Below are 233,826 nucleotides of genomic sequence, written 5' to 3' on the forward strand. Positions count from 1 at the left end.
GGGCCTCCCCCACAGATCTTAAGACTGTACTTGGCTCATAAAGGGAGATAAGTTTGGACAGATATGTTGGACCAGAGCCGTTTAGGACTTTATAGGCCCGCACTTTGAATTGAGCCCAGTAGCAAACTGGCAGCCAGTGGAGCTGACGTAACGGGGTTTGAACACTTCCTTTTGTTTCTTTTAAAATTGAAAGAAATGTCGCAGATTATTCTTGAAAGATAACTTTCTACGCTCTGGGTTTGTGTTATGTCAAGAGAAACCCCAGTTTTGAGCAAAAGAGCAAGAGATTTACCATTTTAGAAAAACAGAATTTTAGGGAGGGGAATTGTTTCTCCCTCTGTCCTTAACTTTGTATAATGTGCCTATGAGTGGAAAGTCTGCTATTAAAAACCATTGGGTTCATTGTGTTCTGTGAAATGGGAAAAAGGCATACTTGTAAAGGCTTCCTTTTCCTGAACCTGTATTTCATGCACAGCCCCTTGGGCCAGAGATTTGTACAGTGGTGAAGTGGTGCACACCTAAGGGCTCTCTTAGGCTCTTTCACAGTTAAGATGCTGTGATCTTGCTTCTGCGTCCTTTATAGCAGTTATTCTCAACCTGTGAGTCCCCAGGTGTTTTGGCCTTCAACTCCCAGAAATCCTAACAGCTGGTAAACTGGCTGGGATTTCTGGGACCATAACACTTGGGACCCACAGGTTGAGAACCACTGCTCCATAGGATGCTGGGCCTTGTCGTTTGGCCGGGGACACTGGAGGAGCCGAAGGAGGTCAAAAGGCCCCTTCTTAAGCTGCCTGTCCAGATTTCTGTAGGAGAGACCCCTGACAGTTAAAACTGAACTCATGGTTCTGTGAATAGTGAAGGGAGTGTGCACAGATCCCAGCTATTCTCCCTTCAGCTGTGGAGCACGTGAATAAATCAGAATGTTTAGTATTTGCCTAAAGACCAAAGGCTCTAAACACTGGATTCACAAAACTAGGGCATAAGTGAAGGGGACAATTTTGTTCCAGAGCTGAATGGAAAAAGTAATGAAAAAATGGGAAAGAATATTGCTGTCTACAACAATCCTAAAATACAGGGTTTTTCAAAGTGATGGATCCAGTTTTAAAGCAGTGTATTTCACAATGGCATCCCGTTACAATTGCACAAAAGTTGCAAATGCTTGGAGGAGCTATTAAGTTTTGATACCATTTTGAGCAAGAAGCAAATCTAAACAAATAACACAGGTTTGTTGTCCATTTTCTGGGTTATATGGCCATGTTTCAGAAGCATTCTCTCCTGACATTTCGCCCACATCTATGGCAGGCATCTTCAGAGGTTGTAAGGTATATTGGGAAACTAATTTATATATATTTAAATAGGTTTATATATCTGGAAAATCTAGAGTGGGACAAAGAACTCTTTGTTGGAGGCCAGTGTGAATGTAATTAATCACTTTGATTAGCATTAATGGCCTTGCCAGCTTCATGGCTTGGCTTATTCCTGCCTAGGGGACACGGCCACGCAGCCCGGAAAATGCACAACCACCTAGTGATTCCGGCCATGAAAACCTTTGACGACATCAATAACACAAATAGAGAATATTTCATAAGGCCTTATGCTGCAGTGCTGCTATCTTGCATATTGACTGCTGTTTGGGGCTGTTTGTGTGCTGAGACAGGCATCGAGTGCTAATCTTTGGGAACCTTCTGTCCCGCCTTTTCAATGGGTGAGAGTCCTCGTAGCAAAAGGCCATGTGGATCCAGAATAAGTCTCCACAGTCACTTAGAGAGCCACCGTCAATACTCTACTTTGGGAAGACAATTATTGCAGTTCGAAGCCATGATTCAGGGTGAGCACCCGCTGTTAGCCCTAGCTGCTGCCAACCTAGCAGTCCAAAAGCATGCAATGTGAGTAGATCAATAGGTACTGCCTCAGTGGGGAAGGTAAAAAGACATCACATGCAGACATGCTGGCATGATCAGAGATGTCTACGGATAACAGACTCCTCGGCATGGAAAAATGGAAAAAGAGCACCTCCCCATGGCCGGAGTTGAGCATCGCCTTCAGATGCTGGAGATGGAATATGTATTGTATGTTGTCGTTCACTGTATAAAAGGCATTGAATGTTAGCCTTATATATATATAATGTAATCCGCTCTGAGTCCCTCCAGAGAGATAAAACAGGATATAAATAAAGTGTATTATTATTACCCTCTGCCACCAGTGACCGCCTAAAGTGATGAAGTTGGAAAGGACTTATTTATCCTGTCAGAAGCGAATTGAGAATACAGTTATAACGTAAAGGACTTGAAGGCACTCAGCAACAGTGTGAAGCGTCCCTTTGAACATGCTTTGACATGTCTACTTTTTCCTCTGAGGCTCCACCTTCTGTTTAAATCTGGCCCCGAGAGTAAATGTATAGTGGGCCAGAGACAACTGGATCAACCTGGGCAGGCCTCATCCAAATTGCGGCTTGGGCCTCCAACTCCCAGAATTCCTGGCCGTTGAACAAGCCGGCTAGGGCTTCTGGGAGTTGGAGGCGGGATTCTGAGCCCGCCTCCTTTTGCCTGCCCCTCCTACAGGGAGGCTTCACCGGTGGGGCGTGGTCTCCAGCCCTTCCGACCAATGGAAACCAACTATTTAGCATATAGGAGTTGCGGCGTCCTAGGGAAGAATTTAAAGTAATAGGAGCAACATTTTCCGGAAAAAAGTAAATGTTTTGAGGAGGCTGCTATTAAGGCCTCGCAATAAACGGTTGAAGATGTAAAATAATGTTTGCTCACCATGACTTGATTCGTCTTCTCTTTTCAGTGGGTGTAATGCTTCGGGTTCTTTTCGCTCAGTGATTTCAGCTCTTTTAGTATTTGTCCAGTAGGCTTTCTGCAGTTAGCGGAGAGCCACCTAGCGATCAGTTAAATAACAGATATATGGATGGGACTTGTGTAAATTTTGGGCTGTATGGCCATGCTCTGGGAGCATTTTCTACTGAATTTTTACCCGCAGCTATGGTAAGAGGTTTATTATTATTTTTATATTTATATTATTTTTATATTTATATTATTATATTATTATGACACAGCAAACAAGATAGATATGCTGGGTTCCGTATCGCAAGTCGAACACCTCCCAAGTGTCTAGAACTGTGTGATGTGTTTTCGGATGATGCGTGCTGATCCCAGTAGGGTGGCCTTTTGTAGTTGGCAGATCGTGATTTTGGCAATGTTTATTGTTTCCAAATGCCGGCTGAGATCTTTTGGCACAGCACTCAGTGTGCCCATCACCACCGGGACCACCTGCACTGGTTTCTGCCAGAGTCTTTGAAGTTCAATCTTTAGATCCTGATAACAGCTGAGTTTTTCCTGTTGTTTTTCGTCAATGTGACTGTCACCTGGGATGGCGGCATCAATGATCCAAACCTTTTTCTTTTCCACAACTGTGATGTCTGGTGTGTTGTGTTCCAGAACTTTGTCAGTCTGGATTCGGAAGTCCCACAGTATCTTTGCGTGTTCATTTCCCACAACCTTTGCAGGTTTGTGATCCCACCAGTTCTTTACTGCAGGAAGGTGGTACTTGAGGCATAAGTTCCAATGAATCATTTGAGCCACATAGTTGTGCCTCTGTTTGTAGTCTGTCTGTGCGATTTTCTTACAGCAGCTGAGGATATGATCAATGGTTTCGTCAGTTTCCTTGCACAGTCTGCATTTTGGGTCATCAGCTGATTTTCAATCTTGGCCTTAATTGCATTTGTCCTGATGGCTTGCTCCTGGGCTGCAAGGATCAGGTCTTCTGTCTCCTTCTTCAGGGTCCCATTCGTGAGCCATAGCCAGGTCTTCTCCTTATCAGCTTTTCCTTCAATTTTGTCAAGGAACTTTCCATGCAATGTTTTTTTGTGCTAGCTGTCAGCTCTAGTTTGTAGTGCGGTTTTCTTGTACTGGTTTTTTGTCTGCTGTGCTTTGAGGAGTTTCTGATTTTTGACCTCAATCAAAGCAGGTTCTTCACTTTGCTTTACATATTCTGCCAGGGCATGTTCTTCTTCTTTGACTGCTTGTTTTACTTGCAAGAGTCCTCTTCCCCCTGATCTTCTAGGCAGATATAGCCGGTCAACATCACTGTGGGGGTCCAGTGAATGATGAATGGTCATGAGTTTTCTTGTTTTTCTGTCCAAATTATTATTATTATTATATTATTTGAGAACACAGAAATGCTTGACCACTCCAACAACTATCATGTCAGACTACACAAAGAACCCATTGAAATCCACAAGCATGTGGACAACTTCAACAGAAAGGAGGAAACCATGAAAATGAACAAAATCTGGCTACCAGTATTAAAAAAACTCTAAAATCAGAACAGTAAATAAGAAGCAACACTCTGAAAACAGAAGAGTTCCTGGGGCAGCTAATGATTCTGAAGAAAGGATGCCCCCAGGCAGGAAAAACCAGGAGATGAACCTTTCCAATGCTAATTAACGTGATTAACTGCAACATTCACACTGGCTTCCAACTGACAAAGAGTTCTTCTCACACCCTGGACTTTCCACAGATATATATTAACCTTCCTTGCTTAGTTTCTCCATACCTCACAACCTCTGAGGATGCCTGCCATAGAGGTGAGCGAAACGTCAGGAGAGAATACTTCTGGAACATGGCCATACAGCCCGGAAAACATACAACAACCCGGTTGTGGGGTTGTTGGAAACTATGCAAGTGGGGTTTATATATCTGTGGAAGGTCCAGGGTGGGAGAAAGCTCTTTTGTCTGTTGGAGGCAAGTGTCAATGGTGCAATTGGCCACCTTGGTTAGCATTGAATAGCCTTGCAGCTTCAAAGGTTGGCTGCTTCCTGCTACAAATGTATGATGATTGATATGAGTCATTACGATTCTATACTGCACTTCAATTGCATATGAGTCTACACTGACTATTTAATGCCGTTTGAGACCCTGGTGGGTGGTAGGAGGGGAGAGGGCAGGGTTGCCTCCTGACGTGGCTGGCCTTCCGTCACTTCCGGTTCTGGCTCTGGCTCCGTCTCCTCCCTCGCGATGTCGAGCCTCCAGCGCCCCTCGGCCCCGTCGCCGCAGCCGGTCTCCCTCAGCGCGGAGCAGGCCAAAGGTGGGTGTCCCTGCGCCGCCCTCCCCTCCCCCCACTGAGTCTGTGCGCCGTTGGCATGGAAACCATTTCCCTGGAGCAGGGCGTAGCCACGTGACAGGCTCGCCCCGCCCCTGTGTGAGCGCCACACAAGGAAGGCTTCAGAAAGCCTGTTTCCAAGGCTCTAGGTAGGGAGGCAACTAGCAGCGACCCGGATGTTGAGAGGCCCCGCCCCCAAATGGCTTTAGAATTGGATTGCTGTATGTTTCCTCACAAACAAGTCATGGCAGACAAACCTTATCTCTTCTGGGTTGCTGTGAGTTTACCGGGCTGAATGGCCATGTTCCAGAAGCATTCTCTCCTGACGTTTCGCCCACATCTATGGCTGGCCTCCTCAGAGGTTGTGAGGGCTGTTGGAAGCTAGGCAAGGGAGATTTATATGTCTGTGGAAGGTCCAGGGTGGGAGAAAGAACTGCCTGAGGCAAGTGTGAATGTTTCAATTGGCCAGCATGATTTGCATTGCAGCTTCAAAGCCTGGCTGCTTCCTGCCTGGGGGAATCCTTTGTTGGGAGGTGTTAGCCGGCCCTGATTGTTCCCAGTCTGGAATTCCCCTGTCTTCTGAGTGTTGCTCTTTATTTACTGTCCCAATTTTAGAGTTTTTTTAAAATACTGGTAGCCAAATTTTGTTCATTCTCATGGTTTCCTTTCTGTTGAAATTGGCCACATGCTTGTGGATTTCAGTGGCTTCTCTGTGTAGCCTGACATCGTAGTAAACAAGTACCTGGACCACCTCAGCAGCATCCACCCAGACATCCAGTTCACCATGGAAAAAGAAGATGAAGGGAAACTGCCTTTTCTAGATGTCCTAGTCATCCGCAAACCTAATCAACAATTGGGCCACAACGTTTACAGAAAACCTCCACACTCGTGGGTGCTTACATAAAAACTCCAACCATCATCCAAGTAAATAAAGAAGCACAATCAAAGCCCTGGCAGACTGTGCAAAAGGAATCTGAACCCCACCTCCTCCAAGGTGAACTGAACCACCTAAACTGGGCTCCACAGGCTAATAGATACGCCACCATGGACATCAGAAGAGCTGTAAGGCCAAGAACAAGCCATGAGAGTAAAGACAAAAGATCCACCCAGATGAAAAGTGTTCTTACCATACATCAAGGGAAACACTGACCGCATAGGGAAGCTGATGAAGAAACACAACCTACAAACTATCCACAGACCCACCAAGAAAATCCAATAAATGCTATATTCAGCAAAGGACAAAAGGGATCCTCTCACCTCTGCGGGAGTCTACTGTACACCATGCAGCTGTGGACAAGTCTACATAGGGACCACCAAATGCAGCATTGCCCAGACACGAATCAAGGAACATGAAAGGCACTGCAGACTCACTCAACCAAAGAAATCAGCCGTAGCAGAGCACTTGATGAATCCACCTGGGCACAGCATATTATTTGAGAACACAGAAATGCTGGACCCCTCTCACAACCACCATGTCAGACTACACAAAGAAGCTATTGAAATCCACAAGCATGTGGACAATTTCAACAGAAAGAAGGAAACCATGAAAATGAACAAAATCTGTCTACCTTAAAAAAACCTCTAAGATCAGAACAGTAAAGAAAGAACAACATTCAGAAAACAGGGGAATTCCAGACATGAATCAATTAGGGCTGGCTAACACCTCCCAACAAAGGATTCCTCCAGGCCAGAAGCAGCCAGACCTTGAAGCTGAAAGGCTATTCAGTGCTAATCTAGGTGGCCAATTGAAACATTCACTTCTGCCTCAAAAGACAAGAGTTCTTTCTCCCACCCTGGACATTATTCCACAGATATATAAACCCCACTTGACTAGTTTCCAACAGATCTCACAACCACTGAGGATACCTGCCATAAAAGCAGGCAAAATGTCAGAAAAGAATGCTTCTGGAACATGGCCATACAGCCCGGAAAACTCACAGCAACACACCAACAGATCCTCCTGAAAAAATGAGAAGCCCCTGTGACTACCTAGCGGAGAGGTGGATTGTTTTAGGACCATTCTGTTTTAGGCTGAAGTCCGCATCAACATGAGTGCACCTTTGTGTCAAAGCATGATTATTTTCCAAGGGTAGAGTCTTGCCCCGACATATATAATAACCTGACCATCATTATGGTCCATAAGTGACTGCGCAGGCCTCTTCTGGATCCATGTGGACATTCATTTCCAGATGGAAGATGGTCCTGACAAAGGTTGGCATGACGTGCCTTTCTCTTGGCACATTTCTCCCTTTTGCCCTCTGTGCCTTTTCAAAATCCACATCTGACCTCCAGTTAGATGCTCGAGGGCCAGGGCTTTCCAATTCTCTGTGTTAAATCCACATTTTTAAATATTAGCTTTAAGCCCATCTTTAAATCTCTTTTCCTCCCCGCCAACAATCCATTTTCCATTCTTGAGCTGAGTGTGAGAGAATTGGCCGTCTGCAAGGATATTGCCCAGGGGACACCCGGATATTTTACCATCCTGTGGGAGGCTTCTTTCATGTCCCTGCATGGGAAGCTGGAGCTGACAGACAGGAGCTCACTCCGTTCCCTGGATTCAAACCGCCGACCTTTCTGTTTGCAGTCCTGCCAGCATAAGGGTTTAACCCATTGCACCACTGGGGGCAAATATGATATCTGACAATCACTTGTCCCGTTTGTCTTCCTGGTATTAGGAGCAGGTGGCCTTTACCTCTTTCATGTGTTCAACTTGGCAGGTTGGGGGGTTCTTGTGGGAACAGATTCATGACCTTTCTACTCTCTTCCTTAGTCATTCTGGCTGAAGTCATCAAAGCATTTGGTTCACCAGAAAATGCCCAGCGCATGGAGGAAGCAAGGGACAATGCCTGCAACGACATGGGCAAGATGCTGCAGTTCTTGCTGCCTGTGGCCACCCAGATCCAACAAGATGTGATCAAAGCCTACGGTTTCAGCAATGATGGGGAAGGTAGGTTCAAAGTGCTGAGATATTTGGAACCCAAATGATACTAAAAGTCAACATGGGTTCCTCATTAACAAGTCATGGCAGACAGACCTTATCTCTTTTGGGTTGCTGTGAGTTTACCGGGCTGTATGGCCATGTTCCAGAAGCAACAACAGCAACTCTTTATTGATTAGTCAGTTTTGACCATATCAAAACATGTAAAACATACAAAACGTACACCCTTTCCCATACATACAGTAAAATCATGTAAAACAGTAAAAACATGTAAAAACAAGGCATCCTGGCCTACTAGTCTACCAACCCACTCCTTGGTAGTAGTGCAAGTACAGAATAAAAATGTCGAGTTGCTCAAATCTAGCCTGGGTAAAAAGTTTTCTAATATATAGTGGGAGTGTAAAAAAGAGGTAGGTTTCCATGCCCACGTTGCATTTAAATTTAGCCAGGTATGGAGTGGCTCTAGCTTGTGCTATGATCATAAGGTCATTTTGTGCCGCAGTGTCAAGGGCTCTTTGGTAAACAATTGAGCACACTTTAGCTCCAAAATTTATTAGCTCGAGAGGGGAAAAACCTAACTTACTGACAGTGTGGCTGAGTCTGCTTAGCCATGATGACCATTCTTTGTGGTTTTCTTGCTCTAATAGGCATATGGCTGGGAGTCTATGTGGTTGCATTTGTCTTATTTTGTACCACCAGTTGATCTGCCTCTTCATAATTACTGTGGAAATTGGAGGTACTCCTATCTCTGCTCTCACTGCAGCTGACAGGGATGATCTCTCCACACCTAAGCCAATTTTTAAGTGGCGAAGTTGGAATCTTTCTACCAATGCCAGATCTTGATCCCCCCATATTTCAGCTCCATACAAAGCAATAGGGAACACCATAGCCTTAAGAACCTTCAGGAAGGGACGCAAAGATCTCGGGTAATTGATGTTCCAGAAGCATTTTATGGGAGGTGTTATTATATGGGAGGTGTTAGGTGGTCCTGATTGTTTCATGTCTGGAATTCTCCTGTTGTCTGAGTGTTCTTTATTTACTGTCCTGATTTTAGAATTTTTTAAATCATGGTAGCCAGATTTTGTTCATTTTCATTGTTTTCTTTCTGTTAAAATTGTCCACATGCTTGTGGATTTCAGTGGCTTCTCTGTGTAGTCTACAGGGAATGCTGTGAATGTAGCATATTTCAATTTCAGTAAGGCCTTTGATAAAGTCCCCCATTATATTCTCACAAAGAAGTTACCATAATAGAATGTGGGTAAGACAATACTACTGTTGGGTGGATTTGTAATGGGTTAACTAGCTGAACCCAAAGAGTGCTCAGTAATGGATTCTCATCCTGGAGAGAAGTGACTAGTGGCATGCCTCAGGGGTCTGTCCTGGACCCAGCAGTATTCCACATCTTTATTTATTTACTTTATTTATATCCTGCCTTTCTCCCCGTGAGGACTTAATGGTCACAATTTAAAACAAAAAGCAAATACAATAAAAAAACAATAAAATAATACTGTGTGGATTTAGGTTAAATAATTCATCAATGACTTGGGTGATGGAATAGAAGACATGGTTATCAAATCAGCAATTGACCCCAGTTTGGGAAAGATAGCTAATACCCAGAGTACAGGATCAGAAGCAAAAAGGACCTTAACAGATTAGAGAGGTGAGTCAAGGCTAAAATAATGCATTTTAACAGGGAGAAATGTAGACCAATATAATGAAATGAACAGATACAGGATGAGGGACACCTCACTTGAGGGGACATGATAGTCATGTTTAAATATTTGAAAGGATGTGACATTAAGGAGGGGAAAAACTTGGTCTCTGCTGCTGCTCCAGAGACTAGGGCATGGAGCAATGGATTCAAGTTGTAAGAAAAGAGATTCCAGCTAAACATTAGTAAGAACTTCCTGAATGTAAGGGCTGTTCAGCAATAGAATAAGCAGCCTTGGAGTGTGGTGGAGTCTCTTTCTATAGAACAGTGGTTCTCAACCTGTGGGTCCCCAGGTATTTTGGCCTACAATTCCCAGAAATCCCAGCGAGTTTACAAGCTGTTAGGAATTCTGGGAGTAGAAGGCCAAAACATCTGGGGACCTACAGGTTGAGAACCACTGCTCCTAGAGGGTTTTAAGCAGAGGCTGGATGGCCATCTGTCAGAAGTGCTTTGATTGTGCTTTCCCTGCATGGCAGAATGGGGTTGGACTAGATCTTTAGGGGCTCTTCCAGCTCTAGGAGTCTCTGATGTCCTAGCTGATGGCCAATGGAAGATGTCCCTCCTTTCAGGTAAGCTGAAGGAGACTTTCCTTCCTTGTACATCATGCAGTCTGAGAATTGGAAGGAAAACAGCAACGTCATGGTGAAGTAAGTTTTTTTCATGCTATTTACCTTTCTTTCTTTTCTAGGAGTCCTAAAGTTTGCCCGCTTGATAAAATCTTATGAGACCCAGGACCCTGAGATTGCAAGCATGTCTGGAAAGCTAAAATCTATGTTCCTGCCTCCGATGACATTGCCTCCACATGGGGCCGGGACTGGAGGGGTTGCAGCATCATGAAACTGGCAGCCTCGTCTGTGTTTCCCTGTTATTCTCCTTGCCTCAGTGTTAGTTAACTGGATTTTGAGACGTCCTTTCCTTGAAGTGGCATCATGATTGTCACATTCATGTACAGTCTTCCTTCAGTGTTGTGTATTAATTCTTCCTTGCATTATTCTTGTGAGTAAAAACTTTGTAAATATCTCACAACAATTCTATAACAGTGAGCCTTTTGAGCTAGTCATTTTCAACGTCATGGTGATAAACCACAACCGATGAACATGAAATACAACAGCCCCAGGGTTACCAGAGCACACACACTCTGTTTTTTTTTTGCGTGTGAACGCAAAGAATACTGTGATCTTTCCAACAACAATACAAAACTTTATTTTTAGACTGTCCTGTCTCCAAAGGGACTCAGGGCGGGTTTACACACACAAAAAAGGCAAACATTCAAACACACCAAAAATAATACAGGATAATGCACAGTAACAGCAGTAAACTTAAGAATTAAGCATCATAATATACAGTAGAGTCTCGCTTATCCAACATAAATGGGCCAGTAGTATGTTGGATAAGCAAAAATGTTGGATAATAAGGAGGGATTAAGGAAAAGCCTATTACAGCCAATTATGTTATGATTTTACAAATTAAGCACCAAAACATCATGTTTTACAACAAATTGACAGAAAAAGCAGTTCAATACACGGTAACGTTATGTATTAATTACTGTATTTACAAATTTAGCACCAAAACATTGCAATGTATTAGAAACATTGACTACTAAAAGGAAAGGGTCTGAGGCTGTTAGGAATGGTGGGAGTTGAAGTCCAAAACACCTGGAGAGCCCAAGTTTGCCCATGCCTGCCGTGGAGTGTGTTGAAGTTATTTCTCTGGGCATTTTTAAGTATAGACTGGATGACCATCTGCTGGGAGTCCTTTGATTGTGTATTCTGGCATGGCAGAATGGGGTTGGACTGGATAGCCCCTGTGTTCTAACTCTCTTGTTTCCATAATACTGTTTTCAGGCAGGATAATCAGTGTGTCAAGTCCCAAATTCGCTTATGGAAGAATAAAAATAATGAAAACATACCAATAAACTGGATACTTGGGAAGTTTTGTACACATAAGCGAAGACACCCTGATAATTATAGAAAGCTGAACATTAGGTATCAGTCCACCTTATTTGAAAGGGAGAATCCAAAAGGCGTGTCAAAATACTTTCAACGCTATCATTTTGTTATAAATCTGATTACCAGACAAAAGCAGATGCAGAAGAGGAATTTGGCCATTTCTCCTTGGAAACAACATACTAATTATAAGATAAAGTTTTCCCCTAACATTAAGTCTAGTCGGGTCCGACTCTGGGTGCTGGTGCTCATTTCCATTGCTAAGCCGAAGAGCCGGCGTTGTCCGTAGACACCTCCAGAGTCATGTGGCTGGCATGACTGCATGGAGCGCCGTTACCTTCCCGCTGGAGGGGTACTTACTGATCTCACATTTGCATTTTTTCGAATTGCTATGTTAGCAGAAGCTGGGGCAAATAGCGGAAGCTTACCCCGCTCCCCGGATTCAAACCAGCAACCTTTCAGTCAGCAAGTTCTGCTGCTTACTTTGGAAATAATTTTACTTTAAAGTATAGGCAACACTGAAGAGCACACAAAACAATACAAAAAACATTGTTCCTTACAGATCTGAATAATCTCTGGTGGAAATGGATATCGGACATAATGATGATGATGATGACAATCGGAAAAGTTGCAGAATCCACATTGGCAGTCTTGGTATTGGTTCATGGTGAAAGATATGCTTTGGTACTTCAATCACAATCTTAGCATTGCTTTGGGAACCTGAATCTCAGGTTCATAGATCTCTGTTCACTAAATATGTGAAAACACAATACACCATGACAGTAATAGAGGCAAGCCTAACCTTGCAGAACAAGCTGAGCTGCATCTGAGAACAAATGCTGCATCACAGAAGTGTAATTGCCTCTTTGCATACTTAAATCAGCGATCAAGGGAAAATGTTTTTTAAAAACATCTTAGAACACTTATCTAGGCTTACAATCTGCATGTGATAAGATGGACATTGTTCCCAGATACACATTTTCTAAGCATATTTTCAGTTATATGAAGTTTGACCAACAGTGAGTAAAAACGAGCATCCATCTATTGGCCTTTTCCCCAACAGCATAAGTGTTGGTTTTTGCAGAGTCTAAAAAATGAATTAATGCATCATTGCTAAAAGATGGGACTTCATTATAAAGAGCAATAAATATTCTTGATAATGTAGACGGAACATCTATAAGAACATTTCTGAGTTTCTGTTACGATATCACTTTTTGGTGTTTCCTTTTGGTCCCCAGTTTCTGGGAAGCCAAGTTCTACTTGCAACAGATAGCAGGACTGGTCATTATAAGCAGTAAAATGCAAAGGCTGCAAGTATTCAAATCAGGAACTCGTGGATGCCCTTTTTCTTGCTATTTAACTATAAATGATACATGCTGAAGCAACAGGCTTTGTCATTAATTACTGAGTAGGTACTAATTTTGTCCTAAGTCATGTCTAATGCTCATGACCCATAGTTAAACTGATATCTATGGCTGAAGAGCTTATTCGTTTATTCACCTGGCTTGCTTCCAATTTTTTATTATTATTATTATTATTATTATTATTATTATTATTATTATGTTTGTTTGTTTGTTGTCAGTCTGTGCGATTTTCTTACTTCTTCTTACTATTATTATTGACACAACGACATAGTACTGCACAGTAAACAAGATAGATATGCTGGATTTCGTATCACAAAATCACAAGTCGAACACTTCCCAAGTGTCTAGCTGTGTGATGTATTTTCGGATGATGCGCGCAGATCCCAGTAGGGTGGCCTTTTGCAGTTGGCAGATCGTAATTTTGTCAATGTCTATTGTTTCCAAATGCCGGCTGAGATCTTTTGGCACGGCACCCAATGTGCCCATCACCACTGGGACCACCTGCACTGGTTTCTGCCAGAGTCTTTGAAGTTCAATCTTGAGGTCCTGAGTTTTTCCTGTTGTTTTTCGTCAATGTGACTATCACCTGGTATGGCAACATCAATGATCCAAACCTTTTTCTTTTCCACAACTGTAAGGTCTGGTGTGTTGTGTTCCAGAACTTTGTCAGTCTGGATTCGGAAGTCCCACAGTATCTTTGCATGTTCATTTTCCACGACCTTTGCAGGTTTGTGATCCCACCAATTCTTTACTGCTGGGAGGTGGTACTTGAGGCATAAGTTCCAATGAATCATTTGGGCCACATAGTTGTGCCTCTGTTTGTTGTCAGTCTGTGCGATTTTCTTACTTCTTCTTCTTCTTATTATTATTGACACAATGACATAGTATGACACAGCAAACAAGATATATATGCTGGATTTCGTATTACAAAATCACAAGTCGAACACTTCCCTAGTGTTTAGGACTGTGTGATGTATTTTTGGATGATGTATAGCAGCAACCAAGGCAGTGACATCTCCAGCCCATCCCCTGTTCAGATATCAGCTAGCACGCCAATGGTTTAAATCAATAAATAGTTTTCTAAGATCTACAGAGATACTTGCAGGAACACCTCAGGAAGCAAGAGTCCAAAAGTGGCAGGCTAAAACATGGAACCTCAAGCCATGGCTGAAATGGAATGAGAGACTCCCCTCTGGGCACACAGGAAACTGGGCAACTTGGAAGGCGCTGAACAGACTGAGCTCTGGCATCACGAGATGCAGAGCCAACTTTAAGAAATGGGGCCACAAAGTGTAGTCCATGACATGCGAGTGTGGAAAAAAGCGGTCTGTGCCCAGCCACATGCACAATGGAGGACCTTCTTATACCAGAAGCATTCCAAGTGACCGCTACTGGTCAAAGGACATGTAGTATGCATATAATGCCAAGTTTTTTAAACTTGTGTTTTTAAATACATGACAACTGTAGCCTTGGTTTGCTTCTGACACGATAAATAAATATGCAGGCAACAAAAGTGCAGCATTTTTGCACATACCTGCAATGCCTGTAATTTCTTAATAGCCCCACCGTTTAGTCCTGATGCTCGCAGGCATATTTTATGAATGTTATTTTACTGTTATTGTTTTAATTATATATGCTGTCATCGTATTATTTTATCTGTTGATTGGACTTGGTCCCCATATGAAATGCTCTGAGACCACTTGGGGAAATGGAAGCGGATTATAAATAAAGTTTTATTATTATTACTAGCTGTGCCCGGCCACGCGTTGCTGTGGCAAAGTATGGTGGTATGGGAAATAAAGTATTGAGGAATTGGTGGTAGTTAAGGTAAAGGTTAAAGGTTTTCCCCTGACATTAAGTCCATCATAAATGGGTTATATAGCTGTGTGGAAGGGCCTTGAGTCTACACTGCCATATAATCCAGTTAAAATCAGATAATCTGTATTTTATAGGCAGTGTGGAAGAGGTCTAAGTGAGGCCTAACTCTGCCTGTCCCCTGGGCTGAGTGGGTTGCTCGGAGACCAAGTGAGCGGAGCTTAGCCTTTTAACTGGCAGCAATGGGATAAAAACAATAATTCCTCTTCCTCTAATTAGGACTTTATTTTTCTTTTCCTTTTGTTGTATGAACGTAGAGGCATAAATGAGGGGTTGTGCTGCCAAGTTTAGTGTTTCTGGGATGTGTAGTTTTGTTGTTTTGTCTTAGGTCGAAATTTCATTACCCTTTTATATAGATAATCTTCTCTCTACAATGGCACTGGAGTCTCATGGGCATATTCACCTTTCTAGATGAAACAAGACTATATTTATACAGAGCCTGCATGAATTTAGGCCTTAAAATTGTTCTCGTGTTTTAAGAAGTGCTGGGTCCCTACAATGGCAGTCAAGGATCTGTGTCTCCGAAGAAGTGGCAGATTTCATCACCAATGGGCTGCTAAAGTGGGTGCTGCAAGGGGTCCGCAGGGCCAGGTAAGTAAACAGCAAATGTGTTTTTGTTCTCGTGGGTGCATTTCAGTTGCAAACTGAGCACAGATCCACCCAGTGAGAGCCTTGCCGAAGGTGAACGGGGCGGAGAGAACAGGTTGTCCCTCCCCTGGTTACCTGTTTCTCCCTCAGGTTGCGCTTTTCCCTTCCTGATATCACTCCTGTGTGTTCATTAACTAACTAATGCTCAGGGAGACATTTACCAGGGAAAATAATGGAGCTTTGTGTGCAAAGACTAGACATTTGAGCCGGATTTCCATCCACTTCTCCCTGTGTCACTAAGGAAGAACCTTGGAGCCTGAGCAGGTAAATTTTCAACTATGAGCCTTTCCTGTTTAAAAGCAACATGCGTGCCCCCGATGAAATGTTTTATTGCATTAGGCCTCATGCCTTTTGATCATGATATTAATAACTAACACAAGAATTAATATTATATTCAAGTTTTCCTCCAGCACCTATCCGCGTAAAAACATAGTTGTTAACTTTTTAGTTTCGTATATCTGGGGATGATGTGGCACTATACAAAGAAAGATATCCTCCGGCTCGGTTTGTATTTCCACATTCCTGGAAATAAGTGCCATCAGGGGCAATGGATTTAACCCCTGAGTTAACTTAGACAGGATCACTCCTCAAACGCGATGAGATCCCTCACAGGAGGTATATTTTTACGCTGAAGATACTTTAGGCAACAAAAAAGAAACAGTAAAAAAAGAGAAAGAAATGCAAAGTTACCAGCTCATTTGTTAGTACAGTAGAGTCTCACTTATCCAGGACTCGCTTATCCAAGGTTCTGGATTATCCAATGCATTTTTGTAGTCAATGTTTTCAATATACGTTCAATATACGTTCAATATGTTTTAAAAGGTGCTTTTAGGATGTTTTTAAAGATGTTTTTAAAGATGTTTTTTAAAGATGTTTTTAAGATGTTTTTTAAATTGTTGATTTAGCCAGTTCTTGTAAGCCGCTCTGAGCCCTAGGGGAGTGGCGGCATATAAGTTTGAAAAATAAATAAATAAATAAATAAATATCGTAATATTTTGGTGCCAAATTAGTAAATACAGTAATTACTACATAGCGTTACTGCGTATTGAACTACCTTTTCTGTCAAATTTGTTGTATAACATGAAGTTTTGGTGCTTAATTTGTAAAAATCATAACCTAATTTGATGTTTAATAGGCTTTTCCTTAATCACTCCTTATGATCCAAGATATTCGCTTATCCAAGGTTATGCCAACCCGTTTAGCTTGGATAAGTGAGACTCTACTGTACTTATTTCAATATTCTGAATGAAATCCTGGATAGGAAATCATCAAATCATTTTGGAAAATCTGGAATGTAATCATCTTTGGATGCAGAAAGATACAGCGATGTCTAGAGGTTTTGCAATGGTGAGAAATAGTATAATGTATTGCGACATGAATTGTTTCTAAAAGAAATGCAAATACAGCATTATTGTCATTAATATGGTCAAGGGTTCATATTACTGATCGATGGATCAATGGATCGACCTCTCGATCTATCTAATTTATGTACACACAAACACATACACAATTCAATATGTTCTTATATTCTTGGGACATATGCATAATATTTATTTCATTGTGTTGTTCACAGTAGCTAATAAAATAATTGCATAAACACAGAAGGCAAAATGATAACTGTATATATACAGTAGAGTCTCACTTATCCAAGCCTCGCTTATCCAAGGTTCTGGATTATCCAAGGCATTTTTGTAGTCAATGTTTTCAATATATCGTGAAATTTTGGTGCTAAATTTGTAAATACAGTAATTACAACATAACATTACTGGGTATTGAACTACCTTTTCTGTCAAATTTGTTGTAAATCATGATGTTTTGGTGCTTAATTTGTAAAATCATAACCTAATTTGATGTTTAATAGGCTTTTCCTTAATCCCTCCTTATCATCTAAGATATTCGCTTATCCAAGCTTCTGCCGGCCCGTTTAGCTTGGATAAGTGAGACTCTACTGTAGTTATTGCTCCTTCTACACTGCCATATAATCCTGATAATCAAAACAGATATATTTTTTTTGGTATCAGAAGCAACTTGAGAAACTGCAAGTCGCTTCTGATGTGAGAGAATTGGTAGTCTGCAAGGACGTTGCCCAGGGGATGCCCAGATGTTTGATGTTTTACCATCCTGTGAGAGGCCTCTCTCATGTCCCTACATGGGGAGCTAGAGCTGACAGATGGGAGCTCACGCTGCTCCCATATTCGAACAACGGATCTTTCAGTCAGCAGTCCTGCCGGCACAAGGGTTTAACCCATTGTGCCACTGGGGGCTCTAAATTATCTGCTTTGAACTAGATTATATGAGTTTACACTGCCATATAATCCAGTTCAAAGTAGATAATCTGGACTTTGTACGGCAATGTGGAAGAGGGCTTAAAGTTAATGACATAATATTTTAATATATATATATATTAAAAATATATGCAGGTTCTGCATGTTTTTCGGCATTCTTTGATCATTTCCCTTATCTGGTTTTGTTTCTCCCCAGGACTGCATGCTGTGGAATCCCACTTTTTCAGCTTTCCTTAGTGGGATCCCCGGTGTCTGGGGTCCTGATGCCATCCTGCAGGTACGTCTCTCGCAGGCTAGATTTTTCTTATGCCTAGGAGTCTATTTAATAGCAGAAGAGTATCTTTGGAAAGGGAAACAGAAACTGTAAAGAAAACTGAAGCAAAGATTTTGATAGCTGTGTCTATAATGAAGTTTGGAGCACTGGTAGGGAGCCAAGAGTCACCCCAAAATGTTTGGTTTCCAGTCCTTCATTAGCTACAACCAACATGGTTATTGGGTAGGGATGATGGGAACTGTGATTCAGATATACAGTAGAGTCTCACTTATCCAACATAAATGGGCCGGCAGAATGTTGGATAAGCGAATATGTTGGATAATAAAGAGGGATTAAGGAAAAGTATATTAAACATCAAATTAGGTTATGATTTTACAAATTGAGCACCCAAATAGCATGTTAGACAACAAAATTGACAGAACAAGTAGTTCAATACACAGTAATACTATGTAGTAATTACTGTAGTTACAAATTTAGCACCAAAATATCACGATGTATTGAAAACATTGACTACAATAATGCGTTGGATAATCCAGAACGTTGGATAAGCAAATGTTGGATAAGTGAGACTCTACTGTATCTTAAGATGATGCTCCTCCCTCTTTTGCAGGTGATCTCTAAGGCCCCTTCTACACTGCCATATAATACAAAGTACCAAAGCAGATAATCCACATTATCTGCTTTGAACTGAATTATATGAGTCTAGGTAAAGATTTAGTCCCTGACATTAAGTCTAGTTGTGTCCGACTCTGGGGATTGGTGCTCATCTCCATTTCTAAGCTAAAGAGCCGGCATTGTTCATAGACACCTCCAAGGTCATGTGGCTGGCATGACTGCATGGAGCACCGTTATCTTCCTGCCAGAGCAGTACCTATTGATCTACTCACATTTGCATGTTTTCGAACTGCTAGGTTGGCAGAAGCTGGGGCTAACAGCGGGAGCTCACTCCACTTCCCGGATTCGAACCGGTGACCTTTTGGTCCGCAAGTTCAGCAGATCAGTGCTTTAACATGCTGCACCACTGGGGGCTCCCCTATATTATTTATTTATTTACGACATTTATATCCCGCCCTTCTCAGGGCAGTTTATAATAATAATAATAATAATAATAATAATAATAATAATAATAATAATAATAATAATAATAATAATAACAACAACTTTATTTTTATACCCCGCCTCTATCTCCCCAAAGGGGACTCAGGGCGGCTTACATAGGGCCAAGCCCAAATAAAAACAATAGCAATATAAAACACAACAATAGGCAAAAGACATGCACAATTATAAAAATTTAAACATTAGCCAATAAGAAGAAATGACAAGAACTAATAAAAACATGGATTAAAACGGAGAGGTTGTAAAAGTAGACTGGGTAAGGTGCACCATATAAATATTATACAACTATATTGCAATATTATTAGTAATATTGCATGTAATATAAATATACAATTATAATAGTGAATTATAATTATAATTACATTGTATTACATCATAATATTATTATTAATATTACATGTATATACAGTATATTATAATATTAGTATAGTATAATATTATATATTATTATATCATTAAATTGATACAGGAGACATGGTGGAAAGATGAGTCTTCACTGCCATATAATCCAGTTCAAAGCAGATAATCTGGATTTTATGTGGCAGTGTAGAAAAGACCTTAATGTAGCGACGTCTCTGACAGAATTAAAGGGCATATTTGTACTGGCTTGCTAAATACCCATTTCATCATGCCTGTCTTCCCATAAGTTTATTATGTCAGTAAACATATCTTTTGCGGTTGTCATGCTTTCTGTATTTATTTGGCGGTTGATGTTTCAAAGTTAAACAAAAAAAAGTGGGTGGAAGGCTTCTGGCTGTTCCTTAAATGATTAAGGGCTGCTGCAACCTTCCTTCATGGCTCAGGGTTTTTGTCTCTGGACTGATGCAGTTGCTGCATGTGCGAGAAAGGTATTTTATGGCTGATGAAAAACATCAGAGCTACTACTAGTCCGATACAAAATCACAGGACCTTGGCATGCAAAATCTCTCCCAGATCCACATTTTTAAACATTTCGTTCTGCTTGAAATGTTGTGGGCTTTGAGATAGAATGACCACTTTCTGGTGAGAGAAGTGTCACCAGTAGTGTCTTCATTTCCTCCCTTTCTCTTTTGAACGGAAACTAGACAAGTGGAGTTTATATATCTGTGGAAGGCCCTGGGTGGGAAAAAGAACTTGTCTGTTTGAGGCAAGTGTGAATGTTGCAATTGATCACCTTGATTAGCATTTGATGGCCTTGCAGATTCAAAGATTGACTGCTTCCTGCCTGAGGGAATCCTTTGTTGAGAGGTGTTCCAGACATGAAACAATCAGAGCCAGCTAACACCTCCCAATAAAGGATTCCCTCAGACAGGAAGCAGCCAGACTTTGATTCTGCAAGGCCATTAAATGCTAATCAAGGTGATTAATTGCAACATTCACACCTACCTCCAGCAGACAAGAGTTCTTTCTCGCACCCTGGACATTATTCCACAGGTATATAAACTCCACTTGCCTAGTTTCCAACAGACCTCACAACCTCTGAGGATGCTTGCCGTAGATGGGGGTGAAACATCAGGAGAGAATGCTTCTGGAACATGGCCATACAGCCTGGAAAACTCACAGCAACCCAGTGATTCCGGCCCTGAAAGCCTTCGATAACACAAAGTCTGCATCAGTTTACTTATCTTTTCACACCACCAGCCAATGAGGACACATGTTTGGATTTCTGTAATTATTTCTCTTGCGTCAGTCCAACATTGTTCTCGCAAGGAGATGCAGAGAGTTGTGCAGTTGTGCTGCACAACTGAACTTCAGGGATCATGCACAACAATGTCAGATTTTAGAATTGTATCTCGCACATAGTTTACAATTTTGCAACATTTCCTGGGGATCCCACAAATCTTCACTGGTATCACACACACACACACACACACACACACACACACACACACACACACAAACCTTTCTCGTGACTAAACAAGATTTACAAAATATCCTGCAACCCTTATTTAGCTGAAACTCAGGGTGGGTGTTAAAAAGAAACCAATAAATATAGATAATAAAGTAACTTTATTATCCAGTCTGAATTAGTCTTCTGTGTAACTTGAATCTAGAAACCCCCTGTGCTGCAATGAGTTAAACTCTTGTGCTGGCAGACTGCTGACTTGAAGTTTGGGTTGCTGACCTGAAGGTTGCCAGCTTGAATCCAACCCGGGGAGAGCACAGGTGAGCTCCCTCTGTCAGCTCCAGCTCTATGTTGGGACATGAGAGAAGCCTCCCACATCAAATGTCTGGGCATCCCCTGGGCAACATCCTTGCAGACGGCCAATTGTCTCACACCAGAAGCAACTTGCAGTTTCTCAAGTCGCTCCTGCCACGAAAAAAATAACCTAGAATAATTACAGTCTTGAGTTGTAAGGATTATTTGTTTAGAAGAAAGTCTTGTTTTTTTCTGTTTGGTTCCCCAACGTCAAAAATTGCTGACTGAAAGGTTGGTGGTTCAAATCCGGGGAGCGGAGTGAGCTCCCGCTGTTAGCCACAGCTTCTGCCAACCTAGCAGTTCGAATACATGCAAATGTGAGTACATCAATAGGTACCGCTTCTGCGGGAAGGATTTTAATGTTTTAAATGTTTTAATTCTTTGGTTTTAATGTAAATGTTTATTTTAATTGTATGTTGTTTTCATGGCATTGGATTGTTGCCTATGTTTAAAGCCACTCTGAATCCCCTTCGAAGTGAGAAAGGCATGGGATAAATATGATAATTAATTCAATAAATATTATATATTAATTCCTTACAATTACGTGCAGCTGTCTTGTGCTCGTACAATCAGTTGGCTCTGTGATTTTGTCCAAAGCATACAATCATAAACAGACACTATCTCATAAAGCTGCTTTATGAGATTACCTGCATAATTCTTACCTTTTTTTTCATGTCAGGAGTGACTTGAGAAACTGCAAGTCGCTTCTGGTGTGAGAGAATTGGCTTTCTGCAAGGACGTTGCCCAGGGGATGCCTGGATGTTTTGATGTTTTTACCATCCTTGTGGGAAGCTTCTCTCATGTCGCCGCATGGAGCTGGAGCTGACAGAGGGAGCTCATCCACACTCTCCCTGGGTTGGATTTAAACCGACCCAACCTTCAATTCAGCAGTCAACCGGCACAAGGGTTTAACCCATTGCGCTACCAGGAGCTCCTATAATTCTTATTTGAAGGATGGTATAGTTTCAAGATTTTGGCTATAGTGGCCTAAAATGGCAAATAGATGTTCCAGCTAATGAATGTAGAGAGAAGCCTTTATATATAGCTTCAGACCTTCTGTTGCCCTTTTCCTGTTTCTTCTTTTAGTACACGATAGGAAGAGAAGCGAGGTTCTTTCTGGAAATTATACAAATGAGAAGTCTGAATATAGTGGATTTTATTTGCCTAGTACACAAATATTGTTAGCCAGATTTGGTAACCTTGAATGTGGCCGTCTTTTTTTCTGCCTCACATGCAAAAAGGATCCTATCTGAGAGAGGGCATCTTTCTAAACCTCTCTGCGACCTCCTTGTAATTATTTTTGCCTAAGAGAACAATGAGAAGTACTGTACAGTCTCAGATGGCTTGCTTACTTCCATGCCTGAATCATGTTGCTCTTCTTAAAACAAATTTCTTACATCTATGTAGCAAATATAGGGTTCTATTCCTGCATTTCAATAAAAGTAGATTTTTGCCTAAGAGAACAATGAGAAGTACTGTACAGTCTCAGATGGCTTGTTTACTTCCATGCCTGAATCATGTTGCTCTTCTTTAAACAAATTTCTTACATCTATGTAGCAAATATAGGGTTCTATTCCTGCATTTCAATAAAAGTAGAGTCTCGCTTATTCAACATAAACAGGTCAGCAGAATGTTGGATAAGCGAAAATGTTGGATAATGAGGGATTAAGGAGAAGTCTAAGTAAAGGTAAAGGTAAAGGTTTCCTCTGATGATAAGTCCAGTCGTGACCGACTCTGGGGGTTGGTGCTCATCTCCATTTCTAAGCCGAAGAGCCAGTGTTGTCCATAGACACCTCCAAGGTCATGTGGCTGGCATGACTGCATGGAGCACTGTTGCCTTCCCTCTGGAGCGGTACCTATTGATCTACACACATTTGCATGTTTTTGAACAGCTAGGTTGGCAGGAGCTGGGGCTAACAGCGGGCGCTCATTCTGCTCCCGGGATTTGAACTGGCACCTTTCGGTCCGCAAGTTCAGCAGCTCAGTGCTTTAACACACTGGGCCCAAAAAGTCTATTAAACATCAAATTGCATTATGATTTTACAAATTAAGCACCAAAACATCATGTTTTACAACAACTCGACAGAAAAAGCGGTTCAATACATGGTAACGTTAAGTAGTAATTACTGTATTTACGAATTTAGCACCAAAACATTGCAATATATTGAAAACATTGACTACAAAAGCATTGACTACTAAAAGGTAGACTGTGTTGGATAATACAGAACATTGGATAAGTGAAGGTTGGATAAGCGAGACTCTACTGTACTAGTCTCCAAAGAACACGTCTTTTCACTGCCTTGGAAGAGCTCCTTTCACATTCAAAAATTCAACCTGTACCCACTTGTTTTTTTATGGAGAAAGCAGACACTCGTGTTAGAACTGTGTTTTCTCTGTGATCCACCCCAAACCCTCATTAGTAGGTAATTTTTTTTAAAAGGCCTAGATTCTGTTGTTAATCCTAACTACAGTAGAACCATCAAAGCCCCATGATAATAATAATAATAATCATCATCATCATCATCATCATCATCATCTCCACTGCCATATAATATAATATAATTAATATAATATAATATGCTGTATATACTCAAGTATAAGCCGACCCGAATATAAGCCGAGGCACCTAATTTTACCACAAAAAAACCCTGGGAAAACATTGACTCCAGTATAAGCCGAGGGTGGTAAATTTCAGAAATAAAAATAGATACCAATAAAATTACATTAATTGAGGCATCAATAGGTTAAATGTTTTTGAATATTTACATAAAGCTCAAATTTAAGATAAGACTGTCCAACTCTGATCAAATCATTATTCTCATCTTCTTCAATGTAAATGTGCTTATGCATCCTTTTAATAATAATAGAGTCAAATAATACATGTAATAATAATAATAATAATAATAATAATATCAGAATGAAATAATACATATAATAATAATAATAATAATAATAATAATAATGTAAAATAAATGTAATAGTAGCAACAATAATAGAGAAAAATAATAAATGTAATAATACAAATAATAATAGAGAAAAATAATAAATGTACCATATATTCTTGAGTATATGCTGAACCAAATATAAGACAGCCAGGACCCTCACCCGAGTATAAGCCGAGGGGGCCTTATTCAGTCTTTAAAAAAGGGCTGAAAAATTAGGCTTATATTCGAGTATATATAGTAATATACAGTGTTCCCTCACTACTTCGCGGTTCACTTTTCGCGGATTCACTTTTGCAGTTTTTCAATAATTCTAAAAGAATATTATAAATCATAAAAATTACAATTTACAGCCTAAGGAAGGGAGGAAGGAGAAGCCAAAGGGAGAGAAAAGGAGCCCAAGCGGCAATGGGAGGAGAAGGAGGCGATTTATCAACACACGATTGATTGATAAAGATTTAAAATAATGTATAACTGCTAAAATAATGTATAAATATTAAAATATAGTGTCCCTACTTCACAGATTTATTATTTTGGGTGGTCCTGGAATGTAACCCCAGCGATAAGTAGGGGAACACTTGTAATGCAGTTTAGCTGCATTGAACTGCATTACAGGCGCCCTCGAAGTTATGAACAAGATAGGTTCTGTAGGTTTGTTCTTAAGTTGAATTTGTAAGTCGCAACAGGTACATTTTGAAGTATAACTTCAGCCAAAAACACATATAGATTATATTTGGATTGCATAGGGAAGGATTATCACCCCTGTAAATGTTTGTTTTGCTATGTCCCAGTTCAGAAGATTTCAGCTCACTTTCTGTCCCTGTGATCATTGGATTTTGAAAAATGTGGCTTGTTGTGGAAACAACAATTGGAGATAAAGCTTCGGTGATGATCATTCTTCTAGGCGTGAATTTCCCTTCTTAAGGGTACTTTTCTCTCACTTCCTGTTGTCTCACCCCCGTTCCAACTATGAATTGTTTGTAAGTTGAATGGTTGTAACTTGGGCACTGCATGTATATAAATCAAAACTGCCATATAATGCAATTTAATACAACTAAACTGCATTATGAAACTGCATTATATAGCAGTGTAGATGGAGCCTGGGTCAATGGGATTTGCCTTTGTGTTGATTAACCATTCAACCATTGCTTCAATTGATCTACTCTACTTGAAAGTCATCAATAGCAGAGCAATATTAAGACTTTAAAGCAGGGGTCCTCAAACTTTTGAAGCAGAGGGCCGGTCCACAATCCTCAGACTGTTGTGGGGCCAAATTATCATTTGAAAAAAAACACAAATTCCTATGCATAATGCACATGTCTTATTTGTAGTGAAACAACAACAACAATGAAAGAACAATACAATATTTAAAAGTGAAAACAATTTTAACCAACATAAACCTATCAGGATTTCAATGGAAAGTGTGGGCCTGCTACTGACCAATGAAATAGTCAAGTTAATTAGGATTGTTGTTGTTGTGCGACTTCAAGTCATTTCAGACTTTGGCCGAGCCTAAGTCTAAAATTAATTATTTATTTACTGCATTTATTTACTACATTTATATCCCACCCTTCTCACCCTGAAGGGGACTCAGAGCAGCTGTATGTACATACAATATATTATATTATTAGCATAGCACAATATTAGCATTATATAATTCTATATTGAACTATACCACTATACTATTATATGTTATGTAATTTATTTATTTATTTATCTCACCCCGAAGGGGACTCAGGGTGGATCACATTATATTACACATATAGGCAAACATTTAATGCCTTTTAACATAGAACAAAGACAGACAAACATAGGCTCCGAGCAGGCCTCGAACTCATGACCTCCTGGTCAGAGTGATTCATTGCAGTGATTCATTGCAGCTGCTCTCCAGCCTGCGCCACAGCCCAACATATAATTAATATTATTATATGGTATTATTATTAGTATTATATTGTATAACATAATATTATTATCAATATTATATGTATATACAATATATTATTTTATTAAAACTAATACAAAAATATTATATTATAAAACTGAGGGCGGGGGCCAGGTAAATGACCTTGGAGGGCCGCATCTGGCCCCCGGGCCTTAGTTTGGGGACCCCTGCTTTAAAGCAATGGTTCTCAACCTGTGGGTCCCCAGGCGTTTTGGCCAACAACTCCCAGAAATCCCAGCCAATTTACCAGCTGTTAGGATTTCTGGGAATGGAAAGCCAAAACATCTGGGGACCCACAGGTTGAGAACCACTGCTTTAAGGGTTCTTGTGCCTTTCAGAATCCTAATTGCATTATAGTCATATTATTTACTTTCCCTTATTGCCTGGGAGAATAGCTTTGGTGACAAGCCTGCTACTTTCCCTTTGATGTTCATTCTTAATTTTATGGGCCTTCTCTATCACAATTGTTATTCCCAGCGCAGAGGTTGATGAAGAAAATTCTTAGGTTGTTCGCAACTGTTGTGGATAACTAGGATCGCGGATAAAAGGAAGCGTCCCCGGAAAGTGCAAGCGAAACCAAATTGATCAGGACAGAGAAACACTCACTAAGTTGAAGACAAGAGGTTTATTCAATCTGGCAAAAAGGGATGCAAGTACAAGTCATAGAATCATAGAATCATAGAATAGTAGAGTTGGAAGAGACCTCATGCGCCATCCAGTCCAACCCCCTGCCAAGAAGCAGGAAATCGCATTCAAAGCACCCCCGACAGATGGCCATCCAGCCTCTGCTTAAAAGCCTCCAAGTGTGTAAACATAGAACATATAGAGAAAGTGAGGCATCTTATACAGTTTGACAGCTATTCAAAATTCCCACTCCCTTCACTGATTGGCTGAGAGAGGGGCTGGTCTGGATCTGCTACCTGATTGGCTGAGGGCACAGCTGATGTTGCCGCATCCAGGCAGGGAAATGACAGTCAGGAATGTGGCACAATGGGTTAAACCCTTGTGCCAGCCGGACTGCTGACCTGAAGGTTGGGTTGCTGACCTGAAGGTTGCCGGTTCAAATCTGTGAGACAGAGTGAGCTCCTGCCTTTCAGCTCTAGCTTGTGGGGACATGAGAGAAGCCTCCCAGCAGGATAGTAACACATCCAGGTGTCCCCTGGGCAATGTCTCTGTAGACAGCCAATTCTCTCACACCAGAAGCGACTTGCAGTATGTTCTCAAATATCTTCTGATATGATAAAAAAAACTGGCTGGGGAACCAATCAGCTGAGGGGACATCCCCCTGGGAAGAGGTGTCACTTGTAAAGACAATGTCAAAGAAATGATAATGAACTTTTGATTCGCTTAACGGTCAGGTTCTGCCATATTAACCAAGACAAAAGAGGATGATTTTGGCAATCAAGGATTGGACTGTCAATAAAGAGGTTTAACGAATGTAATACTTTGAACCTCTGTTTCCACGGTCAGCAATCTCTCAGCCTCAAGTGGACCTTTTCACTAGTCAAATACTTCCTGGCTTATCTGGGTTGATATGAGAAACGTGTCTATCTTTGCATACATGAACAAAGGGTTATGATGATTGTCTGGCTGGGAAACAGCCAGAGGGATTTGCCCCACTTTCCTGTTTTGGGAAATGCCTCAGGGCCCTTCCACACAGCCCTATATCCCAGAATATCAAGGCAGAAAATCCCACAATATCTGCTTTGAACTGGATTATCTGAGTCCACTCTCAGATAATATGGGATTTTCTGCCTTGATATTCTGGGATATAGGTCTGTGTGGGAAGGGCCTTCAGCAGGGTTACATAGAGATGATTGTTTCTGGGTTACATCTTGCTACATTTTATAAGGAAGCTAATACATTTTATATAAAAGAAATAGATATGGTACACAGAAAGATACAAGTTACACAGAAAGTCAAGGAAAAATAGATACAGTTTGTTGTTGAAGGCTTTCATGGCCGGAATCACTGGGTTGTGAGTTTTCTGGGCAGTATGGCCATGTTCCAGAAGCATTCTCTCCTGACGTTTCATCCACATTTATGGCAGGCATCCTCAGAGGTTGAGGGGTCCGACCCTCCCATAGATGTGGGAGAAACGTCAGGAGAGAATGCTTCTGGAACATGGCCATACAGCCTGGAAAACTCATAACAACCTAGATACAGTTTATTAAAGGGTTACAATGATAAAGTCTTTTTGTTTGGGTAGGTGAAGCTTCCTACGATCCGTTCCCAATCTCCACTGGTACAAATCAGTGAAAGTTCAAAAAAGTATTACTTAAAATAAATAAAAATAATATAAAACCCTTGGTAAACTATAAATCTTTTGGGGATGTCATCATGGTTCAACAACACAACTACTCACCTACCTGTTGTTATATAGCAGAACACTGATGACTTTCACCTTTTTTTTGAAAAGAGAGATATCTGTGCTCATGGAAATCACAATTTACATTGATGATTATTCAGAGGACACCAAACAGGCTCCTATGCTCAACAGCAAACAAAGAGGTCCTATCAATGAAAATGTAAAGATCAACACCAATTAAGAAGTTTGCCTAGGGAGATTTCTAGCTGAATAAACTTAAGGAATGGTCTCTCATGACTGTGTGTCTGAAATCTACATATTACGGTATTTTCAACTTGGTTGAATGGAGGGGAAAAAATCATAAAGTGGCAGCCAAATAATCCTCTGTAGAAGCAACATAGAAATGGACAGAATAAAGAACTGGATTCACAACTGGTGGCCCATTTACAGTCATAAAGTGCAGTTTCATCTACACTTTCATGTAATGCAGTTCAATTCAGTTAAATTGCATTATTTGAATCTACACTGACCGTATAATGCATTTTCAGACTGCATCATATTATAGTATAGATGCGGCCTGACATGCATTGAGGTTGATTCCTTGTTCTTTTGTAGACCTGATTTGATCTCATAATCTGTATGCCATTGCTCTTCTTTCTTCATTCTGTGTCATATACTTTTGGGATGACATTGTTTTTGAATAAACTGCATTTTGTTGATACCATTGATTCATCACAGAAGGAAATTAAAGGAGCAACTTTGCATTCATTTCTGTCATGGTATAGTCTACATCATTAGCACACACACACACACGTCAGGCCCAAAAATAATGGTGTACAGCAAGGAGACGGAAGGAAAAAAGACCCAAAAGGAGAAGCAGAAGTGCATGCATAGCAGCTTGCAGTGAAAAGCAACGATAAGTTCGCTATGCTTCCTGTTCCTGTCACAGTGGGCAGCAACTCTGAATTTGCCTCAGTTCTGTTGATCTTCCCGTACTTACCGATACAGACAGAATGTGGAGTAGACTATGAAAACGTAACAACTAATATATGAGATAGATGGACAACAGCACCGACGAAGAATCCAAGCCTCAGAAGTCTTACAGAAACCATACGGCATCCGTATCTCTTTTGCCATCACCATAAGGAGAGCTTCCTCCAATTAACTGAATTATTATATTTTGTGACTTTTTCAAAACGCGATTGGCTGTCCCCCATCAATAATGAGGTAAGGAATTAAATAGAGGACTAGTTCAATCCTTTTGTCCAGGCTTTGAAAGGTCTTCTCTTGGGCCACATCGTGAACAAAGATCTATGCTCCAAATATTTGGGTTGTTGTGTGTTTTCTGGGCTGTATGGCCATGTTCCAGAAATATTCTCTCCTGAGGTTTCACCCACAGGTATGGCAGGTATACACCTCACAACCTCTGAGGATGCCTGCCATAGGTAAAGGTAAAGGTTTCCCCTGATGTTAAGTCCAGTCATGTCTGACTCTGTGGGTTGGTGCTCATCTCCATTTCTAAGTCAAAGAGCTGGCGTTGTCCGTAGACACCTCCAAGGTCATGTGGCTGGCATGACTGCATGGAGCGCCGTTACCTTCCCGCCGGAGCGGTACCTATTGATCTACTCACATTGGCATGTTTTCGAACTGCTAGGTTGGCAGGAGCTGGAACTAACAGCGGCTGCTCACACCGCTCCTGGGGCTTGAACCTGGGACCTTTCGGTCTGCAGCTCAGTGCTTTAATGCACTTTGCCACCAAAACGTCAGGAGAGAATACTTCTGGAACATGGCCATACAGCCCAGAAAACACACAACAACCCTGTGATCCTGGCCATGAAAACCTTTGACAACACTCCAAATATTTATTTATTTGTGCGGAGGGATGCTGTGAGACCACTACTTTAGTTGCACATGGCCTTGCAAATGTGGGCACTAGGCTAAGGTGGAGTCAGGATTAATACTTTTTTCTCATCCTTGAACCTCTTCTTTCTTCCTCTTTTAAGCACTGCTACTGTATTTTGCAAAATATTTAGCCAGTGAACGTTTCTCCACCACTTTCTCTCTTTGCAAACTTTTGGTGTGCCACATTGTCAAAGGCCACAAATGTCCGTACTGTTGTTTAAAGTGACAATAACAATACAACATTTGATTTCTTGTCACTTGACTAGTTAACACTTAGAGAATCATAGCAGAGAACTCAGGTGTACTACAACTGTTTGAAAGCAATGGGTTCAAGGTGCTGTGAAGGTCCTTTAATGGCATCTGGACTGATCTGACTCATTGGCCCCTGCAAGCAAGGAAGATCAGTGGTCCAAACAAAAAGGGACACCTCACCTCCCTACTCAAATCACCGGCTTGGTACACGTAAGACTCCGACACAAGCATTCAGTTAGCATGTACACGTGAACTCAGCTGTAAGAATGGGAATTACCTACCATAATCATTCTGTCTACTTTCTTTCTCTTTATGGATTGACGCATTCCACTAAAAAGGATTCTTCCTGTCTCTTTCTTTTCCAAATCCCTCCTTTCCACGTCTCCCTCCCAAAGCAGGTGGTTCCACCGTGACCTGAGTGGCATCGATGCTGAGGCCTTGCTCAAAGCACGAGGAATCCATGGCAGTTTCTTGGCTCGCCCTAGTCGAAAGAACAAAGGGGACTTCTCCCTTTCTGTCAGGTAGGTAATTCACCTGATATTACTACGTTTGCTTGTGAAACTTCTTAAAACTCTGTTGCTTGTCATTCCTTATGCAGAAGGTTTCAGAAGGTTGTCCTTTATGGGGACTAGTCGTTCCTAGATGCTTCATTTACATACTTAGGTTTAATATTTTCAGAGTCAAGTACATGGCCTGTGCATTTTCACTCACATGCAATTAAAATTCGGGCACTCTCAAGCAAGGAGCCTCCGGTGGCCTAGGGGATAAAAGCCTTGTGACTTGAAGGTTGGGTGGCTGACCTGAAAGCTGCCAGGTTCGAATCCCACCCGGGGAGAGCGTGGATGAGCTCCCTCTATCAGCTCCAGCTCCATGCGGGGACATGAGAGAAGCCTCCCACAAGGATGGTAAAACATCAAAACATCCAGGCGTCCCCTGGGCAACGTCCTTGCAGACGGTCAAATCTCTCACTCCAAAAGCAACTCAGGTTGCTCCTGACACACACACACACACACAAAACTCTCAAGCACACTGACAAGACTACTATCCCATAGATACCCAGGGTCTTTAATCCCACTAATAAAAGTTTACAAAACCAAAACTGTCCCTATAATATTATACTGGGCCAAAATGTGGGGTCTAAATAAATTATCGATAATGGAACAAATCCAACCAAAATTCCTGAGACAGATGCTAGGGGTAGACATAAGGACCACTGCTGCTGCTGTCAGAGTGGAATTAGAAATATACTCCAGGTATATTTTACTTTTACAAGGTAAAAGTAACATTAAGTCTAGTTGTGTCTGACTCTGGGGGTTGGTGCTCATCTCCATTTCTAAGCCGAAGAGCCAGCATTGTCCGTAGACACCTCCAAGGTTATGCGGCCAGCATGTCTGCATGGAGCACTGTTACCTTCCCACAGAAGCGGTACCTATTGATCTATTCACATTTGCATGTTTTCGAATTGCTAGGTTGGCAGAAGCCGGGGCTAACAGCGGGAGCTCACTCCGCTCCCCGGATTCGAACCACCAACCTTTCGGTCAGCACGTTCAGCAGCTCAGTGGTTTAACCCGCTGTGTCAACAGGGACTCCAATTCTATTTAATGACTCGCCAAAATCAGGGTCTTCAATTATTGGTCAATTTTTTTTTAAATGGACAATGGTAGACTCCCAAAGTTATGCTTAACAGAACAAACTAATGGCCAAATCCAACCTTCCTGGTCAGAACAATTATTAAGTTTCCTCTGCACTTGTATAATACAAATCTCTTCTTTAGGTCATAATAGACATGTTGAGAAAAGGATTGTAACCCAAAGGATTTTAGATAATGAAGCAGAGAAAGACATATACCCACTTTGCCAAACAAAGGCTCCTTGAAGTGGTTAGGTCATTTTAAACAACTTCAGCCACCTGACTAGGATTATTCTTAGCAACTGTTCTGATCTGCTGGACAGGACCTGGGGGTTGATCCTACCGCATGAGAAGAATCGCTCAGTGATGAAGCCCAGGCCTTTTTTATTTTTGCAGCTCTGTGTGGGAGAATTTTGATCCTGTGCCAAAAGCAGAAGGATTTACAAGTCCACTTCTTTATTAACCTGGGCCCTATTAGAGAGCCCCACATCTCCCAGCAGTTTCCAAACACTTCCTCAAGTTGACTGTTTCTGGGAAGACTTTAGACACTGGGCCAGGAAATCCTTTTCCTAGCACTGGCCCAAGGCTGCAGATCTTCTGTCACACAACTTCCTTCACCAATTTCCTGTCTTCTGACCAGCTGACCAGCTTTGGTCTACCCAGTTTTTCTCCCTTTTTCCAAATTGTCACTATCTCCAGGTGGGTTTTTTTGTGTCGAAAGCATAGCATAATAATTATAATAAGGACTAATGTGCATTTGAGTAAGTGATCCCATCAGACACTCAATTCGTTTACAAGTATATCAGATACTGCACTTTAATACTATTCCACACCTTTAGGCTCAGTGTTTATTGAGATTACTTCTCTTCCCCTGCTCCAATCATCCGTATATATCTTAGGACCCCCATTTATATGCCCAGTTATTATTATTGCTTAAGTTTTAATTGGTTATTGATGGTGTTTTATGTTTTTTGTAATTTACTATGTTTTAACTTTATTGATCTATATTTAAATTTGTTGTTGTTTGGCTTGTCCCCTTGTGAGCCTCCCCGAGTCACTTTAGGAAGATGGGGGCGGGATATAAAAATAAAGTTATTATTATTATTATTATTATTATTATTATTAACACAACGACATTGTATGACACAGCAAACAAGATAGATATGCTGGATTTCGTATCGCAAAATCACAAGTCGAACACTTCCCAAGTGTCTAGGACTGTGTGATGTATTTTCGGATGATGCGCGCAGATCCCAGTAGGGTGGCCTTTTGCAGTTGACAGATCGTAATTTTGTCAATGTCTGTTGTTTCCAAATGCTGGATGAGATCTTTTGGCATGGCACCCAATGTGCCCATCACCACCGGGACCACCTGTACTGGTTTCTGCCAGAGTCTTTGCAGTTCAATCTTGAGGTCCTGATAGTGGTCAATGCGACTGTCATCTGGGATGGCGACATCAATGATCCAAACCTTTTTCTTTTCCACAACTGTGATGTCTGGCGTGTTGTGTTCCAGAACTTTGTCAGTCTGGATTCGGAAGTCCCACAGTATCTTTGCGTGCTCATTTTCCAATACTTTTGCAGGTTTGTGATCCCACCAGTTCTTTACTGCTGGGAGGTGGTACTTGAGGCATAAGTTCCAATGGATCATTTGGACCACATAGTTGTGCCTCTGTTTGTAGTCTGTCTGTGCGATTATTATTATTATTATTATTATTATTATTATTATTATTATTATTATTATTATTATTATGCTGTGAAGGGAGTGTGTTCTGCAGTCTCTTGGTATAGAAGCCTGTGAGCAGGTTTTGACTATTTTGATAAAGCGCTTGCATTTCACAGAGGTTGGCACAACCGATATACTCTTGTCATCTAACATATATAAGAATTTAGACCAATCTGCCTTTCTGAAGTCGAATCTTCATTTAAATCGGAGTTCCTGAGCCCTTATAGTCGGAAATAATTGGCATATTATTGGCCAATGCTACGTGTTTGGTATTGGTGGTGCATTGTTGCACGATACTGTCGCTCAGAAACAGAAGGTCTGGGTTATATTCTCGTTGCCATCTCCCACTGTTGTAGGATGGTGGGAGCTTACTATCATGAATAAGCAGTTCAGTTTATGCAGTTTGGCCTAAGAAAGGACAGCCTCTCCATTTTTATCTTCTTGAGCATAGCCCCCATATATGGCTAAGGCTGTTAAAGTCACCAATTACTACTGCCCTTTGGTGGTGCAGCAGGTTAAACCACTGAGCAGTTGAACTTGCAGACCAAAAGGTTGGCGGTCCGCATCTGGGAAGCGGGGTGAGCTCCCACTGTTAGGCCCAGTTTCTGCCAACCTAGCAGTTCGAAAACATGCAAATCTGAGTAGATCAATAGGTACCGCTTCTGTGGGAAGGTAACGGTGCTCCATGCAGTCATGCCAGCCACATGACCTTGGAGGTGTCTTTGGACAACACCAGCTCTTCGGCTTAGAAATGGAGATGAGCACCAACCCCAAAAATCAAACACAACTAGACTTAATGTCAGGGAAACCCCTTACCTTTACCTTTGGTGCTTATCAGAGTTCTCAGGAGAGGGCAAACGAAAATGTGTAAATCCCTCTTCCTCACTAGTCTTCAAAAACTCATTTGGCTTCATACAACATTCCTCATATTTTGAATTTGTGGAAGAATCCCAAGACTCACTTGGAATTTCATGTGGAACGGAATTGCCTGTGACAATCGTAACATTCAAGTTATTGTGTACCTTAAAAAATACTTGTTTTACAGTCTGAAGAAATGAATGATAGAAAAGTATGGATGAGAAACATAATGGAGCTTGATACATACTTTTAATTCATGCTCTGGCCTGGGTGAAAGGGTCAAATTCTGTGACTCAGCATATGAGCCTTGGCATGTGAAAGGTATGCTGAGGATAACTCTCATAAGTATAAATTCAAGGTCCAGTAGAGTCTCGCTTATCTAACAGAATCGGGTCGGCAGAACGTTGGATAAGCGAAAATGTTGGATAATAAGGAGGGATTAAGGAAAAGCCTATTAAACATCAAATCTATATATATAAAAGGGTAATGAAATTTCGGCCTAGGACAAAACAACAAAACTACACATCCCAGAAACACTACACTTGGCAGCACAACCCCTCATCCATGCCTCTACGTTCATACAACAACAAAAAAAGAAAAATAAAGTCCTAATTAGAGGGAGAGGAATAATTGTTTTTATCCAATTACTGCCAGTTAGAAGGCTAAGCTCCACCCACTTGGTCTCCTAGCAACCCACTCAGCCCAGGGGACAGGCAGAGTTAGGCCTCACTTAGGTTTCTTCCCCACTGCCTATAAAATACAGATTATCAGATTTGAACTGCCATATAATACACTTCAGTGTGCAGTTGGACACAACTGGACTTAATGTCAGGAGAAAACCTTTACCCTTTACCTTAACTACCACCAATTCCTCAATACTTTATTTCCCATACCACCATACTTCACCACAGCAACGTGTGGCCGGGCACAGCTAGTTACTTATATAATTTTACAAATTAAGCACCTACAACAAATATACTAAAAAAGCAGTTCAATACACAATAACGTTATGTAGTAATTACTATATTTACAAATTTAGCACCAAAACATCGCGATGTATTGAAAACACTGACTAGTAAAAGGCAGACTGTGTTGGATAACATGGAACGTTAGATGAGTGAAGGTTGGATAAGCGAGACTCTACTGTATATCCTTCCCATGCATTTGGCCCACGTTTCTGGAGCTCATGGATTGAGGAATGGCTTTCCTTTCTTCTCCTCTCTTTCCTACCTACTTTTGTTAGTTCCTTCTGCTTTTCTTGATCATATACTTCTTCCTGCCCCTACAGGGTTGGTGATCAGGTAACCCACATCCGCATCCAGAATACGGGGGATTTTTATGACCTCTATGGAGGAGAGAAGTTTGCCACCTTGTCCGAACTGGTGGAGTACTACACACAGCAGCAGGGATGCCTGCAAGATAAAGACGGAACCATCATAGATTTGAGGTATCCGCTGAACTGCTCCGATCCCACTACAGAAAGGTATGAGAAAACACTGGCTTGTGCCTACAAATGAGCACTCTCCTCTTTCTGCATCCAAACTCAGGCACCGGCATTTGTACAGTTGTCCCTCCGCATTTGTGATTCGACTTTTATAGATTTGATTATCCATAGCTTTGATTTAAAATGTTAAAATATTTTAATATCTATAAAATATTCCTATTGAACTTTGCTCTCAGATTTAAAAATAGCAATTTCTTTAGGTTGCTGTGAGTTTTCTAGGCTGTATGGCCATGTTCCAGAAGCATTCTCTCCTTTGCCAACATCTATGGCAGCCATCCTCACAGGTTGTGAGGTCTGTTGGAAACTAGGCAAGTGGGGTTTATATATCTGTGGAGAGTCCAGGGTGGGAGAAAGAACCCTTGTCTGCTGGAGGCCAGTGCGAATGTTGCAGTTGGCCAACTTGATTAGCACTGAATAGCCTCACAGCTTCAAAGCCTGGTTGTTTCATGCCTGGGGGAGTCCTTTGTTGGGAGGTGTTGGCTGGCCCTGATTGTTTCCTGTTTTTTTAAAATTGTTGTTCTATATTTAATGTTCTAAATTTAGAGGTTTTTTTTTTTAAAAAAAATACTGATATCCACATTTTGTTCATTTTCATGGTTCCCTCCTTTCTGTTGAAATTGTCCACATGCTTGTGGATTTCAGTGGCTTCTCTGTGAAGTCTGACACGGTGGTTGTTAGAGTGATCCAGCATTTCTGTGTTCTCAAATAATATGCTGTGTCCAGGTTGGTTCATCAAGTGCTTTTGCCTGACCTAGATGTGGGTGAAACGTCAGGAGAGATTGCTTCTGGAACATGGCCATACAGCCCGGAAAATTCACAGCAACCTAGTGATTCCGGCCATGAAAGCCTTCCATGTTTGATTTTTACAGGAATTTTATACCTCTAACCCTAGTGAATGTGGGGACTGACTGTACATGTATTTGTAGTTGATTGGTACAAATGAAATGGTTTAAATGTCACATAAGCTCTGGACATATGGCCCTTCTTTACACTTGTTACAGAGGAGTTTCTGAATTGATAGGCCAGTGTGACATTGGTTGCTTTCGGCTTCCTTCAAACCCGCCCCCCCCCCCCAATAATACAATTGTTTGAGGGTTTCCTAGCTTATGGAACTTTCCCCACTCTTAAAAGAACAAAATGCCTTTCCAAACTGTCTGTTGCAGGCAATATAAGTCAAAGTATACACTTTGCCTTTACTGTTGAAGACAATTGCTTCTTGTCTGGAATTCACCTGCTTTTGAATGTTGTTCTATATTTACTGTCCTGAATGAAACAATCAAGAATCGGTCAAGAGACAATCAGGGCCAGCTAACAGGGTCGGTCCAACAATGAGGCGAATTAAGCAGTCGCTTCGGGCGCAAAACATATGGGGGCGCAGTCGAGACTGCTTTTTCTGTTGATTTCTTGTAAAACATGATGTTTTGATGCTTAATTTGTAAAATCTTAATGTAATTTGATGTTTAATAGGCTTTTCCTTAATCCCTCCTTATTATCCAACATTTTCGCTTTTATTTTTCAGTGATTGGTTTTTGGGGTGTGTGTGCCAAAATTCTGTTCACCTACACTTGAAAAATACCTAGGGCCAGCTAATCCCAACAAAATGAACATAATGAAAATTAACAAAATCTGGCTACCAGTATTAAAAAGCACTCTAAAATCAATACAGTAAATAAAGAACAATACTCAGACAAACAGTGAGATTCCAGACAAGAAACAATCAGGGCCAGCTAACACCTCCCAACAAAGGATACCCCCAGGCAGGAATCAGTCGGGTTTTGAAGCTGCAAGGCTATTTAATGCTAATCAAGAGCTATTGTAACATTCATACTTGCCTCAAACAGACAAAGGTTCTTTCTCCCTCCCTGGACTTTCCACAGATATATAAACCCCACTCGCCTAGTTTCCAACAACCTCACAACCTCTGAGGATGCCTGCCATAGATGTGGGTGAAAAATTTCAGGAGAGAATTCTTCTGGATCATGGCCATACAGCCCAGAAAACTCACAGCTACCCAGCTGATTTCTTGTTCCTAAAAATACTCTTGTAGCTAATGCCCCAATATGTTCAAGGTATTGAAAGGCAAGCAAAAAGGGAGAAGATTGAGCCGAATGCATGCATTATCATGCCGAATGAGGCCATCTGCTCCCTGTAGTAGCCTTTGGCTGCTACAGAGCCTTGCACGGCAACATCCATGGAAGTTTGGCATTTGTCATTCTCTGGCTTCAGAGCCAGGCTGATGCCTCTGTGAGGATATTTACCTTCAACCATTTCTCCTTTGATTCTCTTCCCTAGTCTGGTGCCTTTTATTCACTCTCGCTGTCATCTGCTCAGTGTCCTTTAGAAATGCCACTTTCCCTTAACATTGTCGCTTAAAATACTTGTCAGGATTTTCTAGAGTAGCTTCTGGGGGCTAAAAAGAATGATGTGTCAAGGCAACTTGCACTGGGCTAGCTGTCATGGTTATATAAAACGAACACATACTCATCCATTCACGTGGCCATATGTGAATGCCACACCAAGTAGTCTTACACACAACCTGTGTCTTGCATGCCAATACCTGGAATCAGGTATCCATGTAAAGAAACAGATTCTCATAGGCCTCTTCCACACAGCTGAATAAAATCCCACATTATCTGCTTTGAACTGGAATATATGGCAGTGTGGACTCAAATAACCCAATTCAAAGCAAATATTGTGGGATTTTCTGCCTTGATATTCTGGGCTATATGGCTGTGTGGAGCCATATAACCCCATATAGGAACCCCCGGTGGTGCAGCGGATTAAACCGCTGAGTTGATGAACTTGCTGACCAAAAGGTCAGCAGTTCGAATCCAGAGAGTGGGGGTGAGCTCCCACTGTTAGCCCCAGCTTCTGCCAGTCCAGCAGTTCAAAAATATGCTAATGTCGGTAGATCAATAGGTACCGCTCCTGCGGGAAGGTAACGGTGCTCCATGCAGTCATGCTGACCACATGACCTTGGAGGTGTCTGTGGACAATGCCAGCTCTTTGGCTTAGAAATGGAGATGAGCACCAACCCCCAGAGTCAGACACAACTAGATTGAATGTCAGGGGAAAACCTTTATCTTTACCTATGGCTGTGTGGAAGGGCCTATAATCACCATGTTGTGGATGTTCAGGACTTTTGCACATGTTTCAATTCTGGTTCCTCAGTACAGAGGAATCCTCCACTTGGTTCTGATAAGATGTCAATCTCCCTCTTGGCTCTTCCACGCCTTTCAGTGTGGAGAGATCGCCTGAGCAAGGACGCATAATCTGCCCATGGCCATGTGATGAAGTTTCAGTATCTGTGGATTTCCTCTGTTTCACTGATTTGCTATTTTTGGCCCATGGTTAAATGTGAAAATTGTGGTTGAGATAAGCTGTAGAACTCTTACATGAAACGTACAGGGAGAGCAGCTAAGAGAGTGCATGGGGCGTAGAAGTTTGGGCATTGGGATGAAACTATGGAGACCCGTCTTGGAGTCCCTGATCAGCCACGGAAACCTACTGGGGGCCCTTGGACAAGTCATACTCTTTCAGCCTCGGAGGAAGGCAAAGGCAGCCCCTCTCTGAACAAATCCATTCTATATTGCCATATAAAATCCAGATTATCTGCATTGAACTGGATTATATGGTAGTGTAGACACATATAATCCAGTTCAAAAATGATCATGTGGATTATCGGTTTTGATAATCTGGATTATATGGCAGTCTAGATGGGATCAGAGTTGCCTTAGGGTTGCCATAAATTGGAAATGAAGGCACATAGATCAGTTAATCTGTACAGGATTAAGTTTGACTTTCAGTGATAGCACTTTATCCAAAATTACCTTTTGACTTGGAGCCCTCAGTGGTGCAATGGCTTTAATCCTTGTGCCAGTAGGACTGCGGCGGTTCAAATCCGGGGAGTGTGGGTGAGCTCCCTTTGTCAGCTCCAGCTCCCCAACGACTTGAAGGCAGACAACAACAACAACAGTCCTGATTAACTTGACTATCTCATCCGCCAAAAGCAGGCCCACACTTCCCATTGAAATACTGGTACGTTTAAGTTGGTTCAAGTTGTTCTTCATTTAAAATATTGTGTTGTTCTTTCATGGTGCTATTTTTGTTTTGTTTTTTGCACTACAAATAAGATATATTGGAATTCGTTCATTTTTTCCCCAAATGATAATCTGGCCCCCCAACAGCCTGAGAGACCGTGAACTGCCCCCCTGCTTTAAAAACTTGAGGATCCCTGCCTTATAGAGTTGTTTAAACTCTCTAGGGAGTGTATGTGTGTGTGTTTGTGTGCATCCAAAATGTAGCAGTTGGTCAGGGACCCTGCTGCTTCCTCCCTTGCGGTTGGAAAGTTCTGCCCTTCGGGCCCTTACGAAAGCTCTCTCGAGCTCTTTCTGCCATCCCTCCCACCCAGGATTTTCCATCACGTGGCTTCCTCCCGTTGGGTCCTCTCAGCTTAACTGTTTCCTCCCTGTAGAAAGGAAGGCCTTTCTCCATAGCTGCTACGCTTGAGCATTTGCCATCGTTGACATGGCGAGAGCTGCAGTTCTGTAATTCCATGCATCTTTCAGAAGATAAAGAGAAGGAGAGGACATTTCCAAACACAAGCAGCTGAGCAGTAGAAGTGCCCTAGCACCCATTTCAATAAATACATCATTCCCTTCATGCTTTAGTCCTCGAGTTACACATTTAATAATAATAATAACAACAACAACAACAACAACAACAACAATAACAAGCAGCCAAAGAAGAAGAACATGCTCTGGCAGAATATGTAAAGCAAAGTGAAGAAACTGCTTTGATTGAAGTAAAAAATCAGAAACTCCTCGAAACACAGCAGACAAAGAATCAGTACAAGAAAACCGCACTACAAACTAGAGCTGACAGCTGGCACAACAAAACATTGCATGGAAAGTTCCTTGACAAAATTGAAGGAAAAGCTGATAAGGAAAAGACCTGGCTATGGCTCACAAATGGGACCCTGAAGAAAGAGACAGAAGGCCTGACCCTTGCAGCCCAGGAACAAGCCATCAGGACAAATGCAATTAAGGCCAAGATCGAAAAATCAGCTGATGACCCAAAATGCAGACTGTGCAAGGAAGCTGACGAAACCATTGATCATATCCTCAGCTGCTGTAAGAAAATCGCACAGACAGACTACAAACAGAGGCACAACTATGTGGCCCAAATGATTCATTGGAACTTATGCCTCAAGTACCACCTCCCAGCAGTAAAGAACTGGTGGGATCACAAACCTGCAAAAGTATTGGAGAATGAGCACGCAAAGATACTGTGGGACTTCCGAATCTAGACTGACAAAGTTCTGGAACGCAACACACCAGACATCACAGTTGTGGAAAAGAAAAAGGTTTGGATCATTGATGTTGTCATCCCAGGTGACAGTCGCATTGACAAAAAACAACAGGAAAAACTCAGCCGCTATCTGGACCTCAAGATTGAACTTCAAAGACTCTGGCAGAAACCAGTGCAGGTGGTCCCGGTGGTGATGGGCACATTGGGTGCCATGCCAAAAGATCTCAGCCAGCATTTGGAAACAATAGACATTGACAAAATCACAATCTGCCAACTGCAAAAGGCCACCCTACTGCACGCATCATCCGAAAATACATCACACAGTCCTAAACACTTGGGAAGTGTTCGACTTGTGATTTTGTGATACGAAATCTAGCATGTCTATCTTGTTTGCTGTGTCATAATATAATAATAATAATAATAATAATAATAATAATAATAATAATAATAATAATAATGTTATTTCTTACCCACCCCTCCTCGTGGCTCGAGGTAGGTCACAGAATAATTAAAACACATACACATTGTAAAAATACCACAAATACACATATTGGGAAGTCAGATTTGGCCATGGTAGTTGTTACATCCCCATATAGACTACTGCAATACACTCTACATGGGGTTGCGTTTGAAGACTGTTCGGAAACTACAAGTAGGCCAATGGGTGGCAGCCAGGTTCCTTACTGGAGTGGGGTACAAGGAGTAACGGACCTCACAACCTCTAAGGATTCCTGCCATAGATGTGGGCAAAATGTCAGGAGAGAATGTTTCTGGAACATGGCCATACAGCCCAGAAAACTCACAGCAATCTAGCAATTTGGTCAGACACTCATTTACAGATGGAATAATACTTTCTTTCCAGTGTCTGACATAAACTACTCAAGCAGCTGTTATAGCGTTTTGAAAGAAAACAATAATGTTCATGTTTATGATATCATTTGCCAGTTCCAACAAAATATATCTTTTTAAAAATAAAAATTACTTTTATGTGTGATCAGCGAAAACAGTAAGCATTGTTCCCTGTACTGTGATGTCTCCTTTCACAGTTTTGTAGCCTCAAAACTAACCTTTTCCTCTGTGAATTGGTTTCCCCCCACATCGAGCCAAAGAGAGGGAAAACTTTTCACTCCAGACCAGGACCCCAAAATCTGCTTCTGTAGATTCCTCCTAGACAGAGAAAATAAGTAGTAGCCAGCCATGACCTTGACTTGAGCAATGTAAACCATTCCTTCTCATTGGGCAAGGAGCCTGGGTATGTGGTATTGGCCAACCAATGAAACTTGATTTTCTGGATCTATGGAAACTAAATTTCTGGACTGGTTTTGGAATAGAAAGTACTTTAGTCATCCCTTGCAATTTGTTTTCTGAAAGAAGGGAGAAAAGGAGTGTGATCCTATTGATTATTGTAGACTTCGGGGAAGCTATCCGTATTGTCAAACATGATAATCACTCTGGAAGGACTTTGGGGGCTGCTTCTACTTAGATCAGTGGTTCCCAGCCTTTTTTTTGACCAGAGACCACTTGACCAGGGACCACTCACCAACATTAGTACCAAAAGGGTTATGAATCAGTTTTTGGTCAACTTTAGATTTGGTTTGGTTATTTGGGGTGCTGATTCAGAAAACTGCATTGGCTAGACCACATCAGCTCTAGTTTCTGATACAGAATATATGCCATCCAGTAGTCACCATCTGCTCGCCCACAGAAAATCATATCTAATAATCTAGAATTTATGTGGTCTATCCAATGCCATTTTCTGAATCAGCACCCCAAATAACCCCAGGAACAGGCCTAAAAACGGAGACACCAAGGCACTTCCAGGCGCCACATGGAACGGCTCTGCTCAGAGGGAGGGAGGATGAGGAGAAGCAGCAGTCAGGAGGATTGTTGTTGCACCTTTCATGGGTAGTCAGCCTCTCCCCCTCCTGACATCCCCTTGTCTCAGCACTATAAGAGGATTTCGCAAAACCAGTCACTCTCATTGCAACTTTGTAGTAATGGAGAGGCCGTGGAACTTTTTTTTTGTTCTTGGGGACCAGTGGTGGTCCATGGACCACAGTTTGGGAACCACTGACTTAGATGGTGGAAGTAGTTTTGAGAGCAATGTTTTGGGCCATGGAAACTGTGCTGTGCCACAGTTCCATGTATGTTAGATCCTTCCATGGCCACCATCATTGTCCCACTAACAATACATCTTCTGTTAAGAAGAGAGCAATGAGTCCTAGAGCAGAGCTTTCCAAATTGTGTATCAGGACACACTAATGTGTCACCCATAGTTCCTAGGTGTGTCACCTGAAAAACACTCCCCCACACACAAAGACTGGTGTGTTTCAAGTAGGTACTGTTATAACTTTTATAATTTGCACAATTTGTTGATTGAGTTGCAGTAGATGCCACTAAAATGGATATATTTCTAATTGAGAAAATAAAAATCAACTTTAGTACAGTATATAAGTGTAATGGAAAAAATTCCACCTCTTGTTTACAGAGTAAAGGTTATATGAATATATTCATATATATATATATATATATATATATATATGTAGTACATTAAGGTTAGGAACCCCGGTGGCGAAGTGTGTTAAAGCACTGAGCTGCTGAACTTGCAGACCGAAAGGTCCCAGGTTCAAATCCGGGGAGCAGAGTGAGCGCCCGCTGTTGCTCCAGCTTTTGCCAACCTAGCAGTTCGAAAACATGCCAATGTGAGTAGATCAATAGGTACCGCTCTGGCTGGAAGGTAACGGCGCTCCATGCAGTCATGCCGGCCACATGACCTTGGAGGTGTCTACGGATAACGCCGGCTTTTCGGCTTAGAAATGGAGATAAGTACCAACCCCCAGAGTCAGACATGACTGGACTTAACGTCAGGGGAAACCTTTACCTTTACTACATTAAGGTTGTGCAGTCCGGGTAAACCTTGACCCGTTTCATGTTCTGGTTTTTGGTGGTGGCCCTGATTGGTTTTTTGGGAGCCTCCTGAAATTGGAAGGGCAAATGACCATTATGGGGGGTGGGGGCGGAGGTGGGGAAACTTCCCAGGCTCCTCTTCCCGTCATAGGCATTTAATCCTTTGCGAACCTGGGCTTGGAAATTTTGCCCCAGGCTTCCTTCTGATTGAATAATTAATGTGTATTATATTATTATTATTAGAATTGTTAGAATAATAGACAGTAAGCAGATTGATGTAAACTTGGAGTGGGATAGTGGAGCCAGCGTTCACAGTGTCAAAGTGTTGGGAATTATAGTTTAGGAGGGACGATAATGTAACCTACTATGTCTTCAGCTTTTTTGTCCTTCTAAACTTATCCGCAATTCATTTGGGAATGGATTTTCCAAGTAATAACAGCAGAAGTTGAATATTCCTTATCCAAAATGCTTGGGGATAAAAGTGTTCTGGATTTCAGAATTTCTTTTGGATTTTGGAATACCTGTACTTGCATAAGGAGATATTTTGGAGAGGAGACCCGAGTCTAAACACAAAATTTAGTTACGTTTCACATGTACCTTATACACATAGTCAAAAGGTAATTTTATAGACAATCTTTTAGATAATTTTGTGCATGAAACAAAGATTGTGCATATCAAACCATCAAAAAGCAAAAGTGTTACTATCTCAGCCAGTCGAGTTAATTAGGATTGTTGTTATTGTGTGTCTTCAAGTTGTTTATTTATTTTATTTTATTTACAGTATTTATATTCCACCCTTCTCACCCCGAAGGGGACTCAGGGCGGATCACATTGTATAATATAAGGCAAACATTAAATCCCATACACATAGAACAAAGACAGAGACAGACGCAGAGGCAATTTAACCTTCTCCTGAGGGGATGTTTGATTCTGGCCACAGGGGGAGCAGCTGCTTCATCATCCACTGTGATGGCACTTCCTCATTCCAACAGCGGCTGGATGATTTTTATGGAGTCGTAAATTAGTTAAATTAGCCTCCCCACTTTATAAGTGGTACCTTAATTTCCTACTTGATAGATGCAACTATCTTTCGGGTTGCTAGGTCAGCAATGAGCAGGGGCTATTTTTTATTTTTAATTGTCGGGTGCTCGCCCCGCCACGGGCTGGCCTTGAACTCATGACCTCTTGGTCAGAGTGATTTATTGCACCTGGCTGCTCACCAGCCTGCGCCACAGCCAGGCCTCGGTTTCAGATTTAGGGCAACTCTAAAGTTTAGTGCAGAGGATGGGTAAATGACCTTGGAAGGCCACATCTGGCCTACAGGTCTTACTTTGGGGACCCTTGCTCTAGGTTATCCAGATCATCCAATGCAGTCTCATTTGGTTTCTTTCCTTGGACCAATGTCTCAGATGGTTTCCATTGCCCTGGTTGAGCTCCAGCCATGTTTACTCTGCTTCTGTGCTCACCTCTCTTCCTCAGGTGGTATCATGGACATCTTTCTGGACCAGCAGCTGAAACCTTACTTCAAACCAAGGCTACACCGTGGACCTTCTTGGTGCGAGAGAGCCTTAGTAAACCTGGTGATTTCGTGTTATCTGTGCTGACAGACCAGCCTAAAGCTGGAAGTGATGCTACTCCAGCCGGAGCCACCAGCACCCCCAAAGAGCAGTTCAAAGTCACTCATGTCAAGGTCATGTGTGAGGTGAGACTCTAGGAGTAAAAAAGGGAGATGAGGAACCAGAAACACTCTTCCTTCCCACAGGACAGCCTGTAATGCAGCCTCAGTGCATATCCTCAGTGTGCTTCAGTTCTAGATCACGATGCTGGGGAAAATGGAAGGAAAAAAGGAAGAGAGGCCGACCAAGGGTTAAGATGGTTGGATGGTATCCTTGAAGTGACTGGCTTGACCTTGAAGGAGCTGGGGGTGGCGATGGCCAACAGGGAGCTCTGGCGTGGGCTGGTCCATGGGGTCACGAAGAGTTGGAAGTGACTGAACAAATAAGCAACACAACATATGAGTATATTATATGAGTACAGTGTTCCCTCACTTATCGCTGGGGTTAGGTTCCAGGATTACCCGCAATAAGTGAAAATCCGCAAAGTAGGGACACTATATTTATTTTAATATTTATACATTATTTTAGTAGTTATACACTATTTTAAGTTTTTATCAACCAATTGTGTGTTGATAAATCACCTCCTTCTTTTTCTGTTGCTGCTTGGGCTCCTTTTCTCTCCCTTTGGCTTCTCCTTCTTTCCTTTCTTAGGCTGTAAATAGTAATTTTTTAATTATTTATAATAGTCTATTAGAGTTTATTGAAAAACCACAAAACAGCGAATCTGCAAAAAGTGAACTGCGAAGTAGTGAGGGAACACTGTATACACTGCCACATAATCCAGTTCAAAGCAGATAATCTGGATTCAGAAACTGGGTTATATGGCAGTGTAGATGGGACCTCACTACCATATTTCCAAATTTGGAAATGATCAAGACCCCTGTCCATCTCATTTATTTAGTTAGTATGTTGTGGCCGATAGGAGAAATAATACCAACAGAAATCCTTTTAGAGGTTTAAAAAAGAAAGGTTTGTTTTTAAGGAATACCAGCTGGAATTGACTCTACTCCAAAAAGCACTAGAGTGAGGACAAAGAGTTGTCCTCCTCTATTTATACATTTTTGGAATACAGACAAACAAAGAACATACTTCTACATACGTATCATCATCAGTAGGTCATTTTACACTTTTGCCCACATCTATGGCTGGCATCCTCAGAGGTTGGGATGCCTGCCGTAGATGTGGCTGAAACATGTAGAATTGGTTGAATGAGGAAAAACATATTAATATAGGGAGAGAGGCAAAGGCCTGAGAAGATGTATCCCATAAAGCATTCCTTGTATTTTGAACAGAAAGGAAAGAGAGTCCCAGAAAGGATCCTGGATTCATTTGCCATGGAAGTTGTCTGTGATGTGCTTTCCTAGGTCTCCTTCTGCCATCTTTAGACTGAAAACCAAAGACAGAATCTGGCAAATCAGGAGGCAAAGTGTGGGCAGATGCTACCATCTAAGGACTATCATTGTGCCCGGTCTCAGTATGGAGCCCAAGGAAATTAGGGTTGGTTTTTTGTGGCAAAATAGTCAACAAAAGAAACAACTTCAAGCCAAGCAGAAACTAGACTTCTGTTTTGACTCTGTCCTACCATCCTCAGTTTTCACTCCAGAGGAACTTTCTGAAAGACATCTGGGGACATCTTGAGATTTGATGTCCTAACAAAGGTAGATATCTCCCCAGTCAGTTTTATAATTAATCTAGAAAATTGGTGTTTTCTCTAGTTTAGCTCTCGATGGCAATTTATGATGGCCCTCATTGTTTCTTTGCTTTCTCTGATTTTAACAGAGTAGCCAGAACAAAAAGTAGGTTCCTTCATCCATACCATTCTACCTCACTGAAAAGAAAAATATTTGATTGATGTAAGGATGGTTGATGCTATGATATTTAGAATGTTGTTTTATGGTGTCGCTTAGAAACCTTCAACATAAAAAAATCAAGAACATTGGCTGGCTAGAACTAATGACGGTTGAAGCCTGGACACATAATTTATGGTTTTAGATATGTACATTTTAAATGGTTATATTGAAATTTCCTATTCTAAACATCCTGGATTCCCTTACACCCCTTTCAGGTGAATAAATTGCTGTGAATAAGTTGTATTGAATATTGAGGTTTGTTGCCAGGCTTCTCCAGGACATTTTTTCTGTGCAAGAAAATGGGAACTTTGTAAGAAGAGGAGTAGCTGTAGTTCCTATTAACTTTATGGGGGCTTGATCAGGAGAGCCGACATGTTATTGTTGCTAAATGGCCCTAGATTCATTTATGTTAGTCTTGACAATATCCTAAGAAAATTAATATTCGGTATTGTTTCCTTTAGAAAGGAAAGTACACAATCGGTGGCCCAGAAAAGTTCAGCAATTTGTCTGACCTCGTGGATCATTTTAAGAAGGCTGGCATTGAAGAGGCTTCTGGATCCTATGTGTATTTAAGACAGGTAAATATAAAAAACTAACATACAAATTAAATTAGAGAGAGGAGAAGCAAAAGTGTGTGTGTTCAAGGTAATATAGAAACCATTTACTACTTGTATGTACCAGAGCAATAGCAGATTTAAACCAAGTGAAATTTTGGATAAATGACCAAGGCAAGATACAACTGGGTTGCAGTGATTCTAGCCATGAAAGCCTTCAACAATACATTAATTCTATAGTGAAATAGATGCAGCCTTAGGCTGGATTTACACTGTTGTATAAAATCCAGGTGATCTGCTTTGAACTGGATTATATGGCAGTGTAGACTCATATAATCCAGTTCAAAGCAGAAGATGTGGATTATCTGCTTTGTCAATCTATGGCAGTGTAGATCCAGCCTGGGTGAGGCAGGGCAAGGGTGGGATGAAGGTCTCAGCTGGAACCATACAAAGCAATGCATGGACAGGGATGAACCAGTCTATATTGTGACATGCCAGAAAGCCCTGTCCTTTGATTCCTACCTTTTATTTCTGGCTTGGAAAAGCTACTTCTTTGAACCACATATTTCTTTGTGCTTCTCCCTTCCTCCAGCCTTTTAATGCCACCCGGGTGAATGCAGCTGACATTGAAGACCGGGTTCAAATGCTCAACAAGAGGAGCCAAATAGAAGAGGCAGCCAAAGGTGGCTTCTGGGAGGAGTTTGATGTAAGTAGAGAGTTGCGCTTGACGTGAGAGGAGAGTGGCTCACCGACAGAATGGGGATCCTGGTGATGTTTTTGTGGGCTCCCATTTTAAAGCTCCGATTTGTTTTTACTTTCTGATGTTCCCGAGGTAAGTGTGGGAGCCAAATTGGATCCACTTGAATGGTTTAGCTTCCAAACCAAACCTTTTCCCAATAGGAAGTGACTTGCCTCTATCTTGTTTAATATATTCATCAATGATCTGGAAGAAATCTTATTGGACATCTCCCCAAGCTTGGAATAAGGAGAATCCCCTTATTGCACTATGCTGATGATGCCGCTATCACCTCACGTTCCTAAGCAGAACTTGGACATTGATTCCAAACATTTATGTTTGCTAGCTGCCTATGAGCCTCGTATTTAACATTTATGTTTCCTCTCCCACTTTCCAAAGTGCCATGTGAGCCTCTCTTTTTCCTAAATATCCTTCTTCTCCACCCCTTTCTTTTGCAGAGCTTGCAGAAACAGGAGACTAAGAATTTGCATGAACGGAATGAGGGACAAAGACCAGAAAATAAGTGCAAGAACCGCTATAAGAACATTTTGCCATGTGAGTTTTGAACTGGTCTCTTGCCACAGAGGCTGACAGAATGACCTTAGCATTTCAGCAAGAAGTATTGTCTGTTCAGTGTTTCAAACAAGCAAATGCTCTGAACTGAAGTACAGTAGAGTCTCACTTATCCAACATAAACGGGCCAGCAGAATGTTGGATAAGCGAATATGTTGGATAATAAGGAGGCATTAAGGAAAAGCCTATTAAACATCGAATTAGGTTATGATTTTACAAATTAAGTACCAAAACATCATGTTATAAAACAAATTTGACAGAAAAAGTAGTTCAATACGCAGTAATGCTATGTAGTAATTACTGTATTTACAAATTTAGCACCAAAATATCATGATGTATTGAAAACATTGACTACAAAAATGCGTTGGATAATCCAGAATGTTGGATAAGCGAGTGTTGGATAAATGAGACTCTACTGTAGTACATTGTCACAGAGACAAAGTCTTGGATGGAAAGTCCTCCTCCAAATGAAGGATTGAAAGTTTGGAGTTTGGAGTGGTTCATACATGGCACGCTGTTGATTCTGTTGCGTAATTTGACCAAAGATTGTTCTAACAGTGGGTTGCTGAGAGTTTTCTGTGAGCTTGATATATATGGATTATATGACAAAATAGCCCAGTGAGATTAAGAAACTGCAGGCCCTTCCAGGCAGGATCTGATCCCAGGTTTTCTGGGATAAACAGAAAACCTGGGATCAGATCCTGGGATATAGGGCCTGTCCGGAAGGGCCCTAAGAGATGATTTGCAAAGATCAGTTCGAATATATGGCTTCCTTTTACTACTCAGCTTGTAGATGCTACCTTACCCAAAGGCAATGTTTCTTTAATGACATGTTAACTCTGCTCTTCTAGTTGACCACTCCCGTGTCGTCCTCCAAGACAGAGATGGGAATGTTGCTGGATCAGATTATATCAACGCCAACTACATCAAGGTGAGGAAAAGAGTCTCCTGCCATGTCCGGCAGAAAGAAATACTGAGGCTCCAATTCTTGACTGTTTTGTCCGAGGCCCTATCTACACTGCATATATCCAGTTTTTGAATCCAGATTATCTGCTTTCAATTGGATTATATGGCAGTATAGACTCATATAATCCAGTTCAAATCAGATCATCTGGATTCAAAAACTAGATGATATGGAAGTGTAGATCTAGCCTGAATCTTCGTCAGGAAAAGCTTGTTGGGTGAGTGGGTTTATTAACAAAAGACTCTTTCCATAAATATATAGCAGCGTAACGTATTAGCAGCGGCGTGACCCAGCACCAGAAGCCAAAAGTGATAAAAAGAACAAAAAGACACAATGTTATCTCTTCTTTTGGAGGCTTTTCTTTGTAGCAAAATAATATGGTTGTACTTTTTACAAAAACAAGGTTCCCATAACACAAATAAATTTCTTTATACTCCCTTTTTTGTCTCTTTGCTTCCAGCTTCTTTAATTTCATGCTGGGCTTCTTTCTCATGCAGATAAACAGCTTCGCTCTCACAGAGCCTCCTCTCACACCGAACTTACACAGCAGCCTTCACACTGGGGCTTATCTTACCGAAGCTACTCATTCTCACACCAAGCCTTCTCACACAAAGGCCTAATTCACTCTCCTCAGGATGACACTAGCTTATTTAACCCTCACATTTTTGTAATTAAAAATATCTAGTTATTTTTTTTTAATATTTCTGACAAAACAAACCATGAGTGGCAGGGAATTGGACTGGGTGGCCCATGGAGTCTCGTCCAACTCTATGATTTTATGATTCTACCTGTCAGTACCAACAACATACACCAGTCATCTGACTGACTTGGACAGTTCCTTCTAAACTGCTATTTGTTATCATTGGTTAAAATAGTGCATTGTTGTTGTTTGCTGCAATGTTTTCTTACAAAAGTTACTTTAATTGTGGTACTCATTGTTTTTCATAACTTTGCTTGACAAAACATTTAGCGTTCACAAGAAAAACACCCATAATTGGAAAGCAGCTCCTGATGTTGGGTTACTGTGAGTTTTCTGGGCTGTATGGCCATATTCAAGAAGCATTCTTTTCTGACGTTTCACCCACATCTATGGCAGGCATCCTCAGAGGTTGTAAGGTCTGTTGGAAACTAGGTAAGTGGGTTTCCGTGTATATCTGTGGAAAGTCCAGGGTAGGAGAAAGAACTCTTGTCTGAATATTGCAATAGATGACCTTGATTAGCATTGAATAGCCTAGCGGCTTCAAAGCCTGGCTGCTTCCTGCTTGGGGGAATCCTTTGTTGGGTGGTGCTAGCTGACCCTGATTGTTTCTTGTCTGGAATTCCCCTGTCCTTTGAGTGTTGTTCTTTATTTACTGTCCAGATTTTAGAGTTTTTTTTTACTACTGGTAGCCATATTTTGTTCATTTTCATGGTTTCCCTTTGTGTTGAAATTGTCCACATGCTTGTGGATTTCAATGGCTTCTCTGTGTAGTCTGACATGGTGGTTGTTAGACAAAAGTTCTTTCTCCCACCCTGGAAATTCCACAGTTATATAAACACCACTTGCCTAGTTTCCAACAGATCTCACAACCTCCGAGGATGCTTGCCATAGATGCAGGAACATGGGGAGAGAATGCTTCTGGAACATGGCCATAAAGCTCACAGCAACCCAGTGATTCCAACCATGAAAGCTTTCAACAATTCCTGACGTTTCTGATTCTTTGCAGAACACAATGGTTAGCCCCGAAGAGTGCACCAAAACGTACATTGCTAGCCAAGGTTGCCTGGAGGCCACCATCAATGATTTCTGGCAAATGGTGTGGCAAGAAAATTCACGCATCATTGTGATGACCACCCGGGAGGTGGAGAAAGGAAGAGTGAGTAGAGGCCCTTGTCCCCCAAAAGTAGTCCTATCTGGTCATCCATCTGCCTTCACAATATATACTTTATCATTTGCTTCTTTTGTCTTCATCTCCTGCAGTAATGTTCAAACTCTCCCGAGAAATGTTGCTAATCATAGAGTTTAGTAGCTAAGCAGCTAAGTACAGGAAAGACATAAAAGCTGTGATGGCACAACCGAGCCTTTGGGAAAACTATAGTGTCTGGCTTTACTCGGGGGTTATCTATATACCTTCTATTAAGGTCAAGACCCTTAACATACAGGGGCACTTTAGGCAAGATGAAAGTGAACTAAAACGGGTTTCCTGAAAACAAGATGAATAAAGAATTAAGCTATTGAAAGATAGCTTAAAACAATACATTACAAAAGGAGATTTTGCTGGTTGCAGTCATCTCTCTGGGATCCTTGAAAGTCTTTTGCCTCTGATGTAAAGCGAAGGACTCGGTCTTCTACTTTGTGAAACTTGGGTTGACTGCAAGCTTCTGTTGTCACTGGGACTGATGGTATATGAAGAGTTTATTAGTGCTAAGAATGCCTGTTTTGGATTGCTAGGGCCTAGGATTTCCAGACAATATCCACGCCTCTAAACTCTGAAGCTCTCTTGCAGAAAGAAAGGAGGCCCTAGCAAGAAAGCTCTGTGCAGACAAATGGACTAAACCAACTAAGTCTGGCCTCTAAGGGAATTTTTAAGCTCCACCCAAAAACTAATACAAATGGAGGCATCTACACTACTGGGAAACCTAAACAGAGGGAACCGAAGCAAAGGAGAGGAAAGGCAGAGCCAAGACTTCACAAAAGCTCAGGGTGACTTTGTTGCAAAGCAATACAGACAGGTGATCAGATAGAGCAGGGAAATGTTTAACGGTTTGATATTAACCTTCTTTGTCCACCATTTACCTGCCATTCACACCTATTCCTAAATGCTAGGCTTCAGATGCATGGTGGTGAATGGGAAAAACTGAATCAGCTTTTAGTGGAAATGCTATAGGGGTGATGTGAAAGGTCCGGCCAGCTGCCTCTGTCTCCCAACTGTGTATGTGACTTGCTAAAACTTGTTTGGATTTCCCAAAAATTATGTAAACATTTAACCTGAGGAAAATGTGTTCCCTTCTAGAACAAATGTGTCCCTTACTGGCCAGAGGTGGGAAGCAGCAAAGAATATAGACCATATATAGTGGAAAACTTTGGAGAACATGACGCCCTTGAGTATAAACTCCGACAGCTCCGTATCTCACCCATCGATGATGTAAGTAATACAATTGCTAGTCTTGGGAAGTTGCCAGCAGAAGTATGCAAGAGAAAGTTTTGGGAAGTTAACCAACAGTCTTGTGGTATTGCTAACAAATCAGGAAATAGTTTTAAATGATTTAAAATGTGTCCATATAAGGGTGGTGGTGGTTTGCGGGGCACTTTTAGGTCAGGGCATCAGACATGAGGTTAAAGTTTTCCTGGTTCTGCAATATAGTTGGTTCCAGTAACAGCTCCTTTTGTCATGGATTTGAATATGAACCTGTACGTCATAATTTGCCTGACCTTACAAATGCCTTAGCAGAGCTGCTGGGGCCCCTTCTACACTCTCATATAAAATCCAGATTATTTTCTTTGAACTGGATTATCCGGCAGTGTAGACTCATATAATCCAGTTCAAATCAGATAATGTGGATTACCTGCTTTGACAATCTGGATTATATGGCAGTGTAGAAGGGGCCTGTGACACAAGAAATCACAATGCCATTTCAAACCAGAAGGATCTTAAAATAACTAGTTTGTTGAAGTGTAGGAATAATTATAGGAGCCCCCAGTGGCAGAACGAGTTAAACCACTGAGCTGTTGAACTTGCTGACTGAAAGGTCGGTGGTCCGAATCTGGGGAGCGAGATGAGCTCCCACTGTTAGCCCCAGCTTCTGCCAACCTAGCAGTTTGAAAACTTGCAAATGTGAGTAGATCAATAGGTACCGCTCTGGCGGAAAGGTAAACAGCGCTCCATTCAGTCATGCTGGCCACATGACCTTGGAGATGTCTAGGGAAAACGCCGGCTCTTTGGCTTAGAAATACAGATGAGCACCAACCCCCAAAGTCAGACACGACTAGACTTAATGTCAGGGGAAAACCTTTACCTTTACCTAGGAATAATTATAATTGCAGAGTTGTGATTTGTGGAGTTGTTGGGAATCTAATAAAGTGAATTATTTTAACAGACTTTAATGAACATCTGTGCAGTTGAACAAAGTCTACCAATTTCCTTGTGGCTTATTCCATATCTCCAAAAACCCCTTTCACGCAGGCAGAGCTATTCTTGTTCATTCAGGCAGGACGATTTTAAAACTGCTTTATATGGTCAGTGGAGAGTCATATAATGCCGTTTAACTGCATTGAGCTGTGAGGCTACACTGACCATATACAGTAGAGTCTCACTTATCCAAGCCTTCCTTATCCAAGCTTCTGGATTATCCAAGCCATTTTTGTAGTCAATGTTTTCAATATATCATGATATTTTGGTGCTAAATTTGTAAATACAGTAATTACAGCATGACATTACTGTGTACTGAGAGGAGAGGACAAGAGACAAAGGGAGTAGCAGATTTCTGCTGTATGAGGCTATAAAGTTGCCCTTGTTGTTGTTTAGGGAGAAGCAGTGAGAGACATTTGGCATTACCAATACCTGAGCTGGCCTGACCATGGAGTTCCCAGTGAACCTGGAGGAGTTCTTGGCTTCCTTGACCAAATCAACCAGAAGCAAGAAAGCATCCCTGCGGCTGGATCCATTGTAGTACACTGCAGGTAAGCCAACTGATTAGCACAAATGTTGAGGGATTAGTCTTTTGCTGATTATGGAATCCATAGAATGGTCAGAAAGCCAATCTGGAAGGTAACACAGTGTCCTACTTGTGATTTCAGTTTTCCTGCAAACAACTCTGCTCCAAAGACTTAATAGTTATGTTCTTTATGATGCAGGAAGAGAATGATGATGGCAAGAGAAACTTTAGCATTTCCATTTTTTTACCTTCTCAGTTCAAATAGACAGGTCTTCCTCACCTCATAAGTGTTGTGCACACACAATAGAGCCCAAGGTCCGAAGTACTTCTCTTTTCAGAACCGATCACTTTGCAAATCGGCTTCTTCTTGTAGACAATGGTGGAATACATATGTCATTAACTGAGAGAGGAAAGTAACAGTGTTTAGACCGCACAAGTGTTGACACTTAGACCAGCCCAGAGACAAACGAAGAATTCTACATTTAGGCTAAAACAGGCATGGGCAAACGTTGGCCCCCCGGGTGCTTTGGACTTCAACTTCCATAATTCCTAACAGCCAGTGGGCTGTTAGGAATTGTGGGTGTTGAAGTCCAAAACAACCGGAGGGCCGAGGTTTGCTCATGCCTGGGCTAGAACAATCAAATGCACAGGCATAGAATGGGGGATACTTGTCTTAGCAGCAGTACATGTGAAAAAAAGCTTTGGGATTATTGCTGATCATAAGTGGAAAATGACCCAGCAATGTAATGCTGCAGAAACAAAGGCAAATATTTAGCTTGTTTTAATAGGATGGTGTTATATAATAATATTAATAATAATATGGCTCACGAATGGGACACTGAAGAAGGAGACAGAAGGCCTGATCCTTGCAGCCCAGGAGCAAGCCATCAGAACAAATGCAATTAAGGCCAAGATCGAAAAATCAGCTGATGACCCAAAATGCAGACCGTGCAAGGAAGGTGACAAAACCATTGATCATATCCTCAGCTGCTGTAAGAAAATCACACAGACAGACTACAAACAGAGGCACAACTATGTGGCCTAAATGATTCATTGGAACTTATGCCTCAAGTACCACCTCCCAGCAGTAAAGAACTGGTGGGATCACAAACCTGCAAAGGCCGTGGAAAATGAACACGCAAAGATACTGTGGGACTTTCAAATCCAGACTGACAAAGTTCTGGAACACAACACGCCAGACATCACAGTTGTGGAAAAGAAAAAGGTTTGGATTATTGATGTCGCCATCCCAGGTGACAGTCGGATTGATGAAAAACAACAGGAAAAACTCAGCCGCTATCAGGACCTCAAGATTGAACTTCAAAGACCCTGGCAGAAACCAGTACAGGTGGTCCTGGTGGTGATTGGCACATTGGGTGCTGTGCCAAAAGATCTCAGCCGGCATTTGGAAACAATAAACATTGACAAAATTACGATCTGCCAACTGCAAAAGGCCACCCTACTGGGATCTGCGTGCATCATCCAAAAATACATCACACAGTCCTAAACGCTTGGGAAGTTTTCAACTTGTGATTTTGTGATACGAAATCCAGCATATCTATCTTGTTTGCTGTGTCATATTATGTCATTGTGTCAATAATATAATAATATAATTTTCTTTCATACCCGCCTCTCCTCATGGCCCGAGGTGGATCACAGGTTACTATTAAAAGACAATTAGTTTGTTTCATTATATTGAGGGTACAGAAGTCCTCTTTACCACCTGTTAACATCTGTAAAGCAACATTCTTTAATGGGGAATACAGTGGACTCAGTGTGTTATCGAAGGCATTCATGACTGGAATCACTGGGTTGCTTTTCTCCACTAAGGATGTACCTTTCTGTAACTAGTCATTAAACAAAACCCTGTACTAACTAAACCTTAATTTCAAAATATGAAGGGCAATTCTAAGCTGCACACGGTTCCGAATGCATTGTCGTGCTCCTAATGCCCGTCTTGTGCCTCTCCACACAGCGCTGGAATTGGTCGCACTGGGACCATCATTGTCATTGATATGATTGTGGATATGATCTCCACAAAAGGTGAGTCCACTGCTTTTCCACATCTCTCTGATGAATCCATGCCATATGGACTTTATGTTAGCTATGCAGACTGAAAACGTTATCTCATTTAGGGCAGAGAGAGCGAGCGAGAAGGCCAGGTTGCCTCCTCCCTTTGCATGACTGAAGGATGGAGCTTCTCCAATAGTATAGGAGGCACAGTGTATTAAATCGCTGAGCTGCTGAACTTGTGGACCAAAAGGTCCCAGGTTCAAATCCCGGGAGCAGAATAAGCGCTCGTTGTTAGCCCCAGCTCCTGCCAACCTAGCAGTTCGAAAACATGCAAAATGTGAGTAGATCAATAGGTACCGCTCCGGCGGGAAGGTAAAAGCGCTCCATGCAGTCATGCTGGCCACATGACCTTCGAGATGTCTATGGACAATGCCGGCTCTTCGGCCTAGAAATGGAGATGAGCACCAATCCCCAGAGTCGGACATGACTGGACTTAACGTCAGGGGAAACCTTTACCTTTACCTATATAGTTAGAGGCAGAGTATTGACAGGAGGACAAATGCCTCCTCATTAAAGTCTGTAGTATCAGGGAATTTATGGTATGGGAGAATGGCCCTGAAGAGGAAAGAATTGCAAGCTCGTATCTCAAAAACGTGTACATTGGGTCGCTTACAAGTCGAGATTTCATTGTACTTAGGAAAGATGGAGATGAGTAATGGAATATGATAAATACAATAGTTCATAATGCAAATATATCCATTTTTGGTTATAGACATGGTTGTACATATTTCATTTCCTTAATGGGAGCACTGGAGCACCTGGTGGTGCAGTGGGTTAAACCACTGAGCTGCTGAACTTGCTGACAGAAAGGTTGACAGTTTAAATCTGGGAAGCAGGGTGAGCTCCCATTCTTAGCCCCAGCTTCTGTCTACCTAGTAGTTTGAAAACATGCAAATGTGAGTAGATCAATAGGTACCGCTCCGGCAGGAAGGTAATGGCGCTCCATGCAGTCATGCCAACCACATGACCTTGGAGGTGTCTATGGACAACGCCGGCTCTTTGGCTTAGTAATGGAGAGGAGCACCAACCCCCAGAGTCGGACACGATTAGACTTAATGTCAGGGGAAAAAACCATTATCTTTAACTTTACCTCAAGGGGAGCACTAAGTGCATAATATTATTTTATTTATTATTTATTATTTATTTTATTACATCACTTCTAACCCTCCCCCTTCTCACCCATCAGGGGACTCAGGTCAGCTTACAATATAAACATATACATCAAAAAACAGTTTACATCAGATTCAATATCCTCTATATGATACTGTAACTGAGATTTCGCCTGTCTCTTCTATCCTGGGAGATATGAGCCAGGCATCTATTAATGCCCAGTTCTTGGTCCCTCAAACAGCTTCTGCAACTGACCACCCTCACTCTTTCTTTCCAAATGTATGGCAAAGTGTTTTCAGTCTGCTTGTAGGTGATGAGCAAGAGAACGTCACCTTTGCAAACAGAGTATTACTTCCCAAGGTTGCACAGGAATCCTCAGCTTTCAGTTTTATTAACCCTCAAGCCATGTAGTCTGTGTGAAATGGGAGAGATATAAAAGAGGTCTAAAAGATTTTCTCCCTCTCTATCCTCAAAGCTGTTGCTGTTACTGCTACTGTTGTGGCCAGCTTGTGTTTGGTTTGGAACAATGATATGTTACAGATTGATGATGATAAATGGAAGCTCTTACGTGTGCCCACGATCCAGGGTCACCCGCAGAACAATAACATGCCACTCAGTTTGCAGAACAACAATACAGGAATTTTACTGATTCCAAGAGATCAAAAAACAGTAGTAGAGTCTCGCTTATCCAACGTAAACGGGCTGGCAGAATGTTGGATAAGCGAATATGTTGGATAACAAGGAGAGATTAAGGAAAAGCCTGTTAAACATCAAATTAGGTTATGATTTTACAAAACATCATGTTATACCACAAATTTGAAAGAAAAAGTAGTTCAATACGCCGTAATGATATGTAGTAATTACTGCATTTACGAATTTAGCACCAAAATATCACAATGTATTGAAAACATTGACTACAAAAATGCGTTGGATAATCCAGAATGTTGAATAAGCGAGTGTTGGATAAGTGAGACTCTACTGTATTTACAATGTTCCCTCTGATCACTTACAGAAGTCCACAGTCATAACTGGTCCTTTCTCAGTCCACAAATCTGCTTCAGAGAAGAATACAGTCCTGGTTCTTCACCCTCTTCTCAGCAGCAAACAGGCCTTAAAATAGCAAGGCCTTTCTGAGTACACCGCTCTCTTCACCAGCAGTACTCAGTCAGCATTGAAAATTGTCCAAATTGGTTCTGCAGCAGCAGAACAGAAACTGTATCAAATCAATCCCAGGTCTTTGCAGGCTCAGCCAATCGGCTTCATGCACTTCATTTTCCAGTTTAACACACACAGCACAGTGCATTTGCAAACCATGATATGATACAGTGAACTTTCTTGTCTATACCACTTTCTTGGGACTGTGCATAGATATGCTCTGTGAGATTTACATCTTTGTTGACATATATATGTCTTCCATTGCTGCTGCTTCACCCTCTTCTTCGTTTTCCTCATTTCGTTCTAGGGCTGGACTGTGATATAGATATCCCAAAAGTTATTCAGATGGTCCGGTCCCAGCGCTCGGGAATGGTGCAGACTGAAGCTCAGTACAAGTTCATCTATATGGCCATTTGCCAGTTTATAGAGACCACCAAGAAGAAGTTGGATGTCATGCAGGTATGGAGCACGTCACTCAGCTGTCCTGTCATATCAGCATGCTTTATGAAGGAGAAAGGGTTGGAGATGAGCTGTCCCGGCCTGTGCAGCACTGCTGAAAATTCAGAGCCAGATTCTCAGACTTAGTCCCCCCTAGGCATTGCAATGTGTGTATTCTCTCTCTCATTCCTGTTGTTGTGTTTGTAAGGAAGCACAGCAGTGGAACACCAAGCATGACCCACTCCATGTTTTGTTTTTTTTGCTGCAGTCTCAGAAAGGAAGACCAAATGAGTCTGAATATGGGAATATTACCTACCCACCTGCACAGAAGACCTCCCATGCAAAAGCTTCACGAAAATCCTCCAAGTAAGAATTCAATGGTTATTTATCTTATGTAGTTGTAGGCAAAGGATAGCGAACACAAATGTAATGAGGGCAAGGTATAACATTTTGACAGCAGCAGTGATTGATCATAGCATGGCTGTTTCCCAAACATTCTCTGTATTGTTGAAGGCTTTCACAACCTGAATCATTAGGGTGTTGTGTGGTTTCCGGATGGCCGTGTTCTAGCAGCATTTTCTCCTGACGTTTTGCCTGCATTTTAGTAATCTCTGTACACATCAGACTAGATCAATTTATGCCTTTCCCAATGCAGCCATGACAAATGCCTCACTCTTCAAATTTTTGGCAACCCACCTTCCTAAAAATCAACAAAACACCAGGAGTACAAACTCATTTTCTTTCTTTCTTTCTTTTTTTTAGTAATTTTTATTATATTATTAGTGTTAAGTACATTGAAAGCGAGGAAAACATTTTTCAGGGATAGTGAGACAAGAGTGATGGAAAAAAAGGTCTTGATATTTTAAAATATTTTCATATGTCAGATAAGTCTATTGCTAGTGTATATCCGTCCTTTCGAATGAAGTTTCTAAAGCCTGATCAGTCCGTATTTTCCTTCACATCTCTTAGTTTTTGAGTCAGATTGTCCATTTGGATTATGTCAAATAATTTTATAATCCAATCGTCGATGGTAGGTACGTTTTTTTGTTTCCAGACTTGAACCAGTCTTGCCGCAAAACTCATTTTCTAATTGGTTCTATCATATCATATCATATTGAGAGAGACATGCTAGTGTAAACGCATTTTTCCACTTTCAATACAAGCATTCATGAGTAAAGGTAAAAAAATTTTTCCTTGACACTAAAGTCTAGTTGTGTCTGACTTTGAGGGTTGATGATCATCTCCATTTCTAAGCCGAAGAGCCGGCGTTGTCCGTAGACACCTCCAAGGTCATGTAGCCGGCATGACTGTTAGCCCCAGCTTCTGCTAATTTAGCAATTTGAAAATATGCAAATGTGAGTAGATAAATAGGTACCGTTCTGGCGGGAAGGTAACGCGCTCCATTCAGTCATGCCAGCTACATGACCTTGGAGATGTCTACGTACAACGCTGGCTCTTCGGCTTAGAAATGGAGATGAGCATCAGTCCACAAAGTCGGACACAACTAGACTTAATGTCAGGGGAAAACCTTTACCTTTACCTATGAATGCTTGTATTGAAAGTGGGAAAATGCGTTTATACTACAGGCACTTTTAGCATGCCTCTCTCAAGTAGTTTGGATATGGTTTGACACTATATGAATGAGCCTAGCCGGCCCCTCGGGCTCCTATGAAACCTTCCCTTCTCTGCCCCATTCCCAATCCATGGCAAATCTCCTCTTTATTTCCCATTTTCGGTATGTTGTGGCCTTGTGGCGCTCTCCTAAGTGCTGTTTGATGAGCATGATCCTTCTTTCTTCATTTCTCCTTCCACAGGCAAAAGGAGGAACCAACCCTCTATGAGAATTTAGATAAAGCCAAAGCCAAGAAAGAGGAAAAAGGGACAAAGCCTTTGGGGAAAGAGAAAAAACCCAAGGGCTCCTTGAAGAAAAAGTAATGCCACCCAAGTCCCAACAGACATCAATTGTCTTGTTCCTTGATAGGAAAACCCCAAGATGTTTTCAAATTGGGAGCACCAGATGAAGACATTTTGGTTCTTGCGGTGGGAAACTTGCATGGCACCTTGTTTTTACGAATGAATGTGTTCCTCTGCTTCTTTTGATTCACCCATCTTGCTAGCTGCCTATGAGCCTCTTTATATGCGGATTGGGAGCCCTGAAACCCTCATTCTCAGCATGTGCATAAACTGGGATATTGAGAAATTGCCAGCCTCATGTACCACTGAATCCGTTTTACAGTTTTTCTCTTCAAAAGGCATACTTGAGAGCTGACAATGTGTTAGTTGTTCTTTCCCAGTATACATACTCATGCCCATATCTCTTTCCTCCACCATGGGCTCCCAATTCTATTTATCCTAGGTCAGCCTAGGTACCGGGCCTCGTCAGGTCCAAAACCTGCATATGCTGCTTTTGATTAAATATTCGCTCCATAGTTTCAACATTTTTTCTGATCCAATTCCTTTTTTGCTGCTTGTTTGAAACTTTGCCTGACGGGTCAATACTAGTCTTGGTTTGTGCATCACTGCCTTCTGAAAAAGTCCAACACTCACTGCTTTGCCACCAGATATTCCCACTGCAATTTGTAAATAATGGATGGTTTTCTAGTCAAGTAGATTGATTTCCTTTATTTTGTAAATAAACTAGATTTTGGATTCATTTGCAGACTTTGAAAGATTGTGTCCTTGTCACCACTATTGGATTTTTGTGTTGCACATGGATGGGAAAGACACTTTTTTGTGTCAGAAGCGAATTGAGAATATATTGCAAGTCGCTTCTGGTGTGAGAATCAGTCGTCTATAGAGATGTTGCCCAGGCCGGATGTGTTATCATCCTGCTGGGAGAATTCTCTCATGTCCCCATATGAGAAGCTGGAGCTGACAGACGGGAGCTCACCTTAATTCGAACTGCTGACCTTCAGATTTTCAGGTCAGCAGTTCGGACAGCACAAACCTATTGCACCACCATGGTTCCCTGGGAAAAACACTGGGAATGGAACTGGGCCATAGCAGGAGTTTTACCATTAAAGTTCCTTGTAAACAACACATCCCAGAAGGAATGTCTTTCCACTTCTTCTAGCCTCCTAGAGCTTCATTTTGTTTCGAGTTGCAAACATGTTCGGATCCGATAAATAGTGAAGCATGTCAGTGCACTCTACGTTGACCTATCAGTGCCAAACAACACAAATGCTCCCGAGTTAATGGGCACAACCATTCAGTGTTCTCTAATAAATCAGCATGCAAAACTACAAGGATACGCAATATTAATATCAGAGATGTCCATATCTTTGCATATTCCCCCCCCCCCCCCCAAGAGTTTACATTTACTAGGTGCCTTCGTTACCATATTTCAGACTTATAGTTGATCCTAAAGCAAACCTGTATGGCAAAATTTGTTTGGAAGGGGTTGCCTTTGCCGTCCTCTGAGTCTGAGAGTGTGTGACTTGCCCAAGGTCACTCAACTGGTTTCTATGGCCAGTGGGGATTCAAGCCCTGGTCTCAGAAGTTGTAGTCCAATGCTTAGTTTGACATGTTACACAAACTCCTTCAGTTTCAATGGAGAGAAAAATTCTTCTGCATTACCTTGATTAAAAATTGCCTGGTATTGGTAAGATTGAAAAATGCTGCACATTTTAAATTTTAGTCTGGCTAATTTTTGCAAGACAGTAAGAATGAAGAGTTTAAAATGTTGTATAAATTTCAACACATAGAACATAAAGACAAGTACGAAAGTCATTTGCTTGGCCCAAAAATACATTTAGCTTGGTGGCAGACAAATCTTAGTGTGGTTGTTGTTGTTTATTCGTTCAGTTGTTTCCGACTCTTCGTGACTTCATGAACCAGCCCACTCCAGATCTCCCTGTTGGCCATCGCTAGGCCCAGCTCCTTCAAGGACAAGCCAGTCACTTCAAGGATACCAGTCATCCATCTTGCCCTTGGTTGGCCCCTCTTCCTTTTTCCTTCCATTTCCCCCAGCATCATGACCTTCTCCAAGCTTTCCTGTCTTCTCATTATGTGGCCAAAGTAGTGTGGACAGTATTCCAATGAAGTCCCTTATCATGGATCAGCCTCTTCCTTCCCTCCTTTCAATTTCTGCAATTCATGGACACATTCCTGTAGTGATTTAACATAATTCAGTTCAAATTACTAAGGGCTTTCCAGGTTAAAACCACTACTTGGAATACTGGTCAGAAAGAAACCCAAGACCTAATGGAACTGGAGCATTATGAGCCAGACTATGCCTATGAAATCAGGGAAGCCTATGTTTTACTGGAGTGGTTGGAGCATTGACAGTAATATCTAAATGATGCTACTTTAAAAAAGCCAGTGTCCCTTGCTTGACCATCAAAGTTCTACTGAGAATACAACTTAGAACATACTAGGAACCTGCCAGAAATGGTCCAGAATTTGTGGCATGCCAAGGTAACACCAAGGGGCAGTGAGTATTTTCCCATTATCGCCGTTACTGTGATATTTAGAAGCACAGCTCGTACCTAACTCTATCAGGGATTTTTTCCTCACATAATTTGGTCTTGAGGGAAATCCCTGCTCCAAACTGGGTACCAGTGTAGGATTTCTTCTCAGTAGTTTTAGAACAAGGAAGAAAGAGTTGGGTTAATGTGAGTTTTCCAGGCTGTATGGCCATGTTCCAGAAGCATTCTCTCCTGACACTTCACCCACATCTATGGCAGGCATCCTCAGAGGTTGTGAGGTCTGTTGGAAACTAGGTATGTGGGGTTCAACTCTACTCAGAGAAGCCAGTGTTCCCATTTTGATAAGAGTACAGTACTTAAACATTGACTACAAAAATGCGTTAGATAATCCAGAATGTTGGATAAGCGAGTGTTGGATAACTGAGACTCTACTGTATCCCATAGTCTCAACCAATTTAACATAGTTTGTGGCAGCCATAAAATGAAGTTGCTGGAGTATAACAACTACTTTCAAATTAAGTACTGCACAATTAAACAGGAAATAAGACTATCAAACCAGGAAGAGAATATTTTTCAATTTTTGTTACATATAGTGTAATGGCTCCCAAAGAAGGCTGTCTCACTGAGATTTAAAAAATCAGCCCTTTTTCTTTTCTTTTATACATCTCCCAAATTCTTTTACACATCTCCCATATTTCCATTTTGAAAATGAACATACACTGACACCAGTATCGTAAATTTTAGACCTGATTTTATTTTGTATAAAGATGTGAATTACAAGGCGATAGAATTTACATGAATGAACACAGCAATTATAGAAGCTACACAGCCCCCTATTCCTGAGATAGGATGCTCAATAGAGGGCAGAGGGGACACCCACTGAGATGACAGCCTTTGTTGTGTATAAGGCTTCACTCAGGCCCAGCAGGCAGAGGAGAGCAATAATATGGTCTATGTAAGTCCACAGAGAAGATAGCCTCATGCATCCACTCTGCTGCCTACTTGGCCCCAATCCTTTAGGTTGAGATGGACCAGTTCAGTGGAGCACAGTCTCTTTCCCATGTTGGTCTCTCCCTCATGTCATCGTCAAACTCTCAAGAATAGAACCCAGATTAGTCAGAAAGAACTCTTGGTGGGCTGGGAAATTGATAGAAGATGAGAACTCAAAACAATGCCCAGGCCAAGGAGAATGCGTATGGGCAGAAAATATGTGTAGGGCACTGCTGAGGCTGTCCATGATTACCATGCTCCCTGTTTGGAGGGTCCTAGGAGGCCGTCGCCAATTCATTTTTTCACCTGCTTTATCAGGAGACTGTCACTGCAAGCAGAAAACAAAGATATCAAAGCACTGTGAGAAACATGCACAACATATAGAGACCAAGAACTCACTCAAGGTCATCTTGACATGGCAGCTGGCTCTCCAAATGTTGCTGGGACTGCAAATCCCAACATTCCTCCTCATTAGCTATGATGGCAAGGGCTGTTGGGCCTAGTCCAGAAAAAAAAAATCTGGAGGTCCACACAATTTTCATTGTTGAAATGTAGGAGTATTTACCTCGTTTCTGGGCTGAATTCTACCAAGGACACCCAATGAACCAACTGAATGTCACTCAGCTTTTTTTTTGTAAATTCCATGGATTAAATAAATTTACTCTTGCCAGGATTACCAAAAGTATTCAGGCTTCTGGCTCTATGTTTATGTAATTATGAGAAGCGGAGCAATTATAGCTTTTGGGTGCCTGGTTTCACTAACGAAGAGTTCAATGATCACCATGTCTTCTTGCAAAAGGCTCTTACAAAATCAATTGTGTTCTAGTTTTTCCTGTTTGTGCCATTTTGTACCCTTTGCTTCACATGCTTTGCTCACTTTTTCATTCTTCCCAACTTAGTTCTACTTGGGAGGAAAACTCTTCCATTGTACACTTCTCTATTTACTTTTTTATGCAGCTTCTTTATCCAATTATTAAAACACTTATCACTTTATTCTCATTGATATTGCTCAGGACAAGGATCAGAAGAAACTAAATCCAATCCTTTCACCTTCTCCAATGGCGCCCCCAGTGGTGCAATGGGTTAAAAACCCTTATATTAGCAGAACTGGTCAAAGGTTTGAATCCAGGGAGCGAGGTGAGCTCCTGTCTGTCAGCTCTAACTCCCTATTCAGGGACATGAGGGAAGCCTCACACAAGATGGTAAAACATCAACTATCCAGGCATCCCTGGGCAATATCCTTGCAGACGGCCAATCCTTTCATACCAGATGCGACTTGCAGTTTCTCAAGTCGCTCCTGACATGGAAAAAAAAACTTTCACCAGTCCCATCCTCTGCAACTTCACGATTTCCACATAATTCTTCTTTCACTCCCATCTCTACTAGAACCATAAGGCTTATTACCCACTTAAAGGTATTTTAATTTACTAAAATGATTATGGTCTAAATCCTGTTAACCCTGAATAGAGTAGAACCACAAATAAACTACATTTACATGAAGAATCCCCATTCAACAATTGCTTTTATAGGTCTACTTTACTCAGGAGCAACCAGTCCCAAGCTGTTGTCGGCCATGCTTAGAATGTGAGGGCAAAACACAAGAACTATGCCTTACTATTCCCCACTAATGAAGTCATGGAATAAATAGTGTATCTTACCTTCCTCTGCATCCGTTGAGAGAAGGGGAAGGGAAATGGGACAGAAGAAAAAAAAAGTGTTAGATCTAGAAAAGTTTTATATATCATAGGGAGAAGGGAAGTTTTGGTGTGCTTGAAAGGAGAGTGAGGGGAGAATCTAATATACTTCAGAGAACAAGTACGATTGAATAATACTCCAAAAAATAAGGTGTATACTAGTCTTACTCCAAAAAAACTTAATGCAGCTTATGTCAAGGCTTCCTGCTCACAACCACCTCCAAGAGATGTAATGGTGCTTTCAGAGCTCCCTTAAATCATGTGCAGGCAGCTGCTTGAGGTTCCCCTTGCTTTCACTCACCCTGCACCTCGATTATCCAAACACATATCTCTTTTCAAAAATCGCAATGACCATATCACTTTTGGATTTTGAAATAGGGAGCATTTTAGCCTTAGATCAAGTTGGATGGCCTCTCAAAACATGCTTTAAATCAGGCATGGGCAAACTTGGGTCCTCCAGGTGTTTTGGACTTCAACTCCCACAATTCCTAACAGCCTACCAGTTTGCCATGTCTGTTTTAAATGATCTATCAGTATCCTTTTAGATGTTTCTAGGGACATGCAGCCATTTCAAGGCTGTATTTTGGGGAAGAGAGGGAGAGTCTGGTGAGGGCTCCACACAACCTACAAGCCACACAATTGTCATTGTCCTGAATCATATTCAGCAGATGTAGCATGTTAAGGGCCACTCCAGAAGAACACCCCACTAAAGAAGTTTTGTAATTTGGATCTCTACAAGTCTCCTCACCTAGTAAAACCTTCATCCTGTAGATTCAGCACTAAGTTGTCAGCAGTAAGATAAACACGATTCTGAGACGATGCAATCTGTAAAAGGTGAGGAATGGGAGCAAAAGAGAGATAGAAAATATATATCAGCTTAAGCACGAGATCAGCCAAATAAAGGTTTTTCATAAACACAAGGGTAGGGAGCCCCTGATGGCGCAGCAAATTAAACCGCTGAGCTGCTGAATTTGTCGACTGAAAGGTCAACAGTCCGAATCTGGGGAGCAGGATGAGCTCCCACTTTTAGCCTCAGCTTCTGCCAACCTAGCAGTTCGAAAACATAGCAATTCGAAATATCCAAAAAGCATTGAATGTTTGCTATGTACTGTGATCTGCCCTGAGTCCCCTTGGGGAGATAGGGTGGAATATATTATTTATTTATTTATTTATTTATTTATTTATTTATTTGCGACATTTATATACCGCCCTTCTCACCCCGAAGGGGACTCAGGGCGGTTTACAAGTATATATACATACAATATATTATATTATACAACTATATTGCAATATTATTAGTAATATTGCATGTAATATAAATATACAATTATAATAGTGAACCACAATCATTATTACATTGTATTACAACATAGTATTATTATTAATATTAATATTATATATATTCATGTGTGTGTGTGTGTGCATGCGCACACACATACACACACGTATATATATATATATATACACACACACACACGCACAAACACACACACACACAAAGCATATAAATCAAGTATTATTATTATTATTATAGATCAACAGATACCACTTCTGTGGGAAGGTAAAATTGCTCCATGCAGTCATGCCAGCCACATGACCTTGGAGGTCTCTACAGACAACACCGGCTTTTTGGCTTAGAAACAGAGATGAGCACCAACCCCCAGAGTCAGACACGACTAGAATTAATTTCAGGGGAAAACTTTTACCTTTACCTAGGGGGCATTGATTATTTCAGCTCCAGCAGGGCCTAAATAAACATCACCATTAACCACCATTGAACTTAACATTTGCTGCGCAAGTGGCATAAAAAAGGCAATGTAACTATGATGGGAGACAAAACTTTGAAAATGTTCACTTCTGAAACATTTTCTTAATTGTTCTAGCGCAGGGCTTCTTAAATGTTTCCCACTCAATGCCCAAGGAATTTTTAAGTGACCCCTAGGTATATAGGCATAAAAATAAAACATTTACTGAAAATAAATTAGCATTTACAAGGCTAGATAAACAGGCTGATTTTCCTTTTTATGAACTCTATTGAAGCATTTTCTGCAGAGTCCATTGTAAACACTGCATGTTATTGCTATCAGATTTGTGTAAATGACTAGCCATCAGAAATAATAATATAATAATAATAATAAAACTTTATTTATACCCCGCCATCATCTCCCCAATGGGGACTCGGGGCGGCTTACATGGGGCCATGCCCAAGACAAAACAATAAACCATAACATAATACAATTAAATAATACATTACATAAAATAAACAGTACAACATAAGATCAAAACAGCAATATAACACGAGCGGGCCGCATGAATACTACATTTAAAAAACTAGATTAAAAATTAAAACTCTGGGTGAGAAAGGGATCAGAATAAAACCTCGAGGGACGGGACATCTGATAGTGAACCAGTCTAGAGGATAAATATCGGGGGGGAGTAGCATAGAACATTTACTCTCCGAAAGCACACCGGAAGAGCCATGTTTTTAAATCTTTCCTGAAGGCTAAAAGGGTGGGGGCTTGCCTGATTTCAATGGGCAGCGAGTTCCACAAGCGAGGGGCCACCGCAGAAAAGGCCCTCTCCCTTGTTCCTACAAGGCGAGCCTGAGATATAGGTAGTGGCGACAGGAGGGCCTCCCCTGATGATCGGAGAGGTCGGGCAGGTTTATGGTAGGAGATACGGTCACGGAGATAGGCGGGTCCCAAACCGTTTAGGGCTTTATAAATGATGGTCTGCACCTTGAATTGGGACCGGAAGATGAACGGCAGCCAGTGGAGCTCCTTAAACAGGGGAGTAGATCTCTCCCTGTAACTCGCCCCCGTTATTAGTCTGGCGGCCGAACGTTGGACCAGCTGTAACTTCCGGGCCGTCTTCAAGGGAAGCCCCACGTAGAGCGCATTACAGTAGTCCAGTCTAGAGGTAACTAAGGCGTGCACCACCGTGGTCACCTTTTAGCTGTGGCCAAATTTTTCTTGACCCCAACACTGAGCTAAGGGGACCCCATTTGGGGATTTCCAGTTTAAGAAGCAGTGGCCCAGAGAGCTTAAAAAGCATTAGGTAGGGATACTGCCTTATTACATCCACAAAACAGATTGTTTTCCATTCAAGTCTATCAGTCCTTGAAACGTCTGCATTCTTTTTTCTTTCCCTGGGAGCCTTTCCTTGGCCTATGGCACACTGTAGTCCTTGAGTGGCTACAGCTGGTTGTTTCCACTCAGCGTAACAGGAGATCCTCTTACAAAAAGTGTTAAGAGGCTTCCATGCCTGTATTTTAAGATGCAGACATAAAACACGCAGAAATCAGTATAGACCAAAGATGGCACTAGCATATTTGCCTTGCATTTGTCACTTGGACTGTGACAATGAGGGACTAACATCTTGGGGAGGGAAAGCCAAGTACAGGCGTGTTCCAGAAAATTCAGAACCTCAAAACTTACCGTCTTGGATATGTTCTGGGCAGCACGGATCTTGCGCAGTTTGATATAGCCTGGGTTCTTGCCGAGAGCTTCACCTATGTGAAGAATTGGCTAAGGAAACATTTCAAAGACTTCTGGTACTTGACCCTCATCTTAGATCAGGCATGGGCTAAATTCAGCCCTCCAGGTGTTTTGGACTTCAACTCCCACAATTCCTAATAGCCTACCGGCTGTGGGACTTCAAATCCAAAACACCTAGAGGGCCGAAGTTTGCCCATGCCTGACCATGGTAAGAAGAGCAACAGCACCTTGCTTCTTTTTTTAGGGGGAGGGAATGATTTCTAGCTGCTGCTTTTTTCCCTTTACCACCCCCCCCCAAAAAAAAAAGCTCAGAAAGCAATTCTGGAAGAGAGAGCTTTCCACATTCTTGGTTAAACGTAGCGGTTTGTCTCCCTAGGAATAAAATAAGGATATCATCTTGGCAGCAGTGGCTTCCCCTTCAGCCTGAACAATCTTTTGCCTTTGTTCCTGCTTAGCTTTCTCCACCAGGAATTGAGCTCTCTGTGCTTCTTGCTGAGCTACAGTAGGAAAGGAAATAAAGTTGGTTTTCCAGACAATCAAGTATAGTCAAAATCCTCAATGCAATAATTTCTGAGGTGTCATTTATCTTTAATGGTTTGAAACGCATGTCTCAAATTCAAGGTCCTTGGGCTGAATCTGGTCTGCTAGATTCTTTTATGTAGCCCTCCAGCTGCTGGACTATCACTCTTGTATTCCTCATTATTAGATATCATGACTAGAGCTGATGGGACTTGTGACACAGTAATGTCTGGAAGGATGCAGTTTGTTCTGCTTAGTAAAGACAGTGAGGTTTGAATTTAGATACAAGGTTTGTGCGACTTTAAAATGTCCTTCAACCTTTCCCCAACCTCAGAGCCACAAGTGCTGTTGGATGGCAATGCCCATTATCCCCAATCTGCACTGTAGATATTCAAAAGTGATGGGAATTGTCATTCAGTAACATCCGGGGACCCAAACTGGGTAAAAACTAAAGAGCTCTGACCACTATGTGTGTGTATGTTGGCCCTTTGTATCCACGGATTCTCTGTCCATGGATTCAATTGCCTTTTGAAGACAACCATAAGGCTGAGGTGGCCAACAATGAAAGTAAGTTTGACATCCCTGGTTTACAACAAAATCCTATGTGTGTTTGTTTCTACACAAACATAGGAACACTATTTGTGCTTTACTGAGTCAAATAGCTATCTACTTGGTGGCCCCCTGTCTTTGGAATGCCCTCCCGAGGGAGATCAGGATGGCTCCCACTCTGCAAACTTTCTGCACACAACTGACGACATGGTTGTTTCAACAAGCCTTTGACCATATTTAGATGCCTTTAATAAACATGTGAAGACCCATAGATGTCACCAAGCACTTTACATTACTAGATTGACTACAGTGTTCCCTCGCTACTTTGCAGTTCACTTTTCACGCCCTCACTGTTTCGCGAGTTCTTAATAAACACTAAAATAGTATAAATCATAAAATAATATTATAAATCCCTCTCTACTTCCTTCCTAAGGAAAAGCCTAAGGAAGGGAGAGAAAAGGAAACTGAAGCAGCTGTTTTCGCCTCACAAGGCAGGAGCACACATGCGCGTGCTTGAGAGGCAAGGAGGGGACAGAGACGCTAGCTGCAAACAACACAAATATAGTGTCCCTACTTTGTGGATTTCGACTTTTCACACGTGGTCCTGCAGCTATTGCTGTATTTTATTGATTTTAACCAAGGGGTTTTATGAAGTGAGATATTTATGTTGACTGCTATGTTTTATATTATTTTTTATTTTGTTGTGTTGCACCTTTGAGTGCTTTGTAAGCTGCCCCGAGTCCCTTTGGGAGATGGTGGCAGGGTATAAATAAAGTTTTATTTATTTATTTACTCAATGCACTACTGTCTATCAATATCTCATCACGGTTATAGGCAAAAATATTTCCTACCCAGAATTAAAAGAGATATAACCTGGGAGATCTGCAAGGAAAGCTTGTATCTAATACTTAGCTATGATGCTTACTCCAATCAACAGGACTACTCTCTGGTATCCGTCATAATGTAGCAGTCCTAACATCTGATAATGATAATAACAACAATACATTTCTTATCCACCTCTCCCTGTGGCTTGAAGTGGGAAACTAGAATGCCTTGAGGGAACCACACATCTCCACCATTTTTGCCCCCACCTATCAAGGCTGCAAAATACAAAACTCATCTCTATTTGGAAATTAACTCACCCACTTGCTTAGCTTCAACTGCTGCTGTGTATTCCCTGCTGAAGCTCAGCTCTGTGATGGCTACGTCATCAAGAATAAGGCTAAAATCCTTCGCCCGCTCTGTCAACTCCCGACGAATAAGCAGAGATACCTGAAGGAATAATTGCAGTCTTTGGTTGGCATATGTCTCTATGAGCAAACCCAGAGAGCTTCAGCTCAGGAAGGGTATTAAAAGTGCTTAGGAGTATCTCACCCACCCCCTTGATGCTTCCAACAATGATACAAGAAGTATGAAGGATCCACAGAAGACATGCACAGCTTTATGACTGATGCTCCCACTCTTTTAAAGTCTAATCTCCCATGAGAAGTGGAACTAGATCAATTAGGTCTGCCCGTATGGGAAGAAAACTGACCTGAGCTCGTTGGGTAATGAGCTGGGAGGCATTAAACTTCGCCACCACACTTTTGAGCACTTCGTTGACAATGGAAGGCAAGACCCGTTCTTCATAGTCCATACCGAGGCGCTGGTATAAACTGGGTAATTCTGCAGCATTGGGCCGTGACAGAACTCGCAAAGAGATGTTCACCATCTGCAGGTCTAGAATAAGCATCAAAACAACCAAAGAACTGAGTTTCATTTCTCTAAAATCCACTTCTCTTTCCAGTTCAGCCATAAACCCAGATATCATCAATTCAAAACCCATCATATACACTGTCCTGAAACCTTCTCCAAAACTACAGAACCCTGCAATAAATGACAACAGCAGATGCAAAGGTCCATATAATGGGTACAATATCATACAGATTCTGGGAATACCCAGACTCAATTCCCTACTCTGTAAGACAGCTTACTGGTAACCGTTGATTTTTTTATCCTCATTTTAACATGTACACAGGATTTTGGTAAAGAAGAAGGAGAAGAAGTGTGGTGGAAGCTCCTTCCTTGGATGTTTTTAAACAGAAGCTGGATGGCCATCTGTCAGGGGTACTTTGATTGTGCTTTTCCTGCATGGCCGGGGGTTGGACTAGATGGCCCATGTGGTCTCTTCCAGTTCTATTATTCTATGATTCTATGACCCAAAGCTATGTACAGCATCCTGGGTTTTTTGAAGGATGGAGCACAAAGGAGGGAGATAAGATGCAGCTCTACACCCTCACCTTTGGAGCCTGTTGGTGAGGATATCTTGCGAGGCCGAGCTCGAATATCATAAATGATTGGATATTGGAACCAAGGCAATCTAGAGAAAGAGAGAAAATCCAACATATACAATATTTAAACAGTCATCTTTGGAGGCTTTTAAGCAGAGGCTGGATGGCCATCTGTCAGGCGTGCTTTGAATGAGATTTCCTGCTTCTTGGCAAGGGTTGGACTGGATGGCCCATGAGGTCTCTTCCAACTCTACTATTCTATCATTCTACAGTTCTGAAGAATGAAAAACATTCAAATTGACATGGGAGAAAAGTATGTCACAATGGCTGACCATACCACAAACTTTAATAAGATGATAAAGCGCCATACTACATTTTGGGGGATTTGTGCATATAAAGTGCTGGCAGGGGGAACAGGGTTCCTTAATAAATGTGCTTCCTATAACATAATTCCTAAATAGAAACCTGAAATGCAGTCCTTCTGCAAGAATGGTGTCCTGCTGAACCCCCCCAATACGATTGAAGAATATCGCTCTCTGGCCACCGTCCACTGTGGAAATAAAGAAAAAATAATCAGTAAAAGTTTTGCACCAGAAATCAGAAGATGCCATGACCATAGAGTTGCCTTACCTGTAAAGACAGATTCACGGATGCCATAGGCAGCAGCTCCAGCTCCCAAAAGCAGCTTTAAGGCAGTGCCCATGCCACGGGGGCCAGCAGGCAGGCGGCCTGCAAAATCCTTCAGACTTTGAGCCATGGCAACCTTCAACAGATCTAGGGCCACAGAATGACAAGTAAAATGTTCTGTTTCATGCATCCCTAAAATTTCCTTATCCAAAATTAGGGAAACAATGGCAAATGGGTCAAAGTTCCTTGTATCAGCTGTTCTGGGTGCCAAAAACAATGTTTCCCTGTGCTAGGCTGCTGACATACATCTCTGGAAATTCCAAGTCCCAATTAATCAACAGAGACTGAAATATTTTTAATGAGTTTATTTTGATTGCTAATAAGTGCACAGTGAGTGACCATGTGTGGAGCGCCACACAAATGCATTGACCTGGTTTCTGTTTTATAGATATTTTCATCTTCGATTCTTTGAAACTGTTTCTTTTTGTGTGCAGGCATCAAAAACTATTACCTCATTGGACGATGGGTAACTGTAACGCAGGTGGTGGATTATATATGTATGTGTACATGTTTGTATTATGTGTATTATAGGTGTAAAATAAAAAATAATTTTAATTTTTTGAAAAACCCATTACCACATCTATGTTTATTGTGAGCACATACATACTTCAAGTGCATTGAGTCAGTGCTTAACTAATTACAATGGAATGCAAAGATACAGAATGGGGGACGCTTGACAGCAGTACGTGTGAAAAAGACCTTGGAGTCCTTGTGGGCAACAAGTTAAACATGAGCCAACAATGTAATGTGGCAGCCAAAAAAGCCAACGGGATTTTGGCCTGCATCAATAGGAGTATAGCGTCTACATCCAGGGAAGTCATGTTACCCCTCTATTCTGTCTTGGTCAGGCCACACCTGGAATATTGTGCCAATTCTGGGCACCACAGTTGATGGGGGATGTTGACATGTTGGAATGTGTCCAGAGGAGGGCAACTAAAATGATCAAGGGTCTGCAGAACAAGCCCTACGAGAAGCAGCTTAGAGCTGGGCATGTTTAGCCTGCAGAAGAGAAGGCTGAGAGGAGACACGATAAGGTGCTTTGAATGCGATTCCCTGCTTCTTGGCAGGGGGTAGGACTGGATGGCCCATGAGGTCTCTTCTAACTCTATTATTCTAATTAGTCTCCTAGCTTCCTTATCTTCTAAGAGAATTTATCTTCTTGCTGTGTTGACCAGACCTCCATTCACATCACCTCACCCTTGCCTAGAAAAACAGCTCATTAAATTCATGCTTTGAAGTTCCTTCTTTGCGGAGTAAAACTGGCCCCATTCTTAGAGACTGTTGGAGGCAGCTAAAACTAACTTTCAGGGTGAGGCACAGCAGTGATCAATACCAATGTTAGGCAATTAGCAATACATATAGTGTTTTGTCGAAGCCATTAATGACTGAAATTACTGTGAGTTTTCCAGGCTCTATGGCCATGTTCCAGAAGCATTCCATACTTTTATCCTCTGCGTGTCCAGTGTTGTCATTGCATTGTTTTAACTGATTGTTGTTATCATTTATGTTTTATGTATTTATTATGCTTAATTTTACTGGTTGTATTTTAATCTGTTGTCGTCTGGGCTAGTCCCCATGTGAGCCGCCCCGAGTCCCCCCAGGGAGATGGTGGCAGGATATAAAAATAAAATAATAATAATAATTATTCTCTCCTGACGTTTCATCCACATCTATGGCAGGCATTCCTAGAGGTTGTGAGGTCTTTTGGAAACTAGGCAAATGGGGTTTATATATCTGTGGAAGGTCCAGAGTGGGAGAAAGAACTCTTGTCTGTTTGAAGCAAGTGTGAATGTTGCAATTGGACAGCTTGATTAGCATTGAATAGCCTTGCAGCTTTTGAATGTTGCAACTGGCCAGCTTGATTAGCACTGAATAGCCTTGCAGCTTTTGAATGTTGCAACTGGCCAGCTTGATTAGCATTGAATAGCCTTGCAGCTTCAAAGCCTGTTGCTTCCAAAGACCATGGTGCCAAAAAAGGCCAATTCCTCTATGCTCAAGGACTCGCAGTGTTATTTTTTTTCAACGAATACATTCCAAATCCGACCGAGACCAGCTTTGCCCTCCGCCCTTCAGGCTGCCTCAAATTCACTCACCGCCCTTCGCTTCCTTGCTTTCTTGACTCGCGCTCCTTACCACGCCGCCGCTCTGAAGGGAGAAGGACACCGGATGTGACGAAACCCTCACGCGCCTCGGAAGCGCTCGACTTTGCCCTCAAATAGCAGTGGCCGGATATGGAGTCCTCCGCGTGCTTATTACTTCCGGCACCCGATGAATTACTTAGAAAGCGACGGGAGGGATTTTTTTTTCCTCGCGAGGTCAGGACCGGAAGTAGAGGCAGCCGGGCAACCAGCGAGCGTGCCCAAAATGGCGGACGACTCCTCGAGGAAGCGCTTGAGCGCGGACAAGGCCTCGGGGCCGGACTCGCAGCGCGCGGGGCGGAGGCGGCTCTTGGTCATCCTGGAAGGGGCCTCCCTGGAGACGGTGAAGGTGCGGGCGGGGCCATGAAATCAGCACACGGGATTGATGTGTCAGATACTTTGATTTGGATTGGGTCTTCCGGGAAGTGCGCCTACAGGCATGGGCTACCCTGGGTCCTCCAGGTGTTTTGGACTTCAACTCCCACCATTCCTGATAGCCTCAGGCCCCTTCCTTTTCTCCCTCAGCCGCTTAAGCGGCTGAGGGAGAAAAGGATGAAGCCTGAGGCTATCAGGAATGGTGGGAGTTGAAGTCCAAAACACCTGGAGGACCCAGGGTAGCCCACACCTGGTCTACACTGCACAATGATTGCAATTTGGCATTTAATGTGTGGACATAATAATAATAAACTGTGGCAAGTTCTTGGTGGTTTATGGGGATACCAAGGCCTGTCTGCTGAAGAATCTATCACGACCAAGTAGCAACAGTAAGAACAGGCCACGGATCAACAAATTTGAGAAAGGAGTATGGCAGGGCTGTATATGGGAAAGGAGTAGGGCCCGGGCTGTGGCGCAGGCTGGAGAGCAAGCCAGCTGCAACCAGCTGCAATGAATCACTCTGACCAGGAGGTCATGAGTGCGAGGCCTGCTCGGAGCCTATGTTTGTCTTGTCTTTGTTCTATGTTAAAAGGCATTGAATGTTTGCCTATATGTGTAATGTGATCCGCCCTGAGTCCCCTTTGGGGTGAGAAGGGTGGAATATAAATGCTGTAAATAAATAAAAATAAATATACTCTACTCCTACCTATTCAACTTGTATGCAGAACACATCATGCGACGTGTGGGGCATGATGAATCCAAGGCTGGAGTTAAAATTGCTGGAAGATACATTAACAACCTTAGATATGCAGACAATAACCACTTTGATGGCTGAAAGCAAGGAGGAGCTGAGGAGCTTATAACCAAGGTGAAAGAAGAAAGTGCAAAAGCTGGGTTACAGTTAAACATAAAAAACCCAAAATTATGGGAACCAGACTGGGAGAAATCAGTGGAGGCAGTGACAGACGATTACTGCAGATGCAGACTGCAGCCAGAAAATCAGATGACGTTTACTTCATGAGAGGAGAGCAATGACCAACCTCAATAAAATAGTGAAGAGTATTGGCAACAAAGGTACATAGTTAAAGTCAGGGGTCCCCAAACTTTTTAAACAGTTCACGGTCCCTCAGACTGTTGGAGGGCCAGACTATAGTTGAAAAAAACAAAACAACTATGAACAAATTCCTATGCACACGACACATCTCTTATTTTGAAGTAAAAAAACAAACAAATGGGAATAAATACATCCTCAATATTAATAATAATAATAATGAGGGTTGGAAGACACCCCTTGGGCCATTTAGTCCAACCCCCTTCTGCCTTTGTGCAGCAAAAGCACAAGCAAATCACCTCTGACAGGTGGCCACCCAGCCTCAATGTTGTTAATAATAATAATAATAATAATAATAATAATAATAATAAAATCACACAGTCCTAAACTCTTGGGAAGTGTTCAACTTGTGATTTTGTGATACGAAATCTAGCATATATATCTCATTTGCTGTGTTATACTGTGTTTTTGTGTTAATAATAATAATAATAAGGTCAATAATAAAGAGAGTTGGAAGAGACCCTTTGGGCCATTTAGTCCAACCCCCTTCTGCCTTTGTGCACCAAAAGCACTGGCAAAGCACCCCTTAATAATTAATAATATAATAATTAAAATACCATTATAAACAAGCAAAGCTTTGGAAGGCACGCACCAGGTGAGGAAGGAGGTTGGAACGGGCCTTTCCCTCCTCCCTCACGCTGCACGCGCCTTCCTCGGTGGAGGAGGAGGGATCTGCTGCTGCTGCGAGGGCTGGATAAATGGCTTCGATGGGCCGCAGGTGGCCCCCGGGTCTTAGTTTGGGGACCCCTGGTTAAAGCAATGGCATTTCCCATAGTAACCTACAGATATGAGAGCTGGACTATAAGAAAGGCTGAGCGAAGGAAGATAGATGCTTTTGAACTGTGGTGTTGGAGGAAAATTCTGAGCGTGCCTTGGACTACAAGAAGATCCAACCAGTCCATACTCCAGGAAATAATCCCCGACTGCTCACTAGAGGGAAGGATATTAGATGCAAAGATGAAGTATTTTGGCCACATAATGAGAAGACAGGAAAGCTTGGAGAAGAGAATGATGCTGGGGAAAATGGAAGCAAAAAGGAAGAGGGGCTGACCAAGGGCAAGATGGTATCCTTGAAGTGACTGGCTTGACCTTGAAGGAACTGGGGGTGGCCATGGCAGGGACTGGTCCAAGAGGAACGAATAAACACCAAAAAACTTTGTGTAGAAAAAGTGGAATAAAAGATAACAAATAATAATTTTTAAATATGTTTCCAGGTTGGAAAAACGTATGAGCTGTTGAACTGTGACAAGCATAAATCATTGCTTCTGCGAAATGGCCGGGACCCTGGGGTGGTTCGACCGGACATCACACACCAGGTACTTCCCTGTACAAGAGTAGTTTGCTATATGCTGTTTGCTCTTATCTGAAATATTATCCTTTTTGTTTTTGTAGAAATGCCATCAAAATGGTGTTGCCAGTTCTGTTTTAGTTTCAAACAAATGGTCATCACCTTGACTAGCATTTAATGGCCTTATAGATTCAAAGCCTGGCTGCTTCCTGCTTGAAGGAATCCTTTGTTGGGAGGTGTTAGCTGACCTGATTGTTTCATGTCTGGAATTCTCCTGGTTTCAGGGTCTTGTTCTTTATTTACTGTCCTGATTTTAGAGGCTTTTAAACACTGATAGCCAGATTTTGTTCATTTTCATAGGGTTTTGTTGAATGTTCCTCACTTATTATTATTCTTACTGATTTATTTTTATCCCGTTTTTCCCCCATGAGTGAAATTCAAAGTGGTGAACAGTGGTTTTCATAGAATATACGGTTCTATGAAAACCACAGTTCATAGAACATATGGTTTTCATAGAATAATAGATTTGGAAGAGACCACATGGGCCATCTAGTCCAACCCTCTGCCATGCAGGAAAGGTATAAAGCATCCCCAAAGGATGGCCACCCAGACTCTTTTTAAAAGCATTCAAGGAAAGAGCTTCTACCACACTAAGGCAATGAGTTCCACTTCTGAACAGCTTTTACAGTCAGGAAGTTTTTTCTAATGTTCAAGTTGAATCTCCTTTTCTGTGATTTGAATCCATTGCTTGGAATCATAATTTTCAGGGCAGCAAAAAACAAGCCTCCTTCTTCCTTAAAACATCTTTTGCCTTTCACACTTCCCCTCAGAGCCTTCTGATGCTCATGGACAGTCCTTTGAATCGAGCTGGTCTTCTCCAGGTTTATATCCATACAGAAAAGAATGTTCTTATTGAAGTTAACCCGCAGACAAGAATCCCTCGCACGTTTGATCGCTTTTGTGGCCTAATGGGTAAGAAAATGTAACACATAATTTCTCATCTCATCAAATGCTCTGAAAGAGAAGGACTACATGTGAAAATATTTTTGGTTGGCAGGCCTTTTTTTTTACTTGCAGCTGCTTATCACTTTTCACTGCTGCTGGTTCTGTAGTAACATAAAAGTGGTCATATTTCTTGAGGGGGCACAGAAAAGAAGTGTTTCAAATTGATGGATGCAGTTTCAAAGAAGTGTATTTCATGATGGCAACTTGTTACGATTACACAAAAAGATACCAACGGTTTAGTGAGTTATCAAGTTTTACTAACCATTTTGAGCCAGAAACAAATTTAAAAGATAACTCCGCAAATGGAGAATATCTCATTAAGCCTTATGTTGTGGGCGTTGCCATCTTGCAAATGAGTAAAATTGTTTGTATGTTGGGAGAGGAGGCATCTAGCAATAATAATTGGAAACTATGCCTCACCCTTTCAAAGAGTAAGTTTTTTTTCTAATTCATGGGCTGTTTGTGATTGCAGATAACCATTTGAGATCAGGTCCATCTTTTTTAAACACCCTGTACTTCATACATCATGATAATGTCACAGTGAAGGTACATTCTGAAGAGAAAAGTTATTTCTTGCAGTACACTGACAAAAGGATCACCTTCAGTGAGAAATAAACTCAAATTTGGTTAGGAAGGATTATGCAGTTCCTAAGACTAGAAACTAAGAAGATTAATGGGAAGAAATCACACAAAGCATCAGAATTAGGAACTGTGTAGTAGGAAGAAGCCCAAGGGTAGGCTACACGGGGCATAAAATAAACTGAAGTCAAAGGTGGATAAGCTTCCCACAGAGTGTTGAAGTTAGGACAAAGATGAATGCTAAAAGTATGAAGAGGCTGTATGCTCAGGCCTAAGAGTATCTTTGCACCTAATTTTTTGTGTGGATTGATTTGAGCTTTAAAAAAATGTGGACTTCCAGCACTTCAGCAGATAAATCATTGGGTTATTAATACAGCTTGAGGGAATGCCTCATGAACATATGTAGCAATTTGATAATTCGAGAATTTACAAAAAATAGCAATCATGTCAAATTAGACCCAAGGCACATAAAGTTCTAGACGTCTAGTTCCAGACTATCTGAAGGGCTGTCTCCTTATATGACTGGGCCTGGGCTTCCAAGAGCTTCAGGGAGGTATTTCTATTGGTCCAACCACCATTCTATGTTGCTTCATGGAAATGCAGAAGAGGGTCTTAGTGGCTTCTCACAGGCTTTGGAATTTCTTCCCAAGGGAAAAAAGGATTATTTTCTTGATCTTATTTTAGGAATTGACTGTAAGGGTTTTTAGAGTGTGCTGTGTTAATGGACTGCTGTTCTGATCTCTTTTGGATGGACTTATTTTGAAAGGTTATAATTCTATGTGTTGCTTGTTTTTGAACAATAACTTTGCACATGTTTTTACTTCTCTTTTGAAAATGTTTTAAAGTTTCACAGTGGACCCTTGGTGTACCTGCTAGGGTTTGGTTCTGGAAATTCCCTCCCCTGCTGAATGCCAAAAATGCTCAAGTTCCTACAATGGCCTATAAAATTAGCATCCCTTATATAATGTCAAATAATTTGCTTGGAGTGCCAGAGAGTGTCTTAGAAATATATATCTATATCTATATAGAACTAGATGGATGGATGGATGGATGTAGATAGATAGATAGATAGAACTATGGCTGGTTAAATCTGTGGATGTAGAACCTATGGATGTGGAGGCCAGGATGTATCTGTTGTACTTTTTGTAAGTTGCCATGAATATTGGTATTGGAGAAAGGCGGGATTTGAATTCATAAATAGTAACATCTAGCCCATTGTTCTCTGAACATAATGGCCAGTCAGTTGCTCAAGGAAAGCTCACTAGCAGGAATACTGCTGAATCTTTTATTGACCTCTCTGGCCACTGATATCCTGAGGCATGATTCGTCTTATATTGATTATGACTTCTAACATTCTGACTAGTAGTCATTCTACTAGTCAGTAGAACCTCTGAACAACAGAGGTGGTCTAGTTACATAAGCAGCTCTTCCAAATCTGCCTTATAGCTACTCAATTCCACTGGCACTCTGGTAATTACTTTGAGCTGAAGGCTATATGAGCTGCTAAAAGGGATGGGGAATCTGTTGCTTTCCAACTCCCATTAGTCCTCTCCACAGGCCCGTGATAAAGAATATTAGAGGCTGTAATCAGATAGATAGTACCTTGTGGGCCATGGACACAATCCTTTTCTTTCTTTTTTTTTAACTCTTGGAACTACAAAAATGAATAATGTCAAATACCTATTTAGTTGTCTGTTCTGGCTGGTGAACTTGATATATCATGGCTTGTGCAAGACTGTTCCAAGGAAGGGGTTCAACAGATCACTGGGAAAAAGCAGCAGGGCAAAAGATCCTGATAGATGGCCATGCACATGCCTTAGAGGCATAACTGTCTTGTAACTAATATAAGCATCTTACATCTCTTTCCTCTTAGTTCAGTTGTTACATAAATTCAGTGTCAGAGCTGCTGATGGACCACAGAAATTATTAAAGGTAATAACTTTACTAGTATATTGTGAGTCTCTGAAATGACTGTTGATATTGATAATCTAATTGTATTTTTCTTGTATAGGTAATTAAGAATCCAGTAACAGATCATCTTCCTGTGGGCTGTATGAAGATTGGCACATCCTTTTCAGTTCCTACTGTGACAGATGTGCGTGACCTAGTGCCGACTGCAGATCCCGTCGCTATTGTTGTGGGAGCTTTTGCCCATGGCTCGGTAAGGGTTACATATAACAATGTCTTGCAAAGCAGGCATTGTACTTCAGACTCATCAGATGGTTTGCTGGCAGGACAATACAAATATGTTGTACTTGTATAGGATAGACATACTGTAAGCATTCCCTGTGTTATTAAGTACACAAAACTGTACTTCGATAAAGCATGGGAAGCTGTCTTTATACCAAGCTAATCCATATAGCTCAATGTGTTCTGCAGTTTTCCAGTTGCTGTTGTGTGCTTTCAAATAGTTTCTGACTTACAGCAACCCTTTTGTGGGACCTTCTGGTCAAGATTTTGTTTGTAAGGATTTTGCTTTTCTTTGAGGCTGATACATTGTGACTTTCTGAAGGTCACTCAGTTGGCTTACACAGCTAATCCAGAATTCAGCACTCAAACCAATCTACCACATTGGCTCTCTGGTGCTACACTAGAGGACATCAACGTACAGCCTAGGGCCAAATGGGATTCCTCAAGCTGTTTTTGCAATCCTTGAACCTTTCAGAACACTAAACCACTATTTTTCTGGTCTAAAAAAAGAATGAAAAGGTCCCCTCCTGAATAATTTATTTATAAAAATATTAAATAGTACACGGGGCCAACAACCTGTTTAAAAGATAGATTACCTTTCCAGCAGGGAGGGGCATTTCAAAATCTGTTTTACTTCTAACTACTTTCAGGAGTTTATGCGTTTTAGCAGTTTTTATTGGCTAGCACAGCCCCAGGGTTAGTGGTTGGCTCTGGACTCACTGCATCCTATTTCCATAGAGAATTAACACATTGTATTATATGAAAGCTGTCTTTCTTTTTCAGGTTAATGTTGACTACACAGAGAAAATGATTTCAATCAGCAATTATCCACTCTCTGCTGCTTTGACGTGTGCCAAGATCACATCAACTTTTGAAGAAATGTGGGGCGTAGTTTGAGTTTGCCGATATTAATTCATTTCATTGGACTCAGTTTGCATGCTTCACCTTCCAAAGTGATGTCTTAGGGCTCTACATGGCACATTCCTTGTTTTGGAGGATATACGAACCTTGGCATTTCTTTGTTCTCTTCTATAGCAAATAAAATTATTTTTGAACAGAGTTTGTCTGTCTCTATCTAGGGGTATCTAAAAAGACTGGCGGTTTCATGTTCACCAAGCGGTTCCCTTCCTAAAACTTCAACAGGAAATTAAAAATTGAATCTTTCTCAACTGGGGAATAAAAGTTTGTTAGGATTAATTCTGACTACTATAATCTCCCTTTCCCATGCTTATTAACTCAAGAGTGCTTAAGAATACCTACTTTAGTTAAAATGTACATAACAGGTATATGTAGAGCTGATCATGTAACTTAACAGTTCTAGCTAAGGATAGTGTGTTGTTTTTGGATGAATGCCTGAAGGAGGTAATGGGCTGGATGAGGAAAAACAAATAGAAACTGAATCCAGACAAAGTAGGCGCTTGCCATCAAGGGTCCTAATCTGGAATGGAGATCTGTCAACCAGTTCTGGATCAGGTTACATTCCCCCCCCCCCTCCCAAAAGACTTCGCAACTTGGGAGTGCGCCTGGATCAGTCTCCATATGTCAGCCCAGGTAGATACAATAGTCAGGAGTGCTTACTATCAGCTTCAGCTGATATGCCAGCTGCTCCCCTTCCAAGATTTGAAAGACCTAAAGATGATAGTGCATGTGCTGATAATCTCAAGGTTGGACTTCTGCAATACGCTTTACATTGGGCTATCTTTGTACCACGTTTGGAAACTTGTTAGTTCAAAATATGGCAGCAAGATTGGTGACAGGAATATCTAGGAATGAGCACATTACTCATTTCCTAATGTCACTCCACTGGTTTCCAGTTAGTTTCTGGGCAAAATACAAAATGTTGGTTTTGCGCTTTAAAGCCCTACATGGTTTGGGTCGGGGTTACCTACATGATTGCCTTCTCCCACACAATCCGCCTCAAACACTGAAGTCCTCTGGGGGTGACTACTCCCACCAGCCGCAAGACTATAGAACAACCTACCAGAAAAGATCTGAGTGTTAAAATTAGGTGTCAGAATTTAAGACAACAAAAAAACCATCTCTTTCCAGCAGGCCTGCCCAGTTATAATTTGCTAATTTTAACTCACATTTTATTGGTGATTTGTGTGCATTTTGTTGTATTTTAATAGTGTCCTCCGTTTTAACCCTGTTGTACCCTGCCTCGAGTTGCAAGGGGAGGCAGGAAACTTATTATTTCCAGCCTATTTATAGCAGGAAGGTTTATTATCCCATCTTCACCTTAATCTGCTGATGTAATGCACTTTATTGGAGGCAATCTATGAATCTAAGGGGTGTCTTCATGTAAGAGAGGGCATCATCTCTTCTCCCGAGGGATATGCTCATTCACATATTACTCAGTCTTTCTTTTGGCCCACAATCAATCCTGCTCTTCCTTAAGAATGTGAATACTGTAGAGGTAGTTTTTGTTTTCTTCTCTCACTAAAGGCACCAGATTCTGTCCGATCTTAGCAGCTAAGCAGGGTCAGTCCTGATTAGGACTTGGGAGAAGACTGTCAAGCAATGCCAAGTAATAAAGGCTTTATTTCAGAGAAAGGAACTTGCAAAAGCATCTAAACTTCTTGCTTAAGATACCCCTGGGGTTGCCTTAAGTCAACTGGCAACTGGAAGGCACACAGGGTGCAGAAAGAGCAGGGCCATGCTATTCTGTCCTACCTGTGTGTGTTTTCTCCCTATCCTGTTTTTTCCTTTCTGGATTAGCTGGTTGAGAGACTGCCTTCTGTAAAATGAATGTTCTGTTACAGAAAACTGGATCTATGGCCATAGTTTTGTTTTTGGTGTTCCAATCCCACTTCTGCCTAATCAGATTACTGGGCAATTTCCATGTCTCTCACCATTCTTGTCTTCTGTGAAATGGCCATGTGTCATGTAGCAGCCACTTTGTAGACAGGCACGTGCCCTTATAGTAGATATTGTCCACAACACATACCCATAGGCCAAGGAGGCTGGGGACCCCCTCAGTCAAGAAACAACCTTCTAAAAATGTTGGAAAAAAGGCAGTTCAGGCACCAATGAAAAATGAACTGGGACCAACTTTATCTAGCAGAATCAGAAAGTAGAAAAAGTCAGGCAGTGGCTCCATTCTCAAATGGCAGCTGCGTTTAGTGCTTTACAATCATCTGACATTTCCAGAGACAGGAGTGTCGATGGAGAGAAGTTGAAAGATAAGGCAATCTGTCAAAGGGGAGGAGGAGTTCGCAGCAGTTCCTCTCTTCTCCTCGTGCTGGGATCCTAGCCCCTGTGCTCTATTCTCCCTTAGTCACTCCGTAAGGGCAGACGCTGGCAAATTTGGCAGGTGATGCTTCAACAATCTCCATAATAAATGCACACGTGGTACAATCTGAAAGAGGAAAAAACAAAATTATTTGGATGTGTACCATCCCAGATTTTTTTAAAACCCAGCAAAACAGTCCAGAAGGATTTCTCTTTACCTTTTGGTTGTTACTCAGCTTTCTTTTCTTTTCGTGGCACTAGTATTTTTCGGAGGTAAGGCATTATCAAGAGTAAGGTGAAGAACCATAGATGCCCTATGAAATAAATAGACTTGTATACCTAAGAAAAAAGCACAAGGTCAGTATTATGCCTCTTATTCATTCTTCTTGCTGTGAATAAGTGTGAGCAGAATTCAGTCTCTTCAGGATTTTAGTCCCTTATGTGTAGTCAACCACACAAATGTCCTGTTCTTCGTGTTATCCTTTATACAAAATGATATTTGGTTTAAAACCATACTTCAGACTCTTCTCTGTAACTCTCTTTAAGAAAACCATTTACAGCTGTGTGGTTCCATGATATGCTTACTGTCTTTCGGATTTCAGGTTTAACAGCACATCACACTAAATGTCCTGTATCTGTAAGTCTGCTGAAGTGGATGATCTCAGTAGTTATTAAGATGCCCATTGTATATAGGTAAGACATACATTACTTGTGTGTATGTTCTGCTCTCATTGTGTTAACCACACCACTGCTGGGACCTCACTCTGTGAAGACTGTGTGTTGACTGGCCGTGCGCCGACCCCCACCCATGATGCTCAGGGATTTTTCAAAGCCACAAAAACCATCTACGGACCAAGAAACCATGGCATACAGCCTTTATGCTCATCAGATGGAACCAAACTTCTGAAGGACAAAACATCAATTGCACTACTTTGGAAAGAGCACTTCCAGAACCTGCTGAATCGCAGCTCCAATGTGGCCGAAAAGGCCCTCTCACAAATCCTGCAACAACAAACCAGGGATGAGCTTGCAGCACTGCCTAGTTTGGAAGAAGTCAGCAATGCCATCAGCCAACAAAAAAACAACAAAGCCAGCGGACCTGATGGGATCCCTGCTGAAATCTTCAAAGAGGGTGGACCTGAGCTGATACAACAACTCCACAAGTTCATTGAAAACGTGTGGGTGACTGAGAAAATCCCAGAAGACTTCAAGGATGCCACCATCATCACCCTTTTCAAGAAAGGGGATAGAACAAACTGCAGGAACTATCGCGGTATATCCTTTCTAACCTCTGCTGGGAAAATTCTCGCAAGAATCCTTGCAAACCGCCTTCTCCCTGTCTCAGAAGACACCCTCCCAGAATCCCAGAATGGCTTCCGTCCCTCCAGAGGAACAGTGGACATGATCTTCACTGCTTGACAGCTCCAAGAAAAATGCAGGGAACAAAACCAACCTTTAGACATGGCTTTCATTGACCTTGCAAAGGCATTCCACACAGTGAATCGCAGCGCTCGCTGGACCATCCTCCAAAAAATCAAGTGCCCTGACAAATTTGTGAACATCTTGCGGCTCCTCCATGATGACATGATGGCAACAGTCTTGGACAGCAATGGCTCCCAAAGTGACCCATTTAAGGTGGAATCAGGTGTCAAGCAGGGATGTGTTATTGCCCCTACCTTATTTTCCATCTTCATCGCTATGATACTTCACCTTGTTGATGGGAAGCTTCCCACCGGTGTGGAAATCATCTATCGGACAGATGGCAAGCTATTCAACGTCGGCAGACTAAGAGCCAAAACCAAGGTCACCACATCTGTTATAGAACTCCAATATGCCGATGACAATGTAGTCTGTGCGCACTCAGAAGACGACCTACAAGTCACTCTAAACACCTTCCCAGAAGCATACGAGAAGCTCGGCCTCTCATTGAACATCGAGAAAACCAAAGTGCTCTTCCAACAGGCACCAGCTAACCCCTCTGCAATGCCAGGAATACAGCTTAATGGTGTCACATAAGAAAACGTTGACCATTTCTGCTACCTTGGCAGCCACCTCTCCACAAAAGTAAACATCGACACTGAAATATAATAGCGCCTGAGTTCTGCGAGTGCAGCATTTTTCAGAATGAAGCAAAGAGTGCTTGATGATCGGGACATCCGTAGAGATACCAAGGTGCTCGTTTATAAAGCCATTGTCCTCACAAACCTGCTCTATGCCTGCGAAACATGGACTGTCTGCAGACGTCACACTCAACTCCTGGAGTGTTTCCATCAGCGTTGCCTCAGAAAAATCCTGCAAATCTCTTGGGAAGACAGGCGAACAAATGTCAGCGTGCTTGAGGAAGCAAAGACCACCAGCATTGAAGTGATGCTCCTACGCCATCAACTCCGCTGGACTGATAACGTTGTCCAAATGCCCGATCACCGTCTCCCAAAGCAGTTGCTCTACTCCGAACTCAAGAATGCTGGTAGGCAGGAAAAGAGATTTAAAGATGGGCTTAAAGCCAACCTTAAAAACTGTGGCATAGACACTCAGAACTGGGAAGCCCTGACCTTTGAGCGCTCTAATTGGAGGTCAGCTGTGACCAGTAGTGCTGCGGAGTTCGAAGAGGCATGAATGGAGGGCTTAAGGGAGAAACGTGCCAAGAGGAAGGTGCGTCAAGCCAACCCTGACCAGGACTGCCTTCCACCTGGAAACCGATGTCTTCACTGCGGGAGAACATGCAGATCAAGAATAGGTCTCTTCAGACATCTACAGACACACCCCCAAGATGGAAAACAATCATCCTCGAACTACGAGGGATCGCCTAAGTAAGTAAGTATGTTCTGCTCTTTGCCAAACAGATTCCCCTTGGAAGAGATCTGTACATTGCTAGGAGGCAGTGAGATTTTTATGACTATACAGTTTGCTAATTCTGCTCTGGTTGCTAGAAAATGAAGAACTAAACCTTAAAAAAGTAGAAGGGAAAAATCTGAAAACAATCTTAGGGGTTTTAAAACGAATGGTTGCTGTTTTACCAGTTTAAATGGCATACTAACTTAAAGTCCATAATCTGTGTTTTAATTTTATGTACAAAATTGGGATGACTTATGGCTATGAAGAATAAAGTTGACAAAAGAATATACCTTGATCCATTTTTCCCAACTGAAGAGGCAAAATGGCACAAGGGAATATCCCATAAACATCCAGTGGACTGCCTGTTGAAGCACATAGAAGACAGGTCGCAAGATAGTGATTGAGGTCAATGCAGTCAGTAGTTTGCTGTCTTGCACCAGCCTAATCATCTAAAAAAAGAAAGAAAAGAGAATTGTTTTTTTAGAGTAGAAACATAATCATGCAAACAAACAAAAAAACCTTACCAGCATCTGAGAAACCTTCAATTCTCATCTTCTCACAATTCATGCTTTGCAATTTCACACCCATTTGCTTGTAGTAGCAACATCTTGGGTACAGCAATAGCTGTACTAGCTTGCGGGTAGTTTAGAGTTTGTCATAAACAGCAGACTACATTTACCGATTATAGTCTGTAGACAGGCTTGAGTTTTATACATTAGAAAAAGCCGTAGTTACCATATGTCTGAACTCAATATTCCGCAAGAGTAATTTGAAATGGCTTTGCTTTAACAGAGTTAGATTTCCACCCAAGGAAGACTATATTTCTCTAAATTGGCTTTACCGTTGTCAAGTAATGCAAGCAATTTAATCTGCATTAATTTGATCCATCATTTAAAGCAAAAGTGCATTCACTCCAGCAAGGATGGGAAGCCTCCACACCACAGGCTAAATTTGGCCCACAAGTTCCTGCTGTTATGTATAAGTGATTGTAGACCTACTCCTAAGTAGCCATGCATAGAACTGTGTTTTGCGATTGTTCAAATCTGCAGGATCCGTCTGTTGCTTGAACACAAGCCCTATATATACTGCTATATAATATAGTTTCAGAATGTCATTGAATTGCATTATATGGCAGCAAAGACTTGTTTGATTCAATTCAATGCAATTAGACTGGATTATTTGGCAGTGTAGATGGGGCCACAGCCTCCCGAGACCCTCACCACATTGGAAGCTACCAGGCCTCAAAAGCATTCCTTTGCCAAGGTAAATGCAGTCTTCAGAATACACAAATTGAAGTGCATCTTATGTTTTCTTTCTCTTTTCACAAAGCATCTTAAATAACCTGAAAAAAAATAGCCCAGCATCTAAACAAATGCTGCTCATGCTACTTAGGAAGCACATAACCATATCGCTGCTTTCAATGATGTTTCCCCGTTTTCAGCTACTGCATGATGTAGTTCACCAAATCTGATGGCGGACAGCAAGTACAAGTTTGAATAGTACTCACACTGCACCCTCAAAGGATCCTCACCTGTCTCTCCACAATGACAATGAGGAACTCCATCTGGAAGCACACCAAGTAACCGCAGTGCAGTCCGTGCCAGATAGCCAGGAAAAGCAAGGAGAGGGCTTGAGAAAGCAACTTGTTTCCCAAGAATTTCAGTCGTTTGTAGATATAGCTGGGGAATAAAATGTTACTTTTTGTTGGCAACTGTTTATTTTCTCCAGAAGGATACTTAATCAGATAGTGTGAAAAGGTCAAGGAGGTTTTAAACCAGTGTTTGCTTTGTTTCTGTAGATTTGATGTAAGAAAAAAAAGGAGAGACTTACACCAGCCATAAATATTCTACTGGACCCTATCTTAAATTGAACCTCTGTTTTCATTGAAATTCTTACAACTTTATTTTTTTGATTTAATGGAGTGGTATTCATTAGGTAAAGGTAAAGTCTAGTCGTGTCCGACTCTGGGGTTTGGTGCTCATCTCCACTTCTAAGCCGAAGAGCCAGCGTTGTCCATAGACACCTTCAAGGTCATGTGGCCGCCATGACTGCATGGAGCGCCGTTACCTTGCTGCCGGAGTGGTACCTATTGATCTACTCACATTTGCATGTTTTTTTAACTGCTAGGTTGGCAGAAGCTGGGGCTAACAGCGGGAGCTCACCCCACTCCCTGGATTTGAACCACCAGCCTTTCAGTCAGCAAGTTCAACAGCTCAGTAGTTTAATCCGCTGTGCCATTGGGGGCCTATGGGTACTCATTAGATCTTTTAAAAATATGTACCATTAAACACAAATGGAAATGCTCATAGACAATGTAATCCATTAAATGTAATGTAAAATAAATTGGTTGATCCTTAAGATACTACAAGACTTCTTTTATTTTCTCAATAAAACATTTAAAAACATAAGTTGCCCAGATGTATGCAAAATCTACTGTTACCGTATTTCCTCAGTTCTAAGAAACACTTTCCCCCCTATATAAACATCTCTAAAATGAGGTGCATCTCAGAATTGCAAGTGTATCTTAAACATTTTTGTTTTGCTGGTATTGAAATTAGGGTGCATCTTACAATTGGTGGCATCTCACAATTAAGTAAACATGGTATATTCCACCAGGGTGATAATTTGGAATAGTAAATGATGCTTAGATGTACATCTAACATAGAATGGCGATTGCATTGTGATTGCTGTGCTAACCTTTGTCTTGACTGTATTTTGCTATATTTGGTTTTATTCTCTTGAAAACCACTTTACTGTTTGTGACAACAGATATGTTTCTACTCACTAAATATGTGGTAGTTTAATTTCTATTTGTTTTTGGGGCTCCTCTCTGTCTAGATGTTATACCCTGCTGTAAGAAACCATTCCCTAAAACAGAGAAGAGATATGAAGGTGGCATGAGATTCTAATGGTAAGGGCTAATTTAGAAGTTTTGTATGCATGGTATTGAGGGCGGCACATGACACAGCAGCTGCTTTGCTAACGCAAGCAAATCTGACCTTCCAGTGCCTTGAGCAAGAAAGAAAAAATACAAAATAAAATACTGTGTGCAAGGACTATTTTTGTAATTCTATTTAATACTGACTATTCTAAAAGACAAAGGAATTACATTAAATACTGAAATACTACTTGTTATCACTGAAATTTCCTACTAAGCCTCCTTGTATTTTGGAGGATTTGCCAGAAATTGGCCACATCACTCAAAACTAAAAATGTTCTTTTTAAAATAAAGCCTGTATCCTTAGGACAAGACACTCAGTTTATACATATAATCCACATAGCCTTTCTCATAGGAAGGTCAACCTCCTTCAACTAAAATGGCTCTCCAAAAGTCTGTCAGTAGTTCTTACCGGGCCACCCAGTCATTGGTGTTCGTGTTGAAAGAGGCAATGGTTCCTGTAAAATAGGGAGTTGTCTCAAATAACCAGACTTTCATATTGGCACAAGCGTTCCACAGGGGCTTCCCCTTTTCATCTTTTCCATTATATCCAAGACCAGTTAGGATACAGACTCCTTCCTGCAATGAAAGTTACATACAGTAACAACGTGAGGACACCCTGCCTTGCCCAATGGGTGGAATTGGTCCTCTATATCATGCTCCTTCTTTGGAGGCTTTTAAACAGGGGTTGGATGACCATCTGTCAGGGGTGCTTTTCCTGCATGGCAGGGGTTGGACTAAATGGCCCAAGCGATCTCTTCCAACTTTGTGATTCTATTATTCTATTTGCAGCCTTACCGTAATAAGCCAGCAGGTAACATACTTGTTGAGCATCACCTTGCCCCACATCAGTATGTAAACACAGCGAAACCAGAAAGGCTGATTCTGTAGGAAGACAATACATTACTGAGGTAAGACTTGTCCTGGAAGTTGGAGGTAGGACTTGCACGATAAATACATGGTAATAGGTGGTTTTATTTAATTATTTATATGCATTTCTTAGCTGTTCTCAGCTCTTGCTTAGAATATAAATACACTTCTGTTTACTATTAAGTTATACAAATACCTTAAGCCATTGAAGCTATATAGCATATTGTAATTTCAATCAAGAAATACCATACTCCCGATGCGAGTAAGGAGAAGACTCATACAGTCAGTACAGGCAGTCCCTGGGTTACACACGTCTGACATACAAATAGTTAAGAATGGAGGTGAGACAACAGGAAGCGAGAGAAATCTATCTCTTGGAAGGGAACTTCACTCCTGAAAGAGTTATCACTGAAGCTTTCTCTACTATTTGTTTTGTTTCTTTGTTTTGCTTTTAGATTTTATTTTTTATTAATTTATTTTGTGGAGACTTCTCTTAATTTTCTCGCTGGCTCATGTTTATCACTGATGACTAAGCTTAGTGAAATACTGTATATTATTTAATTGATGAGTCTCTACAATAATTGAAATTGGTTTTAAATGTTTTTAATACTTAATATTTATTTATATCTTATTTATGGATGTTATTATGCTTTGTGTGATTTTTGTCTTGTATTTTACATTAAATGTGCTGTGATTTATATTGTATATTATATTTACACACTGTGCATTTGCAATGTAGCACTGAAGTGGCTAAACTGTAAGCTCCTCTGAGTCCCTTTTGGGGTGAGAAGAGCGAGGTAGAAATATAGTAAATAAATAAATACTCAAGATTTCTCACCACTCCTTGTTTCCAGAACAAGCCACATTCTTCAAAATCCAAATCTCACAGGGACAGACATTGCACTTAAAAATGAACCTGTTCTTAGATACAAATCCAACTTAAGAACAAACCTACATAACTTATCTTGTTTATAGCATGGGGACTGCCTGTACTCTTTTAGCTGGGCTGGGGGAGAAGAATAGTGCTGCCATCCCCAAATGGCAGCACTATTGAGATTTTCTTTTGTTGGGGGACCAGGTGTAAAAGTAAGAGAAAACAGCTGTTGCTCTCCTATCTTCACTTTCTGCCAATAAATTCAAACTGGCAAACATGACTCATCACCCACAAAGTGGGAGCTGTGGTGGTGCAATGGGTTAAACCCTTGTGCCGGGTGAACTGCGGACCTGAAGGTTGTGTTGCTGACCTGAAGGTTGTTGGTTTGAATCCGCGAGACAGGGTGAGTTCCTGTCTGTCAGCTCTAGCTTGCTGGGACATGAGAAAAGCCTCCTAGCTAACACATCTGGGTGACCCCTGGGCAATATCTCTGCAGACAGCCAATTCTCTCACACCAGAAGCAACTTGCAGTATGTTCTCAAGTCACTTCTGACACAATAAAAACCCCAAAGTATACTTATAACAATCCTGTTAGGAAGGCCAGGCTGAGAGGCAATGGCTAGTCCAAGCTTCACAGTCGAGAGGAGATTTGGAATTTTTTTTTGGTTCTGTTTCAACACTAAGCACTACATCACAATGGACTGTGGATTGATTTTCAGTCAGCTGGCTTTATTTTCTTCCAAAGTTAAGGAAGCTTTTCAAATAAATGGATATTACTGTTACAGTGGGCTCTTAGAATCTGACAATGCTTCAGTTATGCCATTCTTGTTAAAAAGCGATGGAGCTTATAATGTAAAAACAGGACAGACACAAGAGGATCAAGCCAGAGAAGAGTGAACACACTGGCATACTTATGATTTCAGATCCAGAACAAGCCACATTTTTCAAAATCCAAAATACCAAAAAAAATGTGGCATAGTAGTTGGGATACTGGAGTACAACCAGGGGAACCAGGTCTGAATCCCTACTCGGCTATGGAAATCCACTGGGTGGCCTTGGGTAAGTCACATGTTCTCAGCCTCAGAAGAAGACAAAAACAAAGTACCTCTTAACAGATCTTGCCAAGAATACTACGTACATGACAATTTCATCTTAGGGTTGCCATAAGTAAAAAAAAATCATTTGGAGACACACAACAACAACAATATATGATTAATATATGTTTGTGGGGCCGGGCTGTGGCACAGGCTGGCGAGCAGCTGCTGCAATAAATCACTCTGACCATGAGTTCGAGGCCAGCCCATGGTAGGGTGAGCACCCGTCAATTAAAAATAAAAATATAGCCCCTGCTCGTTGCTGACCTAGCAACCCGAAAGATAGTTGCATCTATCAAGTAGGAAATAAGGTACCACTTATAAAAGTGGGGAGGCAAGTTTAACTAATTTACAACATTGGAATGAGGAAGTGAGGAAGTGCCATCAGAGTGGATGATGAAGCAGCTGCTCCCCCCTGTGGCCAGAATCGAACATCCCCTCAGGAGAAGGTTAAATTGCCTCTGCGTCTGTCTGTCTGTCTGTCTCTGTCTCGGTTCGATGTGTTTATGGGCATTGAATGTTTGCCCTGTATGTGTATAATGTGATCCGCCCTGAGTCCCCTTCGGGGTGAGAAGGGCGGAATAGAAATACTGTAAATAAATAAATAAATAAATAAATAAATAAATAAATAAATAAATATCATATAATTCATCTTGTGAGGTCTGAATCTGAGTGAAACCACTGCTTATGCTACATAAGTCACTTGAACCTTTGGATAAAAGGCAGCAGCATATAATTACTGGAAATCAGAAATATATAAAGTTTTGGCTGAAATTCTGATATACTGTTATTTCTCATGTACTGCTAGATGTAGCATGTAGTTTTGTACTTGTGCTAGAGATATGCTGATTAGGATTCTAGTGATCAGGGTTTAAATCCCCACTCAAAAATGGAAACCCATGTGGTGACCTTGTACAAGTCCCAGAGACATCTTCTGTCCCCAACAAATCTTGCCAAGAAACCTCCAGGATAAGTTTCTCTTAGAATCAGCATAAGCTGGAAATGACTTGGAGGCACACTACAACAATGTAGTTTGTCATAAACTAGTCCGATCTTCACAATCAAAGGGAGATGTGGATTTTTTTCCTGATCTTGTTGAAAAATAAAGGCTACATCATATTGGACTGTTGATTGTTCTTCCTCACTCATTCAAAACATCTAGGAGTGAGTAATTTCATACTTTTATCACCTTAGACTGAAATATATCTTATTTCAAAGCTAAGCCTTCATTCCCCTGTGTGACTACTTACCAGATAATCATCAGAGACCATGTATTCCTCAGGGAAGTATGGACCTGCCACAGTGTAGACTACCATGAAGAAGAGGCCCAGCATCATGCGATTAAGAGCAGGCAAAAAGCTGAAAGAATGTCAGACAGGAAAAAAAAGATTAGACCTCATGAAGTGTAGCATTTCAAAATATGGGGAGGAATATGCTGGGTTTGAAATGCCCCGTTGTAATGTGCATCTCAGAACAGTGTGATGGTAGTGTTAACATGTTCAAAAAATAGCACATTCTTATGTTTGAGAGCTGGTGTTTAGGGGGTTTCAACATGAGAAGATTACCTGTTGGGTCTCTGGCCTGGAACATCTGTCAACTCTCCTTTTACTAACTTCTGATACCGTGTCATGGAAAACTGAGGCCCCACCATGAAGGCACCATAGAAATAGGAGAAGCCAGCAACCTCTAGTAAAGTAGGCACTCCTTGAACAACATACTTCTGTTGCTCAGGAGTGAGGCTCTCCTATAAGAATAAAAATGCCAACATTAGCATGCATGAGTTCTTCCAACAAAAGTCTTCAAGAACTATATGGTCAACCAAACTAGACATCTCCATGGCCTTGTCATGCTTTACACCCACATCTATAATCCTTATAAACTATTATAGTATTTGCTATGCATTAGGTGTTTATGTATAGTTATAGTTTATTTTGTGTTCCAGCATTGAATGTTTGCCATATACATGTTGTGTTCGCCCTGAGTCCCCTTCGGGGTGAGAAGGGCGGAATATAAATGTTTTAAATAAATAATACATAAAAATAAATTGGGAAAGCATTATATTGTCAAGGGCAAAGTTAAAACTCTACAAAAAGTGCTTGCCAACAGTACAATTTTCTAGCTCTTTCCTTTGGAACTACGGACACTGCAGCAAGAACTGGCACAACAGGGATACAATTGTAGAGAATATTACTCTACCCAATTTGCTGTATCCCTCAGATACTCATATCAACAGACTATATCACACATTTCAAGAGATTCAGAAACCCCCTCATATACACAGATCAATGGTCCTGCCAATGACACATGACAGATATGGAAAAGCAGAGGTTTTGGGAAGGGGCTGGATGACAATAAGCAAGAGTAAAGAGACATTACACAAACTTTCTAATTTTTTCCCCTTAGTTCACCCCAATATTACCTGTGACCTTTTCCAAATAATTGAAGATGGCATATCTATATAGAAGCCCAGTTTTATAGTGCAAAATGTTTGAATTTAGTTCTCCTGACATTATTCCCATCAGTCCTTTGGTCAAATCAGATAATAAATTAATAAATGCATTATTATGTGTCTGACATCTCCCCTTCAATATATATGAAAGCATTTAGGCAAGCGTTTCAGCTTACAAATTGAAATCAACATGATAAACAAGCCAACATATTTCTACATGCCTGTGAATGCTCAAAAATATCTAAAATTGAATGTTTAGGTTTCCTCACAAACTCTGTTTGAACAAGTGAACAGTTTTTATACTTTATGGAGTAGTATTAACAAGTAACCCACATTAACAAGTAACCCATCTTAATTCTCCAGTCACTCTCTGGACCTTGGTAAATGAAGGAAATAAAACAATTGGATTTTACTCACCACTTCTTTCCTACCATCATAGTAATCAATGACCAGACCTAGGGGTGAAAACATAAACATATGGTGAAGCTATTCAGTACCAGAAGAGGTAAGCTCATATCTGGGTGCATTTAATACCTCAGTGTCTAATATTGGAGTTCAGTCAGTATGATCTGATTACTATCTGGATGGGAAACTGCTGGAACTCCATGGAAAATGCACTAAGAATGTTCTTCAAGAAAAGGATACAAATGAAAATTAAGGAAAAAAATGTTACATTGAGCCTGCCAATGCAGCACAGCGAACTTGTCTGAACATAAGATATTTCAGTGCTGGAATTACGATGAAACAGAACTGCTTACCAATCAGCTTGAGAGTCAAGACACAGTGTGGCATGGTCCACTTGATGTCATAGTTCTCTGTGGCAGTATAGTAATAGCCGGCCATCAGATACACCTGAAAAATCATGAGCCATAATGATACATCGCTACCCAGGCTTGGTTTCCTCCCTCTCTTACCCAAAAGTTCCTGAACAGATCAAAATTGAGCAAAAGCAGAATCCCACCAAAAAAGATTCTGAAGAAGGTAAAATGTTTACCATCTGGAAGCAGAAGGTAGTAATGATGGCACTGATTGTGCGACCCATGAGCCTCAGTATGAGAAACTGAACTAAGACACATATGAGCGAGTGACAGAACATTGTCCCTGAAAAGGCAAATGAAAGTAATCAGAAACCAAACAAAGAAGCAGTATCATTCTCCCTCTCACACCCTGGTACTCACGAGTTGGGCAGCCATCTTCTCAGCCCCCTTACCAAAGTTGAAGTAGGCAACTGAGATCCCCATTAATATGTTGGATAGGTGAATGAGGTAGAGCTCTTTCTGGAAAAGGAAATAACGCTGGAACAAGGCAAATGGGTATCCTAAAGGGAGAAAACAGGAAAGAACACAGATCAGTCTAGACAAACACAAAAGGGACAGGACATAAAACTTAAACTTCACACATTCCTTTGATGATTGCACAGTATACAATGAACACAGACAAAGAAACAAGATCCCTGCTCAAATCCTATAGTAGCTGAAAACCTTCTGGACAGCTTTATGGTGTTCTTTGTTTAAGACTGGGCTTTAGCTTTAGCCCAAACTGTACAAAGGATTGCCAATATGGTATCTGACACTGGGGTTGGTTGAAATGTAGTTATCCCTGTCATAGATCTTTCCAAAACTAAGGTTTTTGAAAACTCAAAAATGCTCACTATTTGATGGTGTTTTAGTTTGCCCTCATAAAGATTATAGAGTTTTAATTTTTTTCTTTGTATAAACTGGCATGAATTACACACATTGTTCTTGTTTTAACACAACACAACAAAGAAACTTGATCAAATAAATGTCTATTAACATTATAGTAGAAACCTTATTATGGAGAACTATTATGGAGTAGACAGTTATCTAATGCAGCTTTTTCTTTCCATACTGGCCACCCAGACACATGTTAGAGGCATACAAACAGGGCAAGAGCATAACAGCATCTTAGCGCAGATAGCAAGAGCTATGTTGTCTCTGTCGTAATACACAATCACTATCACTAGTAGCCACTGAGAGCATCCTTCATTACAACTTCCAATATCAAAGTTTGAAAAAGTGTACCAACATCAATAAACATGAAACTGCATATACTGATTGCATTTAGATAGACGACTCAATGTGCAGCAGTCTTTCAAAAGAAACATAGACCACTTCTAAAGCCAGTATTAATTAAGCTGCTGACCATAATATAAAGCACTCATTTTCTATTCTTCAAAATACTCACAGATATAGTAATCTAAGGTAAGCACAGGATGACTTTATAGTTGCTGTTTTAACTCCGGTTCCCATTAACCTTAGGCAGCATAAAGGAATGCTAGAAGCTACAGTCCAACATTGAAAGGGCCTACTTTTTCTACATCTGAAGTAACGGTTATATAATGTAGACAAGCATTGCTATCCCTTTGGTAATGGTTAAACAATATCTGGTGGTAATAAAAACATTTTAATACGATTGATAGTAATCCAATAAAACTTAACTAAAAGCAGGGTTAGCTGTGTCGGGAAGAAGCCAAATTCTAAATGTGTATTAGAAAAATGCCTTTATTGGGTACCACCACAAATCCTACAGGGGAATACAATCTGTGTCCCACTACACAAGTGAACAGAAATGCTACATGTTGTGGTATACCATCTCTTACTTCAGAATGCCTGCAGTGAAGATAACTGCTGAAACTGTAAGGGATTTCCTGCGACACAATGTAATGTGGAGAGTGTAATTTTGTTCAAATCATCAAGCAGATTTTTCCCAATGCTAACGTTTTAGGAAACTGCCTTATATTAAATCAGATTACTGATATCCCTAGCCCAGTACTGTAAGTAGCAGCAATCGTTCTGGGAAGTCATCAGGAACCACTCTTAGCCAGATGAAAATCCCTGGTGGACTCTCACCTCAGGCCAAATCAGGACTGACCCTGCTTAGCTTCTGAAATTAGACAAGACTGATGTGATTAGGGAGGTATGAAGGAGAGCACTTCTGACATTTTCTTATTTATGACTTCTCCAGTTTTGCACTTAACTCTTTGGACATGTGAGCTACGCCACAGCAATTTTACTAGTACCCTGTAATTTTACTACAGCCATTACTTTCCAGGAAAGTCAGTCATGCCATGTATGACTATCAAGTTACCATATGTTTATAATGTAATGTGGTTTTTGGATGAAGTGATGTATTTCAACATACCTATTTTCTTATTTATGTCTGAAAAATGAAATGTCTCTTTGGCAAGTCACTGAAATTATAAATTCAAACTCCAAAGGTCTAGATCCATACTACCCACAAATAACATTTAATATTTAACATATGGAATAATTGAATTTAATAATTAATGTATGGAAAGGTTTTAAACCAAGGGCAGAACTGTGTGGCCTTCCAGATGACGCTGAACTACCAATCCAATCATTCCATGTCTTATGTATATGGCTACAACAAATTAAAAGGGAAACAACATTTGGAAGGCCACTTATTCCACCCTTTTGTAAACCCTTTAGTCTTTCCTATTGTGTCTAATATTTTGGAGCACTATTAGCAGTAGCTCAAAATTTTCAGGGAAATTTCATTGCGAACTCATTTTATCTTGGAAGCATATCTGAGCAATTCCTCCCTATGCTTTATATGCCTATGGCTGAATAGTTTTTGAGACATTAAAAATAACTACCCAACTTATTTGCCCAGAACTGACAAGGGGCCAAGCTGGTACATAACGTACTAGCCAAAATATATGTTATATCACACCAGTTTTAGTTTCTGGAAACAGTGACAAAACCAAATGCATATCCCCATTGTTAGAGAGCTTGTGCTCTTTTATCAAATGAGAAAAGCCACCCTACACAGCATTTTATGGAGCAAATCCATTATGGCACACTGTACTGTGAAATGTGTGCTTATCACTTTGCAAGGACATCACTAGTAATTTTCTCTGATTTTCAAAGTATCTCCAGAAGCAAGAAAAATGCTGATCCTATCAAAGTCTACAGGTCACAAAAGGTACAATGTAGTTAGTCCTTGACAAACTTACTGTGGAGGAGTAGCCCTAAATAACAGCACTAATCACAAACTCAGGCCCTCATAATATTAACATTATCAGGGGATTGGATTATTCTTTCAACATAAAAAGAGGACAGTCTTCACTCACAATGCTCTATACACTGGACTAGTAAGATGAGCAATCAGTAAACTGCCCCCACCTTCTGGTACACTGTCCATGCATGTGCCTTTGCATATAATATGATTTGTAGCAGAGGATTATTTTCCACAGGAATAATCTGCTATCAGAAATGCGACAAGCAGCGATGAGTGAATAGACATTATGGAATGTGACAGTGGTAAAGCAGTGGTCTCCCAGAAAAGCTTGCAAGATGCTTACTTTGATACTATTTTAACATCTTTTAAAATATTTTCAGACTTAACTTAAAATGCTTTATTTCCTCTGATGATTTTAATTCTGCTTTCATAAATTTTGATGCATTCAGGGTGCCATCTAAGATTTACATTTTCTGACTATAGCACACAGACTATCAGTATAATGATGATAAAGTCAGTACAGAAATCCCAAAAGCACTGTATCTATATAATTTTCAGAATCATGGAAACACAGAGTGCTAGACTAGATTTTGAAGATCTTGTACCCATGGAGGCTTATATCACCTACCAAGAATGACTAAATTTGATTCAAACTCAATGAGGTATGTTTCTTCTTCTAAGAGCAAACAGATGCAAATAGTCAAATTCAGATTATAATGTAACCCATATGTTAAGTAGCATAATTGGGAATTTGAATGTATAGCATGAATGACTGGGATAAACAATGCATTGCACAGAGTTGTAGTGCATTCTAACAATCCATTTGCACACAGCTGCTGAACCAGCAGTATCTTCTTGCAAATCCTCAATGCTGGCAGACATAAAAATGCCAGCATTGATACATATAGACAGTGTCTCACACATACTAGTCCTTAGCCTCATTTTAAAACAGGCTGGATGAAATAAAGTGCAAGATAGGGAGTGCAGGTATGTGAAGGAGGAGAAAAGCTGTCACTCTGTCAAGCATAGGTTTATGTTTTACAGTGAGGCAACCAGAGTGTGCAAGTGTCTAAAGCATGTTATTCTATTTTTAAAAGATGACAGAAATATATAACTTCAAAATGAACAAGAGAGAAGCTAGAATTGATTAGAAAAAGGATAACTATTCTGTATTGAACAGGCAAAACACTTTTCATCTGTCCTTTGTGGTCAAGAAAGTGGTGATGGGTTGTTTTAGAAGAAAGGTTGAACACAACAGTTAAGGGGGAGAAAATAAAATTAGGGCAACAAGTGAAATGAGAAAGAGCGGGGAGGAAAGGATTACAATTACAGTATATCTATATGTGTGGGGGAATAAGGATCACGATCATTAAGCTCTCGCAGACTTTGGAAACTTAAGGTGCGCCTTTGAGACATTAGGATGTAATGAGATATGGGGATATATATGTGGGTTTCGCTTTCACAATCCTAGCATATCTCCTACACAAGTTCAAGACAATCAAGATATGAAAAGGAACCAGAGGCCACTATCAATGTTCTTTACTGAGAACAGGAAGAGGAAAGAATTATGAAACTTGTAAATTATAATAACCCACAGGAAAATGTGTTGTATTTGGGGAGGGCCTAATTCCATCAGATAGAATCAACAAAAATCCACAGCTCTGCATCTCCCCACTCACTTATCTATGATCCAGAATCCCCAAGCTGTTCTGCTAGTAGAGCAACCACACCTTCAAAGAGAGTTCCCTATCAGGTTTGGATACTTTTGCTCCTTTGTAGTTATGCTGAAGATCCTCCTATATAACAGCCCTATAACATTTGTCTTTAATCATTAACACATTCAGTGAGACCGGCTTCTGAACAAATGTTCCAAGTTCCACAGAACTTGGGCATACATCTGAATAAGTGTACATTCAATGCTTGGTTCTAATGTAAACAAAAATATAGAAAGGTATTGGGATACTTCCAGGTCAGGCTTTTATTGTGCAATTGTCTTGCAAGAAGGTCTGATGACATTATATGCAGGATTTCTATGTGTTTCCATTGTTTCTCTTGTCTTCTTATTAAAGAAAATCCATTAAAGCTGACAGGACAACTTCCACCCACTCTCCATTTTTTAAAAAACCTCATACGAGGCCAAAATACCAGGAACACTCCATCTGGAAGAATGTTTAACATGCCCAGCTACAACTGAACAGGTCTCTGGGGAAAGTGAGCCATCATCCTCACTTCAGAGTACTTATGGAGCCACAGAAACACAAAGAAAGGGCACTATGAACTACTAGCTTTCAAATGGCAAGATCCCTGTCAGCCTGAGAACAAATGATTCTTCATCAGCCAGAGACAGGCTTCTCCCATCACTAGTGATTTAGCCATGTTCCAATGAAGCTGTAGAGACAGGAAACTTATGCAAGTCCATGCCAAAGAACAATTCTCCCTCATGCTGCCTTTTCCCTGCATTGGCCTTATCCTTTGGGGATGGGCACTAAAAAGCCATAAATTCCTTCTCTGCTTCCAGCCTAAGAGTGGCTTGTGATGCAGTGGAGTCAGCAACATGTGGCCCTTCCAGGGAACTCTGGCAACTTCGCCAATGGAAGTGCAGCACAGCCTCTCTGCCATTTTTTAGTTAAACAGAACACTTGGCATGACAACCAAAATCTAAGGTGAGGGACACACACAAATTCATTTTTCAGACACCATTATGTTAATCCTTTTAGTATAAAAAGGAGGAGGAGGAAGGAATATAGCTGCACCTTTAAGACAAAATGGTTCACTTCAGGATAAACTTTTATCGGCTTCTCCAGATGTATTAACTGAGTACAGCAGAGCTTTCCAAACAGTGTAGTGACACGTTTGTGTGTCAGCTGCAGCGTGGAGGTGTGTTGTGCAGATGTAAGGAGGAACCTGAGTCCATGTGAAATCAGCAATAAAGCATATACTGTATTTCTAATGAAGTAAAAAACATTTTTCATGAGCTATGTTGTATTCCCATACATTTCAATATTACAATTTATGTATGTATCCGGATCTCTTATGAGGGGTTGGTTTAACCTCCGGTTTTTAATTAAAACAGAATAACTGTGTCGTGAAATGATGTCTGACTGAAAAGTGTGTCACCCACATGGAATGATTGGAAAGCTCTGGAGTACAGTATTACTCTCCTCCCCTGCACAGCCTCCTACTCTACACCTGCACTACAGTATGAACACCAAAGGTTTCGAGTAAGAGTAAGCAGCCAAGGGTGGAAAGACTTCTGATACAAGAAAGCATTTCAGGCAGCTTTAACAACTAACCTCAATCAATCAATCAACTTTATTTGTATCCCTTCCCATCTCCCTGTGGGGACCCGGGGCAGCTCACAACATGGACAGCAACCATTTGATGCCACACAAACACATAACAAATTAAAAATTACTGCAGTGTCCAGGCAGATTCATATAAGGAGAGGCAGGTAGTCAGGTAGTCTGGACCCGAAGCATTTAGGACTCACAGGAGAGGAAATATGTAGGAGTGAGAAAAGATGCTGCTCCAGATGGAGGCATTTTCTGCACAGCCATGAAAAGGCAGAATGACCCTGTTTTCCCTTGCCCCACCAAAGCAATACAGGCAATCTGCACATTATAAACATCCAATTGACATACCGCCAGTAGTTAAGAATAAGGGTGGGAGAGAAACCTGCCCCTTGGAACGGAAATTCACCCCTTAAAGAGTCATTATCATGAGGAAAAGGTGTCTCCACTGAAACATTATCACCAATCCTTGTTTCCACAAAACACTTTTTTCAAACCCAATGAGCACAGGAACAGAAAGTGAGGTGAATAGTTCTAAAGAGTGTCACTGACAGCAAAACAAACCCCACAGGGGTGTAAACATTTCCCTATTCTATCCAAAATCAATATATATTTGGTTAGAGTTACCCTTTTAAACAAATATGGGCAAACTAGGAATTGTGGGAGTTAAAGTCCAAACACCTGGAGGGCTAAAGTTTGCCCATGCATGTTCTGACTTACAAATTCAAATTAAGAACAAATCTACAGAACCTATGTGTTCTTGATGGCATGTGTATGCCTTCATGGCCGGAACCACTGGGCTGCTGTGAGTTTTCTGGGCTGTATGGCCAGAATAATTCTCTCCTGATGTTTCGCCCACATCTATGGCAGGCATTCTCAGAGGTTGTGAGGTCTGTTAGAACACTATGCAAGTGGGGTTTATATATCTGTGGAAGATCCAGGGTGGGAGAAAGAACTCTTGCCTAAATGATTTGGGCTCCGCCTATCTTCGGGACCACATCTCCCCCTACAAACTGGCACAGGCTCTAAGATCTGCCGTGGAGGTTCTCCTCTCACTTCCACCACCATCACAAGCACGGTTGGTGGCAACGAGGGAGAGGGCCTTCTTGATGGTGGCTCCCCATCTCTGGAACACCCTCCCCAGGGAAATTAGGCAAGTCCCCACATTGTCCTCCTTTCATAGGGACCTGAAACCTGGATGTTCCAGCAAATTTTTGAGAATGATTAGTCCATAGGCCCAGTCCCTTGGTAACCAGATAGAACTATGTCCTGCATTTCACTTCCCAGGCCCTTTGATATGCTGTTGCAATATCCCTTGCCCAGCCCCTTTTATTGATGACCATGTTCATTTTGTAATCTTGGCCACTGGTTTGCTGAACCTCTACTGATGGAGCTTCAATTAAATGGGCTTTTAATATTGTTATTTTTATTTTAGTTTGTTTTAACACAATTTTGGCTTTTTATGATGCTTTCAATTTGTTATTTTGTTTGTTAAGTTAAATTAGGTTGTTATATTGTTGAATAATTTTTGATGTATTGTCCGTATGACTTTCCTTCCGGCAATTGAATGTTTGCTTATATGTTGGAAATTGCTCTGAGTCCCTTCGGGGAGCTAGGACAGTATACAAATAAAGTTTATGTTTTATTATCCTTATTGCAGCTTCAAAGCCTGGCTTCCTCCTGCCTGGGGGAATCCTTTGTTGGGAGGGGTTCGCTGGCTCTGATGTTTGGAATTCCCATGTTTTATGAATATATTTCTTTATTTACTATTCTGATTTTAGAGCTTTTTAATACTGGTAGCCAGATTTTGTTCATTTTCATAGTTTCCTTCTTTCTGTTGAAATTGTCCAAATGCTTGTGAATTTCAAGGCTTCCCTGTGTAGTCTCTCACCTCTGCAGGAGTCTATCGTATACAATGCAGCTGTGAACAAGTCTACATATGGACCACCAAATGCAGCATTCCCAAACATGAATCAAGGAACATGAAAGGCATGGCAAACTAACTCAACCAGAGAAGTCATTCATAGGACCTCATCACATTGAGCATTTATCCACTTTAAATCTGGTTTCTGCCTCCTGCAGAATTCTGGGGTTTGTAGTTTGGTGAGGCCCAAGACCTCTCTGGCTGAGCTGTTTAGTGGATCCAAACTCTAGTATGATGGAGTAGAGCACTTGATGAACCAACCTGGACACAGAAATGCTGGACCACTCTGACAACCACTATGTCAGACTGCACAGAGAAGCCATCGAAATCCACAAGCATGTGAACAATTTCAACAGAAAGGAGGAAACCATGAAAATGAAGAAAATCTGGAAACCAGTGTTAAAAAAAGCTCTAAAATCAGGACAGTAAATAAAGAACAACACTCAGAAAACAGGGGAATTCCAGACAGAATCATAGAATAGTAGAGTTCGAAGAGACTTCATGGGCCATCCAGCCCAACCCCCTGCCAAGAAGCAGGAAATCGCATTCAAAGCACCCCTGACAGATGGCCATCCAGCCTCTGCTTAAAAGCCTCCAAAGAAGGAGCCTCCACCACAGTCCGGAGAAGAGAGTTCCACTGCCGAACAGCTCTCACAGTGAGGAAGTTCTTCCTGATGTTCAGGTGGAATCTCCTTTCTTGTAGTTTGAAGCCATTGTTCTGCGTCCTAGTCTGCAGGGCAGCAGAAAACAAGCTTGCTCCCTCCTCCCTATGCCTTCCCCTCACAGGACCAGCTAACACCTCCCAACAAAAGATTCCCCCCAGGCAGGAAGCAGCCAGGCTTTGAAGCTGCAATGATAATCAATTGCGCCATTCACACTTGCCTAAAGCAGACAAGAGTTCTTTCTCCCACCCTGGACCTTTCACAGATATATAAACCTCCCTTGCCTAGTTTCCAACAGACGTCACAACTTCTGAGGATGTCTGTCATAGATGTGGGTGAAACGTCAAAAGAGAATGCTTCATCTAGAACATGGCCATACAGCTTGAAAAGCTCACAGGAACTACATAACCCATCTTGTCTGTCACTTGAATTCTGGGCTGTGGCGCCCTCGGCCTACCAAAGGGCGGACTTTTAACCGGCAACTGGAGTACAAAGTGTGAGGAGAGGCGACACAGGTGGCTCAGGGCAGGCCGAGAGATACCTGTAGTAATCAAGGGGGCGCCTGGCAGGAGTCTGGGCCCAAGAGGCAGGCCCTAAGGCGGGCTCCTCAACAATCCCCCCACCCCCTCAATACACACATACACACACGCGTTTCCTCAGCAACAGCTGCACTACCCACCCATGAGGATGGACAGGATGAGGCGAAGCGCCTGCTCCGAGGAGCCCAGCGACGCCGCGATTTCCGCCAGGCTTGTGCCTATCCGGAAGGCGCCGCCGCCGCTTCCTGCCTCTGCTGCTGCCATCTTCTCGGCCGTCAGGCCCCCCTCGAACCCGGCAACTCCAGCCACCAACAGCAGCAGCAGCCCCGCCGCCGCCGCGGGCCCTCACCTCAGCCACGCCCCCTCGCCCATTCCTGCCAAGCCGATTGGCTCCCCGGCGCCCTCTCCTCGCTTCCCATTGGCCAACAGGTGGCAGGTGGGCGGAGCCGGGAGCCTCAACGCTTAACTGAGGCAAAGGTTATCCACACCCTCTTTTTTTTTTTTTCGCACGCGGAAGAAGGGAAGGGGGAGGTCCACTCCCATTGGGGAGGAAGGGCGGCGTTCGGAGCGCGAGGCGGATCTTGGCTCCTCATTGGCTGAGCCGAGACAGGAGAGAGCCCGGCAGGGAGGGGGCCCTGGGCAGGAGCCGTGGCCAAGGTTACTATCGGGCAGGAAGGAGGGAAGAGAGGGAGGGGTGGGCGTGGCCTCAGACTGCTCCCCATAGAGGCCACGCCTACCTTATGAATATTAAAGACGTAGGCCTTTTTCCTCTTTTTGTCACTCGTTGTTTTTATAGCTCACTGCGTTTATTCTCACGGCCCTTCCACACAGCCATATAACCCAGAATATCAAGGCAGATTATCCCCAGTATCTTTGAACTGGATTATCTGAGTCCACACTGCCATATAATCCAGTTCAATGTGGATTTTATACAGCTGTGTGGAAAGGGCCAAATGTTCACCTTTGGGGGCCTTGCCAAAATTAGAGGGAATCTTAGATTCGTGTGATATAGTAATCTTAGGCCCCTTCCACACAGCTGAATAAAATTCCACATTTTCTGCTTTGAACTGGAATATATGGCAGTGTGGACTCAGATAACCCGATTCAAGCAGATATTGTGGCCCTTAGAAAGCGAGTGCATATCTTCAGCATGCAATCACTGGTCCAGTTTTGAATTGCCTATCATTTTTCTTCTCAGACAATGAAACAAATGTGCCAGGGATGCACCATGCTGTGGAATGAATCCACTTCAACTGCTTAACCTTAGTGATCAATCCAAACCAACCAATGACAATATGTAAATAAACATTTCCTGGTTTCATTAGGAAGCGGATCTTCCTGAATTATTTTATGCCATTCTACCATGACACAGGTATACATGAATAAATTCCAACCATTACAAAACATAAATCTAGGATGAATCTACACTGTAGAATTCATGCAGTTTGACCTCAATGTGTTGTCGAGGCTTTCACGGCCGGAATCACTAGGATGCTGTGAGTTTTCAGGCTGTATGGCCATGTTCCGGAGGTTGTGAGGTTTGTTGGAAACTAGGCAAGTAAGGCTTATATACTTGTGTATGGTCCAGGGTGGGAGAAAGAACTCTTGTCTGTTGGAGGCAAGTGTGAATGTCACAACTAATTGCCTTGATTAGCATTGGAAAGCTTTGCAGCTTCAAGGCCTGGCTGATTCCTGCGTGAGGGAATCCTTTGTTGGAGATTAATTGCCTCCAACAGGCAGGAGTTCTTACTCTCACCCTGGACCATACACAGGTATATAAGCCTTACTTGCCTAGTTTCCAACAGACCTCACAATCTCTGAAGATGCCTGCCATAAATGTGGCGAAACGTCAGGAGAGAATGCTTTTGGAATATGGCCATACAACCCGGAAAACTCACAGCAACCCACTGTTAGAACAATCTTTGGTCGAAATTACATAACAGAATCAATAGAGTGCCACAAATGAACCATTCCAAACTACAAGGAATGTAGGGACCATAAGCCAGAAAAATAGTAAACTATTGCCTATGTAGCTTTGCCTGTGCATATGCCCCTCCCTTCTTGGAGGCTGGTGCCTTTCTCCAGAAAGTTCCAAGACCAAAAGTTAGCTTGAAATCAACAAGTGAGGTCACAGGTATCACTTATGCCAAGTAGGTGTGGAAGGTGAGGAAGACCCTCAGCCATTGGTCAATTTTAGATAAGCCGAGGTATACATTCTTTGTTTGCTATGCACATGTTGCGGCAGCCATTTGCATGGTACGGACCCACTAGAGTGAGTACCTACGGCTGTTTTGCCTTATCATCAGCTGTGATAACAATAAAAGGCTTGTTTTATTGCTCTCTTGGAATTCTCTCCTTTACTTTCCCTCTGGGCTAGTCTCTAACAGGAGGATACTTTTCAATCCTCCCTCACTTTAACTGCCACGGTTCAATGCTATGGAATCCTGGGGGATGTAGAGTGACAAGGCCTTGAACCTTCTCTGCCTCACCAAACTACAGATCCCAGGATTGCATTGTATTGAGCAATTGCCATTAAATGAGAGATGATGTCCTTTAAATAGTTGCTCCAAGTGCATCTCCTGAAGCAGCTTCTCCTTTTGCTTTGGCTTTTATGTAAGGGCCCTTCCACACAGTCATATAACCCAGAATATCAAGGCAGAAAAATATCTGCTTTGAACTGGGATATCTGAGTCCACACTGCCATATATTCCAATTCAAAGCAGATAATGTGGGATTTTATTCAGCTGTGTGGAAAGGAACTAAGATTACCGTATTACACAAATCTAATACTCACCCCAATTTTGGCAAGATCGTTTAGCCCAAAAAGGTGGGTGTTAGGCCCCTTCCACACAGCTGTATAAAATCCACATTGAACTGGATTATATGGCAATGTGGATTTGGATAACCCAGTTTGAAACAGATATTGTGGATTATCAGCTTTGATATTCTAGGTGATATGGCTATGTGGAAGGGCCATAAGATTCGAGTAAATAGGGCATTAGAGATACATGGTCTGTCCAAGAAATTAATAGGAATTATTTTCTTTTTGGTGCAGTGCAGGTGCAGAGGGAACGTAGACCGACCACTTGGCCTTCCTCAGTTGATTCTCTGCCTTTGTAGCAGTCAATACATTGGCAAAGTGTGCCGTAATTTTTGTGTCTTGTCATGGGCAAAAACACAGAGAAGTCAGGAGTAATATCCATCAATTTTAAGAACCGAGAACAACGTGGCTCATGTGAAGGCTGAAACAACTAGGGATGTGATTGTGGGGGTCTGCTACAAACCTCCAAGCCGGACTGAGGACCTGGTTGAAGTCTTCCTAGAATAGATGACCATACTTTTACCAAAGGGAGATGTAGTGTAGAGAGATGTATTGTAGAGAGATGTCACTTCGCACTTTGATTGTTACTGCCAGCTCTACTCGCAGGTTCTAGTTCGTTTTAGGAATTTTTTTTACAATGTTTACTATTTTATTAGCTGGGATTTTATGTGTGTTACTGTTTTTATACTTATGTCACTGTGTATATACTTACTAGCTAAACCCGGCCATGCTTCGCTGTGGCTGAGTATAATATGTAATGAATCTGAAAGTAAATAAAAGTATTGTAGTGAACATAGATTCACCAGAAAATACATCATTCAATTCAATACCCTGCCTTGCATTGCTGTGTCTATGTGGAATGAAATGAAAGGAAGGAAAAATACTTTTTTCCAAAAGGTATTTTTTATTGTAATGCAAGTAGATTGACTACCTTTTTGGTCTGTCTTTTTTCTGCATAAACATTAAGATCAGATGGTATATCAACTCTGGAGCATGCAACATATAATTGCCCATGAAAGAAGCATTTGTTTCTAATTTCAAACCGCACACTTGTAAAGATTGCCCCTCTGCTTTATTGATAGTCATTGCGAACGCAAGGCATATTGGTAATTGAAGTCGTTTGATCTCAAATGCCATGTCAGTCGGAATAGTGGGATTCCCAGGGCAATACCCCCAACCCATGAGTGTATGTAGAGTTGGCCATGTTCAGTCTGTGTGGCAAGTGTGGTCCAGATCTGTTGTTGACTGGGTTTAGTGCACTCTCCCATAACTCCCATAACTACAATTCCCATAATCAAGGTCAATTCCGACATACCTCAGCAGTATGTTCAGTTGGGTTTATCTGTGCCAAGTTGGTCCTGGTCCATTGTCGGTGGGGGTTACAATTTCTCTGGAATCAGGTGAACTATAACTCCTGTAAATCAAGGTCAATATCCCCCAAATTTTTCCAGAATTTTCTGTTGGTAATGGGAAGTCTGTGTGCCTAATTTTGTCCAGGTCATTCATCTGTGTGGGTTTCTGTGGTCTATTGAAGTTGAAGCTGTAAGTAAAAGTACTGCAGATCCCATCATTCATGATCCATCCTCCTCCTATTGGCACCAGCACATGAAGTGGGTAATGGGGTGTCTGTGTGCCAAATGTGGTCCATGTCCGTTGTTCGTGGGGGTTGCAGTGGTCTGTGAGAGCCGATTCGGGTGAAGGTACTGCAAATCCCATCACCCATGTTCTATTCTCCTCTAACCGCACCAGGATGTAAAGTGGGTCATGGAGGGGTCTGTGTGCCAGGTTTGGTCCTGATCTGTCATTGGTGCAAGTTGCAGTGATCTGTGGGAGCTGAAGTGATTGAATGTACTGCATATCCCATCATCAGTGGTTCTCCCTCCCCCAAACTCATTTTACTATAAAAAGGCGGGTGTATTGGAATGCAACATTGTGTCAAAATGTCAAGTTAACTGACCAACTACTTTTCAAGTTCTGCCTGCACAAACATACACAGGCTGTATTTTTAGATATAAAGATGTATTTTATATGTGGCACTTGGAGTGCTTCTGTGAGCCGCCCTGAGACCCTTTGAGATGGTGCAGGAGTATAAATAAATATTTATTACTTTTTATTAGTAGTAGTTATGGAAGATTTTCACTATCTCAATATTTATTGGAAAACAAATTCTGCCAAGAATATCAGGTCCATCAAATTCCTGACCTGCCTTGCAAGCAATCTGATGTTTCAGAAGATGGAACAGGCCAAAAGGGGATCAGAGATTTTAGATCTGATCATAGTCAATAGTGATGATCTCTAAAATGGGATGGAAGTGGTAGTTTCCTTAGGCAGGAATGACCATGTTCTTCTAGAGTTTCTCACAGAACAGAAAGGGGTAGTCAATTTAGGCCCCTTCTGCACTGCCCTATAAAATCCAAATTATCTGCTTTGGACTGGATTATATGACAGTAGACTCATATAAAGTACAAAGTGTGAGTTTTGACTTTTAAAGCCCTACATGGTTTGATTCCAGGTTACCTAAAGGATTGCCTTCCCCTGTACAATCTGCCCTGCACTTAGGTCCTCTAAGAGGCAGCTACTCCAAATAACCAAAACCCGACTGGCAATCACCACCCAGAGGACCTTTTCATCAGCCTCTCCAAGACTGTGGAATAACCTGCCAATAGAGCTGAATCAGCTGTTGGAATTGAAGATACAAATGAAGGCCTATCTCTTCCGGCAGGCCTACCCAGGCAATTTTAATGATGAATTTTAAACTCCACTGTATGCCTAATATTTGTTTTGTGTATTTTAATATGTATTTTATGTAAATATGTTTTAATAATATATATTTTACAGAGTGTTGTATAATGATTACGTGCTTGTTTGTGTTTTAGTAATGCCGTAACCTGCCTCAAGCCATGAGAAGAGGAGGGCAAAAAATAAAACTATTATTATTTGAAACACATCAAGTTGAGTCCACAGCAGACACTCTGCTGACTGTTGTACTGGTGTCTAGTGTCTAGGACTGTGTGATGTATCGGCGAATAATGCATGCAGATCCCAGTAAGGTGGCCTTCTGCAGCTGGCAGGTGGTAATTTTGTCAGTGCCGATTGTGTTTAAGTGCAGGCCAAGGTATTATTATTATTATTATTATTATTATTATTATTATTATTATTATATAATCCAGCTCAAAGCAGATAATGTTGATTATCTGATTTGAATATCTGGATTAAATGACAATGTAGAAGGGGTCTAAGGAACTTTCAATTGAGCTAAGATTTAAAGGGACATGTACAAGAAATGGAAGAAGGGAGAAATCACTAAAGAGGAATTCAAACAAATAGCAATATGTGTAGGGAGAAAGTTAGAACAGCCAAAATGCAGAATGAACTCAGCCTTTCTAAAGAGGTTGAAAACAATAAAATGGATTTTTGGTTATGTTCATAGTAAAAGAAGAACAAGGAAGTTGTAGGGCTGCTACATGGAAGTGACGGTGAAATGCTAATAGGACAGAGAAAAGGCAGAACTACTTAACATCTTCTTTGCTTCAGGCCCCTTTGACTCCTTCCAAAGAGCTGTATAAAATCCATATTGAACTGGATTATATATCAGTTTTTACATTAATCGGAGACAATTGCTCTTTTAAGTTAAGTATATGGTAACAAGATTCCTTACATTAAGAAGGAAGTTAACATAGAACTCCTTGAGAATCTATACAGAGTCAACATCCGCCAGGAAACTGAGATGGAATCAACATGTTCCAGGATGGAAGATGTCTGTTAGTAATTTACAACTTTGGGACAACATCAGTGAAATATTGCTATATAACAGATCTTATGACAATCCAAAAAGTGTGGCAGACTAGAGGAGTCTGGCCTACCTGCCTCTCTGTTCCATGGGAAGGACAGAGATGATGTATGGGAGTGTCAGATCTGCAACGGAAAGACACTGGGGCCTCCTTTTCTCGAGCGAAGAGGAATGAGTGCGTTTTGGAGTCATTTCACATTGCAGGGAGTCAGGTTCTGCTGTAGAGGACACAAGGATTCTGATCCTTGGCATTGTTCTTAGGGAAAGGATGCATTTTCCCTAAGACATTTTAGAAGCATTGGTAGATTTGCAAGGAAGCAGTCTGGCCTAAGAGATGTTCTTCATGGAAGAAGAATGAAGATATGCTGATGTATGCATGAAGATGAATGAATGTACATGTGTGTGAATGCTGACTAAAAATGTAACCCCCCTGTGTTTGTTTGTTAGCCAATGTAACTATAGGTCATTTGTGGAATTCAATGTAGTTACATAGAATCTGCATATACTGTCATTCTTTGTGTAAACGTTCTGTAAACATTCTGATATACCCTCTCACACTGAAAATTCATGACAGTTTTTCGCATAATAGTCACCATCACATGATAGTTGCATGCTTAGTTTACTTGCTTGGGTGAGTGAGTTAAGGGTGCGACTGCCCTTTTGCTGCTACAGCACCAAAGGGAAATAGGACAGGTGAAACATCATCTATCTACACATGTGGCTCAGGCCTTGGCAATGGGACATCCACACAAGTAGATGGTGATTCACTTGCCCACATGGCTGTCCCCTTTGAATCATAGAATCATAGAATAGTAGAATTGGAAGAGACCTCATGGGCCATCCAGTCCAACCCTCTGCCAAGAAGCAGGAAATCGCATTCAAAGCACCCCCGAGAGATGGCCATCCAGCCTCTGCTTAAAAGCCTCCAAAGAAGGAGCCTCCACCACAGTCCAGGGAAGAGAGTTCCACTGCCGAACAGCTCTCACAGTGAGGAAGTTCTTCCTGATGTTCAGGCAGAATCTCCTTTCCTGTAGTTTGAAGCCATTGTTCCGTGTCCTAGTCTGCAGGGCAGCAGAAAACAAGCTTGCTTCCTCCTCCCTATGACTTCCCTTCACGTATTTGTACATGGCTATCATGTCTCCTCTCAGCCTTCTCTTCTGCAGGCTAAACATGCCTAGTTCTTTAAGCCGCTCCTCATAGGGCTTGTTCTCCAGACCCTTGATCAGTTAGGGCACATCCATGCAAATGGGTGATGCCTTTAAGGGCATAGCCACAAACTATTATGCAATAAAGCACCGTGTAATAGTCATCACTGCATAATAGTCACACATACCCTTTCTCTCCCACCCATAGGGGAAAAAGTGTGTCTATTATGCAATGAAATATGGTAGCTATGCTAGTTGTTGTTCTGAACATTTGTTTTCCTGATATTGTTTTTGTTTCTATTTTTGTTTTCTTTATTTCTGAAAAAAATTTTTTTTAAGGAAGATGGCTTTGAGCTGCATTAAATTGACACTACAGTGCCACTGTGTGTACAGGTATATTATTACAAGAAAGTCCCAGTTATTTGAAAACAGCTGCAAATTGTTTAATAAAGTGTATGGCCAGTTTTACACAGCCCCAAAATGCTGGTTCCTCCCCATACTGTGACCAAACAGGCACCCCATGCTGCCTCGATGATGGGAAGGTGTCCCTAGTGTTCAGTTGTGCCAAAGCCAATTCAGCACTACTGGACAGGGCCCTGAATGTCAGTCTTTCTCCCACCCCATTGCTGTCAGCAAAGGGAGGAAAAAGACACCTACTGCATGGTCTGCAGCTTCTGATTCCATGCCATGTAACTGGCAAAGGGGTCTTGGACTAACAAGCCCACCCACTCCTCCCAAGCTCATTTGCCAGTCATGTGGCATGGAACCAGGAAAGAAAGTTTCAGACCACGCGGGAGATGCTCCCCCCTGCTTTAACTGGCAACAATGGGATGGGAGAGGGCAGGAGAGCACAGCCATCCCATGTCCCCAGGACTCCTGAGCCTGGGGAACATGCGATAGCAATCCGGCACCCACCGTTGAATCCGGATCCCCGCCATCCTTTGAGTGCTAGTGATGAAGCCACCAGAAGTATTTTACTCCATAGAGATGAAAAACGGTAATTCACCTCCATGTGCTTACCTGTCAAAGAAAATTAATGAGACAGAAGCGAAGTGGCCAATCTGGGAAAAGAAGCAGCTGTTGTAAAATTTGCTTTTGAGGCCTGGCAGCACTTCATAGAAAGTGCACCACACAAATTAAAAGTATATATGAACCAGCAGAATTTAGAAACCCTCAAGCCTACACCATGTAGGATAAACTCAAATGGCTGAAGTGGGTCAAATTCCTCTCAAAATTCAACTTTGAATTAACAGACTTCCCAGGCAGAATTTTTTAAAGCAGATAGCCAAGGCATGGGCAAACTTCGGCCCTCCGGGTGTTTTGGACTTCAGCTCCCTCAATTCCTAACAGCCTACTGGTAGGCTGTTAGGAATTGTGGGAACTGAAGTCCAAAACACCCGGTGGGTCAAAGTTTGCCCATGCCTTAGATAGCCTATCAAGGCTGCCCCAACACAGCACTGAGAAAAGAGAAGTAATACAGTATTCACCGCAGAACAATTATCCAGCAATGGTGGGATAAGGAAGAGGGGTTGTATTAAACTCCCGGGCCCTGGGGATTCTCATCTTGTTTGAAGATTGGGTTGACATGCCTTCAGTATCACATTGCTTGACTTTTTGATCTTGAAGGAACCATAAGCCAGAAAATAGTAAACTATTGCCTATGTAGCTTTGTCTCTGCATATGCCCCTCCCTTCCTGTGAACTGGTGCCTTTCTCCAGAAAGTTCCAAGACCAAAAGTTAGCTTGAAATCAACAAGTGAGGTCACGGGTATCACTTATGCCAAGTGGGTGTGGAAGGTGAGGAAGACCCTCAGCCATTGGTCAATTTTAGATAAGCAAAAGATATAAATTCTTTGTTTGCTGCGACATGCCTTGGCGACGGCCATTTTCATGATACAGCCCTCTGGGGTATGTACGGCTGTCGCCTTCTCACAGCTGTGGTGAAAATAAACTTTGCTTTTTGCATCTCTCACAAGACTGAGTTTTTCTGCCTGATTTCCCTCCTGAGCCAGGACCCTTTGAAGGTAATTGTCTTACCATCTCACTTTGTAAGTAAGAAGATGGGACATTTGTATCTTCTCCATAGTGCCGTCAACAAGCATACTATCCTAACCCTAAACCTCTTTTAGTATTTTTCTGCCCCCTTAGAAAGTTATCTGGGACCCTCAATAGTGTGGTCTGAAGCTGGGATCCTTAAAAGTGTTGAAGTTCAGAAATGACCTCTAGTCAGCCCACTAGGCTTTGGAGGCCATGAAAAACATCCCAGCTGAGCAACACCGACCGACAACCCCTTCTTGCCTATCTAGTATCTACCACTTGATGAATTCACAGATGGGTGCATCCAAAAAAATCCCATGACAGCTTATGCTGATATATGCTGAGAGTGCACCGATCCCATACCCAACACAATGGACTCTTTACTGAACCCATCATCTGGAATAACTATCCGTTGTTCAATCAAAGAAACCTTCTCAACCTGTGGGTCTCCAGATGTTTTGGCCTACAACTCCCAGAAATCCCAGCCAATTTACCAGAAGTTAGGACCACTGTTCTACCAGGTTGCATGACTTGTCAAGGATTTTGGGAGGAAGGGTGGGGATATGACCCGGTAGCAGGCAGGTAAATGGCCCTGTCGCTGCTGGGCTGCCTAAGCCCAGAATGGGTAGGATGGTTGTGGAGACAACTACAGCTAGTTCTGCTTGGGACCCCATGCATTGTGTAGCCATCTGGAGGCTGATCAGACTCCACACTGAGTTAACTAGTTAGTGTAGATGGGGCTTGGGAATGAAATACTCTGTGTGGAAGAGAGACAAGACAAACCTAAATGGAATGCTCAACAGATGAGAAGGTCAATGATTTTTATGCATTTCTCCAGTGTGGTTGCCTAATATGGCAGCTTTCTTTTTCAACAGGAATTTGGAATTTCCGTCAGTTCGCTTCTCAGAAGTCATCTGACCTCTCTGGAGGATAAAAAAAATAATCCAAACTTCACCCTGCCAAAATGGGGATGGTGCAATTAGATTACACTGCTTTCACTTTTGATATTGTTATCCAATGCAGCAGACTGAAGGATGCCACTGTCAAACAGCAGAGGGGAGCAGAGTTCTTCAGTTCAGCACAAACCTATCAACTGCCTCCCACAGCATATGTTGTTTGGAAAAGAGAGAAATAGAAGAGGCAGGTGAGAAACAGCTGAAGAAAGAAGGAGTAAAAGGTAAAGCTCTGTCAAACATGAAATTGATATTTCTGGATACTAGGATATGGGTTAAATGTTGCCTGTTATGAAATCCAGCCTTCTTTTACACTGTTTCCCCTAAAATAGTGTGCTTTTTGAGACTGGAGATATTTGTCACTCTTGTGTCGAGGTCTGTGGAAGTTAACTCCATGACAAGGTGGTCTTCTTGGCCCCATATCTTACTCAGTGCCTGACCTTGTGCTTAAATGTTCCTTGCTGATTTGTGGACACATATGCTTCGTGGTAAAGAATGTTGTTTTGGAACGAATTTTCTTTCTTGAGTCTGTTGTCGACCGCGTTTTTAGGGGATCGGGCCCCTTAAGGAGAGAGCCGATCCGGTCCTGAGAGAACGGACCTTGGCGGAGCCAATAGGAGAATATGAGCCGCAATACAACCTGGAGCCGAAATGAAGAAGGTCCGCCAAAGTTGAAGGAAAATCCGCCAAGGAGTCTTTATTGAGCGATTCAGCTGAAAAGGACACTAGTAGCGATCATTCAGTCTACTAGCGTATCATATATTCAAAATAAAGCCATATTTATACAATGTTTTGGTCTGACAGCCCCTTGAATTTCCCGCCCCGCTCCCCCGCCCATCTGATCGCGGATAGGCTAGAAGGTTGAACGAGGCGGGCTTTCGTTTCCCGCCTTGCTCTGCTGGCCCAATGGGGAGCTGCTTTTTGTCCCCACTCGGGCCAATCAGAGAGGAGAAGGCGGGAGTTATTGAAACAATGAAGTGACTGGGCAGGAAGGATCGGATTAGTTCCTGCCCGGCCGATTTCTAAAGGGATTAATGACAGCCATCAGGGGTTCCTGTCATGTACACTGATTTCAGATATGCCTTGGGGTGTCAGGGGGGGAAGTAAGGATGGGTGGCAATGGCTCAGCAGGGCGCCTTCCTGAGACGTCCTGGTTTTCCCTTTAGAGGAGATATGACAATGTTTGCCTTGAGGGCGAATCACCTTTTATTCGGCGACCCAAGCCCTATATTGTCCATGCAATCTGATTCTGATTAGGTTATGCGGCAGCGGATTAACCTTTTGTTTTGGGGAAGGTAAACCCGTGTCATAGGAGCTGGGGTTCATGTTGGGGTCAAAATATTTCCCATTTGATTTCATGATTTGACAATTATATGAAATAAAATGAAAAATAAAATAAAGTTGGAACATAAACCCAGCTGGGAAAAACACATATTTTCCGGGGATCCCAAAGAGTACAAATACATATAGGCAGACAGATAGATTTCAAGGAAGTAAGGGAGAATCCATAGAGGTGGGTTACATTGCATAAAGGGGAATCATGAATGATATAAACAATTTGAAAACATTGGATAAGCACGAAGTTCACAACATCTGGGGAACCCAATATGGAAATTCATAAAAGTGGAGTTTTAGCAGCATGATTTCACAATTCATGAAGTTAGCCCAACGATTAGAAACTCATACAACAGTGATTCATGAGGATGTCCAGGTACATAGAATATGAAAATTCACGGATACATGGGGAAAGGAGTCCATCTGTGGTGGAAGGAATTCATAGAGATGACATGGGGAAGGGGCACATGTGGGTTGCAGTCTTTGGAAGTATAAGATTTCATAAGTCCAGGGATAGGTCTGGGGAAGAGTGTTCTTCTCCTTCATAAAATTATGAAGGTATGAATGAAACGTGGAGGGCACCCGTCCAGGCACCCTCCTGGCAGCTGTAGAGAGGGTGAGAGTCCTTGGAGAACTATGTCTCCCAGCGGGAGAGCGATCCCCCCATCCCCAGTTCACAGGAAGGGGCCAGGGATCTCCTAAACCATCCCGCGGGTCGCGGGGAGAGGAAAGTCCGGGCTTAGGCTACAAGAGAGCAGTCTGGCTTGAAAAGAGCAATCGGTTCCGTTTGACAGTCAGCTGATGAGGTGCCGAGAACTGGACCGATTTTGGTTCCGCTGGTGGTCCTTGAGTCAGGAGCCTTAGAAAGGGTTAGGACTAAAAGAAGAGCGTGCTAGGGGTAATTTTGATAAAGATATGAGCCAATTTGTATCGTCCGCTGTATTAACCTATGGCGGGGAAGCCTCCGCCGGGGTTTAAAGATCAGACGGGTTAGTGAGAGAGAGAGAGAGAAATTGCATGCAAAGGAAGGAGTCAGAGAAAGACACAAAATAACCAGATAGAGAGTGTTACTGCTAAAATAAGTGCTACTTTTATTGGGGGATTTGTTACATAGTTCAGGGAAGGGGAAAGTGAAGAAAAAAAGATCTTTTAATAATAGTCTGCTGCGGTCCCGCTCCGTTCCTTTTGGTGATGGATCTGCGGAACTCTCCGCTGCGGGTTCAAATTAATTTGAAAGCCGGGGTCTCGGTCATCAAGTCCGAGATTGCTTACTACCTTAGTTCTCTGTGAACGGGGATTTAATTCCATTTTCCTGTCTACCAAGCAGAGTTATTTCAGAGGAAGAGGGGGAAAAGAACAAATGACTCCGTATTGACTTATGTCTGTTGAAATCTGAAATTCTACCATGCTGGCTTTGAGAAAGAAGTTGATTGAGATGGAGATTTTACAGATGTGGTAAGTTATTGAAGGCTGTGATGTACTTCAAGAGGGAAGAGAGGTGTTGCAAGTCAAGGCACCCATCCCCTCTCTCACCTATGTCTTCCCAAAACAATTTTGATAAATGTGTTGTCGAAGGCTTTCATGGCTGGAATCACAGGGTTGTCGTGTGTTTTTTGGGCAGTATGGCCCTATTCCAGAAGTATTCTCTCCTGACGTTTTGCCCACATCTATGGCAGGCATCCTCAGAGGTTGTGAGGTATATCATCAACAACAACAATCCGTTTTAAACACGAGGTTAGATATCTCTTCCAGAGCTTTGCACGTGGATTGGGCCCTCAGATGTTCATCTCAGACATGAAAACTCCCCACTGTTCTTCCACTCTGAAGTGTTTCAGACCAAAGTATATTTTTATTTATTTATTTACAGTATTTATATTATATTTTTGCACAACCTGAGTCAGTAGAAAGGTGGTGAGTAGGGCTACCGTTGAAAGATGAAAAACCAAGCTGTGAAGTAGACTCTTCTAGCCTCAGAGCACAGACAGATGGGGCCTGAGTGTAGAAGTGGCAAATAATTCAATTTTCCTTTTTCATCTCTAGGAGCTTCATCATTTGGTCCTTCCTGGCTTATACTGAGGCATTCTCCATGTATGGATAGATCCTCTCTCCAAACTATCCTCAGGCTTATCCCAACAATGCTTTAGAGTCCTGGGAAATACGTGTTCCTCCAGGTTATGGTATTCGCCTTTACTTCACCCACTTGGATATAGAGCCATCTCAAAACTGCGAGCATGATTTTGTGAAGGTAAAGGGCCACGTTCTTTCTTAGAGTGCTGTGTGCATACTAGGTCCCAATAGTCTTGATTCATTTAGGTCCATAGTTTTCAATGGGCCAACTCAAAGTATGACTAATTTGGATCTAACTGAATGCATATGGATTTGTTTTGTTCCAGCCAGGTATAATGCTAACAACTGACTATAACAGTGGTTCTCAAGCTGTGGGTCCCTAGATGTTTTGGCCTTCAACTCCCAGAAATCCTAACAGCTGGTACACTGGCTGAGATTTCTGGGAGTTGTAGGCCAAAACATCTGGGGACCCCCAGCTTGAGAACCACTGGACTATATTTACATTGCAGAGACCAAGGTCTGTCTGTCTCTTTCAGGTCATGTCTGGTAGCCGTGTTGAGGGCCAGCTTTGTGGTCAAAAGACAAAACAGTATCCTGGCTCTCATATCCTGGAGGAATTTAATGTCTCCTATAATAACTTGACTGTCACCTTTCAGTCAGACCTTTCCAATGAAGGAAGTTTCACTGGGTTTGTTGCTTATTACATTGCAGTGGGTAAGCCCTTGGCTGCTATTTGGTTTGTAGGCACTAGATTATTTCCAGTAGTGCCCAGGGATGGAAAGGCTGCAGGGGGCACGATTTCAGGTTTTATCTGAATAGGGAACCAAGATTGTTTGTGTAGTTCAGGGGTTCAAAAACACCTGTAGATACCCTCAAATCTATGTTCCTTGAATGGTGCCTCTGGATGACAATGCAAGGTATGGGAAAGGAGCATACCATCATTTTATCAAACAATCCGATTTTCTTTGAAAAGAAATGGAGCTGGTACTCTTTGATGGAATTTAACCCCACACTGCCCAAGTCTGCAGTACTCAATGAGGAGTAGTTACTTAGCTTAGAATAGGCTGAGGGAAATCCCTTTCTCCTGTCCCCTGAATGACAGTTCAGGCTTCTATTGACAGGTATCTATTTCTTCTCTCCTGTCTGTTTCTGCGCTCATTCTGATTGGTTATGTAGAATGGAAACTTTGCAGGTACATGCCTTTTGTCTTTGAGTTCTACTTTTGCATCTTAGTGTGTATTTAGATCTCTCTTTGCTTGTGTGTCAGGAGAAATGTGTGCTTGGAGATTTTCCCCCTCTCTTTTGAACCCTAGAAGAGATAGGGTTAGTTGGTGTAGCTCAGACCGAGTTACTTACTATTAAGAAATGTAGTTATTATTTTTGTAAATAAACCTTTTGTAATTTTAAAGATTGAACTCTGGATCTTTGCCTCCTAAGCTCTAAATTCTTTACAGCCTTATGGCACTTCACACTTTGCTTGCTGTGAGCTGAATGCTCAAGCATAAGTATCCTGCTTTTGTATTTTTGGATGCTCTGCTGTTTTGGGAGTTTTCCCTAACACAGAAAATCCTAACACTGTTTGTACCCATAGGTCTCTTCTAACTTAATTAACAAAAAAAATTGAACCCAGTTCTAAAAGAATAGCTAAACTCTCTCCCACTTGCAACTGATAATTTTCACTCGAGAAACAAATTGTGCCAAACGTCAGCACATGAAAGGGAGTTAGTGAATGGCTTTATGTGGGTGCTCATGATGAATTGGATAAACGAACAAGAAGATGATTTCACTGAATCTAAGACACCATCAAATCTGAAGCACATCCCATTTTGCAATTCCAATTTCAGAAAAAAAATGGAATTGTAATTTTCCTACAATGTCATTCAGAATTTCTAAGAATGAATTTTAACAATAAATTAACACACCGAAATATATTTAAAAACTATTTTAATAACAAGATAAAAGGGAAACACAGTAAATGTAGATAAATGTGACAGATACAGACATTCTTTCATTCATCCCTTGATTTTTCATTCAGCTCTTGCAATGAAATAATATATAATATTATATACTTTATTTATATTCCGCTCTATCTCCCCGTGGAGACTCACAGCAGATTACAGGTACATGCTAGGTGAGCTGAAGCTAGGGCTGACGGTGGGAGCTCACACCAACCCAGGCTTGAACAGGCAGAATCTTTCATCAATCTCCTGCTCCAGAATCTGTATTACAGTTTTTATCAGAGTCTGATACATCAGAGTCTGATTCTTGTGAGCTGTCATTTTCAGTATCCCATATCACATCTTCCTCTGAGCCATCAGGAGCATTTGTGATGCATCATTTTTTTAAAATAAGTGCTGCACTATTCTTTCAGGGATTTGCTTTGAGGCTGTTGCCAATTGCTATGCCAGTACTCTCATGGCTTTTCTGGAGGGTGTCAGAGGAAGCAGTCAGGGATTCATATTCTTTTTTCAAGAAGTCCTTAAATGTTTTGTTGATGGAAATGTCAAGTATGTGCAACTGGGTAGTCATGTCAGCAGGAATCACAACCAAGTCACCACCTTTCGGCCTGATTCTGCTTTTGACCTGTTCTGATAAATATCCACAAAAGGCATCAAGGATTAGCATTCTAAGTGGATTATAAAGACTTCCAAGAGATCTCTTCTGTACATAGAATCATAGAGTTGGAAGAAACCGTACGAGCCATCCAGTCCAACTCTCTGCCAAGAAGCAGGAAAGTCACATTCAAACACCCCGACAGATGACTATCCAGCCTCTGCTTAAAGTCTCGAAAGAAGGAGCCTCCACCACAGTCCGGGGCAGAGAGTTCCACTGCTGAACAGCTCTCACAGTGAGGAAGTTCTTCCTAATGTTCAAGTGGAATCTCCTTTCCTGTATTTTGAAGCCATTGTTCCACGTTCTAGTCTCCAGGGCAACAGAAAATAAGCTTGCTCCCTCTTCCCTATGACTTCCCCTCACATATTTATACATGGCTATCATGTCTCCTCTCATGATAACAACACTTACCCAATCTTCCATGAGCTCTGCAGCCATCCATCTATTTTTCCAATGACATCTTTGGGGAAGTTTCCTTCTTGGGTACATTTTCCCAGTTTAAAATTAAATACGAGGGCAACTTCAGACCATCAGAAGTGACACATAGCACTACAGCGCTGCTTTTTGCAGCCAGTGGTTATGATGTTGACTATACTAATTTATGCAGTGCTTTTGATATGAAATAAATAAATGATGTTGACTTCTTTAACACCTTTTGCATTGACTGTAATTATGAAGGATGTCAAAGAAGACCAGAATTTCATCTGCATTTCCAATTTTAACATACTGTATATACTCAAGTATAAGCCTAGTTTTTCAGCCCTTTTTTCGGGCTGAAAAAGCTCCCCTCAGCTTATACTCAAGTGAGGGTCCTTGCCGGCTTCTATTCCAGTCGGCTTATACTTGAACATATAGGTATTCAGAATTGACAGTCTTATTTTATTAAAGTCTTCTTCTTATCTAAAATTACAGTTTTATATAAATATTCAAAAACATTTAACCTACTGATGCCTCAAATAATGCAATTTTATTAATATCTATTTTTATTTTTGAATTTGACTCATAGCTGCCCACCCTCGTCTTATACTCGAGTCAATAAGTTTTCCCAGTTTTTGTGGTAAAAATAGGTGCCTTGGCTTATATTCGGGTCGGCTTATACTCGAGTATATACGGTACTTTTTCTCTTTAACTTCCAGTGATATGTGATTAATTTAATCAACTTTTCTTGAAAATCTGCAGTGTTTTTTGACAGATTGATGCTTGACACCTTAACAACAACTGGTTAAACAATAATATGTTTTTCTTATGACTTGATATCTGGGGGGCATCTTTGTGGAAGAGATTGATGTTGTTTTAGACTTAATTCCAGAAAGGGATGAGATGATAGATTGGAAAATTGCCTAAGTGATGCAACACACACAGGAGGAAGAAATGGAAGAGCTTTCTTCAGCCTTGGTTGAACACAGGTTGAATAGGTGTGTGGCTGAGGCTCCTACTACACTGCCATATAAAATCCAGATTATCTGCTTTGAACTGGATTATATGGCAGTGTAGACCCAGATAATCCAGTTCAAATCAGATAATCTGGATTATCTGATTAGATAATCCAGATTATATGGCAGTGTAGAAGGAACCTGTGAGCTTTATTTTAACCACATCTATTCTACTTTGTTTTCGCAGCTGTCGATTGTGGCATTCCTGATCAACTTAAAAATGGAGCTGTCATTTACCTGGCAGAATCTGAGGAGACTCATTACCCAGCCACTATCCGCTATGTATGCAATGAGCCCTACTATACACTAAATAGCATAGGATGTGGTGAGTCCCATTCCTGTCTATTTATCTTCTGGTGACTTTCAGGAGCAGAATTAGGGATGGCAATATTATAATGCATTCTTTTAAAGAGTGCTTTATTTTTACATCATTCCAGTATTCGTGTGAAAGAAATTTCATCCATGTTCCTCTATTTCAGACAAAAGGTCTCAGGTGTTGTGACTTAGCTTGGATCTAGAATAGATTCTGATGAGGAAAGAGAGATTCAGGTTCAAAAGGCCTGTATGTAGCTTTGGAAGATGAGGAACAGAAAGTACAAGTTCAGTTTCCCACAGGCAGGCTTGGAGTTGATGACCCTGAACCCAGTGAAGCTAGCCAGGTGGACACTGACTTGGCAATGGAGGAAGGGAGGTTGGAAGATTCCCAGCTTACTAATGAATCTCAACGAGTTAACGAGTAAATTGACCTTGATGGGATGGGCTCCTTAGATAGACCTGAGCATTTGGAAATGAGAGTACAGCATAGTGTGTGTGTGTGTGGGTGCTTTGGGGAAAAGCTGTTGTCAAAGCAACTTCCTCGGGACCAGAGAAGCAAGCTCTAGTTTCCCTGCTAGGCTTTGGATTATCTTGCAGTTCATGAATCCCTGTTTCTTGGATTTTGCCATGTTTCCTTTGGATGTTGTTTATTCCTGGTAAGCTCTGGACTTATATCTCAAGACTATATTTGTAACTGATTTTTGGTGCTTTCTTTTGCTTTTTGAAGAACTTTTTACCATTCATCTTTATTAAACTATAAAGACTCAAACCTGCTGTGGAGTTTGTGTGTCAGAGCAAGGTGAATCAAGGCTGAAGTGTGACAGTAGGTTTATTTACAAAGCATGGCATATCCATCATTCATCAAAACGGGGAGGCAGTACTAATCCATGTTTTGCAATCCTGCATATGCAGTCGTACTTAAGATTGAGGCCCCTTCCACACAGCTGAATAAAATCCCACATTTTCTACTTTGAACTGGGATATATGGCAGTGTGGACTCCGCTAATCCAGTTCAAAGCAGATATTCTGGCTTGATATTATGGGTTATATGGCCGTATTGAAGGGCCCTGAGGAAGCACTTTCCTGGATTAAATCAAAGATTTATTCTAAAGAAACATTATGACTCATTGTATTTCTTTATTTCTAAAGGAATCTATCGGTGTGCAGCCAGTGGGAAATGGGTAGACGAAGAAGAGAAAACGGAGCTTCCAGTTTGCGTCCCAGGTACAATGCCGAATTTTGCATCTCACTGGAAGGGGCCACTGTAGGCTTTGTAGTTCTGCACCAGAATGAGAGGAAACACAGCAGAAGAAGCCCAGAGCAATGTAAATGCTTACAGAGTTTGCAGCTTGTCTTTTTCTGATAAGACAAGCCATCAAGAACAACAGTATTGTGATACTGTTATGATACTATCTGGTCCCGGTCAGGGTTGGCTTGACGCGCCTTCCTCTTGGCACGTTTCTCTTTTATCTGCCTTTTAAAAATTATCAGAATACAAGACATTTGTTCCAAAGGACAAATGGGTCAGTGGATTAACCTTGTGTCCAACACAACAAAATTGTGTCACTGAAAAGGTTTGTTGAGGCCACAGAACCTTTTCTCTTCTTTTTGATCCATGTGGAGACCAATGAGACTGTAAGGTGTAGCACTTGGAATTATAGGGCTATGGGAAGGAAGCTTGATGCTCAGGTTGTCATTTCATCTTTCCTTTCTAGTTCAAGGGCAAGAAGGATAATAAAAGTAAATCACAGATGGTGCTGCCAGGAATGATTTGGCTTCTTAGATTTAGGGTTAATGAAGTTGGGCTTCTGGCAAAAGAGGAGTTGCATCTCATAGAGGTTGAGAATAATTTTTTTTGCTAAGAGCCTAACAAATCTGACCAGGGAGCTTTAAACAGAGTTATTTGGGGGAACTAGGGAAATATTTGTTAAGGCAGGTGTTTAACAGGAAATAATATCACAGAACTGTTATAAAGAAAACTGGTGTTGCACCCTAGACCTGAAGACATCTATGACCAAAACATCACTCAGGAGTCCAGGGTAAAGGCAAACAGTTTATTGTAAAAACACACAAAAGATATATAGTAAAGAGCAGGGATAAAGAAAGAAGGTGTAAAATCCTAAAAAAACAGCGATCAGATGTCTCTTATAAATTCAAAAATGAGGTAGTTCAAGAATAGCCCCAAAATCCAAAAGCAATTTGAGTCCATAAGCAAAACTTGAAGAAGGACACACAACATGAGCATGGAAAAACTCCCAGAATACTTGAATCCCAAAACCAAGACAAGAACTAGAGAACCCAGGCCTGACTATAACTTAACGCCACGTTGCCTGAACTGAAGAACAAAGAGCCTGTAGCTCCTAATATACAGACATGAAAGCATTATGTCTTCCCTGGAACTTCTGCTTTCCACGAAGATGTGTTGATCTATGAAGCTGGCTATCTGCTCAGATTTGCAGGCAAGCCTCCTGGCTTAGGTCAATGTCACCAGGTACGTTCTCATGAGAATTTCTCGATCAATTCATGTTCATTAGACTCCTTATCTGGTGAGGATAATTCCAACTCCCGTGCCTGGCCTTAAAGGCCTAGAGGATCAGAGGCAATTGTATTCTCAGGCCTGTGTCTAAAGCATTTTCACTTTTTGGCTCTGGATGAGAATGAATCCGAGGGCCTGCATCAGAATGAATGGAAAGTCCACAAGCCCATCTGAGTCTAAAGCATCAGTGAACCTATTAGCCCCTGCCTGCTGTAACGGCTTCTGAGCTATAACAACCGGGGGAAAAACACAAGAACTCAACAGAGATAATGAAAAAAAAAAACTTAAATAAGCAGCCGGGAGTGGCCCATGGTCTTTAGTATCTCTACATCAATGTACAAAGAATGGGAGATAAACAAGATAAACTTGAACTCTTAATGCAACAAAGCAAATATATAATTAGCATCACTGAATCCCAAGTGCAAAATCTTGCTTCTTCATGGAATGTGGCATGCAGCTCTGAGGCATCACTAATTTGTAGACTTCTTCTAGGGATTAATATCAAGTCAAGGAGAAATCAAGTAAGGTGAAGGTAGCTAGAGAGAAAGTAGTGACAATGGGAATGCTTGTCTCACATCAGACAGTAGAACTACCCCACATGAAATGGATTTGATTTGATGTATTTCCGAATGTTCTAGATGTCTTAGAATGCAGCATTAATGGCCATAATGACAGGGGATAGTGCAAGTGGTAATCTGGTACATACTGAAGGGCACAAGGTTGTGGAATTTATCTGTACTCTAATGAAGAGATAGGATCATAGGGCAGCTCAATTTTTAATAGCACTCAGTATTATGAGGCAACATAAATATACAACAGTCAAAGGGGATGTTGGGAAGAGTATGTATGCCAAGACACTATTACAGAGCATATATATATATATATATATATATATGTGTGTGTGTGTGTGTGTGTGTGTGTCAATATAAAATGTTGGATCTTGTCTCCCTAGTGCTTGCAAGTTCTTTTTTCTTGCTTTCTTTCTCTAGTCTATGGAGTTCCCCATACACCCGTTGAAGAAACAGGACGGATTTTTGGAGGTGTATTTGCTAAATCAGGAAACTTCCCTTGGCAGATTTATTTTTACAATCCGCGAGGTGGAGGAGCTCTAATTTCAGACCACTGGATAGTTACAGCAGCCCAAGTGCTGGATGAAAACCCAAACCCAACTGTCTATGCTGGCCTGCTCTTTGTTGGTCCCAATGCATTGAGGGAAGCTAGTCCAATAGAGGTGGATAATGTGTTCATTCATCCCAACTGGACAACTGCAACCGAACACCGGACTAACTTTGATAATGACATTGCTCTGCTGAGACTGAAGAAACCTATGACACTGGGTCCCACCATTTCCCCAGTCTGCCTTCCTGGCACATCTTCTGACTATGATCCTCAGACTGGGACCCTAGGGTTTGTAGCTGGTTGGGGCAGGACAGAAATCAAAAGAACATCCATGAAACTGAAGGCTGTAAAGATCCCAGTGAAAGAGATGGATGTCTGCAGAAGAGTGAAACCGGACCCCCCTGCAGATATGTTGACCTACATCTTCACAGATAATATGATTTGTGCTGGGGATGGCCGGCAGGACAGCTGTCAAGGGGACAGTGGTGGGGCATATGTTATCCAAGATCCCCATAATGAGACACGCTACTATGTTGCCGGCCTAGTTTCTTGGGGCTTAAAATGTGGCACTTATGGTCTGTACACGAAAGTGGCAAACTATGTGGATTGGATTGTAGAGATCATGAACCAATACAAAGACTAGTTGCATCCACATCCAAGATTTAGGTATTCTCTTAGACACCCACTGACTGTTTTGATTTGTTCATTCTTAAGGATTAGTGCTTTACCTTGCCTCTTTTTCTGAAAAGCGGAATAACAAGAGCTTTGAGTGCTTGATTGTGACTGGTTGGTGTTCCCAATGGCTGGCAAAGCTGTTTTTCATCAGCATTGCTGTCGCAAACATTATCTAGATGGGAACACTCAAAATGCATTCCCTTCTATTTCAGTGAGTTGTGAGATTTTTTCTTCTTCTGAAATGAGGTATGGGATTTATATGAGTGCTCTTTGAAGTACCAGAGAAGCCTTGCAATCCTTGCTTACTGTCTCTGAAGTGCAACAGGAAAAAAATTGTATGCTTTGTATTTATCCTTGAAATATCCTTTGTCACTGTCAGAAAAATCTGTCTGGATATACTTCCATGCTTGGAAGGTCTTCCGAAAGCAAAAAAATCATTTAAAATAATAAATCATTATTCTTGTAAGACATATTTTATTCAATTGTATTAAGAACACCAAATGCAAAACTGCAAGTGCTGTCTTGCTCTCAGCTGATCTACTTTCAAATGTTGACGTTTTGTGCAAATTGCAGAAAAGGTCCCAGGTTCAAACTCCGGGAGCAGCATAAGCGGCCACTGTTAACTCCAGCTCCTACCAACCTAGCAGTTCGAAAACATGCCAATGTGAGTAGATCAATAGGTACCGCTCCGGTGGGAAGGTAACGGTGCTCCATGCAGTCATGCCGGCCACATGACCTTGGAGGTGTCTACGGACAACGCCGGCTCTTCGGCTTAGAAATGGAGATGAGCACCAACCCCCAGAGTCAGACATGACTGGACTTAACATCAGGGGAAACCTTTACCTTAACTCTAGAAAGTCACAAGTGTGCACCAACTAGGGGCTCACATGTCAATTCCTTGTTTACCCCTCTCTGGTTTGTTGGCCTCCTCTCTTCATTACTCACTCCCTAAAACAGAGCTCCACGAAGTTTGTACTTTGACCTTCCATCCCTTCCCCTCTTCAGATTTATACTGATAACGTCTGTGTATTTTAGGCTAAAACTCTAGTCTGTTGAAAGAGCCTACAATTAAAGGATCTTTTTATTTGTTCCAAAGGCTCGCAGTCCCAATTAGACAAGGACACTCAATCTGACTGATGCTAATGCTTATACATCTTAGAAAAAAATTTTATGACAGACAAAGGAGCTGGGATTGCTTTCACCCTGATTCAACCTTTTGTAGTCCTTGAGCAGTTGTTAAGAGAGGCTAGTGAAAGAAAAAGAGTAGAAATAAGGCTGGAAATTACAAGACAGTTGCAATCTTCTGGAAGTAGGATAGACATTGGATGAAAAGGGAGGATTGCATTTTGTACAGAGAACGAGTGCGGAGAGAACGGAAAAACAAGGTCGGTATGAAGATGGCATTTCAGCACAAGGCAGTTGGTGGGTCATATGGAGGCTGACATACCCTGGTATGATTGTCTCAGAGAAGACTCAATAGACACTCCATGGTTGGCTCGTGGGAGGAAGGGTGTTGTGACTCATCTGAAATATGACATTTGAAGTCATTCCAGGTTTGAGACAATGAGGCACACGAAGAATGAAACCTCAAAAGGTTGATGTAGTTGGCAGAGGGATGAACTTCCCAGAGGTGACCCAGCTGGGGAAGGAGCCATGCACAATATGACTTAAGCCAGTGTGGTCCAACCTTTAGTTACCCAAGGGCCAATCCAACTTTACTATAGGAATGTGAGGGCCAGAGACATTTCGGAAAGAAAACAAATTCTTAAAAACTTAAAGCAGTAAGAAGGGTAAATGATTTTTTTCCAAATGTTAAATTAAAATATTTTTCCAGTAAGAAAGGCAAGGGCCAACAAAAATGTATTGGACCACACTGACTTATGTCTTGACAATACTCTGCTGTGGATCTTGATAATGTAAACATAACAGAAGACTGAGATAGCATGGTGATTATCGTTATGACAGAGAAACCTACGAGTCCTTAAAAAAAATTCCAACAGTAAGTTTAATATTTGAACAGTGCTCTTTTGGAAAGAGAGTAAAAGTAAAGGTTTTTTCCTGACATCAAGTCTAGTTGTGTCTAACTCTTGGGGTCGGTGCTCATTTCCATTTCTAAGCCAAAGAACCGGCATTGTCCATAGGCACCTCCAAGGTCATGTGGCTAGCATGACTGCATGGAGTGCCGTTACCTTTCCACCAGAGCAGTACCTATTGATCTACTCACATTTGAATGTTTTCGAAATATACAAATAAAGTTACACAAAATCATTCCCTGGGAGCTTTCCAAGATATGACAAAAAATGTGGCAGGTTTTAGAAATGTGGGTGAATTTTATTAATATTATTTAGCAGAGAAGCCACAGTAGGGAAAAAACAGCCATCATAAATTGGCTAATAAGTATTTTTTATTTCATAATGTTTTTGCGTTTTGGCTAATCAAAATGGAAATCATAAAACTACAAGGGGGGATATCTAAAAGCCTGTTCCACATTTTTATGTTTTTTAATTGATTACACTTCTTTACTGCGGAGTGTTCATTTCACATGATGAGCACTTTGTAAGGTTTCTGTGGGAAATTTGCCACATCTCATTGGCTTATAACAACTCTGTCCTATAAAAGAATTTTGATCTAGTGGTCAGAAATCCTGCTAAATTTGACTGATGTGAAAAAAGAGGATTTCCCAAGTTACACACTTCAAGCGTATTTTGGACTCTCAAATATAATAGTGAACAGTTCAGGCAACATGAAGTAGATTCATTCTCTAAAAGCGAAAATTAGGCTGACAATATTTGAACTGGCTATTGTAACTTTGTCACCAACATCAATGTATTGAGAATATATTGACACGGGGTAGCTTTCTACCCTGGTGGCACAACAGGTTAAACTGCTGAGCTGCTAAACTTGCTGACAGAACGGTTGGTGGTATGAATCCGGAGAGTGGGGTGAGCTCCCACTGTTAGCCCCAGCTTCTGCCAACCTAGCAGTTCGAAGACATGCAAATGTGAGTAGATCAATAGGTACCACTCTGGCGGGAAGGTAACAGCATTCCATGCAGTCATGCTGGCCACATGACCTTGGAGGTGTCTTTGGACAATGCTGACTCTTTGGCTTAGAAATGGAGATGAGCACCAACCTCCAGAGTCGGACACGACTAGACAGGGGAAAACCTTTACCTTTACCTAACTTTCTCTGCATGGTGGCAATGTCAGGTGCTAATTTCTGTGTTTAAAGCTCATATTAAAAGCAGAAAAGGAGACACCAGCCCCATCCCGCCACCACCCCTTGGCCTCATTAACTGGCAACTACAGTGCAGCATGTGTACTCCAACAGCTTTATTTTAGTCTGTGATCTTAGATTATACATCAAAATATTCTTCTGAAGAATGGGATTGCACCCAAGAAATATACACATAACCATTTCTGCTGTAACAATCATTTCTGACACTCATTGAGAACTTGCTCACTTGTCAAATCAACAAGCCACTAGCATTCTTCCTGTGGGAAATGGCATCATATTGTCACAATAAGATTATATCTATTACCAAAGCAAATAAGGAGAAATAATTTTTGAGATTATTATATAAGTAGAAAGGATGTAAGGACCCCCTGGTGGCACAGCAGGTTAAACCACTGAGCTGCTGAACTTGCGGACCGAAAGGATGGCAGTTTGAATCTGGGGTGCAGGGTGAGCTCCTGCTGTTAGCCCCAGCTTCTGCCAACCTAAAAAAGGTGAAGGTTTTCCCCTGACGTTAAGTTCAGTTATGTCTAATTCTGGGGGTTGGTGCTCATCTCCATTTCTAAGCCGAAGAACCAGCATTGTCCATAGACACCTCCAAGGTCATGTGGCCGGCATGACTGCATGGAGCACCGTTACCTTCCCGCCGGAGCGGTACCTATTGATCTACTCACATTGGCATGTTTTTGAACTGCTAGGTTGGCAGGAGCTGGAGCTAACAGCGGCCGCTCCCGCCGCTCCCGAGGTTTGAACATGGGACCTTTCGGTCTGCAAGTTCAGCAGCTCAGTGCTTTAACACACTTCGCCACCTAGCATTTCGAAAACATACAAATGTGAGTAGATCCATATGTACCGCTCTGGTGGGAAGGTAATGGCACGTCATGCAGTAATGCTGGCCACATGACCTTGGAAGTGTCTACGGACAACACAGGCTCTTTGGCTTAGAAATTGAGATGAGCACCAACCCCCAGAGTCAGACACGACTAACTTAATATCAGAGGAAACCTTTACCTTTAGAGATGATGTTTGGTTTAACTGGAATGTCTTATATGGTTGAATTAACTGATATAACAAACAACTAAAGCTTGGGATGAGTAAGAATAGAAGTTTTTAATAGATTGGGTTAAAGCTATAAGTGTGTATTCAAAGTGGGGTAGGGGCGTACCTTGGTTTTGGGAAGAAAAAAATGAACACGCTGAAGATGCCAAAGTGAAAAAAAGAGAAAAGAATGAAAGCTACCATTCCTTGAATCATAGGGCACATCAAGAAAGGGCTTGCATTGAGTCCCAGTCCTTTCCCACTATGCCCTTGATCCAGTCCAGATAGTTGAAGACTTTAGTGTAAAAGCCATACCCTTTGCCACACCCAATGCCCCAAGACACGATGCCTGTGGCTACCCAACGTTGGGTCAGTGGGTCACGCACGGTCAGGGCCCCCCCACTGTCACCTTGACAGGTATCTTTCCCTTCATTAGGAGAGCCTGCACAAAACATGTTGGCCGTGAAGACTGGGTCCTTCTTGTTAATCTTCTTCCCTTGCAACCACTCCTGACACAGCAGCTGATTGGCTACTGGGATCGGTGCATATTTCAGCTGGTTAGCAAGGATATTTTTCTCCACCCCAAAGCCACTAGCATAACCCATCCACCCTGGATCATAAAATGAGTTGTTCCTTGGGTCTGGGAGACAGACAGGGAGCACATTCGGGCCAAGAGTCACTGGGTCCCGTAGCTCAATGAGTGCAATATCCCCATCAAAATTTTGCTCATCATCAGGATTATAGTCTGGATGCACAAACAGTCTGAGGACGGGCCGATTGCCGAGTTTGAAGAGGTCCGTCACCACGGTGTGACCCAGGAAGATTTCAGCCTTCTCAGCCACCTCTTCAAGGCTCTGGATCTCCTCAGAGTCACTCTGGCCTTTGGGGAATACAATGTGGGCAGCTGTCAGGATCCAGCGGTCACCCAGCAATGCGCCACCTGCGCGCCCAGAGATGATGGTCATGGCTTGCCATGGGAAGCTGCCAGGAGGTGCATTTTTGCCGCCAATTATTCGCTGGACTTCTATAATAGGGTTGTCTGGCATTCCACACACTGCAAAGGAAGACAAAGTTCAGAAATGCAACTGCATTCTACTTCTCAGCTCTGCAAACTCTCCCGGCTTTACTCTTACTCTTTCCCCTTTTTATGCCCTGCTTGTGTACTGGTAATTTCTTTGTTTTGTTTTTCATTTGTATTTCTTTGTTTTGTTTTTCATTTGTATTGATGCACTAGTACTTTTGCCACTTTCTGTCAAGACGCCAGGTCCTGACTGCCTTCACATCACGCAACCAGAGGAGGGCACTGCGGGTATTTCAATGGCTAGAATCCCGGAGTACTTTCAGGAATTGAAAGACTAAATGCCTCCCCAACATCCATTTACCCTTTACTGGAGATGGCAACCTTAGGGCCCTTCCACGCAGCCATGTAGCCCAGAATATCAAGGCAGATAAATAGTCCAATAAAGTGGGCTGGAAATTGCATCTCCTTTTCCTGCCTGAGTGCAAGATGACTTTGGGGACACCGAAGCTAGTTCCATTTAGTTAACTGCCTGCATCTGTCTCCACCATCATAATTTGAGGAAGAACCTGAATCCTGATATCACACTGGAACTTAAAAAGTATGCATCCTATCTGAAATCCTGTGGCTGCCTTCTGCAGAATCCTGGGATTTGTAGTTTGGGGGAAGGGCCTTGAAAATGCTCAGACAGAGATGTCCTGAGTCTCACTAAACTACTTACTATCCGCAGGTTGATCTGACCCCATCCCTACCTAAATGGTCAGTATAGATGTGCTCTTAAAGAAGTGGTTCTCAACCTGTGGATACCCAGATGTTTTGGCCTTCAGCTCCCAGAAATCCTAACAGCTGGTGTTGTGGCCAATAGGAGAAATAATATGGTACCAAAATAAATCATTTATTTATTTATACAGTTTATTTTAAGGAAAACCAGCTGGAATTGACTCTAGCGTGGATTACTCCAAAACCACTAGAGTGAGGACAAAAAGCTATCCTCCTCAATTTATACATTTTCAAAATAGAGACAAAGAACACACTTCTACATATGTCTTGTCATCACTACGTCACTTTACACATAATAAAAAGCTTGTTTTACGTTTTCTTCATACATGGGGCAATCATGTATGACACTTTTGACCTGTCAGGGGAGAGAAGTCCACTCTCCCTCCATTAGCCATACCAGGGATCATCTCGCACTGGCACCCCTTCTCCTCCCTGACCTGAAAGCTTGTGCATCCCTAAGAATCGGATTTTTCTACATTTCAGTGCTTCTAATGTACATACAATATACGTGTGAATATCTATATTTTCTAGTTCCCTATCACTGAGCCCCGGTGGCGAAGTGTGTTAAAGTACTGAGCTGCTGAACTTGCAGACTGAATGGTCGCAGGTTCAAATCCCAGGAGCGGAGTGAGCGCCTGCTGTTGCTCCAGCTTCTGCCAACCTAGCAGTTCGAAAACATGCAAATGTGAGTAGAGCAATAGGTACCGTTCCGGCGGGAAGGTAACAGCGCTCCATGCAGTCATGCCGGCCACATGACCTTGGAGGTGTCTATGGACAATGGCGGCTCTTTGGCTTAGAAATGGAGATGAGCACCAACCCCCAGAGTCAGACATGACTGGACTTAACGTCAGGGGAAACCTTTACCTTATCACTGGTAAACTGGCTGGGATTTCTGAAAGTTGTAGGTCAAAACACCTGGGGACCCATAGGGTGAGAACCACTGTCTTAAAGACAGCAGCAGTAATATGATTGTTTCAGTGACCTAAAATTGGCTCATGTCTTCTCCATCTATCCTAACCTCTTTTAGGGCTTGTCTACATGGGTCCAAAAAACGGGACTTTAAAGGAATCCACCATGCACAGCAACTTCGGATGAGTGTTCTGGGTTTTTGTTTTGGGGGGGGGGGGGAGTAGGAGGCAGTAATCTGGTTTTGGTTTCTTTAGGCGTTGTGGGGATGTTCCAGAGTTTGGAATATACTCTGACTTCATCCAGAGTGGTCCAAATTGGATTAAACATGTAATGTCTTTTATGAAGTGTCAATGTTCCTTAGTCACAGCAACTCGCTACTGCACCCATTCTATACCAACCAGATGAGAAAAAAATATGGAGCCTCACTTACCTGGTAGGCAGGCTGGGATCTCTTCTTGACCATTTTCATCCTTCCAAGATCCCTGAGGAGAGCAGGTGTATGTATCTAAGGGAGGAAATGAGAAGAATTCAAGCAAATTCTACAGAAATACAGTAGAGTCTCACTTATCCAACATAAATGGGCCAGCAGAATGTTGGATAAGCGAATATGTTGGATAATAAGGAGGCATTACGGAAAAGCCTATTAAACATCAAATTAGGTGCCGTGCCAAAAGATCTCAGTCGGCATTTGGAAACAATAGACATTGACAAAATTACGATCTGCCAACTGCAAAAGGCCACCCTACTGGGATCTGTGTGCATCATCAGAAAATACATCACACAGTCTTAGACACTTGGGAAGTGTTCGACTTGTGATTTTGTGATACGAAATCCAGCATATCTATCTTGTTTGCTGTGTCATACCATATCGTTGTGTCAATAATAATAATAATAATAATAATAATAATAAACTTTATTTGTACCCCGCCCCATATCCCCTGCTCCAATTGCAGGGCAGCTGTTGCTGCTGCAGTTATCACCTCTGCAAGATAACTCTGGCAGCCTCTAGTCCTGGTTGACAGCTTGGCCTACAAATTGTTGTTACCCCAGCGACTCCTAAGCCTGATTTATTTTAAACAAAGCACACAGCACTCATAACACAGTTGGGATACCAAGGGAACAAGAGGGAAACAGACATAGTGGCTACTGCTTCCTTTTTTCTACTTCTCATGTGCATTAACAACATTTGCATCCACCACACCCTGCTTATGCTTTTAATGCAGAAATGACCTATAATGGAAGGAAGCTGCATTAGTCTGGAGAAAACAATGCCCAAGTTACATCTTGTATGGCCTTGATGTTAAATGGCCCTTGTGGAAGGGAAGAGGAGGTGCCATCAGGATATTTCCCAAACAGAGCAGGACAGGGTGGGATAGAAATGCCATGGTTCTTGATACTCCAGGACTTACCACTTCCTGTGTTGGTGACCAGATGGTAATACGGTGCATTACAGCGGTATGTGACAACTGACTGATAGTTGTTATTTCTTTTCTGAGACACGTAATCAAAAGCTCCGTTCTTCAGGATTCTAGGTTTGCCACAGTTCACAACTACAAGATAAAACAGAAGGCAAAAGGGGAGGTGAGTACAGTCAGTCCCAAAGATAGGCTCTGTAGGTTTGTTTTTAGGTTGAATGTGTATGTAAATTGAAACAGCTACTTTTTTAAGTGTAACTCCAGCCAAAAATATATATTCTTTAGTTTTGGATAGCATTGGGAAGGGTTAACACCCCTGTGGCATTTGTTTTGCTGTTTCTGCCGCTGTTTAGAAGATTTCACCTCACTTTCTGTCCCTGGGATATTTAGATTTTGAAAAAAAAATAGCTTGTTGTGTAAACAAGGATTAGTGACAAAGCTTAAGTGGAGACATGTTTTTCCCATGATAACTCTTCCAGAAGTGAATTTCCCTTCCAAGGGATAGATTTCTCTCAACTCCTGTTGTCTCACCCTTGTTTCTTAATAATGAGTAGTTTATACCTCGGGGTCTGCCTGTATTTCTTTGCAAATTCCTCAAAGATCAAGTGTTATCATAATCCAGCTCCAGCACTCAGTGGTTCCTTGGCAAACTGTAGTTAATAGGGAACATGCCAATTCATCCACCAACAATGCAATGTTTAATGTGTGAATCCTTCTGCTTCCAATTTGCTTTTTTTTAAGAGTGAAAGAGGGACATTTTCCTATCTTGTTAGTTATCTACTGAAAATCATACTACTTAAATTGCTTTCTCATTCATAGGTAAAAGGATAAAGAGCATCTGTAACAATCAGAAAGAAACAAGCAGCCTAGAGAGGGTGCAACTTGTCTCTCATTATTTAAGGGTTCCTTGTGATGGCATGCCCGAGCCTTTGGGAAAACTATAGTGTCTGGCTTTACTTGGGGGCTATCTGGATACCTTCTATGAAGATCAAGACCCTTAACATACAGGGGCACTTTAGGCAAGATGAAAGTTAACAAAAATGAGTTTACTGAAAACAGGATGAACAAAGTGCAAACTCCACCCGGGGCTATTAAAAGATAGCTTGAAACAATATGTCACAAAAGGAGATTTTGCTGGTTGCAGTCATCTCTCTCAGATCCTTGAAAGTCTTTTGCCTCTGGTGTAAAGCGCAATGGATTGGTCTTCTACTTTGTGAAACTTGGGCTGACCACAAGGTTCTGTTGTCACTGGGACTGATGGTATATGAAGAGTTTATTAGTGCTAAGGATGCCTGTTCGAATTGCTAGGGCCTAGGATTTCCAGACAATATCCAGGCCTCTAAACTCTGTAGCTCTCTTACAGAAAGAAAAGAGGGCCTAGCAAGAAAGCTCTGTGCAAGCAAATGGACTAAACCAACTAAGGCTGGCCTCTAAGGCTGGTTTTTTAAGCTCCACCCAAAAACGAATACAAATGGAAGCATCTGCACTATTGGGAAACCTAAACAGGGGGAACTGAAGCAAAGGAAGGAAAGGCAGAGCCAAGACTTCACAGTTCCAATCAAATGTTAAACTGCAGGGAAATGTTTTATTTGCAAAATGATCACAGGATGTATTTCGCATTTCCTGACATAAGAAATGAACCCCAAGTGACGCAGGACTGAACCAGTCATGATGCATCTGTATCTCTATCAGTAGTGTGATATGCAGTGCTGTGGAATTTGAAGAAGCACAAATGGAGGGTGAAAGGGAGAAACGTGCCAAGAGGAAGGCACATCAAGCCAACCCCAACTGGGACCACCTTCCACCTGGAAACAGATGCCCTCGATATGGAAGAAATTGTGGGTCAAGAACGGGGCTCCACAGTCACCTATGTATCTACCACTCAGACACTACACTTGGAAGGACATCATACTCTGACAACGAGGGATCGCCTAAGCAAGATATGCAGATGTTTGCACAGGACAGTTTTTCTACGGCAAGATACTTCAACACCTAGTTATTTACTGGCAATCATAGCCCTTTAAACTGGTTTCTCATCCACCAGTGAAAGCATAAAGAATTCCTGTGCCTCTCTCTCTCTCTCTCTCTCTCTCTCTCTCTCTCTCTCTCTCTCTCTCTCTCTCTCTCTCTCTCTCTCTCTCTCTCTCTCTCTCGCTTTCTCAGTCGCATAGGCGTTTCCAACTCTTCTGTGACTTCATGGACCAGTCCACACCAGAGCTCCTTGTCGGCCGTAACTGCCCCAAGTTCCTTCAAGGTTAAGCCAGTCCCTTCAAGGATACAATCCATCCATCTCGCCCTTGGTTGGCCTCTCTTCCTTTTTCCTTCCATTTTCCCCAGCATCATGATCTTCTCCAAGCTTTCCTGTCTTCTCATTATGTGGCCAATGTACTTCATATTTGCCTCTAATATCCTTCCCTCCAGTGAGTAGTCGGGCTTTATTTCCTGGAGTATGGACTGGTTGGATCTTCTTGTGACCCAAGGCACTCTCAGGATTTTCCTCCAGCACTAGAGTTCAAAAGCGTCTATCTTCCTTCGCTCAGCCTTCCTTATGGTCCAGCTCTCTCATCCATAGGTTACTATGGGGAATATCATTGCTTTAACTATGTGGACCTTTGTTGCCAGTGTGATGTCTCTGCTCTTCACTATTTTATCAAGGTTGGCCATTGCTCTCCTCCCAAGGAGTAAACGTCTTCTGATTTCCTGTGCCTACTTCCAAAGAAATGAGCATCTTAGGAGCTATCGTAACCAAACAAAGTGAGAGGCAAGAAAAGTTCTCCATTCCCTTGTAATTCTTCATACTCACACCACACTCATGTTAAACCAGAAGTTAAAGGGAATGCAAATTCCCACACTGGCCTGATTTTTGATTCCACCATAAGTCAAAGTTGACTTGATAGCAATTAACAGCAACAATAAAAAACACTACCCCCTTAAAAGCTCCTTCTGCACATAGAGGGAACCTTTCACGAGAAATGTTCAAAAGGGCAACAGGAAACCAAATTTTAAAAAATTGAAATTATATTGCATGCTCTCATTAATACACATCTCAAAATTTTCCAGAATTTCCTTTATAATATAGTCAGCTATGCCTGGACCCCAGAGCCCCCGGTGGCACAGTGGGTTAAACCGCTGCTGAACTTGCTGACCCAAAGTTCGGCCGTTCAAATCCAGAAAGCGGGGTGAGCTCTCGCTATTAGCCCCAGCTTCGTCCAACCTAGCAGTTCAAAAACATGCAAATGTGAGTAGATCAATAGGCAGGGACGGTAACAGCGCTCCATGCAGTCATGCCGGCCACATGACCTTGGAGGTGTCTACGGACAACACCGGCTCTTCAGTTTAGAAATGGAGATGAGCACCAATCCCGAGAGTCGAACACGACTAGACTTAATGTTAGGGGAAAACCTTTACTTTTACCTATGCTTGGACTCCAGTGAAAGCAACAGTAGAGAGTGTCTGCTACTCACTTTCACACTGTGGCATAGAGCGGTGCCAGGTCCCATCATCTTGGCAGACAGAGGTGAAGGACGACAGTCTCTTCTGTCCCTACTCAGGAGAAAGCAACAGGGAATCAGCCTAGCCCTTAGGATCTTTTAAATCCCATCTTCAGTCCTGATGATTAAAGACCACATAGGACATGACATGAAATGCTGCAGAAGATGCATACATTTTTTAAATGTGTCTAGGACAATGAGAAGGGAGACAATTTTCATCATGACTGTAGGACAGCATAAGAGTTGTGAGGATAAACATCTCTTGTTTCTTCTGCCAATGAAAAATCCCTCAATCCAGTGCTTCTATTTATATCAGTGACATGTTTTCTTCTTCTGTGGTAGATTTTAATTAGGCTCATGGTGGTAGCCCCAATTCCTAAAATTAAGTTGTGATTAATCAAAGTGCTGTTGATTTTAATGAATTTGCTATGACTAAGGATACATCTACACTGTATAATTAATTCAGTTTTATAAGGTCTTTAGCCTTCTCTGCCAAAAAGCGCTGGTGTTTCATCAAAGTATGACTTTCATCATTCCACAGCATTGAGCTATGACTATTAAAGTGACGTCAAACTGCATTAATTCTACAGTGTAAACACACACATCTAAGGTCCAGATTTAACACGCTGAAATTAAAAATTCAAATTTCACCAATTGAAGAGCTGGTTTTACTTAGTGAGAATGTTTATTTATTTTAATTTTAATTTTATTTACTTTATTTTTATCTTGGCTTTTCCTCAACACAAGGACTCAAGGCAGTTAACAAAAATATAAAAACAGTGCATATAAAACAATGCAAAAACATTAAAATATAAATATACCTTTTCAAAATAAATTATGATATTAAAATGACTAAACATAAAAATACTAAAATATATAAAATATATAAAATATATTAAAACTTTATCCCCAACTTTTTAACTTTTGCGGTGGCGCAATGGGTTAAACCCTTGTGCTGGCTGAACTGCTGACCTGGAGGTTGGGTTGCTGACATGAAGGTTGCCAGTTTGAATCCGCAAGATAGGGTGAGCTTCCGTCTGTCAGCTCTAGCTTGCGGGGACATGAGAGAAGCCTCCCAGCAGGATGGTAACACATTGCCAGGTGTCCCCTGGATAATGTCTCTGTAGATGGCCAATTCCCTCATACCAGAAGCAACTTACGATATGTCCACAAATTGCTTCTGACATGATAAAAAAATCCCCAATTTAAAATCCCAATCTTACTGTTTTAAAAGTCCAACTCTTGTTACCTGTTTCCACCCCGCAGCCAAATTCTGTGGACTGAATGATAAATGAAATAGCAACATTTTTAGATTTTAAAATGCTATTAAAATATTGGGAATGATATCTAAGGGTGCTATCAATAGAGCAATTGGTGATTTTAATCTTTCCAGAAGGCATCTGAAATTCTTAAAGCCCTTCTGCCTTAAATGCCATGGTATCCTTACTCTGTATTTTCGGAAGGAATATTGCGAAAACAATGCTTATTCAGGAGTAACACACTCTGCGCATGCAAAAAAGTAGATCACCATTGATACATTAGAGCTGAATGCCCTGAGGTTGAGTTCTGGATTCATTTAAGCTCTGTTTGTTTGTTACATTCTACTTTCGGTTTCCCTCTTTTCTACATTTGACTTTTCCTCACTGGCCAAAAATTGTGCAATCCATCACCAAATCTGCAAACACTAGGGGAATTTTGCTGAAAGAAATGTTTTGCATATGCTAACAAATATTTCAGTCTGTTGTCGAAGGATTTCATGGCCGGAATCAGAGAGTTGTTGTGTGTTTTCCGGGCTGTATGGCCATGTTCCAGAAGCGTTCCCTACTGACGTTTCGCCCACATCTCTGGCAAGCAACCTAAGAGGTTGTGAGATAACTCACAACCTCTGAGGATGCCTGCCATAGATGTGGGCGAAACATCAGGAAAGAATGCTTCTGGAACATGTCCATACAGCCCGGAAAACACACAACAACCCAATATTTCAGTCTGTCCTTATGAGAAAGACAGTGGGATGTAAAGAGGAAAAAATATTTATGAATGGAGCCTGAATAAGCAAGAAGTTGCCATAAACAAGGACCGCAGACCTCTGAAAGAGACAAAGCGAAGTAGCTGATCAATATGTGTGCCTCACCTCCATCAGGTTATAGCCAGTCTGACAGTTCACAATGAAGTAGTCTTGAAATCGATATATAGGCTGTGGGTCTTTGATGATGGTGAACTCATCCTTTGGCACTGGCTGTGGGCACCGGATTCCTATTGGAAACAAGAAAGAGATGAAGGGAGCCCTGGCAGATGGCTAAGTACCATTTATCTTGCTCTGTTGGGTGGGAATAATACATTACTTTCTGTGCTGTACCGGATCTTCCACCCACGGCTGAATCCTGACTCGTCTGTGAAGAAAAGGATGTCTACCGACGAACTGTTGGTTTCAATGCTCTTTGGAGGCACCGTGCCGCAGAACTCGCCAATTGTTTTGTCCCCAACTTGGATCTAGTGAGAAATAAAGGGTTTGGGAGTACCTTTAATATTCTTCTCATTTCTCATACACAGAATTTCTTATATGGAGCACCCAGTGGTGCATTGGGTTAAACCCTTGTGCTGGCAGGACTGATGACTTGAAGGTTGTGTTGCTGACCTGAAGGTTGTTGGTTCGAATCCAATCCGGGGAAAGCACGGATGAGCTCCCTCTATCAGCTCTAGTTCCGTGTGGGAACATGAGAGAAGCCTCCCACAAGGATGGTAAAAACGATGCTAGACGTTTTATGGTGTCGTAAATTGGTTAAATTAGCCTTCCCGCATAAAGCAGTACCTAAATTTTCTACTCAACAGATGCAACTGTTTTTCCGTTGCTTAGGTTCAACAACGAGCTAGGCAATTTAATGGTCGGGCGCTCAATCTGACCCGGGCTGGCTTTGAACTCATGACGTCTCGGTCAGTAGTGATTTACCTCTTTCCTAATCTGTACTGTACAAAACTATTTGCACTTTTCTGGCCCACTACCCCTTTTAGGAGCCAACCCAGGTTTTTATCAAAGTGTGCTTATTGTTTATTGCTATATGTGATTTTATTTGGTTATGATTTGTTTTTATTGTTGAGTTTTATATTGCTTGTTGCATGGGCTTGGCCCCATGTAAGCCGCCCCGAGTCCCCTCAGGGAGATGGGGCGGGGTATAAAAATAAAATAAAATTATTATTATTATTGTTGTTGTTGTTGTTGTTGTTGTTGTTGTTGTTGTAGCTGGCTACTAACCAGCTGCACCACACCCCAGCCTAAGTTTATGGAAGGAGAGCAAAATATTAATATTTTCTATTTTGTCCCACTAGATAACTGACCATGTTCGGTGGTTCAGTGATCCAAGTATGCAGGTTGAAATAGCACAATGGAGCAGACAGATTCCATTTGTCCCTCTGAAGAAGTGCACTGAGATCAATTATTCATGCTACAATAAAACAATTTCAAGGGTAAAGAAACATTTTGAAGAGCAGTATAGACAGCAAGAAGTAGGGCTGGGTATGGCAGCGTGATTCGATTTGCCATACCTTGAGTTGGTCATAAGGACAGCGGACTTGTGGGTGATCGTCGATGTCAAAGGGCTCCAGGAACTTGAGAGTGATGGATGTCCCCTTCTCCACTCGGATGCTGTAGTTACACTGAAGCTCGGCTGGATAGGGCTGAGGATAACCAGGGCTTGACAGATGCCCTGAGGGCTCTGTGAACAGTTCATTGCTGCAGTCCACTGCAGGACAAGGAAACACGAGAAGGTGCATTAAAATTGTAATTGTAGATCCTGAAAGATTCACTGTACTAAATGAACCGGCCTTCTCTGGACATATCTTTGGCAACAGAAAGTCCCGCTGTTAGCCCCAGCTTCTGCCAACCTAGCAGTTTGAAAACATGCAAATGTGAGTAGATCAATAAGTACCACAACAGCGGGAAGGTAACAGTGCTCCATACAGTCATGCCAGCCACATGACCTTGGAGGTGTCTACGGACAATGGCGGCTCTTCGGCTTAGAAATGGAGATGAGCACCAACCTCCAGAGTCAGACACGACTTGACTTAATGTCAAGGGAAAACCCTACCTTTTTAATTGTACTCTATTTAAAAAATCTTTTGTATTGAACCATATACGTGGAGTTTGTTTCCAAAAGGCACCAAATGAATTTGAAAGAATTTTGCAGGAATAAAGAAATTGTGCCGATGATATGCATTCTTTTGCTCTAAAATGCAATTTTCCAAGTCCTATGCTGAAGTGATCTGATAAATTTTGAACGTTTTGATCTGTACATAATATTCTACTCCAAGCCAACAACAGCCAATAACTCATTTTTCATTCTTTTTAAAATTTTGGTACCTTTTGGAAACAAACTCCCCGTATCTTTCATTTTATAACCTGTGCTTTAGCACATGTCTACCCATACGATAAAAAGGTACATAAATGCATTTCTCAGTCATGCTAGCCATGCTGGAGGCATTTTCGGACAACATCGGCTCTTCAGCTTAGAAATGGAGATGAACACCAGCCCCCGGAGTCAGACATGACTAGACTTCATGTCAGGGGAAAACCTAAACCTTTACCTACCCATATGATAAAAGGGTATCTTAATGCGTTTCTCATTTCTAACATACATTTTTAGTATCTTTATACATCTTTAACAATTTGGCTAGAGTAAAGTACCATCAGTACATCATTTTGTAAAACATCTCTTTAAGGTCAAAACTTAACATGTCTCAGAGTTGTTTTGATCACATATTTTCCCATCTCTGCAATTCAATATTATGTCCAATGTTTGGAGGCAATGTAATCATATATTCTTTCACTTGTTCTCCCGCTAATGCTCTAAACGCAGAGACAAGAGACAGGCTTCAACTGGCAACTCACAGATTATTCTCACTCTATGGCCCCTTCCACACGGCTGAATAAAAACCCACATTATTTGCTTTGATTTGGAATATATGGCAGTGCGGACTCAGATAACCCAGTTCAAAGCAGATATTGTAGGATTTTCTACCTTGATATTCTGGGTTATATGGCTGTATGGAAGGGCCCTATGTGAACTCTGTTCTCTCCTTCCTTAGGGAGATACAAGCCCTCTCACCTTTACAGGAGTGCCGGTCACTCTGGAGACGGTAGCCAGGTCGGCAGGAGCAGAAATAGCCCCCGACATAGTTGTGGCAGAAGTGCTGGCATCGTTGATCATCTTGGATGTCATTTCCCTGGGCACACTCATTCAAATCTGGTAATTTCCCACAGGGAAGAGACTGACAGTCAAATATTCATTCTGTTTATTTTATCAAAATCAGCATCCCACCCTTTAGTTAGCAGTCAATATCCTTAGCTTGAGGATTGACTTAAGGCAGTGGTTCTCAACCTGTGGTTCTCAACTTGTTCAAGAAGGTTTTGCAGCAGCAGAACAGAAACAGTATCAAATCAATCCCCAGGCCTTTGCGGGCTCGGCCAATCGGCTTCATGCACTTCATTTCCAGTTAACACAGACAGCAGTGCCTTTGTAAACCATGACAAGAGAGACTCAGGGCCTTTCCACACAGCCCTATATCCCAGAATATTAAGGCAGAAAACCTCACATTATCTGAAAGTGGACTCAGATAACTCAGTTCAAAGCAGATATTGTGGGATTTTCTGCTTTGATATTCTGGGATGTAGCGCTGTGTGGAAGAGCCCACAGAGTTTGAAGTGTGCTCTTGCTTCATGAGTTGCTGGAAGGAATTTATACACATGGACAAATGAAAGACTATTTTAGATCTCTCATGAAACGACATTATGTGAGTTGGTGGTGCAACTGAGTACACTGTATATATGTTGTTCTGGATTTAAGAAGAATAAACCACTTGCTCTTTATTGTTCATCTGCGTGGCACATCTCTTCTTTCTCTGGCAAGGCAGTGCGTGGACTGCACATTTTGATTTTTCATTATATCACAAGGTTGAGAACCACCGAGTCAAGGCTTCCCCATGGAAGTTAAGGTCCCACTGGTTCATGAAATGAGATGAAGCCTAACCCCATCCCCTTGTAACTCCTAGCCTCTGACTATACAAAAGCAGTTTCTACAAAGCCCCTATACCCACCCCAGACATTCATCAATAATAATAATAATAATTTTAGAGACCATAAGCCAGAAAAATAGTAAACTATTGCCTATGTAGCTTTGCCTGTGCATATGCCCCTCCCTTCCTGTGAGCTGGTTCCTTTCTCCAGGAAGTTCCAAAGGGAGAAGAAAGCTCAGAGTAAACAAGTGAGGTCATTGGTATCACTTGTGCCAAGTAGGTGTGGAAGGTGAGGAAGACCCTCAGCCATTGGTCAATTTTAGATAAGTCGAGATATAAATTCTTTGTTTGCTACGCACATGTTGCGACAGCCATTTGAGTGGGTGCCTACGGCTGTTTGCCTTATCATATCAGCTTTGATAACAATAAAAGGCTTGTTTTATTGCTCTCTTGGAATTCTCTCCTTTACTTCCCCCCGGGATACTCTCCAACATAATAATAATAATAATAATAATAATAATAATAATTTATCATTGTGTTCTGTTGTGCATGTTGTAATCAGAAATTAATGTCTGCTGCAACTGAATACTTCAAGAAATCCTTATTAAAATTAAAGTGTTCTATGAAATCATTCTTTCACTGTTGAGTATTGTGCATGCAGTGGTTGGACAAGATGCCCCCTCTGCTCTCTTCCACCTTATTGTTATATGATTCTGTTCATGTAAGCTGATCAAGAAGATGCCCAGCAGCATAAGTGGTTTAGGTTGTCCACAATGCCTAGGAAATGATCCAATAGAGCAGGAGTCCTCAAACATTTTAAGTGGAGGGCTGGTTCATGGTCCCTCAGACTATTGGGGGGCCGGACTATGGTGAAATAGTCCAAAATTAGGATTGTTGTTGTGTGCCTTCAAGTTGCTTCAGACTTAGGTCAACCCTAATTCTAAAGTTTAGGACAGGGGCCAGGTAAACGACCTTGGAGGGCCGCATTTGGCCCACGGGCCATAGTTTGTGGACCTCTGCAATAGAGTAGTTGTTCTCAACCTGTGAGTCCCCAGATGTTTTGGCCTTCAACTCACAGAAATCCCAACAGCTGGTAAACTGGCTGGGATTTCTGGGAGTTGTAGGCCAAAACACCTGGGGACCCACAGGTTGAGAACCACTACAATAAAGCAAAGCATCTGGGGCTAGGAGAAAGACTTTTGAATGAGTATCGGAAAGAACTTTTTGACAGTAAGAGCTGTTCAACAGTGGAACCAATTACCTAGACCTGGGTCTCTTTTCTCTATATATTTTTTTAAAAAACAATTCTGCATATTGAGTGTGTGTGAGAGGAGGGTTGGATTCAGTAGCCTGTGGGGACCCTTCCAGCAATCTGATTCAATTATTTTATGATTGGCAGGAGAGTGCTCAAACTCTAAGATCTGCAGGGGGAGATGTTTTCTTGTTCCACCACCCAGGAGCCCCCGGTGGCACAGTGGATTAAACCCTTGTGTCGCAGGATTGATGACTTGAAGGTTGGATTGCTGACCTGAAGGTTGCCGGTTCGAATCCAACCCATGGAGAGCTCCCTCTATCAGCTCCAGCTCCATGCGGGGACATGAGAGACGCCTCCCACAAGGATGGTAAAAACATTGAAAACATCTGGTCATCCTCTGGACAACATCCTTGCAGACAGCCAATTCTCTCACATCAGGAGCAACCTGCACTTTCTCAAGTTGCTCCTGACACGGAAAAAAAACCCCACCTGTATAGGCCTGGCTAGGGAGGAAATAGAAGAGAATTGTTTCTCTAGCTGCTCCCAGACTATGGGATTACCTTCCTTGCAATATCCAGTTGGTGTTCTCCCTGCTGTCTTTCTGTCAGGCAAAGTCCTTTCTATTTAAGGAGGCGTTTGGTTTTTAATATGTTGTAGCAGATGGAGCTTTTGATAGCTGGCACTGTTGTTTCCATTTTTATTATGTGTGGGGTTTTTTTGAATTGCATTTATAAGTGCTATTAAAATTGCATTTACTTGTGCTATTAAAAATAGAAATTTGCTTTGTGTTTTAACTTTTGTATTGAAAGATTTTTAGTAGTATTGTGTTTGGACACTGCTTTGGATTTCATGTTGGCAGAACAGCGGAATATAAATCAATTGAATGAATAAAAATAAATAAATTTATAATCCCTGGGTATTGTTTAGTTAGGGGCCACAGTGATGCTGCTGAACTGCTGATCTGAAGGCTGGCAGTTCGAATCCACGGGATGGGTGAGCTCCTGCTGTTATCCCTAGCTCTTGCCAACCTAGCTGTTTGAAAACATGGAAATGTGAGGAGATCAATAGGTACCGCTTTGGCGGGAAGGTAACGGCGTTCCATGCAGTCATGCCGTCCACATGACCTTGGAGGTGTCTACGGACAACACCGGCTCTTCGGCTTAGAAATGGAGATGAGCACCAACACCCAGAGTCGGACACAACTGGACTTAGCGTCAGGGGAAAACCTTTACCTTTACCTATTGGATTATCTGGCAGTGTAGACTAGACTTAATGTCAGGGGAATTTACTTTTGCCTGAGCCGCTGGGAAGGGCAAGATTCAGCCCTCTTTTCTCCCCTTAGCCATTGCTGATGAAGTGAAAATTTCTTTTACACTTTAAGCTCAGTTCCCAGCAAATGAGGTAAGCTAAGGACAAAGGGGGGGGGGAGCAGGAGTGGAAGAAAGAGAAAGAAACTGAAAACATTTTGAAAACAGCTGAAAACTTGGACAACAATGAAAAAAATCCTATTCTAGAGAATTCCCATATGGTCTAGTTGCTTAAGACAGCCAGACTTGGGTGCCTCCCTTTGTTTCCAGTGACCTAAACCACCTCTCCACCATTTGCTCAGTATTGGCGGCGCAATGGGTTGAACCCTTGTGCTGGCAGGACTGCTGACCTGAAGGTTGAGTTGCTGACCTGAAGATTGCCGGTTCGAATCTGGGGAGAGCGGATGAGCTCCCTCTATCAGCTCCAGTTCTCCATGCAGGGATATGAGATAAGGATGGTAAAACATCAAAGCATCTGGGCGTCCCCTAGGCAATGTCTTTGCAGACAGCCAATTCTCTCACACCAGAAGCGACTTACAGTTTCTCAAGTCGCTCCTGACACACACAAAAAGCATAGGGTCAAGCTACCTCCATAACTGCTCAAACCAGGCATCTGCCTAGAGTTAGGCTGGCCAGTACTATTTATTTTAGCTCTGTGCTAATACAGAAATTCAATACTCACCAACAGCTTGATAGTAAGCTAAGAATCCCTTGTAAAAGACAGCAACACCATTCTCCTCATTGGAGAAATCAGAGTGAAACAGGAGCTGCATTCTGTTCCCAGCAGACAAGAACTCTCTCCCTCCGGGGTGGTTGCCAGTGCTTGAATCCACCTGGCCACAGAACCGACCAAGGTCTTTTTTGTCTGCCGTGATCTATCAGAGCCCAAGAAGAGGAAGGAACAAAAATTGGAAAGTGCAGAACCCATCAACCAAGATCCAAGGAACCTCAACAGTAATGCTACAAACACAAAAGGACAGCTTAAGCAACTGATTCATGAGGATGGGAATTTGAAAACTAGAATACTTGATAACGTGGAAGTCTGTAGGAAAAGCAGAGTACAATAATAATAATAATAATAATAATAATAATAACAACAACAACAACAACAACAACAACAACAACAATAAATCAAGTACCACCTCCCAACAGTAAAGAACTAGTGGGATCACAAACCTGCAAAAGTATTGGAAAATGAGCACACAAAGATACCATGGGACTTCCGAATCCAGACTGACAAAGTTCTGGAACACAACACACCAGACATCACAGTTGTGGAAAAGAAAAAGGTTTGGATCATTGATGTTGCCATCCCAGGTGACAGTCGCATTACAAAAAACAACAGGAAAAACTCAGCCGCTATCAGGACCTCAAGATTGAACTTCAAAGACTCTGGCAGAAACCAGTGCAGGTGGTCCCAGTGGTGATCGGCACATTGGGTGCTGTGCCAAAAGATCTCAGCCGGCATTTGGAAACAATAGACATTGAAAAAAGTACGATCTGCCAACTACAAAAGGCCACCCTACTGGGATCTGCGTGCATCATCCGAAAACACATCACACAGTCATAGACACTTGGGAAGTGTTCGACTTGTGATTTTGTGATACGAAATCCAGCATATAAATCTTGTTTGCTGTGTCACACAATAAAATAACAATAACAACAACAACAACAACAACAACAACAACAACAGCAACAACTTTATTTATGTATCCTGCCTCCATCTCCCCGAAGGGACTCGGGGCGGCTCACATAGGGACAAGCCTAACAACACAAATTAAAATACAGAACAATCATTTAAAAACATTATAACTATATAAAACAATAAAACACATTAACAGAATTAAAACCAGGACAATAATAATAATAATAATAATAATAATAATAATAATAATAATAATAATATAAATTATAATAAAATAATAATATAAATAAAATTATGGGCTGATTGGTTCAGTTGAGTTTTTGGTGCCCTTGTCTACCCAGTTGGCATATGGGATGCTGCTTAAATACCTTGACATAGTCATATTGACAGGCCTCCGATGGCTCCAGATCAAATTGCCAGAAATTCAGCTTCACCCTGAAGCCCTTTGGAACTGAAATATCCCAGGTAGTGATGTTGTTGTCCGGATACGGTTTCGGGAAATTGGGGGATTTGACCTCTCCATAGAGCTTCTTTGAGATTGGCAAAGGACTGACCACTCCAAAGAGGAAAGTTCCCTGAAGGAACAGGAGCAGCAGAGGGAACCTGTGAATGCAGTGTGCAAAAATAAAATGAAAAACTTAATGAAACCGCAATCCAGAACTCTGAAGTAGGCAGCAATGTTGGAGAAAACCCTCTGGTATTATACATTAGTATCAGACAGAGATAGTATATATAGTATCAGACAGAGAGTTAGAAGTCTGTAGACCAGTCTTGATGTGTGTTAGTTTTGTTTAAGTATAGAATGTTAAGTGTATGTCACTGTATTGGTGTGTTTTATTTTTTGTGTTTATGAGGTTTTTGGGTTGTCAGGTATACATTTTGTTTACTAGTTAGAAAGTAGATGAGTAGGGTGCTTTTAAAAGCATATAACGTTTTAATCTGTTTTCTCACTTTATTATAGTTGTATTATAATTTTTCTTTCTATCAGTAAAATTAATCGCAGGGGAATTTTTTTCAGCTAAAGGGAAAATAAATACAAATTCTGCACTGAGGACCTCCACATTAATTAGAGAGTTGCTGAATTTGGCAAATGTTATTGAAAATTGTGACATTTCACCCCACAAAACCCTCTTTCTTCTCCTTAAGGAGCTATGTATCATTGGTGAGCAATATGTTGGTGAACTGGACCTCAGATTTTCTGATAGAAATATTGACATTTTGAGAAATTGATTTATTTAATTTATTTTCAGTATTTATATTCCGCCGTTCTCACCCCGAAGGGGACTCAGGGTGGATCACATCGTACACATATAAGGCAAACATTCAATGCCATATAACAAAGAACAGAGATACAGACAGATGCAGAGGCAATTTAAACCTTCTCCAGCTTCCAGCTTCTGGAGGGTATGCTTGATTCTGGCCACAGGGGGAGAAGCTGCTTCATCATCCACTGCGATGGCAACTTCTTCATTCCAAGGGCGGCTGGATGATTTTTATGGTGTTGTAAATTAGCCTCCCCACATATAAGTGGTGCTTAATTTCCTACTTGATAGATGCAACTATCTTTCAGGTTGCTTACAACGAGCAGGGGCTATTTTTTAAAAAAAATTAAATTGTCGAGTGCTCACGGGCTAGCCTCGAACTCATGACCTCTTAGTCAGAGTGATTTATTGCAGCTGGCTGCTAACCAGCCTGTGCCACAGCCCGACACAGCTGTGTTAAAACATCTCCTTACTTGTTCTAGAAAGGTGACGAATCAGTAACTCATGGGTGTGGGGATCATTGGTGACAACACTGTGGACATGGATCTCTCAAAACTGGAAGTAACAACATTGTGCCAAGAACATTGTGTGGTCCTGAGGTGGAATCCTAGAATCATAGATTTGGAAGAGTTCTGAAGGACCATCCAATCCAACCCCCTGCCATGCAGGAAAAGAACAACCAAAGCATCCCTGACAGACGACTGTCTAGGCTTTGTTTTTAGGACCTCATCACATGGGTGATAGCGGGGGGATTTCTCATGGCAAATCTGGTGGGGAGTGTGGAGAACCCGGCACCCCGCATCACCCCTCACCTTATCCCATGAGGGAAAGTGTCACCTCCAGGTTTCCCCCATTATTTCCAATGCTACATGGGTAGCCTTCCGTGTTGCCAGCACTGCCTTTTATGACACTATGACTTCACATGAGGCACAAAGCCCCATTGGAAGTAGATCGACATTGTGTGATGGGAGCTGGTGGGCTCTGTGCCTCAAGTGAAGTCGAAGTGTCATAGGACGGGCAATTTTGCCCATCTGATGAGGTTGTAAAAGCCTCCAAAGAAGGAACTTCCACCACACTCTGTGGCAAAGATTTCTACTGTTGAACAGCTCCTACGGTCAGGAAGTTCTTTCCCAATGTTCAGGTGGAATCTCTTTACCTATAATTTGAATTCATTGCTCTGAGTTCTAGTGTCCAGGGCAGCAGAAAACAATCCTCCTCCCTCATCCTTAAGACATATTTAAACAGGGCGATCATTTCTCCTCTCAACCTTCTCTTCTGCAGGCTAAACACACCCAGCTCTTTAAGCTGCTCCTTATAGGGATTCATGTTCTCTAGACCTTTGATTATTTTAGTCTCCCTCCTCTGGACAGGTTCCAACTTCTCAGTATCCCTCTTGAATTGTGGTGCCCAGAAATGGACACACTATTCCAGGTGATGTCTGACCAAAGCAGAATAGAGGGGCACCATTACTTCCCTTGATTTAGAGCAGTGGCTCTTAACCTCTGGTTCTCCAGGTGTTTTGCCTTACAACTCCCAGAAATCCCAGCCAGTTTACCAGCTGTTAGAATTTCTGGGAGTTGAAGGCCAAAACATCTGGGGAACCACAGGTTGAGAACCACTATCTAGAAGCTATACTCCTTTTGATACAGCCCAAAATCGCATTGGCTTTTTAAAATATGCTGCATCATACTTTTGGCTCATGTATAGGTTAAATTCCAATATTTGTCAGGGAATTGTTGGCCAGTTACCGTAACTGCTTATATTCTCTATCAATAAAGGTAAAGGTAAAGGTTTCTCATGTCTGACTCTGGGGGTTGGTGCTCATCTCCATTTCTAAGCCGAAGAGCCGGTGTTGTCCGTAGACACCTCCAAGGTCATGTGGCCGACATGACTGCATGGAACGCCGTTACCTTCCTGCCGGAGCGGTACCTATTGATCTACTCACATTTGCATGTTTTCAAACTGCTAGGTTGGCAGAAGCTGGAGCTAACAGCCGGCGCTCACTCCACTCCCCGGATTTGAACCTGGGACCTTTCGGTCTGCACATTCAGCAGCTCAGTGCTTTAACACACTGAGCCACCGGAGGCTCTATCACTACTCAGTCATAATTTGGATACTACTACCAACATTGTAACTCACCCCCAACTACTTTACTTATGACTGCTTGCGGAGAAGGAGATTCATTCTGCCACCAACTGGAGCAAGGCTGATTGATGTTTCTGTTAGGTTTGGAGGGATAAGGACAGGAGAAGTTGCTGAGTTAAGTACTTAGTTAAGTATAAGCTGATAGGGGATTCCAGCCCTTAATACTTTTCTTATCTTTGTCAACTAGACATCCATGTGGCTTCCTCCCTTTTATGCCACCCTCTCCTTTCCCTCACAGTCAACACTCACATGTTCGTAGATTGGACGTAATCCCCTCTTTCTGCAGTTCATATAGTCTGTACGTGCATGTTGAAAGCAGAGATTTCAGTAAACTCTTAATCTTGTTAGGCTGGGGCAGACCATACTAAGAGGAAGGAAGAAACATAACTTTTCCAACATCTATTGGGCAATAGAGGAAATTTTTGGGCAATAAAAAAAACCTAATGGATTTATATTAAATTGTCCTCTGCTGCCTCCTGCTGGAGTATAATAAGTGTTTGAAATTAAAAGATTTTAAAATACAGTAGAGTCTCACTTATCCAACATAAACAGCCGGCAGAATGTTGGATAAGTGAATATGTTGGATAATAAGGAGAGATTAAGAAAAAGCCTATTAAACATCAAAATAGATTATGATTTTACAAATTAAGCATCAAAACATCATGTTATACAACAAATTTGATAGAAAAAGTAGTTCATTACACATTAATGCTATGTACTAATTACTGTATTTACGAATTTAGCACCAAAATATCACAATGCATTGAAAACATTGACTACAAAAATGCGTTGGATAATCCAGAACACTGGATAAGTGAATGTTGGATAAGTGAGACTCTACTGTATGCATGTTGGTCTCTGGTAGCCCAAGCAATTTTTTAAACAATTTTTAATACTGATCAAGGTGATTAATTAAAACATTCACACTGGCCTCCAACAGACAAGAGTTCCTTCTCCCATCCTGGACCTTCCACAGATATATAAACCATCCCTGCTTAGTTTTTTCCAATATACCTCACAACCTCTGAGGATTCTTGCCATAGATGTGGGCGAAACATCAGGAGAGAATGCTTCTGGAACATGGTCATACAGCCCGGAAAACACACAAAAATCCTGTGATTTTGGCCATGAAAGCCTTCAACAACGCTTTTAAACAATCTGCTACCACTTAGGAACAGTACCAAATGATCTTAACTTTTCTATGATTGACCCTACTTAAACCAGATGCGTACATGCAGCAGCCCTCACTTTTCTATGTGTTGGATCTCACCAACTATTTTGTTAAAGTACTGAAATTCCATAATCACAGAAACAAAAACTCCACATTTTATGAGGAGCATTTGCACATACCATAGAGTCTCACTTATCCAAGCCTCGCTTATCCAAATTTCCGGATTATCCAAGCCATTTTTATAGTCAATGTTTTCAATATATCATGATATTTTGGTGCTAAATTCGTAAATACAGTAATTACAACATAACATTCCTGCGTATTGAACTACTTTTTCGGTCAAATTTGTTGTATAACATGATGATTTGGTGCTTAATTTGTAAAATCATAACCTAATTTGATGTTTAATAGGCTTTTCCCTAATCCCTCCTTATTATCCAAGATATTCGCTTATCCAAGCTTCTGCCGGTCCGTTTAGCTTGGATAAGTGAGACTCTACTGTATTTACATTCTGATCATTTGGAGGACATAAAGGTAAAGGTAAAGGTTTCCCCTGACGTTAAGTCCAGTCATGTCTGACTCTGGGGGTTGGTGCTCGTCTCCATTTCTAAGCCGAAGGGCCAGCGTTGTCTGTAGACACCTCCAAGGTCATGTGGCCGGCATAACTGCATGGAACGCCATTACCTTCCCGCCGGAGCGGTACCTATTCATCTACTCAGATTTGCATGTTTTCGAACTGCTAGGTTGGCAGAAGCTGGAGCTCACAGCGGGCGCTCACTCCACTCCCCGGATTTGAACCTGGAACCTTTCGGTTTGCAAGTTCAGCAGCTCAGTGCTTTAACACACTAAGCCACCGAAGGCTCCATAAACATTGGGATATTATTGGTGGGAGTAAACACAAAGAAGCAAAACTCATAGTTTTATTTATTGTATCAGAAATGAATTGAGGATACAGTTATAATGTACTTAAAAACACAAACAGAAGTGAAAAACATGGCATTATCCTAGATTTCCTTTGCCCAGAAGCTGGCCACTTGAAGTGCCTCTGGTGTCTCTGTGAGAAGGTCCTCCATTGTGCATGTGGCAGGGCTCAGGCTGCATTGTAGTAAGTAGTCTGTGGCTTGCTCTTCTCCACACTTGCATGTCGTGGACTCCAATTTGTAGACCCATTTCCTAAGATTGGCTCTGCACTTTGTGCTGCCAGAGCGCAGCCTTCCAAATTGCCCAGTCTTCTGTGTGCCAAGAGGGAGTTTCTCATCTGGCTTTAGCCATGGATTAAGGTTCCAGGTTTTAGCCTGCCACTTTTGGACTCTCGCTTGCTGAGGTGTTCCTGTGAGCATTTCTGTGGATCTTAGGAAGCAGTTTCTTGATTGAAGACTTTGGCATGCTGGCTGAAATCCAAATAGAGGATGGGCTGGAGATGTCAATGCCTTGGTCCTTTCATTACAGACTGCTACTTCCTGGCAGATGTCAGGTGGTGCAATACTGGCCAGACAGTGTAATCTCTCCAGCGGTGTAGGGCGTAGATATCCTGTGATAATGCAGCATGTCTCATTAAGGGCCACATCCACTGTTTTATCGTGGTGAAATGTATTTTACACTGCACATGCATATTCAGCATCAGAGTAGCAAAGCGCAAGGGCAGATGTCTTCACTGTGTCAGGTTGTGATCCCCAGGTTGTGCCAGTCAGCTTTCGTATGATGTTATTTCTAACACCTACTTTTTGTTTGATATTCAAGGAAAGGAAAGAGTGGTTGACAAATTAATAGTGTGTGCGCAAATTGTAAATTGAACAGTATAGACAAAATAGAAAATGTTATAATAATTAAGAGTATGTGGGACCCAGTTAGTAATTATCTAGAGAATGTATTAAGATGTGGAGTGGAAAAATTGACATTAAGACTGATATTTCAAATGTAATTTCTGTAGTTTACTGTATAAATTGTATGTCCCGGGGGGTGGGGGTGGAGAGTGAGAGTGGAGTAAAACATTAAAATTAAAAAATATATTCAAGCAGTGCTTCTTATAAGTCAGAGCATGGTCCAGAGTAATTCATAGTTGAAAACAGTCATGCTACTGTTCAGTATCACAGTAGTGCTATGGTGGCCAAAACATATGTATAATGAATTTATGAAAATTGCCATCATATGAGTCATGATGACACCAGGATACAAGACCAAGTTCAGAGAAGCAAGGATGATCCACAGATACTCCACATGATGGGATGGGATCTGGTGCCTTCAGGTCATTGACACTTGCGGAATGTAAACTTCAGGCTGTTATGCTAGAATTCTATTGTAAACAAAACTGCATCACTTCCAATATGAAATAAAGCAGTTCTCCTTTGTTGAAGGATGAAAGGTCCTTTGCCTTATGCTTATCAATCTATATTAGCTAAAATTATTGAAAATTCACCATTTTGGTAATCGGAGCTTCCAGAGTTGTAAAAAACAAGATTGATTAATGTAGGTATATAAACACCAGCATTTCCTTTAAGCATTTTGGAACTTTTGGAAGTTGATATAACTGAGAAATAAAGAAACAAAGTTGTATCGTTTACATATAAAATAAAACAATTAGTTTATGCTGCTTTACGTCTTTTGGTCAACATCTCAATTTAGGTACATTGTGCACATTATGTAATGTGAGCATTTTATTTCTATAGACAGTATTTGGTCTAGGCCAGTGGTTCCCAGCCTGTGGTCCATGGATCACCAGTGGTCCCCAAGAACTAAAATATGGTCCGTGGCCTCGCTGTTACTACACAAGAGCGACTGGTCTTACAAAACCCTCTTATAGTGGTAAGGAGGGGAGAGCTGGACTACCCACGAAAGGCGCAACAACAAGCCTCCTGACTGCTGCTTCTCCTCCTCCGCCCCCTGAGCAGAGCCTGGAAGTGGGGTGCCTTGGTATCTTCGTTTTTAGACCTGTTCCTGGGGTTATTTGGGGTGCTGATTCAGAAAATTGCATTGGATAAACCACATCAGCTCTAGATTATTAAACATGGTTTTCTGTGTGTGAGCAGATGATGACTGTATCAGAAACTAGAGCTGAGGTGGTCTATCCAATGCAGTATTCTGAATCAGCACCAAATAACCAAATTGAATCTAAAGTTGACAAATGACTGATTCGTAACTCTTTTGGTAATATTGTTGGAGAGTGGTCCTGGTCAAAAAAAGGTTGGGAACCACTGGTCTAGGCACATTGTTTCTTATGAGGACTATTTCTCACACTGATAAGAAATGTGGTATCTGCAGTACACAAACATCTTACTTGCAGTACACTGTGCTAAAAAGGATATCAATGTATACCATACTGAGGCACTGTGATTCATATTTCATCTTTGGAGGGCACTGGGACATCTCAGACAAGCATTTGTACGTGTTTCAGCATTTGATAGCAAATGCTTTTCAACATAGCTCAGCATTTTAGCACTTTTACATATATTCTATTATTTTTCCTTCTCAGTTTAAACCTGATTGATGTCATTGCAGTAGTTTTCTTGTTAAATGATACTTTCATACTTTATACGCTTGACATTATTATATTTGCCTTAGGGTACTGTCACCATTTACTTTTGAAAGGAAAAGTAGCACACAACATGAAAACTAAAGCAGAAATCAAGTAACATTTTCAACTAAGTAATAGTATTGTGGACGGTCTCTCTAAGCAGAGTGAAAAGCTTTATTGCTATAGTTTCACCTTGGAGCAATGCCTGATCACAGTATGATATTTGACAAAACAAAGTTAATGGTCCTCAGGTTGCAGTTTTTTTACACTTGGGGATAGAGTCATGGAATTATAGGCCTCTTTTACACTGCCATATAAAATCCAGATTATCTGTTTTGAACTGGATTATATGGTAGTGTAGTAAAGGTAAAGGTTTCCCCTGAAATTAATTCTAGTCGTGTCTGACTCTGGGGGTTGGTGCTCATCTCCATTTCTAAGCCAAAGAGCCTGTGTTGTCTGTAGCCACCTCCAAGGTCATGTGGCCGGCATGACTGCATGGAGCACCGTTACCTTCCCGCCAGAGCCGTACCTATTGATCTACTCACATTTGCATGTTTTCAAACTGCTAGGTTGGCAGAAGCTGAGGCTAGCAGCGGGAGCTCACCCATTCTGCAGGTTCAAACCACTGACCTTTCAGTCAGCAAGTTCAGCAGCTCCGTAGTTTAACCTGCTGTGCCACTGGGAGCTCTATATAGCAGTCTAGACTCATATAATCCAGTTCAAATCAGATAGTGGATTATCTGCTTTGATAATCTGGATTATATGGCAGTGTAGAAAGGGCCATAGAGTTGGTAAAGATGCCATAGTCCATCAAATCCAACTCACCACTCAATATAGGATCATTTAAAGCATCCCAACTAGTTAGTTCTCCAACTTCTTTCTGAAGATGTCCAGAGACAAGAGACCCCACCACCTTATCCATTGCGAAACCATTCTTCGCTGGATCTACACTGCCATATAACACAGATTCTCAAAGCAAATAATCCAGATTATCTGTTTTGAACTGGATTATATGAGTCTACGCTGCCATATAATCCAGTTCAGAGCAGATAATCTGGAATGTATATAGCAGTGTAGATGGGGCCTTACTGTCAAGAAATTCTTTCTAATGTTCAAGTGTTCCTGTATCTTAAAACCATTAAGCCATGTCCTGTCCTTCGGGTCAGCAGAAAATAAACCTGCCCACTCCTTTCTATAACGATATATTGCTGTCTACACTGCTGAAACTGTGAGTTAACACATTTTACCCTCTACTAATGATTGGAATTTGTGCATATTATTCAATCCAGCTGTTTCTCTTCCTAATTTTCCTTGTTTATTGCAACCTGTAAATTCAGAATTGTCATGGCCGGGAAGGGTGAAATGTTCTGCAGATACAGTAGAGTCTCACTTATCCAAGATAAACGGGCCAGCAGAACATTGGATCAGTGAAAATCTTGGATAATAAGGAGGGATTAAGAAAAAAAGCTTATTAAACATAAAATTAAATTATGATTTTACAAATTAAGCACCAAAACATGTTTTACAAGAAATTGACAGAAAAAAGCAGTTCAATACACAGTCATGTTATGTAGTAATTACTGTATTTACAAATTTAACACCAAAATATTGCAACATTTACTACAAAAACAATGACTACTAAAAGGCAGACTGCCTTGGATAATACAGAACCTTGGATAAGTGAGACTCTACTGTACTTCTAATGAGCAATTGTGTCCATTTACCCTTCTGCATGGAAACTGTCCTGCTTGACCAGTGTAGACTGTAAAGGGGTATCACTGCCATAGGATGGCCTATATGGCATTGGAGCAAGAAGGCCTGAATGTACTCCGGGCAATATTACAGATCGTTGTAATGTTGCTCTGAGTAGGTGTGACATCCACACTAAGCCAAGGTACAGGATAGCCCTATCTGCTTTCAGCAGGTAGCGCTGTTGAGCTCTATCTTTTCTCTGGCCGTGCTCAACATCTCTGTTAGGAGCCTAAAGCTGGATTTTCTGGGGCATGCTGCATCACGTTTCCCATCTCTGATTTCCTTTGCATCAGCCTTACCACCACCCACGTTTTGTTGATGAAATAGTTGATATTGCTAGGTTCGCTACTGAACTGCAGATATCCTTTTTAAAAAAACTTCACATATTGAGAACCTCCTTCTTCCCAGCAGTCCACTCCCCTTCCCTCCTTCTTGCCTGCCTGCCTGGGATCCCAGTACTCTTATTCTGAAATGGGTTTTGCTGCCACTTTGAGCTCCATTCCCCTGCCTGCCCCTTTCCCCGGCATACAAAAGACTTGCCCCTCCCAGAACATCCCTCCTTCAACCCACTTGCCAATACATCTTTATACACTCATGCCTCTGCCTGCTAGCATTTGCCTTGGCTTTGATTTCCCCCTTGTAGAAAGCAAGTGAAACCTCCATCCTTTCTGTTTGAACTGCTGCAGGGTACCTTCTTATCCCAAAACCTAATCTTGTTAGTATGACAACCTTTGGAAAACAAAAGTTGCATGGATGTGTTGATTTTATTGCATAATAAACAGATCCCCTTCTCTTTTGGCTATAATGCTTCAAATTACAGTTGTGAGATGCAGAGTGAATACTCTTCCATCTAAAACCAGTGGTTCCCAACCTGTGGCCCATGGACCACCAGAGGCCCCCAAGAACTGAAATGTGGTCCACAGCCTTACCATTACTACACCATTGCAATAAGAGCGACTGGTCTCGTGAAACTCTCTTATACTGCCGAGGCAACGGGATGGGATGTAGGGAGGGAGAGGCTGCCTACCCACAAAAGGCGAGACAAGCCTCCTGACTGCTGCTTCTCCTCCCCACTCCCCGAGTGGAGCCGTTCCATATGGCACCTGAAAGCAGGGGAGGGCACCTTGGTATCTTCATTTTTAGGCCTGTTCCTGGGGTTATTTGGGGTGCTGATTCAGAAAATTGCATTGGATAGACCACAGCTATAGATTATTAAATATGCTTTTCTGTGGGTGAGCAGATGGCGACTACTGGATGGCATATGTTTTGTATCAGAAATTAGAGCTGATGTGGTCTATCCAATGCAATTTTCTGAATCAGCACCTTAAGTAACCAAACCGAATCTAAAGTTGACCAAAAACTGATTTGTAACCTTTTTGGTACTAATGTTGGAGAGTGGTCCCTGAAGGGGAAAAAAAAGGTTGGGAACCACCAATCTAAAACAATCCCTGAACATAGGAGAACGTTAAGCCTTACACCCTTTTGCATGGTAATTTCTTCAATACTGTACTCACTGTAGCCTGAAGAGCCAAGGCACATCATAGGCTATCACTCATGGTCAAGTACAATTGTCTTCCATGGGAAGAGTCTTGGCGGTGGGTCCATAAGTGAGTGTACAAACCTATTCTAGATTCACATGGTCTTTCACAATGAGTATATGAGTATCAGGAGCCTCAGTGGCGAAGTGTGTTAAAGCACTGAGCTGCTGAACTTGCAGACCGAAAGGTCCCAGGTTCAAATCCCGGGGGGAATGAGCGCCTATTGTTAGCTCCAGCTTCTGCCAACCTAGCAGTTCGAAAACATGCCAATGTGAGTAGATCAATAGGTACCACTCTGGCAGGAAGGTAACAGCGCTCCATGCAGTCATGCCGGCCACATGACCTTGGAGGTGTCTATGGACAACGCTGGCTCTTTGGCTTAGAAATGGAGATGAGCACCAACCCCCAGAGTCAGACATGATTGGACTTAACGTCAGGGGAAACCTTTATCTTTTTTTAATATGAGTATCATTCTGATGTAAGAGGCAACAGAAAGGAAAGGGGAAGATGACTGGCTTACATATTTCAAAATTCAGGGGAAAAACCAGACAGCTGAGTCAGCACTTAGCAAGAAGTAATTTACCCAGAGGCATTGATCATCAGTATTATTTTAATCAAAAAGAAAAATGTTAAGACAATGTGTGAGAAGGCATTTGCTTGATTTTGGTCCTATGTTTAAGCTCTAATGCCAACTGAATCCAGAAGTTAATGTTTGGTCCTAGGCAGATGCGGAGTTTGGGATCACTTCACTTTCTGGAAAACTTGGACACAAACCTCATCCTCTGCTGTCATGCGCTATGGAGAGAAAAAGAAAACAAGAACTCATTATTAATGGGCTCCGAAGAGCATTTCTCACAAGGCATATCAGTTCCATGAATGGCTTTGCTACCATCTGTGCCATTCAAGCAACTTTAAATATGATGACTCTTACAAGCACAAGATATATGTAGAAGAGACTTCCATGTGTTCAGTATAGCTCACTCAAGAGGGGGGTGGGAACAGGACAGATTACAGGCGGCCATTATTCCTGGGATGGCTCAATAACAACTTTATTTTAATAATAATAATAATAATAATAATAATAATAATAATAATAATAATACTTTATTTGTAGACCGCCCTATCTCCCCGAAGGGATTCAGGGCATTTTTTTTAAAATAAACACAATGGCAAACATTCAATGCCAAAACAACAAATGATATTTTAGTCTTCGATTATTTAGTACACTTAAATACTTATAATTCCTGAGGACTTACAGTTCCTGAGGTTCAACTACATAGAAATCTGTATGGCCCAATTTGGTCAGGAGATTTTAGGGTCAGGGAAGCCTCCGCTTAGTTTTGGAAGGGCTCAAGCCCACCTTCCTCCCTACCTCTATACTGCATTTTGGTTACTTTTCAATTGTAGGGGCTCTAAAATCTAAATGAATGATCAGGTCTATGTGATGAAGTAGCAGTAGCAAGAAGAAAAAGACACTAGAAAATGTGTTACTGCTTTAAGTGAAAATCCACTGCACAACCTGACTTTCCTGCTTGAGTTTCAGAATGGCATAGGTTTGTTTCATAGATGTACGGACCATTAAACAAAATCCAAAACACATTTTGATGATAGCTTTATTAAGCCAACTAGAAAAATACACTGGTTTCTGAAGCAAACTAGTTTCTTCGTTAATAAAATATAGTTTAAAAAAACATGCAGGAGAAATAAAGTGATGTTGTTGAAGTCAGGCTGCAGTTCTGCATGTTTGACCCTGGGCAGTGAGAGTGTGTTCATGCAGAAAGTTGGGCTGTCAACTTTCCGCATCCCCTCGAAAAAGGTGGTGCACCAGGAACTTTACAGGCAACCAAGCCCATAAAGGAAGGGCACAAAAATGTCTGTTTTCCATTGTAGTCATTTAATCTTTTCCGTTGGGAGTGTTCTGATCCTGTCAAGTGAGACTAAAGAGCTCCTTTTTGGCAAAGGTTACTGATCTTCCCAGGACAGTCCCATGATGTCAGTTCTGGAGATACAAGTGTGCTAATAGAAGCCAATTTAGAATGCTTTATCTCATTCTTTAAATGCAAATTGTAATAGAGGGACCAGTGAGCTTCAAAAGCTAGCATAATGCTAGCACAGTGGTTCTCAACCTATGGGTCCCCAGGTGTTTTGGCCTACAACTCCTAGAAATCCCAGCCAGTTTACTAGCTGTTAGGATTTCTGGGAGTTGAAGGCCAAAACATCTGGGACCCACAGGTTGAGAACCACTATGTTAGCACCTACTGTTCAGCTTAATAAAGATATCACCAAACTGAAGCTAATTTTTTGATCTGAAGATACCTAACTCAGCCAAGTGGGGGAAAATCCTAATCTAATGAAAACTGACTGTTTGTCATTCTATATATGGAGCCACCAGTGGCGCAGCGGATTAAACCACTGAGCTGCTGAACTTCCTGACCAAAACGTTGGTGGTTCAAATCTGGGGAGCGGAGTGAGCTCCCTCTGTTAACCCCAGCTTCTGCAAACATAGCAGTTCGAAAACATGCAAATGTGAGTAGATCAATAGGTACTGCTTCTGAGGGAAGATAACGGCGGTCCATGCAGTCAATGCCAGCCACATGACCTTGGAGGTGTCTACGGACAACGCCGGCTCTTCGGCTTAGAAATGGACTGGACTTAATGTTAGGAAAAACTTTCCCTTTCCCTTTACATTATATATATATATATATATATATATATATATATATATATATATATATAAAATGGTTTGCAATACTGTATGTGCGTTAACCGAAAAATCAAATGCATGAAACCTGACTGAGTTTGCAAGGACATGGGCATCGGTTTGCAACTGTTGCTGTCCTGCTGCTGGAGAACCGTTTTAACAGGTTTTCTCTCTGTGTGTGAGTCTACTGAGTACTGGCTGGAAAGAAGATGGCTCTGTATTCAGAGAGGCCTGACTATTTCTGAGGCCTTGTTTGCTGCGGATCTTGACTGAAGCAGATTTATAGACTAAGAAAGGACTGCTTATGACTGCTTTCTGTAAGCAATCACAGGGACTATTGTAAATATTATTGTTCTGTTGATGTCTTGGACTTAGTAAAAGTTCCTGTGTTGGGTTGTTGTATGTTTTCCGGGCTGTATGGCCATGTTCTAGAAGTATTCTCTCCTGACGTTTCGCCCACATCTATGGCAGGCATCCTCAGAGGTTGTGAGGTATGGAAAAACTAAGCAAGGAATGTTTATATATATCTGTGGGAAGCCCAGGGCGAGGGAAGAACTCTTGCCAGCATAAATGTAAATGTTCCTGTGTTATTTGTTTTGCAAAGCTGAGTGGTGCATCATTCTGCAGGGTAACTCCTGGTTCATGGGCACACGTAAGAGATTCTACCTATCGTCCACAATCCCCAACATTGTTGGGGTAACCATTGTACTGAAAGTCCCAGTTCTATTAATATGTTCTAGGAAGCTAATGAATGGAATATACATTTTATTACTTTTCTGTCATTTGAGAGTAGCTTTGTACTCCAAAGCGAAGGGGGTTCTGTTGATATAAATTGTGACATAGCACTCGATTTAGCAGACGTCTTTAAAGGCATCTCTTAGGCTTTGACTAAACTTGTTTTGTAGCTTCTTCTAAATACAGTTGCAAGGTTTCGTTTTATGAAATGTTCGTTCTTATGCAACCCAGCATCTGCTGAATGGTGAGGCTGGCACTGATTCTCTGCAGAAGCTTGGAGAATCGTGCTTCCCTTTCTTGTGTGATAAGCCTCCCATCTCTGCCTGCAGGCGTTTCTCCAACTGAGCGGTTCCCAGGAATTCTACTATACTTCTTCAGCACAGCTGCCCCACAAATACACAGATGGCAGAGATCTCCTCTTTGAATGTAGCTGGGAGACAGAACACAGCATGGGAAGATATACACATCCCTACTGGGTGGAAGATAACAGTAATCCTTCCTTACACCCTCTGCTGAACTGATGGCTGTGGCCTCTCATTCAGACACACAGAGACTGTTTGCAAGCAATGATACCACGACTTTAAGTAGCATCATGCACCAAGGTTTTGTACTTTGATTTAATCACTCCATCCTTCCTTAAACAGCACCCCATGAGCTGTTGTCAAATTTCAAAGAAGGGAGAGGAGGACAATGGGAGGCTCCCGCTGAGCTCAGCCAAGTCAACTTTTGAACTCTTGGGAAGGATGTTTTTGTCAAGGGGCCATTGCCTCCAGAGAAGGCACACATAACTCATGGGGCCTCGCTTGGGATTTTCAAGGCAGGGCTTCTGAAAATGTCTGTAGCCATCTCTCAAAGGCTTCCTCTGTGGTGGGGAAAGCCAGCCGGGGCCCCTTTCTCACCAGATGAAGTTGGTCCCCTTCTAGCCAGTGTCTCCAGCCCCGGTTTCGCTTCTCCCCTTTCTGTTCACACACCAGTTGATCTCCTTCCCAGGCAACAATTGTCTGAAGATGTGGGGTGGGGAGGAAGGCACAGGAAAGATAAGTGACAGCATTAGCTAAAAGGAAACATGTTTACTTTTTTAAAATGCATCAAAATAATTTTTTTGAGGCACATACATATAGTGGGTAAGACTACAGTTACCTAAAGTACATCCTATTTCAGAGTATGTTTACTTCAGTTATTTGGGACTTCATATCCATTTAGAAGACTAATCTATGAAAGAGAAGGGTTTGCTTTTGAAATTCACTTTTGCCATGAACTTAATAGTTAAATAAGCCATACATTCTACCTCAAGCTCTTCAGCAAACTGCCAAGTAGGAAAATAATAATTTCCTTGCAGACTGTGCAAAGAAACCGACGAAATCATTGATCATATCCTCAGCTGCTGTAAGAAAATCGCACAGACAGACTACAAACAGAGGCACAACCATATGGCCCAAATGATCCATGGAACTTATGCCTCAAGTATCACCTCCCAGCAGTAAAGAACTGGTGGGAATACAAACCTGCAAAAGTATTGGAAAATGAGCACGCAAAGATACTGTGGGACTTCCGAATCCAGACTGACAAAGTTCTGGAACACAACACACCAGAAATCACAGTTGTGGAAAAGAAAAAGGTTTGGATCATTGATGTCGCCATCCCAGGTGACAGTCGCATTGACAAAAACAACAGGAAAAACTCAGCCACTATCAGGACCTCAAGATTGAACTTCAAAGACTCTGGCAGAAACCAGTGCAGGTGGTCCCAGTGGTGATGGGCACACTGGGTGCTGTGCCAAAAGATCTCAGCCGGCATTTGGAAACAATAGACATTGACAAAATCACGATCTGCCAACTGCAAAAGGCCACCCTACTGGGATCTGCGCGCATCATCCGAAAATACGTCACACAGTCCTAGACACTTGGGAAGTGTTCGACTTGTGACTTTGTGATACGAAATCCAGCATATCTATCTTGTTTGTTGTGTCATAATAAAATAATAATGATAGTGATGGTGATGTATGGATCATCAATGCTGCAATCCCAGGGAACAGCAGGATTGATGAGAAGCAACTGGAAAAGCTTACTCAATACAAGGATTTAAAGATCTAATTGCAAAAACTCTGACACAAGCCAGGAAAGGTGGTAGATCGGCACACTGGTGCAGTGCTTAAAGACTTTGGCCAGCACTTGAAAACAACCGGTACTGACAAAATTACCATCCGTCAGCTGCAAAAGGCTACCCTACTTGGATCTGCATGTATTATTTGCTGATACATCACATAGTCCTAGACACTTGGGAAGTGTCTGACGTATGATCCATTGCAAAAGCCACCATAGTGATCTTGTTTGTTGTGTACTAATCTTGTTGTGTATCAAATAATAATAATTTTGTATTTGTTACCCACCTCTCCTCGTGGCTTGAGGCTGGGCACAACACAGATAAAACACATCACCATAAAATACTGTACATACATTAACAAATACCGTCACAAAATATAGCAATACATAGTGCAAGAATTGAAATACAATACAAATACATATGTAATACCTTCCTCCCTTGCCTGGTCAGGTAGGGGTGGGATCTAGGCGACTCTACAGATGCTTTGGACTACAACTCCCAATACTTCTGACCACTGGTTATATTGGCCAAGGTTAGAAGAGTTGGGAGTTCAATAACATCTGCAAGGCCACACAATTCTCACCTTGTTATAAATGCTACAAGATAATGTAAGCATGCAAAGGAGTGTCTGAACATTCAAAACCATTTATAAGTGTTAAGTATTCTGACTCAATCTTCACAATATCTGAAGATCTGGCTTTTTGGAAAAGCCACTAGGATTGAACAGATAAAACTAGAGCATGTTTTATTGTGTCTGAAATTGTGAAAACCCTACTGGGAACAGTAAGTCGTTCCCATTTTTAGAATTTTAGAAATAACATTTTAGCCACAGCTTTTATGGCCAGAGCTGGAGTAATTTCACAACAATGTTATAAATGCTATTTCAGGCATCCCAGAGGTGCTTTTGGCTTTTTAATGAACTGAAACAGGAAATGAAATCCAGTGGAGGTGAGACTTGGTCCATATGCCTTTTGTTTGTAGAATGGCTCAAGGAACCACTTGAAATTCCAAAACAGTCCCAAACAAAAACAAAGAAATGAATTCCTTCTAATTATTGGTTAGAATATATGTAAGCTGCTGAAGATTTGTCTCCATGACTAGATCTGCTTGCTTGATCTTAAGGAATAGCTGCATTCATACAAACGAAAAGGATAAGGACCAAGAAAATGATGTAGGGAATGGTCACAGAACTGAAAGAACTGAGCTATTTACTTTTTTTCTCATGTTAGAAACTATTTGAGAAACTGCATTTCTGGCCATCTGCAAGGACATTGCCCAGGGCGTGCCAGGATGTTTAATGCTTTACCATCCTTTTGGGAGGCTTCTCTCATGTCCCCACATGGGGAGATAGAGCTAACAGAGGGAGTTCACTCACTCTCCTCGAATTTGAACTGCCGACCTGTCGGTCAGCAGTCCTGCGGACACAAGGGTTTAACCCACTGCGGCACCGGGACTCCTATTGGCTACATTACACAATTGCACAACCAGTCAAGAATCCCTACAAACCTTGGTTAATCAATACAAGCACGCTGCTGGTGTGTGCTGTGCAGTGACTTCCACTTGTAGTAGGACAGCTGTGTTATCCAAATGGTGATGCAGTTATCTCTCTAAGAAACAATTAGTAAGCCAACTCTGTCCTCATTTGGATAATACAGCTAAGAGCTCCCTGGTTTTTCTAATCCTGCAACAAGTGGGAGTGATTAGACAGTTCACACCAGCAAATTGATCATCCCTGATAAGCAAGGATTTACTTGGATCCCTGGCTGATTGTGCTGTCATATCCGTTATACTAGGGCAGTGGTTCTCAACCTGGGGTCCCCAGATATTTTTGGCCTACAACTCCCAGAAATCCCAGTCAGTTTACCAGCGATTAGGATTTCTGGGAGTTGAAAGCCAAAAATATCTGGGGACACCAGGTTGAGAACTACTGTATTAGGGGCTCTTCTACACTGACCACTGAGGTCGTGTGGAACCAGTTTTGTTGTGCGAATTATTAGAGTGCCATTCCAGGAACAGGTTTGAGGCAAGGAAGGTGATTACACTAACTACAAAAGTTTGCCTTGAATTGTTTCCTGGATCCACAGTATCAAAAACTTGCTTGATGCCCTTAACTCTCCTGCAGAATACTTTGTTGATGTGTGCTATCTAGCCACCACAGTTTGAAGTTGGTTCAAATGCCATTATATGGTCAATTTAGACGAGCCACAGGATTGACTGGAGCTCTGTATCAAATTCCTTCTCAGCCATGAAACTCAGTGAATGGAATAGAACAGACATTAACTGACACCTACATGTTTGCTCATTTGACTTTGGAGTAAGTGCAAGACCCAAGTGTCACCAGCCCAAGACCCTGGGAAGAGTGTTAACATTTCCCTCCTGTGATCCTGATTTAAACCTCGTTTCCCTGAAAATAAGACATCCCCAAAAAATAAGACCTAGTAGAGGTCTTGCTGAATTGCTAAATATAAGGCCTCCTCTGAAAATAAGACCTAGCAAAGTTTTTGTTTGGGAGCATGCCCGGCGCCCGCCAAACAAAACACCATAGCATGCAGGATTGGTAAATGTACATACCAGTTGTATATGGAAATAATGGTAGTAACAAGAAATTTTTGACAGGAGTCACAGTTTGTCTTGTTTGGTTATGTTGGTTTGTGATGACAACTACTGTACAGTATAGAATAAATGTTCATTTTTTTTTGTTCAACAATAAATGTGAATTCTTCTTCATGGAAAAATAAGACATCCCCTGAAAATAAGACCTAGCGCATCTTTGGGAGTAAAAAATAATATAAGACACTGTCTTATTTTTGGGGAAACACGGTACTACATGTGCAATGCATATGGTAAAATCATGATGCTCATGGTGCTTCAAAGTAGAGGCAAACAACATAATGCTCTCGAAATGTTTTGGCTGTTAACTCATATGAGCACTGAGATTTTCAAACTGGTACTGAAGAATACCCAAAGAGTACTGGGTTCCCTGTCCTTGTTCTAAATTAGGGATGACAGACTTGTGGTTTCCAAATCTGGTTAAACTACAGTTTCCATCTTTTCTAGTAGAAATTATCTTGGTGGATGATGAGGGAGTAGCAGTCTCACAAACAACTCACAACAGCATTCTGCAAGCAGGCTGAAACCTTTTTCTGCCAGCAGCCATTTGGAGAAGTATAATGGGCATGCTGTTAGGGGAGTTGTGGGTGGAATTTGTAGGGTGTGTGTGTGTGTTTAAAATGCATTTTAATTGTATCTATTATGTTTTAATTGTATTTTTAACCAGACACACAGTACTATTTAATTGTTTTATTTTAATGTATTGTTGAAGGCCTTCATGGCCAGAATCATTGGGTTGCTGTGAGTTTTCCGGGCTGTATAGCTATGTTTCAGAAGCATTCTCTCCTGACGTTTCGCCCACATCTATGGCTGACATTCTCAGAGGTTGTGAGGTCTGTTAGAAACTAGGCAAGTGAGGAAGTAGTCAGGCTTTGTAGATGCAAGGCCTTTTTTCCGTGTTAAGAGCGACTTGAGAAACTGCAAGTTGCTTCTGGTGCGAGAAAATTGGCTCTCTGAAAAGACATTGCTCAGGGGATGCCCGGATGTTTTTATCATCCTTGTGGGAGGCTTCTCTCATGTCCCCGCATGGAGCTGGAGCTGATAGAGAGAGCTCGCCCACGCTCTCTCCAGGTTGGATTCCAACCAGCAACCTTCAAGTCAGCAACCCAGCCTTCAAGTCATCAGTCCTGCAAGCATAAGGGTTTAACCTACTGTGCCACCGGGGGCCTTCATCAGACAAGAGTTCTTTCTCCCACCCTGGACCTTTCACAGATATATAAACCGCCTTTTCCTAGTTTCCAGCAGACCTCACAACCTCAGAGGATGCCTGCCATAGATGTGGGTGAAATGTCGGGAGAGAATGCTTCTGGAACATGGCCATACAGCCCGGAAAACTCACAGTAACCCACTGTTTTATTTTAATTTTTGTATTAGTTTTGTTTTAAATTGATCAAAATGTGTGGTTGTTAACCACCTTGAGTTCCCTTGGAAAGAAAGGTGGGGTATAAATAAAATTAATTATTATTATATTTATTTATACCACACTTTTATCTCCTCCGAAGGGGAATAATAATAATAATAATAATAATAATAATAATAATAATAATAATACAGCCAGCATAGTGATCTTGTTTGCTGTGGACTAATCTTGTTGTTTATATAATAAATAATAATAATAATAATAATAATAATAATAATAATAATAATAATAACAACAATCCAAAAACAATAGGAACATCACAGCTTGCCCACCCCTCTTTTAAAGCAATGACTGACTGTTTTGAGCTTCCCTTCCAATCAACCCCTTGGTTAAGGTTGACCAAGATAATACCGAGCATTCTGAATACTCAAGATGTTCTTTGTTACTGAATTATTCTTATGTAACACTCTATCTACCTTCTTCTGCAAGGCATCTTCATGTCAAGAACCTTTACTGAAAGCTGCCAAAGGAGCAAAGCTTATCCAGCATCCAGACTTCATTAGAAAAAAGAAGCTGCTACTGCTACTATTGCAGCAACATAATTGGCATTTAGAAATAAAGTAACTTCAGCCCACCCTTTATGCAGGGATAGGATTTGTTTATATCCCATAGATATATCCGTGGATACAGAATGCCAACTTTTTTTTACATAGCAGTCAGTGCTTATTTGTTTTTACCCAGTTTGGGTCTCCAGATGTTACTGAATGCCAACTCCCATCATGTTTATTATCTGCCATATGGACTGGGTAAAATAATATAATATAATATAACTTTATTTCTATTCCGTCCTATCTCCCTGAAGGGACTCAGGGCGAATTCCAACAAACAACGGCATACATTCAATGCCTTCAAAAAAACAGATAAATATTGTATTGTATTGCCATTGTATTGTATTATCTGATTTGAATGTGTTTTACTTAGTTGAAGATGCTGTTTTTATCTGTTTTTACTTTGTTTTATTGCTTTTGGGCCTTGGCCCTGTGTTAGCCTCCCCGAGTCCCTGCGGGGAGATGGAGGAGGGATAGATGGAGGAGGGATTATAATAAAGTTATTATTATAATATTATAAATATTGGCATAAAAGCCCAATAAGACCTCACATATGAATGCAGCGTTAAAAACCTAACATCAAATTAAACCTAATTATCAGTGAATTGAGTGTAACATCAATAGCCTAAACCAATAAAGCCAGATAGAATCAGACAAGAATTTTATAGCGACATAAAATGTAAATAAACGTTCACAGTAATTTACAAAAGCCAACTGAAGTGGGAATAATGGGAATTGTAACTCAACAGTCTACAAACTATCTACAGACCCACAAAGAAAATCCAACAAATGCTACGGTCAGCGAAGGACAAGAGGGATCCTCTCTCCTCTGCAGGAGTCTACCGGATAGCATGCAGCTGTGGACAAGTCTACATAGGGACCACCAAACGCAGCGCCCAAACAAGAGTCAAAGAACATGAAAGGCACTGCGGACTAATTCAACCAGAGAAATCAGCCATAGCAGAGCACTTGATGAACCAGCCTGGACACAGGATATTATTTGAGAACACAGAAATGCTGGACCATTCCAACAACTATCATGTCAGACTACACAGAGAAGCCATTGAAATCCACAAGCATGTGGACAACTTCAACAGAAAGGAAGAAACCATGAAAATGAACAAAATCTGGCTACCAGTATTAAAAAACTCTAAAATCAAAACAATAGATGGGAACCAACACTCTGAGGGCAGAGGACAGCTAATGACTGAACAAAGGATGCCCCCAGGCAAGAGACAAAACCTTTCCAATGCTAATTAGGGTGATTAACTGAAACATTGATGCTGGCTTCCCAGTGACAAAGGACTCTTGCCACACCCTGGACTCTACACAGATATATATTCTTTCCTTTCCTTACTTAGTTTATCCATACCTCACAACCTCTGAGGATGCCTGCCATAGATGTGGGAGAAACGTCAGGAGAGAATACTTCTGGAACATGGCCACACAGCCCGAAAGACATACAACAACCCTGTGATCCTGGCCATGAAAGCCTTCGACAACACATTGTGACTCAACAGTGTTTGTGGCTCTAAGGTTGAGGAAAAGCTAAAGGACATTTAAAAGTCAAACATCATGTTTACAAGCCTTGTATCTAAATGCCCCACTATCCTGACTAAACAGAACGAACTGCACTCTACCAGATATTACTGTATCACAACATTCATGATGTCTAATGATGTGGAATACAGGAGTTGTAGTCAAGCATCTGGAGATTCGCCCCATGGGCCTTGAGTTTGACATGTGTCATAAAACATTTGGCAGTGCAGAATTTGGGCAGCCCACATGTTGGGACGTCCTTGCCTAGCCTCAAGCCTACTCTGTGCAATGAAGAAGCCATCGTTTGCATCCAAGTGGTCTCATTGTGTGAGCGATGGGACACAGGAGAAGAGACAGAAGCAGCGTTCTTGCACTGCTGCACATTAGAGGCTGCTAATAGCATTTCTACAAATCCCTACACAAGTGAATAGACCACTCATCAGACTACTTCTTTTGTCTTTGCACAAATTAGAACTTTTTCATAACATGAGAATGGCCTTCTTTCTGCCGGTCAGGTAGACCACGAGCCAGGCTTTGAGCTCCACTGAGCCAGCACATCGTGTAGCCAAGAATTTATCATCTGAAACAAATTTGGCAACACAGCTCTAGCTTCCCTGGACGTCATTCCAGCACAGAACTGACCTGTTCCCGTGACCCCAGAGGCACCGCTTTTTCCGCCTCTTACCTGGCACTTGCGTCCGTCTACGGGGCCCAAGTCCTCTTCAAACTCAACCCCCAGGTCAAAGTCCATGTTATAGTTTCGAAGCGAAGTTAATGTGCGGATAGTCATGTGGTCTCCATTGTGGATGATCTCTTTGTCTGGCTTGAGAAGGCAAACCAGTTTCCTCAGAGCGACATTGATGTCTAAACAGGATGACAGAAGAGGTAAGTAGGATAGGTAAGAAGGGTGCACATGCAGTAACAATTCATATGCACAAAACAATCCCATTGATTTTCCCCACCATTGACCCCGGGAAGAAAGGGGCACCTGAAATAAAAATACAATTGAAAAATCTTCCCTTGCTTCCTCCACTATTGTTCAAGGCAGTTTACATGGTAAAACATACATGACAGCTGTGCACTTAAAAGACATTTGTTTCAATAAATATATATTTTTCTCACCAACTTTCCATTGTTTTTAGTCTATATATTTTTTTCAGCACTATAAATATTATCATACAATCTATCTATATGCATAATAAAAGTGAAAATATGTATGTGTCTTTGTGGCTGGGGTATCCACTTACACAGACAACCTCCTGCCTCCACAAACAGCTATAACTCCCTCTACTCAGGAGACACCAATGGCCTTCCCACCAATGACATTTCAGGTTACAGTGAGCACCATGAACATGTACAAGAGCCCTACCAATGTCCTCCAGAAACACCATACTGCTCAGCACCCTAGTGAAGGCTTTCATACAGGGACAATTTCCTCCTAGATTTTTTGTGTTTCCTCCACCACAGACATCCCAGTGTTTCTTACTCTCTCCATTGGTGTGGAATTTGCATAACCCCGCCCACTGCCTCTCCCATAACCCTTTCCTATTTATTTCTATGGCACACAACAAACAGAGGAATTGATCAGCAATTGAACACACTAGAGGGGTTTGGGGAGAATTCACCATGATTTATAGGAGTTGTAGGTACTGGGATGTATAATTCAACTGCAATCTAAGAGCACTCTGAACTCCACCAATGATGGACCTGGGACTAACCTGGCACACAGAACTCCCAAATCCAACTAAAAATATTGGAGGTCTTTGGCGGGATTTATAGCAGTTGTAGTTCACATATATCCAGAGCGCACTATGAACTCAAACAATGATGGATCTGGACCAAACTAAGCATGCATACCCAATATGCCCACATTTGAATAGTGGTGGGGTTTGAGTGGAATTGGCCTAGACATTTTGATGTTGTAGGTACTGGAATGTATAATTCACGTGCAATCATTGAGCACTCTGAACTCCACTAAAGATGGAATTGGACCAAACTTGGCACACAAAGCCTTCATGGACAGCAAAAAATACTGGAGGTCTTTGGGGAAAATGCACCTTGATTTGGGGAAGTTGTAGTTCACCTACATCCAGAGAGCACTGTGAACACAAACACTGATGGATCTGGACCAAACTTGGCACACATACCTGATATGCCGACATTTGATTACTGGAGGGGTTTGGGGTAACTGACCTTGCTTTCTGGGAATTGTAGTTCATCCACAACCAGGGAAACTGTGACCCTCCATCGATAAGGGACCTGGACCAAACTTTGCACACAGAACCCCCATGACTAACTCCACATACTGGAGGGGTTTGAGGGGACTGGCTCACCATAGTGGGAGTTGTAGTTTACACTACAGCCAGAGAGCACACTGAACCCCACCGATGACGCATCTAAAACCAATTTGTCCGACATAACAAACTTTAAGTACTGATGGAGTTTCTCGGGATTAACCTGGCATTATGTGAGTTGTAGTTCACTCACAACTTTATGCATTTTGTACAATAAAAGAATTGACTTTTTCAAATAACCCAGGCAATGCTGGGTACCCAAGCTAGTGTATTATACAGTTATAGCAGTTTCTCAAGTCGCTCCTGACACGAAAAAAAAAGTTAATTATTCCCCGCCTCTGATTTATATTGCTATATACATCACTTTAAACCCTCCCCATTGAAAAACAATGATAATAATAATAATAATAATAATATAAAATGGGTTTCCCACCTGCCACCTCAAAGACACAAAAAATGTTACAATACTAGCAATCATTTTAGACAGTTCTACCTTATTAACTTTTTTTTAAATCTCCAACACCTGCCAGTGTCGCAACATTTCCCTTTTTTCTTTGTGAATCGTATCAATGGTCCCCATTCTTTTAAAAAGAATGTATCAATTGACTTCTCCTTAATCATACAAGACAACCTGTCAATTTCTGCTAGTTCTAAAACTTTTGTGACCCAATTTTCTTTTACAGGTAGGAAACAACATCCTAGTTAAGAGCATAACCCAGGCATGGGCAAACTGGGGCCCTCTGGGTGTTTTGGACTTCAGCTCCCACTATTCCTAACAGCCTCAGGCCCTTTCCTTTCCCCCCAGCCGCTTAAGCGGGGTTCATATATCTGTGGAAAGTACAGTATGGGAGAAAGAACTCTTGTCTGTTGGAGGCAAGTGTGAGTGTTTCAACTGATCACCTTGATTAGCATTGAAATGCCTTGCATCCTCAAAGCTTGGCTGCTTCCTACCTTGGGAAACCTTTGTTGGGAGGTGATAGCTGGCCCTGACTGTTTCCGGTCTGTAATTCCCGTTTTCAGAGTGTTGTTCTTTATTTACTGTCCTGATTTTAGAGTCTTTTAATACTAGTATCCAGTTTTTGTTCATGTTCATGGTTTCCTCCTTTCTGTTGAAATTGTCCACATGCTTGTGGATTTCAATGGCTTCTCACAACCTACGAGAGTGCCTGACATAGATGTGGGTGAAACGTCAGGAGAGAATGCTTCTGGAACTTGGCCATACAGCCCGGAAAGCGCACAGCAACCAAGAATAGAATAACTTTATTGCCATTGTACATCGTACAATGAAATTAAATGCCACCCCCAAACACATTACATATGTACACAAATTACAAAAGAAGCACCCATCCTTCCACATTGTAATCCCTAATGTCACATTAGTGTGGCATGTTTTGGGAGGAGATTGATCCAGAATGTTGGGCGTTGTAATTTACCCACATCGTAATCAAATTTCCTAATGGGTCCATTCTTAAGATCCAAAACCTAACAATGCATAGGCTTAACATGAAAGGCACTGCAGACTAATTCAGCCAAAGAAGTCAGCCAGAGCAGAGCACTTGATGAACCAACCCAGACACAGAAAATTATTTGAGAACACAGAAATGCTGGACTACTCTGTAACAACCACCATGTCAGACTACACAAAGAAGCCATTGAAATCCACAAGCATGTAGACAATTTCAACAGAAAGGAGGAAACCATGAAAATGAACAAAATCTGGCCTCCAGTATTAGGTAACGGTTTCCTCTGACGTTAACTCTAGTTGTGTCCGACTCTGGGAGTTGTTGTTTATCTCCATTTCTAAGCCTAAGAGCTGGCGTTGTCTGTAGACACCTCCTAGGTCATGTGGCTGGCATGACTGCATGGTGCTCTGTTACCTTCCCACTTTTTTTTCCATGTCAGGAGCAACTTGAGTCGCTTCTGGAGTGAGAGAATTGGCCGTCTGCAAGGACGTTGCCTAGGGGACGCCCAGATGTTTTTGATGTTTTTATAATCCTTGTGGGAGGCTTCTCTCATGTCCCCGCATGGAGCTAGAGCTGATAGAGGGAGCTCATCCGCGCTCTCCCCGGGTGGGATTCGAACCTGGCAGCTTTCAGGTGGCAACCCGACCTTCAAGTCACGAGGCTTTAGTCCACTACGCCATCGGGGGCTCCACACCTTCCCACTGGAGCGGTACCTATTGATCTACTCACATTTGTATGTTTTCAAACTGTTAGGTTGGCAGATGCTGGGGCTAACAGGGGGCACTCACCCCACTCCCCGGATTAGAACCACCAGCATTTCAGTCAGCAAGTTCAACAGCTCAGCGGTTTAATCCGCTGCGCCACTAGGGGCTACCAATATTCAAAAATTCTAAAATCAGGACAGTAAATAAAGAACAACACTCAAAAACAGGGGAATTCCAGACATGAAACAATCAGGGACTGCTAATCACTGCTCAACAAAGAATTCCCCCAGGCAGGAAGCAGCCAAGCTTTGAAGCTGCAAGGCGATTCTATGCTAATTAAGGTGATTAATTGCAACGCCCACACTTAACTTCAACAGACAAGAGTTCTTTCTCCCACCCTGGACCTTCCACAGATACAGTGTTCCCTCACTACTTCGCGGTTCACTTTTCGCAGATTCGCTGTTTTGCGGTTTTTCAATAAACTCTAAAAGACTATTGTAAATCATAAAAAATTACAATTTACAGCCTAAGGAAGGGAGGGAGGAGAAGCTGAAGGGAAGGAAAAGGAGCCCAAGCGGCAATGGGAGGAGAAGGAGGTGATTTATCAACACACGATTGGTTGATAAAAACATAAAATAATGTATAATTACTGAAATAATGTATAAATATTAAATTAAATATAGTGTCCCTACTTTGCAGATTTTCACTTATTGCGGGTGGTCCTGGAACCTAACCCCAGCAATAAGTGAGGGAACACTGGATATAAACCTAATTTGCCTAGTTTCCAACAGACCTCACAACCTCTGAGGATGCCTGCCATCGATGTGGTCGCAACGTCAGGAGAGAATGCCACACAGCCCGGAAAACTCACAGTATCCCATATTCTTACAAAATCCCTAACGTGTGCATCGTCGGCTACCTAAGCTAATAATAATAGCAACGACTGAGTCAGGGTGCTGAGAACGCCCTCTGCACATGCCCCAAGCCCTTGATTGTGGGATCCCAAACCCGAAGGGGAGCGGCTGTGCTCACCTAAGACGCGGAGGTAGTTCTCCATGTTGTCCTGGGAGACGAAGCGGTAGTAGCCCGTGAGGTTGGGAGGCATCGGGGCGCCGGAGAAGCCAAGGACCCGGAGGAGATGGAGAAGGAGGAGGAGGAGGAAGAGAGGGGCGGCTGGAGGGGGAATTGCAACTGGCGAAGCTGCGGCACACGTCGGGAGAGAGAGAAAGAAAGACTGCACCCGGCGGACTGCTTCCTGGCGCCTTCCTTGGCTTTTATAGGCGGCGCCCCTCCGCCGTAAGAGTCCCCCAGTTCCGGCCCCGGGAAGCGGGGAGAGGAGGAGGAGGCAGAGGAGGAAGGCCTTTGCCAGACGGCTGGCGAAGAAGAAAGCGGAGACAAGCCCTTGTCCCGAAAGAAGTGGCCCAGGGAATTGCTAGGAAGCAAGAAGCCGCCCAGTGTTTCCAAAGGCTGGCATGGGCTCAAACTCAAACCCCAAAGTCAACCTCATCCTCATCAAGGGCCACCAAACTAGGAAGGAAACCAATAGTCAGACAACCAGATACAGTAGAGTCTCACTTATCCAACACTCGCATATCCAACGTTCTGGATTATCCAACGCATTTTTGTAGTCAATGTTTTCAATACATCATGATATTTTGGTGCTAAATTCGTAAATACAGTAATTACTACATAGCATTACTGTGTATTAAACTACTTTTCCTGTCAAATCTGTTGTATAACATGACTAGCTGTGCCCGGCCATGCGTTGCTGTGGCGTTGTCTGGTGGTGTTGGTGAGACATTGTTGAGGTAGTGGTGGTATTGAATGTCTGTTGTATGGTTGTCTTTATGTTTAGTATGCACACTGAAGTGGATTATATGGCAGTGTGGAGTCATGATAATCCAGTTCAAAGCAGATAATATAAGATTCTAAATGGGTTATATAGCTGTGTGGAAGGGCCTTGAGTCTACACTGCCATATAAACCAGTTAAAATCTGATAATCTGTGGAAGAGGACTAAGTGAGGCCTAACTGTGCCTGTCCCCTGGGCTGAGTAGGTTGCTAGGAGACCAAGTGGGCGGAGCTTAGCCTTCAAACTGGCAGCAATTGGATAAAAACAATTATTCCTCTCCCTCTAATTAGGACTTTATTTTTCTTTTCTTTTTGTTGTATCAACCTAGAGCTGTGAATGATGGGTTGTGTTGTCAAATTTCGAGGTTGGGGGGCCTGTAGTTTTGTTGTTTTGTCCGCTGCCCTGATGCCATCACTCTTTTATATATATAGATGTTTTGGTGCTTAATTTGTAAAATCATAACCTAATTTAATGTTTAATAGGCTTTTCCTTAATCTCTCCTTATTATCCAACATATTTTCTTATCCAATGTTCTCCCAGCCTGTTTACATTGGATAAGCGAGACTCTACTGCAGGGGTCCCCAAACTTTTTAAGCAGAGGGCCGGTCCACAATCCTTCAGACTGTTGAGAGGTCGAATTATCATTTGGAAAAAAAATACAAACAAATTCCTATGCATACTGCACATGTCTTATTTGTAGTGCAACAACAACAACAACGAAAGAATACAATATTTAAAAATGAAAACAATTTTAACCAACATAAACCTATTAGGATTTCAATGGAAAGTGTGGGCCTGCTACTGGCTAATGAGATAGTCAAGTTAATTAGGATTGTTGTAGTCGTTGTGTGCCTTCAAGTCATGTCAGACTTTGGCCGAGCCTAAAATTAATTTTTATTTACTGCATTTACTATGCATTTATTTACTACATTTATATCCCACCCTTCTCACTCTGAAGGGGACTCAGAGCAGCTGTATGTACATACAATATATTATATTATTAGCATAACACAATATTAGCATTATATATTACTATATTGAACTATACCACTATACTATTATATAATATGTATATAATTAATATTATAATATGTAATAATTAATATTATTATATGGTATTACTATTAGTATTATATTATATAACATAGGATTATTATCAATATTATATGTATCTACAATATAGTATATTGTTAAAACTGATATAAAAATATTATATTATAAAACTGAGGGTGGGGGCCAGGTAAATGATCTTGGAGGGCCGCATCCGGCCCCTGGGCCTTAATTTGGGGACCCCTGCTCTACTGTAATGACAACAACTTTCATGAACCTTTTACATCTACTGACTTGGAAAGGGCTCTCAATAAATGTAAAAATGGCAAAGCAACTGGCCAGGACGATCTGCGGATGGAACAAATTAAGAACTTTGCTCCGAAAGCAAGGTGCTGGCTGCCCAAGTTGGTGAACAACTACATTGCATCCTGTCAGATCCCGCAAATCTGGAGCAAAGCCATTCTGAAACCAGGCAAAGACCATAATTGAGGATTCTGAATGAATGGATTCTAATCTTGGACAGGCTTAACATTTTATGTAATGTGATTTTATTTTGCAATGGTATCTGTTTTATATGAATTGTTGTTTTGTAGATTGTTTTATATGAATTGTTGTTTTTACATTGTTTTTAGGCATTGAATTTTTGCCTGTTTTATTGTAAGCCGCTTTGAGTCCCCGCAGAGAGAAAGGCGGGGTAAAAGTGATGTAAATAAATAAATAATGCAGCGATTCCCAAAGTGGATGCTACTGCCCCCTGGTAGGCGCTGCAGTGATCCAGGGGGGCGGTGATGGCACCTATTAGGACACGGGGGCGGGGCCAGAGGAAGGGCGGGGCCTCTTCCCAAGTGCCCGAGACAGGGCTGAGCCCCTGAGGCGCTTGTCAGGATGCAGGGGGCGGAGCTAGAGGAGTGGGCATGGCTTCTTCCACAGTGCCCGAGACAGGGCTGAGCCTCTATACCTCTCCTGAGAGGCCTTTTAGGACTAAAGGGCGGGGCTAGGGGCGTGGTCTCTTCCCAAGAGCCTCTGTATACCTTCCCTGAGGGGCTGAGGGGTATAGAAGCCCTGCCCCCTCCTCTAGCCCCGCCCCCTGTGTCCTGGCAGGTGCCGTAGGACAGGGATAGAAGCTCAGCCCTGCCTCAGAGCTCTTAACTCCGCCCATCCCAGCCCTGGCTGCCCCTTTGTGGCCCCACCCACCTCCCCCTCTCCCTCCCAGCCCTCCATCTTGGACTAGGGGAGAAGCTCAGCCCCGCCCTCTTGAGCAGGAGCCACGCCCACCCTTCTAAGCCACTCCCCCCTTTCCAGGGGGCACTGAGTCATATTTTTTCTGGAAAAGGGGAGGCAGGCCAAATAAGTTTGGGAACCACTGCCGTAATGATCCAAAAATCTCTAGACCAATCTCCTTGTGCCATCTTTACAAAGTTCTGGAGAGACTTCTTCTGCATAGAATTATGGAAAAAATAGACCCATGTATGATCCCACAGCAAGCTGGCTTCAGGAAAGGGAAAAGCTGCACGCCACAAGTGCTGAAGCTGACTCAGCACATAGAAGATGGTTTTGAAAGGCAGCAGATTACAGGAGCCGTCTTCATAGGCCTGTCAGAAGCATAGGTAAAGGTAAAGGTTTTCCCCTGGCATTAAGTCTAGAAATAACATCATAAAAAAGCTGACAGGCACAACCTGGGGAATCACAGCTAGATAGAGTGAAGACATCTGCCCTTGCGCTTTGCTACTCTGCTTCTGAATACGCATGCCCAGTGTAGAATACATCTCAGCACATTAAAACAGTGGATGTGGCTCTTAATTAGACATACCACGTTATCACAGGATGTCTACACCCAACACCGCTGGAGAAATTACACTGTTTAGCCAGCATTGCACCACCTGACATCCATTGGGAAATATCAGCCAGCAGTGAAAGGACCAAGGCATTGACATCTCTGGCCCATCCTGTGTTTGGATATCAGCCAGCAAGCCAACGCCTTAAATCATGAAAAAGCTTCCTAAGATCTACAGAAATACTCGCAGGAACACCTCAGCAAGCGAGAGTCCATAAGTGGCAGGCTAAAACCTGGAACCTCACTCAGTGGCTGAGACCGGATGAGAAATTCCCCCCGGGGACACAGAAGGCTGGGCGACTTTGATGGCACTGAACAATGCACTCTGGCACCATGAGATGCAGGGCTAACCTTAAAAAAAGTGGAGTCCACGACATGTGAGTACGGAAAAGAGCAACCCACAGGTGACTTGCTACAATGCAGCCTGAGCCCTGCCACATGCACAATGGAGGACCTTCTCGCAGCGACACCAGAGGCACTCCAAGTGGCCAGCTTCTGATGAAAGGAAATCTAGTATAATGCCAAGTTTTTATCTTTGTTTGTGTATTTAACTACATTATAACAGTATCCTCCATTTGTTTCTGACACAATAAATAAAAATCAAGGGTCACATCAGCTTTCAATTTGCCCCCTAATCCATATATGGAGAATCCGTAGATACAGAGGACCAATTATAATCGTTTGACATAGTGGTCGGTACTATTTAGTTTTTACTAAATTTAGGTCCCCAGATGTTATCGAACACCAACTCCTATCACTTTTGATTATCTGCTATGCGGACTGAAGATAATGGCTCTGAAATTTGGGGAAAGATTAAAGGACATTTTAAAGTCTAATATCATATCTACAAGCCTTGTATCTAAATTCAAAGCCCACTATCCTGACTAAAAAGAAAAAAATGGTAGCCTTCCAGATGTTACTGCATCCCAACTCTCATCAGCTCTGATCATGATGTCTAATGATGAGGAATACAAGAGTTGAAGTCCAATATCTGGAGGGCCACATAAAATGACACAAAGGCTATCTTAAAAGTCAGACTTCATAACCACAAGTCTTGTATGGGCAGTCCCTAAGTTAAAATGAATCACTTACAAATGACTCACAGTTAAGATTAGGGGTGAGACAACAGGAAGTGAGAGAAATCTACCTCTCAGAAGGGAAATTCACTCCTGGAAAAGTTGGGGAAAAGGTGTCTCTACGGAAGCTTTCTTCCCAATCCTTGTTTCCACAAGGAGCCAAATTGCTCAAAATTCAGTTATCGCAGGGATGGAAAAGTGAGGTGAAATGTTCTCTACAGGACACAGACAGCAAAACAAACTCAACAGGGGTGTTAACCCCAATGTTATTCAAAGTTTATATATGGCTGCAGTTACACTTTAAAAATGTACACTACAAATTCAACTTAAGACCAAACCTACCGAACCTATCTTTTTCATAACTTGGGGATTACCAGTATTTGACTTTAAACCCCACTCTCCTGGCTAAACACAAAGTGCAGATGCTACTGTATCTTAACTCCCCATAAGCTCCAGCCATGGTGTCTAATGAAGAGGGATACAGGAGTTGTAGTCCAGCATCTGGAGTAGTGGTTCTCAACCTGTGGGTCCCCAGATGTTTTGGCCTTAAACTCCCAGAAATCCTAACAGCTGGTAAACTGGCTGGGATTTCTGGGAGTTGCGGGCCAAAACACCTGGGGACCCACAGGTTGAGAACCACTGATCTGGAGGGATACATAAAATGACAGGGCAGGTCAGATTCAGCCCACAGGACTTGAGTATGACACATGTGCCCTATGAGTACCAGATCCCATCTGACTTAAGCAGCGCTGGTCCCAGGTAGTACTTCTGTGTGAGTCCTCTATATAACACCAGGTGCTTAGGCTCTATTTCAGAGGGAGGAACTAGCAAAGCAGCCTTCCTTGCCTAAAGACACCTTGTGACATTCGTGGGGTTGCTATAAATTGACAGTTGTTTTGCTGGAGCACACTCATCTTTGAAAATGATCTGAATGCCACCCTCCTTAAGTCCCAGAGGCAAGTTTCCAATATGGAGGGAAATATACAGGGTGTTTCAAAATGTTGCGGCCAATTTCAAAGCAGTTTATTTTCCAATGGAAACATTTTAGAATTGCATAAAAAGTTACAAATGGTAAGGGGTTATCAAGTTTTACTGACCCCTTTAGAGCCAGAAACAAAATAGTAACACAGCAAAGGGAGAATATAATAAAAACAACAACAACAACAACAACAACAACAACAACAACTTTATTTATACCCCCAACCATCTCCCAGAAGGACTCTGGCGGTGTAGGTAAAGGTAAAGGTTTTTCCCTGACATAAATGTCTAGTCGTGTCCAACTCTGGGGGTTGGTGCTCATTTCCATTTCTAAGCCGAAGAGCCAGCATTGTCTGTACACGCCCTCAAGTTCATGTGGCCAGTATGACTGCATAGAACACAATTACCTTCCTGTCGGAGCAGTACCTATTGATCTACTCACATTTGCATATTTCCAAACTGCTAGGCTTGCAGAAGCTGGAACTAACAGCGGGAGCTCACTCTGCTCCCCAGATTTGAACCAGCGACCTTTCGGTCAGCAAGTTCAGCATCTCAGCGGTTTAACCCACTGCGCCACCGGGGCCTCCCCGTGGCCATAACACATAAAAATAGAGGTAAAATTACATAACATATTAAACAATGACGTCATAAGTTAAGATAAAAACAACACATTACAAAAAGTCCAATTTTAAAATCAATAAAACACAGTACAAATTGCCCTAAAAACAAAGAATACAGCATCCTAGCCGCAATTAAACTATTAAAGTGCTAGCGACAATATTAGATTGTTTGGTCCTTAGATTAGCAGATGTCTTATTAGGCCTTATGTTGTGAATGATTTGTACACTGGGAGAGGCATCTAGCAGTAATCATTAGAAACTTCATGCCTCACCCTTTCATGCCATATAGGTTTCATTCATGGGCAGTTCATGATTGCAGAGAGATAGCCATTTCAAATCAGGTCAATCTTTTTGAAACGGCCTACACTCTGTGCATAATCAGAGGTGCTGCTCTCTTGTGTGTTTTAATTCAAAGTCCTTCAGTTGCCTTGCATCAATAACCCTTCCTATACACTGGCCAATGAAGACCAGCATTATGTTTGCCTCCCTACATGGCTAAAGCCCCTTTTCCAGGGAATGTACATCAGCAGCAGCTGCAGCATCTGGGGAGCCATGTCAACATCACCACCATCCCATTCCCTCAGGACGCACATCATATGCAGCCTCGACTTTCTTTCCTGGAAGAGTAGTTAACCTTCCTGCTTCTGTATACCGATCCAGTATTTTCTTCTGCCTCATCCGCAACTGCATAATTTCTCTCACTTAATGAGGAATAACAGGTTTCTTACAGTGCATCTCTTAACTACAGAGGTAGTAGTGCAGCCACAGGGGCAGAACTAAATAAATGAGAAGGAAAAACCTTTGGTTCAAAGGCTGGCTTGTCTTGTGTGCCTGGGAAGAATGATGGCCTTTGTAATACAGGCCGATAGCTTAGTCTTGTGATATTTTTGTTTTCATTAAAAATCTAGTGATTCTCCAGAACTAAGAGTACTGTTACTTTTTGGAAAAAAATTTTTTAATAAATGTTAGCAGCTGTTTCTAAACAGTATGAAAAGGGATGTTGTAGCGCCTTCTTTGCCATCAACTTCACTGGACCAGCCATGTTGACCGAATGCCTGATCGCCAGCTCTCAAAGCAGCTACTTTATTCTCAACTCAAGTATGGAAAATTGAATGTTGTATGGACAGCAAAAGAGATGTAAAGATGGGCTTGAAGCTAACTTTAAAGAAGTGGCATGAACACCAAGAACTGGGAATCCCTGGCACGTGAGAGTTATAATTGGAGGTCAGTTGTTACCAACAGAGCTATGGATTTTGAAGAGGCACGAAAAGAGGGCAAAAATAAGAAATGTGACAAGATGAAAGAGTGTCAAGCAAACCCTTGTCGCAACTGCCTTCCATCTAGAAATCTATGTCCTCATTGTGAAAGGCCATGCAGATTCAGAATAGTTCTCTACAGTCACTTACAGGTCCATCTCCAAGAAGTCCACCTGTAATCACCTATGATATGACTGTAGCATCTTTGAGACTAACTGAAATAATGTGTTGTCGAAGGCTTTCATGGCCGGAATCACAGGGTTGTTGTGTGTTTTCTGAGCTGTATGGCTATGTTCCAGAAGCATTCTCTCCTAAGGTTTCGCCCACATCTAGGGCAGGCATCCTCAGAGGTTGTGAGGTATATTGGAAAAGTTAAACAAGGAAGATTTATATATCTGTGGAAGGTCCAGGATGGGAGAAAGAACTCTTGTCTGTTGGAGGCCAGTGTGAATGTTGTAATCAATCACCTTGATTAGCATTAATGGCCTTGCCAGCTTCTTATCCTGGCTTCTTCCTGTCTGGGGGAATCTTTTGTTGGGAGGTGTTAGCTGCCCCTGACTGATTCATGTCTAGAATTCCTCTGTTTTCAGAGTTTTTTTTAATACTGGTAGCCAGATTTTGTTCATTTTCATTGTCTCCTCCTTTTGAAATTGTCCACATGCCTGTGGACTTCAATAGCCTCTGAAATTGTCTACATGCTTGTGGACTTCAATGGCCTCTCTGTGTAGTCTGACATGATGGTTGTTCGAATGGTCCAGCATTTCTGTGTTCTCAAATAATATACTGTGTCCAGGGTTCATCAAGTGCTCTGTTATAGCCAACTTCTCTGTTTGAAACTTTCTGCAGTGCCTTTCATATTCCTTGATTCGTGTCCCTATGTAGACTTGTCCACAGCTGCATGGTATACCGTAGACTCCTGCAGAGGTGAAAGGATCCCTCTTGTCCTTTGCTGAAGGTAGTATTTGTTGGATTTTCTTAGTGGGTCTGTAGATAGTTTGGCTTCGACAGGCCAATGGATACTCCACCACAGACATCCGAAGAGCAGCAAGACTAAGAACAAGCCAGGAAAGTAAAGACAAGGATCTACCTGGAGGAAAAGTGTTCTTACCATACATCAAGGGAACAACTGTCCGCATAGGGAAGCTGATGAAGAAACACAACCTACAAACTATCAGCAGTTCACAAGGGTTTAACCCATTGCGCCACTGCAATCAAGATCATAACCAAGATCATTTGGTTATGATCTCCAAATGGCTGTGAAGGCCATTTTCCAAAACTAAGAGCCTATTGGCTGTTAGGAAATGGGGGAGTTGGAAGTCCAAAACTCCTGGAGGAGCAAAGTTTGCTCATGCCTACCTAAGGGAGGGTGGGGGAAGCTCCTGGTGGCACAATGTGTTAAAGCGCTGAGCTGCTGAACTTGCGGACCAAAAGGTCACAGGGAGTTGAATCCAGGGAGTGAAGTGCGCACCCACTGTTAGCCCCAGCTTTTGCCAACCTAGCAGTTTGGAAAACATGCAAATGTGAGTAGATCAATAGGTACCGCTCCAGCAGGAAGGTAACAGCGCTCCATGCAGTCATGCCAGCAGCATGACCTTGGAGGTATTTATGGACAATGCCAGCTTAGAAATGGAGATGAGCACCAATCCCCAGAGTCAGACACGACTGGACTTAAATTCAGGGGAAAACCTTTACTTTTACCTTATCATTTTCCAAAACTAACAGCCTGTTAGGAAACATGGGAGTTGAAGTCCAAAACTCCTGGAGCACTAAAGTTTGCTCATGCCTACTAAAGGAGACTGCTAAAAGGTCTGCTTGACAGATTATAGCAAAGGGGTCCTCAAACTTTTTAATTGGAGGGCCGGTTCACGGTCCCTCAGACTGTTGGGCGGCTGGACTATGATGAAATAGTCCAAAATTAGGATTGTTGTTGTGTGTCTTCAAGTCGTTTCAGACTTAGGTCAACCCTAAGTCTAAAGTTTAGGACAGAGGCCAGGTCAATGACTTTGGAAGGCTTTAGTTTGGGGATTCCTGATCTAGATGACCTCATAGGACCACAGGTAAGCAAAGAGACCCCCAAAGAGCATCTAGATGGTCTCATAAGACCATCGGTAAGGAAAGGGACCCTTAAGGGCCATCTAAATGATCTCTTCAGGCCATCAGAAGACCATAGATAAGGAAAGGGACCCTCAAAGACCATCTAGATGGTTTCATAAGACCATAGGTAAGGAAAGGGGCCCCCAAAGGCCATCTAGACAATCTGCTAAAACCACAAGTAAGGAAAGGGACCCTCAAAGGCTATCTAGATGGTCTCATAGGACTATAGGTAAGGAAAGTGACCTCCAAAAGCCATCTAGATGGTCTCATAAGGCTGTATCTAAGTAAAGAGATCTTCAAAGACCATCTAGACCAGGGGTCCCCAAACTAAGGCCCGGGGGCCGGATGCAGCCCTCCAAGGTCATTTACCTAGCCCCCACTCTCAATTTTACACTTAGGCTTGCCCAAAATCTGAAATGACTTGAAGGCACACAACAACAACAACAACAACAATCCTAATTGACTACTTCATTGGCCAGAAGAAGGCCCACACTTCCCATTGAAATCCTGATAGGTTTATGCTGGTTAAAATTGTTTTTGTTTTTAAAGATTGTATTGTTCTTTCGTTGTTGTTGTTCTTTTTTTGCACTATAAATAAAACACATGCAGTGTGCGAAGGAATTTGTTCGTATTTTTTAAAAGTGATGATTCGGCCCCTCAACAGTCTGAAGGATTGTGGACCGGCCCTTTGCTTAAAAAGTTTAAGGACCCCTGATCTAGACGATCTCATAAGACCATAGGTAACCAAAGAGGTAGACTTAGGTCAACCCTAAGTCTAAAGTTTAGGATAAGGCCAGGTAAATGACTTTGGAGGGCCGCATCTGGCCCACGGGCCTTAGTTTGGGGACCCCTGGTATAGCATATACCAGCAATATCCTCCCATAGGGTTGTTCCCTTGATGTATGGTTCAGCACAGTAAAAATTCATCCCTTGATTGTACTTATTGCAGGGCCACTCCTAGGAGGGAACTGAGTGCCCCTCTTTATAAACTTTCCCCAAACTTCCAAAAAGTTTTTTTTTTCAGAGTGGGGGTTCACATTATCATTGGCTAACAAGAGCCTGGAGCCCTGGTGGCGAAGTGTGTTAAAGCACTGAACTGGAGACCGAAAGGTCCCAGGTTCAAACCCCGGGAGTGGCGTGAGCGGCCGCTGTTAGCTCCAGCTTCTGCCAACCTAGCAGTTGGAAAACATGCCAATGTGAGTAGATCAATAGGTACCGCTCCGGTGGGAAGGTAACGGTGCTCCATGCAGTCATGCCGGCCACATGACCTTGGAGGTGTCTACAGACAACGCCAGCTCTTTGGCTTAGAAATGGAGATGAGCACCAACCCCCAGAGTCGGTCACGACTGGACTTAACGTCAGGGGAAAACCTTTACCTAACCTTTTATTATCTTAAATTACAGTTTTATATAAATATTCAAAAACATTCAACCTACTGATGACTCAAATAATGCAATTTTATTAATATCTATTTTCATTTTTGAATTTGACCCGTAGCTGCTGAATTTCCCACGCTCGTCTTATACTCGAGTCAATAAGTTTTCCCAGTTTTTGTGGTAAAATTTGGTGCCTCGGCTTATATTTGGGTCAGCTTATACTCGAGTATATACGGTATGTTAATATGATTATACATATTATATACGGGATGTTAATATGCCAATGTGAGTAGATCAATAGATACTGATGAGGAACGGAAAAAATGGATTTTTAGACATATATTGTATGCACATTAGAAGCAGTGAAATGTAGAAAAATCAAACTCTCTCTCTGTGTTAGATTTTGGGATGCACAAGCTGACAGGACAGGGGGGAGAAGGGGGGCCTTCTACATTCCAGTACGAGATGATGCCAGGTATGCGAATGGAGGGAGAGTGACTTCTCCCCCTCCCTTTTGACAAGGCAGAAGTAGGCCTCTTGATGGATTTGTCTTTGTGTCTGTAGCTTGCTACACGCTTTTAAGAGTGCTTAGATAGGAAAATGCTGATTGTGCATATTTATGCCCATGTATGTAAGCATGTGAAGTGACGTACTAATGACGAGATGTATGTAAAAGCATGTTCTTTGTCTGAAAATGTATTAAAAGGCCAGCCCACGCCTTGATCGGGACTCTGGTTTGCTTTTTGGAACAGATTCCACTTCCAGAGTCTCAGCTGAAATAATAAACCGGACTTTTTGGGCCTCTCAGAAGGATCTCTCTTGTTATCTCTCCCTTCATTCTACAACATTTCCACTTTGGCGGGAAGGTAACGGGGCTCCATGCAGTCATGCCGGCCACATGACCTTGGAGGTGTCTACGGACAATACCGGCTCTTAAGGTTAGAAATGGAGATGAGCACCAACCCCCAGAATCAGACATGACTGGACTTAACGTCAGGGGAAACCTTTACTTTTGCCTAACAAGAGCCTGGATACCAAGAATTCAAGTCCTGGAGGCCCTAGAGTAGGCATGGGAAAAGTTGGGCCCTGCAGGTGTTTTGGACTTCAACTCCCACCTTTCCTTAACCGGCTGAGGGGGGAAAAGAAGGGGCCCGAGGCGGTGAGGAATGGTGGGAGTTGAAGTCCAAAACACCTGGAAGGAAGGCCCAAGTTGGCCCATGCCTGTCCTAGAGTGAGGATGGGGGCTTAGTCCCGCCTCCACCTGTTCTGCCCGCAAGCCCCGCCCCTCCCCGCCCCGCCCAATCCGGACCCCCCCTCTTTCCTCCTCCTGCAGCACCTGTCTCCCGCGCCCCTCGCATTGGCTGCGCGCTCCCATCAATCAGCGTCGGGCGCCGCTGACATCATGCTGCAGTAGCGGGGCTGGGCAGGGCAGGGCAGAGAAGGCAGCAGAAGAGAGAGAGAGAGAGAAGGAGAGTGTGTGAGAGAGAGAGAGAGACCCGTCCCTCCCTCCCTCTCTCTTTCCCTGCAAGATGGGGTCCGGGCAGCCCCTCGCCTGCCTCCTGCCAATGCTGCTCCTCCTCTCCGCCGGCGCCCTGGGCAACAAAGGTGAGCTGGGGTCCCTTGCTTCCCACCCACCCACCCATGTTTTGCCTCCCCTCCAGGCTGCATTGTGCCTCTCCCTCCCAGCAGTGCCAGATCCCTCGCCTGGAGAAATCTGAGAAGGTGGTGGTGGTGGGAATTGCATGGAGAGGATGCCAAACAAGCAGGGAGAGGTTGGGTTTTGGGCAGCTCCACATCCCAACATTGTGTGAGAGAAGGGGAGTGTGTAAGTTGGTGGCTCTCTATACAACAGGGTCTCCTGTACAAGGAGAAAGGCAAGGCATGGGTTCCTGGCTCCTTAGCCATGGTACGCCTGCGTTGATCCCCACACAATGTGTTGTCGAAGGCTTTCATGGCCGGGATCACAGGGTTGTTGTATGTATTCCGGGCTGTATGGCCATGTTCTAGAAGTATTCTCTCCTGACGTTTCGCCCACATCTATGGCAGGCATCCTCAGTGGTTGTGATCCCCACACATTCTGGTGGAGAAAACCTAGTCATGCTCCCCACCTAGTGATGCTCTTCACCCCATGAAGGGAGTAAAGGGAGTATATGAATGAAGAGCATCTATTGCCAGTCCTCCTCCCTGAAAAATTGTGTGTGCGAGCAAAAGGGAGGGAGTGGGAGCTCTGCAGCAGCATTAGGATTCAGCCTGCCTCTTGCTTTTGCGGACCATTCGGGACAGATCTTCTCCTATCTGTCAAGATCTTTCATGGCCGGGATCACCGCATTGTTGGGAGTTTTCCGGGCTTATGTTCCAGAAGCATTCCCTCCTGACGTTTCGCCTGCTGCACCTATGGCAGGCATCCTCAGAGGTCGTGAGGTATCTTGGAAACTCGGCAAGGGAGGTCAGACGACACAGAGAAGCCATTGAAATCCACAAGCGTGTGGACAATTTCAACAAAAAGGAGGAAACCGTGAAAATGAACACAATCCGGCTACCAGTATTTAAAAAATTCTAAAATCAGAATAGTGGATAAAGAACAACACTAAAAAAATAATAGAAGAATTCCAGACCAGAAACAATCAGGGCGAGCTAACACCTCCCGACAAAATATTCCCCCAGGCTGGAATCAGCCAGGCCTTGAAGCTGCAAGGGTTTTCAGTGCTTTTTTTTTCGTGTCAGGAGTGAGAGAATTGGCCATCTGCAAGGACGTTGCCCAGGGGATTCCCGGATGTTTTTGATGTTTTACCATCCTTGTGGGAGGCTTCTCTCATGTCCCCGCATGGAGCTGGAGCTGAAAGAGGGAGCTCATCCACGCTCTCCCCGGGTGGGATTCGAACTTGGTAGCTTTCAGGTCAGCAACCTAACCTTCAAGTCACGAGGCTTTTATCCCCTAGGCCACCGAAGGCTCTTTTTCAGTTCTAATCGAGGTGATTAATTGTGGAAAATGAACAAAATCTGGCTACCCGTATTAAAAAAATCTCTAAAATCAGGACCGTGAATAAAGAACAACACTCAAAAAAACTCTGTGTCGTCTGCTGTTATAGGTGTTATAGCGGTCCAGCATTTCCATGTTCTCAAATAATATACTGTGTCCAGGTTGGATCCTCAAGTGCTCTGCTATGGATGACTTCTCTGGTTGAATTAGTCTGCAGTGCCTTTCATGTTAAGCCTATGCATTGTTAGGTTTTGCATCTTAAGAATGGACCCATTAGGAAATGTGATTAGGATGTGCGTAAATTACAACTCTCAACATTCTGGATCAGTCGTCTCCCAATGCCACACTAATGTGACACTAGGGATTAGAATGTGGAAGGATTCTTTGGTCATTTGTGTAAATACGTAATGCGATTGAGGGTGGCATTTAATTTCATTGTACGATGTACAATGGCAATAACGTTATTCTATTCTGGGTTGCTGTGAGTTTTCTGGGCTGTATGGCCATGTTCCAAAAGCATTTTCTCCTGACATTTTGCCCACATCTATGGCAGGCATCCTCAGAGGTTGTGAGAAGCCATTGAAATCCGCAAGCATGTGGACAATTTCAACAGAAAGGAGGAAACCATGAAAATGAACAAAATCTGGCTACCAGTATTAAAAAAATTCTAAAATCAGGACAGTAAATAAAGAACAATACTAAAAAAAATATCAGGGCCAGCTAACACCTCCCAACAAAGGATTCCCTCAGGCAGGAATCAGCCAGGCCTTGAAGTTGCACAGCTTTTCAGTGCTAATGAAGGTGATTAATTGCAGCATTAATTGCCTCCAACAGAGAAGAGTTCTTTCTCTCACCCTGGACCTTCCACAGATATATAAACCTAGTTGCCTAGTTTCACAACCTCTGAGGATGCCTGCCACAGATGTGGGCAAAACGTCAGGAGAGAATGCTTCTGGAACATAGCCATACAGCCCGGAAAACTCACAGAAACCTAGATCTTCTCTTGTCCCTGGTTCTGGACACATGCTGGTCGCCGTGACTGCTGGCCTTTTTTTGATGGCAGGGACCAATGCTCGAGTCCCCAGGGAAGTGCCGAGGGCTCTTCCAGTGGCCAATGGAAACAGAGGAGGATGTATTCCTCCATCAATAGCTTGTTACCCCAGCAACAGGGGTATCTTTTTGCATTGCACTAACACTGCGACCCCCCCCTTTTCCATGTCTGAAAGAAAGAGACATCGGGGCTTAAAATAGGGACATGGGAAGGGATGTGCAGGAAACAGCTCAGGTTAGAGGTACGCACGGCAACCTGACAACAAAGGAGAGATGGTAGATTTTTTTTCTTGCTGGATCATTTTACATCAAGCCTGAGCTCAGCCTGCTGAGATGGGTATTTGGACTTACAATATGGTCTGTGGCTTCCTGCTGCATCATCCCAGCTCTCAGAATCTCTCCCAGATTGAAGTGGATTATATGGCAGTGTAGATGGAGTCTCTGTCGTTCCATTTTAAGCATCTAAAGAGCTGCATCTCTGGCTCTTCCACAACTGATGCTCCCTTGTCCCAAACCACAGTACTTCCTTATGATTCTCTGATTCCAACTGTGTCCTTTCGTGCCTACTTCTCAATTACTACTAGTACAGAGAATTAGCTCACTGGCACAAATCACCTAATCCAGCATGCTGTTTCCAATGAGGGCAGAACGGATGCATTCACAAGGCAAACATGAGTGCCTGCTATGCACCTCTCTCACTGCTAACCCCCCTGCCAAAGCATCTAGTATTCAAGGGCACTTGCTTGGATAGCAAATGGTTGTAGGTTTTGCTAGGACAAACTTGTCCCATTTTATCTTATCTGAATAAAAGCTTTTTTGATTGACAGTATTGTGTGAAAAAGATCTTGGAGTCCTCGTGGGCAACAAGTTAAACATGAGCCAACAATGTGATGCGGCAGCAAAAAAACCCAATGGGATTTTGGGTCCCATTGCATAAATAGAGGAGTCTAGTGTCCAGATCCAGGGAAGTCATGCTCCCCCTCTATTCTGCCATTGTCAGACCCAACTTGGAATACTGTGTCCAATTTTTGGGCACCTCAATTTCACAGAGATGTTGACAAGCTGGAATGTGTCCAGAGGAGGGAGACTAAAATGATCAAGGGTCTGGAGAACAAGCCCTATGAGGAGCGGCTTAAAGAGCTGGGCATGTTTAGCCTGCAGAAGAAAAAGCTGAGAGGAGGCATGATGAGGGCCATGTATAAATATGTGAGGAGAAGTCATAGGGAGGAGGGGGCAAGCTTGTTTTCTGATGCCCTGGAGACTAGGACGTGGAACAATGGCTTTAAATTTCAGGAAAGGAGATTCCACCTGAACATTAGGAAGAACTTCCTCACTGTGAGAGCTGTTCAGCAGTGGAACTCTCTGCCCCAGAGTGTGGTGGAGGCTCCTTCTTTGGAGGCTTTTAAATAGAGGCTGTATGGCCATCTGTCAGGAGTGGTTTGAATGCGATTTTCCTGCTTCTTGGCAAGGGGTTGGACTGGATGGCCTGTGCGGTCTCTTCCAACTCTATGATTCTATGATCGATACTAGAGCTAGTGGTTACCACCACCTTATCTTTGGGAGTGAATTCCATAAAACTAGAGGTTCTTTCTGTGCTGGACCTTCCTGTGGCTGGTCTGATGTATGCTTGCACATCCATGTTGTTTGGTAGATGAATACAAAGATCTCGTACTATAAGATGCAGATACAAGCTTAATTTCTGTGTATTATCTCTACACCCTGGAATTAGTATATATTGGGCTGTGTAAACTTTTCCCATTCAGCTCACAAAATGTTTACATAACTCCAGGTATATAAAATAGATATAAAAAATAAACATTTTCGGATCCTAAATCAACATCTGCAAGGCTTGCTAAGCAGCCTGATTTTTCTTTTTACAAAACACAGCTCAAGCATTTTCTGCAGAGTTGATCGTAAACACTGCATGTTGTTGCTAACAGATTTGTGTAAATGGGTGTTCTTCAGAAATCTTTTACTATTGCCAATTTTTTCGTAATCCCAACACTAAATTAAAGGCATTCCATTTGTGGTCAGGATCCATTGTTTAAGAAGCAGTAGCATAGACCAATAGTCTATGGGACATTCAAGGCCAAGGTCAGTTCAGACATATGGAAGCTGGATAGGCTGCTACTACCATTTCTGTGGCTAAGACAGCACATTTCCTTAGGCTGGATCTACACTGCCCTATATCCCAGGATATGGATTATATGAGTCTACATCGCCATATAATATAGTTCAAATCAGATAATCTGGATTTTATATGGCAGTGTAGAAGGAACCTAAATTGAGAGACTGCCCAAATGGTAACAATTGCATATCCAGGTTCCATATACAAGTCAATTTGTATGGTATGGTTGCAAACCCTGTGGCACCAGGACCAGCCTAAGATGATTTCTGTCTCTAGTCTTCCCACTCATTGACACCAACTCCATCTTCCTCAAAATATCACCTACGTAAGTAAGCCTATCTTGATTTTATGCCAGAACTGTGGATATCAGTGAGGCTCAAACCGCTGGATTGACCCAAATGGTTCAAATATATCAATGTGTACTTTACCACTCTTAAAGGGGCTCTGATTCCATACTTCTGAAATGGTTATGAATTATTGTCCTTGAAGGTTTTCATGTGAGATTCTTCAGCAGTGATGAACTGCTCTGTTGTGTGAGGGTCTGCATGACTAATGTGCTTTGCGAATCATAGAATCAGGGAACTAGTAGAAAGGACTAAAATGGTTACCTGGTCCAACCCTCTACCATGTAGAACACACAACTGAAGAGCTGGCCATCCAATCTCTGTCCAAGAGAGTCCATCCACAGTCCCAAGGCAAAGCTATTCCACTGTTGAACGTTTCTTACAGTAAGGAAAATTTCCCTGCTGTTTAAGTGAAATCTACTTTCTTGTAATTTGAATCCAGTGATCCTTGTTCTACTGTCCGCAGCATCAGAAAACGAGCTTGCTCCATCTTCTCCTTGACAGCCTCTGAGATATTTAAAGATTGCTATCAAGTTACCTCTTAGCCTTCTCAAAAGCTACACTTACCCAGCCTCCTAAGCTGTTCCACAATAGGCTTGTTCCAGACCTTTTGATAATTTGATCACCCTCCTCTTGACACACCCCAGCTTGTCAATACCTTTGTGCTGCGGTGCTTAGAAATGCACTCCAAATGAAGTCTGACCTCCTATTACTTCCTTCCACCTAGACACTGAGATCCTGATGATGCAGACATAATATTACTTTTGGTCACCACATCACACAGTTTCCTTATGTTTAATTTGTAGATTCCTTTTTATTGTGTCAGAAGCGACTTGAGAACCTACTGCAAGTCTCTTCTGGTGTGAGAGAATTGGCCGTCTACAGAGACATTACCCAGGGGACGCCTGGGAGGCTTCTCTCATGTTCTCCACAATCTATTGCTGACAGACGTGAGCTTAGCCCATCTCGTGGATTCGAACGGGCAGCCTTCAGGTCAGCAACCCAACCTTTAGATCAGCAGTCCAGCTGGCACAAGGGTTTAACCCATTGCTCCACCTAAGACTACTAAGTCTACTTTTTTCCTGTCAGGAGTGACTTGAGAAACTGCAAGTCGCTTCTGATGTCAGAGAATTGGCCGTCTGCAAGGATGTTGCCCAGGGGACGCCTGGATGTTTTGATGTTTTTACCATCCATGGAGCCCCTGGTGGTGCAGCATGTCAAAGCGCTGCATTTGCAGCCTGAAAGGTGGCAGGTTCAAATCTGGGGAGCGGAGTGAGCACCCTGTTAGCCCCAGCTTCTGCCAACCAAGCAGTTCGAAAACATGCAAATGTGAGTAGATCAATAGGTACCGCTCCGGCGGGAAGCTAACGGTGCTCCATGCAGTCATGCTGCCCACATGACCTTGGAGGTGTCTACAGACAACGTTGGCTCTTCAGCTTAGAAATTGAGTTGAGTACCAACCCCCAGAGTCAGACACGACTGGACATTAAGTTGAGGGGAAACCTTTACCTACCATCCTTGTGAGAGGCTTCTCTCATGTTGCCACATGGAGCTGGAGCTGATAGAGGGAGCTCATCTATGCTCTCCCCGGGTTGGATTCGAACTGGCAACCTTCAGTTCAGCAGCCCAACCTTCAAGTCATCAGTCCTGCAAGCACAAGAGTTTAATCCACTGAGCCACCGGGGGCTCTTACTAAGTCTACTAAGACCCCTTGTTCTTTTTCACTATGGTTGCACAGTGTGTTAAAGTGCTGAGCTGCTGAACTTGCAGACCGAAAGGTCCCAGGTTCAAATCCCGGGAGCGGAATGAGCGCCTGCTGTTAACCCCAGCTCCTGCCAACCTAGCAGTTCGAAAACATGCCAATGTGAGTAGATCAATAGGTACTGCTCCGGTGGGAAGGTAACAGCGCTCCATGCAGTCATGCCGGCCATATGACCTTCGAGGTATCTACGGACAACACCGGCTCTTCGGCTTAGAAAAGGAGATGAGCACCAACCCCCAGAGTCGGTCACGACTGGACTTAATGTCAGAGGAAAACCTTTACCTTTACCTTTTACCCATCCTGTCATCCTGTACCCAGACGTCACCCATCCTGTATTTGTGCATGTATTTTCTCCCTGCCGAAATGTAGTACTTTTTCCCCGTTGGAATTCATATTATTAGTTCTGAGATATGAGCTACTTCTGCCTATCAAGATGTCATTGGGGATTGGGACGCTCTGCTAAGGATAGTAGGAGTACTATTGCAAGGGCTGGTTTCTGTTGGGAGGCAGTTGCTTCCAAGGATGCCAATGCCTTCTTTCCCATAGCCAGCTGTCCCTCCATTTTGAAAGTCTTCAGGATGTTCCTAGGGATGTTTGGTTGTGAATGGAGGGAGGCACATCTCTATCTCTGAAGGATAAGCCTAGATAAAGGGGAGAGGGGAGGGGGTTGTAACTAGGCCATTGTGATCTAATCTCAAAGACCCTATTTGATAGGGATTGGTTGGGGGGTAGGGAGGGTGTGTTCATTTGTAATGATTTTTTCTTCTTTCCCCTTTCTCTACCCGCCAACCTCTTCTGTTTCTGTGCCCTGGAGGTTGTGTGATAAAGATTAATTTTCTATTTCTGGGCCGGTGACATTTTTCAGAGCCTTCTGTTGGCTGCTGCCTCAATGTTGAATTTGGACTGGGTCCAGGCAACAAGATTAGCACTTCGGGCAACGAGGAGGGGCCACAAGGAACGTGGCACAGGCAAGGACAGAACTAGGGACGCAGGGGCTGGGGGTGGATGCAGAGCGAGAGCACAATGCAGGGCAATTGGTGTGTGTTTTGCGGGGGACACACCAAGGCCTCCCCAACAAACCTAAATAGCGGAAAGCTCCCTCCCTCTTTCCCCTGCAGGCTTTGGCTTAGCTATTCCATGCCCATGTCTGGATCCTTCTGTTACCTCTTCTGTTGTTGAACGTGTGGCTTCAAAGCCTTTGAGACCAGGGACCGTTTGGTTACAAAACTCCTCAAAGAGAGCATGGCATGGGAATGACAATGACATCTGACTGGAAGCCATCAAAGCCTCTGTTTTAAACTGCCTGGCTGTGGCTTTTTCCAGATCTAACCTCTCAAGGTCCTTAAACATTTTTACTGAATGCAGGGTTAATATCACTTCCTCCCTTCAAGGACTTTCAAATTTTGGAACATGAAGTGTAGTAAAATGTATTGGTCATTATGATTCTCCATATTTTGTATAATAATTAGATGTGTTGTCGAAGGCTTTCATGGCTGGAATCACTGGGTTGCTGTGAGTGTTCCGGGCTGTATGGCCATGTTCCAGAAGCATTCTCTCCTGATGTTTCATCCACATATATGTGTTGTCTAAGGCTTTCATGGCGGGAATCACTCGGTTGCTGTGAGTTTTCCAGGCTGTATGGCCATGTTCCAGAAGCATTCTCTCCTGATGTTTCATCCACTTATATGTGTTGTCTAAGGCTTTCATGGGCAGAATCACTGGGTTGCTGTGAGTGTTCCGGGCTGTATGGCCATGTTCCAGAAGCATTCTCTCCTGATGTTTCATCCACATATATGTGTTGTCTAAGGCTTTCATGGCGGGAATCACTCGGTTGCTGTGAGTTTTCCAGGCTGTATGGCCATGTTCCAGAAGCATTCTCTCCTGATGTTTCATCCACTTATATGTGTTGTCTAAGGCTTTCATGGGCAGAATCACTGGGTTGCTGTGAGTGTTCCGGGCTGTATGGCCATGTTCCAGAAGCATTCTCTCCTGATGTTTCGCCCACATCTATGGCAGACATCATCAGAGGTTATGAGGTGTTGAAAACTAGGCAAGAGGGGTTTATATATACAGTAGAGTCTCACTTATCCAACATTCGCTTATCCAACATACTGGATTATCCAACGCATTTTTGTAGTCAATATTTTCAATATATTGTGATATTTTGGTGCTAAATTCGTAAATACAGTTATTACTACACAGCATTACTGCTTATTGAACTACCTTTTCTGTCAAATTTGTTGTATAACATGATGTTTTTGTGCTTAATTTGTAAAATCATAACCTAATTTGATGTTTAATAGGCTTCTCCTTAATCTCTTCTCATTATCCAAGATATTCACTTATCCAACGTTCTGCCGGCCCGTTTATGTTGAGACTCTACTGTATGTGGAATGTGCAGGGTGGGAGAAAGAACTCTTGTCTGCCTGAGGCAGGTGTGAATGCTGCAATTGGCCACCTTGATTAGCATTGAATAGCCTGGCAGCTTCAAAGCCTGGCTGTTTCCTGTCTGGGGGGATCCTTTGATTCATGTCTGGAATTTCTCTATTTTCTGAGTGGTGATCTTTATTTTCTGTCCTGATTTTAGAGGTTTTTTTTAAAGTGGCCCTGATGAAAAGAACATGAAAAGCACTGCAGACTAATTCAGCCATAGAAGTCAGCCATAGCAGAGCACTTGATGAACCAACCTGGACTCAGCATGTTATTTGAGAACACAGAAATGCTGGACCACGCTAACAACCACTGTGGTAGACTACACAGAGAAGCCATAGAAATCCACAAGCAGGTGGACAATTTCAACAGAAAGGGAGAATCAATGAAAATGAACAAAATCTGGCTACCAGTATTAAAAAAACTCTAAAATCAGGACAGTAAATAAAGACCACCACTCAGAAAACAGAAGAATTCCAAACATGAATCAATCAGGGTCAGCTAACACCTCCCAACATAGGATTCCCCCAGGCAGGAAACACCCAGCTTTGAAGCTGCAAGGCCATTCAGTGCTAATCAAGGTGGCCAATTACAGTATTCACACCTGTCGCAGGCAGATAAGAGTTCTTTCTCCCACCCTGAATATTCCACAGATATATAAACTCCACTTGGCTAGTTTTCAACACCTCACAACCTCTGAAAATGCCTGCCATAAATGTGGGTGAAACATCAGGAGAGAATGCTTCTGGAACATGGCCATACAGCCCGGAAAACTCACAGCAGCCCAATAATTAGATGTTTTTTACGTTTATATTTCATAGTGTGAATCTCTTTGAAGAGCTTTCTGATCAAAGTGAAGTTTATCTGCCTGTATGTCCATGTTATATAAAATGAAATAGCAGGGATTGGTTTAATTCCATTGAGATTCTAAGGAGAAGGCATTTCAAAGTAGAAATCTTTGCCCAGCCCATGACTGAGAAATAATGGCTGTGCACTTAAGAGCATTTGATACTGTCAGAACAAAATGGAATGTTAAAGAGATTAGATGCTTCCATTCACCACAGTATTAACCCCACAACTAATGATGTAGCCGGTATTGTGAAACAAGGTCTGAAAGCATAAGAAAAATGGAACAAATCTGAGTGCTGCTCTAGTTCCATGAAGATATTTGGGGTGTGTGGACAAGGACTGGAATATGGAAAAGAGAAGCTCTGCCAGTTCTCTCTCCCTCCTTCTCTGTGTATATGTGTCTAGTAATTGCTCAACATGCAATGAACTACAAAACTTCCACCAATGCTAGCTAGATTGGGTGCTCTAGTATTAAGCTCATCTTGATGGATTTAAAATGGTTTCATTCTGTTCCACTTGTGGGGTATCACAACCCCCATCCTGCTCTCAGTGATGGTAATTCAAAAATATTATCTCCTGGAGCATCTTGTGCTCACTGCCCTTTCTGCCTTGTTGGAAAGAAACCAAGTAGACTTGAGACGTGATGCTGGTGAGAGATCTACCATATCTATTCTAGTGATCATCCTGTCATTTGTTTTATTAGGTATTTTATTTTACAAATTCTGCAGAGAACTCAAGCCAACCTTAAGAAACCCCCTCCCTATTCATCTACATTAATCGTATCAGGCAAAGCCCAGGCTAAGGATCATCTGATGGTGAATCCTTCTTCATTCTTCTTGATCCCAGGTCAACCTCCATGAGTCCACCTACACTAGTGGTTCTCAACCTGTGGGTCCCCAGGTGTTTTGGCCTACAACTCCCCAAAATCCCAGCCAGTTTACCTGCTGTTAGGATCATGCCGGCCACATGACCTTGGAGGTGTCTACGGACAACGCTAGCTCATTGGCTTAGAAATGGAGATGAGCCCCATCCCAGAGTCGGACATGACCAGACTTAATGCCAGGGGAAAACCTTTACCTTTGCCTAGGATTTCTAGGAGTTGAAGGTCAAAACATCTGGGAACCCACAGGTTGAGAACCACTGACCTACACTGACCATTTAGTTTATTTATTATTTATTTACAGCATTTATATACTACTTTTCTCACCCATGAGGGAGTTAAAGCGGTGTACCTCAAATAATGGCAAGATTCAATGCCAGCATACATACAAAACCAAAGCATGATATCCACAACAATGACATGTAACTATAAATTAAAACCACTAAATCATATTAACATACCGTATATATTCGAGTATAAGCTGACCCAAATATAAGCCGAGGCACCAAATTTTACCATAAAAACTGGGAAAACTTATTGACTTGAGTATAAGACGAGGGTGGGAAATTCAGTAGCTATGGGTCAAATTCAAAAATGAAAATAGATATTAATAAAATTGCATTATTTGAGGCATCAGTAGGTTGAATGTTTCTGAATATTTATATGAAACTGTAATTTAAGATAATAATAAAACTTTAATAAGATAAGATTGTCCAACTCTGAATACCTATATACTCAAGTATAAGCCAACATGAATAGAAGCCAGCCAGGACCCTCACTCGAGTATAAGCTGAGGGGAGCTTTTTTAGCCCTAAAAAAGGGCTGAAAAACTAGGCTTATACTCGAGTATATACAATAAATCATATTAATGCAGTTTGAAGCTAGTTTCAAATTGCAGCAACTGTTTGAAAGAAAGACCTTAATGCACATAGAATAGTGGAATCATAGAGTTAGCAGAGACCACAAGGGCCGTCCAGTCCACCCCCCTGGTATGCAGGAACACAGAATCAAAGCACCACCGGCAGATGGCCATCCAGCCTCTGCCTAAAAAGCCTCCAGAGAAGAAGACTCCACCGCAACAGCTCTTACCACAGTTAGTTCTCCCTACTGCTTAGCTGAAATCTTTTTTTTTGCTACAATTTGAATTCATTGTGACCGAGGACTTCATCATATTGATGAGGTCCAGCATCATGATTCATCAATCTCCGTGGCGAATCTGAATGGCATTGGGACGGCATCAGGGCAAATCCTGGTGCCCTGGGTGCCAGCTGATGCTTTCCCATCCCAAGTGGGAAAGTGTTGCCCCTCTGCCGAAGCCTGGTTGTTCCTAACGGAAAACGAGGCAGCTTCCGTGTTGGTGGCGGCAGTGCCACACCACGCTGCCATCCCAGTTCACCCTCTGAGCCCCACCAGAAGTCACCCTACCTTGTATGATGGGCAGTGTGGGGCTGTATGAATGAACTGGGGAGGTAGCATCCTAGCATGCTTCTTCCTCCCCGTATGATAAGGCTGATAGTCTCCAGAGCAGCAGAAAACAAGCTCCCTCCCTCAACGTGACATCCTGTCAAATATTTAAATATCATGTCCCCTTTCAGCCTTTTTTTTCTCCAATCTAAATATACCTTGATCTCTAAGCCAATCTTCTTAGGAGTTGGTTTCTAAACCTCTGATTATTTTGGTCACCCATTTCTGATATATTCTAGCTTGTCAATATCCCTCTTGAATTGTGCAGGGTACCTGAACTGGATACAGTATTCCAGGTGAGGTCTGATCAAAATAGAATAGATTGGGACTATGTTTTCCCCTGATATCAAATCCTATCACATTGGTTTTATTATCTGCCACATCTCGCTGTTCACTCATGACCAGCTTGTGGTCGATTAAGATTCCTAGATCCCTTTTACTTGGGTTATTTTCAAGCCAGGTGTCTGTGCAGATTGCCCTCGCTCATAGCTGCCAATTGCACATTGGGACTCTTGGAACAATATACCAGATTGGCTAGTGTGCTAACCCTGTCTCTAAATCCAGTTCACTGTCATACTTGCAGCTAATTTACACCCTGTTGTTTGAAACTGGATATTCATCCCAGTCCTACAACGCTTTTAGCAAGATACACTGCCAAGTAAATGCATAGGATTGCATCCTTAATCATTGTGATCTCGGGTGGATGGTTGGGTGGATTAATAATGTGTATGCATGCTTTCTTTTTGTGGTGTCTCTTTCATAACCTGAAGAAAATGCAAAATACATGGAGGTTGCAATAAAGCAGTAAGGTGTAAAGACAAGATTATGATTGTCAACTAATACATATATCTGAATGATGTTCATCCTATTTGCCTCCTCTTCTCCCTTCCCATCTCTTGCAGCCAACAAGCACAAGCCCTGGATTGAAGCTGAGTATCAAGGTATCGTCATGGAGAATGATAATACAGTCCTGCTGAACCCGCCACTCTTTGCTTTGGACAAGGATGCACCATTGCGCTATGCAGGTACATGGGTGAAAGAGGGCTGGGAGACCTTACTTGTGGCCAACTGGGATCTGAACTAGGTCTAGGTCTGTTTTGAGAAATTTCAGCTGGAAGCTTCAAGGGTACATTGAGTGAAGGCATTGTACAGTATGTTTATTTTAATATCATGTAATCTAACAATCTAGTGTTATGAAATTACATTGGAATATACTTTACAAGTATATTCCATTGTTCATTTGTCATTCCAATACCTTTGCACTCATTGGATAGGAAGCCGGAGCAGAGTTGTTTCTTATTGAAAAGCTATTATACTTTGTTATAATGACATAATGCCCAGTGGCACAGCAGGTTAAACTGTTGAGCTGATGAAGTTGCTGACTGAAAGGTCGGCAGCTCGAATCTGGGGAGCGGAATGGGCTTCCACTATTAGCTCCAGCTTCTGCCAACCTAGCAGTTTGAAAGCGTGCAGATGTGAGCAGATAAATAAGTACTGTTCCGGCGGGAAGGTAACAGCGCTTCATGCAGTCATGCCGGCCACATGACCTTGGAGGTGTCTGTGGACAACGCCAGCTCTTCGGAGATGAGCACCAACCTCCAGAGTTGGACACGACTAGACTTAATGTCAGGGGAAAACCTTTACCTTTACTAAGGATGTGGTCTTAAATACATTTCTGATTTTTGCATTGCTTCTTTGTTTGTTTTATTTGCTAACTGGCATCTGAAGGAGCAATGTAGGTGGGGCGTCAGTGTTTGGAGAGAAAGGGTATTTGATACTTTGATCCCACAGTTGTTCCATCTGGACCTTTCACTCTTATGACTATTCCATTTAAAAAACATGCAAGGGCCAATCATATGTGTAACAGATACTAAAGGCATGATCCGGTATACTATCTCTGTGGACCATTCTACACTGCCATATAATCCAGATTTTCAAAGCAGATAATCTACATTATCTGCTTTGAACTGGATTATATGAGTCTACACTGCCATATAATCCAGTTTAAAGCAGATAATCTGGATTGTATATGACAGTGTAGAAGGAGCCTGTGTTACAATGCATATATTAAATGCTTGCCAAGTGATGCTTCTTGTAGGGTGACCAACTTTTGGGCATAAATTTAAGGGAGATTTAATCACAACAAATTTGTTGCATTTTTAGCAGTGTAGCATCACTCCATAAAAATGTTCATGACATTAGTTATATGAAAAATGTTTACATTGGTTCAAATACTTAAACCTTACCAAATTAGGACAAAAATGTGATTTACCCATACAAAAGTGTATGTTTATTCTAAAAGCATCAAGATGTTTAGCTTGTTTGATCTACAGTCAGGAGTTTGAGGTTAGATTACTTCTTCATGGAGCAGTATAGAAGTAGAAAGAGAGATATCAATGAGTGAGACAGGAAAACTCCCCACTACAAGCAAAAATATTGTATATTGGTCTTCTGCCAGCTTCTAGGATGTAAAAAGCAGTGCCAGGGGTTTGCCTGAGGCCCCTTATATCCACAATATCTGCTTTGAACTGAATTATCTGAGTCCACATTGCTATATAATCCAGTTCAATGTGGATGTTATACAGCTGTGTGGAAGGGACTTGTGTGATAGCATTTAATGAAGGTCCAGGAGAGATTATCCCATAACATCAGGTGGCAGCTTCATACAATGAACTCTCTGTGTGATTTCTCACTGTACTACTTGTAAACCAGTAAGAGCTGTGTTTTAGATATGAGTTTTGGTGGGGGGGGGAAATGCTGTTCATGTGACAAACAGACATGTCTGCACAGCCCAATGGATCACTCCTCAGTTACTGTAGAGAGTCCAGGTGACATAGAAGAGCTGCATCCAGCCATTAATGCAAGACATAACAAAATGCTTCCTTCCTACATGACTCCTTTGTTTATGTTTCCCTGTCTCCCCCTTCCTAATTATTTCTTCTGGGATGTAGGTGAAATATGTGGATTCCGGATCCATGGAGCAGGGGTGCCTTTTGAAGCAGTGATCCTGGACAAAGCAACAGGCGAGGGATTGATCCGGGCCAAAGAGCCAGTGGATTGCGAAGCTCACAAGGAGCACACTTTCACCATCCAGGCCTATGACTGTGGGGAAGGACCAGATGGTGCCAACACCAAGAAGTCCCACAAGTAAGGCTGAAGAATTATTAAATTCATTTTGGTGCTGATGCTTCTTTCTCCTTAACTTTTCAGGGTTTTAAGGGATACGGTCTTGAATTAAGCCCCACAGGGGGAAAAAAACCTTTTCATTCAGAAAAAATGCAGTATTGTGTATCAGATCCCCCATGATGTTTTAAAATCTATAGCAGTTGTTCTCAACCTGGGGTGCCCAGATGTTTTTGCCTACTGCTCCCAGAAACCCCAGCCAGTTTACCAGCTGTTAGGATTTCTGGGAGTTGAAGGCCAAAACCATCTGGGCACCCCAGGTTGAGAACCACTGATCTATAGCGTAGTTAGGTTTTGATCTAATGCCCTTCTAATACTGGTTTATTTTGGCTGTTCATACATTTTGTTAATGTGGTCCGTGTAGATTCATAGCTAATTTTCTTATGCTCTAAAAATACTTCGAACTGTAGGATGGAATTATGTGATGTCTCAAAGTGTGTATGAAACTGTGTTTTGTTGATATAATGTGACAGTGGTGATGGGATGCTTGACAGAAAATAGTGGTGGTTGTAGATGGAGAGACCTGAGCAATTCTGTGCCCACTGATTCCCATGTAAATGCTTTCTGTCCTACAAGACTCCCTCACAGACTCATTTCCACTTACTTCTAAAGATGACTGCAGAAAATATGGAGAAAAATTACCTGGGAAGAATGTATGTCAGTGAGGATTGATGGGCAGAGGGAAGACTTCACAGAAGTTTCCTCTTCATTACTATTACAAGGGAAACAAGCTTTTGGGACTGCAGTTCCTCTGTTCTTGTAAACATTTACAAAAACCCTATAAGATGGGTCAGTATTATTAACCTGATATTGGATGGTGATAGGTAGGATGAGGAATCTAATGCTGTATAAGACCTCTTCTACACTGCCATATAAAATCACTGTTTAGCAGAAATGTGTAAACCTGGCAAACCTGGAAGGTTTGAACTGGATTATATGGCAGTGTAGACTCATATAATCCAGATCAAAGCAGATAACTTGGATTATCTGATCTGATAATCTGGATTATATGGCAGTGTAGAAGGGGCATAAGACAACCCATCGCAGGTGACATTTGGAGTGAGAATAAGACCACAAGGAAGCTGTTTTATATGACAGCAGTTCTGGCCCTGTCCAGAGATGCTAGGGACTCAGTCTGGAATCTCCTCCATGCAAAACAAGCACTTCCCCTTTTCTGGCCCATAGCAAATACTCTTGCACTTTGGATCAGATCGATCACTTGAATGTTTTGACCAGTGATCACTTTTTGCCTTTAGCAAGGAAAAAAATCCCATTAGACCTCTGTTGATGCTTGCATTTTCTCTATGCCTTGATTGATTGGGGAGTCTGCAAAAATGTGATTCTAATATTTCTACTTTGAACTGTGGTTTCGTGTTCTTTGAGATTCTAAACTGTGGTTTCCAAACATTTCATGTTGATGACACACTTTTTAGACATGCATCATTTCGTGATACAGTGATTCAGTATTACTAGCAAACTAAAGGTTAAACCAATCTCTCCTAAGAGATAAACAGACACACATAAATTATAATTACAAAATGTATGCAGACACATATCTCACAAAAAAAAACATTTCATTGATGTTTTGAAAAAAATATGATTTATTGCTTATTTCAAATAGACCCGTTACATTTGCCTGACGAACCTACACACTGCAACTGACACACTAACGTGTTGTAACACACATTTTGGAAAGCTCTGTTCTGTTTCTTTGTAGCAACATGACTCAGCCAGGATTTAAATTTGTGCCAAACACAACCTTGGTTCAGTCCTGGGCTCTTTCATTACCAACTACAGTAGAGTCTTGCTTATCCAACATAAACGGGCCGGCAGAACGTTGGATAAGCGAATATGTTGGATAATAAGGAGAGATTAAGGAAAAGCCTATTAAACATCAAATTAGGTTATGATTTTACAAATTAAGCACCAAAACATCATGTTATACAACAAATTTGACAGAAAAAGTAGTTCAATACGCAGTAATGCTATGTAGTACTTACTGTTTCTACAAATTTAGCACCAAAATATCACGATATATTGAAAACATTGACTACAAAAATGCATTGGATAATCCAGAACGTTGGATAAGCAAGTGTTGGATAAGTGAAACTCTACTGTATGAAGCACATTAACAAGGAAGTATACTTCTGAGCAAGTGCAGAGGGCATTTCTCTGATCACTAGGTAACTACTTCTCACTCTTGTAATTTAGAAAGGAAAGCCATCGGAAAAATTCATTTTTTTGTAGTGAACCAGCAAAGTTCATGGTGTGGCATCTCTCTTCTTCAGAATGAGTTTGTGGGTTCAGTTCTTCATTGACTTTTTTTTGTTCAGGGCCACTGTTCATGTACGTGTGAATGATGTCAACGAGTTTGCTCCAGTCTTTGTGGATAAGCTTTACCACGTAGCGGTGACTGAAGGAAAGCTCTATGACCGCATCCTGCGCGTGGAGGCCATTGACGGTGACTGCTCCCCTCAGTACAGCCAGATCTGCTACTATGAGATCCTGACTCCCAATGTCCCCTTCCTCATTGACAATGACGGTGAGAGCATGCCACACAAATGGGAGACTACTGTTTTAGAACATATAGATTTTGAAATGAGTCGGATGCTGTGATTTTGAAGGGAAACTGGAAAATACGGTCTCTTGTTTGTTTGTTTAAATTGCAAATCAGCTTTTGGACTGGAGGAGTTGCAAGGCATGGGGTAGGACAAAATATGCATAATTGTCGTACTCTTTTCTTTCTATGTGGCTATTTATAATTTTCCTTGACAAGTTGTTTGTTCACTCAATACAGCCAAAGACCCCCATAGCTTTCTTTCACAAAGTGAGAAAGCAATTGGCAGTGGTTCTACTGAGTGGGACAGTGGCAGGACTATAATTTGTTAAGCAGTCCCTAGGTGCACTGCCACACTGCTGGTCCTGATCACAACCTTTTTAAAAATAAGATTTGTTCACATAATAATAATAATAATAATAATAATAATAATAATAATAATAATAATACATTTCTTATATCCTGCCTCCGTCTCCCCAAGGGGACTCAGCACGGCTTACATGAGGACAAAGCCCTAAAAACAACAGTTGACATATGCATCAAGACAATACAAGTTACAAAATTAAAATACATAGCAAGAACCAAACAATTTTAAAACTTTAAAGTAAACACATAACATTATTTCCAGCATGCTGATTTTTCCGGTAGATGAGTGGCAAATCTCGTGACTTTGTCGCATGTGAATGCTTCCTTAAACACTTCAGGGTTCAATTCAGTAAAAGATGGATGATCTACTGGATTCTGTGGAAGTTTATGCTGCAGTATGTCAATCTCAAGGAAAACCACCCCCTTCACGTTATTTCCTTTCTTCAGTAGTTATTGTGCTCCTTTGCTGTTTCCTTCAAAAAACATAAAAACATGACTGCTGCCACATAAAGTGCAGAGTGTCTCAAAGGATGGAAACAAGTTGACTCTGTTGCTTGGGTTATTACTGAAATTATTAGTAGCATGTGCCTTTCTCTTTCTCTCTCTCTCTGTTTTTCACTCCTTCCGTACTCATTTCCCCACACTATTTCCTTTCTTCTTTTGAAAAAAAACGTACATACAATGAGTGTACAGATTTTATTGTTTCTTTTTGCTTTCTCTCTCCCCCCCCCCTCTCTCTCTCCTTTTTATCATGTGGTCTCCCACCATATACAATTAATACTGCATTAGGTTGCCACTCTTGGTTTATTGTGATGTTCTTCAGTCTTGTAACTAAAATTTACTCTTTTTGGCCAGGAAACATTGAGAACACTGAGAAACTGCAGTATAGCAGTGACCGCCTCTATAGGTTTACTGTGACAGCCTATGACTGTGGCAAGAAACGGGCCTCTGATGATGCAGAGGTGGAGATTCAGGTGAAGCCCACTTGTAAACCCAGCTGGCAAGGTAGGAAGACGTTTTCACAGGTATATTTCCTTCCCCCTCCTCAATTGACTTTCCATAACCATTCCCTGAATTCTTTGATTGCCTTTTCAAAATCGTTCCTCCTTCCTTACCTTACGGTTGCCCTTTCACCTAAAAATTGCTTGGCCTAATCCATATCTCTGCATTCTTGTTGCACATAATATAACAATGGTATACAGAAATTTCATAGTGTTATACACCATATTTTCTCCTGAGTCCAAGAAAAGGAGGAATTTCTTTGAAGATGATACTCATCACCTAATATTTTGTAATTTTAAATAATAATTTTGCCTGATTAATTGAAAAATACCCTTTTAAATTTTCTTTTTCGTGTCAGGAGTGGTTTAAGAAACTACAAGTCGCTTCTGGTATGAGAGAATTGGCCGTCTGCAAGGACGTTGCCCTGGGGACGAGTGGATGTTTTTGATGTTTTACCATCCTTGTGAGAGCTTCTCTCACGTCCCCACATGAGGAGCTGGAGCAGATAGAGGGAGCTCATCTGCACTCTCCTCGGATTTAAACCAGCAACCTTTAGGTCAGCAACACAACCAGTCAGCAGTCCTGCCGGCACAAGGGTTTAACCCATTGCGCCATTGGGAGTTCCTTACCCCTTCTAATTAACAGAAAGGATGAGTTAATAAACAAATTGTGTCAGCTCTAATAATAAACATTCACACTAAAAACTCCTTGGATCAGGAACTTGTGTTACTCTGTATTTGGCATGTACACCGAAAGCACTATAGAAATAGTAGCCACAATAGTGGTGATGGTGACTAACTTTAAATTTTGCTAAAAATCTTAGTTTTTCAACACTTGAGGGTTAAGGGTGGGACAAGCCTAGTACTGAATATATCCTATGACCACATCAGACATAGTTTGAATCCAACCCAGGGAGAGCGCGGATGAGCTCCCTCTATCAGCTCCAGCTCCATGCGGGGACATGAGAGAAGTCTCCCACAAGGATAGTAAAAACATCCAGACGTTCCTGGGTAACATCCTTGCAGACGGTCAACTGTCTCACACCAGAAGCAACTTGCAGTTTCTCAAGTTGCTCCTGACATGGAAAAAAAAAATCAGACATAGTCTTCTCTGTGTCTTCTCCCCATTTCTCTATGCTGCTCAAACAGAGTCCCATGGAGTTCCTTACATGAAGGAGCCCAGAGTGCCTTTTGAGGAGTCAGGGGTTACCTGACTCCAAATGGCACAAAGTAGAGAAATGCAGGGGAAAGATGGACCTGAAGGGAGAAAGAATATGCGACAGCTGAAGATGGAACTCAATGGGAGGGAACAGAGTAAGACAGTTCTCTCCAATGCCCCACACTGCCTGTCACGTTTCCCTACATTCCCCCCATGCATGTGAGGAAGTCCCAATTCATTTATTTATCGTGCTAGAAGCAAACCAAAGATATAATTGTAATGTTTTTAAAAACACACAAAAAAAACTTGGCATGATACTAAATGTCCTTTGATCAGCAGCTGGCCACTTGGAGTGCCTCTGGTGTTGCCATAAGAAGATCCTCCATTGTGCATGTGGCAGGGCTCAGGCTGCATTGTAATAAGTGGTCTGTGGTTGGATCTTCTCCACACTCTCATGTCGTGGACTCCACTTCATGGCCCCATTTCTTAAGGTTGGCTCTGTATCTCGTGATGCCAGAGCGCAGTCTGTTCAGCGCCTTCCAAGCCACCCAGTCTTCTGTGTGCCCAGGAGGGAGTCTCTCATCCAGTGTTAGCCATGGCTTGAGGTTCTGGGTTTTAGCCTGCCACTTTTGGACTCTTGCTTGTTGAGATGTTCCTGCAAGTATCTCTGTAGATCTTAGAAAGCTATTTCTTGATTTAAGGCATTGGCATGCTGACTGATATCCGAACAAGGGATGGGCCAGAGATGTTACTGCCTTGGTCCTTTCATTATTGGCAGCTACTTCCCGGCGGATGTTAGTGGTGCAATACTGGCTAAACAGTGTAATTTCTCCAGTGATGAGGGGTGTAGACATCCTGTGACAATGTGTCATGTCTCATTAAGAGCCACATCCACTGTTTTAACGTGGTGAGATATATTCCACACTGGGCATGCTTTTCAGCAGCAAAGTGCAAGGGCAGATGTCTTCATTGTGTCTGGTTGTGATCCCCAGGTTGCAGGAAGTCCCAATAGAAACACCTTGTGTTTCTATTATCATTATTATCATCATTGTTTACAATATTAATATTACACCATTACTGTACGTGGTGATTTTAATTGGTTTATTTTTTATTGTGACTATTGGAAAAAGTCCCTCTTTAGGAGAAAGGCAGCCTACAAATGCAACAAATGTATCAAGTAAATAATAGCTACTGTATATACTCGAGTATAAGCCTAGTTTTTCAGCCCTTCTTTAAGACTGAAAAAGCCCCCCTCGGCTTATACTCAGGTGAGGGTCCTGGTTGGCTTATATTTGGATCAGCTTATACTCGAGAATATATGGTACATTTATTATTTTTCTCTATTATTATTGGTACATTTATTATTATTACATTTATTATTTTTCTCTATTATTGTTGCTACTATTACATTTATTTTACTCTATTTTTATTATTATTATTATTATTATTATTATTAATACATTTATTATTTCACTCTGATCTTATTATTATTGCATTTATTATTTTCCTCACTTATTATTACATGTATTATTTTCCTATATTATTATTATTATTATTATTACATATATTATTTTACTCTATTATTATTAAAAGGATACATAAGCACATGTACATTGAAGAAGATGAGAATAATGATTTGATCAGAGTTGGACAGTCTTATCTTAAATTTGAGCTTTATGTAAATATTCAAAAACATTTAACCTACTGAGGTCTCAATTGATGTAATTTTATTGGTATCTATTTTTATTTCTGAAATTTACCACCCTCGGCTTATACTGGGGTCAATGTTTTCCCAGTTGTTTGGTGGTAAAATTAGGTGCCTCAGCTTATATTCGGGTAGGCTTATACTCGAGTATATATGGTATTTCTCCTCTCCTACTCACTCCCCCTTCAGACTGCATGTGATTCAATGGGAGAAGCTCATGTTTTCAACCCACTTGTTCTTCAGAGTGACTATTGCCATACAGATGGGTGGGCAGTGAACAACTGTTGTTTTATTATGGGTTACTTTGGATGTGCAGGCAAGTATCCTATGACTGTGATTCTACTAGGCTCACCCACAAGCACAACCAAAAGTGCAGCCAGGCTACAAAAGATGAGATACATAGATTGGATCCAGGCATTGAGCTTAACATCTTCTGCACCTCTGCTTTGGTTGGCTCAGGTTAGATACCTGTGCATTTAATACATTCCTGAGTGTGTTGTGATAGCCATAAAACAGAGTATTAAAAACCATATAGGAAAGATTATGATATGACTGATGTGCCTTCTCAAAAAATGTGCAGGCTTTTCCACTCTGAACATACGCCTTCTACAACAAGTCTTTATGCTTAGAAGAAGAAAGGGAGATTTTTTTGTATTATTCATGTCATTTTTGATAACATTCCTTTAGTTATAGCACTGAGCCCCTGGTGGTGCAGCGGATTAAACCGCTGAGCTGCAGAACTTGCTGACCAAAAGGTCAGCGGTTTGAATCCAGGGAGCGGGGTGAGCTCCCTCTGTTAGCTCCAGCTTTTGCCAACCTAACAGTTTGAAAACATGAAATAACAACAACAAAACTTTATCCATTTACCTCTTTATCTCCCTAAAGGGACTCAGGGTGGTTTCCAACCTAAACAAAACATTCAAAACTGACACAAAAACATACAACACAACTGTAATAATGTGAGTAGATCAATAGGTACTGCTTCGGCAGGAAGGTAACTGCGCTCTATGCAGTCATGCCGGCCACATGACCTTGGAGGTGTCTATGTACAATCAAGAGATTCAGGAGGATCTCTGCAGTAATAATCGGGAATCCTCAAAGGGTTTATAGCCTCCCCTTTGACCCCCTCAAACCAACAGTATAATAAGATCTACTGAGGTAGAGTGGACACTGTTGTGGAAAATTCGGTCTCCATCTCCTAACCACAAGGATGTTGGCTAACAAATATGAAGCACTCAACAAACCTCTTAACACATAAGTGTAAAGAAATAAGAACAAAATCAATTATACCACCAGCAACTAATCATGCCAGAAGCAGTGGCAAACAGTTAATTTGACAGGGTTGTTGTATGTCTTTCGGGCTGTGTGGCCATGTTCGAGAAGTATTCTCTCCTGACGTTTCGCCCACATCTATGGCAGGCATCCTCAGAGGTTGTGAGGTATGGAGGATGCCTGCCATAGATGTGGGCGAAACGTCAGGAGAGAATACTTCTGGAACATGGCTACACAGCCCGAAAGACATACAACAACCCTGTGATCCCGGCCATGAAAGCCTTCAACAAGATAGTTAATTTGACCTCTGGAAGGTTTGCCAAGTCAGTGCCCTGGCCTAATATCATTTTCTTGTTTCAAAAACTTCCAACAGGTTGGAATAAGAGGATTGAGTACACCCCGGGGACAGGCAGCCTTGCTCTTTTCCCCAGCATTCACCTGGAGACATGTGATGAGCCCCTCTGGAACATCCAAGCCACCGTGGAACTTCAAACAAACCATGTGGCCAAAGGCTGTGACCGTGACAATTATTCTGAGAAGTCTCTGCGCAAACTCTGTGGTATGTATCATTTTAACCTCAAGTTATGCTAGGAGGAGGAGAGAAGGAGCAAACGGTGGTATTACAAGTGGATGGAGACCTCCTTACAGAGACATCCATGGCCAATTCATGTGAACCTCCACTTCCTGAGTGATAGGTTAATTGACATGGAGACCAGAATCCCATTGAAGCACTATACAATGGTTAAGATTGCATCACTGTGATCCCAGTATTGACAGTTGTACCAGAAGCGCACACAAACAGCCCTCTTACTCACTTGTGAGTTGGTGGTTTGGAAACTGGTTGGTTATTGTGTAATTACTGAGTTCAAGGGCTGTTGTACAATTGTATGTGTAAGTATGGGATCTATGGCATAACTACGGTGGTGTATTTTAATGCTGTGCTAAAATTATAAAAGAAGGGGCTGTGGTGGTGCAGCGGGTTAAACCACTGAGCTGCTGAACTTGCTGATCAAAAGGTCAGTGGTTCAAATCTGTGGACAGGGTGAGCTCCCCTTGTTAGCTCCAGCTTGTGCCAGTTTGAAAACATGCAAATGTGAGTAGATCAATAGGTAACGCTTTGGCGCTCCATGCAGTCATGCCAGCCACATGACCTTGGAAGTGTCTACGGACAACACCGGCTCTTCCACTTAGAAATGGAGATGAGCACCAGCCTCCAGAGTTGGACATGACTAGATGTAATGTCAAAGGAAAACCTTTACCTTTACTTAAAAGTATATGGACTGGGTTGTTGTATGTTTTCCGGGCTGTATGGCCATGTTCCAGAAGTATTCTCTCCTGACATTTCGCCCACATCTATGGTGAAACATCAGGAGAGAACACTTCTGGAACATGGCCATACAGCCCGGAAAACATACAACAACCCTATGATCCCAGCCATGAAAGCCTTCGACAACACAGTATATGGACTTGTTGGCCCATGATCTGACCACCAAGAATAATCTACTGAGATTTTCTCCTGTGCAAGACCCACTGAAGTGAATGGGAGCTACATACGAGCACTGTATGGATGCACCGCTTTCATATTTGTTCAATTCCAATTTGATTGTTCAAGAAATCTTTCTGAGCCATCAAATGGATTTTCGAGGTTGGACCTGGCCTTCTTGCTAGCAATGGCCACTTTTCACCTAACGGATCTTCTTATTCTCCTCTCTTTTTCTCAACAGGTGCTGCCACGGGTGAGATCGACCTGCTGCCTGTCCCTAGCCCCATGGCTAACTGGACGGCACGCCTTTCAGTCCATTACAGCCAGGATAGCAGCCTCATCTACTGGTTCAATGGCAGCCAGGCCACCCAGGTGCCCATAGGCAGTGGAACTGGTGCTCTCGAAGGACTGAGTGACCATTTTACTTTGTCTCTGTGGATGAAACATGGTGTGGCACCAAGCAAGAGCAAGAGGGAAGAGGAGACAGTGATCTGCAGCACCATGCAGAGCGGTGAGGATGCCTCCCTTTATCTGAAACTAGAGCTACTAGCCCTATCATTGGTTGGAATGAGATAGTTCTTTTGGGCAGCAGTTGCAGGAGGATGGCAGTGAGCTTTAGGATAGATCTTTGTGTGCCATACTTCCTACTTTGTTTCTCCTCACTTGCCTGCTGCCCAGATCTCAGGTGCACCTGGACATGCTGCTTTCTTGTCTGTTTCTGAACAGGGAATGATGGCAGGTGGGAAGCCTTTTTCCTTTGTCCTCAAATGACAGAGATAATAATAAAGAGGAACAATGGGGCTCTTGGCAATAATAGTATTGGTTTTTTCTATGAAAATGTGATTCACACTCTTCTGAAATACGACCCCTGCCAAGACTATCCCCGGTAAAGAGGGAATACTGGCACACAAAAGAGCATGTAAATCATCTCAGATCTGTTAGGGCAGATTACCGTATATACTTGAGTATAAGCCAACCCGAATATAAGCCGAGGCACCTAATTTTACCACAAGAAAACTGGGAAAACATTGACTCGAGTATAAGCCGAGAGTGGTAAATTTCAGAAATAAAGACAGATACAGTAGAGTCTCACTTACCCAACATAAACGGGCCAGCAGAACGTTGGATAAGCGAATATGTTGGATAATAAGGAGGGATTAAGGAAAAGCCTATTAAACATCAAATTAGGTTATGATTTTACAAATTAAGCACCAAAACATCATGTTATACAACAAGTTTGACAGAAAAAGTAGTTCAGTACATAGTCATGCTATGTAGCAATTACTGTATTTACGAATTTAGCACCAAAATATCACGATGTATTGAAAACATTGACTACAAAAATGCATTGGATAATCCAGAATGTTGGATAAGTGAGACTACTGTACCAATAAAATTACATTAATTGAGGCATCGATAGGTTAAAATGTTTTTGAATATTTACATAAAGCTCTAATTTAAGATAAGATTGTCCAACTCTGATCAAATCATTATTCTCATCTTCTTCAATGTAAATGTGCTTATGTATCCTTTTAATAATAATAGAGTAAAATAATACATGTAATAATAATAATAATAATAATAATAATAAATACAGGGAAATAATACATGTAATAATAAATAGAGTAAAATAATAAATATAATAATGATAAGATCAGAGTGAAATAATAAATGTATTATTAATACAGTAGAGTCTCACTTATCCAAGCCTCGCTTATCCAAGCTTCTGGATTATCCAAGCCATTTTTGTAGTCAATGTTGTCAATATATCATGATATTTTGGTGCTAAATTCGTAAATACAGTAATTACAACATAACATTACTGCGTATTGAACTACTTTTTCTGTCAAATTTGTTGTATAACATGATGTTTTGGTGCTTAATTTATAAAATCATAACCTAATTTGATGTTTAATAGGCTTTTCCTTAACCCCTCCTTATTAAGATATTCTCTTATCCAAGCTTCTGCTGGCCCGTTTAGCTTGGATAAGTGAGACTCTACTGTAATAATAAAAATAGAGTAAAATAAATGTAATAGTAGCAACAATAATAGAAAAAAATAATAAATGTAATAATACCAATAATAATAGAGAAAAATAATAAATGTACCATATATTCTTGAGTATAAGCTGACCCAAATATAAGCCATCCGAGTATATCACCAGAGTATAAGCCGAAGGGGGCTTTTTCAATCTTAAAAAAGGGCTGAAAAACTAGGCTTATACTCGAGTATATACAGTAATTAGAATTCTGCTGCTACTGCTGTTGCTAATTGTCAGATGTCCCTTCTCTGTTCATCTACAGAAGATGGCTATTCCCATTATTCCCTGGCTGTGCATGGGTGCCGCATAGCTTTTCTCTACTGGCCGTTGCTGGAGAGTGCTAGGCCTGTCAAATTCCTCTGGAAACTGGAGCAGGTGAGAGAAGAGATGCCTGATTTATTCTTTTATTTTTTGGCCCACCTCCCTCCGTTTCTTTTTTGTTGTTTGTTTATACACACATGCACACACACTATATACATACATTTATTACAGTCCATGGACCCACAGCTGTTAAGTGAATAACATATAAGAGTTTACTGGTCTCTCCTTTTTCTCTGGGTGCAGGTCTGTGATGACGAGTGGCACCATTATGCTCTTAACCTAGAGTTCCCCACTGTTACACTTTACGTGGACGGTGTTTCCTATGACCCCGCACTGATCCATGACAATGGGCTCATCCACTCCCCACGGCGTGAATCTTCCCTCATGATCGGAGCCTGCTGGGCTGGTAAGTACTCCCCGTGGCTTACAGACAGAAAGGGAGGAAGGGAACTGGTGGTTTAAAGCCCTTGGCTATTTAAAAAGGCAGAAATGCGAGATTTCTTCATACAGTAGAGTCTCACTTATCCAACATAAACAGGCCGGCAGAACACTGGATAAGCGAATATGTTGGATAATAAGGAGGGATTAAGGAAAAGCCTATTAAACATCAAATTAGGTTATGATTTTACAAATTAAGCACCAAAACATCATGTTATACAACAAGTTTGACAGAAAAAGTAGTTCAATACATAGTCATGCTATGTAGCAATTACTGTATTTACGAATTTAGTACCAAAATATCACGATGTATTGAAAACATTGACAAAAAATGCGTTGGATAATCCGGAACGTTGAATAAGCGAGTGTTGGATAAGTGAGACTCTACTGTACTTAAAAGGAGCAGGAAAAACAATGTTTTCAGAAAACAGTTAAAAAAATACTTAACCCAGAGATCCATATGTTGATGATGATAATAATAATAATAATACAGTAGAGTCTCACTTATCCAACATAAACGGGCAGGCAGAACGTTAAATAAGTGAATATGTTGGATAATGAGGGATTAAGGAAAAGCCTATTAAACATCAAATTAGGTTATGATTTTACAAATTAAGCACCAAAACATCATGTTATACAACAAATTTGACAGAAAAAGTAGTTCAATATGCAGTAATGCCAAGTAGTAATTACTGAATTTACAAATTTAGCACCAGAATATCATAATATATTGAAAACATTGACTACAAAAATGTGTTGGATAATCCAAAATGTTGTAATAACAACAACAACAATAAAACTTTCTTTATATTCCACCCTCTCTCCTCGAGGGGACTCAAGGCGGACTCACAACAAAAGATGGCAAACAGTCAATGCCAGGTCCAATTTATAAATAGGAAACATATAAAACGAACAACCATGTCCCCAAGAAACAATATCCACAGCCAAAGTATGCCCGCAAAATTAAATAATATCATAACTTATCACTTAATCTGCATCGAACATAGCAAATATTAGACATAAATTATATAAACAACAGTTAACACTCATTGAAAATAGTTATTAAAATGTTATGCAGCCAATAATATCAGCGAGGTCAGCTGATATTATTGGCTGCATAACATTTTAATAACTATTTTCAATGAGTGTTAACTCTTGTTTATATAAGCCAAAACCAACTAAGTCAGAGTAAAGTCACAAGTTTGGAACAGGTATAATGATTGAATGTGAACTTCTGATCCCCCTCCTCTCCATATGCCAATGAAGGAGAGGAGGGAGAGGCTGTTTTTATTTCTTTAGGGAGCCACATTAAGAGCTCAAGTTTATAAGTTATCTAACTATTAATATATATAAACTGTTACATTATTTTATACTCAGTCCTCCATATTCACTAGGATTAGGGGCACAGGACTCTCTGTGAAAGTGAAAACTGTAAATAAAGAATTCGCTATTTTTTAAACCTGAGATAACATTACTTTTATCTGGTGATGGCGCAGTGTGTTAAAGCGCTGAGCTGCTGAACTTGCAGACTGAAAGGTCCCAGGTTCAAATCCCGGGAGTGGAATGAGTTCCCGCTGTTAGCCCCAGCTCCTGCCAACCTAGCAGTTCGAAAACATGCAAATGTGAGTAGATAAATAGGTACCGCTTTGGCAGGAAGGTAACGGCGCTCCATGCAGTCATGCCAGCCACATGACCTTGGAGGTGTCTACGGACAACGCCAGCTCTTCGGCTTAGAAATGGAGATGAGCACCAACCCCCAGAGTCGGTCACGACTGGACAATGTCAGGGGAAAACCTTTACTAACATTACTTTAGGAAATTTTAGATCTTCCAGCATGGCTCTATCATTGAAGTCCATTGGAAGCTAACCATAGAATTGCAGTGGAGGATCTAAGGATTTCTAAAGACATGTTCTCTCTAGAAATCTCTGTATTGTTCAGCATGACCATATTCACACAACAAGACTTAGAGATTGCTAGAAAGAACATTTTAATCAAATCCGTGAATAATCAATCCGCCCAAGTCAAAACTGCAAATGTTGAGGAATTACTTTAGTAGTACACTCACACACAATATCCTTTGATATTATGTGACAAAGCTTCTGTTAATTCCAGAAAAAGTGTGTTTCCATTCACAAGGGTTGTCCATACTTGAATGGACCCCCTGGTGGCGCAATGGGTTAAAACCTAGTGCCGGCAGGACTGCTGACCAAAACGTTGGTGGTTCAAATCCGGGGAGTGGGGTGAGTTCCCATCTGTCAGCTCCTGCTTCCCATGCAGGGACATGAGAGAGGCCTCCCACAGGATGGTAAAAACATCAAAACATCTGGGTGTTCCCTTGGGCAATGTCCTTGCAGATGGCCAATTGTCTCACACCAGAAGCGACTTGCAGTTTCTCAAGTTGTTCCTGACACGAAAAAGAAAAAAAAACATACTTGGATGTACAGAAACATCTTACCATACTCTGGATATAAGATGATTGGCATGGTCACTGTTTGGTTGCTTTAGTGAAAATGGCCTTCAGTTTCCAGCTTGAAAATTAAGTTCTGGGAAGTTTTTCTTGCCTTCTTTCTCAAATCTGAGGCATCATCTTGTTTTCAATTGGCAACATAAATCTTTGAATTGGGACTTTTTGGTTGCTTACTCTTCTAGTGAATCATATGCAAGGCAGAGAACCCGATATCTGGAAAATCTCAGGAGTTCTCTTCTCCTTGGTTCCCAGGCTGTTTTCAATGAGAGAATCTTGTTCAATGTTCTGAAATGTATTTTCTTTTGCAGAAGACAAAAGCAAAGAGAAAATAAAAGTGAATGAGAATGCCACAGATGTGGGGCAAGGTACAGTGCATTCGGTGTCACCAAGCATGCCTCTTCACGCATGACATTTCCCATACTCTCTGGACCATTTCCTTTCCCTCACTCCTGGGAAAAAGGTCTTGGCACCTTGACAACCTGGACAGACGCTTCTTCTGAGCACGATGGTGGTTTAATCTCGGTAGTTTGTAAAGAGGACTCGAATCTGGGGCAGAGCGCATCAAAGTTGGGCTATTTAAAAAAGAGGTCAATAAGAAAAGAGAAGGTGTTACCTTCTGAGATTTCCCCATCATTTGCCTTTCACTATGTCTTTCTGCCAGACTGACTTTTGGGGAATTTGTTCTGCTCTGAAACTGCAAAGAGTGAACAAGGTCTGCACACACACTCCCGGCCTCCGCCTTCTTTGCTCTGGTCGCTCTGTCTTTCTGCTGGCTGTGCATCCAAGACTTTTTCCCTCCCTTTCCAACTTTCTCGTTCTCTCCTTCCATTTCTCATTATTTTGCTGTCTTTGTTCAGTCCCCCCTTCTTTCTTTTCATCTGTCTCTCACACCATCCCTCCTCCTGTATCCTCCTTAGGAGACCCTCTGCTGATTCACCACTACTTCCACGGTTACCTGGCTGGCTTCACTGCACGTCCTGGCAGCCTTGAGAGCCGGGAGGTGATTGAATGTCTCTATGCCTGTCGCGAGGGGCTGGACTACAGCGACTTTGACAGCCTCGGCAAAGGGATGAAGGTACACCCTTCCCTGCCTTCTTCCGGTGGCATGAACCTCTGTCCTTCCTTCCTTCCTCTCTCCCTACCTCCCCCCTTTTGCTAGCACATTGGCTTGGCTTCCCAGACTGTGCCTGCTCTTGCCTACAGCAAAACCTCCTTGTCTCCTCCTGTATGTCTCTTGACCACTAGCCTGGATCTTTGCCAAATGGCCAACCTCAAAGCCATTTTCCTTCCTTCGCCACAGGTTCATGTTAACCCCTCTCAGTCTCTTCTTACCTTGGAGGGTGATGATGTTGAAACCTTCAACCATGCGATCCAGCATGTTGCCTACATGAACTCGCTGCGTTTTGCTACTCCTGGAGTCCGACCCCTCAAGCTAACCACTAAAGTCAAGTAAGTAACGACACCTTCAGTTGTGTAAGAATTCTGCATGTTATTTCACTTAAGGGTCTGAAGGCTATACAAATTATTAGGATTTTCTTTATCCAGTGCCACCAGTTAGTTAGGCGATCCCTCGTAGTTCGAGGATGATTGTTTTCCATCTTGGGGGTGTGTCCGTAGATGGCTGAAGAGACCTATTCTTGACCCGCATGTTCTCCCGCAGTGAGGACATCGGTTTCCAGGTGGAAGGTGGTCCTGGTCAGGGTTGGCTTGATGCTCCTTCCTCTTGGCACGTTTCTCCCTTAAGCCCTCCGTTTGTGCCTCTTCGAACTCCGCAGCACTGCTGGTCACAGCTGACCTCCAATTAGAGCGCTCAAGGGCCAGGGCTTCCCAGTTCTCAGTGTCTATGCCACAGTTTTTAAGGTTGGCTTTAAGCCCATCTTTAAATCTCTTTTCCTGCCCACCAACATTACATTTCCTGTTCTTGAGTTCGGAGTAGAGCAACTGCTTTGGGAGACAGTGATCGGGCATTCGGACAACGTGGCCAGTCCAGCGGAGTTGATGGCGTAGGAGCATCGCTTCAATGCTAGTGGTCTTTGCTTCCTCAAGCACGCTGACATTTGTCTGCCTGTCTTCCCAAGAGATTTGCAGGATTTTTCTGAGGCAACGTTGATGGAAATGCTCCAGGAATTGAGTGTGACGTCTGTAGACCGTCCATGTTTCGCAGGCGTAGAGCAGGGTTGGGAGGACAATGGCTTTATAAACAAGCACCTTGGTATCTCTATGGATGTCCAGATCATCAAACACTCTCTGCTTCATTCTGAAAAATGCTGCACTCGCAGAGCTCAGGCAGTATTGTATTTCAGTGTCGATGTTGACTTTTGTGGAGAGGTGGCTGCCAAGGTAGCGGAAATGGTCAACGTTTTCTAATGTTACTAGTGCCACCAGTGAACAAGGTGATTTACAGAAGTATGTTTGTAAATCATTTACTGTATTTCTTAGGATTTTCTTTGTCCACTTCCACCAGTGAACAAGGTGATTTACAGAAGTATGTTTGTAAATCATTTACTGTATTTCTTAGGATTTTCTTTGTCCACTTCCACCAGTGAACAAGGTGATTTACAGAAGTATGTTTGTAAATCATTTACTGTATTTCTTAGGATTTTCTTTGTCCACTTCCACCAGTGAACAAGGTGATTTACAGAAGTATGTTTGTAAATCATTTATTGAATTTCTTCTAGTCTTAAGGCCCCTTCTACACTCTCACATAAAATCCATATTATCTGCTTTGAACTGGATTATATGAGCCCACACTGCCAAATAATCCAGTTCAAAGCAGACAATCTGGATTTTATATGGCAGTGTAGAAGGGTTTAAAATACCATTGATTGTTAGGTGCACACCAACAGAAAAAAGTTATCTTTTTATCTCTCTATCTGTCTGTCTATCTATCTATCTATCTACCGGATCTATCTATACAGTGTTCCCTCACTTATCGCTGGGGTTAGGTTTCAGGACCACCTGCAATAAGTGAAAATCTGTGAAGTATGGACACTATATTTATTTTAATATTTATACATTATTTTAGTAGTTATACACTATTTTAAGTCTTTATCAACCAATTGTGTGTTGATAAATCACCTCCTTCTCCTCCCGTTGCTGCTTGGGCTCCTTTTCTCTCCTTTTGGCTTCTCCCTCCTTTCCTTAGGCTGTAAATTGTATTTTTTATTATTTATAATAGTCTTTTAGAGTTTATTGAAAAACCGCGAAACAGCGAATCCTCGAAAAATGAACCATGAAGTAGTGAGGGAACACTGTATATGGCATCCATGATTATAAGATGCATCTATTTTTAGAGATGTTTATATGGAGGTGGGGAGTGCATCTTAGAACTGAAAAAATGCAATATATAGGAAAATATACTGGTAGTACTGCTGTTTGCAAATATGAAAGGAAATCAATAGAAATGATCATATATATTGAATAAATATTAAATTGTATAGATTGCATAGTGTTTGAATGTTAAAATATTAAGATGTTACGAGCCTAAATAGTAAAAATTTACAACCTAAATAGTAAAAATTTCCTCAACTATATGCTCTCATTTTTATACATCTCATTTTTATTCTTAACTGGCTTGTGTACCTGGCATTGCCTGGGTTATTTGAAAAGGTCAATTTTGTAATTGTACAAAATGCATAAGGTTGTAGATTAACTACAACTGACATCATGCCAGGTTAACCCCGAGAAACTCCATCAGTACTTAAAGTTTGTTATTTTGGACAGGTTTGCTCTAGATGAATCATTGGTGGGGTTCAATATGTCCTCTGGCTGTAGGGTAAACTACAACTCCTACTATAGTGAGTCAGTCCCCTCAAGCCCCTCCAGCAGGTTGAGTTAGTCATGGGGATTCCAAGTTTAGTCCAGGTCAATCATTGGTGGAGGTCAGTTTCCCTGGTTGTGAGTGAACTACAACTCCCAGAAAGGAAGGCCAGTTCCCCCAAACCCTTCCAGTAATCAAATTTCGGCATATAAGGTATGTGTGCCAAATTTGGTCCAGATCCATTGGTGTTTGGGTTCACAGTGCTCTCTGTGAACTACAACTCCCTCAAATCAAAGACCTCCAGTATTTTTTGCTGGTTATGGGGTGCCAAGTTTGGTCTAATTCCACCTTTGGTGGTGTTCATAGTGCTCATTGATTGCAGGTGAACTATAAATCCCAGTGCCTACAACTCCAAAATGTCCAGGCCAATTCCCCACCAGTATTCAAATTTGAGCATATCGGGTATGCATGCCAAGTTTGGTCCAGATCCATCATTGTTTGGGTTCATAGTGCGCTCTGGATGTAGGTGAACTACAACTACTATAAATCCCTCCAAAGACCTCCAGTATTTTTGATGGACATAGGGGTTATGTGTGCCAAGTTAGTTCCAGGTCCATCATTGGTGGAGTTCAGAGTGCTCTTAGATTGCAGGTGAACTATACATTCCAGTACCTACAACTCCTATAAATCAAGGCGAATTCTCCCCAAATCTCATTATGTTCCGTTGCTGATCAATCCCTCTGTTTGCTGAATGCCATAGAACAGAATAGGAAAGGGTTAAGGGAGAGGCAGTATTTCATGCAAATTTCACACCAATGAAGAGAGTAAGAAACAGTCTGTGGTGGAGGAAAAACAGAAAATCGAGGAGGAAATTGTCCCCGTATGAAAGCCTTCACATGGGTGGTGGGCAGTATGGTGTTTCTGGAGGATCTTGGACATGTTTACGGTGTTCTCTATAACCTGCAATGACATTGGAAGGGGGTCAGTTAGTCCTGATTTGTCTCCTGTGTAGTGGGAGCTATAGCTATTTGTGGAAACGGGAGCTTGTCTTTATAAGTGGACACCCCAGACACACACATACATACATATTTTCACTTTTATTATGTGTATTGATAAGAATGGTTATTTCTCTATTTTTACCATGTAACTTCTATCTTTATTAGGTAGTTGTGAGCAGTGGAAAAGGGTGGAATATTAAGATTTCTTTAAACACATAGAGTAGACCCACATATTATGTGAGGGATCCTTCACAGGATCCATTTCAGAATACAGTTTTCACATAATCTGAAACCCTATTATTCTTACTTGAAATGAATGCTGTTTTGGGCTTCCGGTTGAAGCATACCATAGGATCACTTTGGAGAACCTAGAACAGTGGTTCCCAACCTTTGGTCCTCCCAGCCAGTTTACCAATTGTTAGGAATGTGGAAGCTGTAGTTCAAAATACCTGGAGGAACAAAGGTTGGGAACCTCTGATCTAGAAAATACCAAGAGATGTTTTCTCTCGATACCTCCGGCATACGGTAAATGAATTATAAACTTCTGATGGAGTCCCGGTGGCAAAGTGTGTTAAAGCACTCAGCTGCTGAACTTGCAGACTGAAAGGTCCCAGGTTCAAATCCCAGGAACGGAGTGAGTGCCTGCTGTTAGCTCCAGCTTCTGCCAACCTAGCATTTCGAAAACATGCCAGTGTGAGTAGATCAATAGGTACCACTCCTGAGGGAAGGTAACAGTGCTCCATGCAGTCATGCCAGCCACATGACCTTGGAGGTGTCTACGGACAACGCCGGCTCTTCGGCTTAGAAATGGAGATGAGCACCAACCCCCAGAGTCAGACATGACTGGACTTAACGTCAGGGGAAACCTTTACTTTTACTTTACTCTGATGGAGTTTCTGATGGTAGTTGGTGTGGAAACACTTTTCTAGGCATTTTCTAGGTCCTCCAGATCTGTTCTATGGTATTTATAGCTCATTGCATATAAATGAAATGACATTCAACGATCTCGTATAATAAGCAGGCCTACTTTGAGTTTCCTTGTGTAAAAAGCGGAGTATTAATAATGATGATGATGATGATGTATGCCTTGAAGAAAAGTTTTCTTTGTTTTATGAATGGGCGGCTGGTTTTCCACAAAACCCAGACTGGTTCTTTCTTCCACTAGATGCTTCAGTGAGGAGTCCTGTGTCTCCATCCCAGATGTGGAAGGTTACGTGGTTGTCCTTCAGCCTGACGCTCCTCAGATCTCACTCAGTGGCAGCTCCCACTTTGCCCGCCCTGCCTCTGATTTCGAACGCCCTGAGGGAGTTCCTCTCTTCTCTGACCTGCAGATTTCTTGCTCCATTTCACATCAGGTGGAGGCCAAGAAAGATGAGAGCTGGCATGGCACAGGTAAGTTGACTCAGTGCGGGCCATTGGCCGTGTGAAAGCCAAGGGACAAAAACGAAGGAGCAGAAACAGTACACGGTTTTGTCCTTCCCGAAACTGATTCAAGATTATCCTCTAGCTGATTCCAGAATCTGTAATAACAGACTGAAAAATAAACTTCCATAAAACTGGTTATGTGAACAATGTTTTCCTACTTATGACTATATTTACTGTGAGTCTTTCAAGCTGTATGGTCATGTTCCAGAAGCATTCTCTCCTGACGTTTCGCCCACATCTATGGCAGGCATCCTCAGGGGTTGTGAGGCATATTGGAAACAAGGCAAGGGAGTTTATATATCTGTGGAAGGTCTAGGGTGGGAGAAAGAACTCTTGTCTGTTGAAATCCACAAGCATGTGGACAATTTCAACAGAAAGGAGGAAACCATGAAAATGAACAAAATCTGGCTACCAGTATTAAAAAAAATTCTAAAATCAAGACAGTAAATGAAGAACAACATTCTGAAAACAGGGGGATTGGACCTTTCATAGCCTCACTGACAATCGACTAAGATTGTTTTTATGCTTTTATAATTTTATGTTCTTTTAAACTTCTCTTTGATTATTCTGTTTTATGTAATGATGTATCTGTTTTAAATTTTTTATTTTATGATGTTATGATGTTGATTGGGCTCGTCCCCATGTGAGCTGCTCCAAGTCCCCTCAGGGAGATGGAGGCGGCATATGAAAATGAAGTTGTTGTTGTTGTTGTTGTTGTTATTATTATTATTATTATTATTATTATTATTATTATTATTATTCCAGGCTAGAAACAATCAGGGCCAGCTAACACCTCCCAACAAAGGCAGGAATCAGCCAGGCCCTGAAGCTGCAAGACCGTTCAATGCTAATCAAGGTGGCCAATTGCAACATTCACACTTGCCTCCAACAGACAGGAGTTCTTTCTCACACCCTGGACATTTCACAGATATAAAAACCCTACTTGCCTAGTTTCCAACAGACCCCATAACCTCTGAGGTTGCCTGCCATAGATGTGGGCAAAACATCAGGAGAGAATGCTTCTGGAATATGGCCATACAGCCTGGAAAACTCACAGCAACCCAGTGATTCCATCCATGAAAGCCTTTGACAACACGATATAATATTACTTGCCTGATTGAAACTCTCTCTTGCTCCAAACCTTGGAATATGCATGTAATGAACAGGTGACTGACACATTGCTGCATCTCTTGTCCTACCTCTTACTCCTTCTCTGCAGTGGCAGATACACGGATGTCAGATGAGATTGTTCACAATCTGGATGGCTGTGAGATATCCCTGGCTGGTGAAGAACTGGATCCCGAGAAGGAGTACCTTCTTCTGGATGGAGCCTCCCTCCAGCAGCGAGGCTTGGAGCTTATCAACACCTCGGCTTATCTTACAGTCACTGGTTAGCACTTTCTCAAGAGTTTTACATTTTGCGCTATCGTCCCTCTTTTTTCATTATGCCCCCTGAATGGAACATAAGAGGTCTTGGGGCTTTGACATCCTCCATACCCAATTAATGGTGTCTGTATAGCCTAGGTCTGGACTAATTCTATCACCAACAAGTCAGTGTGCAAAAGCAAAATCTTGCATGCGCTGTGTAGAATCAAATGGTTGCACCAGATCTTAGCAGCAAAAGGGGTGTGTGGGTGGAAAGAGGTGGACATACATACTTTTGCTTGAAGTCTGACTCATCGTTTTCAACTATTTATTTTTTTTGCTAAAAATACTGATACTGGAAGTGACTTCTGGTTTAGGAGGAAAACACCTGGGCTGCTTGCTGGAGCCACCAGGAGTGGCAAGAGCAGAGAGACGTGTTTAGCACTGGCGCTTGGATTATTATGTTTGTATATGGACTATTATGTTTCACTGAAGTCTCAGTAACCTTGATGGTTCTTGAACTCTTTCTTCTGCTTTTTTTTCCTCCCCAGAGGTTTCATTTAGTCTCTCTCCTCCCAAATGGCACCAAAATTAGAATAATGTTTGATGCCAAATTAAAACCTTCAGGCCGAGCTGATTTTATCCAGGCTGCACATGTTTCATAGTTATATTATTCAAGATGGTTTAAACTGGTTTTACTTTATATGTTTTTAAGTTGAAAAAATATTTATTTTTTAAAAAAAATTGTTTAAATGATAATGATGATGATTATCAGCAGCACTTGGTTCATAGGATGTATCGACACTGCCATATAATCCAGATTATCAAAGCAGATAATCCACAAGATTATATGATTCTACATTGCCATATAATCCAGTTCGAAGCAGATAATCTTGGTTTTATATGAAGTATAGATGGGGCCATAGTAAAAACTTCAGGTGAGTTGGTTCTGCCCAAGTGTTGGGAGTGTTTAAGGCTAGGTGTGGAAAGGTCATTGTGATGAGAATTAGTGCACATCGTTTCTGGTGGCAAAACAATATGTCTTTTTCGTCACTCCAACCACAATTCACCACCCTAGACTAGCTCCCCTTCCCTCCAGTATCTGACACAAATACCTTCTTCTTGTCTTTAGCAGTCCCTTCATCTTTACATCACTCTGTTTTTCTGTCTTCATGTTGTTTGCATATCTGGTTTCATCCCTGCCCACATTGTGAAGGTCTCCTTCATTTCAAGGACCTTGCCCATTCACTCTTGGTTGCTCCATAGGAAAGTCCACACTCCTATACCAATGGATAGTTTCACTTCTAATATGAATAACAACAGAACCACCACCACCATCATTTTTCATCAGATTTGCCTCTTTTGCACCTCCAGTTCAAT

General features: G+C 42.0%; 9 protein-coding genes and 1 non-coding gene across 18 annotated transcripts in view; 6 read left to right on the forward strand and 4 right to left on the reverse strand.

Annotated features, from left to right (window-relative positions):
* Positions 1-2,819: 2,819 nt before the first annotated feature.
* LOC134297241 (U7 small nuclear RNA) lies at positions 2,820-2,881 on the forward strand. Its single transcript, XR_010003970.1, has one exon. It is a non-coding gene; the product is annotated as a U7 small nuclear RNA (small nuclear RNA).
* Positions 2,837-10,789, forward strand: c2h12orf57 (chromosome 2 C12orf57 homolog). 2 transcript variants are annotated; one of them, XM_016997231.2, is made up of 3 exons: positions 2,837-2,987; positions 7,874-8,050; positions 10,441-10,789. In XM_016997231.2, the coding sequence occupies exons 2-3, from the start codon at positions 7,927-7,929 to the stop codon at positions 10,587-10,589; spliced, it is 273 nt and encodes a 90-aa protein (XP_016852720.1). In that variant the 5' UTR covers positions 2,837-2,987; positions 7,874-7,926; the 3' UTR covers positions 10,590-10,789. The 2 variants fall into 2 exon arrangements, with proteins under 2 accessions (XP_016852720.1, XP_003227158.1); XM_003227110.4 differs by lacking the exon at positions 2,837-2,987 and adding an exon at positions 4,931-5,088.
* A 4,896-nt stretch (positions 10,790-15,685) lies between these two features.
* ptpn6 (protein tyrosine phosphatase non-receptor type 6) lies at positions 15,686-63,075 on the forward strand. 4 transcript variants are annotated; one of them, XM_062971789.1, is made up of 16 exons: positions 15,686-15,849; positions 18,067-18,147; positions 31,181-31,306; positions 36,286-36,480; positions 46,198-46,420; positions 48,646-48,762; positions 49,331-49,444; positions 49,933-50,029; positions 50,899-50,978; positions 52,718-52,867; positions 54,005-54,136; positions 55,517-55,671; positions 57,622-57,689; positions 60,292-60,443; positions 60,691-60,788; positions 62,237-63,075. In XM_062971789.1, exons 2-16 carry the CDS (start codon positions 18,134-18,136, stop codon positions 62,355-62,357), a joined length of 1,842 nt encoding a protein of 613 aa, XP_062827859.1. In that variant the 5' UTR covers positions 15,686-15,849; positions 18,067-18,133; the 3' UTR covers positions 62,358-63,075. The 4 variants fall into 4 exon arrangements, with proteins under 4 accessions (XP_062827859.1, XP_062827860.1, XP_062827862.1 ...); XM_062971790.1 differs by having other exon boundaries at positions 31,184-31,306; XM_062971792.1 differs by lacking the exons at positions 15,686-15,849; positions 18,067-18,147 and adding an exon at positions 29,354-29,858.
* A 2,508-nt stretch (positions 63,076-65,583) lies between these two features.
* On the reverse strand, positions 65,584-77,291 carry phb2 (prohibitin 2). The gene is made up of 9 exons (XM_062971795.1): positions 77,149-77,291; positions 74,999-75,142; positions 74,834-74,918; positions 74,378-74,457; positions 73,633-73,817; positions 73,241-73,370; positions 71,421-71,527; positions 70,971-71,045; positions 65,584-68,358 (listed from the first exon to the last, which is right to left on the reverse strand). Exons 2-9 carry the CDS (start codon positions 75,123-75,125, stop codon positions 68,278-68,280), a joined length of 870 nt encoding a protein of 289 aa, XP_062827865.1. The 5' UTR covers positions 75,126-75,142; positions 77,149-77,291; the 3' UTR covers positions 65,584-68,277.
* Positions 77,292-77,322: 31 nt separating this feature from the next.
* Positions 77,323-84,800, forward strand: emg1 (EMG1 N1-specific pseudouridine methyltransferase). Its single transcript, XM_062971796.1, has 6 exons — positions 77,323-77,542; positions 79,894-79,995; positions 80,798-80,939; positions 83,425-83,483; positions 83,563-83,712; positions 84,525-84,800. Exons 1-6 carry the CDS (start codon positions 77,324-77,326, stop codon positions 84,636-84,638), a joined length of 786 nt encoding a protein of 261 aa, XP_062827866.1. The 5' UTR covers position 77,323; the 3' UTR covers positions 84,639-84,800.
* A 1,971-nt stretch (positions 84,801-86,771) lies between these two features.
* On the reverse strand, positions 86,772-108,820 carry lpcat3 (lysophosphatidylcholine acyltransferase 3). 2 transcript variants are annotated; one of them, XM_003223755.4, is made up of 13 exons: positions 108,590-108,820; positions 99,243-99,350; positions 99,027-99,133; positions 98,791-98,884; positions 98,450-98,487; positions 97,149-97,327; positions 96,834-96,942; positions 93,544-93,630; positions 93,158-93,324; positions 91,339-91,486; positions 90,098-90,256; positions 87,191-87,311; positions 86,772-87,099 (listed from the first exon to the last, which is right to left on the reverse strand). In XM_003223755.4, the coding sequence occupies exons 1-12, from the start codon at positions 108,711-108,713 to the stop codon at positions 87,201-87,203; spliced, it is 1,431 nt and encodes a 476-aa protein (XP_003223803.1). In that variant the 5' UTR covers positions 108,714-108,820; the 3' UTR covers positions 86,772-87,099; positions 87,191-87,200. The 2 variants fall into 2 exon arrangements, with proteins under 2 accessions (XP_003223803.1, XP_062827864.1); XM_062971794.1 differs by lacking the exon at positions 108,590-108,820 and having other exon boundaries at positions 99,211-99,349.
* A 10,105-nt stretch (positions 108,821-118,925) lies between these two features.
* On the forward strand, positions 118,926-131,685 carry LOC100560720 (complement C1s subcomponent). Of its 3 annotated transcripts, XM_016995316.2 has the most exons (7): positions 118,926-119,418; positions 121,857-121,984; positions 122,570-122,774; positions 123,133-123,310; positions 126,830-126,967; positions 128,107-128,181; positions 130,483-131,685. In XM_016995316.2, the coding sequence occupies exons 4-7, from the start codon at positions 123,136-123,138 to the stop codon at positions 131,253-131,255; spliced, it is 1,161 nt and encodes a 386-aa protein (XP_016850805.2). In that variant the 5' UTR covers positions 118,926-119,418; positions 121,857-121,984; positions 122,570-122,774; positions 123,133-123,135; the 3' UTR covers positions 131,256-131,685. The 3 variants fall into 3 exon arrangements, with proteins under 3 accessions (XP_016850805.2, XP_062827871.1, XP_062827872.1); XM_062971801.1 differs by having other exon boundaries at positions 118,926-121,984; XM_062971802.1 differs by lacking the exon at positions 121,857-121,984.
* A 2,919-nt stretch (positions 131,686-134,604) lies between these two features.
* Positions 134,605-157,199, reverse strand: c1r (complement C1r). The gene is made up of 11 exons (XM_003223743.4): positions 157,042-157,199; positions 153,754-153,988; positions 152,423-152,615; positions 148,272-148,409; positions 146,713-146,909; positions 145,515-145,662; positions 145,304-145,425; positions 143,146-143,224; positions 139,676-139,816; positions 138,697-138,771; positions 134,605-136,613 (listed from the first exon to the last, which is right to left on the reverse strand). Coding segments are annotated over exons 1-11 (2,160 nt in total). The 5' UTR covers positions 157,044-157,199; the 3' UTR covers positions 134,605-135,783.
* Positions 157,200-165,360: 8,161 nt separating this feature from the next.
* On the reverse strand, positions 165,361-182,151 carry rbp5 (retinol binding protein 5). 2 transcript variants are annotated; one of them, XM_003223744.4, is made up of 4 exons: positions 181,914-182,145; positions 177,106-177,284; positions 169,100-169,201; positions 165,361-165,559 (listed from the first exon to the last, which is right to left on the reverse strand). In XM_003223744.4, the coding sequence occupies exons 1-4, from the start codon at positions 181,984-181,986 to the stop codon at positions 165,506-165,508; spliced, it is 408 nt and encodes a 135-aa protein (XP_003223792.1). In that variant the 5' UTR covers positions 181,987-182,145; the 3' UTR covers positions 165,361-165,505. The 2 variants fall into 2 exon arrangements, with proteins under 2 accessions (XP_003223792.1, XP_016850808.1); XM_016995319.2 differs by lacking the exon at positions 169,100-169,201 and having other exon boundaries at positions 181,914-182,151.
* A 12,246-nt stretch (positions 182,152-194,397) lies between these two features.
* clstn3 (calsyntenin 3) overlaps positions 194,398-233,826 on the forward strand; it is a 46,805-nt gene continuing 7,376 nt past the window's right edge. The window contains exons 1-14 of the mRNA XM_062971799.1: positions 194,398-194,621; positions 207,806-207,928; positions 209,855-210,050; positions 212,420-212,628; positions 213,865-214,014; positions 218,520-218,705; positions 219,871-220,140; positions 221,934-222,046; positions 222,236-222,398; positions 225,207-225,263; positions 225,816-225,973; positions 226,199-226,347; positions 230,822-231,048; positions 232,301-232,471. Of these exons, the coding sequence (XP_062827869.1) occupies positions 194,546-194,621; positions 207,806-207,928; positions 209,855-210,050; positions 212,420-212,628; positions 213,865-214,014; positions 218,520-218,705; positions 219,871-220,140; positions 221,934-222,046; positions 222,236-222,398; positions 225,207-225,263; positions 225,816-225,973; positions 226,199-226,347; positions 230,822-231,048; positions 232,301-232,471 (2,248 nt within the window). The 5' untranslated portion in view covers positions 194,398-194,545. The remainder of the gene's footprint in view (positions 194,622-207,805; positions 207,929-209,854; positions 210,051-212,419; positions 212,629-213,864; positions 214,015-218,519; positions 218,706-219,870; positions 220,141-221,933; positions 222,047-222,235; positions 222,399-225,206; positions 225,264-225,815; positions 225,974-226,198; positions 226,348-230,821; positions 231,049-232,300; positions 232,472-233,826) is intronic.

The sequence above is a fragment of the Anolis carolinensis genome, chromosome 2, assembly GCF_035594765.1.
Source record: "Anolis carolinensis isolate JA03-04 chromosome 2, rAnoCar3.1.pri, whole genome shotgun sequence".
NCBI lineage: Eukaryota > Metazoa > Chordata > Lepidosauria > Squamata > Dactyloidae > Anolis > Anolis carolinensis.

What these genes read in the sequence shown, in the direction of transcription:
- ptpn6 (XM_062971789.1), top strand. An exon ending in GGGAGGTGGAGAAAGGAAGA is followed by an intron (nt 52,868 to 54,004) that starts GTGAGTAGAGGC and finishes GTTCCCTTCTAG; the next exon opens with AACAAATGTGTCCCTTACTG. An exon ending in TCCATTGTAGTACACTGCAG is followed by an intron (nt 55,672 to 57,621) that starts GTAAGCCAACTG and finishes CTCTCCACACAG; the next exon opens with CGCTGGAATTGGTCGCACTG.
- c2h12orf57 (XM_003227110.4), top strand. Translation starts at nt 5,019, where the DNA reads ATGTCGAGCCTCCAGCGCCCCTCGGCCCCGTCGCCGCAGCCGGTCTCC. An exon ending in CAGCGCGGAGCAGGCCAAAG is followed by an intron (nt 5,089 to 7,873) that starts GTGGGTGTCCCT and finishes TCTCTTCCTTAG; the next exon opens with TCATTCTGGCTGAAGTCATC. An exon ending in TTTCAGCAATGATGGGGAAG is followed by an intron (nt 8,051 to 10,440) that starts GTAGGTTCAAAG and finishes TTTCTTTTCTAG; the next exon opens with GAGTCCTAAAGTTTGCCCGC.
- c1r (XM_003223743.4), bottom strand. An exon ending in GTCCTTATGACCAACTCAAG is followed by an intron (nt 145,663 to 146,712) that starts GTATGGCAAATC and finishes ATTTCTCACTAG; the next exon opens with ATCCAAGTTGGGGACAAAAC. An exon ending in CTGGCTATAACCTGATGGAG is followed by an intron (nt 143,225 to 145,303) that starts GTGAGGCACACA and finishes TCTCCTGAGTAG; the next exon opens with GGACAGAAGAGACTGTCGTC.
- phb2 (XM_062971795.1), bottom strand. Translation starts at nt 75,125, where the DNA reads ATGGCTCAAAGTCTGAAGGATTTTGCAGGCCGCCTGCCTGCTGGCCCC. An exon ending in CCGTGAATCTGTCTTTACAG is followed by an intron (nt 74,919 to 74,998) that starts GTAAGGCAACTC and finishes TTATTTCCACAG; the next exon opens with TGGACGGTGGCCAGAGAGCG. An exon ending in TCATTACCCAACGAGCTCAG is followed by an intron (nt 73,371 to 73,632) that starts GTCAGTTTTCTT and finishes TTATTCCTTCAG; the next exon opens with GTATCTCTGCTTATTCGTCG.
- emg1 (XM_062971796.1), top strand. Translation starts at nt 77,324, where the DNA reads ATGAATTACTTAGAAAGCGACGGGAGGGATTTTTTTTTCCTCGCGAGG. An exon ending in TCGCTTTTGTGGCCTAATGG is followed by an intron (nt 80,940 to 83,424) that starts GTAAGAAAATGT and finishes CTTTCCTCTTAG; the next exon opens with TTCAGTTGTTACATAAATTC. An exon ending in GAGCTTTTGCCCATGGCTCG is followed by an intron (nt 83,713 to 84,524) that starts GTAAGGGTTACA and finishes TTTCTTTTTCAG; the next exon opens with GTTAATGTTGACTACACAGA.
- rbp5 (XM_003223744.4), bottom strand. Translation starts at nt 181,986, where the DNA reads ATGCCTCCCAACCTCACGGGCTACTACCGCTTCGTCTCCCAGGACAAC. An exon ending in GAACTACCTCCGCGTCTTAG is followed by an intron (nt 177,285 to 181,913) that starts GTGAGCACAGCC and finishes CATCCTGTTTAG; the next exon opens with ACATCAATGTCGCTCTGAGG. An exon ending in AAGGGGACCAACTTCATCTG is followed by an intron (nt 165,560 to 169,099) that starts GTGAGAAAGGGG and finishes TTCTCTCCATAG; the next exon opens with CGCATGACAGCAGAGGATGA.
- lpcat3 (XM_003223755.4), bottom strand. Translation starts at nt 108,713, where the DNA reads ATGGCAGCAGCAGAGGCAGGAAGCGGCGGCGGCGCCTTCCGGATAGGC. An exon ending in ATGATGGTAGGAAAGAAGTG is followed by an intron (nt 97,328 to 98,449) that starts GTGAGTAAAATC and finishes TTATTCTTATAG; the next exon opens with GAGAGCCTCACTCCTGAGCA. An exon ending in TTGTCATTGTGGAGAGACAG is followed by an intron (nt 90,257 to 91,338) that starts GTGAGGATCCTT and finishes TTCTTTTTTTAG; the next exon opens with ATGATTAGGCTGGTGCAAGA.
- LOC100560720 (XM_062971801.1), top strand. Translation starts at nt 123,136, where the DNA reads ATGTCTGGTAGCCGTGTTGAGGGCCAGCTTTGTGGTCAAAAGACAAAA. An exon ending in TGCTTATTACATTGCAGTGG is followed by an intron (nt 123,311 to 126,829) that starts GTAAGCCCTTGG and finishes TTGTTTTCGCAG; the next exon opens with CTGTCGATTGTGGCATTCCT. An exon ending in ACTAAATAGCATAGGATGTG is followed by an intron (nt 126,968 to 128,106) that starts GTGAGTCCCATT and finishes TTATTTCTAAAG; the next exon opens with GAATCTATCGGTGTGCAGCC.